Genomic DNA, 219,718 nt, shown 5'->3' on the forward strand with positions numbered 1-219,718 from the left:
CAATCCCCTTTGATGCTGTCCATCTGCTAGATGGTTGAGGCTCCCTGTCAGTTGCTCAGATTCCATGGGAATTCTCTCTCCCCCCCATCAGGAAAAGCAGACCAGTGTGCCTCAACAGCCCTGACTCCCTCACTTCTTTTTCAGGCCAGCCTGCCCCAAAGGATAACCTTACTTGCTGTGCTTGTTTGAAAAGATGTATGTACCCTAGAAAAGCCATGTTTTAATCGTAATCCCCTTTTGTAAAGGTAGCCATTTCTTCTAATCCCTATTCAGTACTGTATGTTTGAAACTGTAATTAGATCATCTCCCTAGAGATATGACTCAATCAGGAGTGGATTACGTGGAAACGTGTCTCCACCCATTTGGGGGGTCTTGATTAGTTTATGGGAATCTTATAAAAAAGGAAACATTTTGGAGAAAGCTGGAGATTCGGAGAGAGCAGAGAATTCTGCAGCACCACGAAGCAGAGAGTCCACCAGCCAGTGCTTTGGAGATGAAGAAGAAAAACGCCTCCCGGGGAGCTTTATGAAATAGGAAGCCAGGAGAGGAGCTAGCAGATGACACCATGCTCACCTTGTGCCCTCCCAGCCAAAAAACCGTGACTGTGTTCACCATGTGCCTTCTCACTTGAGAAAGAAACCCTGAACTTCATTGGCCTTCTTGAACCAAGGTATCTTTCCCTGGATGCCTTTGATTGGACATTTCTATAGACTTGTTTTAATTGGAACAGTTTCTTGGCCTTAGAACTGTAAACTAGCAACTTATTAAATTCCACTAAGCCATTCTGTTTCTGGTACATTGCATTCCAGCAGCTAGCAAACTAGAACAGCATTCACCACCACAATTAATATGAGAACATTCTCATTTATTAAAAAAAAAAAATCCCATATCGCTTAAGCCCTCCCATTATTGATGCTTAGCTTTGGTATTAGTGTCTTTGTTACCAATTAATGAAAGAAGATTACCATATTACTATCAACTATAGTCCATAGATCATATTAATTGTAATTTTTACCATATGCCACCCTGTTATTAACACCTTGTAATACTAACGTTTGTTATAGTTCATGTAAAAACATTCTTATATTTGTACCGTTAACCACAGTCATTGTCTATTACAGGTTTCACTTTATTATGTAGTCCCATGCTTTATCCTCTAGCTTTCCTTCTAGTGACATGTATGACCCTGGCCTTCCCCTTTTAACTATCCTCACACTCAGCATTGTTACACTTTCAGTATTGTGCTGCCATCACATAGTATTGTGCTATCCATTTCTGAACATTTACAATCAACCTAACTAAACATTCTGAACACGTTAAGCATCATCTGCCCATTCTCTACCCTCCTTTATCTCCTGTTAACCTATACTCTTGAACTTAACTCCTAGAGTTTGCTCATTATGATTATTCATATTAGCGAGACCATACGTTATTTGTCCTTTTGTTCCTAGCTTATTTTGTTCAACATAATGTCCTCAAGGTTCATCCACATTACTGTATGCATCAGGACTTCATTTCTTCCGACAGCTGCATAATATTCCACTCTATGTAAATACCACAGTTATCCACTCATCAGCTGATGGATACTTGAGTTGTTTCCATCTACTGGCAATCATGAATAATGCTGCTATAAACATCGATATGCTGCAAGTGTCTGTTCATATCCCTTCGCTCAGTTTTTCCAAGTATATACTTAGTAATGGGATTGCCAGATCATATGGCAATTCTATATTTAGCTTCCTGTGGCACCACCAAACTGACTTCCAGAGCAGCTGTACCATTCTACATTTCCACCAACAGTAAATAAGTGTTCCTATTTCTCCACATTCTCTCCGCACTTGTAGTTTTGTTTTTTTTTTTGATAATGGCCATTCTGGTAGGTGTAAAATGGTATCTTATTGTGGTTTTTAATTCGCATTTCCCTAACAGCTAGGGATGTTGAGCATCTTTTCATGTGCTTTTAGGCATTTGTATTTCCTCTTTGGAAAAGTGTCTATCAAGACACTTTTGACTATTAAGGTCTTTTGCCCATTTTGTTTTTAATTTTTTTTAACATAACAACATACAAACATGAATATTCTTATCATATGATCATTCCATTCTTGGTATATAATCAGTAACTCACAATATGATCACATAGTTGTATATTCATCACCATGATAACTTCTTAGAACAGTTGCATCAGTCCAGAAAAAGAAATAAAAAGAATAAAGAAAAAAAACTCATACATACCATACCCCTTATTCCTCCCTCTAATTGATTGCTAGTATTTCCATCTACTCAATAAATTTTAGCCTTTGTTCCCCTATTTTTTTTTCTATACCCCATATCACTCCCTTTCATTGGTCACTAGCATTTCAACCTACTAAATTTATTTTAACATTTGTTCCCCCTATTATTTATTTTTATTCCATATATTCTACTCATCTGTTGACAGGGTAGATAAAAGGAACATCAGACACAAGGTTTTTACAATCACACAGTCACATCGTGGAAGCTATATCATTATATAATCATCATCAAGAAACATGGCTACTGGAACACACTCTACATTTTCAGGCAGTTTCCTCCAGCCTCTCCATTACATCTTGAATAACAAAATGATATCTACTTGATGCATAAGAATAACCTCCAGGATAACCTCTCGACTTAGTTTGGAATCTCTCAGCCATTGATACTTTGTCTCATTTCCCTCTTCCCCCTTTTGGTTGAGAAAATTTTCTCAATCCCTTGATGCTAAGCCTCAGCTCATTCTAGGGTTTTTCTCAATCCCTTTATGCTGAGACTCCACTCATTCCAAGATCTCTGTCCCACGTTGCCAGGAAGGTCCACACCCCTGGGAGTCATGTCCCACGTAGAGAGGGGTAGGGTGGTGAGACTGCTCATTCTGTTGGCTGGAGAGAGTGGCCACATCTGAGCAACAAAAGAGGCTCTCTTGGGGGTGACTCTTAGGCCTAAATTGCAAGTAGACTTGACCTATCCTTTGCAGGGTTAAGTTTCATATGAACAAACCCCAAGACTGGGAGCTCTGCCTATAGCTTTGGTTGTCCACACTATTTGTGAGAATATTAAGAATTCAACTTGGGGAAGTTGAATTTCTCCCCGTTTTCACCACTCCCCGAAGGGGGCTTTGCAGATACTTTTCCACTCACTGATTGAATCACTCTGGGATTCATCGGGGCATCACTCTGGACAAACCAACAAAATCTCATGTCCTACCTGAGATTCCAAGTACTTATGGCGTTCAATCAAACTACCTACATAAGTTATATTAGGAAATGCACTAGTCAAAATATTAATTTTGTAACAAACATTTTTTGCTTTAGTCTCACACAGAAGGTGACTTTTTTTTTCAGAAGGTGACATTTTAAAATATTAATTACCATCTATTTTCAGTACCCTGCAATAATGACATTCCTTTGTTCTTCCTCATACAAAAACATTTTAAAATTTGTACCTTGTACATTTCACTATTATTATACACTCTAGGCATTCCTAGATTATACCATCTCAATCTTTAACATCTATCTTTCTGATTTCAATATGTCCCCAGCCCTCCTCCTTCTATCATTCTCACATGCAGCTTCATTCAGTGTTTTAACATAATCATATTACAGTTAGGTAGTATTATGCTGTCCATTTCTGAATTTTTGTATCCAGTCCTGTTGCACAGTCTGTATCCCTTCAGCTCCAATTACCCCACTATCTTACCCTATTTCTATCTCCTGATGGTCTCTGTTACGAACAAAATATTCCAAGTTTATTCACTAATGTCAGTTCACATCAGTGAGACCATACAGTATTTGTCCTTTAGTTTTTGGCTAGTCTCACTCAGCATAATGTTCTCAAGGTCCATCCATGTTGTTACATACTTCATAAGTTTATTCTGTCTTAAAGCTGCATAATATTCCATCGTATGTATATACCACAGTTTGTTTAGCCACTTGTCTGTTGATGGACATTTTGGCTGTTTCCATCTCCTTGCAATTGTAAATAATGCTGCTATAAACATTGGTGTGCAAATGTCCGTTTGTGTTTTGCCCTTATATCCTCAGAGTAGATACCTAGCAATGGTATTGCTGGGTCATATGGCAATTCTATATTCAGCTTTTTGAAGAACTGCCAAACTGCCTTCCACAGTAGTTGCACCATTTGACATTCCCACCAAAAGTGAATAAGTGTGCCTTTTTCTCCACATCCTCTCCAGCACTTGTCATTTTCTGTTTTGTTGATAATGGCCATTCTGGTGGGTGTGAGATGATATCTCATTGTGGTTTTGATTTGCATTTCTCTAATGGCCAGGGACGTTGAGCATCTCTTCATGTGCCTTTTGGCCATTTGCATTTCCTCTTCTGAGAAGTGTCTGTTCAAGTCTTTTTCCCATTTTGTAATTGGATTGGCTGTCTTTTTTGTTGTTGAGTTGAACAATCTCTTTATAAATTCTGGATACTAGACCTTTATCTGATATATCGTTTCCAAATATTGTCTCCCATTGTGTAGGCTGTCTTTTTACTTTCTTGATGAAGTTCTTTGATGCACAAAAGTGTTTAATTTTGAGGAGTTCCCATTTATTTATTTATTTCTTCAGTGCTTTTGCTTTAGGTGTAAGGTCTATAAAACTGCCTCCAATTATAAGATTTATAAGATATTTCCCTACATTAACCTCTAACTGTTTTATGGTCTTAGACCTGATGTTTAGATCTTTGATCCATTTTGAGTTAACTTTTGTATAGGGTGTGAGATACGGGTCCTCATTCATTCTTTTGCAAATGGATATCCAGTTCTCTAGGCACCATTTATTGAAGAGATTTTCTGTCCCAGGTGAGTTGGCTTGACTGCCTTATCAAAGATCAAATGTCCATAGATGAGAGGGTCTATATTCGATTCCATTGGTCAATATATCTATCTTTATGCCAGTACCATGCTGTTTTAACCACTGTGGCTTCATAATATGCCTTAAAGTCAGGCAGCGTGAGATCTCCAGCTTTGTTTTTTTTCCTCAAGATACTTTTAGCAATTTGGGGCACCCTGTCCTTCCAGATAAATTTGCTTATTGGGGAGAGAGACAGAGCGCTACTGCAACCAACCCAGGAGAGAAGAACCAGTGGACATTGCCATGTGCTTTCCCATGTGACAGAGGAACCCTGGATACCAGCAGCCTTTCCTCCAAGAAGGCACTGGAAAATGAACCCACGTCTCCAGCATGGCAAGCGAGAACTCTGCCACTGAGCCACTGTTGCCTAGAACCAAAAGGCATGAGTGAAGAGAATTTTTCAGAACCATATGATGCTGCATCATTTCAAGAGTATCTATGAAAAGTTACAGTAGGAAAATATGTTCAACTGTGAGCCACGTAAGGCCTCTTGTCTTAGCCACTCACAACAGCATGAAGCCAGGGGCACTGACAATGGGATCCTGCCACAATATGAGAAGCTTCTAGGAAGTGCTTCTAGGAAGCTTTCCTGGAAGTGCTGTCCTTTCCTGCTGCACCTGATACTCATCTCCCACACCCTCATCAAGGGCCATCTGTTGGCCAGAGGCTACAGGCAATGGGATGCCATGATGAACAGTGCTCAGCTTGGAAAGCCTATTGGTTCCTGTAGATGTGTGTTCCCCGTTTCCACTCAGGCAGCTGACGGCATCAGGGATTGGCCTGGGTGACATTTTTTGTCCCCACAAGCTAGAAACTCCCTTCCTCCACCTAGAAGCATCAGGTAGCCCACCTGGGGAAAGTCTTTATGCCCTTAAGGCAGCACTAGCAGGGACCAGTAGGCACCCCAGAAGAATGAAATAAACCAACCAGACTGAAATAATAGCACAGAGGCTTTGAAATTACATTGGCAAAGGAAACATAGTCAGCCAAGTTAGGCTGGGACCTGTGTGTTAAACTTGAAACAGGGTGACTACCTGCTAAAATGAAAAATGTAAATAGGACTCAGAGTCTCCTAACATAATATCCAAAATATACAGGAAAAAATAAAAATTTACCCATCCTACCACAATTTAAATGTGGAAATATAGTCAGGTAACATTAATACTGACATGTTGAAATTATCAGAAAAAGATTTCTAAAGTAACTACTGCAAAAATAACCCAATGACAAGTTACAAATTCTCCTGAAACAATTAAAAAAGCAGAAAATCTCTGCGAAGAAACTGAAATTCTAATAAAGAACCAAATAGAAATTATAGAGCTGAAATTTATAAGAGAAATTAAAATAAATTTGCTGGATGGATTCAATAGTGAGTGACAGAGGAGAATCAGTGAACTTGAGGACAGAGCAAATGAATTTACCCAATTTGAACAACAATCAAAAAAGAGATCCTTGTGGATGTGTTGGACAATAAAATTTTGTTTCTGTCTATATATTACATTATATGCCTTAGCAATGAAATTTAGTATTTAAAATAACACATATGTCATTTTCTGCATTGGTCAGTTATCTGCTTTTTTATTTTTAATAAAAAAATTACTGTCCCAAGGTATTTTAAAAATCCAAAAATGTTTCCCACTAGACGAGTTTCTATCTGACCTCTATTTTTGCGCTTGAAACAAGATTTATGACCTGTAATAACATGACTTTGGGGCTGCATTACGCTACAAAAGTGTCTCTTTGTTTACTCTGTTGTCTGTGATCCATTATTTAGGCTTAGAGACAGAAGCCACAGCGAATTTCTCCTTCTTGTCCTTATTAATAAATAATTAATAAAATAAAATAAATATTAATAAATAAAAAATTTGCTTATTGGTTTTTCTATTTCTGAAAAGTAAGTTGTTGGGATGTCGATTGGTATTGCGTTGAATCTGTAAATGAATTTAGGTAGAATTGACATCTTAACTATATTTAGTCTTCCAATCCATGAACACGGTATGCCCTTCCATCTATTTAGGTTTTCTATGATTTCTTTTAACAGTTTCTTGTAGTTTTCTTTGTATAGGTCTTTTGTCTCTTTCGTTAAATTCATTCCTAAGTATTTTATTCTTTTAGTTGCAATTGTAAATGGAATTTGTTTCTTGATTTCCCCCTCAGATTGTTCATTACTAGTGTATAGAAACACTACAGATTTTTAAATGTTGATCTTGTACCCTGCCACTTTGCTGTACTCGTTTATTAGCTCTAGTAGTTTTGCTGTGGATTTTTCAGGGTTTTCGACATATAGTATCATATCATCTGCAAACAGTGATAGTTTTACTTCTTCCTTTCCAATTTTGATGCCTTGTATTTCTATTTCTTGTCTAATTGCTCTGACTAGAACTTCCAACACAATGTTGAATAACAGTGGTGGTAGAGGACATCCTTGTCTTGTTCCTGATCTTAGGGGGAAAGTTTTCTGTTTTTCCCCATTGAGGACGATATTAGCTGTGGGTTTTTCATATATTCCCTTTATCATTTTAAGGAAGTTCCCTTGTATTCCTATCCTTTGAAGTATTTTCAACAGGAAAGGATGTTGAATCTTTTCAAATGCCTTCTCTGCATCAATTGAGATGATCATGTGATTTCTGCTTTGATTTGTTGATATGGTGTATTACATTAATTGATTTTCTTATGTTGAACCATCCTTGCATACCTGGGATGAATCCTACTTGGTCATGTTGTATAATTCTTTTAATGTGTTGCTGGATTCTATTTGCTAGAATTTTGTTGAAGATTTTTGCATCTATATTCATTAGAGAGATTGGTCTGTAGTTTTCTTTTTTTGTAATATCTTTGCCTGGTTTTGGTATGAGGGTGATGTTGGCTTCATAAAATGAATTAGGTAGCTTTTACTCCACTTGAATTTTTTTTGAAGAGTTTGAGCAGGACTGGTACTAATTCTTTCTGGAATGTTTGGTAGAATTCACATGTGAAGCCGTGTGGTCCTGGACTTTTCTTTTTGGGAAGCTTTTTAATGACTGATTCGATTTCTTTACTTGTGATTGGTTTGTTGAGGTCATCTATTTCTTCTCGAGTCAAAGTTGGTTGTTCATGCCTTTCTAGGAAGTTGTCCATTTCATCTACATTGTTGTATTTATTTGCATAAAGTTGTTCATAGTATCTTGTTATTACCTCTTTTATTTCTGTGGGGTCAGTGGTTATGTCTCCTCTTCCATTTCTGATCTTATTTATTTGCATCCTTTCTCCTTCTTTTTGTCAATCTTGCTAAGGGCCCATCAATCTTATTGATTTTCTCATAGAACCAACTTCTGGTTTTATTGATTTTCTCAATTGCTTTCATGTTCTCAATTTCATTTATTTCTGCTCTAATCTTTGTTATTTCTTTCCTTTTGCTTGCTTTGGGGTTAGTTTGCTGTTCTTTCTCCAGTTCTTCCAAGTGGACAGTTAATTCCTGTATTTTTGCCTTTCTTCTTTTTTGCTATAGGCATTTAGGGCAATAAATTTCCCTCTTAGCACTACCTTTGCTGCACCCCATAAATTTTGATATGTTGTGTTTTCATTTTCATTTGCCTCGAGATATTTACTGATTTCTCTTGTAATTTCTTCCTTGACCCACTGGTTGTTTAAGAGTGTGTTGTTGAGCCTCCACATATTTGTGAATTTTCTGGCGCTTTGCCTATTATTGATTTCCAACTTCATTCCCTTATGATCTGAGAAAGTGTTTTGTATGATTTCAATCTTTTTAAATTTGTTGAGACTTGCTTTGTGACCCAGCATATGGTCTACCTTTGAGAATGATCCATGGGCACTTGAGAAAAAGGTGTATCCTGCAGTTGTTGGGTGTAATGTCCTATAAATATCTGTTAAGTCTAGCTCATTTATTGTAATATTCAAATTTTCTGTTTCTTTATTGATCCTCTGTCTAGATGTTCTGTCCATTGATGAGAGTGGGGAATTGAAGTCTCCAACTATTATGATAGATGTGTCTATTTCCCTTTTCAGTGTTTGCAGTGTTTGCCTCATATATTTTGGGGCATTCTGGTTCAGTGCATAAATATTTATGATTGTTAGGTCTTCATGTTGAATTGTTCCTTTTATTAGTGCATAGTATCCTTCTTTGTCTCTTTTAACTGTTTTACATTTGAATTATAATTTGTTGGATATTAGTATAGCTACTCCTGTTCTTTTCTGGTTGTTATTTGCATGAAATATCTTTTCCCAACCTTTCACTTTCAACCTATGTTTATCTTTGGGTCTAAGATGTGTTTCCTGTAGGCAGCATATAGAAGGATACTGTTTTTTAATCCATTCTGCCAGTCTATGTCTTTTGATTGGGGAGTTCAATCCACTAACATTTAGTGTTATTACTGTTTGGGTAGTACTTTCCTCTACCATTTTGCCTTTTGTATTTATTTTTATTTTTATTTTTTTATTAATTAACGGAAAAAAAGAAATTAACCCAACATTTAGAAATCATACCATTCTACATATGCAATCAGTAATTCTTTAACATCATCACATAGATGCATGATCATCGTTTCTTAGTACATTTGCATCGGTTTAGAAGAACTAGCAACACAACAGAAAAAGAAATAGAATGTTAATATAGAGAAAAAAATAAAAGTAATAATAATAGTAAAAAAAAAAAAACCTATATCTCAGATGCAGCTTCATTCAGTGTTTTAACATGATTACTTTACAATTAGGTATTATTGTGCTGTCCATTTTTGAGTTTTTGTATCTAGTCCTGTTGCACAGTCTGTATCCCTTCAGCTCCAATTACCCATTATCTTACCCTGTTTCTAACTCCTGCTGGACTCTGTTACCAATGACATATTCCAAGTTTATTCTCGAATGTCAGTTCACATCAGTGGGACCATACAGTATTTGTCTTTTAGTTTTTGGCTAGACTCACTCAGCATAATGTTCTCTAGGTCCATCCATGTTATTACATGCTTCATAAGTTTATCCTGTCTTAAAGCTGCATAATATTCCATCGTATGTATATACCACAGTTTGTTTAGCCACTCTTCTGTTGATGGACATTTTGGCTGTTTCCATCTCTTTGCAATTGTAAATAACGCTGCTATAAACATTGGTGTGCAAATGTCCGTTTGTGTCTTTGTCCTTAAGTCCTTTGAGTAGATTCCCAGCAATGGTATTGCTCGATCATATGGCAATTCTATATTCAGCTTTTTGAGGAACCGCCAAACTGCCTTCCACAGTGGTTGCACCCTTTGACATTCCCACCAACAGTGGATAAGTGTGCCTCTTTCTCTGCATCCTCTCCAGCACTTGTCATTTTCTGTTTTGTTGATAATGGCCATTCTGGTGGGTGTGAGATGATATCTCATTGTGGTTTTGATTTGCATTTCTCTAATGGCCAGGGACGTTGAACATCTCTTCATGTGCCTTTTGGCCATTTGTATTTCCTCTTCTGATAGGTGTCTGTTCAAGTCTTTTTCCCATTTTGTAATTGGGTTGGCTGTCTTTTTGTTGTTGAGTTGAACAATCTCTTTATAGATTCTGGATACTAGACCTTTATCTGATATGTCATTTCCAAATATTGTCTCCCATTGTGTAGGCTGTCTTTCTACTTTCTTGATGAAGTTCTTTGATGCACAAAAGAACTTTAATTTTGTTTAATTTTGTTTAATTTTGAGGAGCTCTCATTTATTTATTTCCTTCTTCAGTGCTCTTGCTTTAGGTTTAAGGTCCATAAAACCACCTCCAATTGTAAGTTTCATAAGATATCTCCCTACATTTTCCTCTAACTGTTTTATGGTCTTAGACCTAATGTTTAGATCTTTGATCCATTTTGAGTTAACTTTTGTATAGGGTGTGAGATATGGGTCTTCTTTCATTCTTTTGCATATGGATATCCAGTTCTCTAGGCACCATTTATTGAAGAGACTGTTCTGTCCCAGGTGAGTTGGCTTGACTGCCTTATCAAAGATCAAATGTCCATAGATGAGAGGGTCTATATCTGAGCACTCTATTCGATTCCATTGGTCGATATATCTATCTTTATGCCAAGACCATGCTGTTTTGACCACTGTGGCTTCAAAATATGCCTTAAAGTCAGGCAGAGTGAGACCTCCAGCTTCGTTTTTTTTCCTCAAGATGTTTTTAGCAATTCGGGGCACCCTGCCCTTCCAGATAAATTTGCTTATTGGTTTTTCTATATCTGAAAAATAAGTTGTTGGGATTTTGATTGGTATTGCATTGAATCTGTAAATCAATTTAGGTAGGATTGACATGTTAACTATATTTAGTCTTCCAACCCATGAACACGGTATCCCCTTCCATCTATTTAGGTCTTCTGTGAATTCTTTTAACAGTTTTTTGTAGTTTTCTTTATATAGGTTTTTTGTCTCTTTAGTTAAATTTATTCCTAGGTATTTCACTCTTTTAGTTGCAATTGTAAATGGGATTCATTTCTTGATTTCCCCCTCAGCTTGTTCATTACTAGTATATAGAAATGCTACAGATTTTTGAATGTTGATCTTGTAACCTGCTACTTTGCTGTACTCATTTATTAGCTCTAGTAGTTTTGTTGTGGATTTTTCCAGGTTTTTGACGTATAGTATCATACCGTCTGCAAACAGTGATAGTTTTACTTCTTCCTTTCCAATTTTGATGCCTTGTATTTCTTTTTCTTGTCTAATTGCTCTGGCTAGAACCTCCAACACAATGTTGAATAATAGTGGTGATAGTGGACATCCTTGTGTTGTTCCTGATGTTAGGGGGAACGTTTTCAATTTTTCCCCATTGAGGATGATATTAGCTGTGGGTTTTTCATATATTCCCTCTATCATTTTAAGGAAGTTCCCTTTAATTCCTATCTTTTGAAGTGTTTTCAACAGGAAAGGATGTTGAATCTTGTCAAATGCCTTCTCTGCATCAATTGAAATGATCATGTGATTTTTCTGCTTTGATTTGTTGATATGGTGTATTACATTAATTGATTTTCTTATGTTGAACCATCCTTGCATACCTGGGATGAATCCTACTTGGTCATGATGTATAATTCTTTTAATGTGTTATTGGATACGATTTGCTAGAATTTTATTGAGGATTTTTGCATCTATATTCATTAGAGAGATTGGTCTTTAGTTTTCTTTTTTTGTAATATCTTTGCCTGGTTTTGGTATGAGGGTGATGTTGACTTCATAGAATGAATTAGGTAGTTTTCCCTCCACTTCGATTTTTTTGAAGAGTTTGAGGAGAGTTCGTACTAATTCTTTCTGGAATGTTTGATAGAATTCACATGTGAAGCCGTCTGGACCTGGACTTTTCTTTTTAGGAAGCTTTTGAATGACTGATTCAATTTCTTTACTTGTGATTGGTTTATTGAGGGCATCTATTTCTTCTTGAGTCAAAGTTGGTTGTTCATGTCCTTCCAGGAACCCGTCCATTTCATCTAAATTGTTGTATTTATTAGTATAAAGTTGTTCATAGTATCCTGTTATTACCTCCTTTATTTCTGTGAGGTCAGTAGTTATGTCTCCTCTTCCATTTCTGATATTATTTATTTGCATCCTCTCTGTTCTTCTTTTTGTCAATCTTGCTAAGGGCCCATCAATCTTATTGATTTTCTCATAGAACCAACTTCTGGTCTTATTGATTTTCTCAATTGTTTTCATGTTTTCAATTTCATTTATTTATGCTCTAATCTTTGCTATTTCTTTCCTTTTGCTTGCTTTGTGATTAGTTTGCTGTTCTTTATCCAGTTCTTCCAAGTGGACAGTTAATTCCTGCATTTTTGCCTTTTCTTCTTTTCTGATATAGGCATTTAGGGCAATAAATTTCCCTCTTAGCACTGCCTTTGCTGCGTCCCATAAATTTTGATATGTTGTGTTTTCATTTTCAATCACCTCGAGGTATTTACTAATTTCTCTTGCAATTTCTTCTTTGACCCACTCATTGTTTAAGAGTGTGTTGTTGAGCCTCCACATATTTGTGAATTTTCTGGCACTCGGCCTATTATTGATTTCCAACTTCATTCCTTTATGATCCGAGAAAGTGTTGTGTATGATTTCAATCTTTTTAAATTTGTTAAGACTTGCTTTGTGACCCAGCATATGGTCTATCTTTGAGAATGATCCATGAGCACTTGAGAAAATGGTGTATCCTGCTGTTGTGGGATGTAATGTCCTATAAATGTCTGTTAAGTCTAGCTCATTTATAGTAATATTCAGTCTATTTCTTTATTGATTCTCTGTCTAGATGTTCTGTCCATTGATGAGAGTGGTGAATTGAAGTCTCCAACTATTATGGTATATGAGTCTATTTCCCTTTTCAGTGTTTGCAGTGTATTCCTCACGTATTTTGGGGCATTCTGGTTCGGTGCATAAATATTTATTATTGTTATGTCTTCTTGTTTAATTGTTCCTTTTATTAGTATATAGTGTCCTTCTTTGTCTCTGTTAAGTGTTTTACATTTGAAGTCTAATTTGTTGGATATTAGTATAGCCACTCCTGCTCTTTTCTGGTTGTTATTTGCATGAAATATCTTTTCCCAACCTTTCACTTTCAACCTATGTTTATCTTTGGGTCTAAGATGTGTTTCCTGTAGACAGCATATAGAAGGATCCTGTTTTTTAATCCATTCTGCCAGTCTATGTCTTTTGATTGGGGAATTCAGTCCATTAACATTTAGTGTTATTACTGTTTGGATAATATTTTCCTCTACCATTTTGCCTATTGTATTATATATATCATATCTGACTTCCCTTATTTCTACACTCTTCTCCATACCTCTCTCTTCTGTCTTTTCGTATCTGACTCTAGTGCTCCCTTTAGTATTTCTTGCAGAGCTGGTCTCTTGGTCACAAATTCTTTCCGTGACTTTTTGTCTGAGAATGTTTTAATTTCTTCCTCATTTTTGAAGGACAATTTTGCTGGATATAGGAGTCTTGGTTGGCAGTTTTTCTCTTTTAGTAATTTAAATTAATTGTCTTCTAGCTTCCAAGGTTTCTGCTGAGAAATCTATACATAGTCTTATTGGGTTTCCCTTGTATGTGATGGATTGTTTTTCTCTTGCTGCTTTCAAGATCCTCTCTTTCTCTTTGACCTCTGACATTCTAACTAGTAAGTGTCTTGGAGAACGCCTATTTGGGTCTATTCTCTTTGGGGTGCGCTGCACTTCTTGGATCTGTAATTTTAGGTCTTTCATAAGAGTTGGGGAATTTTCAGTGATAATTTCTTCCATTAGTTTTTCTCCTCCTTTTCCCTTCTCTTCTCCTTCTGGGACACCCATAACACGTACATTTGTGCGGTTCATATTGTCCTTGAGTTCCCTGATACCCTGTTCAAATTTTTCCATTCTTTTCCCGATAGTTTCTGTTTCTTTTTGGAATTCAGATGTTCCATCCTCCAAATCACTAATTTTATCTTCTCTCTCTTTAAATCTATCATTGTAGGTATCCATTGTTTTTTCCATCTTTTCTACTTCCATAAGTTCTGTGATTTGTTTTTTCAGTTTTTCTATTTCTTCTTTTTGTTCAGCCCATGTCTTCTTCATGTCCTCCCTCAATTTATCGATTTCTTTTTTGAAGAGGTTTTCCATTTCTGTTCGTATATTCAGCATTAGTTGTCTCAGCTCCTGTATCTCATTTGAACTATTGGTTTGGTCCTTTGACTGGGTCATATTTTCAATCTTCTCAGCATGATCCGTTATCTTCTGCTGGCGTCTGGGCATTTAGTCAGATTTCCCTGGGTGTTGGACCCAACAGGTTGGAAGATTTTTCTGTGAAATCTCTGGGTTCTGTGTTTCTTATCCTGCCCAGTAGGTGGCGCTCGTGGCACACGTTTGTCTGTGGGTCCCACCAGTAATAGGTACTGTGGGTCCTTTAAGTTTGGAAAACTCTCGCTGTGTGGGAGGTTCGCCAGCCGAAGTGGCTTGGAAGTGTGCCTGCCGGCCTGGGGGTCCGAAAGCGGGGAGGGTCGCCGGCCGCTGCAGCCTGGGAGAGCGCCCGTCCGAATTTCCTAGTCGGCCCGGGGCGCCAAGCGTGGCGGGAGGGCGCCAGCCGCCGAGGTCCAGGAGAGTGTACCATTCCCAGCAGGGATCCCCCCGGTCACTGCTCTCCGCGGCCTGGGGATTTCCGATCCAATTCTCTCAGTTGGTCCGGGGAGCCGCGCGTGGTGGGAGCGCCAGCTGCCGCGGCTTGAGGGGACCCTGTGGCTCCTTTATTAATGCCACTATTGGTGTTTGGTTGGACCCAGTCCCTGCCACTGTCGGAAATTCCCTCCTCTCCCTGGAGGGGTCCCGGTCGCCCACCGCCGCAGCCCGGGGAACTCGCCACCGGACCAGGAAGCTGCCCGCGGGGGGTGGGGCGCCGGTTGCCGGCCACCGCGGCTTGGGTAGCCCTCTGATCCGAGACTTGTAGCCTGTCCAGGAAGCCGCCCGCAAAAGAGGGGCGCCAGCCGCCACGGCTTGGGAAACTTACCTCTCCGAGACTCTCAGCCGGCCCGGGAAGGAGGGAGGGAGGACCTCCGGCCGCCAGCTGCCGCGGTTCGGGGAATCGCACACCGCTCAGGGATCTCACCGCAGCAGAGTCTCGCAGTCAGTCTAGCCAGTCCAGACTGGGGTACGCTGTGTGTCCATTCCCTGCCGTGGCCCCAGGAGCTGTTCTGCACTGTTTCTGTTCACCTAGTATTTGCTCTGGAGGAGGAACTAAGACGCGCGTACCTTACTAAGCCACCATCTTGGCCCCCTCTCCTCTGTATTTTTTTTTTATTAATTAGAAAAAATTAACAAATAAAACATTTAGAAATCATTCCATTCTACATATATAATCAGTAATTCTTAATATCATCACATAGTTGCATAGTCATCATTTCTTAGTACATTTGTATCAATTTAGAAAAAGAAATAAAAAGATAACAGAAAAAGAAATAAAATGATAATAGAGAAAAAAAAACTGTACGTTCCATACCCTTACCCCTCGCTTTCATTTACCACTATTTCAAACTGAATTTATTTTAACATTTGTTCCCCCTATTATTTATTTTTATTCCATATGTTCTACTCTTCTGTTGATATAGTAGCTAAAAGGAGCATCAGACATAAGGTTTTCACATTCACAGAGTCTCATTGTGAAAGCTATATCATTGTTCAATCATCATCAAAAAACATGGCTACTGGAACACAGCACTACATTTTCGGGCAATTCCCTCCAGCTGCCTTTTATATTTTGTATGTCATATCTAATTTTCCTTCTTTCTACACTCTTCTCCACACCTCTCTCTTCTGTATTTTCGTATCTGTCTCTAGTGCTCCCTTTAGTATTTCTTGCAGAGCTGGTCTCTCGGTCACAAATTCTCTCAGTGATTTTTTGTCTGAAAATGTTTTAATTTCTCCTTCATTTTTGAAGGACAATTTTGCTGGGTATAAAATTTGTGGTTGGCAATTTTTCTCTTTTAGTAATTTAAATATATCATCCCACTGTCTTCTCGCCTCCATGGTTTCTGCTGAGAAATCTACACATACTCTTATTGGGTTTCCCTTGTATGTGATGGATTGCTTTTCTCTTGCTGTGCTTTCAAGATCCTCTCTTTCTCTTTGACCTCTGACATTCTGACTAGTAAGTGTCTTGGAGAACATCTATTTGGATCTATTCTCTTTGGGGTGTGCTGCACTTCTTGGATCTGTAATTTTAGGTCTTTCATAAGAGTTGGGAAATTTTCAGTGATAATTTCTTCCATTAGTTTTTCTCCTCCTTTTCCCTTCTCTTCTCCTTCTGGGAGAACACGTATATTTGTGTCCTTCATATTATCATTCAGTTCCCTGAGTCCCTGCTCATATTTTTCCATTCTTTTCCCTATAGTTTCTGTTTTTTGTCAGATTTCAGATGTTCCATCCTCCAGTTCACTAATCCTAACCTCTGTCTCTTGAAGTCTACCATTGTAGGTTTCCATTGTTTTTTTTCATCTCTTCTACTGGATCTTACATCCCCATAAGTTCCGTGATTTGTTTTTTCAGACTTTCCATTTCTGCTTTTTGTTCATTCCTTGCCTTCTTCATATCCTCCCTCAATTCACTGATTTGGTTTTTGATGAGGTTTTCCATGTCTGTTCGTATATTCTGAATTAGTTTTTTCAGCTCTTCTATCTCATTTGATCTATTGGTTTGTTCCTTTGACTAGGCCATATCTTTCATTTTCCTGGTGTGATTTGTTATTTTTTGCTGGCATCTAGACATTTCATTACCTTAATTAGTTTATTCTGGTGATTGCTTTCACTTCTCTTACCTAGGGTTTTCTTGCTAGATGAATTTGTTGTCTATCTGTTCTTTGACCTTCAGTTCAGCTTTTTCTGGACCTCTAGCTTAGGTTTTAACAGAGGATAATTTTTCAGTTCTTGTTTTCTTGTTTCTTGCCCTTTTGTATGGTGCCTTTTCCCTACCCACCCGTAGGAGGGTCTACATAGGTATTATAGACTCGAGCCGGGTTTTCCTGGACTAAACTGGCCTCCTATCAGGGGCAAGGAGTCACCTGTGTCAATTTTCCCTGAGGGTTAGACCCAGCAGGTTAAAAGACTTTCCTGTGAAGTCTCTGGGCTGTTTTTCTTATCCTGCCCAGTATGTGGCACATCTGCCTGCGGGTCGCACCAGCAAAAGATGTTGCGGCACTTTTAACTTTGGAAGACTCTCCCTGCTGGGGGCGTGGTGGAGATGGAGGAGAGGTTGTAGGCTGGTTTTAATGGCTTCAAATTGCCAAGCCCTGAGGTCTGAATTCCTTGAGGGAGGGATTCCACCTGAGTTGGGCTTCACCCCTCTCCTTGGGAAGGCACAGGTGGGAGACAGCCCTGAAAGCAGCCCATTTCTGCCTATGCCTGGGGCAGTTGCAGCCCGAGAAGTCCTTCCGCTGAATCCAGAGGCTGCCAAGTCTCCGTAGAGACACAGCCACTAAAGCCTCCGTTTCCTCCCCTTTCCTCTTTTTCCGTGAGCCCAGTGAGCGACCTCTGCCTTGACCAGGTTTAGAGTCTCTTTCCTTTCCCTCTGGGAAGCCACTTGTGGGGGAGGGGCACCGGGCACCGGCCACCGCGGCTTGGGGAACTCACGGTTTGGGGGAGGCTTGCAGCCGTTCCAGCTGGTCCCGACTGGGGTACACTGTGTGTCCGGTCACTGACGTGGCTCCGGGAGCTGTTTGGTAATGTTTCTGGTTATTTAGTAATTGTTCTGGAGGATGAACTAAAACGCGCACATTGCTAAGCCACCATCTTGGCCTTCATTCAAAATGGGAAATCTGATCCTATTTTTTTTTAATCATATGTTTTACGTATCTGTCCATACTGTACATAAAAGGAGCATCAGACACAAGGTTTTCACATTCACACAGTCACACTGTGAAAGCTGTATCATTATACAGTCATCTTCAAGAAACATGGCTACTGGAACACAGCTCTCCATTTTCAGTCAGTTCTCTCCAGTCTCTCTGCTATGCCTTAACTAAAAAAGTGATAGCTATTTAATGCATAAGAATAACCTCCAGGATACCCTCTTGACTCTGTTTGGAATGTCTCAACCATTGACACTTTATTTGGTCTCATTACTCTTTTCCCCCTTTTGGTCAAGAAGGTTTTTCTCAATGCCTTGGTGCTGAGTCCCAGCTCATTCTTGGTTTTCTGTCCCATGTTGCTAGGAAGGTCCACACTCCTGGAAGTCATGTCCCACGTAGAGGTGGGGAGGGTAGTGAGTTTGCTTCTCATGTTGGCTGAGAGAGAGAGGCCACATCTGAGCAACAAAAGAGGTGCTCTTGGGGGTGACTCTTTGGCCTAATTTTAAGTAGGCGTAGCCTATCCTTTACAGGGATAAATTTCATATGAACAACCCCCAAGATTGAGGGCTAATCCTATTGCTTTGGTTGTCCCCACTGCTTGTGAGAATATCAGGAATTCTCCCCATGGGGAAGTTGAATTTTCGTCCTTTCTCGCCATTTCCCCAAGGGGACTTTGCAAATACTTTTTTATTCACTGTACAAATCATTCTGGGATTTATTGGGGTATCACTCTGAACAAACCTACAAACTCTCATGCCCTACTCAAGATTCCATGTATTTATGGTGTTCAATTAAACTGTCCACATAAGTTATATTAGGAAATGCAAAAAAAAAAATTTGTGCATTTATAAAATTTATAAAAAGTCAAATTATAAATTTTATAAATCAACATTTTTTGCTTTAGTCCTACACATGTTAAAGTTTTAAAATATGAATTACCATAAAAAAGAATTACCGTCTATTTTCAACACCCTGCCATATTGGCATTCCTTTGTTCTTCATGCAAAAACATTTTTAAATTTGCACATTTAGTCACTATCATTGTGCAATCTAGGCACTCCTAGATTATACCATCTCAGTCTTTATCGTCTATCTTTCCTTCTGATTTCATTTGTGCCTCAGCTCTCCTCCCTCTATCATTCTCACATTCATCTTCATTCAGTACTAACATTATGGTATTAGTTAGGTAGTAGTGTGCAGGACTGAATTTTTACAATCAGTCCTGTCACACAACGTGTATCCCTTCAGCTCCAATTACAAAATATCTACCCTATTTCTATCTCTTGATGGTCTCTCTTCTTAGCTGAAATTCTCCAAATTCATTTACTTATGTTAGTTCATATCAGTGAGACCATACGGTATTTGTCCTCTTTTTTTCCAGTTAATCTCACTCAGCATAATGTCCTCAAGGTCCATCCATGTTGTTACATATTTCATAACTTTATTCTTACAGCTGCATAATATTCCATCATATGTATAAACCACAGCTTGTTTAGCCACTCATCTGTTGATGGACATTTGGGCTGTTTCCATCTCTTGGCAATTGTTAATAATGCTGCTATATATATTGGTGTACAAAGTCTATTTTTGTCCTTGCCCTCATGTCCTCTGAGTAGGTACCTAGTAATTGTATTGCTGGATCATATGGCAATTCTATACTTATTTTGCCCATTTTTTAATTGGGTCGTTTGTTGTTTTATTGTTGAGTTGTAGGATTTCTTTATATATTCTGGATATTAAACCCTTATTGGATATGTGGTTTCCAAATATTTTCTCCCATTGAGTAGGCTGCCTTTTTACTTTCTCGACAAAGTCCTTTGAAGCACAAAGTATTCAGTTTTGAGGAGATCCTTTGATCTATTTCTTCATTACTTGTGCTTTGGGTTTAAAGTCTAAGAAACCATCTCCTACCAGAAGATCCTTAAGATGTTTCATCATATTTTTTGCTAGGTGTTTTATGGTTCTAATTCTAATGGTTTGGTCTTTGATCCATTTTCAGTTAATTTTTATATAAGGTGTGAGATATTGCTGCTCTTTCATTCCTTTGGATAGGGATATCCAGTTCTCCCAGAACCATTTGTTGAAGAGTCAGTTTCTTCTCAAGGTGATGAAAATGCTCTAAAATTCACTGTGGTGAAGGTTGTGCATATGTATGAATATACTAGAAAGCTATTGACTTGTATGCATTAAATGGTAAACTGTTTGGTATGTTATTTAAATTTCAATAAAGCTGTGAAAACCTTGTGTCTGACAAGGTTTTATCTATGGTATGGGCAGATGAGTAAAAAATATGGTTTAAAAATAAATAAATAATAAGGGGAACACATGTTAAAACAAATTGAGTAGATTGAAATACTAGTGATCAATGAAAGGGAGTGGTAAGGGGTATAGAAAAAAATAGGGGGAACAAAAGTTAAAATATACTGGGTAGATGGAAATACTATGGTCAATGAGAGGGAGGGGTAAGGGGCATGGTATGTATGAATTTTTTCTTTTTATTTCTTTTTCTGGAGTAATGTAAATGTTCTAAAAAATGATCATGGTGATGAATATACCAGTATGTGATGATATTGTGAGCCACTGATTGTACACCATGTATAGAATGTTTGATGAGAATGTTCGTGTTTGTATGTTGTTTTGGTTTGTCAATTAAAAAATAAAAATAAAAATAAAGAAAAAAGTGTTTAAAATAAAGATGTTGCTTATAAAAAATTTTTCAGTAAAGCTTAAAAAGACAAAAGTAGAGGTACAGATGAAACAAATTTGGCAATATATTGATAATTGTTAAAGTGGATGATAAAGGGAATGCAAATCAAAACCACGAGACACCTTTTCACACACTAGAATAATAGCAAGTATTGTTATGAAAAATAACAGAAACATGGATGAAAATCAAAGACATCATGTTGAGTGAAATAAGCCTGACACAAAAGGATAAATACTGTATGATCTCGTCGATATGAAATAATCACAATACGCAAATTAATAGAGCCAAAATCTAGAATATAGGTTACCAGGGGCTGGGTTGGAAGTAGGGAATGGGGAGTTAATGATTAACTGGTACAGAATTTCTGTTTGGAATGACAGAAAAGTTTCCATAATGATGATGGTGATGGTAGGATAACATGTAATTAACACCACTGAATTATATATCTGAATGTGGTTAAAAGGGAAATTTTAGGTTGCATACATGTTACTAAAATTTAAAAATATATACTATTTACAAATACGATTTAAAAACAAAACAAGGGTGGGACACAGTGGCTCAGCAGGCAGACTCCTCACCTGCCACGCCAGAGACCCGGGTTTGATTCCCAGTGCCTGCCCATGCAAACGAAACAAAACAAAACAAATGGCTTCCTAGAACACTAGAATAAAATCATCCCATTGGCCTACCAGGCAGGGCCAGATTTCTTCCCACCTCATTTTCTGACTCTCTTGCCCTCGCTGTCATCACTCAAGTCAGTGACCTCTCCCACCTCAGGGCCTATGCCCTTGCTGTTCCTTCTGCCTAACATGCTCACTGGGATCCTCACCTGGCAGATTCGTTCCCATCCCTGAGTTGTAAGCTCAATGTCACTTTCCCTTACGAGGCCTTCCCTTACCACCCTGGCTAAAGGAGCCACCCTCCAAACATTTATCTAGCATGTTGTTTTATTCTCTTCATTGCACTTGGCCTTATTTGGAAATCTTAATTTATGTTCCCCTTCCCAAAAGTGTAAAGCTCAATGGGGGCAGGGATTTTTGTCTGCTTTGTTCCTTTATATTGTGCCTGACACATAAAAGGTGCTGTTGCATCAGCGAATGAATCTCTAGCACCTAACATAGTGCTTGGCAAAGAATGGAGTTTAATAAATATGGTTTGATTAACCCTCATTCTCACAACGAAATTATTACCTCTTTGAGCTCCCCAGATCTGGGTTGGTTATGACAAACTCCCCAAGCCCTGATCCCTTGCTTCCAGATCTGCAGGGTCAGAGGCAAGCTAAAACACAGAAAGAAAATAGCAAATGGAGAACAACCAGGGGTATTGAGATTTGGAGCACAAAGAAAGCCTATGGGAGGATTGTTTCTGTTATCTTCTGCTGCATAAAAAAAGTACGCCAAAACAATTTAAAGCAATCACAATAATTTATTTAGTTCACAAATCTCTAGTTTGGGAAAGGCTCAGTCCTGCTCCAGGGAACATCTCCTAGGATGGCTCAACTGGGGGCACGAGGATCCAGTTTAAAGAAGAATCAACCACGCAGCTGGCAAATTGAGGCTGGCTATTATCTGGAACTCCAACTGTGGTTGTGGCTTGAACATTCAACATATGGTCGCTTCTTCTGGTCTGGGATTCTTTACAAGGTGGCTGGGTTCTAAAAGCAGTTATCCCTGGAGTACCAGGTGGAAATTGTATCCCCATTTATGACTCAGCCTGGAAGTCACATTGTATCCCTTCATCCTGGTAGTCCCAGTCTCTCTGTTTCAAGGAGAGGAACTTCCACCTAAGGAGGGTGGATAACTTACTGTATGATGAGCATGGGGTAGGGAAGATTTTGGAAAACACCACGTGCCAATAGAATGGTCTTGCCAGCCTAGGATACTAAAGAGGGGCTCTTGTGATGATGTCTGTCCCCTGTGTCCCAAAGATGGAAAGTACAAATAGATGTGAGAACCCAGTTATCGTATATTAAGCTAGAAATAAAACAGATTGCTAAACAATTTAAAACAATGCTATTTTCACTACCTACGTTTTGGTTTGGGAAAACATTGTTATTTTTCAGAGATGAACAGGGTATTTTATGTAAGTATGTAATGGGTTTATAATGATCACTTTTTTTCATCACATGGTTGTGTATTTATCACCATGACCATTTTTTTTGAACATGTGCATCACTCCAGCAAAAGAAACAAAAAAGAAAAAACTCATATATACCATACCTCTTATACTTTATTTCTACCTACTCCATTTATTTTAACCTTTGTTGCCCCTATTACTTATCCATATTTTTTACTCAACTGGATTTTTTACCCTGGATAAAAGGAGTATCAGACGCGGGGTTTCACAACCACACAGTCACATTGTAAAAGTTATCTTTATACAATCATCTTCAAGAATCAAGGCTATTGGAACAAAGCTCAACGGTTTCCGGTACTTTCCTCCAGCCGCTCCAATACACCATAAACTAAAAAGGGATATCTATACAATGTATAAGACTAACCTCCAGGGTAACCTCTTGACTCTATTTAAAAACTCTCAGCCACTGAAACTTTATTTTGTCTCATTTTTCTCTTTCCCCTTTTGGTTGAGGTTTTCTCAATCCCTTGATGCCAGGTCCTGGCTCATCCCTGGATTTCTGTCCCACGTTGCCAGGGAGATTTACATTCGTGTGAGTTGTGTGAGTTATGTCCCACGTAAGGCGGAGGGCAGTGAGTTCAACTGCTGAGTTGGCTTAGAGAGAGAGAGAGAGGGAGAGAGGGAGAGAGAGAGAGAGAGAGAGGGAGGGAGAGAGAGAGGGAGAGGGAGAGGGAGAGGGAGAGGGAGAGAGAGAGAGAGAGAGAGAGAGAGAGAGAGAGAGAGAGAGAGAGAGAGGCCACATCTGAGCAACAAAAGAAGTTCTCTGGGGGTGGCTCTTAGGCCTGATTTTAAGTAGGCTTAGCCTATCCTTTGCAGGGATAAGTTTCATAAGGGCAAACCCCAAGATATAATGATCATTTCTTAATGAATTCTTACATTTTTTTTAATTAAAAAAATTTAGTTTTAATTCTTAATACATTAAATATAGTATGGCTTAGAAGAATGGGCACAATATATTGAAGAGGCTGAGGCCAGTGCGGTCTGCATGTCTCTAGTGAAAGGAGGGAAGGTAGGGGATGAATTGTCCCTACTTCTTTCTGGTCAGGTATGATTGGAGGGCTTGGTTGTCCAACGAGGTGGAGATGCTTTGTGGTGAGTAAAGGGGTGAGAGGGCAACGAGGTCCTCCTTTGGTAACCTGCAGTACCGAAGGAAATTTTGTGTCTCAGTAAAAAAACTATAGCACACTGTTATGGTTTATCTGATTCTGTTATTGTTTATTGTCTTTGAACTATGTTGCACCCACTTTGTAAACTGCAGGTAACAGCATGATTTTGAAACTACCTGGAAACTGAACTGGATCCTGCAATCTTGCACACTGTAAACAATTACGATATTTTCAATTGTCAGTTTCCTCTAATATCCAAACTAACGTTTCCAATTTCCCCTCCTACCCTCCTGACTTGGTGTTACTAAAAACTAAAACCTGAAGGCGCAGACTCTAGGTTACCTTATAGCTGACCTTTCCCCTGGGCTCTAAAAGGGCACTGCAAGTTAAAACTGCATGTTAAAACTCTCCGGACAGGAGAGCATGCTTACTTCGGCTACATTTCTCCCTGGACATACTACTGTCCGGCCACTAAAAGGTGTGATAAAATACTCGGATCACATATGCCCTGATTTGAAAAAACAACCATGACGATGGCCATCCCCACCTAAAACATCGTGGTCCTAGCTTCAAAAAACCTCAACAGACACTGCTAGCTAATAGGAAATTTTTTATCCACCGACTTCTTAGAATGATAATAGTCTTTAGATTAACATTTTCCTTTCAGATCACTCTCTTTTAAGATGCCTGACCACTGACCTTTTCGTTATCTCTCAACTCATGGTTCAACTTGTCCTCCACCAGCAAAAACCAGAGCCAGCCAAATTGTCCAATGAAAACCAATTCTTTTTTTCGCGACCAAGCTGCTGGCCTTGCCTTCTTCGCCCTTACCAAGTGATCAAATTGCAACTCAGTCACTCACTCCGGGCTCCCAGTAATCAACCCCTCACCACCCTCCGGTGCTTTGCCCTTAAGCCGGCTGCCCTTTGTCTGGAGGCACCGAGCACTCCTCCCTCGCTCTGTCTCTCTCCCACGACGGGAACTATGAATAAAACTAAGGGTAAAGTCATCCTTGCCCGACTGCACACCGGCCGGGGCAGTTTTTTCTTTGACACGTCAGAGGAGAGGCAGGAACCCTTGACTCCCCGCTCGGAGCCCCTTCCTCTGGCTGTCCAGGCACTCGCAAGGATTTCTTCAGAAGGAGCCGCCCCGCTCTCCGGTCCTGGGATATTTTAGGGCTCGGACGCCACCCTCCCCCCTTCCTCCATCAGCACCTGCCCGGAGGCTCCACACACGGGGAAAGCCACTCCGCCCTCTTCACTGGAAGTCGGGCTGGAGTCCAGGCTGAGGGCAGCACGACGGCATCGCTGCGGCGGCGACCTCTCGGAGCTCGGGGCGCGGAGCCCTCAGGTAGGGGGGAGCGCCGCGGCGGGCGCTCTCGAGACTTCTGAGGGAGGGAGAGACCCTCAAGAGACAAGAGGCGCTTCAGAGAGGTTACCGCAGAGCTGGGACTACCGCCGGGCCTCCCGGGTCCCGGGTTCGTTGGTCCGTCTCCTTTTTCCGGTCACCCCCGTTGCGCCGGCGACGTGGCGTGCGCTCCCGCACCAACCCCCGCGCCACGGCGGACCTCGTTACCGACCCCGGGGCGCCGGGTCCCGCCCGCCCGCGGGCTCAGGTAGGTGGCAGCTCAGCCAATCCCGTGGGCTCTGAAAGAAAGGGGGCGGGACGAAAAGGAAAAGTTTAGGACAGGAGCGCCAACCAATCCGGCGCTTATGTCCCTGAGCGACGGCCGCGAGCGCCCACTCGGAGACGCCCGCCAGAGCGGGTGGACGGTCAGTGAACGATGAACCAATCTGTGACAGAGGAAGGCGAGTTCGAGCCAATTAGAACTGAGGAGACGAGAAAGGGCGGAGTTCTCTCGGTGGCTGCTCGGTGATGGGTGAGGGCTCAGCTTTCTCTGCTAGTTTCCGCCCTAGGACTCCTTAGCCCCTGGAATGCGAGAAGGAGAGGCTCAGGGAGTTCCCGGGGTGGGGGTAGAAACATCGCTCTGAAGGCCTGGGGCGAAAGACTCCTACTTGGAGGAGCCGCTGGAAGCTACCGGGTGGACGTCGAGGAAGCCGAGGCTGGTTAAGGGGCGGGACTTCCGGGGCGGGGCTTTTGGAGGGGCGGGGCGTGTTGCTAAGGTTAGGGCGAGGAGGCGGAGCTAATAGGAGATAATTGGGTGTGACCTAAGAGAAGGAAGGGTAGTAACTTCAGCGTGCGTCTTGGGGCCGGGAGCGTGTTGCCAGAGGCTTTGGGGGTGGCAGGTGATAGTTCAGGACTGAGGTTAAGATTGCTGGGAAGGTTACCTGCCCTAACCTACTGTCCTCTCTTCCCAGGGAGCCACTGGTGGGGACCTTTCTAGGGCCCCCCTCCCTTCGCGGGGTGCTATGGAGTTCCCAGAGCACAGCCAGCAGCTGCTGCAGAGTCTCCGAGAGCAGCGGTCCCAGGGTTTCCTTTGTGACTGCGCTGTGATGGTGGGTAGCACCCAGTTCTTGGCCCATCGGGCTGTGTTGGCCTCCTGTAGCCCCTTCTTCCAGCTTTTCTACAAGGAGCGGGAACTGGACAAGAGGGATTTGGTGTGTATTCATAATGAGATCGTTACAGCCCCAGCCTTTGGACTCCTTCTGGATTTTATGTATGCTGGCCAGCTGGCCCTGAGGGGAGATACCCCTGTGGAAGATGTGCTGGCAGCAGCCAGTTACTTGCATATGAATGACATCGTTAAGGTGTGTAAGCAGCGATTGCAGGCTCGAGCCCTGGCAGAGGCGGACAGTACCAAGAAGGAGGAAGAAACCAACTCACAGCCCCCTAATTTGGAGTTTTTGCCCAGCACATCCCGTGGTCCCCAGCCTTCACTGACATCTGCTGAGACGTCAGGCCATTGGGGCAAAGGGGAGTGGAAAGGCCCTGCTGCCCCCTCACTTACTGTCCATCCTCCAGATGAGCTACCAATGCTCGGTGGGGCTGACACTACACAGCCTGGCATGGAAGTTGATTCCCCACGTCTGCGGCCACCTCCCGCACCAGTGGCTGATGCCTCTCTTGCCAGCCCCAGTAGCTCCACAGAGACCATTCCTACAAGCTACTTCCCTTCTGTCCTCTCAACAGTTTCAGCGGAGCCCCTGGCTCCTCTTGATGTTGCTCCTGAGAACCTGAGAGTGGTAGAACCAAGGGTTTCCGGAGGACCATTGCAAGGCTACTATCCCCCGGCTCCAGCCCCAGCCCCAGTTCCATCCCAGGTTCAAGCCCCAGCAGAAGCTGAGCTTGTCCAGGTGAAAGTAGAAGCCATTGTGATCTCCGATGAGGAGGCAGAGGTGTCAGATGAACAGCCTCCGGGGTCTGAGGGACTGTTCCCACCTGGAGGACCAGTCTATGGGGGGCAGCCCCACCAGCCTGAGACCTTTGAGGAGCCAGGGGCAACAGGACTAGAAGAGGTGGGACCAAGTGACCACTTCCTACCTTCAGAGCCTCACCTACCCTACCATCTGCTGCCAGGTCCAGGGCAGTATCATCGAGGACTGGTGACCTCGCCTCTACCTGCTCCACCCGCCCTGCATGAACCACTTTACCTGCCTTCTGAGTATGAAGCAACACCAGGAAACTTTGGAGTCTTCACTGAGGATGTTCCCACCTGTAAGACATGTGGGAAGACCTTCTCGTGCTCTTACACGCTGCGGCGACATGCCACAGTGCACACGCGTGAGCGGCCCTACGAGTGCCGCTACTGCCTGCGCAGCTACACACAATCAGGGGACCTCTATCGCCACATTCGCAAGGCCCACAATGAGGACCTGGCCAAGCGCAGCAAACCAGATCCAGAGGCTGGCCCCGTCCTGGGCGTGCAGCCCCTCCCCAGCTCCCCTACAGCACACAGACAGAGCAGCGGTGGCAGTGGGCCACCCAAAGATTTTGCACTTGGTCCCAAAAACTAACATATAGGGGAATGTGCGCTGATGGCCTGCTCTTGCCAGTGTTAGGGGGCAGCACAGAAGGTTGGAGGCGTCTCTTCTTGACCCCTAGCTGGAGTGATAGGATGAAGATTCCTGCTCTTTCTCCCTCTTGCTCTAGCCAGACAGCAGGACTTTATGGGCCAGTCAACTCCTCTCCAAGGGTATTGGGAATTATCGAGGTGTAACCACTTTTCACTCTACATTCTGGACCATAAACCTAACACCGAAATTGTCTGTCTGAACTGGTGTTAGCTGGTTTCTTCCACAAACCTGCATGCCTTCTGATTCATTCATACTTCTCTAGATCTTTTAGGAATCTGACCTCGGTACTTGGGGTGGTGCTCATGAGCTGTAACTTAGTTTTCAGAGGAACATCCTTTCCTCCCCAGCATTAGAAATATATTTTTAGTTTAGGATTTTGTTTTCTTTTCTTAAATTTGTAAGTGTATGTCTTCATCTGGTATCTAATGCCCCATCAATCACCAGACATTTGACCAAGTAGAGCTTTCAGAATTAGATTTTGGATTGAATTGGATAAATAGCCCTTCACATTGGGTTTTTATTTCAACTTTCTCCAAAGCCAGTGTTTCCAAAGATGGTTTAATTAGACATATACTAACAGCACTATTTATTGTAAAATATATTTGTTTCTTTTTAATCTGGCAAGTGATATTAAGTGCTCTAAAGACCCCCCTCCCCATTCATCAATAAGCAGTTTCAATATGCAACTCTAGAAGGATTCATTAAAAAGAGACCAAATACCATTATCACATTCCAATTGACAGTATTTCTTGGTCAAATCTCCCTAATTCTCATGAACTTTGTTTTTTTAAATGGAATCCAAACTAGTCATATATTTATTTTATGTCTTAAGTCTTTTAACTGATAGGTTTCTCCTCTTTTATTCCTCGCAATTTATTGATTGGGGAAACTGGGTTATTTGTCTTAATGATTTCCCAGGCTGGATTTTGCTGATTGCATCCCCATGGTATCATTTAACATGTTCTTCTGTCCAAAGATTCCTTCAAAAATGTTTAAATAAAATATTGACTAAATAGCAATACGGTACTATGTGTTTGTGGTACAATGCTGAAAGTGGTGGGTATGAGTTTGGAAAATACTGTTCTAAACTGTCTCTTATGTGCCAATGTATGATCCTTCACAGGCACTATAAATCCTTTGTCTTCAGTTAAAAACCTTCAAATCCAGTGTGAAAAACATAAGGACAAGCAAGGTGAGCAGATTTGCCTTCCACAAGCTTCCATGTACAGAAATTTAGGTATCTGCTAGCTGATTCTTTTATCTTGTGGGCTTGCCACACCTCAAACTCCCATCAGACTGCTTACCTTTCTCCATTTTCCTGTTAATTAGCATCTGTATTAGGAGCTGGGCATAGAAATAAAAAAAAAAGTTAAGCCTGATCACTCAATCTCCTAGCAGCACTAGTAAAAATATTATTGCAATAAATTCCTAAAATTAGCTTTTAAAGTATCATTTTAGTTTTTCCTCATTGATGCAGAAGATCACTGAACATCAAATCTATTTAAAAAAAAATCTGAAAGGAAAACTAGGTCAAAGCAAACAAAATATGCAGTCATGAAAAATTTTGTCTGCCAACCTAGGCTTAAACTTAAGAAGCTTTAAAGAAGAATACAATACTTTTGTTAGTTCTGTCCTTGGATTTCTTCAGATTATTTGGTAGAAAGCAAATCTATTTGGTTATGTTTTAAGGATATAGGGAGGTACAAAGAGGAGTCTAGTTAATTTGGAACAAAGATGTTTAGCTTATTATGTAGCTTACTGAGAGGAGAATTTGTGAATACTTGTTAAGTTAGTTCCCCCACCCCTGAAACGTTTGTTCTGTGTGTTGATGATGCTAATTAATACATGCTAACTACATCCACTCATAAAGGTGATCAGTGCTGTCTCATCTGTTCTGTAGTGTATTATCCACACGGAATACACGGAATGACAAGGAGCGCTTGGCTGATGGGGCCTCCTCCTGAGCCATGACTGTACCAGATCTGCAACTTGCAACCTCACCCAACACAGCTTTCAGACATTTCCATCAGGTGCTTAAAGGAGGGTACTAGGGCTCTCTGTAGACAGAAATGCTATTGTGGAAACAATAAAAAGGCTTGATGGAGGACTCTTTGTTGAAAAAAAAAAAAGCCACTAGGAAGGAGACCCCCTTCTTCAGCGTGTCCCTCTTCTGTAAGGGTCTGAGCTGCTACAAAATACAGGGTGACAGGTAAAAGTACAGATTTATTTTTATCCTGCCCTATTACCTTCTTGTTTCTAGAAGATGTGGTGATCTGACTTTCCTATGTTTTTTAGAGAAACAAGCATATTATGGCTATGTACCTGTTAAAAATTAAAATGTTGTGTTGGATACTGTGGTAGTTAGATTCAGTTGTCAACTTGGCCAGGTGAAGGCACCTAGTTCTGTTGCTGTGGACATGAGCCAATGGTATGTGAACCTCATCTGTTGCTGATTACATCTGCAGTCGACTAGGAGGCGTGCCTGCTGCAATGAATGATGTTTGACTTAATTGGCTGGTGGTTAAATGAGAGAGCTTAATGTACCACAGCCCAAGCAGCTCCGCATACATCATCTCAGCACTCGCAGCTCAGCCCAGGCCTTTGGAGATACAGAAAGGAATCACCCTGGGGAAAGTTGTTGGAACCCAGAGGCCTGGAGAGAAGGCGAGCAGAGACCATCCTGTGCCTTCCCACGTAAGAAAGAACCTCAGAGGAAAGTTAGCTGCCTTTCCTCTGAAGAACTAACAAAATAAATCCCTTTATTAAAAGCCAATCCATCTCCGGTGTGTTGCATTCCAGCAGCTAGCAAACTAGAACAGATACTGTTTTGGCACGAGGACTAAAGGATTATTAAATACTGAAGAGCTTGACTCCATAGGCTTTAAGACAGAATAGTACAAAATATATGTGTACTTTATAAATGATCTGAGAATAAGCAATTGCAAGGACTAGAAATCACAGAGAGAGAACAGGAACCAGATACTTCTATAAGGGGAAAAGGAATCTTTATGTGTGAAGAGTATTATGGAGAGTAAGGACTTAACCAAAGGCAGTTACATTATACTGACTGATTTCAAAACTTTCATTTGAATACATCTGGGCTCAATTTATAATTTTGTTTCACAAAAAAAAATTATTTCCCAGTCTATAGACAGTATAACTGAGGAAACAAAGCTAGAAACTCCTTTCAATGTATCCTTACATCTCCTTCATCCTCTGCTATCTTCGTCTCTGAATGTGAATACGTCTAACAACATCTATCAGTAAAATCTATGCCACAGATAAAATTAATTCCATCCACAGCAGATCAGTGTTTTCTGGTTGTATTTCCCACAGTAGAAAATCACCCAGGCGAACATGTATTGAAAGCTATACAAATAAAAAGATGGATGGACAAATAAAGACACAGCCTGTGTAAGTAGTGAAACGTTTGTGCAGGGACAGAAACAAAACAAAAATCCATGTGGGTCAGATGTCCGGGGTTAATTTCTCTTGCTGAGTCTCTGGTTTCCCTTTGATGGGTCTCTATCGATCCATCTAAGTTCCAGTGGAGGCACATCTTTGTTAACCAAACATGCCCAGGTAGAGCTGTTTCTCTTTCCGATGGTAGCTGCTGAGTTCCGACTGTGTCAGCTGGAGATACCGACGGACACTGGTGTCTTGAAGAAGATGGAGAAGGCAATTAGTGACAGACCACAATCCCACCTTGAGAAATGAGTGGAATGTTATCCCATACCCATGTTTTTCCACCTCACTAAAGATCCGAACATATCCCAACTATTCTGTGCAATATTAAATCTTGCTCATTTTGATTTTTTTTTTAATTCCTACAAAGGCTGTACCAGTTGCTAATTTAATAATGAAAGGGAGTTTGAAGAACAAGTTATTATATTTTTATAGCAGAGCCTCTAAAGAATCTACACATATCAGTGGCAGTTAATCTATGTAGTTGAAGGTCATAAACATGAACAAATGGTTCACAGTTATATTTTTATATTCATAATGGCCTTCCCCATTCATTTAAATTAGTGAGATTTTACTGAATTGCTGTATGCTTGAGGCTACTCTGCTTCAAGCATCTAGTAGCTATCTAAGCTAGAATGCAAAAAGGTAGATAATTTTCAGTGTTGAGCCAACCAACACAGAAAACTGTCCACCACCCGCTTTACAATATCCTTTTGCCTTGGAAACAAATACAAGTCTCAAATTCTCAGTAAGCCTGACCATTTTCTAGGTCATACCTGGAGTTAGTTGAAGTAAAGGAGAAAATGATAGCTACAGCAAAGCCCAGATCCCAGCTGGAGAACCGACAGAATAAGGACTGTCAAGTTTCTCAATGGGATCTATATTCTATTCCAGTTACGCTCTTATTTTTTCTTTAAATATTTTCATTGCAAAATCTTCACACATACATTCCATACATGGTATACAATCAATGGCTCACAATCTCATCACACAGTTGTGTATTCATCACCTATCATCACTTTTTAGAACATTTGCATCATTCCAGAAAAATAAATAAAAAGAAAAAACTCATATACCATACACTTACCACTCCCTCTCACTGACCACTAATATTTCCAACTATTCAATTTATTTTACCATTTGCCCCCCTTATTATTTGTTTTTTATCCATATTTTACTCATCTGTCCATACTCTGGATAAAAGGAGCATCAGACAAGGTTTTCACAATCACACAATCACAATGTAAACATTTTATCTTTATACAATTATGTTCAAGAATCAAGGCTACTGGAACACAGCTCAAGGGTCTCAGGCACTTCCCTCCAGCCACTTCAATACATAAACTATAAAGGGATATCTATATAATGCATACGAATAACTTCCAGGATAACCTCTCAATTCTGTTTGAAATCTCTTAGCCATTGAAACTTTATTTTGTCTCATTTCTTTCTTCCCTCTTTTGGTCAAGAAGGCTTTCTCAATCCCTTGATGCTGGGCCCCATCTTATCCCAGGAGTTGTATACCACATTGCCAGGGAGATTTCAGGGAGATTTACACCCCTGGGAGTCATGTCCCATGTGGGCGGGAGGGGGGGTGGGGCAGTGAGTTCACCTGCCCAGTTGTCTTAGAGAGAGAGGCCACATCTGAGCAACAAAAGACATTCTCGGGGAGGGGGGGGGCAGGTGACTCTTAAGCCTAATTTTAAGTATGCTTAGCCTATCCTTTACAGGAATAAGTTGCATAGGGGCAAACCCCATGATCAAGGGCCCAGCCTTTTGATTTGGTTTTCAGTTATGCTCTTAAAGGCTAGGAACTAAACCATGAAAAACCCTTTAAAATCCCTTTCACTAGGAGAGCATATTATACACATGTGCACACATACATATGCCTGTTTAAGCACAAACATTTCTGGAAGATATACACAAAACTAATATTGCTTTTCTGTGGCAACAAGAAAAAGGTGTTCATTGCACACCTTTAATAGTGTTGGCATTTGGGAATCAAGTAAATGTATCACCCATCAAAAATCAAAAAAATTGAAAAATAAAAGGAAATAAAATAAACCCCATTTTCACAAATACTCCCTCAGGAGGAAAACTTTATTTGTCCTTCATGCTTGGTAAGTACTGTTCAACGCTATGAAATATGTGTTTCCATCTCCACTTAAAGGATAAAAACCCAAGGCTCGGAGAGTTAAAGAAACTTGTCCAAGATCCCACAGCTTCTAGGTCGAATCTGAAATTTGAACCAAGGACAATTTTATATTGTCCTTTCTACGTCGGGCCCCTTCTCTCTTACCTTTTGGCTGTCTGTTGCTGGCAGCTGTGAGGTAGTGCCGCGCCTGGTCATAGTCCTGCAGGTGGTAAAAAGCCACTCCAGCCCGGTACAAGGCCTTGGCATTATCAGGCCGTCGTTCCAGGACTTTCTGACTGTATTCTTTCACTCGTTCATAGTTCACTGGCTCCATTTGAAGGAGGCAGGCTAATGGAGCCAAATGAAAAATGAGAGAAGAGGAAGGAAGGCCTCATTATACTAAATTCCACCAAACAGCTCAAGGCCATACCCAACATAGGATGATACCAACAGCATTCACTCATGCAACAAACACTGGAGTGTGTCTATCATGTGCCAGCATACTTCTAGGCACTGGGAACGCAGCAGCGAATAGAAGCTTTCCATTCCTTACGTCTGCTTCAATATTTACCGGATGCATACTACATACCTAGCGTTATGTTAGGCGCAGCTATAAAACAGGCCAGAATGCTCTTTAAAATGTATTTAAAACGCTCATTGTGTCTATTGTTCCCAAGCCTCTTTGGCCTGAATCCCCCATTTCGCCACAGTTCTTGTACTGCAGCTCTGCTAGCAACAGGCGCCATTAACTGTGTGAGAAAATAAGCAAGCACTGTGCTTTGTGCTTGGCAAGTACTACCTTATTCACTGCTCAACCCTATAAAATATGTGTTTCCATGTAGAAGCCAAGGGTTTAAAACAAGACCTGCAGAATTTGTTGGAAGCAGCTGGCTTCAGGATGGCGGCAGTAAACTGTGGAGACTGTTATGTAGAGCAGTCTGGGAGGAAGAGAATGTTTACCCCAAATGGTTATGTTAAGTATGAAGAACACTGAAAGATAAGAACTTTGCTCCCTCAGGAAATGCATGCATGCCTATTGACATCCTATGGTATATAACCAGGATCTGGTTAAGAATAAAACTGTCTGAAGTCTGTCTGAAGTAAACTCAAGCTTCAGACCCCCTGAGCCCATTTGTGTCTTTCTCTTTCTTCCTTTCTTTTTTTTCTCATCATTCCTTAATATCCTTCGAGCTCCGTTGCAATAGGAAGCAACATTTCCATCTCCACTTAAAGGATAAAAATCTGAGGCTCGGAGAGTTAAAGAAACTTGTTCAAGCTCCCACAGCTTCTAGGTAGAGTCTGAAATTTGAACCAAGGACTCTCTAACTTCAAGATCACCATCATTCTCAATGTTGATATATTGCTTCGCTCTCCCCTCGGATGATTTAATGGGACCTCGAAATACAAAACTGCTTAGGTGGCAATGTTCAAGACAATGTTCTTCCCTTGTATTAAGAAGGGAAATGTATTTTCTATTTGAAATTACAGTATTACTTAATCATGGGGCTGAGAAGATTGAGAAGCAGGGCTGATAAGAACAATCAAGGGCCTGGACTTATATTTGTATCCCTACCACAACATCCCCACCAAGTGGTCACATGGTTTGTACTTAGCTATTTCCCTAGTGGTCAACTAATCCATCACCCTCGCTTTATTCATTTCACAGCTAATTATGATCATTGACCATGCCCAGGCACACAGCCAGGAATGGGGAATAAGAGGAACCAGAGACAACCTGCTGATTAAATAGAACCTGCATCCTAGTCCCTAAGTGGGAGGAATATATAACAGGCACATTTTTAAAAATGCTTTGCAAGTCTGGCCTCTCTCCTGTAAATATTATACTTTACCATCCACCTACAGGGGACATGACTCCCAGGGATAAGCCTCCCTGGTGCTAAGGGATTATTACCAAGTGTTAATCAGCAATGCTTTTGGAGAAGGACCTGGATCAAAAGGCGGAAATTTAAATAAAATAGAACTGTATGGCTAAGAGACTTCAAACACAGTACAGAGGTCATTCTGGAGGTTACTCTTAGGCAGGTCTCAGCCACATTTCACAAATTGTCTCAGTATTGCAAAGCCTCAAACAAAAGTGCCCCCAAGGGTCCTTAAGACATTACAGGCAAGCCAACACCTATCTGGGAATCTGTGAAAAGCTATTTCTCTAATATAACAGTTTTACTGATTTAAAAGAGATAGAAGTTTCAATGGTAGAATGCTCGCCTTCATGCGAGAGACCCAGGTTCGATTCCTGGACCATGCACCCCAAAAGAAAAAAAGAGAGATAGAAGTTACCAGTAATTCAAGTTACCATCTAGCTGATTTATGGGAAGGAGGAAAACGAAAAAAAGTTACCGAAAACAGATGGCTTACACCACCAACTGAAGTGGCTTCTTTCCCAAATATCAAATTTTCCTTAGAGAAACAAAGCCCTAGCATAAATTTGGTATTTTCTCCAGAGCACTCAAAATTCTCTAAAGCTTAGTTACTGTAGGGTCGAAGGCCCACCAGCATCATCTGGAAGCTTTTTAGAAACAAATTCACAAGACCAGCCTCACACCCACTAAATGGGAATCTCTGCCCTTATGTTTTAATCAACTCTCTAGATGAAGTTTGAGAAGCCCTGCTCTAAAGAAACTAATCAGAGCCCTAACGGATCGGAAATAAGTTTCAAACTCACGCCAGAATCATTGGGTGACAGTGCAAAAAAAAGCATGTCACTGTTGTTCCCGACGTTAACAGAGTTTCACGTGCCTGACAGTGTGCGGATACTCTGCAACCATTCTCCAGCCCTCTTCTTACCAGCTAGATTGTTGTAGCAGTCTGTTTGGGTGCTCTGCAGGATGCTTTCTTGTTCAGGTGTGAGGGTCGGGCCCTGAGGTCCCAGATCAGGTATCGGGGAGGGCAGACTCGGATCCAGACCCCGCAACTGAAGCAGGGCTCGATGGTACCTACTCACGGCATCTCGGTACTTTCCTTCCCGGTAGCGCTGGTTTCCCTCCTCCTTGTACAGCTGAGCCTCCTGCAGCCGCTTCTCCATAATTCCTCGTCGCCCTGGACTCCTGGGGAATTGGAAAGCGAAAGAGCAACTGAAGGCTCTGGGGATGGGAGGAAAGTAACTGATTTTAGCTCCCGATTTAAGAAGCCAGGAAATTACCCTTATTCAGGCAGCCCCCTCACCCCGCCCACCAGGCCCCGGGAGGGGACCTTTGCCTAGTTTCTACTGCAGCCCTTTCCTCTCCTCTCTGCAGATTTTCTCAAGCCCCACAAATGCGGGAAACTATTTAGGGAGAGGATGTGGGAGTAAGAAAGCCAAAGATGAAGTGATTCCCTAAACAGGGTGATCTGCAATCGAGGAGATTTCCCCCTCAAAAGCACAGGCCCTAAGGAGTGTGAAAACCAATTGAATTTGCGTCCTCCTTTGTTTTGGACACACCTCCCTGACCTGGAAGTGGAAGGGAGTAGGCGGAGACAACTGCTAAAAATAAAAAAGCAGAGGGGATTTTCCTCCCTCCCAGTCCTTTATCTGCCAGTACAGTCATCTGTTGGTGCCTGGGCTCTGAGCTGAGCAAGCGACGGTGAATGAGGCCGGTGCCAACCGACACCCGGCCCAAGGCTAGGCCGGCCGCAGTGCACCTCAGTCGCCAGCCCAGCACGCTTCGCGGCCAGCGCCTCGTCCTCTGCTAAGACCCAAGCCCGAAAGTCTGCTCTTGGACTTCAGTTGACTGGCCGGGAGCACGGCGAGGAACGAGTTAGTCCCCGGACAGTTTCCTGTCGCAAGAGTCGCGCGCATTGCGCCTCGGCGCCCAATCAGAAGCGGCCCCGGAAAAGTAATCCGCCGAGACGACCCCGCCTCTCAAGCCTCCCCCTACGGACCAACCCGAAAAAGTCCCCCGGCAGCTCCACCAATTGGGAAAACCCAGGCCCACGGCTGACCAATCAGAACTAAAGATGACGATTCAAGCAGGCCAATAGGAGAGAAGAAAGGCGGGGCCAGGGTGTTTGCTGCTAGGCAGAAGTCGAGGCCTTGAAAGAAGAGGAGGCTCAGGGGTTTCTGTACTGCTTGGTTCTGTAGCGCCCTTTTAGTTTAATAATTAGAAAAACAAACTTCCCTTATAGCTTTTTCTTTAGCAAGTGGAGAACGATACTTTGTTCCACTCTTAAGAAGCTGCTGCATGCATAAACACTGGGGAAGAACCAGACACACGAGCAAGCTCTAAAACGACAGTGCAGGGCTGCAAATGGAAGTCAGACGGGAGTAAGGGCAGTGAGAGGGAGGGAGGGGCGTATGACCAGGGACTCCGGGAGGCTGCGCAGAGCCCTCGGCTGGAAGTACGGAGAGACGGGCGCGCAAGCGCTTCCGTGCTACGAAGCACTTGAGCCGCAGTCAACCCTTCCAGTCTCAGGCTCCGGCGCGGCTGCGCAGTAAAACCACGGGCAGCGAGGTGAAGGGAGCGGGAGGAGGAGGGAGGGGCGTGGCCGCGGTAGGGGACAGCGAGGGGCGGGAAGAAGGGAAGGAGCTCCCCATCGCGTTGTTTGGAGCTCGGTGGGGCGAGGGGGGGAGGGGGAGGGAAGGCGAGGCCAACACGACGTAGCGGAGGTTGCGCGCGGCCTGCGCTGCGTGCGTGCGCTCGCTCGCTCGCGCGGGCTCAGTGCTGGCGCGTGAGGCGGAGGCGGGCGGCGGCAGCGCCTGCGCGGTCGGGTTCGGTCGACGGTTCGCAGGGGAGGAGGCGGCGGGAGGCGGAGGAGGCGGCGGCGGCGATGGAGGTGAAGCGGCTGAAAGTGACCGAGCTGCGGTCGGAGCTGCAGCGGCGGGGCCTGGACTCGCGCGGCCTCAAGGTGGATCTGGCGCAGCGGCTGCAGGAGGCGCTGGACGCCGAGATGCTCGAGGACGAGACTGGCGGTGGCGGGGCCGGGCCCGGTGGGGCCTGCAAGGCGGAGCCTCGGCCTGTGGCCGCGTCGGGCGGCGGCCCGGGTGGAGACGAGGAGGAGGACGAAGAGGAGGAGGAGGACGAGGAGGAGGACGAGGAGGACGAGGAGGCGCTGCTTGAGGACGAGGACGAAGAACCACCCCCTGCCAAGGCCTCGGGTCAGGCCGCGCAGCCGCCGCCGGAGCCCCCGGAGGAGGCAGCCATGGAGGCCGCAGCCATGGAGGCCGCGGCCGAGCCCGAAGCTTCCGAGAAGCCGGCGGAGGCCACGGCAGGGTCAGGTGGGGTAAATGGTGGCGAAGAGCAGGGCACCAGCAAAGGGGAGGAAGACGAACCCGAGGAGCGGAGCGGGGACGAGACGCCGGGATCCGAGGCGCCGGGTGACAAGGCCGCGGAGGAACAGGGTGAGGAGCTGGCAGCGGAGCCCGGCTCCGAGCTGCCCCGTGCGCCCGTGAACCCGCACCGCGCCCTGCGTGGCGGGATCCGATCTCTTGTTCTTACTTGCCTGAAAGTACAAGATTCCAGTCGCCTTTTGCTGGGACTTCCCAGGGGAGGTGACTTTCATCCTCTACCCGCCGTTCTGAGAGATTTTGGCTGCCTCTGGTGGCCCTGCTCTCAACAGGAGGGAGATTCCTACCTAACTTGTTTCTTTGACGGTGGTGGATGGCAGAGAGTGATTTTTGCATGCGAACTGCTTGTGAGCTACCTGTGGAGCGGTCTCCCGCGGTTCTGGTTATGTTTTCCAAAGCCTTGAGCGATGAGAAATTGGTGACACGGACAGCCAGACCGACAGTTGGAGGCTTAGGTCTTTGGGCTATCTGGCTATTTAGGTTTGGGGGCTTCCTTTTCCCCGTAAAAATATCAAGCAATACACTAAATCAGTCAAAGCCCTGTCCACCAAAAGCCCGTTACTAGAGGTTGAGCCACCCAGAGAATCGGGGAAATCCAATCTTGCTCCTGCTTGAGCAGCAGAGAGAGCTTCTAGTCTGAAAGTGTTTGGGTTTAATAGTTAACTACTGAAGAGAAAGTATTAACTTGGTACATTGAGAATATGTTAGTTCACTTTGCTTGGCTAAGGTATTTTCCTTGCTTGCATTGTTATTTTTTCAATGTTCATCTTCCCACTGATTCACTGGATGGGCATATTTGTAGATCTGCTGTACACTTGCCCGAGCTCTTAAATTTCAGGCCCCTGACTTCCGGAATTGAAATGATTGAGGTGCTGGTGGGTCCCTTGAGTAACCCTGTAGAAGAGAATTCGGTAGTGGAGTCACCCCAGGGCGTTTGTGACCTTTCTCCCTAGTTTTGAAGTGATTTCATGATTAGGGCTGATCCATCCATATCAGTTTCTGTCAGAGTAAGGAAGGAAAACTAGAGTCTTAAAATTAAGTGGGTTGCCTTAGTTCTTCTTACAATACATTTTTAGGGGGTTACTCCTGAGTATTGTATAATTGGAATCCACTCTACAACAATCACTTGCAACTTGCAGGTTGTTTGTCGTATGTCCTGGAACGAAAACCCCATTACATAACCTCTGACTTATGTGTATCCCAGATAGCAGATAAAAAATGTTGAGGACTAAAGCAGTGCTTTTAATCAATTATTAAAAACTTTTTTAGTGTCGTAAAATACAAAAACCTAAGGGAAAATTCCAGGTGTTTTCTTCTTATAAAGAATGTTGCTAAATATACAACACCTTTCTGCCCCAAATTTTGTGCAGTAGGAAAAATTCCAGGTGTTTTCTTCTTATAAAGAATGTTGCTAAATATACAACACCTTTCTGCCCCAAATTTTGTGCAGAGGGATGCAGTATTATTTATGGGTCTCTTGTGACTTAATGGTTTCCTTTTGCAACTTTCAGTAAAGATCCACGATAAAAAATGCTGCTTTGTACCATGCACTTGAGTCCATTTGCTGCATAACCATGGCTATGCATTTTAAAAATTGAAAGGCAAACTTTTAAAGCATTAGGTGTTTCTATTTTCATGGAGCTGTGGGGAAGTATTGAAAAATATATATTAAATGCCTAGTTTAAATTTGACAGTCAGTCAAAATTAAATTAACCTGTAACTTTTTTAAAAAAAGACTTTTATGTCATGTTGATGGGAAAATCTGCACGTTTGACCTGATTTAAGCAGTTAAATTTAGAATGCAAAAATTGTCCAGTTTTTATCTACGCTTGCTGTAATTAGCGCATAATGTCCAATGTGTTCTATTTTATATTTTAAATAAAATCCCAGCCAATGACAGGAAGATGATCTTTGGAAATAAAATGTTCTGTATGTGCAGTGGGAATAACCTGGCTATTCTGATTAGACACATAATCAGATCCCCCTTCTAGTTTTTGTGGGTTTTTTTTTTCCAACTTTTTATTTTGAAATATTCAAACCCCCTCCTTTAGTTTTTATTGGTTCTGAGCTTATTCTACTCTCCAGTTTGAAAGCTGCTGATTTTCTTTCCCTCCTTTTTGTAGGAGATGACCAAGATAGTGAAAAGTCAAAACCAGCAGGCTCAGATGGTGAGCGGCGGGGGGTAAAGAGACAGCGGGATGAGAAGGATGAACATGGCCGAGCTTACTATGAATTCCGAGAGGAGGCTTACCACAGCCGGTGAGGGAAACAGTCCCTTTCATTGAAGGGAGTGTCTGCTCTGATATCGCTATACCTGATGTTGATTAGAGAGTCTGGAAGGAGGGGTGGATTAAAAATGGAATAGGTTTTTATAGGCATAAATTTTAGATTGATTTTACGAAATTGAAGCTCCTGTTGCCTTCTCTCATTGTTGAAAAAAAGCTGTCTGCTGGGATTTTATAATTATTGATAGTTCAAAATGAACATGATGTCATGCAGACACCCCTCAAAGAAGAGGGCTTTGGTTACATTGTATTTGCTTTTCTCTCATATGTATAGCTCAAAGTCTCCACCACCAGCCGAAGAAGAGGCAAAAGATGAAGAAGAAGATCAAACTCTTGTGAACCTGGACACGTGTATGTACAAGGCAGACAGATTGGAGGGTTTTAACTAATCTCCTAAGAATGATTTCAGAGATTAAAACTTTATGGCCTGCAACTTCTGAAATTTAGTACATGGGAAACTTTGTATCTATTCTCCGCAACTGAGTATATTTGGGCTTGGTTGGCGACTTTTAAGCGTTGGATATTGAAGTAAACTGATTGCTTTTTTTTTTATCAGATACCTCGGATCTCCATTTTCAAGTGAGCAAGGACCGCTATGGAGGGCAGCCACTTTTCTCAGAGAAGTTCCCTACTCTTTGGTCTGGGGCAAGAAGCACTTATGGTGTGGCAAAGGGGAAAGTCTGCTTTGAGGCCAAGGTAGCATGTACAGCCTGTTAAGACTATTGATTTATAATGCATTAAGCTAATGTGCCCTGGACCCTTATCCATCAGTATTTTATTAGTACAGAAGATGGTACCATGCTTTAACAATAACCTTAGCTTCAGCAATAAAGAGATAGACCCCCACAACTTTGGTTTTAGTTCAGTGATATTATTCTGATATTGAGTTGGGATATTTGTTGATATTACTCTATTTACTATAAATATCTTGCCTTTTTAACTTGGTTTGCTCCTGAGTTGGTTAGATTATGTAAGAGTACCTTTTCTGACTTGACAGGTGACCCAGAATCTCCCAATGAAAGAAGGTTGCACAGAGGTTTCTCTCCTTCGAGTTGGGTGGTCTGTTGATTTTTCCCATCCACAGCTTGGTAAAGTTATTTTTAACTTCCTCATTAGTGCTTGCTACCATATTGCTTACTCTGTGGAAAGTTTGGGTGTAGGTAACTAATTTTTCAACTATTCTAGGTGAGGATGAATTTTCTTATGGTTTTGATGGACGAGGACTTAAGGCAGAAAATGGACAGTTTGAGGAATTTGGCCAGACTTTTGGGGAGAATGATGTCATTGGCTGCTTTGCTGTAAGTTCTTGGGAAAGTTGTGGATCAGTAGCAAGGAGTAGATTAAGGGCACTGGGAATTCACTTGTGTGCTTCCCATCAGCTGCTGACATTTGTGCATTTCATGCATTACTTATTTAATTGCATTGTGTAACAGCCTGAGTAGGAAAGGTTGCATTGTAAGATTTAACTAACCTTAAACCCTATAAGCTCCATGAGTGCATGTGTCCTTTGTCATTGTAGAATTTTGAGACTGAAGAAGTAGAACTCTCCTTCTCCAAGAATGGAGAAGACCTGGGCGTGGCATTCCGGATCAACAAGGAATCCCTGGCAGACCGGGCCCTCCTACCCCATGTCCTCTGCAAAAATTGTGTTGTAGAACTAAATTTTGGTCAGAAGGAGGAGCCCTTTTTCCCACCACCTGAAGAATTTGTGTTCATCCATGTTGTGCCTGTCGAGGAGCGTGTGCGCACTGCAGTTCCCCCCAAGACCATAGAGGACTGTGAGGTATGTCAGTCAAGATGCAAAAATCTCATGCTCATGATTTGAAATGGTGGGTTAGTATGCCTCCCCAGGGCTTTTTTTCTCAAAACTTTACTGGGTCAAGCTTGATGAGATCAAGGGAAAATGTTCTTAAATCGGGCTTAATAAACAGGACGTTCACTTACTTTTCACTGCGTTTCTGGTTCTGTTTACATGCAGGTGATTCTGATGGTGGGACTGCCTGGATCCGGAAAGACCCAGTGGGCACTGAAATATGCAAAAGAAAACCCTGAGAAAAGATACAATGTTCTGGGAGCTGAGACTGTGCTCAGTCAAATGAGGGTGAGTTGCTGGGGAAGATTAGTCAGCTGTAGTATTTGTGCTGGAGGTACCAGTAAATTCCTGTAACCTTTCACTAGTGGAATTAGTTCTTCCAATGTCTGAGAACAAGCCCCCCCCCCCCAGTAGAGAGAAAAGAGTTTTCGTCAGTATGTGTTTAAGGTGGGTGTTTTTTTTTCTCTGTGATGTCAAATGTCATATTTCTGAAAGCAGATGAAAATCTGGAATTGGGATTGATGATGACTCTTGCAGGAAATAGACAATATCCATAGCCGTGAGGAACAGGAATGAATTGGTGTGATAGTTCTGGTGTTTAGAGAGGTGACATTTACCAGTTATTCTTGGACTTTAACTAGTTGTATAACTTTTTATGTTTCTGTTCACTTTCTCATGAACTCATCAGATGAAGGGTCCCGAAGAGCCGGAGATGGACCCCAAAAGTCGAGACCTTTTAGTTCAGCAAGCCTCCCAGTGCCTTAGTAAGCTGGTCCAGATAGCTTCCCGGACAAAGAGGAATTTCATTCTCGATCAGGTATGGTTCAGACATTTAAAAGAAACCTGATATTTTAGGAGATTGAAAGGTGAAAATTTTGGCATCCATTTAATCTGATGAAATTGCTTAGCCTCAAAGTCGACTATATATGTAGAGAGAGACAGAATTAAGGAAGAGAATCAAGTCACCTAATCATGACCAACTGTTGCAGTTATAATGTTTTTTGAATTAAAAGATAACTCCTTGTTAGTGTTTTTGCCATAAAGCATAGGGATCCAGACTATAATATAGATAAAAGAGGCAATGGAAGAGCATTGGAGCATACTTGGATTCTTGTCTCCACCATTTACTGTGTTTGTGACCTTGGGCAAGTCCCTTAGCCTCTCAGCCTCAGTTTTCCCTCATGTGCAAAACAGGGTAATACCTATCATGTAGAGAGTTTGAAGAATTACAGGAAATTGCGTATATAGTGCTCTAATCTGATGCCTCGTTTTAAAAGATGCTCAGTGTTTTGGTTGAATTTGAGTGATAAGTTTTATTACCAAAACATCTCTTATTTCCTCCTATGCTTAGTGTAACGTGTACAACTCTGGCCAGCGGCGGAAACTATTGCTGTTCAAGACCTTCTCTCGGAAAGTGGTGGTGGTTGTCCCTAATGAGGAAGACTGGAAGAAGAGGCTGGAGTTGAGGAAGGAAGTGGAGGGAGATGATGTGCCTGAGTCCATAATGTTGGAAATGAAAGGTGGGCTAAAATTATACAAGTTAGGGATCCTATCCCTGGTCAGCGTGCACCTGACTGGAGACTCTTTAACACCTCATGATTCTCCAGCTTAAGTTTAAATCAAATCTGAAGAACAACTTAATGGGTGTGAGCACTTGCAATAAACAAATGGGGAAGCAGTAGCCCCTTGGCTCATTCTGGATAAGCTACAAAAAGGGAAGTTGTGATAGACCGCAAGATAATTAAAACACAAAGGGGGGAAAAAAAGAAAATAAATAAATAGAAAGAAGAAAAACAAAGGAGAGGCTTCATTGAGCCAGTTATTCATTCAGTAAATATTCATGGAGTGTCTACTATTTGTCCAGCACTGTCCTGGACTTTTAGCTGAAACAAAGCTCTGCCTTTATGGAAGTTAAATAGTGTAATTCCCCCTACTGCCCTATCATCTGCCAGCTCTTCAAATTCTGATAGTCTCCAGACTTGGAAGCTGATTTACACATCGATGAGCTAGATTCTCCAAGTTCACTCTGAACAAATGATACCAGTCCTTAAATGATATTGAGACCCTCTTAGAATTTAGTTCAAATTTATAAAACCAAGGGCTGACTGGATTTGTCTGTGAATCACAAGAGCCCCATAGAACTGAATTACACTGGGACTCTGCCTCTGAACATGATGTCTAGAAATTGGCAAATAAATCAACCCATCAAGTACAAGTGGTAAATGAGACCCCTTTGTACTCTTGTTTTCTGTTCTTGTACAGATAAGTAGGTGCTTTCAGGCTTGGGTAAATTTCTCACTAAGTCTCTTTTAAAAATGTATTTCATAGCATCTTATCTAACCAAGACCAAAACTTTCTCAGTTACTTTTAGCTGCTGGCTACCAGCTACTATCCTGATAAAAAACCCTAACCACCCTCACTCCTAATTTATTATGGATTACTTGAGAACTTGTAAATCTACAGTTTGTAGATAGCCCTTTATCTGGGGCTGTTACAATACAGTTCAGGGAAAACTTAAGGTAGAGAAAGTTAGCTTGATTATTTATTTAAATGTGAGATGCTGTAAATATAGTACATTTGTGCATCAGTAGATAGGTTAGAAAATTTTATTCTTCCTGTAATAGAGTTTTCATAATGAGATCTTACCCATCTATGCACTTTTCAGGCCCACAAGCTTCTCTCTTACTCTTATAGCCAACTTTTCTCTGCCTGAAAAATGCGACTATATAGATGAGGTAACATATGGGGAGCTGGAGAAGGAAGAAGCTCAGCCCATTGTCACTAAGTACAAGGAAGAGGCAAGGAAGCTACTGCCCCCCTCTGAGAAGCGAACAAACCGCCGGAACAATCGAAACAAGCGCAACCGGCAGAACCGAAGCCGAGGCCAAGGCTATGGTAAGTCCTGGGGACCTGCCAGCCCCAAGCCTCAGTCTGCTCTTTGTGCTGATTACAGGCAGGACCTACGGGGAAAGCCAAGGAAACCAAGTCAAGTTACTACCAATAAGGAAGCGCCTTCATAATAGAGCTTTTTTCTTCCTGGGTCTCCCCCACCACCACCCCCCAATTCTCATGTTTTCCCTATAATTCTTCAATGAAAGTTAGTTACTTTTATAATTTATTTCCTTGAAGAGTGATGCTTGAGCCTTCTGGTCTGTCTCGTTTTCATCTTCAAATATGGGTTTCTCATTTTGCTGTTCCAGTATAGCTGAGGATTTGGACAGTGAAATTAGATTCTCATCTAAAGTTTTCTTGCTGCTTTGACTGGTAGATCTACCCAACTATGTAGCCCAGATAATGAATGCATTATTCAGTTATCATTCTATTTTCTAAAAAATTGAACGGCTTTTTAGGTTATAAAGCCAAATTAGTGGAAATAGGTTTCCCCTTGAATGTCTAGCTAGTTAAATCTGCAGTGTATGTTCACTGCCTTTTAAAAATATGTGTGTATGTATATATGCATGTATACATATAAGTCCATAAAATTTTGAGTGCCTGTTGTGTGCTAGGCACGGGTTATACAAATAATTCCTTACCTCAATTAGCTTATTATCTAGTTTTTTTCATTTGCATATAATGATAAGTGTGGGTTGCATGATTTCTCAGATCACTTCCAGGACTGAAAGTCTGTGATTCTGTTAATGGCAGTTTTTAAACTCACGTTTCCAACTTTGCCATGTATCCTTTTGCCATCTTAAACGTTTTGCAAGAGTTAGGGAGCCTCAAAAGCAAGGTGGCTTGGTTTTCTTGTGTCTCCATTCCTCTGCCCTTCTCCCTGAGACTTTACAAAATCCTGGCTGGTGCTTTAATAAACACTGTATAAGCCTGACAGAAGCGCAGGCCTCCTATTCCCCTAGAATTGCCTTTGGCTCCAACTTTTTGATTTCCACTCAGACATGGAGCCAGGACCCGCCCGCTGCTATCTGAGCGCGCTCTCCCTTTCTTTTCCAGTGGGCGGGCAGCGCCGAGGCTACGACAACCGGGCCTACGGGCAGCCGTACTGGGGGCAGTCTGGAAACAGAGGGGTGAGTGCAGCTCTCCTTCTGCTCCTCCCTCTGGGCTGTGATTGCCATTCTTATTGGCTTGGGGGAACAGAGTGGTTTGTACTGTTTTCTCAGTGCCTTAGGGTTTTGCCCATTTAATGTGTTCCTCTGGAAGGATTTATTCTGGGAACATTAAACTTGTTTATAATGTCAAGCTAATATATATCATTTCACAAGGGGTGGGAGAGGGACCTAATGCTAAAGACCTATGTCTGTGCCTTCTCTCTCCTTTCTCAGGGTTACCGTAATTTCTACGATCGATACAGGGGGGACTATGATCGATTCTACGGGCGAGATTATGAGTACAACAGATACAGAGACTATTACAGACAGTACAATCGGGATGTAAGTATCTCCTTGGGATAGGTAGAGAGGGAAAGAGGGCAGAACTAGAGGGAGATATGTCATGCGCCTCTCCATCCTCAGTCTGCTTTGGCTCCAAGTGATGGGGTTTCCCCTCTCTTCTAGTGGCAGAATTACTACTACCACCACCCCCAGGACAGAGACCGATACTACAGGAACTACTACGGTTACCAAGGGTATCGGTGAAGCCCCTGCCATTGTCGCCTATCAGCCATGAAGCTGAATCTCTGGGGGTGCCAGGCACCCCCCAAAACACAACCAAGGAAAACAGGGGCTGTCGGGGTGGGGCTGAGCTGCCGGGGAGGGAAAGTGGGGGTGGGGGGGTGGTGCGCAAGCAGGGGTTGGGGAGGGGGGAGGTGAAAACAAACAACAAAACTGTAAATTTTTTTTAAAGTTTGTTGAAAAGAATATTGTCTTATTCTATAAAAACATTTCAAACCTAGTTAGATATTTGTAATCAAAAAACATTTGCGCAGAAAGCAGCACTTAGGGCTGCCTGTCTCATACTCTGCAGTTGAACAGGAAAATAACTGAAAATGTCACCCTTCTGACCTTCTAAGGCAGCTGAACTGGCAGCCAAGTAAGGGAGAGTGATGAGGTGATATACGGAGGGTGGGGAAGCAGTGGTGGGGGCAGGGGGACTCTCCATAGCAGGTAGGAGCAAGCAGGAGTGGGGGCACAGGGAGAGTTTGTGACTGGGGCAGTGAAAATAAACGATTGGCTCTTATCAATCACTTGCACCAACTACCCGTTTGTATTTTCTTTACCAACCTTTCCCTCTTGGGATATCTGGTCTAGAGGGCTGGGAGGCCAACATGTTCCTGCCTCCACTTTTCTTTGCCTTTATGCTATTTGAGTGAGGCATGGAGTCTGCCAGTTTGGTGGTTCTATTATATAGGATTCCCAGGCCAAGGAGGCAGGGGGACTGTTCTTGATTGTGGAACAGAATAGCTTATTCTTCCATAGAACCCTTTAATGAATATCCTTGAAATCTTGGGGAAGAATGGGATTGCAGGATTCAGCCTGAAGATTGGGATTTGCCATTCTGTAGTCCCTGTCTTCCAAGGTTGAGCCAAGCGGGAGGTCCTGAAATCATCTCTTTTAGAGTATCTGTCCTCTTACAGTACAAGAGAAGGATCGTTTCTCAGGGTTTCAGCTCACACAGAAACGCAGCAGGATTCTTTTCACTGCAGCAGGATATGTATATAGGGGAATCCTGTGGTGTGGGCTACCAGGCCCAGGTGCTGAGAATAGCAACTATTTTATACAGTATGGAGGGCATGAGCCCTGCTGGGTTTTTTTGATACACAGGTAGAGAGTGAATAGAAAAGGGGAGGGCGGGAGTGGGTGGGCGGCAGCTCAGAGGGGCTGCTGAAATTTGGGAAGAGTGAGTGTGAGCGTGTGTAAATGTGTGCATGAAAGGGAGCGCCCCTTTTGACTCCTTGAGACAGGAGGATTCCTTTGGGGGTGCTTTCCCTGTGTGTCCCCCTGAGAGCCCAGTTAAGCCAAGTTGCTATGAGACTTCAGTTGGGACAGTTGGGTTTGTAACTTTACCAACATCCTCCCAACTTCGGTTGCTGGGTTCAAGAATATGGGTAGGCTATGGGAATGCTATTTCAATATTTAGCTTCACTTTTAATTCATCTATGTGCTCAGCATTGTGTCAGCCAAGAGCTTACTTGGCAAATATCACATATTGCCGCACTTCCTAATGAGATTAAACTTTGGGTTGTGCTCTTAGAAAATGCTTCACTTCCATTTCCTCACCTGGGCAGTTCTCTGTTTGAAATTTTGTGCTGAGATTTTATCTTTCTGCCTCCCACTGTTCCTGCCATGAGGTCCTCTCTAGGTGCGCAGATCTTCACTCTGGCCCTGTATTCTCATTTGCTGACACACCCTTCTCCACAAGTCCCTCTGACCTCTAGGCTGGAACAGGGGGCTGGTAGGAGATAAATTTGCTTGTTCATCATGATATCCTTGCTCTTGGCGCCTGCTTCGTGGAGGTGCTGTCAAATGGATTTGTGTGTGGCAGTGGGTGAAGTGATTGCATGAACTTTACTGTAACCCACTAACTTTTTAATTATTTTTATTAAGAGGGTTTGAGAAAGCTTTGCTCAGTGTCAGAGCAAGGAAGTAAAAACTAGAGCCCAAAGAAATTCCTTTAGGACAAATTATGTAATAGAAAATCGAATTTCCTGAGGCAGAGGTTGCTACCCCTTTTCAAATGTTGATCCTCCAGTGAAGAGCATCTTTTTATAGGCTCTGAAATGGATTGGGGGTGCTAGGGCTCTTGGGCAGAAGGCTAGAGCTTAAACTGCTTTGAAGCTTTGGATTTTCAGGGGATTAAGGGATGATACTTGCTGTTAATTTTTGACACCAGAAAGTCCTTTTTTTTAAAAAAAAAAAAAAAGCTGTTTCTCTAGGTAGGTAGAGAGTGAAACTGCCACATCTTTGTTGGTTCAGTCCAAGAGATCACTTGCAACAACAGTAGATGTCTGGGTTTTGTTTCTGTCTGTCTTTTTATTATGAAAAACAATGTTATGGGGGAAATGTGTTTTATGGTAACAGGAGGGATCCCTAGCCTTGTTTTCCTTAGAAGACTTGTTTAGTGTTTTATCAGACGTCTGTTGTAGCTGTTGTAGATGGAAATGCTTGCGAGAAAAACAAACACCACATGAAGCCTGTAAATGTTTTTACAAAACCTGTAAAGCATTCTTGGAAGTGGCCAGTAAAAAAGGGTTTTACCATTTAAAAAAAAAATGTAACTTGTGTCATTGTTTACATCTGTAACTTTTATCCCCTGTCTCATTGCAACATTCTGGCAAAAATGTAGGCACAGTAGCTTCCAGTTTTAGAATAAATAACCATTTGGATTGAATTCACCCTATCTGCTGTGGCTGCACTGACTGGGGCGGAGTGTGTCATTGGGTTGATTTTTTTGCTATTTAATGCTGCTTTCCCACATTGCACTGGGTCCATCCAAGGATGGCTTTCCTCCTGCATGGCTGCTGTCCCTTCGTACTCGTCTCAGTCTTCAGTTGGGAGCCAGCCGTGCCGTCACTTGGGAGGGCAAACGGGGCATTGTTGGTCTGCTTAGTGGTTGCTTATTTTAAGAGTTTGAGCCATTGCAGTAAAAGGAAATAAATTAGAAGTCCTGGCCTCTCCTAAAACCAGTTGGATGCTTGAAGTTAATTTGGCTCTGTTTAATGGAGACAAATAAGTTTATTCAGGGTAATTACCATGTATGTGAAAAAGCCCACTCATTCAACAAAAGATGTTTGATTGAGGTTTATTTTCTAATGAATTTGGAGACCAAGAAAGTGACTTTAACAACAGCACTATTTTCCTTGCATTGTACTGATCCTAATTGCAATTTCTAATAAATAGTTAGGAACTTATTAAGGCTAGGATAGTATAGGCTCATGGCAAACTCAGATCCCAGGAGCTTGCAGCTTTTGTACCTTAAAGGCTATCGTTGATTTCTGTCTGCTCATTCTCCAAAACATTTAAAGTCACTCACTGTTAGAGCTAATTAATCATTTTTATCTTCATGTATAGCTCCTGCCTTGTGTCTACTGATCTCTAAACTGCTCCCACCAATTAGGTCTGCAGCCATTCACCCCTAGCCTGATGAGTATGAAACTTTTTTTTTAGCAGAGTTCTTTTTGTTTTGTTTTAATCTAATAATAGTGTCTAATCTAAACTAATATCAGAAGTGCTGATGTGGAAATTGTCACTTGCTCTTCTGGATGTTGCCAACCACTGATGCAAGAGGAAAAAGGAAAGGTTCCTCCTATGCCCCCATGCTTGCCACTTAAGCATATACAGTACGATCCATTGAGGTTTTTAATGCCTGCTATGTCCTAGATACTGTCAGGGTACAGGGATTAAAACAGACCCGATCCTGGGGTTTTCGTGAGGGCCAAGAAGGAAACAGACTTCTGAAGAGAATGGGGCTAGACACCTACTCCAGGAAAGCAGCCAAGTTTACTTTCTCTGTTTCTTCATTTTTAGGATGAGGTAATTTATTAAATGATCTCAGTGACCTATCAGAGCACTGAAATACGAGCAACAGCTGAAAAGCTCCTGTTCCTCAAGGTGGCCTACATTAATTGGGTACCTCTGGAGCTCGTGGGGCCATTCACAGGAGGCTGAAATAATTCTGTTAGAACTTGCCTTATTATTCCTTTGGTCGCTGACCTCTGTATTTCTCTCCTCGTGCTGTCTTCCTGCTTGAAGGGGTGGAGAAGCTGGGGATGATGGGCTACCACAATGCAAGGTCACCCTTCTACTAGAGGACAGCCTTCCCCAAAGGTACCTAGGTACAAAACATGAACCTAGGTTTCACACTGGAAGTGCATCACCCTGAATTCAGAGGATTCTGGTGATCTAGCAGAAGCAGGCAGCCTGGGATTACCATCTTCAGTGCCGTGACCCTGGCCCCACCTGTCTTTGTTCACCCTGGAAGGAAGAAGCTTCTAGTGCTGGACTCCCTGCAAGGGGTGGTGGGCACTCTAGAGGCGGGAGCAGTTCTTGTGGCTCATGGGGCAGGGCCCTCCTGTGAGGAAAATGGAAGCACAGCACGGCCGTCTTAGCAGGAAGCCCAAACTGAACAATTTTGAACTTCTCCAGCTCTTGGGGAAACCGGAATTCAGAGGCGACCAAGGGACGACCTCTCGAGGCAAATGGGGCGAGGAAGGGACATCCAGGCGACGAGGGTGACCCCATACTTCTGTGGCCATTTGGCAAGCTGTTGAAACTCAGATTACTTCTCAAGTTCTAGCGCCAGGCTGTGCTTCCGCGAGGTTTCTTGTTTTCTAGTCATTATAGCCGCCCTCCTGCCTTCACCTTAATCGGGGAGATTTTTGACTTCCAGACTCCTGGGTGGGCTGAGAGCGGGTATCGACTTCGCGAGGGCAGGGGCAGCCATTTTGAGACCAGGCAAGGGCACGCAAGTTACCATATTGGACATTCTGGATACCTGGGGGGCGCCATTTTAAGAATGGGGCCGGCGGAGAAACCCTGTACGGTGAAACGCGGTTATGAGGGGGCCGCCATATTAGCACTGGGTCCTGCGGTGGCGGCCATCTTGGAAAATGAGCTACTGTGGGCGCGGCCATCTTAGAAGCAAAGTGCTCCTTTCACAGTAACTAGAGCCAAGCTCCTCCCCATCCATTACTATGGCTGAGCGTTCCCTGTGTCTGCGCCCGCCCTCCCGAAAGCCTTCCTAAACCCCCTCGTTCGGCTTTTCTTTTTTACATGCTTTTGTTGCCTCCTTGTGCCTGTGTGTCTGCTCTTCGTAGCCCCTGAGTGTCTATTGTAGCTTAATTCTTCTACTTGAGACGCTCTCACGCCCGTGGTCCCAACCCCGCCGCGGTTGACAGTTTCTAACCCGCCTTGACTGGCCCTGATCCCCGGGTGTGGCACGCCTTTCACCTGCCGCGCCCACCCCCAAATCTCCTGGCTGATGAACCTCTCCCCAAGAACGCTAACACAGGAGCTGCCCTCTGAGACTCTGGATGACTTTATTCTTCAAATGGCTTTACGCTTCCAATAGCTCCAGGTGAGAGAGAGCAGGCACCCGGCCCATCCCTCTTTCCATCCTCTGAACGGGGCTCAGAGGGAAGCGGGCAGGACGCTGGCAGAGTCTGACGGGCCCTGTCTGTGACTGACGCAAAAGGTGCCCCGAGTCACGGGACGCTTAGGGTTGGCTTCGGTGGGCGAGGAAATGGGGTGGACAGAGAGGTGAGGGAGGGCCTTGTGCTTCATATAACCTCACAGGGGTCGGGCAGGGGTTAGGGATGGTGTGCAAGGAGCCTCCTTACCGACCTAGGGGAGAGCCCAGGAGAGGGAGAGATGAGGTGGGGCAGGGCAGCTCAGAGGAGGGCGCAGAAGAACTTCTTCTCCCGGAAGGGGTTCTCCGAAGTGGGCACAGGGGTGATGAGGGGGTCCTCACAGGCGTGGGCGTCACAGTAAGTCATCAGGTCTGCTGCTGCCTTGGACACCTGGGGCCAGGTGGGGGGTTGTTAGCAGAACACTCAAAGGGACTAAAGTCTCCCTTCCCAAATGGGTTACCTTTGACCATCTCTAAGACTCCTTAAGACAGGCACTCAGGAAATCAAGGAATGAAAGCATCTCTCATCTCAAGGATGGGGAGCCTACTGCATGGCCTGGCCATGGCGGTCCCACCCACCTTTATCCGACACAAGCTGGCTTCAATCTTAAGTTGTTCCACCATCTTGCGAGCTTGCCCAATGCTCATATTGCTGTTGACAGGGGTCTCCCCTTTCATCCTGAAGAGAAGAGAAAGACAGCTCCCGATAGGAGAGCCTGCAGTTTCAGCTGAAGCACAACCCCCCCCCATGCTCACTCCGCACAAACCTTTACAGAATGGGATCATGTACCCCAATATTTTGTTCCCCTTTTATCCCCAACCTCCTCCAGTGGCCTTTCACATCCTTGCCCTCCTCTGCACACGAAGTGGAGAGGGTGGAATGAGATGTTTCCCAAACTGCCACATGGCCCGGGTATACAGAGCATTAAACATACATACAAATGATTTAAGGCTTTCCAGCCTTTCAAACCATGTGTAGTCCTAGTTCTGAAATCCTCAACCAGAAAGAGCCCCACCCTGATGAAGAAGGGCACATAGCCCTCATCTGCCCCCTTGAGCCCCAACGGGAGAAAAGCAGGTTTTTCTGCTTACTGACCTGAGACGACAGGAGGCGGCAGCCCTGGGGTGTGGAGTCCGTGGGGTGCACCTAAAACCTTCTGCCTTAGATGGGTGTTCCACCCTGCGGGGTGTTGCTGCTGAAAGTATCTGACGCAGCAGCACAAAAAGCGGCTAATACAGAGAAAGCCACCGGGGAAGATCAGGTCAGAAGTCCTTCGAAGGCTGGTCCCAGCTTCTGCAGCTCAAGCACTGCCCAGATGGCTGGTACCTGAAGGATGAAGGATGCTAGAAGGAGCTGCTCAGATCCTGGAGCATACCAACTGCCTGGCCAGTGGGGGAGGCTGGCCACCACCCGCAGCCCCTGGCTCACCCCCACTGTTACTGTCTCACGACCTGCCCCTCCCCCATTGCAGGCATCCTGTGTCTGGGCTAGAAGCACTTCCCCAAAGGAGATGGGAGGAGCCAAGGCCAAGACAGACTCCCCCCCTCAAATTGGGTGGTCTGGGCCTGTGACAGCCCCTGCATGGAGTCTGTACCAGCTGCGGGGGACCCTGCTCATTTGAAAATCTGACATCAGCTGACCAGTCGCCCCCGTCTTTCCCTCCTCCCTCTAGCCTGACACAGCATTTCGCACCTGAATCTTCTTTTCCCTCCCAGGGACCCTCCATTTCCCCGTACCCAGGAAAATGTGATGAGCTACAGGTACAGCTTCTAGATCACCACTTCACGTTCTAGCCACAAGTGACTCGGGTGGAAGGGCCAGGGGCAGCGGAGGTACACGAGGAAGACATCTGAAGGCATGGCAGACCGAAAAGAAGAGGAGGAAGCCGGGGAAGAAAAGGTGTGCAGAGACCCGATCAAAGGATCGGACAAAGAGGAGGTAGGGGGTCATTGGGGGGTAGGGGCGCCAGTGGGGGCAGGGAGGGCGTCAGTGGGTGTGTGTGGAAATAGATGGGCTTCTTGGGATTGGTTTGAGGAATTTGGGACATTTTGAACAGATTACCTCCCAGGCCTGCAGCTTCGTGCTTGGTGCAGTGGGGAATGTAGAGATGGCGTAAAACACCGACCTCACCTCGGGTGATGAGACATATGCAAATAAAAAATGAAGCCTGCCAAGACCTAGGCCAGATAATGCGCAGCGGGGTCTACGAGGGAGGGAGAGTGTGTCTGCGGAGGGTTTGAGGACCTAGATCACCCATCGTAAAAGCTGGAGACAGCACCCGGGGCTGCTATGCCACCACTTTTGGGAATAGGGACAGCTGGATCGCCGGCGCAACGCGCCAGATGCGCGGGTCCGGCAGCTGCAACATTCTGTGGGCGAATGCTCTCTGCCCTGGACCCCGACAGGTCTTAGGAGCTATCAGTGGGCGACACACGTCAGTGCCAGCCGGGACCTGCCTCGCTCCTCCTAGAGGGGTTAAGTGGCCTAGGGGATTAAGCCTAGGTGATTGGTGTAGGTGTGAGCAGAGGGCGGTGATGGAGACCTCGGGGTGGAGGGAGAGCTGTTGAGTCATAGCAGGCCTTGGCGCATACCTTAGGGCCTGGAGGAACACGAGTTTCCCCTCTGGTCAGTGTAGCCCGGGAGTAACGGGCCAACGGAGGGACATTGGGGTGGGGGGAGAGAAGGAAAGAAGCCCACCACCGCGGCTGGCCTGGGCCCGGGCGCCAGGCCCCGCCCTCCGAGCGCCAGGCCCCGCCCTCCGAGCGCCAGGCCCCGCCCTCCGAGCGCCAGGCCCCGCCCCCGCGCCTCGAGGACGGTGGACGGGAGTGGGCGGGACTTCCCGGGAGGCGGAAGCCGCTTCTCGCCGTTGCCCCAGCAGCGCGGTAGGCTGGTGAGTCCGCGGAGCTGCGGCGCTGGCGGGCGGGTTTCCATGGTGGCGCGGTCGGGAGGGGACCCCGTGCATCGCGCCCTAGGGGCCTAGGCGGCGGGGAGCAGCCGTTGGCTGCAGGGCGCGGCGCCGTCGGGGAGCGAGCGCTGCTCGGCGAGGCGAGAAGCCCCCGCGGCGGAGAGGAACTCGGTTGGAAATTGTGAAGGCGCTTGGGCTGCTGGCTTTGAGTCCAGCTGTGCGACGATAGGCGAGTTGCGCATCCTCTCGGTGCCCCACCGCACCGTGTCCTGAAGACTCAGTGTCCTCGCGTGTGTAAAAGCGCTTTGGGAGAATTTAAGGTGTTCGTTCCTCGTGTGCTACGTATTGCTTTGCTATGAATGAGTATCAAGGTGGCTTGCCTCAGAATCAGGCGGCTGCTGGAGGATTTCAGCCGACGAGCTCTGTCTGGCACTTGGTGAGGAAGCACAGTGGAGAAAAGGGAAAGGGTAATTGGCTCAGAAACGCAGTCATTTGGGGCAAGGCCATATGCAATAGTGATTTTGCTTTGTCTTGCTTTCTTTAGTTCCTCAACGCCAGCTCAGCAAGCTTGTCCTTTTTGACCCCACCTGCCCAGGGGAAAGGAGCCATTCTTTTTCCTCTCTGTCTTTTTCCAGGAACGACCAACTGCCTCATCCCATGGCCAGGGGCGGCGTCCAGGTGGCAGAGCAGCTAAGAAGTCAAGGCCTGAACCTGGCGCCAGACCCCCTGCTCTGCCGGCCATGGTCAATGATCCCCCAGTACCTGCCCTAGTGTGGGCCCAGGAAGTGGGCCACGTCTTGGCAGGCCGTGCCCGCAAGCTGCTGCTGCAATTTGGGGTGCTCTTCTGCACCGTTCTCCTCCTGCTCTGGGTGTCTATCTTTCTCTATGGCTCCTTCTACTATTCCTACATGCCGACAGTCAGCCACCTCAGCCCTGTGCATTTCTACTACAGGTGAGAGGGGTCTTCTACCAAAATAGAGGAATCTGAGAGAGAGGAGTGATTGCTGCAAGGTCCCTTGGGGCTCATTCAGTCCCACCCCTCATTTACAGAGGAGAAAACTTGAGCTGGGTGTCCTTACCCTTAACCTTTCACAGCCCAAGGTTGGGGCAGGTCTGGGCTAGTTGGGCTCTTGAGTCCTAGTTACTACACTGTTCAAAACAAAACATCTTGACTGTCATTATGAGGGTCAGTTCTAATTAAGTTGGATCAGACCTCTCAGAGCTGCTACAGACTTTTGAGCCAAACCAATCCCTTTGAGTCATTTTAGAACTAACCTGGTCTTCAGCAGAAGCATGAGGAAAGCAGCAGTTTATCTCTTGTATTACTACCTCCCCACACCCAACAGTCTGCACAATAGAGATTACAAAACACAAGGTGACACAAGGGGGCATCAGTTTGCCTCCTAGAACCCTGCTTTTTGCCTGGGTTCTCAATTTCTTCCCTTTTTACAGATCCTGCCAAATTTTCTTCCCTTTTTTACCTTAACAGTGGCTAAAGGACCAATTAACAGATGCCCATAAGGACATTATAATTAGTGGTCCAGAGTCATTTATTTCTCACTGTCCTCAGAGTCCTGAGGTCATAAGCTATAGAGTCTAAGGAAGAGCTGTTTAATCTTTTAGGGGGCATGAATCTTACGAGAGCTACGGTCCTTTCTGCCATAAAAATGTATCTACATGCCCTTGTGCAATTGTGCCTACAATTTGAAGGGTACTTGAGCTTCTTAAGGACTGTCCGTGGATCCCCTTGGAAGAATTTTCTTGAACTAGGCCCCAAAACAAACCTACTTAATCAATATCTCAGGGGCTCTACATCTTTACTCAGCTTCCCAAGCGATTCTTTAGAAACACTAAAGCCTGCAGCAACTGTTCAACTAAGTGTCCACCTAAGACATCTAAGAATTCCTGCCTTAATAAAAAGGAAAAAAAAATGCTGAAGTGGCAGGAAGAGAATGAAAAATCATTCTGGTGTCTTGCCTCCTGACCACATTTGTTCTTCATCTCTCTGCGTAGCAGAAAGTGCTCATTCTGAGAGAAGGGATAGGGGACAGGGTGAATGAAGTTGTGTGGATGGCTAAGGCCACTTCCATTCTCATTTAGGACTGACTGTGACTCCTCATCCTCCTCACTCTGCTCCTTCCCTGTGGCCAATGTCTCGCTGGCTAAGGGTGGACGTGATCGGGTGAGTATGGGAGCTGGAGAGAGGCTTCATTCCACAGAGCTTGGATGACTTGAGATAGGAGGGCTTGAGCGGGACAAGAGAGGGAGGTTGAAGGAGAAATTAAAGTCTAAATGAATCGTGTGTCTTGGTCTTTCCTGGGGAAGATGTTAGGAAGGTCCTCATTCTCATCTCGTTTCAGGCAGTTCATAGCTAACTAGCGAGGTCATAGCTAACACTGTGTTTTGAATCTAACAAACAAGTCAGCTATTTTCCCAGCAATAGGATGGCTTCCACCCAGGAATTTTCAAAGCTTGTGTGTAAAATTATGAAACTGTTAACAAATATGTGTGACTGGTTATCACAAAGGGTACTGTGCCAGAGAACTGGCCAGATGCCAGCGTGACCTCAATAAAAAGTTTCCCTCGGGAGCCTTGGGAAATGCAGAGTGGGCATGCATCCTTCTATACTAGCTGACAAGGCCCCTGTAAAGGGAAGGATACCTGAACACATAGAAAGACCTTGCAAAGTAAATCTCATTTCTGATTCTTGAAGGTTTTTCGAGTGGTCAGCAATGTAATTAGAAGTAAATCAGTGGTAAAGTTTCCTCAGAATTTAAAAATCATTTGAAAGTGATTTTTCAAAACTGGATACTCAGGAGGAAGCTGACTTAAAGATGGAAAATGCAGTATGGAAATTATGGCCACTCCTCTGAAGGGAAGAGTGTAAACTGTCAGACTTTGTGTGGTCCCCTGGAACTGATGTTCAGACTGGCCTTACAGGATCACACACATCATCTGGGAGAAGATGTATCCTTTGTCAGCTTCCGGTTTACCGCCATGTAGTCATATACTATCAAGAAAAGGCTTACCATGTTGGATGAATGGGCTGCAAAAGGCAGATTTCAGGGTAGTGAGATGGTATGGTGCACATTCCAAGAGAAAGAATTCTTCATTGTAGTCCTGCTACTCAGGAAAGGAACTTGGAGGTTATTATAGAATGTTCCCTGCAGACATTGATCCATTGTGCTTATAATAATAATAAATGGAATATCTTGAGAAGCGCTTGGAAACACAGCCACAGTATCTCTGCACCTGGGCTGCTGCATACAGTTGTGTTGCTGCACATTTTAGAAATCAGAGCAGAGGTGCAGAGAGCCAAGGAAGAGATTCTAAAGCCTGTCTGAGGTCCAAGGCTGTTAGATGAGCACAGAAGGAAAAGATGAAGGCTGAATAGAGATCCATCCCAAGTCCCTAAAAAGTCAGGGACAGTGAAACGATGAACATGTTTGAGCTAATGAATAAATGAAGTAATGCCTGCATGTAACATCTTGCTAGAAGCAGAGGATGTGGTCTGTCCTTTGAAGGAGCTCACAGGATTGACAGAAAACTCTACAGTGCGTTATGTAGAAAAATGTAGGATGCAGATTCTGCATTCCAGAAGAACTTGTAGAGGATTCAAGAAACCAGTGTTCTCTGGGATAATCTGAGACTGCAGAGATGGTGAGATTCAAAGTGGACCTCTGGAAGGGTGAAAATTGTGTGGGAAGGGGGAGAACCTGCTTGTCAGGCAGACAGACAAACAAAGTCATGGACTTGTTTGCAGGATTCTAATATTAGAGTCTGTGGATCCTCTTGGAGGAGATGATGTTTATTTAGGTAGAACTACTTAAAAAAAAAAATATATATATATATGTAACTGCTTTACTGAGATATACTTCATGTACCATACCATGCACCCATTTTAAATATATAATTCAGTGGTTTTAGTATATTCATAGAGTTGTGCAATCATCCACACCATCAGTTTTTGAATATTTTTTTCTTTTGCATGGGGATGCACCAGGAATCAAACCAGGGTCTCTGGCATGGCAGGCAAAAACTCTGCCTGCTGAGCCATCGTGGCCTGCCCCTTTATTCTTAAAAATTTTTTAAAGGAGAGAGAAATTCCACAGGACGGTACAACACAAACACTGACTCCTAAGGTGAACCAGGGACTATAGTAATAACACATATAAAACTGCTTTTCCATCAGTTGTGGTAAATGTGCCACACTAATGCCAGATATTAATAATAGGATGGTATATGGGAACCAAAATATATGCATGTATTTTGTGCATGTTTTTTTCTGCAAACCTCCAACTTCTCTAATAAGAAAGAAATCCCATTAGCAGTCACTCCCCATTTCTCCAGCATCCGGGCCAGGTACTATCTTATTAGTGTTTCCAAGAATTCGGAGAAACAACTGGCATAGAATCAGCTGGCCTCCACAGAGGGTAGGAATCTCATGGAATCTATTTTTTCAAAGAGGTAGTTGAGACTGAAAATCAGAATCGACGTAAAGAACGGCCTCAATCCGTAGTGGTCAGCCTTTTCTCTCGTGATAAATGCTCAAAGCACTCCCCAAGTCCATATCCAGAGTTTGGAGGTGGCCTTATGATCTTTAGAAAACCACCCGCAGGCCATCACGCTGCTGGGATTAGAGGAAAACAGCGGAGGAAAGGGAGTAGGAGGTGTTTAGCGGCAAATCTTTTAACCTTTTCGAGGGAGGTTCGCCCCAGGGAAGACGCCTTAGGGCTCCCCGGTCAGATAAGGGATCCTGAGTGACAGGAAGATGACCGGGGCATTAGAATGAGGAAGGACTGCAGGAGAACTGGTTAGGGAGAGTGTGACTACTGCTGCTGCTTGGTTAATTAATAATATCAGCGAGGGCAGCCTAGGCCCCAGGGACGGCCTTCCGGCACACAGGCCTGAGTCCCAGATGGCCCAGTTTGACGGTTCGTTTTTTTGGAAAGGGGAAATATGACTCAGCCTTTCTCCCAGCAGAGCAGCGGGAGTCTGTTTCAGGAGCAGCAGCGGGTTGAAGACCTTGGCAGAGGAAAGGCGGGATCCAGCCGCCAGAAGGGGGCAGCACCCTCTTGGGCTGAGAGGAATTGCCGGGCCGGTTAGGTCAACGGAGGGGTGGCAGCGCAGCACTTGAGAGGGTGGGGGAGGTGGCGATGGGCACTGCTGGGACAGGGGGCAGTACAATTAAAAAAAAAAAAAGAATGTTTATTGAAAAGAGACGGGGCCTACCTTGGGCAGGTGCTGATGTACGGCCAGCCGTACCGTGTAACCTTAGAGCTCGAGCTGCCAGAATCCCCTGTGAATCAGGATTTGGGCATGTTCATGGTTACTATTTCATGCTACACCAGAGGCGGCCGCATCATCTCCACGTCTTCGCGCTCGGTAAGTGTGCAGGACCTGTCGGGGAGGGCGTGGAGGGTGACGGCAGAGGTTAGAACACCTGGGGTAGGGATCCAGGAGAAAAACCCATTGGTTCTAAGACTATAGCCACATCAGAAAAAAGGGAAGAGGAGTCCATTCACCAAAACACTTGCCAAACAGCCCCCAGATATCTGAGAGCACGTCCACCTTTGGGGTAAAGTCTGAAGACTGAAGCTGCTCTCGAAAAACCTGCACTCAAGTCCTAACTCAGAAACATACTGGCCGAGGGACAAATTATTTAACCTCTTGGTTATAAGGTATTAGAAACCAGATATAATCGTCACTACCCCATAGCAACACTCATTTCGATTCAGTGAGGAAATGTAAAGTGCTTGTGCATACGGGGTGTTCAGTGAATGTTGGGCTCCATTCTTACATGAATCATCAACAGAAACAGGTCCGAAAGCAATTTCCCTAGTATCTACATGATGAAAAAAAAAAAAAAAACCTGGATAGTGCCCTGAGACTTAGACCTTATACTGGACTGCAGAAACATCAGGGGGGAAAGGTCGCTCAGAGACAGCGTTGGGCCTGCCCTAGGAAGGTTTTTGGGAACTAGGGGCCATTGTTGGACTGGAACAGAGGGAATGAATATGAGGGAGCAGGAGACCTGAGGAAGCAGCAGCCTTCTTCGGTTACTTGGGAATGGCTGAGGGGTGGGTAGGGCGGTGGGAATCTGAGGACACCAGTCCCCACTCTCTCCTTCCCTGGCCCTGGCAGGTGATGCTGCATTACCGCTCTGACCTGCTCCAGACGCTTGACACCCTCGTCTTCTCTAGCCTCCTGCTGTTCGGCTTGGCAGAGCAGAAGCAGCTCCTGGAGGTAGAGCTGTACTCGGACTACAGAGAGAACTCGGTAAGAGGGATGGAGGATGAGTAGGTGACGGCCCTCCTCATTAGGTGGGAATTTTACTGGGGGAGCCTTCTGGGTTCCGTGGGGGAGGGACCATAACAGAGAGGCTGGAACCGGGCCTCCGGTGGGGCTGCAAAGTGACAGCAGCAGGATCCCGGCCTGACACTTCCCTTCTCTTGCAGTATGTGCCGACAACCGGGGTAATCATTGAGATCCACAGCAAGCGTATCCAGATGTATGGCGCGTACCTCCGCATCCATGCCCACTTCACTGGGCTCAGGTGAGGCAACGCTCGAGCAGACCTCGGCAGCTCTCAAGGTGCTGCCCTTATGCAAAGAGGATCCCTAAGGAGAGGCAATAGGTTTTACAGAGCAGCGTCAAATCTGCTGCCAGCCAGAGGCTCTTAATCCCGGCTGCACATCTGCATTCCTTGGGGGAGCTTTTACAAAACATTCACACCTGGGCTCTCCCCCAGATAAGCTGAACCATAATCTCTTGGGTCCACATCTGGGCCAGAAAATGCCTGTGTGCAGCCAGTGTCTTGAACATTTGGCTCACCAAGAGTTGGGGTGACTCTTGAGGGACGGCCACAATTTGAGGCTGCTGCCTGTGGCCCTGTGAGACTGCCCTTAGGTCCGTGGCTTAATTAGAACCTCATGCAGCCTAGCAGCTCCACATCTGGACTGTGGTAACTGCGTGGGAGGAGGCGGGGCGGGGTGGGCTGGGGGCCAGCTCTGGCCAGGCTCATGTGAGCGGCCCCAGAAACTGTTTCTGGCAAGTGAGAAACCTTATGTTCTCCAGTAACTGCCACTCCCTTCCTGTCCCAACTTCCTGCCTCAGGTACCTGCTGTACAACTTCCCGATGACCTGCGCCTTCATAGGCGTCGCCAGCAACTTCACCTTCCTTGTCGTCATCGTGCTCTTCAGCTACATGCAGTGGGTGTGGGGGGCCGTCTGGCCCCGACACCGCTTCTCTTTGCAGGTCGAAAGGGGCAGGGGACCCCCCCATTCCCTCTCTCCCCACCCCCACCCCCCCAAACCTTGTGATCTTTCTTGGACTGTGAAGGGGGATGAGGCCATTGGTCCCCGAGGAGAGGGAAAGTCAGTCGTCCCTGCTCAGTAGTGTCTCCTCCACAGGTTAATATCCGGAAACGAGAGAGTTCCCCAAAGGAAGGCCCACGGAGGCTCCCCACCCACCAGCCAGGTAAAGGTGATGGTAGGAGGTGGGCTGGCCCAGGGAGCATGTTCACGGGGCTTTGAAGGCACTCGCCTACTGAGCTGAGAATCAGAGGAGAGGCTGAAGGAGGCTAAGTTGTCGTCCAGGCACAGCCATCTGAGCCCTGCCCGGTCCTCTGCCTGCTTTGGAGGTACAGGGTCCCAAGGCCAGGAGGAGCTAACGCAGCAGTCAGGTGTTACAGAGGATGGGGACAATCATGAAGACCCCTCAGGGACAGGTATGGTTCTAGGGCAGCAGGAGCCTCCCTTCTAGCCTGCCTCCTCCTTAGCTCTCCCCTTCGACCTCTTCTGATCTGACCTCTGCATCCCTCTTTGACTTTAGAGGGTCAGCTGTCCGAGGAGGAGAAGCAGCAGCGGCCCCTGGGCGGTGAGGAAGAACAGGAGCCAGAGGCCAGTGATGGTGAGGGGCACCCAGCCCAGGACCTGGGGGTGGGGGGGTGGGGGCTGAACCCTAGAAGAAGCAACACGGATGCTTCTAGATGCTTAACTGGATGTGGGCCGGGCCCCCTGGTTGTCTGATTTCCCATTCGGGATTTTGTGGTTCCCGCCCCTCTCCAAGGCTCAGGCTCCTGGGAAGATGCAGCCCTGCTGACAGAGGCCAACCTGCCTGGCCCCGCCCTTGCCCCCGAGACCCTGGGCAGCTCTGAGCCCTCTGCGGGCGGTCTCCGGCAGCGCCTCACCTGCTCTAGTTCCTGAAGAGAAGATTCTGGGCAGGTTCCGTACACTCCAGCACTTTTCCCACCTCCCCCCTGTCTCCCGTTCCCCCTCACCCCCCAATAAAGTATTTTCATGCCAGCTGCCTTCCCCTGACTCTGAAAATGAATCCAGAGCCGTTACTTAAAAAGCACATGTTTCCTGATGGAAAGAGTTTGTCTTGCCAGGGGCTCCCAACGGGGCAGAACTCAGGACCCTGGGGTCTGCGGGGCACAGCTGTTTCCATTATAGGCCTGGGTAGTCCAGGGAAAGAGAACCTATCCTGACCCCTAGCAGGCGGCCCTCCTCATCCACGTGACTCTCTCACCCCCACTCTGGGGAGAGGGATAGTGGAGGGTGGGTCTGAAGAACCAGGATACGCCATTCTGGTGTCTGCATCCCTCCCTCTCTCTGTCCATTGGGAGGAAGAAGACAGGAAATGACTGTCATGGATGTGGCATCATTTATACAGAAACAGCCCTCTGTAGCCCAGACCCCCCGCTGCCCCACAGCTGTTTTCTCTCAGCAGCCAGGTGGGGCCCTCTCCCTGCTGCTCCCCTCGCTCTCTCACATAGCTTCAGCCTCTGGTTCAGCTCCTCGCCTCTCTCCACACCCAGGCATCCTGGCTTCCAGCTTAAACCGCCCGCATGTGGCTCCCCCCAGCCCCAGCCCCATGACTCAGGCCCTCTGAGGGGAGCAGCCCTCCTCTTGGCACTCGCCACCAGGGAGGGGCCGCAGGGGGAGGGGGCTACGTGGTGACATCACAGCTGAGGTATAAAAGCTTCTAGCCAAAAGAGAATTGAAATTGAAGACCGGTGCAGCCTACCCGAGAGTCGGCAGACCCCAAGGCCTGCTACCCAAAGACGCCCCGGTGCAGATTCCTACTGCGCCAAAGCCTTACCCACCGGTGAGGGGCTGCCGTGGGCCTGGGAGGAGTGGGGAGAGGTGAGAGATGGGCAGGGGCCCGGGTACCCTGGACGGGATGGGGTCCAAAGCAGGTGGGGAGCGAGGATCCCAGGGCCCTTACTTCCCTCCCCTTTCCATCTTTTCCTCACTTCTCACTCTGCCTCCTCTCTGGGTTACACATAGGTTATTGGCTGATATTTGTTTGCCTAAGCTCTTTTTTCTGGAAATTATTCTCTTCACTGGGCTGAGTCCATCAGTGCCACCTTTCCCCCAGCACCTTGCTTGTTCATTAACTGTTTCACCCACTCCGTGCATCGCTGGTCTCACGTCTTCTCTGATCCTCTCGTGTAGCAGACCATATTTTATTCTTTCCCATCCCAAACCAAGGCACACTGTCTGGATTCAGAGGTCGGGGGACAAAGAAATGTGTCTGTCTCATTCCCACCTCTCTGTTATTCCCATCTCGGCCCCTACTTGCGCTTCCCCATCTGCAGAGGTTCGGTTGGCCCAGAGGCCCTGGAAAGCATGGGGGTGAACCCTTCCCCACTCACCTCCTTCCTTTCCAGACCCCATGTCGGGCTCTCCCCATCATCTGTATCTGTGGCTCCTGGCTGTGACTCTCTCCTTGGTTCCTGGAGCCCAGCCCTTGGCTCCTCGAGATTTCCAGGAAGAGGAGGAAAATGAGACCCTGTGGTCACCTTTGCCACCTGTCCCCTGCGACTATGACCGCTGCCGCCACCTGCAGGTGCCCTGCCACGAGCTGCAGCAGGCTGGACCCACCGCTTGCCTGTGCCCAGGGCTCTCCAGCCCTGCCCAGCCGCCTGACCCGCCACGCCTGGGGGAAGTACAAACAGTGGCCGAGGAGGGCCGCGCCGTCATCCGGTGGTGTGCCCCCTTCTCCCCGGTCCACCAATACTGGCTGCTGCTTTCGGAAGGCAGCAGGGCTCCCCAGCAGGGCGCGCCCCTGAATTCGACCGTCCGAAAAGCAGAACTGAACGGACTGAACCCCGGGGGTGCTTATGTCGTTTGCGTGGTGGCTTCCAACGACGCCGGAGAAAGCACAGTGCCCAAGGCAGGAAGGGAGGGCCTTGAGGTGGCAGGAGACCCTGCCTTCGGGCCTTGCGGCCGGTTCACCATGCCCCCCAGACCCCTCACCCTGATCCATGCGGCCGTGGGGGTGGGCACAGCCCTGGCCCTGCTCAGCTGCTCAGCCCTGGTCTGGCACTTCTACCTGCGCCAGCACTGCGGCTGCCCCCGGCGAGGGGCCATACAAGCCCAGCAGAGGCTCTGAAAGGGACCTGGGGAGCATATCCTGCAAAGCCAAGCTTCTACCTGGAGAGCTTGGCCCCAGATCCAGGGCAGGAGCTGGTGAGGGCCCGGCTGCTGCCCTGCTCAGGCTGGACGGCGGGGCAGAAAGCCACCCACTGAGCTGGGAGCCCTAGAGCGGACTCTCAGATCTCTACTCTGAAAGCTTGCTTAGATTCCAGACTTCGCTTGAATTCTGATTCAAGTTTAGGAGGGACCATAGAGGGTCAGTGCTTTTCTCATAAAGGGCCAGATAATAACTAATTCCGGCTTTGCGGTGGTCCAGGAGGACAAAAATCCCAGATATTATGCTCATACTCGTATAAGCATGTAACATGTAGCCATTGAAAATGTCAAAAGAAAAAAAACATTCTTAGCGGGTGGGCCTTACAAATCAGACCTGGGATCCGGCTGTAGTTAGTCCACCCCCATCATAGGCCTTCAGATGGGGTCTGGGGTCTGCCACTTTACGTGGCGTCCATGGCATATTGAGAATAAGCTTCAGGAGGTTGGGAGTTTGGGGCCACCCTCTTCTCCTTCGGCCTTTTGTTTAATTATTGAGGATGAACATACCTGTATCAGAGTCCACCCGTGTCTGCTGATGGTGGAAATAAATGACTGACATGGAGTGGAGAATAAAGGATGGCCCAGCTGCTATTTGTGACCAGCCTGCATCTCAACTGGTAAAATCCCCACACTACTGTACACCCACTGTATGCCCCTTATAACAACATTAAAGGAAACTAGAAGACATTTTCATTTTTTGGATGATCTTTTCAATTCCCTATTCATATAACTGTTTCTTTTCAGAGTAAGTAGACATACTTTTGATTTTATTTTTAAATTAATTGGATGTAGAAAAATCTGTTTTATGCTGCTACGTGGTATAAGCCTCACTTTTACTCATTGCGTGTATACATATGTGTATGCATATTTAATTATAAGTGATACTTATAGAAATTTCAAGTAAAATCAAAGAGTATAAAGTGAAAGTTCTCAGAGTAGACTTTTCTCTCTTCAATGAGAGTATTACCTTTTATTGGTAATATTAAATATTAAATATTACCAATTGGAAATATTAAATTATGTTGTCCATTCCATCTTGGTAAATCAGAGCTTCCCTAGTTATGTCAAAAGCTGCCCAGCTTTCCATAAGAGAATGCTCCCTAAGTGACTTTAGGCATCGCTCTTTATTAAAACATTTGACGCCTCCAGTGTTTGTCATGGACATGCTTGTCTCTGTACCCTTGCATGTTTGTGTGAGTATTTCTGTATAGACTTGCCTGGAAGTAGGTCAAAGAAGCAGGACGATAAAATTTAACTTATTATTGGACCTTTAGAATAAATTTAGAATACATTTCTTATCTAGAATACACTCATCACACTGCAGTGAATACTTTGTGCCTTTAAATAAAATTCCTGTATTTCCTCAGCACTGATTGATGAATCACTAGAGGGTCTGCTATCTCATTATTATGCAAGACATACTTTACGAGCATTCTCATTTAATTTTCACCATAATCATCCCAGGAAATGGTCTCACCTTTTCACAGATGAGAAACCCGGGGTTTCTAAATGGTTTGAAGTCACAACTAAGGAGGTCAGCTAGAATTCCGGTCCATACTTTCAAAGCTGATGCTTATCACTCCACCATACAGTGGTGGCCTAGTGAAGGCAGGCTGCTTGGGCTTGAGTCCTAGTTCTGCTACTTATTTGCTTTGAGAACTTAGGCAAATTATCTTATTGTTCTTTGTCTCAGTTTCCAGTGACTAATACTAGTACCTACATCATAGTGAGTTTATGATGATTCTATTCAGTCCCTAGGTCATAATATATTATCAATATCGGTAACTGTTATTGCTGTGCCTCCTGACAAACATTTAAAGTCTGCTTCCTTTGTAGCAGGTGTTGTGTGCAATAAAGGCAGCTCCACCTTCAAGGATCCAACAGGTTAAGTAATGGTGGAGGGCTAATTAATCAACAATGACTAGTAACAAGAGGATAAAAGTTTAATGAGGTGTAAAGAGTGGAGCTGGGACGCCTGGGAAGCTGTTTCAAACCAGCCTTCCCTTAGAAAGCAAACCTTGAGTTAAGTCAGGACAAACGAGGACAGGGAATTAACCTAGTCTAGAGAAGAGGTAAGGCATCCCAGATGAAGAGGCTAGAGTGTGTAAAGGTCAGGAGGAAGAGATTCTGTTTTGCAATATGAACGTTACCCTCAAGTGGTGGGAGATGAAACTGTGTAATAATTTACACCAACATTTACACTGTACTCTCTTGATGGCACCTATTGTTAACCCCACTTTACAGATGGGACCCTAAAAAAAAAGGGGGGCATGGTGACGGAGGCACACCTTCGTGAAGGTAATTGACACCCCTGAATTATATATTTGAAAATGGGATAAAAACGGGAAATTTTAGGTTGCATATAACACACACACATACACCCATAGAAGTGTGCAACACAAGAGTAAATCATAACATAAACAGTGGGCTAAAGTTAATAGCATAACTATATTGTTTCATCAATTGTAAAAGAAGTGCCACATTAATACAAAATGTCAATAGAGAAAACTGTGTGTGAGAAGGGGGGTTCTGTAGAAACTCTACTTTCTGCATGACTTTTCTGTAAACCTGTAACTGCTCCAATCAAAAAAAAAAAAAAGTGGGGCAGGAGAAAGCAAGAGCACAAGCATTTGTTTTGTCCTAGGTATGTGGGGTGTCACGGGGAAGTTATAAGCAGGGAGGTGATGACAGGATCAGATATTGTGTTTTGCAAAAATCCCTCTGGCAGCTGGGCGGAGAAGAGCTCAACTCCCAGGAGAGGATCAGTGGGTCAAAGTGTGTGCACATTTCTATGGCTAACCCTGCCAAGTAATACACCAATTGATTGCGCTCAGGGGCCATATGCTTTCTAATTTCTAAAAAGGAGGGTAAGGGAGCGTTACGCCGCGGGATCGCACGTCCTAACGTCCGAGCGTTTCAAAACCGCAGCGCCCCCACCACCGCCTCCCGCTAGCAACTCCCACGCGCTGCGGGTCTGGTGGGCCAGACACGTGTTTTCTGCCTCTTCTCGGCACCCGTCCACGCCCGCCCTCCACGTGACCCAAACAGATCCGGGCACTTCCGTTTCCCCTCGGCTTTCTTCTCGTCGGTATCCGCGGTGGGTCCAGAGCCGGGTAAGTAAGGGAGATTCTTGGTCGGGGACAAGGGGAACGGAATTGGGCGCGGGCCGGGGGTGTCCCGTGCAGATCCCACCTACCCCTGCGCTACTCGTTCCCTTAGGTCCCCGCGGAGGCGGCGGCGGCGGCGGCGCCATGGCGGAGTTGACGGCTCTGGAGAGTCTCATCGAGATGGGCTTCCCCAGGGGACGCGCGTAAGGGAGTCCCCCTAACCCCAGGCTGCGGGGAACGTGGACGTGTCCCGGTCTTTACCCCCGTCCGGTCTCAGGCCTGCGCCCCTGCCTGCCCGTCACCATGGCTCATGGGCGCTATTCCCGGTGTTTCTGCCCTCAGGGAGAAGGCTCTAGCCCTCACAGGGAACCAGGGCATCGAGGCTGCAATGGACTGGTGAGTACCCAGACCGGGTGGCAGGGAGTTAGGGGGAAGGGGCGAAGGGGGGAAGGGGCGGCCGCCTCACCGTTAACCTCCCTCCCGACTCTTCCTGTTAGGCTGATGGAACACGAAGATGACCCCGATGTGGACGAGCCTCTAGAGACCCCCCTTGGACATATTCTGGGCCGGGAAGCCACCTCCTCGGAGGAAGGTGGCCCTGAAGGTCCTGACTGGGGGTATAGTGTGGTTATTCAGGAGGGTCTGGGGACGATCTGAAGTGGTAATAATACTGCTTGCTTGTTTGTAGTGCCTGGGTCTGCTGCAGGAGAAGGCAAACCTGCTTTGAGTGAAGAAGAAAGACAGGAACAGACTAAAAGGTACAGTAAGGGACAGCTTCCCATTTTTAAGGGTTGTCTTCAACCTCTCCCCAATACACAGTCTGGTCATAGAACCTTGGACTTTCCCTTCACATTCCTTCTGTCCTTTCTTGGCATTTTCCTTTGGTTTCTTTCATCTATCCTGGGACACATGTTCCCTGATTTTGTTTTCCTTGTCATAAACTCACCTTCCCACACTACTATCCATTTCTCTTGAGCACTTAACTTTCTGCCCCAGGATGTTGGAGCTGGTGGCCCAGAAGCAGCGGGAACGTGAAGAGAGAGAGGAGCGGGAGGCATTGGAACGGGAACGGCAGCGCAGGAGACAAGGGCAGGAGTTGTCAGCTGCCCGACAGCGGCTACAGGAAGATGAGATGCGCCGTGCTGCTGAGGAAAGGAGGAGGGAAAAGGCTGAAGAGTTAGCAGCCAGGTCTGCGTGATGGGGATGTTGGATAAGAGATGAGAAGGGAATCAGGATTTGCTTTATCCCTGTCTGACCTACTTTTTTCTTTTCTATATTCCAGACAAAGAGTTCGAGAAAAGATTGAAAGGGACAAAGCAGAGAGAGCCAAGAAGGTGGGTGTTTAGAAAGACACAGGGGTGGGGTGGGGGATGGTATTGGAGTAGGTGGGCTAGGAAATCCCCTTTCGAGCTTCAGAGGAAAAAGGTGGACTTGTATGATGTTTCTCCTTAGGGTGGATGAGTGTCTAATGGAATATTTTACTTTATCCTTTAGTATGGTAGCATGGGTACTCGGCCATCCCCACCAGCAGCAGAGCCAGGTCCTGTTCCCTCCTCTCCCAGCCAGGAGCCTCCCACCAAGCGGGAGTATGACCAGTGTCGTATACAGGTACTGATTCTGATTCTTGTCTTACTCTTGGGACCCTTTCCTTGATCTGTAAGGTGCCCAGTTCAGAGCTTTTTTCAGTTATGTTCCCTTTGCCAAACCTTTCCCTTCTTTGTAAATGACTTTGAAATCCAATCTCCTCCACTCTTAGGAAGGAGATCAAATTTCACTTGTCCTGATGTTATTTAAATGCATACTTCCCTCTTGCTCAGCAATTACCGGTTAACTTGTTTACATTTCCGTTTGGCTTATTACACAGCTTATGTGAGTAATGTGGTGATTTACCTACATATTTTTGTATAATCATGTGTGGTAGGTGGGAGTGTCTTTATTTTCATTGCTTGGTAAAGCACAGTGTAAGTGGTTGTTCATTAGGTGCTTTAAATAGTAATTTTGCTGGTTCAGTTGCTCTAGGATGCAAGAGCCAGCTTTAGTTGTTCTGTTCTTTTCCTTGGGCACCTCACTTAGTTTTGACCCTGATACCATACGTCTCCCTTACCTTCTAGGTCAGGCTGCCAGATGGTACTTCACTGACCCAGACATTCCGGGCCCGGGAACAGCTGGCAGCCGTGAGGCTGTATGTGGAGCTTCACCGTGGAGAGGAACCTGGAGGGGGCCAGGACCCTGTGCAGTTGCTCAGTGGCTTCCCTCGGCGAGCCTTCTCAGAGGCTGACATGGAACGGCCTCTGCAGGAGCTGGGTATGGAACATGGGACCAGAAACTAGGGCTTGAAGGATGGGGCGTATGACTGAGAAAGTTAAGAGATGTAGTGAGAAGGGATTTTGGAGATGGTACAAGGCCAGGAAATTTTAGCACAAAGAGAAGATATCTTTGTGGCTCAAACTTGTTTTCTTCCATCTTCAGGACTTGTGCCTTCTGCTGTCCTCATCGTGGCCAAAAAATGTCCCAGCTGAGGGGCCTTTATTCCACCATCCCTCTCTGACCTCTTCATCTTTGATAAAGCACTGACATCCCCTTCCTAATAAATAGACCCTCTGAATTCTATATGTGCCCGACTCCTTCCTGAATGGATGAGGGGACAAAACTGAGGCAGAGGTAGAAGTTAAAATGAAGGCATTTGGAGTAGATCCTCTTCCTCTTTAGTCTCTAACAAAAGACACTTGTTTCTAACCTCTGGGTCTGATTAGCTGCTGGGGAGACTGAGAAGGAGAGGTGCTGGAGGGTGGGAAGTAGACTGGATAGTGCTTTTTGCTCCTGTGGGTAAGAGGCAGTGCATAAGCTTGAAATATTGATTCTGCCACTAGCTATGTGCTTTGATTTTTTTAAGCATCGGTTTTTCTTTACTAAGATATTTAAAAAGTACCTGATTCTTAGGGTTGTTTTGAGGGATACGTAATGCTGGTATAAGGTACTTTTTGTACAGCATCTGCACCAAATAAGTCCTCAATTAGTATAATTTCTAACAGAGAAATTTAAGTATGGACATACTCAAGAACGTTGAGAGAGAGAAACATAAGGGTGACCTTTGCAGCTGCATCTTTTCTGCTGTAAGAGTACATCGCAACCAAGCCAGGTGCTTTTCCTAATAACACTTAAAAGTGTTGATTACTTAATATGTACCACATACAGTTTTAAGTGCTTTGTGTGTATTAACAGGGATAGGAAAGCACTGTTATCTAGGTAAAGGTACAATATTCTAGAGCTTAGGACAGCAAAGCATATAATTTGCCCAAACTGACAGAGCTAGCAAGTAGAACCTGGACACACACCTAGGGAGCCCCTGACCCCAGGGCTTAGGCTTTGAACTGCCAGGTACTCCCATGGTGACCCTTCTCAGTGCTGCTCATAATGCACCGTAGTGTTCCCACAAACACCTGCTGATCCTCTAATTCCTGGGCAGGGGCAGGCAGTTATACTGTAAAGATTGCACATAAAAGTATGTTTGGCTTAAAACTCAACCATCAAGCAGCTGAATACATCAGTGGTCACAGATGGGTTATACCTCACCATGCTTTATTTGGGAAAAGCAGACTTTTTAATGAAAATCTTGTTTAGAACTACAGTAGATAAAATGGACAAAAGGAGGAGAGACTTGACTTGGTATAGGGCCAGAGATTATCTCACATCCTCAGTGGCATCCAACAGATCCTATGGCTGGATTCACAGACTGGAAACTACTGTGGTGAAAATGTTTGAAGGAAAAAAAACAACACAAAACCAACCATTACCTTCACTGACAGCTCACTCTGTGCCAGTCGCTGCACTTCACGTTTCTAAATTCTTTTAACAACAAAACTTAATCTAGAGTTACCATGGTTCATCCAGCAGGATTGAGGTGCAGAGGTTTTGTGATATGCTGGAGTTGAACAAAGATCTGACCTAAGAGCAAAGCATGTTTCTTTCACTCCTAGCAAGTCAGCCTCTCTAAAGAGTGCCTTATTAGCCAGAGGTGAAATGGGGCATGTAACGGCCACAGAGGGCATCATGACATTCAAGTTCTAGATGCCCTCCAGCCCTATCTGGCTCATAGGACAGGAGCCCAGCCTGTCCTCTACATGGAGTCCACCGGACAGGATGTTCCAGGATAGTTCTGATCTCAAAGCGCTGCTTGGTTACTCCGGGAAGTACACTTAAGTTTGTGCCATACGACTTGACAGTGTTTTGAAAACGTGGTCGCTACTCCCATTGGACTTCAGCCTCACACATGCGGGGCGGGGCTGGTGGGATCCGCAGTCACCGGCGTCGGACCAACGAACCCACAGCTCAAGGAATCTAGACGTCATCCGCATACCGCAAGGCTCACTCTCTGGATGGGGGAAAGTGATTTATTGGTGCTCTCAGTTCTCCACACCCGATTCCTGGCTCTGCGGTCCCAGCGAGGCGGGAGGTGGGTGTGGGAGGGGTAATGTGCTCACCCTGTCGGTGGCTGCTCCCGGGGCACCAAACACAGAGTTGCGACGCCCCGCCGGTCCGCGGAGCAGAAAGGCCGCTTCAGCCTCCTGAGCCCACCCGGGCAGGTCCTGGCTCATGCCGACCTCCCACTGCCGCCGCCCTCCATCCAGTTCTTCCTCCAGGCCACGTTCTCCTGCGTGGCGGCTGCCTCCTGCAGCGTGGACAGCAGCAGCTCCTGGGTCCTGGCCGCCTCGTCCCGGCGCTGCGGATACTTCTCCGGTATCTCCTGCGGGCAAGGAGCAAGGTTCGCAGAGCCCGGCGCTCTCCGCCCGCCCATCCCACTAAGGGACCCCAGTTAATCCCACCTTCAGCATCGTCTGCTTCCGCTGCTCCCCCGGGGTCACGAGGACAAAGAGCGCAGAGCCCACGCCGGCTCCCACGCCCAGCAACGCGCCAACGACCAGAGCCTTCTGCAGGACCCCCATGGCCGACCGCGCAACCAGAGAGGCGTCTTGGGAAGCCTCCCGCAGCCTAGAGAGTAGCCGCCGACCGTCATTCCTTGCGCGGGCTAGAGCGCCCTATGTCGGAAACCATAGAGAAGGGGCCAGGCTAGAGAGGACTTGGGTGTCCAGAAGCTTGGGGTCTAGAGGGCTTGTGTCTTAAAAATAGGAGGGTTCTTAGGACAGATAAATCCTGGAACTCAGAGGACCAGCCTCTCCAAGATGATCAATTAATAATCTTTTTTTATTAATTAAAAAAATTAACACAACATTTAGAAATCTTTCCATTCTACGTATACAATCAGTAATTCTTAATATCACATATCTTGTGATATTAAGTAATTCTTAATATCACAAGAAATAGAAAGACAACAGAAAAGAAATAAAACGATAAGAGAAAAAAATTATTTAAAAAATTAAAAAATAATAATAAAAAACTATACGTCAGATGCAGCTTCATTCAGTGTTTTAACATAATTACATTACAATTAGGTAGTATTGTGCTGTCCATTTCTGAGTTTTTGTATCCAATCTTGTTGCACAGTCTGTATCCCTTCAGCTCCAATTACCCATTATCTTACCCTATTTCTGCCTCCTGATGGTCTCTGTTACCAATGACATATTCCAAGTTTATTCTCTAATGTCGGTTCACATCAGTGGGACCATACAGTTTTTGTCCTTTAGGTTTTGGCTAATCTCACTCAGCATAATGTTCTCTAGGTCCGTCCATGTTATTACATGCTTCATAAGTTTATTCTGTCTTAAAGCTGCATAATATTCCATCGTATGTATATACCACAGTTTGTTTAGCCACTCGTCTGTTGATGGACATTTTGGCTGTTTCCATCTCTTTGCAATTGTAAATAATGCTGCTATAAACCTTGGTGTGCAAATGTCCGTTTGTGTCTTTGCCCTTAAGTCCTCTGAGTAGATTGCCTAGCAATGGTATTGCTGGGTCGTATGGCAATTCTATATTCAGCTTTTTGAGGATCAATTAATAATATTGATAATGAACATGAAAATGTCAGAACAGGTATTGCCCAAAGTTCCCTATAGATTGGGAGAAGGATTAAAAGAGGAGGAGATATAATAGAGAAAATGGAATTAAATATGAGTATGGCTGCTGAATCACTATATTAATAATCCTCTAACCTCCAGTGTTTTGGAGCAGCTCGAAGGAAAGGGCTAATAGAATTGTAGCCCATGAAAAACTCTGGGATCTGTTGCATAACTACTTGTTGAGGTGTGTTTTGAAAATTGCTGCTTCTTTCTTTCTTTGCTTTGAATATATGTGTATATATATATTGTATTTTACAATGAAAAACTTCTTTTTTTTTTTTTTAGAATAGATCTAACTGAGGAGTTAAAGCATATGAAAAAAGTGTCTTGGCATCCAGATCTGGGCTTGGGACCCATTGTTATCAAATTCAGAGTGAGAGTGGGAGAGTGTTTCTCCAACGTGGTAGCTGTAGGTTTTGCTATTGTCCGGTATTCAGACCTCCAAAATTTTCCAATCAATAGAGGACTGGGCTGTTTTCTGCAACAACGTGTGTGATTTTAACTCTGCAGAAAGTGGTCCCCCAGGTACTTAACACACATCAATCCACTGATGTCCCCCACCTCAGCAGAATTACTTTTGGTCAGAGCACACCTTTGGCATGGGTTTGTTTCTTTCTTTTGAAACCGTGAAAACTCTGGATTTTGGGTAACATGCTTAACTTAGGTTTGAAGCAGAAAACATCTCTTAGTTATATGAGATGTGCTAGTCACTTAACTTCTCTGTACTTGGTTTCTGCATCTGAAATGGGCTATTAAAATGGCACCTATCTCATAGTTTCAGGATAATTAAAGTTTATCTGTAAAACAGTTCCTGGCAAGGAGTTAACACCGTATAAACCTTAAATGCAAATATACCAGTTTGGGAGACCCAGTGGGTTGAGGAGTTAGGAAATTCCACGTTCATTATCAAATGTCTTCACCCGGGGGCTTTAATCCAGGTGCCCCTCTGGATTACCACCCCTCCTGCCATCTCCAGTGTCCCCAGGGAATGAGTACAAATAAAGCTCCTATCCCACCTGTTAGTCAATTCCCCCTCGTCTACAAGGCCCATAATCTTCTACTATGTCATTCTCCTCTCCTCAGAAGTGATTAAGGGGCCAGGCTCCAAAGAAGATTAAAGCTGTTTGTAGGATGCATTGGGCAAGGGTACTCTACTCTGAGTTGACCCATCCTGCACTTCAAGAATCACCATCATGGCCCTTGTGCCACGGACGAGTGAGGAAGATGAACCTTGGCCTGGAGATAGCTCAGACTCCTCCCAGGACCCAGAAAATCCCAAGCTGACCAACCCCATCTGGAAGGACAGAGGGGAGACTGCCAGGGTTGAAGGTGACCGGGATGTCCAGGTTAGTATCTCCCTACTCTCTGCCCTGCTGCTGTCTCATTCTTCGACTTGGCCCCAGCCCCCTGCTGCCCATACAGGTTGTCTCTCAAAAGTCCTGCCTGCCCTCCATCGTGGTGGAAGCCTCTGAAATGAGTGAAGAGACTGAGGTGCTCCAGTGGCCGCAGAAGAAGCTGCTGCTACTCATGGATGGTGACGAAGAGGAGGCCAAGGCCTTGTTCCAGGACCAAAGTGAAGAACCAGGTAAGGAAGGTGGCTGGTTCAGTGAGGCCACTGTGACCCCAACAGCCCCTGCATTCAGCATAAGGACAGCTCTAGAGGTGGGAGATTGAAAAGGCAGTTGGCAAAGTTGAATGTTAGACCGTTGTTTGGACGTCAGCATGGGTGACACCTTTAATAAGTATTTTGAAATATTTCATTTTTGTTGTGGTTAATAAAAAAAAGGATAAAGTTACTCCAAATCCCACTAGTTTATTCAATGTTCTGGATGTCTTCTCTTCCAGACTTTTTCCGTGTTTGTGGGAAGCTGAATTTCCCCTTATGAGTTAACTGAGCCTGTGAAGTTAGGCTGTTGAATCATGTCATAGCTGCTGTATTGTTTTTATAAACAGAAAAGGACAAATTAGTCCTACCATCTTTGAAGAAACTCAGTAATACATTGTTTTGTTAATTGGCTCCCCTTTTGTTAATTGACCCCAGGCTGGGCTTGGAGCCCGCTGGACCCCAGATCTCCTCTAAGAACCTTTAACCCAGGACTCAGCTGGGGACAGGACCAAGAACTAGATGCCTCCTGGATTCCTGAGGACAAGGAGCATCTTGAAGTTCCCAATTCCTGTCTTCTCAGGGACCAGGCAGCAGGCTCCGGGGTCTGCAGCATCATGGAATATCCCCAACTCCTACCTTTGAGTGGCTTGGAGGGTAAGCATTGTTCTCAACTTCAGACACTTCAGGGGGGCCTGTTTCTGAAGCCCTTCCATCCATTCTTTCCCTTTTCAGGCGAAAAAAACACGGCTTAGAGGGTAGGCTACTGGGTCACACAAGTGCTGGGATTTGGATTAAGAATTCCCATCTGCTGCTTTTTGAAGACCTGGTTAGTTGGGGGCAAGGGATGATCCATTTGAATTACAGCACTCAATCTTGTCCTGGGAACTGCTAAGTGTTTACATGTCTGTAACCCGTGACTCCAGATATTCTCACTTTGCAGATCAATTTAACTGAGATGTAGAAACATTCAGCAGTGTACATACTCAGCTAGTCAGTATGGAAGGCAGGCAATCAAACCCTCATTTCCCAGCCATCTATCTTGCAAAGACAAAGTTCTCAACCCTCTCCTGGCCCAACAGAGAAATACAGTCAGGACTAAGAGGGCTTTAATGAGAGCCTCCAACCAAGTAAGCAAAGTAGGTGAGGCCCCTAAAAGGGCCTAACTCCTGCACAGTCACAGGCAGGCCTTGGGACCCCTGCTCCAGACAGGGCAGCCGCACATCAGGGTCCTCGTCTGAGAACTGAATTAGGGTCCCCCGGGGGCTCAGGACCCTTAGGCATTCAGACAGCAGCTGGTAAGCCCCGGGAAGACCACCCTTGACCACAGCATCCCAAGTCCCCTTATCCAGCACTAGGTGGAAAGAGCCTGGGGAAGCCACTGGCCCTAGGTTCCGGGCATCAGCCTGCAGGAACTTGAGGTTGGAGGCAGGGTGTGCAGCTAGCAGGGGTATTTGGCCTGGAGCACCCTCCAGGAGGCTGTTCATGTGTGCCACAGCCACCGGAGAGAAGTCCACCCCCAGCACGTCCACGGGGTGTGGGCATTTGGTGTAGAGCTCTGCACACAGGCTGGAGATCCCACAACCCACGTCCAGCACCCGGGGCGGGCCGGCAGCCCATGCCTCCTGCAGCAGCGGCAGTAAGAGACCTTTGGCTTCTTCGTATCCAAAAAACCAGTCGAAAGTGGGGACGTTCCCCAGACGGGGCTGGGCGTGGAGCCGGTCCCACAGGCAGCGGTCGGCCAGGCAGCTTTCGGCCAGCGAGCCTGTGGACACGGATGGAGGTCATCTGTCACCCAGTGCCCGAGTTCCGATCTCACCTGTGCTATAAAGGACGGTCAAGGTTTTCAAAAGCGCAATTTCTGGGAAGAGACGTCCGGGTCTCTAGGAACCCACCTTGCCTCCCACCGTTCTATTTGCCCTTCCTACCGGCCAGGGCGCGGCGCATGCCCGCCGCCAAGGCGGCCACGCGGAGGGGTTGGCGCAGTGCGGCCATCGGAGGTCTGGGCAAGGTCGGCGCAGATGCCCTCTGCGAGCCGCCGCGCGTGAGCCACAAGGAGGGGCCTGAAGTCCAAGGGAAGATCCGCAAATTCCGAGACGCAGAAGAACGCGTAAAGTCTCCCCGAATTCTGCAACGTCGTAAAAAAAGAACGTGGACACAGAATCACACGCAAACACCCTTTATTAATTGCAACGGGAAATGCAAGACAGGAGGGTCCGTGACAAGTTCCGAGACCTGAAATCAAAGGAGAAGCCGTAAGCACCCCGGGGAGGTGTGCCCGCTGGAGCCTCGCGTCCGCCCTGCTCTTTGGAGCAGTGTCCCGGCGATTGAGGATAGAACCGGCGGACGGGAAACCGCCGGCACCGAAGACATGACGCCAAGGGGGCCGGAGCCCTCTCCTTCTGCCTCCGTACATAACGGGGAACGGGACCGCACGCCCGATCCCCGCCAAGAAAAGGAGGGTCCCCGAGATTCAGCCCAGCGCCCGCCGTAGCGGAAACCCACACGTACCGGCTCACTAGCAGGGGAAAGGGCTGGTAGGGAGCGCGGAGCTCCTTTATATAGTCTCTGTGGACACGCCCCCAGAGCTGCGATTGGTCCACGGCGGGCCGGGGCGAGGCCGCGAGGAGCCTGGAGGCGAACGGAAACGTGGACCTGGCGTGGGGGTCACGACTCAACAATGGGGGCTCCTGGCGGGAAGGTCAACCGGCCTCGCACGGTGACTGCGTGGGGGGGAGCCCCCCGACTCTTGTTTCCCCCAAAACGTCCCCGGCCTTGACTGCTTCCCCTCCTGCAAGCCGCCGGGCTGCTTGCGGTGCTGGGCCCGGGGCCCTCTTCCCTCGTGCCGAATGGGAGGGCCGGGGTTTCGGGGTCGCCGGCGGCGGCCTCCGTCTGACCCGCCGCTTCCTTCCCTGCAGGAGCTGAAGAAGAAGCTGTTCAAGCGACGGCGGGTTTTGAACCGGGAGCGCCGACAGAGGCGTCGGGTGGTCGGAGCTGTGATAGACCAAGGGCTGATCACGCGGCACCACCTCAAGAAGCGGGCGTGAGTGCCAGGCCCTCTGCCCCGGGTCCTTCCCTCCGAGCCTCCTTCCCTCCACGCCCTGCTCTGCAGCAGCCAGGTTGCTTATGCGGGGAACCTTGTGTCGGTTGAGTTAGTGCCTGGATACTGGGAGCTCACAGTCTCTGTGTGGGTCCTCCACCCCCCTGAGAATCTAAGGAAAACTGTCCGCTCTCCCCGCCCTCCAATATCATCCTGCATTCGCGTAGTTTCATAAATAGACATTTACTAATTAAAAAAAAATTTTTTAAACGTAACGACATACAAATACGAACATTCTTACCATATGATCGTTCCATTCTTGGAATATAATTGATAACTTGTGTTACATAAGTATATATTCATCACCATGATCATTTCTTAAAACATTTGCCTCATTTCAGGAAAAGAAATAAAAAGAAAAAAGAAAAAAAATACATACCATACCCCTTACTTACCTCTCCCTCTCATTGACTGCTAGTATTTCCATCTACCCAATATAATAAATAGACGTATTAATTTAGGTTTTTAAAAAGTAGACTGATTTATACCTCCGAACAGTGCACACATACACGTGTGTACAGCTCAATGAATTTTCACAGATACACGTTGGAATTTCGGAGGCTTGAGAAAGAGTTCCCCCTTCCCATTAATTAATTTTTACATCCTTTCATGGGCTTCTTCATTATAAAAGTTACCGAATTTCTACTACATACTAAACTTTAGAACACTCTTTTCACGCCTTCTCTTAATCCTGAGGTAGCACGTTGAGAGTTTAAATCTCAGTGTAAAAAAGGCTTATTAACTCATGATCTTAGAGCCCAGATTACCAAAGTTCTGTGGAGTGAAATCCAAAGACCTTTCCAATCGCCAGAACCGCTTGGATGGCCTAGGTCGGTTCAGGTTAACTCATATGCTTTTGCTCCTCCCTCCCCTTCAGGTCCAGTGCTCGAGCCAACATTACTCTGTCGGGAAAGAAGCGCAGAAAACTCCTCCAGCAGATCCGGCTTGCCCAGAAGGAGAAGGCAGCCATGGACGGTGAGAGGCTTGGGCAGGGAGTCGGGATGAGGGAAGGTGCCTGCATTCATTTGGGTTCTTTAATGCTTCCTCTTTCCCTTTGCTCAGTGGAGGCTCCCCCAAAGCCATCCAGGACTAGTGAACCACAGCCCAAACGCCAAAAGAAGACGAAAGCCCCCCAGGATGTGGAAATGGAAGAACTTGAAGATGAGAGCTAAACCTCTCACCCCTTCCACCAAAAGAATCTCGTTTGGAGCCAGGAGGCCCTGTCCCTGGAGCTCAGGTTTCTGCAGACTTTGGAGAAAGCATTGCCCCTTTCCAGAGCAATTCTCCCCAGATTCCTCTTCCATAATGGTCTGGTGACCTCCTTTGGAGGGACTTGTTGGGAAGGAAGAGGGGAGAGAAGAAAGATTCTGGGAGGGGTTGGTGGGTTCCTAGCAGTGCGCTCCATTTGAAATAAAGGCCTAGAGTTTTGACTTAGATGCGTGTGATTAAATGTAGGGATGGAGATTATGAAAAGGGGCTTGTGGGTGAGAAACAGAGTTTGCTGGAACAAAAGCAACAAGATGTCAGCCTCGGTGATCATCCTGGCACCCTCCTGGGCAATGCTCCAATTTTCCAGCTCTGACAAACATAGGGAGATTATTGTAGGGATGAGAGACAGGCAGTGTGAGTCCTGATACCAGTTCAGCCACTGTCCCTGTGACCAGGGTGGACAAGACACTTTGCTTCACTTTGTCTGTGCTTCCTTTACTGGAATATGTCTTTGATAAAACAAAGACCATGATTCCCTGTTGACATTTGTTGGTAGCTAAGGCCAAGGCGTTTAACGTGAAACGCTGCTATGTGGAAGTGTATTCAAACTGGGAAGGGCATATTCTTTTCTTGCTCTGTTTAATCAATCAGTGCAGGCTCTCTAGGAGAGGGAGGGTTTGGGCCAAGTTTTCCCCCAGTTCTGTATTTTGAACAAAAATTCAAATTCATCTTGAAGAGGCTACTCACTGACCAAATTTGGCATACTTTGAGAATAAAAAGTGATGGTAGGGTGGGCCACAGTGCCTCAGCAGACAGAGTGTTCGCCTGCCATGCCGGAGACCTGGGTTTGATTCCTGGTGCCTGCCCATGCAAAAAAAAAAAGAGTGATGGTAATGAGTTAAAAGCACGTTGAAAAACCATCTGTAAGCCCATAGAAATACCAAAAAGGGGAAGTGGGGAGGTCTTTACAGAAAATGTCATATGGATGATATGAATAAATGAATAATAGAACTAGAAAATAGCTTTGCAACATAGTAATAACTGATTCAGGTAAAGTTCATTATGGATTATGAATGGCTAAAACCATTGGGTGAAAGGTCACTGGGGGGGCTAGGGTGTTCATATAGGTCTCCAAGTATCACCCCATAGTGATACATAGCTTACCAGTTACAAAGGGAAAAGGTAACTTTGTGGCAAAATCTGGCAGATAACCCCTTAATCAAGTTTCCACACTTAGAATCACCCATAATGAGGCAAACTGACAACATATACTTCCTGGACTAAATCAATGGGAAATACGTGCTATCTATGTAGATTTTTCCAAAAAAAAACACAACTTAATCTAAACCTGATTGTGTGACTCCTAAGGAAACATTCAGACAAACCCAGATTGTAGAATATTCTTAAATGAGGAAAGAAATAAAGTTAAGCTGGACTCTCTGAAGTTTTTATATGACCTAAAACAAGGTAAGAGTAGTGTCCCAGATTAAAAGAGACCAAAGAGACATGACAATTAAATGTATTATGGGGTGGTGCAACGGTGGCTTAGAGGTAGAACGCTTGCCTGCCATGCTGAAGACCCGGGTTCAATTCCAAGTGCCCGCCCATGCCAAATAAATAAATAAATAAAATAAATGCATTATGTGATCCTTGATTGGCCCCTACATTGGGGTGGGGGAGAGAAACAGTTGGAAAGAATATTATTGGAACAGCTGAGGAAATTTGAATATGGACAATAGAATATTAGCTATTATGTTGTCAATGTAGTATTTTGGCTATAGAAAAGGATGTCGTTCTTAGGGTTAAAGTCTTACATTATCTACAACTGACTTTTCAGTGATTAAAGAACAGAAATACACATATGTGCCTATGCAAGTGTGTAGAAAGAAATAATACAATATGTTAGCAAGTGGTGAACCTAGATAGAAGGGTACGAGGTTTCATTGTACTACCTTAACTTTACTGAAGGTTTGAATTTGCTCAAACTATAAAGTTGGGGTGGGGGTGGGGGACTCAGTCCAAACCCTCCCTCTACGAGGGAGCCTGCACTGATTAAACAGGGCAAGAAAAGAATATGCTTTTCCTCTTTTGAATACATCTCCACGCAGTAGCTTTAAAATTTTAAAAATACATGTTTTTATTGAGAAATCTTCACACACATACAGTCCAACCATATTATACAATCAGTGTCTCACAATATCATCAATAGTTGTGTATTCATTACTGTGATCATTTTTAGAACATTTGCATCTCCCCAGAAAAAGAAAAAGAATTCATACATTCCCATACTCCTGACCCCTCCCTCTCATTGACCCACAGTATTTCAATATACCCAATTTTTACCCTTTATCTCCCCCATTATTTGTTTGTTTTTATCCCCGCCCCCCCTTTTTTTACTCATCTGTCCATATCTGGGTAAAAGGAGCATCAGACATGAGGTTTTCACAATCACACAGTCACATTGTGAAAGCTATATGGTTATACAGTGTTCTCAAGAATCAGGGTTACTGGAAAACAGTTCAACAGTTTCAGATGCTTTCCTCTAGATACTCCAATATACCACAAAATAAAATGGGATATTTATATAATGCGTAAGAATACCCTCCAGGATAACCTCCTGACTCTGAAATCTCTCAGTCACTGAAACTTTATTTTGCCTCATTTTTCTCTTCCCTCTTTTGGTCAAGAAGGCTTTCTCATTCTCAAGACACTGGGCCCCAGGCTCATCCCCACGAGTCAGGTCCCATGTTACCAGGTGTTCTAGTTTGCTAGCTGCCAGAATGCAACACACCAGAGACGGATTGGCTTTTAATAAAAGGGGATTTATTTTGTTGGTTCTTCAGAGGAAAGGCAGCTAACTTTCCACTGAGGTTCTTTCTTACGTGGAAGGCACAGGATGGTCTCTGCTGGTCTTCTTTCCAGGCCCCTGGGTTCCAACAACTTTCCCCGGGGTGACTTCGTTCTGCATCTCCAAAGGCCTGGGCTGAGCTGCAAGTGCTGAGATGAGGAATGCTGAGCTGCTTGGTTGTGCTACATTGCTTTCTCTCATTTAAGCACCAGCCAGTTAAGTAAAAACGTCACTCATTGCAGCAGACACGCGTCCTAACCGACTGCAGATATAATTAGCAACAGATGAGGTTCACGTACCATTGGCTTGTGTCCGCAGCAACAGAACTAGGTATGCTCACCTGGCCAAGTTGACAACTGAATCTAATTAACACACCAGGTTACATCAGGAATTCCCCAGATGAGGAAGTTGAATATTTCCTCCTTTATCCCCAGTCCCCCAAGGGGACTCTACAAATACTTTTTAATTCTCTGCACAAAATACTCTGGGATATATTGGAGCATCACACTCACCTGTACAAACTGACAAGGTCTCACTCCTTATTCAAGATTCTGTGTAAACATGGTGTTCAAGTAATACTAATTAAATAATGCGCTACCCTAAATATAATTTTTGCACCAAATAAACATATCTCCTTTTTTGGTCTTGCACAGAGGTATTGTTTTTGTGTCCATTCTGTAATTTTAAATTATTTCAAAATACATTTTTTGGGGGGGATACACTCAGTTCTTGTCCTAAAAAACAAAAACAAAAATGATATTCCTTAGAATCACTGGAAAGCTAGTTAAACATATGAGTGGTCCCTCATATGAGTGGTCCCTACCCAGATATACCGAATCGGAATATCTGGGGGTAGAGCTAGGGAGTCCTTTTGTAGGTGTTGCTTTCATTTTCTTTTTACTTAAAAAGAAATGTTTTTTTTTCTTTTTTTTAGCATTCAAACTAAATTTATTTTAGCATTTGTTCCCCCTATTATTTATTTTTATTCCATGTGTTCTACACCTTTGTTAACAAGGTAGATAAAAGGAGCATCAGACACAAGGTTTTCACAATCACACAGTAACATTGTGACAGCTATATCATTATTCAATCATCCTCAAGAAACATGGCTACTGGAACACAGCTCTACATTTTCAGGCAGTTCCCTCCAGCCTCTCTATTACATCTTGAATAACAAGATGATATCTACTTGATGCATAAAAATAACCTCCAGGATAACCTCTTGACTCTGTTTGAAATCTCTCAGCCATTGACACTTTGTCTCATTTTCCTCTTCCCCCTTTTGGTCAAGAAGGTTCTCTCAATCCCTTGATGCTAAGTCTCAGCTCATTCTAGGGTTTTTCTCAATCCCTTGATGCTGAGTCTCAGCTCATTCCAGGATCTCTGTCCCACGTTGCCAGGAAGATCCACACCCCTGGGAGTCATGTCCCACGCAGAGAGGGGGAGGGTGGTGAGACTGCTCGTCGTGTTGGCTGGAGAGAGGGGCCACATCTGAGCAACAAAAGAGGCTCTCTTGGGGGTGACTCTTAGGCCTAAATTTTACGTAGACTTGACCTATTCTTTGTGGGGTTAAGTTTCATATGAACAAACCCCAAGAAAAAGAAATGTTTTTAAGTAAAATGTTTTAAAGCAAAAAGTTCTTCTTGAAATGTAACTGTTTTCATTTCATTGACTGCTAAGCAAAGATCATGCAATGGGGTCGCTTAAACAATGGGAATTTATTTGGTCACGGTTTTGCGGCTAGTAGAGGTTCTAAGTCAAGGCATCACAAGGCAATGCTTTCTCCCAGAAGACTTTGGCATTCTAGGGTTAGCTGCTGGTGATTCCTGGCCCTAGGCTCTCCTGTCAGTTGATAATACAACATGTGGGTCTCTCTTTGCCTCTCCTTTCTCTTTGGGTTCCATTGATGTTCAGCTTTTGGCTGCTCCTTCTATGGGTTTCTGTTTGAATTTCTTTCCCCTTATTAAGGGCTCCAGTTAACAGAATTAAAACCCATCCTGGTTGAGCTGGGCCACACCTTACCTGAAGCAACCTTATCAAAAGGTCCTACTTACAATGGGTTCACAGTCACAGGAATGGATTAAGTTTAAGAACATATTTTTCAGGGGGTACATACAGCTCCATGCCACCATAGTAACATACATAGAGAAAAGCACCCAGATCATAAATGTGCAACTCAGGGCTTTTCACAAAATGAGCACATCCATATGACTGGCATTCAGATGAAGAAACACTTTGAAGGCATCTCAGCTCCCTTCTGCTTCCTTATAGTCACAGTCACCCCCTCCTCCTCCAACCAAGGATAACCACAGATTTATTTGGTCTGCCTTTGAAATTTATGTACATGGAATCATGAACACTTTTTTTTTTTTGAGTCTGGTTTCTTCTGCTCAATTTTATGTTAACTACACCCATGTTGTTGTGTGTTTCAATAGTTTGTTCATTCTCGTTGCTGTACAGAATTCCACTCAATGAAGTTATTTATCCATCTAATTGTTGACACAGTTTGGGTTGTTTCCAGTTTGGGGCAATTGCAAGTAGTGCTAGGAACTTTGTCATACATATCTCTTTCCTTGTGCATGTGTACTAATTTATCTTGGGTACACACCTAAGAGTGGAATTGCTGAGCCTCAGGATACACTGTGTCCAGCTTTGATAGATCCTGCCAGTTATTCAAAGTGCTTTTATCATTTGCACTTCCACTAGCACTATAGAGGATTTTGTGGTTCTGTGTCCTCATACACTGTAGAGTCGACTTTTAAAACAAGCTCCCCAGGTATTCTTGATGCTGGTGATGTATATTATATAATAGAGATTTTTTTTTTCTTTCCTAAATCCCTCTTGAAATCCGGTACTAAGTGTGGCTCCAAAAAAGTCCTTCCCTGGGTGGGAGGAATGGCAAAAATGTGCAGTGCTGATGGTGTTCCCTGGCTGGCATGTGGGTTCCCTGGCTGGCATTTCCCTTTCCCAAATCCTGCTCATCTTTTATGTTTACTTTATTATTTTTTTTATTGTGAAAAATAACATATATACAAAAAAGTCTATAAATTTCAAAGCACCATGCAACATTTAGTTGTAGAACAGATTTTAGAGTTTCGAATGGGTTACAATTCCACCATTTTAAGTATTTACTTCTAACTGCTCCAAGACACAGGATACTAAAATAAGTATCAATATAATGATTCAGCAATCTTATTTATTAAACCCTATCTTCTCTGTATAACTCCACTTTCTCCTTTGATCTTTCTCCCGCTCTTTAGGGGTATTTGGGCTATGCCCATTCTAACTTTTTCATGTTGGAAGGGGCTGTTGATAATACAGAATGGGGGGAATGGAACAAATTGATGTTCTGGAGAGACTGGCCCTAAATCTTGCCCATCTTTTAATGTCCGATTCAAGGGTTAGCTTTTCCACACAGTGTTCTCTGACTACCCCAACCCTCATTTATCTCTTTTCTCCAAACTTACAATTTCTACTACAGCAGATGTCTAAATAGACATTGTCTTTCAGTGCTCCCCTCATATTCCATCCCACCTCCCCACTTAAACCTGTAATAGATAACTTTTATGTAAGAACTTTATTATGCCCCAGATACTGTCCTAAGATCTTTACGTATCAGTCTCCCAACCATAATCTCAGACAGAACCTACTATTATCCCCATTTTACAGGTGAGGAAACCAAGGTACAGAAAAACTCTTGCCCAAAGTCACTAGCTAGTAAAGGATAAAAGCATTTGGATTCAAGCAGCCTGATTCCAGAGGCTACAAATTGCCTCTTGTAACCATTGTTTCTGTATCTGGCATTATTTACTTTGCATAAATTAGCTCAAGTGATTTGCATAAACAAACCTGTGAGACATGAGGCATGGTGCCCATTTTACAGATGAGGAAAAAAATCTCTGAACAGTTGGGTGATTTGCTCAGGGTTACATTGCTAATAAATGGCTAACATGAACCCGCATCTGTCCAATGAGCACTCTTCAACTGTGAAATCCTTAAGGACCCCCATATTGGATTCACAGCTGGAAAAACGCCTTTTACAAGTCAAAAGCTGAGGCCCAGATAAAGGAAGTATCAGGTCCAGGTTTGAGGCAGAGCTAGAAGTTGTCACCTATATATATTTACTGGCCTAGAACAGCGCTTGCTAGCAGGTAATACATATCTGTTGTAAATGATTGAATATCTAACATTTAAGAACAAATAAAGAACCACAATTAGTATCTAGCTTTTAATGTCCTAATATTTTAAAAGGGATTTTAGCCCTGTCTACGTGGGACATGACTCCCAGGGGTGAAGACCTTCTTGGCAATGTGGGACAGAAATCCTAGAACGAGCTGAGACTTCTCGACCAAAAGGGGGAAGAGTGAAATGAGACAAAGTGTCAATGACTGAGAGACTCCAGAGTTGAGAGGTTATCCTAGAGGTTATTCTTACGCATTAAGTAGATATCACCTTGTTAGTCAAGATATAATGGAGAGGCTGGAGGGAACTGCCTGAAAATGCAGAGCTGTGTTCCAGTAGCCATGTTTCTTGAAGATGATTGTATAATGATATAGCTTTCACAGTGTGACTGTGTGATTGTGAAAAATTGTGTCTGATGCTCCTTTTATCTACCTTGTCAACAGACGAGTAAAACATATGGAATAAAAATAAATAATGGGGGGACAAATGTTAAAATAGATTTAGTTTGAAATACTAGTGATTGATGAAAGGGAGGGGTAAGGGGTATGGTATGCATAAATTTTTTTTTCTGTTTTCGTTTTATTTCTTTTTCTGAATAGATACAAATGTTCCAAGAAATGATTATGATGATGAATATGCAACTATGTGATGATATTGTGAATTACTGATTATATACGTGGATTGGAATGATCAAAATAGGAATGTTAACATTTTCTTTGTGTTTTTTGGTATTTAAAAAAATAAAATAAAAAGATTAATAAATAAATAAATAAAAGGGATTTTAGTACCTACCCTCTGGTGTTATTCTAACCAACACTCCAATGGAGAACAGTAAGCCCGCAGAACCTAAGGCCTCTGATTTTTTTCTTTTCCTTTTCATTCATTCAACAACTATTTAATGAACACCCATCACCTGCCAGGTAGATACTGTTGTAGGTGATGAAGATAGAGGTTTTAACAAAGTAGACAAATTCTTGCTGTCAGGAGCTTATTTTCTGGTATTCCTTCAACAAATATGAAAAAAATAGATAATGCTTATACGGCGCTTATCACAGCCGGCATGCTTTAAGCGCTATACAGTTTTCAGCAAACCCTTTGAAGTAGCGGAAATGAGGTTACCATCCCTACTTTCCTGATAAGGAAACAACACAGAGAAGTTTAAGTAAAGAATACAGCTATAAACGGAACGAATGGCTGAAACTTGACGTAGGTAGTATAGTGTGGCCCAACTGGGAGCTCTGGATGAAGTGTTCTAGCTCCGCGTGTAGTTATCCAATTCCCTCTTTGCCAGGTTTGGGGATGTGAGTTGGGTGACGGTCCCTGAGCTGAGAGGTTGGTGAGAGAGCCAAGCCCAAACCGTGGAGATGAGTAGAAGGATGCACTTACCCCAGGGGTTCGGGAGGATACCTTCAGCCTAGCTATCTCCATTTATTTCGGGCTCCCCCCCCCCCTTTTCCTTTTCTTCTCTTCATCGTCTCGGTGAATGTTCTCTCTTTCTTTCCATCTCCTTTCCCCTTTCCCACTTCCCTTCTCTCTCATTTTTAAAAATGCATTTTTTATTAATTAAAACATTTTTTAAACATAACAAACATTCTTACACTATGATCATTCCATTCTATATATACAATCAGTAATTCACAAAATCATCACATAGTTGTATATTCATCATCATGATAATTTCTTAGAACATTTGCATTAATTCAGAAAAAGAAATAAAAAGAAAACAGAAATAAATTTAGACTGAAATGTTAGTGGTCAATGAAAAGGAGGGGTGAGGCATACGGCATGTATGAACTTTTTTCTGTTTTCTTTTTATTTCTTTTTCTGAATTGATGCAAATGTTCCAAGAAATGTTCATGATGATGAATATGCAACTATGTGATGATATTGTGAATTACTGATTATATATGTAGAACGGAATGACCAAAAGTTAAGAACGTTTGCGTTTGTTTGGTATTAAAAAAAATTAAAAATTAAAAAATTAAAAAAAAAATCATAAGATACCACTTCAAAAAAAAAAGAAAAAGAAAAAAAATTCATACATCCCATACCCCTTACCCCTCCCTTTCATCGATCACTAGCATTCCAATCTACTAAATTTATTTTAACATTTATTCCCCTTATTATTCATTTTTAATCCTAAACTGGGTCCTACAATGCCACCGTTTATAGATTCAACGGTTTCCTAGTGCTTCATTTTTTAAAAGCGCGTATGTTGAACATTTTCTACTTTTTTGTCTTAGAAAAAATAAGGAAACACAACTGCGAACGGACGCAGCGACTTGTCTGTGCGCCAAGCGCCTTTTGCCAAAAAAAAAAGGGATTGCGTGGTTGGCAGGTCCGCTCCCAGCTGTCAACGCTGCAGCCCGGGCCCCGGGACCCGGACGCAGGGCGGAACCAATGTCTCAGGGTCGCGGGTATCGCCGGATTAGTATTCTCGAGAAGCCGCGCCGCTGGTTCCTCTTGGGTTTTCAGTCAGTGCGCCTGCGCCGCCTGCGCTCCGCCGCTCCCGCCTCGGGCTCGGGCTCGGGCTCCGGGATGTCCGCGTTGTGCGACCCTCCCGGGGCCCCAGGGCCTCCCGGGCCCACCCCGGCCACCCACGGTCCCGCGCCGCTCAGGTAGTCAGAGCCCCTGGCATCTTCCCCTCCCCGCGCCGCGCGGCCCCGCGCCAATCCCTCGCTTGCTCGGCAGAGAACCGGATCCTACTTCGAGAACTCGCGTCAGGGTTCCTTATAGATTCCTGGTGGGGTCTTCCCAGAGCTTAGGGTTGCCTCGCAAGACTCCTGGCTCCGGGACCGGCCCAACTAGGACCTCGGCCCTGCTTCGTCCTCCAGCCCAATGTCCAGCTCCCCAGGCTCCGGCAGGAGTCGAGCATAGCAGAACTCTCGGAAACTCAGCTGCCTTGCCCCAATTAGACCCGAGGGAACCTGGGCCCCAGATTTCATGGAGTCTTCCTGAGAACCCAGACCCAGAAACCCGCCCAATGCTTCCTTCGAGACTTTTCCTGGCATTTGAATGGGATCCCCCCCCCCCCACCTTAAACGGTGTTTCTTTGGAGAAACCAGAGAAGAGCGACACTGTCAGAGTCCGATCAACAGAGTCCCTTAAAACCTTCTTGCTGTTTTCTTTGTCAGAAAAGAAAGTAAGAGGAAGGAGACTTTGCCTCCTCCTATACATTGGCATCTGGACCTCTAAGACTCCATATGTTTGGGGAGGGGGAAGGTCAAGGCATAACCCTGTCTGTGCTATGGGACACCCTGATTCCCAGGCACACAGAGGATACTGGGAAGCTTGTTGATGTGGTGGAGTCTAAGCGAAGGATGCTTAGGATGCCTGCAGAATGATGGGGAGGATCAAGTGTTGGGAGCGAGAGCCCTGAAAAGGGGGGGCAAGTTAAAGGTTGCTATTTTCTTTCTGTTAAGAGCAGAATCCAAGGGTATTTGTATTATGGGTGGGAGTGAGGTAAAGTTGCAAAGGTGTTTTTAAAGCAGATGTTAGTTATAAGAATACAAAATATATTTCAGTTCAACATATTTATTGAATTCCTCTATGCCAGGCACCTCAGTGGAAGGGGATTCAGTGTTGAAGAGCACAAAAGTTACTCCTTATTGGAGCTTATAGTCTGATTATATAACTTCAGTTTCCTTACCTGTAAAACGGGATCATAACAGTACCTACCTCATTGGACTATTAGGATTGAGATACATGTAAAATACTTCAAAGAGTAGCTGACATATTTTGAGTTATCTAATATTGGGATTCTTATTTAAAGAAAGATAGCTAATATTTATTGAATAAATAGTGGTGCTTAAGTGTTTCACAAACATCTTCCTATGAGGAATTATCCGTGTTTTACAAAGAAAGAAACCAAGGTTCAGAGAATGTAATTTGCCCAAGATCTCACAATACTCTAAGTCCTCTCTTTTGCTTCCTTATAGTGCTCAGGAGCTGTCCCAGGAAATCAAGGCTTTTCTTACTGGTGTAGACCCTGTTCTGGGCCACCAGCTTTCGGCCCGGGAACATGCTCGCTGTGGTCTTCTCCTGCTCCGCTCTTTGCCACCTGCTCGGGCTGCCGTGCTGGATCACTTGCGAAGTGTCTTTGATGAAAGTGTCCGGGCCCACCTGGCTGCCCTGGATGAAAGCCCTGTGGCTTGCCCACCTCACCTTCGCCCACTCCCATCCTCCCATGTCCCTGCAGGGGGTCCAGGCCTAGAGGATGTAGTACAGGAAGTACAGCAGGTACTGTCTGAGTTTATCCGGGCCAACCCAAAGGCCTGGGCGCCTGTGATTAGTGCATGGTCCATTGACCTCATGGGGCAACTGAGCAGCACATATTCTGGCCAGCATCAGCGTGTGCCCCATGCCACTGGCTCTCTCAATGAACTGCTGCAGCTGTGGATGGGCTGCCGGGCCACGCGCACACTCATGGATATCTATGTGCAGTGCCTCTCTGCTCTCATTGGCAGCTGCCCAGATGCCTGTGTGGATGCCTTGCTGGATACCTCTGTCCAGCATTCTCCACACTTTGACTGGGTTGTGGCTCATATAGGATCCTCTTTTCCTGGAACCATCATCTCCCGAGTCCTCTCCTGTGGTCTCAAGGACTTCTGTGTCCATGGTGGGGCTGGAGGTGGAGCTGGTGGCAGTGGTGGAAGCTCTTCTCAGAACCCCTCTACAGACCCCTTCCCTGGATCTCCTGTCATCCCTGGGGAGAAACGGGTACCCAAAATTGCCTCAGTTGTAGGCATCCTAGGGCATCTGGCTTCCCGCCATGGAGATAGTATCCGACGGGAGCTCCTGAGAATGTTTCATGATAGCCTGGCAGGGGGCTCTGGGGGCCGGAGTGGGGATCCCTCCCTTCAGGCCACAGTTCCCTTCCTCCTGCAGCTGGCGGTCATGTCACCAGTTTTGCTGGGCACAGTTTCTGGAGAACTGGTGGAATGCCTGAAGCCCCCAGCTGTTCTGAGTCAGCTGCAGCAACACCTGCAGGGGTTCCCCCGAGAGGAGCTGGACAATATGCTGAACCTGGCTGTGCACCTGGTGAGCCAGGCCTCTGGGGCAGGTGCCTACCGCCTGCTGCAGTTCTTGGTGGACACAGCTATGCCTGCCTCAGTCATCACCACCCAGGGCCTGGCTGTGCCCGACACCGTACGCGAGGCCTGTGACCGGCTGATCCAGCTGTTGCTGCTACACCTGCAAAAACTAGTGCATCATCGAGGAGGGTCCCCTGGGGAAGGAGTGCTGGGCCCACCCCCACCCCCCCGCCTAGTGCCCTTTCTCGATGCACTAAAAAACCATGTTGGAGAGCTGTGTGGAGAGACCTTACGACTGGAGCGGAAACGATTCCTCTGGCAGCACCAGCTCCTGGGCCTGCTTTCTGTGTACACCCGACCTAGTTGTGGACCTGAGGCCTTGGGCCATCTACTGAGCCGTGCCCGAAGCCCTGAAGAGTTGAGTTTGGCCACCCAGTTATATGCAGGGCTGGTGGTCAGTCTCTCTGGCCTCCTGCCCCTGGCTTTCCAAAGCTGCCTGGCTCGGATACATGCAGGGACTTTGCAGCCTCCCTTCACGGCCCGGTTCCTGCGCAACTTGGCGCTGCTAGTTGGGTGGGAACAGCAGGGTGGTGAGGGGCCAGCAGCCCTAGGGGCCCGGATTGGGGAGTCTGCCTCAGCCCATCTCTCTGACCTGGCTCCTCTTCTGCTCCATCCTGAGGAAGAAGTAGCTGAAGCTGCTGCTTCCCTATTGGCCATTTGTCCCTTCCCTCTGGAAGCCTTGTCCCCCTCCCAACTCCTGGGTCTGGTGAGGGCTGGGGTGCATCGTTTCTTTGCCTCTCTGCGGCTGCATGGCCCACCAGGTGTGGCCTCGGCCTCCCAGCTTCTCACCCGCCTCTCTCAAACCTCCCCAGCTGGACTCAAGGCTGTTCTGCAGCTACTAGTTGAGGGAGCCTTACATCAGGGCAACACAGAGTTGTTTGGAGGGAAAGTGGATGAGAACAATGAGACTCTCTCAGTTACCTCAGCTCCTTTGGTCTCTGCCTCTCTGTTGGACACTAATCGGCGGCACACTGCAGCTGTGCCAGGTCCTGGAGGAATTTGGTCAGTTTTCCATGCTGGAGTCATCGGCCGTGGCCTAAAACCACCCAAGTTTGTCCAATCACGCAATCAGCAGGAGATGATCTACAACACCCAGAGCCTCCTTAGCCTTCTTGTTCACTGCTGCAGTACCCCTGCAGGCACTGAATGTGGGGGGTGCTGGGGGGCTCCCACCCTGAGCCCAGAAGCAGCCAAAGCAGTGGCAGTGACCCTGGTGGAGAGTGTGTGTCCTGATGCAGCTGGTGCTGAGCTGGCATGGCCCCCTGAGGAGCATGCCCGGGCCACCGTGGAGCGGGATCTCCGCATTGGCCGGCGCTTCCGGGAACAGCCCCTGCTCTTTGAGCTGTTAAAGCTGGTGGCAGCTGCTCCCCCAGCCCTGTGCTACTGCTCTGTGCTTCTGCGGGGGCTGCTGGCTGCCCTCTTGGGTCATTGGGAAGCTTCTCGCCACCCTGATACAGCCCACTCCCCTTGGCAGCTGGAGGCATCCTGCACCCTGGTGGCTGTCATGGCTGAGGGGAGCCTCCTGCCACCAGCCCTAGGCAACATGCACGAGGTATTTAGCCAACTGGCACCATTTGAAGTGCGCCTGCTGCTGCTCAGCGTGTGGGGCTTCCTCCGGGAACATGGGCCCTTGCCCCAGAAGTTCATCTTCCAGTCAGAGCGTGGCCGCTTCATCCGGGACTTCTCCAGGGAGGGTGGGGGTGAGGGGGGACCCCATCTGGCTGTGCTACACAGTGTCCTCCACCGCAACATCGACCGCCTGGGCCTTTTCTCTGGTCGTTTCCAGGCGCCTTCACCGTCCACTCCTCTTCGGCAGAGTACATAGCCTTTTCCGTGCTCCGAAGGTCAAGGGAGGTTGAGCAGTGAGAGAAGGGGCTGGAGTGCTGCACAAGGGTGTAGGTTTCTCTTCTAAGTCCCTGGCTTAAGGAGCGCTGTCACTTTCTTCTCCCCCGCCTATTTTTCTAAATAAAATTTGCCAAGTTGAGACACAGAGTCCAGCGCCTCTGTCTGATGCTTAGAGCCGGCAAAATCGGACAGCGCCTGGCTCTGGGCGACCACGCCCCGGCCTCAAGGCCCGCCCCTGGCCCCTGGCCCCGCTCCCCGGGAGCGAGCATTTTGAGCGCTCACCCCCACCATTGATCGCCGCCGGGCCGCCTTGTAGCCGAGCCAATCAGAAGGCCGGAAGGGGCGGGCGCTAGAATACGTGGCTCCACGCGCGCGGAGGGAGGGGAGGGTCGGGGTCAAGGAGCAAACCCGGTACAAGATGGCGGCGGTAGCGGCAGTGGCGGCGCGTAGGAGGCGGTGAGGAGCCCAGAACCCTGGGGCGCGCCCGGGACGCCCCTATGTCCCCCGAAGCCCATATCATTCCTTCTCATTTGTTCTTCTGAGATTCGGCCATCTACCCCCAGCTCGCGAGGACCCTTTGTTCTTTTGGAGGCAGCCTCGGGCGCCCCTAGCCCCCCCGCGGCAGCACAGCGCGGCGTCGGGATCCTTTGGCTCTGGGGCTTTCTGCTCCGGCCCGGAGGCTCAAGAAGGCCGCAGCTGTGTCCCCTTTCTGGCCTTGGCCGGTCTCAGCCGCCGCCTTGTCCTGGCGGGTCGCGGCGGCCAACGCTGCCGCCTCCCGCTTGCAGTGCGCGAGGCCCCCGGCGTGGGGAACCGGACGCAGCCCGGCTTCCAGGCACACAGCCTGCCGCCCATGGGCCTCTGCAGCCCAAGCTGGAAGTCCCACGGCCGGTAGTTCTGTCCGCACTCCCCTTCCTGCCCACCCCTCCTCCAGCCTCGGACCCTGCCCTGGTCTTGTCTTTTTCACGTGGACAGCAGCCCTGGCTTATTCGATGTCTGTGATTGCTGGGCAGGGCTGGGGCAGGATCCGGTAAGTTCACACTCTGGTTGATGTTGCTGAAACACAACATGTAATGATTTGGTCTGCGCTTTCGAGTTTATGTTACCAAAGAAAAGATTTGAAACACTTCACCATCACCCACAAAGCGTTTACCATGACCTAACGGATATACCCGGGTGGTAGAGGCGTGTTCTGTCGGCTACTGTGAAAAAAGCGTGGATCGTAAAAGTCAGCTCTCTGGGAGCCTGTGATCTGAAACAATAAACGGGTGCGACTTGCTCCGAGCTCATTCCTGACTTTGGCTTGTGTTCAGGGCATCCGTGAGTTCCTAGGACCTCCATCGGGTCATAGTTGAATGATCTTTTAGAAATCCCGCCCCCATTAGCAGCTCTGTAAACCTATTTTATAGACTGCCCAAATAGGACTGGAGAGTGTATTTAACTCATCGTACCTTTGATTTCTGCTACTTCTGGAAGGGACGTGGGGTCAGGGGTCCAGAGTGCCTGCTTCATTCACTCCTCAGGACCTGTGATTGGACACATGGCTTGCTGTTGAGCTTTATGATAGCATTGCTTCTACATGGTTGGCTAGTACTTATTCCTGCTTGGCCTGTTACACCACAGGGCTTCTGTTTTCCTCACCTGTCTGTCTGGCCTGTTGGAAGGCTTGCTTTGTACATTCACAGGAACTGGAGGTCTTACTGTGTTCTGTGATCGCTTTCTGGTGATTTTTTTTGTTAAGCACATGATTGAGGCTCATGCTGTCTACAGTGCATTTAGTGGATGTGGCTCTCAGTTATCTTGATGGCAGTTTGCAAAGTTGCATTGCTTAGAAAAGTCCCCACACCACCCCCACTTGAAACACTTTCGCAGAGTGTGCACCTGGTCCACGTGCATTATTCACTAGGAGCGCATGGGGGTTTGGAACTCTTCATTTAATAAACACTGCAGATGATTCTTAACAAACACAGACACTGAAAACCTCTGTCTAGGGTTTACACAGAATGGATGAATAGATCCTTCAAACTGACTTGTTAAAATAGGCCTATTAGTCCCTTGTCTGTCATTTGATAGCATGTTGGGGAAATGACAGTTGGTGATAACCTTCTTGGCATGATGGTCCTTTGTGAGGTAGGCACAGTATATCCTGTTACTGATTAGTGTGCTGTGTGGTGCATCATGGGCCAGTACATGGCCCCAGGGAGTAGGGCAGAGCTGGGTTCAATCCCCATTTCCCCCATTACTTGCTGTTCAATCTTGGATGAGTTACTTAACTTTTTATACCTCATTAAAGAAAAAAAGATAGCTTTGAGGATTCAGTGATGTAGTGAATGTAAAGAAGTAGCTCGGACCCTGGCTGCTGATTAGAATTGTTTAGCATGCTTTTAAAAAACACTGATCCTAGGTACTACTTCAGGCCAATTAAATTAGAATCTCTGGGTGCGGGGCACAGGCATTGATACTTTAACAAACCAGGACTTGGGCCCTTGGGGGTATATTAGAGCTCAATACAAGTTAACTATTGTTACTTTTCTCAGGCTTAGGTACTCAGTGTGGTGGCAAGGTTTGAAGATAGAGATCCGAGGAGCAAGATGCCTAGGTAGCAAGAAAAGTTAAGGCCCTAGCAACTGTGACCTGCAGATTAATTGAGGGATTATCTTTAACTTTTTAGTTCTCTATGTCTCCACTAGATACCTTGCCCACTGAAAGGCATGCTTGTTTTGTTTCTCTTTCCCACTAACATGGCACCACTGCTCCCTCTGGGACTGACTGTTACTGCTCCTTTGAGAGGCTGATGTAACCAGAGTCAATACCAAGGCCTCTGAAGGCCAGAGATCCTTTGTCCACTTCCTCTGCCTTTTGAAGGGAAGGTGTGAGGGGTCCTGCTCCTCAGGATTGATGTTTAACCCCATTTCCACTCTGCCTTTCTCTCTTCTTTCCTGAGCTGTCTTCTTGGGCCACGGCAGAAGAGACCTTTCCCTCTGAAAGTGTGTCCCTTCCTGATCCCCGTAATTGTACCCTCTTTACCCTTTTTTCTCCTTAGGTCTTGGGCAGGTTTGATACTGGCTGGTTTAGGGGTTTGCCTGGGAGTTACCCTTGCTGTGGATAGAAGCAACTTTAAGACCTGTGAAGAGAGCTCCTTCTGCAAGTATGTTGTTTTTGGGAGAGTGGGATGGAAAGTAGGGTAACATGGAAGGTGTCTGTGGCAGATGGGGTGACCCAGGGACACTGCAGGTGGTAAGAGGGACCCAGGAACATTGGATGTGCCCTCTCACCTTATTGTCTAACCGTTCTACTTTACAGGCGGCAGCGAAGCATACGGCCAGGTCTCTCTCCATACCGAGCCTTGCTGGACTCTCTGCAGCTTGGTCCTGATGCCTTCACAGTCCATTTGATCAACGAGGTCACCAAGGTCAGGGGAAATGGGGTAGTGTTTAATAGGGGTAAGGAGATGGCTGAGGGGTAATTTGGGAAGGGGAAATTATAGCCAACATCCTGCCCAAGCCTACTCTTGGAACTTTTACCTTGTAAGGAACTCAATTCTTGGATCCTTTAGAGAGAGGGCTTTAAGAAAGAGACCCCTCAGGAGGCATGGGGTTCATGGTGCAGCCTCTTCCTGCAGAATTCAACCTCAGGCCCCCTCCCCAGGTGTTGCTGGTGCTGGAGCTCCAGGGGCTTCAAAAGAACATGACTCGGATCAGGATTGACGAGCTGGAGCCCCGGCGGCCCCGATACCGTGTGCCGGACGTGTTGGTGGCTGACCCTCCCACAGCTCGGTAAATATTTTTCCGTAGAAACATATCCATCTCCATGGCCCTTTTCTCACTGGTTGACTTTCTTTTCCTCGTTGGGGTAATAGCTGACCAGTGCCTTTCTACTCTCCTCAGTCTTTCCTCATCTCTTCCTCTGTTCACTTATTTTCTCTCTCTTTGTTTATTCATTCAGCATTCTGCATTCTTTGCTGTGCTAGGCCTGGGCTGGCAGTATAAGAGGAAGTGAGGCATAGCTCTTACCCTCAGGAGGACATCAGCGTCTCCTTCCTTCCCTCCCTCCCTCTCTCCTAGCCTTCCTCCCTTCCCCACTCCTCCCCTCCCAAATATTCCTCTCTATCCAGTACCCCTGATACTGCCAGGGTGATCGCTAGTCTGAAGTTTGTCATATCCTCACTTTTATGTTCTTTCAGTTTTATCATTTTATGTGTGTGTGTGTGTATATATAACACACATAGATATTGGATGTGTATATATGCTTAGCAGTAAATTATGTGGTTTTACTTGGTTTTTGAACTTTATAGGGTGAATATCTTAGAAAATGTGGTCTTCTGGAATTACCTTTTTTCACATAACTAATTCTGGTGCATATAGTTCAGGTTCACTCATTTTTACTGCTGTATAATATTGTGGTGTATGGATGTACCCCAACTTATTTATCCATTTATTTTTTTGGTAGGCATTTGGTTTGTTTCCAGTATTTTGCTATCTGAAGTGTTGCTGTGTCTGTACATGTCTCCTGTTGTGCCAGTGCAGGAGTTTTTTTTGGCATATGGCTAGGAGAGAACTGCAGAACTGTCGAATGTGGGAATGATCAACTTTCTGAGATGATGCCAAAGTGGTTACACCAATTTGCACTCCCACAACTGATATAGAAGAGATACATTGACCCACATCCTCTCCAACACGTGGTACTGTTGGACTTAATTTTTGTCCATAGAATAGGTATAAAATGGAATCTCATGGTGGTCTTGGCTTGTTTGTTTTCCCCAGTTTATTTATGAGATAGAACATCTCTTCATTCGTTTATCTGTTATTCTGGTTCACTAATATGTGGAATGGCAGTTCACAACTTATACCCATTTTTCTTTTCTGTTGTTTGTCCTTTACTTATTGATTTATAGAAACTAAAATGCTCTGGATACTGATTCTTCATCACTTACACATGGGAGATATCTTTTCCCAAGTTGTCCCCATCTTTTTATTTTCCTGTAGGTGTCTTTAAAAAAGAAAACCTTTTTATGTGAGAGTTCCCACATGCCCTGCATCCAGTTTCCCTTGTTGCTGCCATTACTAAGGTGTGTTAGTCACATATACTGCATTGATACTGTTAATGTTATTATGAACTGAAGTCCTTATTTTATTTAGATTTTCTTAATTTTTACCTAATATCCTTTCACTGTTCCAGGATTCCATCCCATGACATTTAATTGTCTTATCTCTTCTAGATTGTGACAGTTTCTCAGATTTTCCTTGTTTTTGATTCCCATAAAGGTGTATTTTTTTTGTTTTTTTTTTGCATGGTCAGGCACTGGGAATCAAACCTGTGTCTCTGGCATGGCAGGCAAGAATTCTGCCTGCTGAGATACTGTGGCCCGCCCATAAAGGTTTTTTTTCTCCCCCTTTATTAGGGAAGTTGTGGGTTTACAGAATAATCATGCATAAAATATAGGATTCCCATGTACTACACTACCACCAATACCTTACACTGGTGTGGAATATTTGTTACAATTGATGATAGCACATTTTTTTAATTGCTGTTCAATTAATAGCACACTATTAATTGAAGTGTATGGTTTATCTTTGGGTTCACTGGGTAGTGTGGTTCCATAGAGTAAGAAAAATTGTTTTATTTTGTTACCATATATACAATCTTACATTTCACCTTTTAATCATATTCAAATATATATCTCAGTGCTGTAATTGCATTCACAATATTGTGATGTCATCACCACCACCCATTACCAAAACATTTCCATCATTCTCAACAGTAACCTTGTGCTTTTTTTTTTTTCTCGATGCATGGTCTGGGAATCGTACCAAATCTCCCGCATGGAAGGCAGGCATTCTAACCACTCAACTACCCATGAGCCCTGCAACCCTGTGCATTTTAAGCCTTAACAGCCCCATTTCCTATCTCTACCCCATCACCTGGTAACTTGTATTCTAGATTCTATCCCTGTGAGTTTGCTTATTCTAATTGTTTCAGTTTCAATTCAGTCAGATCATATATAATATTTCTATGTTTGGCTTATTTCACTCAACTTGATCCTTCAAGGTTCACCCATATTGTCACAGATAATAAAACTTCATTCCTTTCTAAAGCCGAAAATATTCTATTGTATGTATATGCTGTATTTTATGTATCCATTCATCAGTTGATGGACACTTGGGTTGCTTCGATCTTTCAGCAATAGGAATAATGCTGTTGTGAACATTGGGATGAAAATACCCTGTTTGAGCCTCTGCTTTTAATTCTTTTGGGTATAAATTAGTAGTGGGATTGCTGGGTCATGTGCTAGTTCTGTCTTCTAGTAGTTTTCTGAGGAACTACCAGTCTGTCTTCCACAGCGGCTGCTCCATTTTACATTCCCACCATCAATGAATGAGTGTTCCTATTTCTCCATATCCTTTCCAACACTCGTTTTACATTTTTTAAAAAATAGCAGCCATTTTAGTGGGTATGAAATGATATCTTATTGTGTTTGACTTGCATTTCCCTGATGACTAATGATGAGCATCTTTTCATGTGCTTTCTGGCTGTTCTAGTTTGCTAGCTGCCGGAATGCAATATACCAGAAACGGAATGACTTTTAAAAGGGAGAATTTAATGAGTTGCAAGTTTACAGTTCTAAGGCCAAGAAAATGTCCCAATTAAAACAAGTCTAAAGAAATGTCCAATCAAAGGCATCTAGGGAAAGATACCTTGGTTCAAGAAGGCCGGTGAAGTTCAGGGTTTCTCTTTCATGTGAGAAGGCACATGGCGAACACAGTCAGGGCTTCTCTCTCAGCTGGAAGGGCACATGGCAAACACGGCGTCATCTGCTAGCTTTCTCTCCTGGCTTCCTATTTCATGAAGCTCCCCGGGAGGCATCTTTCTTCTTCATCTCCAAAGGTCGCTGGCTGGTGGACTCTCTGCTTTGTAGTGTTGCAGCATTCTCTGCTCTCTCTGAATCTCTCATTCTCCAAAATGTTTCCTCTTTTATAGGACTTCAGAAACTAATCAAGACCCACTCAAATGGGTGGAGACATGTCGTCACCTAATCCAGTTTAACAACCATTCTTAACTAAATCACATCAACCAGGGAGATGATCTCATTACAGTTTCAAACATACAGTATTGAATAGAGATTATTCTACCTTTAAGAAATGGGATTTATATTAAAACATGGCTTTTCTTAGGGGGCATATACCCTTTCAAACCAGCACACTGGCCAATCTCTCCAATCTTATTTGGAGAAATGTCTGTTCAACTCTCTTAATTTTTTTAAGACTGTAGAGGTGTCTTTTGAGGAATAGCCATTCTTCTTTCAATGTAATTAAATGTATCAATCTTTTCCTTCTTCCTCTGTTGTATTGAAATAACCTCCTACCTCAAGGTCTGAAAAATATGTGCTTATATATTTTTCTGAAGCTTTGCCTTTTAAATTTTAACTCATAGATTGTTGAGCTGATATTTGTATATGGTATGAGGTAAAGATATGCATGAAAATCTCTTTTTTCCTACTCCATTACTGAATTGTCCTTGTTTTAGTTTGCCAGGCTGCTATGACAGATACCATACAGTGGGTTGGCTTAAACAACAGGAATTTATTGGCTCATGGTTTTGAGGCTAGAAGAGGTCCAAAATCAAGATATTGCCAAGGGTATGCATTTTCCCCTAAGATTGTAGTGTTCTAGTCCTAGCTTCTGTCAAACCTTGGGGTTCTTTGGCTTTGCTGTCACATGGCAGTATCCTCTCCTTTCTCCTTTTATGACTTACAGGTCCTCTCTCTAAGGCCTGCAGTAATCCAGATTAAGACCCACCTCACCCACATCTAACTAAAAAATAACGTCTTCAAGAGATTCTATTTACAATGGGTTCACACCCACAGGAATGTGGATTAAGATTAAGAACATGTGTCTGTTGAGGTACATAATGCAAACTTCTACAGTCCTCCTTTCTTTTCCCACTGATCTGCTATGCCATCTCTGTTACATTTCACAGCTCTAATTATGCTTAAGTGGGCTTCCAGGATCTTTATTTGACTTCTTTGATCAGTTTGTCTGTCCCTGTACTATTACCACACTGCCTCTCGCTCCGTGGCAGGTCCTTCCTCTTTCTTTCAGAAGTGTTTTTAACTACTTTTGGCCCTTTGTACTGCCCTATATCCCTTTCGATCTCTTCCCCAGGCTCTCTGTCTCTGGCCGTGACGACAACAGTGTGGAGCTAACAGTAGCTGAAGGACCCTATAAAATCATCTTGACGGCACAACCATTTCGCCTTGACCTACTGGAGGACCGCAGCCTTCTGCTCAGTGTCAATGCCCGAGGACTCTTGGCCTTTGAACACCAGAGAGCCCCCAGGGTCTCGTGAGTACAGGGGTTGCGACTGCAGGGAACTTAATTTGAAAGAGCGTTAGAGATGTTGTGGAGTCTGACACTGGTTCCTGGGAGGAGGCAGGGTGGCCGGACAGCCAGCTGGAGGCTGGGGCCTGGGAGAAGCTAGCTGTCAGGGAGGAAAGAACCAGGCTGGGTCACAGTTTTCTCTATTTCCTGTACAAATCAAGAGGCAGGCACTTTGGTCCCTGTGCTGTACCCTGGGCACCACTTCTGAGATGCCTGCCTGGGTCTGCCTCTCCCTCTTCCCCTTCTTAAACCATCACATCTCCCAGATTTATTTTCTTCTTTTTTTTTTTTTGTTTTTTTTGTTTTTTTGGTTGTTGTTCCTTTTCCCCCTCCCCCCATCTCTGGAAGTTTGTCAACTGAAACTCACTTTTATGTTTCTGTTTTTGTGTTGGTTTTGTGCCTCTTTTTCTCTTCCCTACCCATCTCCTCTTGTCCCAGTTTCTCGGATAAAGTTAGTGTCACGCTCGGTAGCATATGGGATAAGATCAAGAACCTTTTCTCTAGGTAAATCCATGGCCACTGGTACTGTATGTGTTCCTTTGCCCTATCCCACCCTTCACACTCACCCTCAGGGGAAGTTGTCCTGGACCCCGCCCCCATCCCTAAGCCCTTACCCTTCGCTCACTAACCCTTTCCTCAACTGTGTGGCATCTGGTCCCTGGTCCACTGTTTCTCTGGTTGGGAGCTTCCTGGGAGAGGAAAGATGAAATGTTGGAAGTCCTCAAGGAATGTAGGGAGCTTATTGCTTTTCCAAGTACTGGGGGGAAATGATGCCTGTGGCTGAGATTCCTGAGACCCTGGGCAGAGCTGCTTGCCAGCTTCCCTTGTGAGTATTCTTTGGCAGAACCTCTTGTTTGAGTCCCTGTGTGTATCTGTAGAGGCTTGACTATGGTATGACCCACTTGCCTTTGCAAAACCCTTGTGTTAGGCCAGGAAGCTGAGGCCCAGGGAGGGCAGCTGGGGTCATCATCTCTCAGTGGAGGCAGCAGAACCAGGACTGGCATTCAGAACCCAGGCTCCTGAACTGGCCTGCCTATCTCTTCTGGGATGCTAGCGGAAGCTGGTAGATTCAGGCCTTTGGAGGAAGGCACCTCCTAGGGTATCATTTCCCTTTCTCATTTCTCCCCTCACCCTTTGCACACTTAACTGCTCACTGGGGGTCCCTCTCCAAGCTTTAATATTCAGTCCCTTCCTCCAATGCCTTCGTTCCTTTGGACCCTTGGCTCTCTATTCCCCCACCCCTCCTTCCACTAGCCCCTCGTCCCTGCCCCCTCTGGATTGGAGCAGACAGCTCTCCTACCTTCCAGGCAAGGATCAAAAGACCCAGCTGAGGGCGATGGGGCCCAGCCCGAGGAAACACCTGGGGATGATGACAAGGCAAGTCAGAGGGAGTAGGTGGTTGGACGGTAGGGCTGGCTCCGGGGCTGGAGGGGAAAGCCCTTGCCATCAGGGATGGGATTTAGAAAACTGGAGGGGAAGGAGAGATTACTAGTGTATGATTGGTTAGTAGTCCTTTTTCTTCTTGACAGCCGGAGGAAACCCAGGGGAAGGCAGAGAAAGATGAGCCAGGAGCCTGGGAAGAGACATTCAAAACTCACTCTGACAGCAAGCCGTATGGTGAGGGGCTGGGAGAGCCTGGGGCAGGGTGCAGGGACTCTTTACCAAGCAGATCTCTAGAGCTCATCTTCTGCTTTACTTCCAGGCCCCACATCTGTAGGTTTGGATTTCTCTCTGCCAGGGATGGAGCATGTGTATGGGATCCCCGAACATGCAGACAGCCTGAGGCTGAAGGTCACTGAGTGAGTCCCATGTGACATCAGGATATGCAGGGAGGAAGGGGAAGGGAGAAGTCAGGGCTCTGGGGAAATACACATGCAGATTAGATGTTCCAGGTGAGCATGGGGCATTTCTTGTGCCAAGTTCACCTGGGATGATCAGAAAATTCTTCTTTGAGAAAGGGTATGGGGCCAGTTCTTATTCCTCACCTTATAGGCTGGGGACTGTGTCTTTTGTAGCCTGGGACCATTCATTAGCCCAAGTCTGTCTCTCTGTCTGCAGAGGTGGGGAGCCGTATCGCCTCTACAATTTGGATGTGTTTCAGTACGAGCTAAACAATCCCATGGCCCTTTATGGGTCTGTGCCTGTGCTCCTGGCACACAACACTCAACGGGACTTGGGCATCTTCTGGCTCAATGCCGCAGAGACCTGGGTTGACATCTCCTCTAACACTGCGGGGAAGGTGAGAACACAAGGCACAGGGAAAAATGAGGGAGTGACTCTTCCAGGTCTTGAGATAGATGAGTATGCAAGAGGCATTAGCAAGGGACATTTATGTTGGTGGCATTAGGCTGGTATAGGCATTAGGCTGGTAGGGTAGTCTGTTTGGGGTTGGGTGAAGGAAGAGGGCCTGGGTCTTGTGAGCAGCATTTGAATTCCCCAGTCACTCCCGGAATACACACACTCATGGAGAAATCTGTCCTTTCTAGACTGAGAGGAATGAGGGGATGCATTTATGACTGAATACCTTTTCCATTGACTGTACTGGGATATAGTACAAACTCAAGTAGGAAAGGTCATCAGGCTATGGGAGCAGGGAGACAGACAGTCAACAAACAGATAATAAAGAAGGTAAGATGATTTCAGGGGTGGGAAGTGCTCTGGAAATAAGTAAAAGGAGTCATGTGATGGGGGTTAGGGCAGAGGTGCTTTAGATAGTGTGGTATCCAGGAAAGCCTCACTGAGTAGGTGACGTGATTTCAGACCAAAATGACTTAATAGGAGACAGCTGTGTGAGCACTCTGAGGAGAAAACTGCTGTTTTGTCTTTGGGTTGGAAATGAGAGGGCAGGTGTCTGACCTTTCCCTGGTCCTCCTATACAGACCCTTTTTGGGAAGATGCTGGACTACCTGCAGGGCTCTGGGGAGACCCCACAGACAGATGTTCGCTGGATGTCAGAGAGTGGCATCATTGATGTCTTCCTGCTGCTTGGGCCCTCTGTCTTTGATGTCTTCCGGCAGTACGCTAGTCTGACAGGTACATGGTATTCCCACTCTGTGTCATCCAGCGACCTCATTTTTCTGCATTTTCAGAAGGCCTGTGCTTCAGCCCGTTTTCTAGGTCTGGAACCTTAGCATCCCTCTAGTTTTCCAGCCTCCTTCAGTGTCTGGGTATCCCCAGAGGCCCCAGATTGGGCCCAATCCCCATTGTGATCCCCGTCCCTCGCATAACCCACAGGGACCCAGGCATTGCCCCCGCTCTTCTCCCTCGGCTACCACCAGAGCCGCTGGAACTACCGGGACGAGGCCGATGTCTTGGAAGTGAATCAGGGTTTTGATGATCACAACCTACCCTGTGATGTCATCTGGCTGGACATTGAGCATGCCGATGGCAAGCGGTACTTCACCTGGGACCCCAGCCGCTTTCCCCAGCCCCTCACGATGCTTCAACACTTGGCTGCTAAGAGACGGAAGGTAAGAGGGCTGCAGTCATAGTCAGTCTCAGTGTAAGGCTGCAGCAGGAGAGCTCTGGAGAGCTCTGACCATCCGCATTCCTGGCCCACAGCTGGTGACCATCGTGGACCCCCACATCAAAGTGGACTCTGGCTACCGTGTACATGAAGAACTGCGAAACCAGGGCTTGTACATTAAAACCCGGGATGGCTTGGATTACGAGGGCTGGTGCTGGCCAGGTAGGCAGACCCAGAATTGAGGGAGAGGATTATGGGGGAGCAGGGAAGTAGGATGATTTTGCCTCTTACAAGGTTGACAGCCACGTTTTAATTTTTTCCAGGTTCAGCTGGTTACCCTGACTTCACTAATCCCACAGTGAGGGCCTGGTGGGCTAACATGTTCAGCTTTGAAAATTATGAGGTAGGGATGGACTAGTACTTACCCTCTACCAGTATCTGTCTTTCCCATCTTGCCTCCTTGAATCAGCTGTTCTCTGCATGCCAACCTTTGGTTAGTTGCTTGTAATGTATAGAGGGCCTTGATCCTGGGAGGGCACTGAGAAATCTTTCTAGATTCTTTTTGCTCTTTGCTCTTACACACTTCATCTTCCTCCCCTCAATCCTCCTGTCCCCATTTTCTGCCTTGTATTCCCAGGGCTCGGCTCCCAACCTCTATGTCTGGAATGACATGAATGAACCGTCTGTGTTCAATGGCCCTGAGGTCACCATGCACAAGGATGCCCAGCATTATGGGGGCTGGGAGCACCGGGACGTGCATAACATCTATGGCTTCTATGTGGTAAGGGTCTAGAAAGGGGAGACTGGAGGAAGGAAGGAGACCTGGGCCCAGAGACAGAGGGCCAGGGAACTTGCCATAGATGGCAGCTGGCTTTTGTTTCTCACTGCTTCTTCTCTTCCCTCTCCCCACCCAGCATATGGCAACTGCTGATGGGCTGGTGCTGCGCTCTGGGGGCATAGAACGTCCCTTTGTCCTGAGCAGGGCTTTCTTTGCTGGCTCCCAGCGCTTTGGTAAGATTTGGAAAATAGAGCTGGGGCAGAAGGCTGTGGAAGCCAGACTGGAATTGCCGTGGGCCTGGGCCTAGCTCTCAGAGAAAGCTCTCCACGCAGCAGTCCCCTGAGAGCTGAGTGCTGCATCCTTCCAGCTGTGCACTTGAATAGGAGCCAGGGAGTGGGAGGCTTTTGTGAATTCTGTCATATTCAGCAGGATCCTGGGGTCCCCAGATCAGATGTGGCAGGCCAGAAAGGTCAGCTGTTTAAATGGCCGAGCCCCTTCACTATTTGCAAATTTCCTCCCTCTTGTCTTCCTCAGGAGCTGTGTGGACAGGGGATAACTCTGCCGAATGGGACCATTTGAAGATCTCTATCCCTATGTGTCTGAGCTTGGGGCTGGTGGGAATTTCCTTCTGTGGGGGTGAGAGAGGGTGTGATTTGGGGGATTGGTTTGGTGGGAGGTGGGCAAGGTGAAAGGCATTGGGCCTAAGTATGGTAGAGCCAAGAGTTCAGTTGGATGGTGGGACCTTGGGAAGTTCATCAGACACCCTCTTTTACAACCTGCCTTTTCCCTCCCCTTTCCCAGCGGATGTGGGTGGCTTCTTCAAAAACCCGGAGCCAGAGCTGCTTGTGCGCTGGTACCAGATGGGGGCCTACCAGCCGTTCTTCCGAGCACATGCCCACTTGGACACGGGCCGGCGAGAGCCGTGGCTCTTACCGTCTCAGTACCATGATGTCATCCGAGATGCCTTGGGGCAGCGATATTCCTTGTTACCCTTCTGGTATACCCTCTTCTATCAGGCCCATCGTGAAGGGATTCCTGTTATGAGGTGAGGCATTCAGTTGGGTCTATGTAGAGAGTTGAGGTGGCTGGGGGACTCTTTCTTCACTTACCAGGGCCCTGTAAAGGAGGAAAAGCTGATATCAAGGTCAAGAGTTCAGGGAAGGACAGGGATGAGTAATGGCAGAGATGATTTATTGAGTGCTTACCCTGTGCAGGCATCCTTCAACACTGCATATTCAGATCCTAAAACTAGTCATCTACCCTTGTGGAGCTTATATTCTAGCAAGGAAGGTAGAAAAACATGCAAACAAATATATAAATAAGAAAACTCGAAATAGTAACAAGCTCTTTGAAGAAAATTAAACAGGGTAATAAGATTAGGTGGTCACAAAAGCCTCTCCAAGAAGCTCATGTGAGCTGGGACCTAAGTGATGACAAAGAGACGCTTTTGTGATCCTGAGAAAGAATGTTCCAAGCAGAGGGGACCGCGAGTGCAAAAGTCCAAAAGTTGAGTTTGTTGTGATCCAGTAATAGAAAAAAGCAGTGTGTCTTGGGGGTGGGGGGGGGCAGGAAACAGAGGGAAAGGTGGGCCCTAAGGTTGGAGAGAAAAATACAGACCTGGTCCCTCAGGGCCCTGCTGGCCAGGAGTGTGAAGCATGGGAAGAGGCTGCAGGAAGGCTGTTGTGCATAATAGTTTGAAGAGTGGACAGAGGAGGAGGCAGGGAGGTGAGTTAGGAAGTTAAAGGAGTACAGCAAGGTTATTTTATAGAGCTGAGGTCTGAAACCCCAGCTGGGCTGTCAAACTGCTCTGGGTCTCAGTCCTGTGGTGGTATTCTTGCAAATTCTTGGGGGAAGTGTCCTTGGCTTCTGCCCAAACAACAGTTCTCTTTTTCTCTTGTCTTCCTTCCTAGGCCTCTGTGGGTCCAGTATCCCCAGGATGTGACCACCTTCAGCATAGATGATCAGTTCTTGCTTGGTGAGAACAGAGGGTACTCAGCTGGGTTGGAATGGGGCTGAGAAGAAGTAAGCATTTGCAGGAGTGTGTCTCTGGATGCTGCGGATGCAAGGGACAGGCACCTTGGTGTTTGCTGGTGTGGGAACTGTTCCCCTCAGTTCAGAGTTGATCCTGTTCTCGTGTTTTAGGGGATGCATTGCTGGTTCACCCTGTTTCAGACTCCGGGGCCCATGGTGTGCAGGTCTATCTGCCTGGCCAAGGGGAGGTGAGTTAAGAAGGAACTAAATGGGGAAAGATGGTAGAAGTTAAAGGGGGCAAACAGGCTGGTGACCAGTTTCATTTATCTCCTGCTGTCCACAGGTATGGTACGACACTCAGAGTTATCAGAAGTATCATGGTCCCCAAACCCTGTACCTGCCTGTAACTATAAGCAGTGTGAGTATACCGGCCCAGCTACCAACAAGTTTCCAGAAGGGGAGAGTGTGTGCTTTGGGATTCAGTACTGACGAGGGCACTGATGGCTGATAGCAAAAGACTTTGAGGGGTTCAGGGTTGGACAAGGGGGTCACCTCACGCAGGCACAACTCCTGTATTAGATCCCTGTGTTCCAACGTGGAGGGACAATTGTGCCTCGATGGATGCGAGTGCGGCGTTCTGCGGATTGTATGACGAACGACCCGATCACACTCTTCGTTGCACTCAGTCTCCAGGTGAGTGCACAGGCAAGGAGCCTCCTGCACCACATGCCTAACTTCCTAGGACTCGGTCCCCTGAGGATGTATCCTTGGCTTCCTTTTGCGCTTGGGCCCTCTCTCCTACTTCTTTTTTTTAAATGTTTTTTTTTAAGTTGTAAAATATATATACAAAGCAAAGAACGAAAAAGTCTGTTTTCAAATTGCACTTCAACAAATAGTTGCACACCAGATCCTGGAGTTAATATAGCGATTATTATTATTATATTAATATAGTAATTCAGCAGTCATACTCATTTGCCAAAACCTATTCTCTCTGTTATACCTTCTCTTCCTCCTTTGATCCTTCTGCAAATCTGGAGGGCTCTTTGGGTAATGTCCATTCTAACTTTTTCATGTTGAGAAGAGGGGTCAACACTAAAGGCTGGGGGATGTAATAAATTGATAACCTTGGAGAGGTTGGTCTCTCTGAGTTTCAGGATTTATCTGACCTAGGAACCCTCTGGGAATTATAGGTTCCAGGAACTCAAACTTAGTGTGTGAAACCTTAATAGAGTCTCAGTTCGAGCCCTAGGTGTTCTCAAGAGTCAACAGGAGTGATGCTGGTTGGTGTTGAGCAAACCATGGCAGTCAGCACTAATTGAAGCTTGCATAAGAGAAGCCTTCAGAATAGCCTTTCGTTTCCACTTGGTCTCTCTTGGCCACTGATGCCTTTTTTATTACACCTCTTTTCCTCCCCTTGGTCCGGAAGACATTGTCAATCCCATGGTGACAGGACCATACTCATCCCTGGGAGCCATGCCCCACTCTGCCAGGGAGACCTTCACCTCTTGTTTGGTTTGTAAAAGCTGCTGGAATACAATATATACCAGAAGTGGAATGGCTTTTTAAAAAGGGGGTTTATTAAGTTGCAAGTTTACAGTTCTAATGCCGTGAAAATGTCCAAATTAGGCAAGGCTATAAAAATGCCCAAACTAAGGCATTCAGGGAAAGATACCTTGGTTCAGGAAGGTCAGTGATGTTCAGAATTTCTCTCTCAGCTGGAAAGACACATGGCAACCTCTGCTAGCTTTCTGTCCAGCCTTCTTCAGTGATTTCCCTGGGGGTGTTTTCTTTATGCATCTCCAAAGGTCTCTGGCTGTGTGGGCTCTTGGGTTCTATTGGCTCCAAAGCTTTTCTCAAAATGGTTCCCTCTTAAAGGGCTCCAGTAAGCAACCCCACCTTGAGTGGGTGGAGACTCATCTCCATGGGAACCATCTAATCAAAAATTACTGACTACAATTGGGTGGGTCACATCTCCATGGATAATTAAAAGACTCCCACCCAGCAATATTGAATGAGGATTAAAGCACATGGCTTTTCTGGGGTACATAATAGCTTCAAACTGGCACCCCTGAATGTCATGTTCCATGTGGGGCAAAGCAGGTAGAGGTGTGTGGAGAGTGCAGCAGTGACTTCCCTTGCAAAATTGGGCCTAGAGAGAGGCTACTTCTGGGCAACTAAGAGCCTTCCTGGAAGCAACTCCCAGGCCTCACCGTGGGCAGTCTTAGCTTCTTCCCCGAAGAAACAAGTTTCATAAGGGCAACCCTCAACATTAAGGGCCTGGCCCATTTTCCTGGGAGCCCCCAGTGGTTGAGAGGGTACTCGGGGCTTCCCAGATGGGAAAGTTCAATAGTTCCATATATATATATTTCTACCCACCCCCCACCCACCCCCGGACTCTCAAGGGACTTTACCAACACCTCCCACCTGTCAGCCCTGTCTGGTCGAGATGTGTCTCTGCATTATATCATATATCAAGCAAAACTACAAGGCCTCGTTCCCAGTCTGGACCCCAGAGTTCAATATCCAGACAAGTTGATTTAGTTTATGTGTTACAGAAAATCTACGTTCTAGACATACTAAACCTTTCTGCCTTTGGTCCCATCCAGTAGGTGAAAGTCTAGCCGAGATACAGTGTCATCTTTCACCGTATTTTCTGATTTACCTTAGGCCCAGCCATATTGGCTTCGTTTTTAACTCTGAGGCCTGCTCTCCCCTTTAGTCACTTTAACTGTTGTAGATGTGCTACCCTTAGGGCTGAAGCACTCCATCTCTGGGTCCCAGGTGTCACAGAGTTCTCAGGGTCATGAAGAGGCAATGCTAGCTGATACGCCTATAGCTCAGCATCTCCGTATCCAGAAATATATTTACAACTTCACACCAGGTATCGCTGTTATAAGGGCTTCCCATTTAGGCTCCAGTTTTCTTATAAGTATTTTCTGAAAGAGACCTTAGCATATTTGTTCTTTTGTTTCTGGCTTATTTTGCACAGCACATTACTCCGAGGTTTATTCAGTTTGTTGCATGCCTCTTGACATCCTTTTTGTAGCCACATCGTATTCCATTATATACATGTATCACAGTTCGCCATTCTGCTTCACAGTCATTGTACCCTTCGGCTCATTCCATCTATTGGGCATCATGGATAATGTCCCGAATAAGCAGACCATGTCTTATAGTATCCTCATTTGGTTGTACTCTCTCTCCCATTTCCTTAGGGTACAGCCCAAGGAGAGCTCTATCTGGATGATGGACACACATTCACCTATCAGACTCACCATAAGTTCCTGCTGCGTCAGTTCTCATTCTCTGGCAATACCCTTGTCTCCAGGTAACGGGAAACCCCTTCTTCCTTGGTAGCCACTGGAGAGGCTGGGTCTTGGGAATGTTCACAGTTCGCTGTGCTCTTCCCTTGCATCTTGTCCTTTCCTTGGGTCTTGTCCTTCATTGTGCTTTGACTTCTTTCTCACTGATGGCACCCACTTTTGCCCCTACCAGCTCAGCAGACCTTAAAGGCCACTTTGAGACACCAATCTGGATTGAGCGAGTGGTGATAATAGGGGCTGGAAAGCCAGCAGCCGTGGTCCTCCAGACAAAAGGTGAGTGAGTGAGTGAGTGAGTGAATGAGTGCTGATCTGGCCCTAGGGGGTGGGGAAAGCAGGGAAGCAGAGCCGGGGTTGGGGGTGGCCTTGCCTCTGTTGCTATAACCATGGCCCTCTTCATCTCCCCCCAGGATTTCCTGAAAGCCGCCTGTCCTTCCAGCATGACCCCGAGACCTCTGTGCTGATCCTGCGTAAGCCTGGTGTCAATGTGGCAACTGACTGGAGCATTCACCTGCGATAACCCAAGGGATGTTCTGGGGGTGGGGGTGGGAGGGGGTGGTGAAAGTTACTCTTCCTTCTGCCTTGGAGTTTGACCTTCCCTAGACATCACCTTTCTTATCCCAAGACCCAGATTCTGCCAGCAGGATGAGAGGGCTAACCCTGGACAGGATAAAAGGGCTGTCCCTGGGCCTTGAATTCCTCCTGTGATCTCCTGACCTCTCCCACTCTCTTGACACCAGTCCTTTTCCTTCATCCCCCAACATCCTGTTGCTCTAACTGGAGTACATTCACCTGTGAAGACCTAGCGACCACAGGGCTCTTGCTTTCCCTCCTTTTTTCCCTTTTATTGGAGGGGCCCTGAATCTCCTTCCCTAGACCCTGTCCACTCATCCTCTTTTGTGTTGATGCCACTTCTTGGAAGATGGAGGGCAGTGAGCTTAAGGCTTTTTTTTCTCCTTCCCCTTTCCTCTCCACTGATCTGCTCTCCCTCCTTTTGTTTCTTCCTCCTGTCTCCTCCCTGTCAGCCCTCCCCTTTTTATGCCCCGCTGATATTCTGGGACCACCCTTACCTGGTAAGGGATGCATGGATTAAAAGGAGTGAGGTTGCTGGAAAAATCCTCTTCCCTCTTGTCCCAACCTTTTCCTCTTTTTGGTTCCTTCTAGAGCTGCTGCAGTTCTGAAAGGCAGCGGCAGTTTTACATCCCCTGTCCCTTGGGGGAAAGAAATTCCCTCTCCTCTGTAAAGAGGGGATGGGCATTAAGCTTCTTTTGCCCCTTTCTTGTCCCCTTGGGGGGCATTCAAGATGGAGAAATCAGTTGTGGTTTCATTGAATCACGGTCACCTGTATTTATTGCTGGGAGAAGGCTCAAGGTGGGTGGGTGGGAGATGATCATGTGTGCCCAGGGTTGGCCTGAAGTCCTGGGTGGGCGTGGGGACTAAAGGGGAACAAGGGGGACTATTTGTGGGAATTTTTTTTTTACTTCCTCTTGGTCCCCACCTGTGACAGGTTTTGATAAAAGAAGAAACAATAAAGAGAAAATCTTAAATAACTGTCCAGGTGTTCTGGATTCTAATTCTGGCCTGAGGCACAGATCCTAGAAGCCTGAGGGTCTCCTATTATTTTAGTGACAAGAAATAGTTACCTTGATTTTATAGACATTACCAGTTTTAGAGATTATTTTGCGGGAAACTTTTTTTTTTTTGAAAAATAGCTCAGGATGGCTTGTGCCTATGAACAAGTGGGAGATTATCAGGGGAATTCCTTAGCTGTGGAATTATTTATCCCCCTGAGAGGAAGCCCCACTGGCTTGGTTCCCTCCTCCTCTCACGGTGGTCTGGTCTGTCTGGTCTCCAGGAATAGCAAGGATCCCAAGCACAGGAGAAAACTGCCCAAAGGCAAGTCATAATTTTTCTCAGCCATAGCTTATCTATAAAATGGGCAGCAGCATGTATCTGGAAGGATTATAGTGAGATTGGATGAGACACCTAGAGTACAGGCCTAGAGTATAGGCTCCAGATTTCACTCATTCGTGTCGCTTTATTGAGCAGCTGTTAATGGGTGCATGTAATGAATGACTCGGTATAAAGAGAAAAGGTATAAAGGGTCTGGATTTCCCAAGCAATTCTGTGCACCCGGAGCCCAGAAGACGGTCCTACGAGCACCCACCCAGGCGCCAGACTGCAAGCCACGCGTACTTAACGCGCCGGCGATGACGTCGCCCGGTCCCCGCGATTCCCGGAACCAGGCGGCGGGACCGGAAGCTAGCTCTGGTTGTGGGCAGGCTGACCGGAAGTGGGCCCCGCTGGGCGCCGCCAGCCCCAGCTCCGGGGAACCAGCCGAGGACAGCGCCAGGAAGGCGGGGCGCGGGGTGGGGCCGCTGCACGGGCGGGGCCTACGGGCGGGGGGCGGGAACCTCGCGCCCCCGCCGGACCCTGCCTGCTCCGGCGCCGCGGGCGGCCCGGCCATGAAGCTGAAGCTGAAGCTGAAGAACGTGTTTCTCGCCTACTTCCTGGTTTCGATCGCCGGCCTCCTTTACGCGCTGGTGCAGCTCGGTGAGCGGGGCGGGGCGGCGGGGCCGGGCCGGCCCGAGGGTACCCGCGGCCCTGCATTCCTCCCTGGGGACGAGCCCCCCGCGCGGGCGCCATTCAGCTCGCGGGGCGCTGCAGCAGCCTTCTGCAGCAGCAGGGCGATCTCCCCCCTCTAGGACGCACCTCGGCTTTCCGCCTGGTCTCGGGTGAGAGGCAAGCTCCTTCCCAGAGCCTGCAAGGCCCGCATGCCCCCGCCGCCCTCCGCCTCTCCAGCCCCCTTTCCTAATCCTTTCTCTCTTACGGCTCGCGCCAGACTGACCTCCTGACAGCTTCTGGAAGACCCTACGCTCTTTGCGCTCTCAGGCCTTTACCCTGTTTCCTCAGCTTTTAGGCCTTTCTCCCAGCTGGTCCTGGCTGCTGCTTTCTCAATCTTCAGATTCTAGCCTAAATGTCACCTTCTTCCCTGACCACTAAAGCCAGAGTAACCGTTCCTATTCACGATTCCTTTTTGTTCTCTATCCTATTTGTTTCCTTCGTGGCCGTTACACAGTTTGTAGTGAATTTATTAATTTATTTCTTGCTTACTGTCTGCCTCCAACCGCTAAACCGAGAGCTCCATGAGGGCAGGGGCCGTGTGTCCCTTTTGTTCCCCGCCTTTTCCCCAGCACTTAAGGCAGTGCCTTACTGTGGGAGCATTCAATAAATATTTATCCAGTGATGGAATGAATGAATTAAATGACGAGTCTCTGGTCGTAAAGCCAAGGGGACAGATTGAACCTGCCCTGCCTCTTATGTAGAGATTTAGGGACAGCCACTGTGTGATCCTCGGGTATTTGAAAGACTGCCCTGTTTATGGAGATTGACTTGTTCTTTATGACTCCAGAAGGCAAAATGAGAACCAGCAGGGAAAGGATGGCGGCAGATAATCAACTCAAGGCCCCAACGGAAATTGTAACAGCTGGAGTTCATTAACGATGGAGAGGGGCTGCTAATTGAAGCAGTGAGTGCCCCACCACCAGAGTTATAGAAGAGGCTCTTAGAGAAGTTGTCAGGGGATTCCTGCACTGGCTAGAAGTTGAACGAGAAGGTCATGGCCCTTTAGGCCCCTGAACATCCTGTGGTTCTCTGTCCTATTTCCTTCTCCCCATCGCTGCTCCCTGGGACCAGGCCAGCCGTGTGACTGCCTCCCTCCCCTGCGGGCAGCGGCAGAGCAGCTTCGGCAGAAGGATCTGCGGATTTCCCAGCTGCAAGCCGATCTCCGACGCCCGCCCCCTGCCCCTGCCCAGCCCCCCGAACCTGAGGCCCTGCCTACTATATATGTTGTCACCCCCACCTATGCCAGGTATGAGCTCTGGTGTACCCAAGAGGTTCGGTTGATGAAGACTTTGGGGAGGTGCTGGACCAGGGGATAATCCTCAAACTAGGGCATGCCAAATGACATAAATGAGGTACCTCTTTATTTGAGGATTTGTGGGGAAATGGTTGTTTTCTATTCAAATAGACACGGGAGTACTATGAAGTAGAACGCAAAATCCCTGCAAAATTTTAAGATAAGACCAGTAAAATTTCAAAGAAATTTTGAGCTTGCATGAATTCACCTTCTCCTTTGGGATCCTTGGCAAGGAAATTTGAGAATCCCTGACTAAACTGAAGTGGAAAGAAGCTGGCCCCACGTTCGTACCAACGTCTGGGAATATTAACCCTAGTTATTGTTCTCTAGTTATTATACTTATAGCGTCTTTATTGTCTACCAGACACAATGCTAAGTGTGTTACCTTTTTTAATGAAAAAAAAAAAAACCCAAAAACTAAAATTGTAGCTTTATTGTTGATGAACCCAACAATAAATGGGGTTTTGAATTTGTAAACCAAAAGGGCCTGCTCACACACCTACCTGGACCCAGATGCGTGGTCCAGACCACCATATTCGCCATTCCCACTAGCTCCAGGTATGACAGGCAGGCAGAGCTGATCACCCAGAAGAGGCTGAGGCGACAGTCCAGGTTCCCTCCCTAGGGGTGGAATGAGCCAGGGGACCCCTTTAATAAAAATTCCTCTACCTGGAAACCCAAGCATAGGGGGAAAAGAATCTGGTCCTATTGATGCCATTATCTTATTTAATAAGATAATAAGATAATTTAATAAGATAATTAAGATAATTTAATAAGTCATCTTATTAAATCTTTAAAAACAACATTGTTATAATGTACTGTTATTCCCATTTTATAGTTTAGCAGACTGAGGCTCAGGGAGATTTGAGCCATTCTCCCACCTAATCAATTACGAAGCTGGGGTTCAAACACTGATCTGACTCGAGAGCCTCAATTTTTAGTCTCCCACAGCCAGAGCCCTGGGGTTAAGGTGGGTGATGGACATGGACTGGAAGGACAGGGCAGGTGAGTGTCAGCATGAAGCTGACCAACAAGGGGGAAATCTGGGAACTGGTTGGGGACAGGCCACGGAGGATGCCAGAGTGCCCCAGGAGAAGCCATATGTCCCAGCTGGAGCGGGCAGATGGGGCCTACCTGTTTCTCTTCCGCTGCATTCCCCCGCTCCCTGCAGGCTGGTGCAGAAGGCAGAGCTGGTGCGGCTGTCCCAGACACTGAGCCTGGTGCCCCGGCTGCATTGGCTGCTGGTGGAGGACGCTGAGGGCCCCACCCCGCTGGTCTCGGGGCTGCTGGCTGCCTCCGGCCTCCTCTTCACACACCTGGCTGTCCTTACCCCCAAGGCCCAGCGGCTTCGGGAGGGGGAGCCAGGCTGGGTTCGGCCCCGTGGTGTAGAGCAGAGAAACAGGGCCCTGGACTGGCTCCGGGGTGGAGGGGGTGCTGTTGGCGGGGAGAAGGACCCACCCTCACCAGGGACCCAGGGAGTCGTGTACTTTGCTGATGATGACAACACCTACAGCCGGGAGCTCTTTGAGGAGGTGAGCACTGGGATGGGGATGGGGGAAAAAGGCCAAGTGGGGAGTAGCTTCATTTGTTGCCTTGGATACCAATTTTGCCATAGGCTGTTGGGGGTGGGGGAGGGGAGGGGAGCAGTGGGCCAGAGTGACCCAGGTGGTCCGTCCTGCTGCTTCTTTTCCCCTGGGCCACCCCCCTCTCTGTCTCTTTTTTCCCTGACCTCTGTTAGATGCGCTGGACCCGTGGTGTCTCAGTGTGGCCCGTGGGCCTGGTGGGCGGCCTGCGATTCGAGGGCCCCCGGGTAGAGGATGGCCGGGTTGTGGGCTTCCACACGGCATGGGAGCCCAACAGGCCCTTCCCCGTGGATATGGCAGGGTTCGCTGTGGCCCTGCCCTTGCTGCTGGCTAAGTCCAATGCCCAGTTTGATGCGACAGCTCCCCGGGGCCACCTGGAGAGCAGTCTCCTGAGCCACCTCGTGGATGCCAAGGACCTGGAGCCCCGGGCTGCCAACTGTACTCGGGTAAGGGGATGGAGGCGGGTATGGATGTGGGCTCTGGGTGGATGGATGACAGGAGAAGTGGAGTGAGGCCCTGGGGAGGGGGTTCAGGGGTGAGTGTTTGAACCAGGAGGGACCCTCCAGATCCCTGATTCAATCTTGTTGACTTCACTGAAGGGGAAGTGGAGAGCCAGGATGGGAAGGTGATCTGCCACCTTGTCTCGTAGTCTCCGAACCCGTGTGGCACAGAGAGGGTAAAGGGTCACGGTCCTATTTTAGAGGCACTGAAGCCTTCCCCTCTTGCCCTTCAAACTCTGCACCAATACCATGTGTGTAGAGGGGGATGGAAAAGCCATTCTACATCGAGGGCCCCACAGGCCTGGCTACAGCTGGCCTGGCTCTAACTGAAGCCCTCCCGGTACAGGTACTGGTGTGGCATACACGGACAGAGAAGCCCAAGATGAAGCAGGAAGAGCAGTTGCAGCGGCAGGGCCGGGGCTCCGACCCTGCCATTGAGGTGTGATGGCAGCCCTGCTCTGACTACCACTTCATTTCGGGCACAGACCTTGTGGGTCTGGGCCCCTGGCCTGCCCAGGATGTGGTTTTCCAAGTCCTGACCCCACCAAGCCAGGGGCAGCCCTCTGCCCCTCCAGCCCCAGGGCGTGGCCCAGCTGCCTCTGCCCTGTCCCGGCCTGCCATGTGGCACTGCCCACAGGCTGGGGGACAAACAGCCCTTGTACTGAGCCAGGTCAGCCCGGCCTGGGACAGAGCAGGACAGATGGGCTTAGAAGGGAGGGTGGCTGAGTAACTGGGTAACTTATTGGGGCTGGGCATGCACTGGGGGGGCTGGAGGAGCTGGGCTGGACCCTCCCCACCTAAGCATGCTGAGCATCCCCTCCCTTGTCCCCAGAATAAAGACTCCCTATCTGGAGAGCCGTCTGTTTTCCTTCACTTGGCATGTCTGATTCTTGCAATCTTACACTACTCACATGTGTTGTTGTACAGGCCCAGCCAGGATCAAAACCTTGGCGTCCTGGCTTCTCCATCAGAGGGAAATCAGGTCTCCCAGGGCCCCCCATCCCTTTGAAGAGAAGAAGCAGTGACTTTAGTTCAAAAGCTTTATTGAGTCTGTACAGAAGCAGTGTCCCGTCCTTCCTGTGTCACTTTCCCCATCACCCTGTTTTTTTCCCATTCCCTGCCTATTCTGGCTTCAGGAGCTAGACCCTAGGACACCTGGTTTTCTCCCTCTCCCCAATCCAGCTTGCTGACTACCCTCTCCCTCCTCTAATACCAGGGACTCTCATCAGGAGCCTAGGTTTGGGTTTGTGAGGTTTCCAGTCTTGTATGCTACCGGCGCCCCAAACTCCAGGCCATTAGGCCTCAGGCAGAGCCTCCTTAGGAGGTGCCTCTTCTCCAGGGGCCTCCACGGGGGCTGGCCTCTGGGAAGCCCCTCCCTGTAACCAGGCTGTTCTCAGCATGTCTTTGAGCCCACTAGGGAAAAGGTAGCCCTGGGTCTCTCCCTCCCCATCGATGACCCCTCCGAGCCCTTCCAGTGCTGTCTGCAGGTACCGCAGGCCCAGGAGCACGAGAGCCTGTGGAGAGAGCAAGGGAGCAGAGGTCACAGAGGGCCAGCTAGCAGTTTCAGGGCTCCCAGAGAGAGGGAAGCCACAGATGCTTTGCTGTCTCACCTGCAGTGAGAAGGTGCCAGCCAACATGCTGCTCAGCGTGCTCGCCAGGCCCTGCAGGTGCCCCAGCAGCACCCCATGGCACCCTTGGGCCCAGAGGTTTAGGTTGGGCTGTCGAGGATCAAAGAGGGGGTGGGCGTCTGGGTCTGAGAGCTGGCTTTGCAGGCAAGGTCGGGGGGAATGGGGGTTGCAGCAGGAGAAGGGGACCCCATCAATCAGGTAGAGGCCTTCCACATTGCTCTGGATCCGGCTGCGAAGGGAGAGAGGCAGGGTGTCAAGAAGGCTGGGGGAGAAACTGAGGGACACCAGAGTGAAGAAGGGGAAAATGATAGCAAAGCAGGCACCGATACTATGCGTCAGGCATGCACAATTCATACCACCACCACCTATTTTACAGATGGGGAAATGGGCCCCGAGAGGTCTGGTAACATGCCCTGGGTCACACAACTAATAAATGACATAGCTGTAATCCCCTCTCTCAACCACTATTCTCTAAGTATTGCGGGCTGAGGTTTCAGGGCAGTGGGAGGGAGCCCAGCTAAGGAGGAGGGGGAGAGGGAGAAGCAAATCACTCACTCAATCACGTCCTGGTCATTTGGGTCCAAGTAGCGGCTGCTGACCCATTGGACCCCAAACCAATCCTTGTAGCTATGGCGCCCACAGCAGTGGTGCCTCAGCTGCAGCTCGTCCATCAGCCGCTTGTCATGACAGTGCCCAGGCACTTCTGTGTCCTTGTAGTGAGTCAGGGCAGCTCCCAGGCCCTCCTCCAGCCCTGTGGCCAGACTCCAAGGCAAACCCAGGGCTAGCCCCAGGGCGAGCACAAGGAGGCCCCCACCCCCTGCAGTGCCAGCCACAAGCAGTGGGCCCAGGACCCCTCGCCAGGGAGGGTATCGAGCTGCATCCAGGCTTGCTCGGCTGGCTCCTGCACTCACTAGTCCTGTGCCCAGAGCCACTGTCCCCGCTGCCAGGGCAACCTTGGGCACAGCAGGGAAGGGGCAGGAGGGAGCCAGGAAGGTGCCAAGGTGCCACAGCTGGATGAGGAGGTGCCAGCTACAAAAGAGGGTGAGGCCGCTGGCCAGCGCCAGCAACCAGGAGAGAAGCCAGAGCCCCTGTGCCAGACGGATTCGGAGCTGCAGAGGCAGCACCAGGGGCAAAACCGGCGCCATCTCCCATCTCTGCCCAAGGCAGTGCAAAGCTGGTAGGGGACAGCGGTGGCCGCTCAGCCAGGCAGGACGCTGAGTCAGCCCTGCTCGGCTTGAGCTGGGCTAATGCCACCCTGACCCCAATACCCCGGGCGTCCTCCCATCCCCAGCTTTAATAAATATCCCACCGCCCTGTCCCCCGCCAGCCTCAATCCGGGGTGCCTTGGCCTTGCCCCTTCGGCAAAGGCCCCGCCTCCGGGCCGAGGACCCATTTCGTGACCCCGCCCCCGCCCTCGCGGAAGTAGGGGGCTGCTCGCCTGAGCCCCGAGGTGGGGCTAGGGGCCTGGGTGGGGGAGGGGCTCAGCCCTCCGGGCCCACGCTCCTTCCGGGGTCCCCTGGGAGTCCGAGGCCTGGGATCCCGGAAGGGCCTGGAGGGCGGAGGCCGGGCGGGGGTAAGGAGGTCAGCGGGTTGGCCCCGCCCCCGTGCCGAGCCTCGGGGCCCGGACAGGGAGGGGTTACCAGGCGGCCCGGCCTCCCCCCCCCCCGGGGCCCGCCCCCCCTCCCGCGCTTCCTGGCGGCTGTGCGTCCGGCGCCTGTTTGTGCCGCGGCTCTGGGGCCCCGGACGGCCCCGTCACCCCACCCCCGAGAGCCGAAAGCGGCCCCGGGAGAGCCCGAGGCCTCCCGCGGGCCCTGGGAGACTGCGGCCCCCGCCCCACAGCGCCCCCTCCAGGCCCCGGGCTTCCCCGCGCCCGACAGCGCCCCCCGGGGGTGGGGGTGGGTGGGTGGCACGGCACCCCTTCGCGCGCGCCCCGGGGTGCTGCCCGCTCCCCTCTCCCCGGCCCCCGCGGCTCAGACGCCTCCTCCTCCGCCGCCGCCGCTCGGAGCGACCCGGGGGTGCCGGATGGACGGGGCCGCGGGGCCCGGTGAGTACGGGGCGGGGCGGGCGGCGTGCCCCTTCCCGGAGCGCCCCGCGCGCCCGGCCGGGCGGACGCTGCCCCGGTTCGACGGCCGTGCGGGGGCGGCCCCGCGTGCTCCCCCGGCCCCGGGGGCTCTGAGCATCCGCCAGCGCCCCCCACCCCCCGCCCCTCTCCCTAGCGACTTGGGTCCTCCTGTCATTTCGGACTTGCCCAACGTCACTCGACCCGCCCCGCTCCTCTGAGCCCCTCGGCGTTTCTCTGCCTCCCCACGTACTCTGGGCCTCTCCCGGGATTTCAGGGTTTTTTGAACTTCTCTTGAGTCCTGCTGCATTCCGGGACCTCCCTTGCCTCTGCTGACCTCCACTTTCTCCTGTCACTCGGGATCTCTTCTGGTACTCTCCATCCCTCTTCTGGCCCGATGTCTCTTCTCTGTTACTCTGTCTTGCACTGCCTGGGCCGTGACCTCCCTCACGAATACTGTCCCTGTGGCTCCCGCGTACCTCGGCGGTACTCCGTATTTCCCCCCTGGTACCCCGTGATACTCCCCACCTTAGGGAAGGGCCGAGATGGCAGGAGGTTCCTGGCCTGCCCTGCCAGAAGGAGGCCCTTGTCCTAGGGTCAGTCCTAGGACACACATCTACCTGTGGGGGGCCAGAAGCCCCTCCGCCTTCTCTCCAGGTGGTGGGCACATTCTGAGTGCCTCTTGTATCTTTTTCAGGTGAGGACCCTACTCAGGAGGCCCTGCAGGCCTTGAGCCGGCGCCTTCGGGTACAGGAGGAAGAGATGGAGCTGGTGAAGGCGGCTCTGGCAGAAGCCCTTCGCCTGCTGCGGCTCCAGGTGCCCGCTGCCCCCCTGCTGGGCTCTAGCACACCAGCTCCCCAAAGAGACAGGTATGTATACCATGACGGCCCCTTCCTCCTCCTACCTGGGGCCTTTGGGGGCTTCAGGTGGATTCTTTGTCTCCCTGGCAGCTCTGCAGCGCCCCCGGGACTGCCACCCACCTACAGTCCCTCCTTGGTAAGCCGAGGCACCCAGACGGAGACAGAAGTGGAGATGGAACCATCCCCCCGACTCCCTGGCCTGAGCAATGGGCCCTCGGCCCCTCAGGGTGGCAGCGAAGAGCCTGGGGGGCCCCAGTCTGAAGGAGGAGGCAGCAGTGGCACCAGCTCCCCTGGCACCCCGGGGATCCTCAGGCCCGTGCAGATCCCACAGTGTGCTGACACGTAGGTGTCCCATGGAAAGGCTGGGAGGGGTGAGAGGCTTGGGGAGCAGCCTTGGAGGGCATGACCCTCCCCTCCTCTCTGTGCCCCTCTAGGCCCCGGAGAAATTCTTCCTCCTCCTCTAACCCCTCTGAACGACCCCGGCAGAAACTCTCCAGGAAGGCAGCTTCCTCAGCCAACCTGTTACTGCGGTCAGGAAGCACAGAGAGGTGGGCGAGGCTCCCCTCCACCTGCCCTGCCCCTTGCTCAGGTTCTTGACTTTCCACATCCCTCACCTCACTTCCCTGGGCGGGGTGGGGGGGGGCTCATTGCCCAACAGGAAGAAAGGAGCAAGCACTCACGGGGCGCCTGCTGTGTACCTGGCACTGTGCTAAACACTCGACTTCCTCCATCTTATTCAGTCCCCACGACATCCTTGGGGGGTAGGTGGTCTCATGCTGTCCATTGTCCAGGTGAGAAAACAGGCTCAGAGAGGGTAAGTCATTTGCCTGGGGTCTCACAGCTAGAGCCAGGATTCAAACCCAAACTCTTCCTGACTCCAGTTCCCTTGCCCTTTGCATCATATCACAACACACCTTCCAAGATTCCAAGAAGTGTTTCCCAAAGCTTCCATGATTTTTTGCGGATGGCTGTCTTCAGAACTTCAGTTCCTCCGGTCTACTCAGTTTTATTTCTAGAGGGCTGAACGTGGTTGTATCAGAGGTCCCAGGACACCTGAGTTTTTATTCTAGCTCTCTCTTTGGCCTCCCCATTATTCTCTGAAAAGAAATTCCCACCTTATTATCCTCCAGTGATAGTGATTTCTGGAATCTGTCTGTCACTTTCCTCTGGAGAGCTAAGGACTTCTGGCTTACCTCCCAGATCCCTGAAAGACAGGGCTGGTTTACATTCTGGATTCACCTTGGTTCCATTTTACAGATGGGGAAAGGAGAGGGAGGTGCTCGATAAACCAGAGGCCTCTGGAGAAAAGGGCTCCGAGCTGAGAGTCAGAAGGGCTCCCTGGCATCTTGCACTGCTTCTTGAAGCTCTGTGGCCTTGTGCTGAGCACTCAGCTCCTTCTGCCTCAGTCATCTCATCTCTTAAATAGAGTTCAAAGTCCCCACCTCCCTCCAGGACACTGAACGCCCATGTTGTAAAAGCCTATAGAGGTGGCAGTAGTCTCTGGACTCTTCTTCTGTCATGGGTCTTGTCCCTTCCGCCTCAGCTCCTAGAAACTGACTCCCATCCCTCTGCTGTTCCCTCTTCCCAACAGCCGTGGAGGGAAAGACCCCCTCTCCAGCCCTGGGGGCCCTGGATCTCGGAGGAGCAATTACAATTTGGGTATGTACAGAGGAACTGGAGTGATGGAGCTAGAGTTTGGGCTGCAGCCCCAGGAGCTGTTTTGGGGGGACCTGTGATGTATGGTGGGTGTCATTCTGCTGTGGGTTTCCTGGAAGGGAGGCTGCAGAGTGATGGTTGACCGCCGCCCCTCCTTTTCTCTGTAGAAGGCATCTCAGTGAAGATGTTTCTTCGCGGCCGCCCCATTACCATGTACTTCCCATCTGGCATTCGCAGCCTTGAGGAGCTCCCCAGCGGTCCACCCCCGGAGACCCTCAACCTCGACTGGGTGTATCCTGCCCCCTCTAGTCCCCCAGGAACCGCCTTTTCCCACTTTTGGGGATCCTCCCTTCCCCCCACCCCAACTTTACTTTATTGGGTCTATGAGGACAGGGAGCCAGCCTGCCAAGGGTGCTGTCAGCCAGAAGCCCTGGTCTTCTCTTCCTGCCCTGGATCTGACCTTTTCCTTGACTGTGACCGCCGACCCCAGTTATGGGTACAGGGGTCGTGATTCCCGCTCCAATCTGTTTGTGCTGCGCTCGGGGGAGGTGGTGTATTTTATCGCCTGTGTGGTGGTGCTGTACTGGCCTGGGGGAGGCCCAGGGGGCCCTGGAGGTGGCAGCCAGAGACACTACCGGGGCCACACGGACTGCGTTCGATGGTGAGAGTCCTGGGGCCCGGGAATGGGCAGGTGCAGGTCTGCGGGTGGTGGACTTGGCAGGAAGAGGGTCTTGGGGTGGGGCCCGGAGGGGCAGGAGAGAAGAGTTGCCAGACCTGGGTGGCCTGCAGAGACCCCCTTCCCTAGTATGTCTCCTCCCCCACTTAGCCTTGCCGTTCACCCTGATGGCGTTCGTGTCGCCTCCGGACAGACTGCGGGAGTGGATAAGGATGGAAAGGTAAGGCCAGAGTCAGACATCAGGTGGAAGGGCAAAAGGTCCTCCCAGCTGCTGCCTTCCCAGGGCCTTCCCTTCTCATCCCTGACCGCTTTCTCCTCCACCAGCCCCTGCAACCTGTCGTCCATGTCTGGGACTCAGAGACACTGCTGAAGCTGCAGGAGATTGGATTGGGGGCCTTCGAGCGGGGCGTAGGAGCTCTGGCCTTTTCATTTGCGGTGAGCTGGCCCCAAAGACCAGAGACCCCCATCTTCCTTGTCATGGAATCCCAAACTCACACGCTACCAGGAAGCCTGGAAAGTTCTGGCCAGCTGGTTTTCCTAAGAAAGGATGTGTGTCAGCTTCTCCTGCCTTCTCAACTTGTCTTGGCGCCCCCTGCCTAATGACCATGAAGCCCCCAGACCTCATCCCAGCCCCTCCACTGTGTCCCCCCATTCTCAGGATCAGGGTGCTTTTCTTTGCGTGGTGGATGATTCCAATGAGCACATGCTGTCAGTGTGGGACTGCAGCCGTGGTACGAAGCTGGCCGAGATCAAGGTGAGGAATCCAGGTGGCCAGGACAGGGTTGGGGAGGGGGCAGAGGTGTTGTGCAGAGAATTCCGGACTTACTGTTGGATGACACCTCTACTTCCTTTCTGCCTGGGTCACCTGGGGCAAGCCGCCCTAAGCTCTCTGAGCCTTGGTTTCTTTACCTGTGAGGTGGAGACCATACTGGTGTCAGGAGGGATGATGCATTTGGCATTAGGGTAGCTGGGAATAGTGTTCTTAGGGGACCAGGCCCTTGAAGGAAGGGCTGTCTTAGGATCTCAGGACTCCTGCAGGCTAGCTGTCAGCACGCACATTGGAAGGACCCAGGTGGGATAAGCTCAGGGCTCAGGGTGGCTCAATCGAGTGTCTTCCCTTTCAGAGCACAAATGACTCAGTCCTGGCTGTTGGCTTCAGCCCTCGTGACAGCAGCTGCATTGTCACCAGCGGGAAATCTCACGTCCACTTCTGGAACTGGAGTGGTGGAACAGGGGTTTCTGGAAACGGGACCCTCACCCGGAAACAGGGTGTCTTTGGGGTGAGGTGTGGGTGGTGAAAGGTGGAGGGGGAGGACAGAGTGGAGATGGGCATGTCGGTCTGCGTCCTCTAATCCCCACCTGTCCCGTGACTTTTAGCTTTTGCCCTTCCCTTTGACCTCTGCTCTCTGCTCCCCCTCCCCCTCAGAAATACAAGAAACCCAAGTTTATCCCTTGCTTTGTGTTCCTTCCTGATGGTGACATTCTCACTGGGGACTCAGAGGGCAACATTCTCACATGGGGGCGGAGCCTCTCAGATTCCAAGCCCCCGGGCAGGGGCGGGGCCAAAGGTATGTGGTTGGGAGAGCAGCTGGGAAGGCCAGTAGCCCAGGGGGTCAGTGGGAACAGAGAAGAGAAGATTTCCCATCCTTTTCCCTTGAGAGTTGATAGTTGTGCATGGGATCTGGTGGGGGGCTCTCTGGAGGGACTGGTCTAGAAGGGTGGTGGGGAGAAGCATTGAGGCTTCAGCATCTGCCAGCTCTTGGGTTCAAATCCCAGTTGAGCCTTGGCCTTTAGGAAGTTCCCTCACTTGTCAGAGCCTCGGTTGCCCTGTCTGTAAAATGGGGAGAGTAATAGCCACGTTGGCTGTTCAGAGAATCAGAGGCGTTATTTAGTTGGCACAGGATAGCGGGGAGTTATTACCTTCTGTTGTGATGGCCTAGCGCCCCCCTCCCGCTCCCCATTTCCCTGCACCCCAAGAGCATGACCCATCCTGGGCTTTGCCAACAGAGACCTACGGGATTGTGGCCCAGGCCCATGCGCACGAGGGCTCCATCTTCGCTCTGTGTCTCCTGCGAGACGGGACGGTGCTGAGTGGTGGCGGGCGGGACCGCCGGCTGGTGCAGTGGGGGCCGGGGTTGGTGGCTCTCCAGGAGGCCGAGGTGAGGGCTGGCCCGGGGTCGAGCCAGGGAGCGGGGAGAGGGGTGGCCAGCCCAGGCGCCTGACTTTCTGCTGCCACCTCTGCAGATTCCTGAAGATTTTGGGGCCGTGCGGGCCATTGCTGAGGGGCCTGGCTCGGAGCTGCTGGTGGGAACAACGAAGAATGCATTGCTGAGGGGTGATCTGGCCCAGGGCTTCTCTCCTGTCATTCAGGTTGGGGGGTGGGGAGGGGAGGGCCCAGAGGAGGGAGGAGGGAAGACCTGTTGGAGCGGGGCAGAGGAGACAGTCCATGCCGCCCTGCAGGGCCACACCGATGAGCTCTGGGGGCTCTGCACGCATCCTTCCCAGAACCGCTTCCTCACCTGCGGCCATGACCGGCAGCTCTGCCTGTGGGATGGGGAGGCCCATGCACTGGCCTGGAGCATCGATCTCAAGGTAGAGCACCGGTCCCCTGGGTCCCGTGTCACACACCGCAGCTCTTGCGTCCAGCGTGGCTTCCCCCACGACCCCCTTTCCTTCTGCTCCTTGGAGGTGGCCAGTTGGTACTGGTATGGTTGGGATGCCTGTTCAAATATGAATTCCTCTGTATTGGTTGATAAAAGCCTTTGCCTCCAGTGCCCTCTAGGCATTGCCCTTTCTGATTGTGCTTCCCTTTGTCCGGCAACTAAAGGGTTAATCTCTGGCCCAGTTGGAAACCTAAGTTCTGATCATTAAATATTTTGAATATCAGCCCTGCCTCCACCCCAGGCTACCATCTCCTCCCCTGTCTTCTTGGGAGAAGGAGGAGGTTATCAAAAAGATAACCTGCCTAGAAGGGCAGCTTCTTGAATGAATTTTCCTTCTCCCCTCTCCCAGGAGACTGGTCTCTGTGCTGACTTCCACCCCAGTGGGGCAGTCGTGGCCGTAGGACTGAACACGGGGAGGTGAGAGGGAGCCAGGATTCCCGGGAGGGGAGAGAAGGGATGTATGGTAAGGGTTTCGGGTGGTGGGGGTAGTGGAGAGTGGCCTGGCAACTTCGCCCTTCCATGCTGCAGTCCTTCCCGCAGCCTGTGCTTCCCTGGCTCTCCTGTGCTAACTGCCCTCACCCCCTCTCCTCCAAACCTGGGACTGGAGGAGGTTGCAGCTCAGAAGAGCGAAACAGCGGGAATGGAAAGGGGAAGTGATCAGTTCCAGACCCACAAAGCCCTGTAGTCAGGTTCCTGGTGTGTAGTTCCTGACTTCTTTCTGAGACAGTATTATTGGAAGCCTCTCAGATTTTATCTGCCCTTAGCCCCTTCTCACCTCCCAGCCTAAGAATGCAGAGGCGACCTTTGTGCCTACAGAATGGGCTTTGAGGGGGCTTCTCAGAGGATCTCCAAATGGCCAATCCCTGCCGTACCCAGGGCAGCCTTCCTGGGGGTCTCCTGACCATCCCCTTCCCTCCCCCTGCCTTTTCCTCCCTTCCAGGTGGCTGGTTTTGGACACGGAGACCAGAGAGATTGTGTCTGACATCACTGATGGCAATGAGCAGCTCTCAGTGGTTCGGTACAGCCCAGGTGAGAGCCGCACCCCCCCCCCCCCCCCCCCCCCCCCCCCCCCCCCCCGCCCCAGACCCATACCGATATCTGGCCCCTTCCTCGCTGAACGACTGTCTTTGCAGACGGGATGTACTTGGCCATCGGTTCCCATGACAACATGATCTACATCTACAGCGTTTCCAGTGATGGTGCCAAGTCCAGCCGCTTTGGCCGTTGTGTGGTGAGGAAGCTGGGTTGGAGGTGGGGCACCACCACAGCAGGTGAACTCGCGAGCGTCTAATGCTTAAAGGGGTTCTGGGGATGGGGACGTGGTGGCTACATTTTTAACTTCTTGCCTTTTACTCCCAGGGCCACTCGAGCTTCATCACTCACCTTGACTGGTCCAAGGATGGGAACTTCATCATGTCTAATTCTGGAGACTATGAGATTCTTTACTGTGAGTAGCAGCAGGGGAGGATATGGGGAGAGGGTAATTGGGGTGGGTGTTATTTGTGGGGGACCCTTTCTGGCTAGGGAGGACGAAAGAGAATATGTGGGGAGTTGCAGATGAGTTTGTTAAAAAGGGAGGTGGAGATAGATGTTAGTTATACAAACAGGAGAAATTCATGTGATTTGGGACATCCCCCCTCCCCCTTATCTCCCTCCGCCCCTCCACCTCCCAGTTTAATACCAGGTCTTCCTTCACAAGGACTTGAAGGAAAATGCACACAGAAAAGATTCTTTTGGAAAGATTTATTAGGGCAGGTGTGGAGGGACTGAAGCTGTTAGAACTTCAGCAGAAACTCAGGAAGCACGCAGAGGCGGGTTTGTCTTTCCAACCTGCCCTTCCCCGGGCATCTTCCTGACTTGGCTTCTGCGCTGAGAGCAGGGAGAGAGCTGGGATGGTGGGTTCCCTCTCTCCAGGGGACGTGGCTGGAGGCTGCAAGCTGCTGCGGAACCGCTATGAGAGCCGAGATCGCGAGTGGGCCACCTACACCTGCGTGCTTGGCTTCCACGTTTACGGTGAGCAGGCGCGCGGGTTAGGGGTGGAACGGGAACAAGGGTGGGGGGACCAAGCCTAGCCCGCCTTGAGCTTGGAATGTTGTGTCCCGGGTGGGTGGATTTCAAGACACCGGCAGAGCCGACCCAGGAGGCCTCTCTGGCCCTGGAGACCCGGCAGGATCGCCTGGAACGCGGTCGGTGGGTGGCCACGGCGGCCGGAAACGGTAGAGCTCGGCGCTCTGCGCCTGGCGTGGGCGGCGGAGGGGAGGGGGCCGGGCTGAGGCCGGACGCTGTGCTAGGCGTGTGGCCCGACGGCTCGGACGGGACCGACATCAACTCCCTGTGCCGCTCCCACAACGAGCGCGTGGTGGCCGTGGCCGACGACTTCTGCAAAGTGCACCTCTTCCAGTACCCCTGCGCGCGCGCCAAGGTGAGGCCGCCAGGGGCCGCGGAGGCCGGGGGTGGGGGGGAGGCGGCGGGACCCGGGGGGGCGTCGCCGCCGCCGCAACTCCGCCCCCCTCCCGCGCAGTCGCCGAGTCGCGTGTACGGGGGCCACGGCAGCCACGTGACCAGCGTCCGGTTCACGCACGACGACTCGCACCTCGTCTCGCTGGGCGGCAAGGACGCCAGCATCTTCCAGTGGCGCGTGCAGGGCGCGGGGGGCGCGGGGCCGGCGCCTGCCACGCCCTCCCGAACCCCTTCCCTGTCCCCGGCCTCCTCCCTCGACGTCTGATAGCCGCCGGACTGGACCGACCGGCCCTTCGGTCTACCCGCCTCACCCGAAACCCCCAGGACCGGGGGCCGACCCTTCCCTTGACTTCGAGACATTCCCGATCGCGCATTTCCCTGGAGGGGGCGAACGACCCCTCCCGCACACACTGTAGAGACCCGCCGGCTGAGCCAGGCTGCCCCAGCCTGCTACTGTCTGCTGAGGGGCAATAAACCAAAAGCAAAGTCGCCTCCCGGTCCTTTTGTGGGGCGCGACTTGGGCGCCTCCGGGGCCCTGTGAAGGCGGGGATGGAGGCGAAGAAGAGAGCGGAAAGGGTAAGGGAGCGTAGACCATTTATGCAAATAAGAGGCAAAGCCTTTGGCAAATAACCCCAGGGAGCGCGGAGCTGAGCGAGGCTGTCGGGGCCGGAGGGGGCGCTGCCGGGCCCGGCGCGGAGAGAGTTAAAAGCCCAACTCCTCAAGGAGGGGCCGAGTTACAACGGAAATAACCGAGCGCCGGACCGCGATTGGCCGAAAGGAGCCGAACCTTTTCCGGAAGTAGCCGATCTGTGGGGTCTCACTCTCCGACCTGAGCCGAGCGCTGGGCCTTGTTCTCCGGCTCGGCCGAAGGTGTTCCGGAAGGAGGCGAATCACGAAGCGGGCAGGGCTAGCCTTCCCCACGGCCGGCAGAGCCTAACGTCTAGTGGGGGTCAGCGAGGGCGGGGGGGGGCGGGGGGTGAGCGCGACCCAGGCTCCGGTACGGCAAGAGCCGAACCCGTTCCGGAAGAAGCCGAGCGGAGTGGTCCGGCGCCGGCCTCGGCGTCCCGGGCGTGAGGCGGTAGCGGCGGCGACGGCGACATCGCCAGCGCGGGCCGGGATGAACCGCGACGGCTGAGGCGGCGGAGGCGCCGGCTGCGCGAACCCGACCGAGACTCCAGCGAAGCGCCAGACCCGCGCTCGGGGCTTTGCCTCGAGCCGAGCCCTGTCCCCGCGAGCCTCCCGGACCCCTTTGTGCGGCCGGAGGCGGCGGCGGGAACGGCCATGGCGGCCAACATGTACCGGGTGGGGGGTGAGTACCCGGCGCGGAGGGTGCGGGGCTCGGGATCCAAGGGGCTCGGCACCTGGCGGCGCGGGGAGCCGCGTCTGGGGCAGCATGGACCGGAGCGCGGACCGGAACCGGAACCGGGAGCATCTGGGGCGAGGGTGCGGGACGGCGGCGCGGGCAGGCGCGGAGACTCGCGGAGAGGCTGCGGGCAGCCCCGACGGCGCCTCGGGGCGGGGGCGAGGGGCAGGGCGGAAATCTCACCCAGCCCGGGGACTCGGGCTTGGGAAATTGGCTCCCAAGGAGCTGACAGGGCGGTCAGGAGGCGCGAAAGGCCTGGCTGACGGCTTTCCCTTCCACGGGGGAAACCCAGGAAAGGAGGGAGGTCTCCCCCCCACCCTCGGCGTTATTGTGCGCTTCGGTTCGGAGGCTGCGCTAGAGTGAACAATTGTTCACTTCCCCTAGACTGGTGTGCAACTTCGTCGCTGAGTGGTGGGGACTGTTGGGGAAGGTGGGGACTGTTGGGGAACCCTTGCTTGTCTTTCCCCTAAGGCTTACTTTTGAGCGAAAGATCTGACTTTGAACTAGGTGCAACGGAGGTGGGGGGTGGGGGTGGGTGGCTGTCCCTAGTTCCTCTTAGACTCTCCACTTCCACCTCTGAGTTCTCAACACCTGAACCCCCTGTCTCCTTTTGGTCCGCTCAGGCCGACTTTTTCTTTCTCCCATCCTGCCGCTTGGCTCTCTGATCTCCTCTGATCTTCCCTACTCTACCCGTCTACCTCTACAGATTACGTCTATTTTGAGAACTCCTCCAGCAATCCTTACCTTGTTAGACGGATTGAGGAGCTCAACAAGGTGAGTGGAGCAGAGTCATCCCCCTTTCCTTCGTACAGGTAATAGTCTCTTACTTCGGAGGTCTCTAACTTCAGGTGGATAGAGAGGTCTCTATCCTAAGTACTCATTCACATTCATCCATCCATTCATTCATTTAGTGCGCAAGACTTCTACAGTGCCTAGTGGAAACTTTACTGTTCTATCTTTTGAAGGCTAAGGAAAGGGATTTGGAAGTCTGTCCTTGAATGAAAGTGTCTTTATTCGTAATCTCTTGGGCCTTTCTCCTTAAGATCACTTAGAAACGTGATCACTTAGAAACGTAGTAACTGTTGTTAGTCTCATCTTTGTGCGTTTCCACTTTCCAATGAACAGTCTTCATTGCCGTTTTTCCCCCCTTTAGACTGCAAATGGAAATGTGGAGGCAAAGGTTGTCTGTCTTTTCCGGCGAAGGGACATTTCTAGTAGCCTCAACAGCCTGGCTGATAGTAATGCCAGTAAGTGTCTTTGCCCTCACCTCCCACCTGTCTCCCTCTCCCCACGCGCTGAGGCCTGGGCATGTCCCTGCTGGTGTTTCCCCTGGTATCATGCCCAAGGCAGGATTGTGAGTTTGGGGGTGGCAAAAGCCTGCTCTGTGGACGGAGGCCTGTTTTTACACGTTGGGAGGAAGCAGGGTGAAGAGCCCATGATAAGAGAAGTCAGAATATGGTGCACATGTGTGCGCGTGCCTCTGTGAGAAAGAGAGGCCATAGTATTTAAATAATAGGGGATGAGGAAGAGCTTTGGAGAACCAGGACTCTTGGCAGGGACAGTTTTGGGTACTTGGGACAATGGCTGTGACTGAAGAGGAAGAGATTTTATTTACAAGCCTGCAGAACAGAAAAGTGGGCTTATTTGTTGAGAATACATTGGAGGGAGAGAATAGGAAGCTAGGAGGAAGGAAGATAACAGGGAAAGGTTTTTTGCACTTTTCTTCTTTCTCTCTCCTTCCTTTCCTCCCCTCCCCCATTTTATACTTTCCCTTTTTCCCATTTCCCTTACCTTCCTTCTCTAAACTTTCATCCTTTAAAAAAATAGACCTTCAGTTTTCCTTAGCTTCTTTTTTCCCCTCTCCTTGTTTTTTTTGCCCTTTCCTCCTTCCTTCCTCCTAAATTAATTTTTTTTTTTTTTAGGCTGCTTTGGGCATAAAGGGGTTAAGGAGGAGCTGGGCTCACCAAGTTCCCTGGTCCCTTTGGGGTTTCCAGCCCCATCTGGCAAGGGCTGACCTTGGCCTTGTCCAATCAGAAGGGGCGTGGGGGGTGTGGTTCCCCTTGCCTGAGCGCTGGGTTTCCGGAGCACACAGGCGCTGGGCGGAGCCTGCTGCACTCCCCCTTCTCCTTGAGGTTGGGAACAATGCACCAATGAGCCGGGGCCTGAGGATCTCCTGCCCCTCCCCTTTTGGTTGGCACTCAGTCAGGTTAACCCTTCCACTAAGGTTTCAGGGGAAACTGCAGCTCCGTGGAGAGGAGGCTGTTTGCACTGGTTTAAAAGGTGCTATCCTTGAAAGCACCACAAACTATTATTAGCCAAGTAGAAAGTGAGGGATAGTTGTGGTTCCTTGTGATGATTTGGAGCAGAGTCCTGAAATCTGTAAAGAGGAAGTGATAAGCACAACCTTGTGTGGTATGTTTTTTATCCTATTGGGTTCCTGGACCTCAGGCTGGTTTAGCAAGAAACAGACAAGTGTGATGTTCTTGCTGGGCCTGGTGTGGGCAGAATTTGTGCTTTATAAGCAGTATGTAAGCATTGGCAGTAGGGTATGGGGTAAATTTCTGTGCCTTTCTTTGTATTCCCAGCAGCTTTTCTTTAAGAGCATTAGTGATGAAGGGTTTTAAGCATCTGCAATCAGGATAGGGCTAAGAGGGAGAGCTGGTGGGGTGGGGGAATGGAAGGCAGATGCCTGGGGGATATGAGGACAACAGAGCCGAGATAGGAAACATCTTCCCAGGTTTGGACTTTCCAAGGTGGCTTCTTTCTGGATTGGTTTCTGACTTCGTTTCTTCCTCCTTAATCTCCCAGGGGAGTTTGAGGAGGAATCAAAGCAGCCAGGGGTATCAGAGCAGCAGCGACATCAACTGAAACACCGGGAGCTTTTCCTTTCTCGGCAGTTTGAATCGTTACCAGCCACCCACATACGGTATGGGACAATTAAGGCCAGTGTGGTCTGCGTGCACTTTATAGAAGATGGAGATGCTGTGGAGAGGGAGTGAAGGGCTCACCTGGGGTTTTCTGATCTCTCTCCTGCAGAGGGAAATGCAGTGTGACCCTCTTGAATGAGACAGATATCTTGAGCCAGTACCTGGAAAAGGAGGTGAGGGAGAGGCTTGTGTTGGGAGAAGAGGGAAGGAATGGGTATTGCCCCCAAAATGCAAGCTGGTAGTAGGACTGTGATAAGATACAGGGCTGACAGACTCTATCTTAGGAATTCTGGACACTCCCAACTGTCCTCTGCCACCCTGTGATTGCCACCCTGTTTACCTTCTCTTTCCCCATTTCCAGGACTGCTTTTTTTATTCACTGGTGTTTGATCCCGTGCAGAAGACACTTTTAGCTGATCAGGGGGAGATCAGAGTTGGTTGCAAATACCAAGCTGAGATCCCAGATCGCCTGGCAGAGGGTAAGCAGCAGGACAGAATGCATGTTTACTGAGTTATGTAATATCTGAGGTGCACTTTACCATCATAGTCTGTGGATGATTTCCCTTGTGTATTCTGCATGACTCTGTGCTATGACCCTGATAGAATGGGGCCTTGGGAACTTGAAAGGGGAAAAGGGGCACAGTTGAGAAGAGCAGTCTCTGAGAGTTGAGGTGGGTAGTGGGATCCAAACAGGGGAAGAAGAGGTAGGAGGTGCTATTGTGAGTGATAAAACACCAATTATGCTCCCCTTCCCTCTCCCCAATGATGCCCTTGGCTCATTTTCTAGGAGAATCAGATAATCGGAACCAACAGAAGATGGAGATGAAGGTCTGGGACCCAGACAACCCTCTCACAGACCGGCAGATTGATCAGTTTCTCGTGGTGGCCCGGTGAGGGGTGGGTGGATGGGGCTGATGGGCTGGGGGAGGTGTGGGCATAGCCCTAAGTCTCACTCTTGGAGATGGGATATTGTTATTTTTGCTTTGGCATAGGTTTTTCCCTTCTTTCTCATTTGGCATAGTGCCTAAGTCTACTCAAATTTTCTTCTTCCTTCCCTTCTGACTTCTAAATCTCTTCCTCAGAGCTGTCGGGACCTTTGCAAGAGCCCTAGATTGCAGCAGTTCTATTCGGCAGCCAAGCCTGCACATGAGTGCAGCTGCTGCCTCCCGAGACATCACCCTGGTGAGCAGAAATATGGCGGGTAATTGGGGAGGCTGGGCTCTGTGGGTACTTGCAGCGCCTAGGGACAGGAACACAGGGTGTCTCCAAGGGAGTGGGAGAGTTTAAGTAGCTGCGGGGGAATAGTGCCAGGGGTCATCAGCATTGTTCCCCACTGTCCCTTCAGTTTCATGCAATGGATACACTGCAGAGGAATGGCTATGACCTGGCTAAAGCCATGTCGACCCTGGTGCCTCAGGGGGGCCCAGTGCTGTGCCGGGATGAGATGGAGGAATGGTCTGCCTCAGAGGCCATGCTATTTGAGGAGGCCCTGGAGAAGTATGGGAAGGATTTCAACGATATTCGCCAGGACTTTGTAAGTGGATGTGTCTAGGAGGAGAGGTGACAGGTGAGGGAACCAGGATCTAGGGGCCAGATCTTCTTTCATCCTTCTGTCCTTAGCTACCCTGGAAGTCACTCGCCAGCATAGTCCAGTTTTACTACATGTGGAAAACCACAGACCGCTATATTCAGCAGGTAAGAACTAGGGTGGGGAGGTTGGACTAGTGGCCTCTCACTCAACTCTGCCTTTCAAGTTGGTGACTTCTTCCCTGCCAAGGCTGATCCTTTTCTTTCTTTTTACCTCTTGTAGAAAAGATTGAAAGCTGCTGAAGCAGACAGTAAATTGAAACAGGTCTACATCCCTACCTAGTAAGTGTGGTGGGTAGGGGAGACTGGATATATTTTCCTTCTTTTTGCCCAAACTGTGATTTCCTCGGTGATAGGGGCAGGCAGAAGGCAGGGTTCGATTATGTTAATGTTAGAGACAGGGCAGAAATAAATTCTTTTCCTTGATCAGTTTCTTGGTTTCTTCCCCCTGTCACTCCTATTAGCACTAAGCCAAACCCTAACCAGATCATCTCTGTGGGCTCAAAACCTGGCATGAATGGGGCCGGATTCCAGAAGGGCTTGACCTGCGAGAGCTGTCACAGTGAGTTCAAGGGAAGGACTCGGATGCCAGGGGTGGGTGGGAGGCCTGCTTTGGCTTGAGAACTCTTTCCTCCTTGACCTCCCACTCATCTCTATGTTTCTGCAGCCACACAGTCTGCTCAGTGGTATGCCTGGGGCCCACCCAACATGCAGTGCCGCCTCTGTGCTTCCTGTTGGATCTACTGGAAGAAGTATGGGGGACTGAAGACCCCAACCCAGCTTGAGGGGGCTGCTCGGGGCACCACAGTAAGAATTGATGGCAGACAGGCAGGGGAGAGGAGTAAGCATGATGATATGAGACTTAGAAGGTCAGAATACCCATTTCTTTATCCAGTGATGGCTTGCCAGGGAAAAGGGGGCAGAGCTGATAGTGGTCAGGGAGCCAGTAGTTCGGGATGGCAGTAAAAAGGTGAGGCAAGAATAAATTCACCCTCTGCAGAGAATGGAAGAAAGAAGGGAGTCTCGGTGCTGATTTTCATTCTCCCCTTTTCCTATGCCCTTCCCCCAGGAGCCACACTCGAGGGGTCATTTGTCCAGACCTGAAGCTCAAAGTCTCTCCCCCTATACGACCAGCGCTAATCGGGCCAAGCTGCTGGCCAAGAACAGGCAGACATTCCTGCTCCAAACCACAAAGCTGACCCGTCTTGCCAGGCGCATGTGCAGGGACCTGTTACAGCCAAGGAGGGCAGCCCGGAGACCCTATGCCCCTATCAATGCCAATGCCATCAAGGCAGAGTGTAAGCGCAGGATGATGGGGCTAGTGACGGGGTCGGGGTTTTTCTGGCTCGAGACCAGTGTTTCTCTGCATGTTTAACGACTGTAGTCTTAGAGGTTTATTAAGAGATTGGACATGGCTCCTGGTCTCAGAAGTAGCTGAATAGTGAAGCCTCAATCTTTGTGTTCTAGGTTCCATTCGACTTCCTAAGGCTGCCAAGACTCCATTGAAAATTCATCCTCTGGTTCGGCTGCCCCTGGCAACTATCGTCAAAGATCTGGGTATAGGATGGGCTGCCAGTTAGGGTGGGCTCAAGCTCTGGCTCCTTTTACTATAAGAGTAAAGTAGTACTCCTCTGCTTTTTTCCCCCATTGAATCCTAAAAGATTTAGTTTAACAAACTGTACTTTTATAGCTTAATAATGGTTTCCCGTAAGCTATACAGTGTTACCACACTGACTTGATAAGGTTGCAGTCCTGATCTCTGAAGTACTGGTAATACCTCTCCAGACCCTCCCTATCACTCCTTTTGGCAATGCCTGGGAAAATTGCTGCCACAGGGAAAGAGGTGGAGGTGAGAAAAGGAAACTGCATAGGGGAAAGAAGGTGGCAAAAGTTTTCTAAGTTTTCCTTTATTTTTTCCTGGCAGTGGCCCAGGCTCCTTTGAAACCCAAAACCCCTCGAGGCACCAAGACACCAATCAACAGGAACCAGCTGACCCAGAACCGGGGCCTGGCAGGCATTATGGTGAAACGAGCCTATGAGACCGTGAGTTGGCAGACTGGGGCTGGCCAAGACTAACGTGGGTGGGTTTTTATTTCTGGTAGGAGCCTCAGAGGGCCCCCACCCTCATTGTGCTGCCACACCCCTTTCCAGATGGCAGGGGTCCCCTTCTCTGCCAATGGAAGGCCTCTGGCCTCAGGGATTCGCTCAAGCTCACAGCCAGTAGCCAAGCGCCAGAAACTTAACCCAGCTGATGCCCCCAATCCTGTGGTGTTTGTGGCCACAAAAGATACCAGGTAGGGAACCCACCATGAGAGGGGCTTAGAGGTTGATGAGCCAAGTGGGTGGGTATGGGAAATAAGAACCCAGCAAGACCAGCGTCAGAAAGACTGTGGGTGTGGGGTGGGGAGTGTGTATGTGTGTGTGTTAGAAAAGAATGAACAGGAAGGCAGAACTGGAGGGTGGGGTTTCTTCTTGGGGAGTCTTAGCCTTTCTAAGCTCTCTGTATTCCTGTCTTCATCTTTCTGGCCAGGGCTCTGCGGAAGGCCCTGACCCACTTGGAAATGCGGAGAGCTGCCCGCCGACCCAATTTGCCCCTGAAGGTGAAGCCTCCGCTGATTGCAGTGCGGCCCCAAGTGCCTCTACCTGCACCTGCACATCCTGCCAGCACCAATGAGCCCATTGTTCTGGAGGATTGAGCATCTGTGGGGAAGGGAAGTGGGCTGAAAGGTAGAGGGTGGGTCCTCAGGGCACTCAAACCTCCCTTCTCTCTGGTATCTAAGAGAGTGTGGAGGGAAGGAAGAAGGGAGGAAGCAAGTGTGGGCGTGTCCCTGGAAGAGAAAGACGCCCTCTGGTGTCACCACCACTAAGCTTGTCTCCTTCCCATGCTTCTCCAAGCCTGGTGATGGAGGGCAGTCTGCAGGAAACTGGCCCTTGTGGGGAACCTGGCCTCTTTTGGGGGGATAGGACCCACAGTTTGTCTTGGACAGTTTTGGGGGGAGGGTTTTTTAATTTTTTAAAAATTTTGCCTCCCTTTGTGAAAGGGGATGGAGGGGAGGGGAAGAGTAAACAGGTATCAGGTGGCAGTACCTGGTTGGGGGAGGGGGGCATGCGCTGCCATGTCTATCTTATTTTTATTTTTTTTCTAATTGGGGGTTTCTCTTCGTGTCCGGTGTCCGGACTTTCCTAATTGGAGTTTGAGGCCCCTAAACTGGCATCAACCCCAGCCCATGCTCACTCTTTCCTTTCCTCTTCTCCCCTCCCCCCTTCTGCCTTTTGTACACCAACTCAGAAATAAAGATCTTTTGTCTGTTTTTTTTAATCTTGGAATTCTGTAATTGGTTCTTATAGTAACAAATAAAAAGCTGTTTTCTTCAGTCCCTCCAGGCTCAGCTCTTCTCTGCCATAGATGTAGGGAGGGAGGTCCAGGAGGGGGGGTGTGGGAAAATAAAGGACAAAGAACAATAAAGGAGATACAGATTGGGCTTGCCCTGGGAACCACTTCTTTATGAGATTATGCACACTGGACTCAGGCTGTCTACTCCAGCCAGCCTTCTTGTAGGACACAAACTGCTCCCCTGTTCCCAGTGGTGCTGGAACTAATGGACCATCTTGGCCCAGGTTCAAAGCAGTTGGGATGAACTGGCTCTCTGGGCGGCTGGTGGCTTCCACAGGAGGGGGTTGTGAGCGTGGTCTTTTCTCTGTTTTCCCAATTCTTACTCTTCTCTCTGCTCAGGGAATTCTGGGAGTTGCTAGAGGCCAGGGGATGTAGTCCACTCTGGAGTGTACCGCAGGATCCTACTACCCAGTAACGGCTGTTCTCACACACTGCTGCTTCAAGATCTTGAGGGCTGGTCTCAGCAACTGCCTAGCTATGAGGGCCCACTGTCCTCTGCGGTTTTAGGTTTGGGTGAAGCCCAATAGGAAGAATACTTTAGGAGAGAGGACAAGGTCAGTCTGTGTGTGCTTTGGGCACTCCTTTAGAGATGGGGAGTGGCAGTTGTGACTTGGTCAAAGTTACAGACCGCAGTATGCCTGCCTCAGGTCCGCTGCTCTTTCCACCATCCAAAGGTGGGGGCTGGTAACCACAGCACAAGCTGTTTATCCCATCGAATGGTCCCCTTCATCCACTACACGAGGAGTTGGCTCACACCTCCGAGGTGTTAGGGGAGGAAGTGAACACTATGCCAGTCTGGGGGTCAGCAGCACATCCCCCCTCTACTGTCCTCGTTCGGCTGCTACCACAGCTGGTTCCTGCGCACTGCCCTGTTGTGGGCCGGAGGTTCTGCAGCCTCCTGAATATACACTGCGGAGGTCACTGCTACGGAAGGCAAGTCGGTGCAGGGACGAGCCTGGCCCACCCGGGCCGCAGCGAGTGATCGCCGGAGTCCGGAAGGAAAGCGCACAGAGCTCCCACCCGAGACTAGGAGGCGGCTGCCGCACACCCATTTTCGGGGGGAGGTCCGTGGACGGAGGGAGAGGGTAAACGCCCCGAGATTGGGAGTCCAGGGAGAGCCGTAGGCTTCGTGGGCCCAAAGCGTGGAGGCTGCCCATCCTCCGCCTTTATTCGCGGGGTGGATGTGGGGCTGGATGTGGGCACCCGCGCGAGGGTCGCGACTGCCCCTTGAAGTAGCGGCTCACGACCGGCGGCTCACGACCGCAGCCCCGCCATCCGGCAGCAGCAGAGCCGGCAGCCGCAGGGGACCCAGTCCCCACTCCCGCCCGCGCCTGCCTTGGCAGCTGAGTTAACAATAGCCACGATCCTCCGGACCAATCAGCGCCTGATCATGCAGAACACACCAATCGGCTTACCGAAAGCAAGATAAGCATCGCAGAAGGGAGGCTTTTCCTAAAGCCGGTGGCGACTTCGTACAATCAAGAAACGGAACCTTGACCTCGGTTTCCGGGGGGAACGTGCCCGAGCGAGTGCCGATTACGTCACTTCCTATCAGACCGGCGGAAGTTGTTTTCCAGCGCGTTGTGATTTGGAGGAGTGAGTTCCGGTGGAGGCAGGAGCGGTAGATTTTTGTCGGTACGTGAGAGGCGCAATGGCGGCGGTCGGTTCGGACGTCCAGTCGCTGCCGCGTGGGGCTTTCCGCTGCTGCCTCTGCCAAGTTACCACAGCTAACCGTAAGGGGTGGATAGTGAGGGGGAGGGGATGTGGCTGGGGTCTTTAGTCTTTTGGCCCCAGCGAAAGTTAGGGTTAAAGGTCATTGTCCCTGTCAGGTCGGTTGTTGGAGTCACTCACCTCCGTTGTCAAAAGCCACCTCCCGACCGAAATCCCCACGAGGAAAGTTCCATTGTTTTCTCTCTTTCTCTCTCTCTTTTTTTTTTCGCATGGGCAGGCACCGGGAATCGAACCGGGTCTCCGGTATGGCAGGCGAGATTTCTGCCACTGAGCCACCGTCGCACCACCCTGTTTTCTATTTAATAGTGATTTATTTAATAGTCATCTGTGCCTGGTACTTTGTTGGGTTCTGGGGTGAAGGAGGGGATTTAGAGATGAAGGAATTGAGCATCCAGAGAAGGAAACCGTTTCAATACTCTGTAGATAATGTCTGGAAAGCTGTGGATAACAGAGACAGCAGCAATTGGGAGTCAGGGAACCCTTCTAGAGGAGCTGCCGAAAGCAGGGATGTGTGAAATAGCATGGTTATGTTTGTGAGATTCTGCATGACTGGAGCGTAGAGCACCAGCAAGCAAGAAGATGAGTTTGGAAATCTAGACAGGGTTCTTGCATGACTTTCAAAGGGGTTGAGTGAAACCTCAGATTCTATTGATGAAGTCTAGAATCATAATCTTGCCTGTAGAGAATCTTCTTCCATTCTTCCCTCTCTGTGTGGATGACACTATTACTATTTGTCCAGTAGGGCAAGCCAGAAACCCAGAAGTCATTAAATCTTCCCTGGCTCCATACCTACCTTGGTGGCACTAAGGAGCAGACTTAGATATAATAAAAATAATAATAGAAGCTATCTTTTTCTACATTTACTGTGTACTTGACTCTGCCAGTTGTATATATGAATAGTACCAATGTGGGTAGGTATATTATTATCCCCATTTTATATCTGGGAAAACTGAGGCACAAGAGGCTCAGTAACTTGCCTGAAGTCTCTATGGCTTTATAGAGCTGGGATTTGAACTTGGGCAGTTTGGTTCCAGATCTTGCCCTTAAAAGCAGTACATGCTAAGTACCCAGAAATGATTCATGGGGAATAGTCCATAGTGCAGATTAATTTAATTCTTTATATGACCTGGATAAATTGCCTGTTAATTGCTATACATTTTTTTAGGTGCCACTGTACCTAGCACTTATGGATGTTTTAAGAAATATTTATAGTGTAGCCACTTCCCCAAAGAACCACTTAGAGAGTGCAGCATATAGAAAAATGAACAAGAGAGGAAGATGAAAGAAGAAGGGGACCAGGACTTTTTTTATTCAGAAGTTACACTTTCTGTGGCTTTGAAGGGTCAGTAAAGGTTTAGGTGTGCAGAGAACAAAAGCAGAAACAGGTACACTGAAGAGTGATTTGATGTTTTGTCTCATACTTGCCTTTGCAGGGCCCAGCCTAGATGCTCACTTGGGAGGCCGGAAGCACCGGCACTTGGTAGAACTACGAGCTGCCCGAAAAGCCCAGGGACTTCGGAGTGTGTTTGTCAGTGGCTTTTCGCGGGATGTGGATTCTACTCAGCTTTCTGAATACTTCCAGGCATTTGGACCTGTGGCCAGTGTCGTCATGGACAAAGACAAGGTAGAATGCATGACTCTGGGAATGAAGAATGAGTCTGATGTGCTACTTCCCAAAAGAAACCCGAGAGAGCAGTTGCTTCAGCTGGTTTCTCATATGGCTTGTCCTTGATGGGATACCACAGTATTTGCCCTAGTCCAGCTTTGCAAACTCCTCCCCTGCTTGGAGTTTTATCAGTTCAGAATTAGTCATTAGGAGACTTGTCATTATTTATTCAATCAACTTTTATTCACCAAATATTTATTTGTGTCAACTTTGTATTAGGCACTGTGCATAGACTTGCATTCTGGGTAGTGAGCTGGGATAGGCATGGTTTCTGCTTGCCCAGAGCTTACAGTCTAGAGGAGAAAGGAGACAATTAAAACAGGTGCTTTAAGACTATACCATCTGGGGACCTATCCTAACCCCACAAGAGACTGGTTGGTAAATCAGTTGTCAGTTTATTACTTTACACTGAGAGGTACTGAGGTTATCTGGTCCGAACATCCTGCTCTGGTCAGTGCTAAGCAAACAAACTTGTTCTTTGTGGTCTTGCATTCATGCAGACCTTTTGTCATTGTCCCTTTCATCCCTTGAAAAAGATTTACTGTTGGAATGTTGCTCTCTTTGATCAAATTGTAGTTCTGAGTCTGCATTTTGGTTAAGTAGATGTGGCTTAGGTGAGACCCAGGTCTCCTTTGCAGCCCAGGTCTTGTCTTAGGATGGGATCTGCTTTTGTTAGAGATTGCATTCAGCAACCTAACTTCAGTGGCTTAAACAAGTGAATTTAATTTTTTTCATACAACAAGAAGTCAGGCCTGGGTAGTCCTGGGTTTTAATGCCTGCCTTTTCATATGCCTTCTAGCCATTTGTATTTCTTCTTCTGATAACTGTCTATTTTTGCCTCTTGCTCGTTTTTAAATTAGATTGTTTGTTTTTTTGTTGTTGAGTTGTAGAATCTCTTTATATATTACGGATATTAAACCCTTATCTGATATTTGATTTCCAAATATTGTTTTCCATTGCTTAGGCTGCCTTTTCACTTTCTTGACAAAGTTCTTTGATGCACAAAAGTTTAATTTTGGGGTTCGTTTCCAGGTGCCTGACCATGCAAAAAAAAAAAAAGTGTTTAATTTTGAGGAGATCCCATTATCTGTTTCTGTTTTCATTGCTCATGCTTCTAAAAGTTTTGTGGTCTTAGTTCTAATATTTAGATCTTTGATCCATTTTTGAGTTAATTTTTATTTAGGGTGTGAGATATAGATCCTCTTTCCTTCTTTTGCATATGGATACCCAGTTCTCCAGACACCAATTATTGAAGAGACTGCTCTGTACAATTTGGGTTGGCTTGACTGTCTTATGAAAGATCAGTTGTCCATAGATGAGAGGATCTATTTCTGAGCACTCAATTAGATTCTGTTGGTCATTATATCTTATCTTTATCTTTATGCCAGTACCATGCTGGTTTTTTTTTTTTTTACATTTTTAAATTTTATGAGTTAAAAAAATTACAAGAAACAAACATTCCCAACACATACACTCAGCAATTCACAATATCATCACATAGATGCATATTCATCATCATCATCATTTCCCAGAACATTAGCATCAATTCAGAAAAAGAAATAAAAAGACAACAGAAAAATATAACAAACAGAAAAAAAAAATTTTACAGGCCATACCCCTTACTGATCCCTTTCATTGATCACTAGCATTTCAAACTAAATCTGTTTTAACATTTGTTCACCCTATTATTTATTTTTGTTCCATATGTTCTACTTGTTTCCTGACAAGGTACATAAAAGGAGCATCAGATATAAGGTTTTCACAATCACACAGTCACATTGGGAAAGCTATATCATTATACAATCATCATCAAGAAACATGGCTACTGGAACACAGCTCTCCATTTTCAGGCAGTTCCCTCCAGCCTCTCTGTTACATCTTGGATAACAAGGTGATATCTACTTAATGCATAAGAATAACCTCCAGGATAACCTCTCGACTCTGTTTGGAATCTCTCAGCCATTGACACTTTGTCTCATTTCACTGTTCCCCCTTTTGGTCAAGAAGGTTTTCTCAATCCCTTGATGCTGGGTCTCAGCTCATTCTAGAGTTTTTCTCAATCCCTTGATGCTGAATCTCAGCTCATTCTGGGATTTCTGTCCCACACTGCCAGGAAGATCCATAACCCTGGTAGTCATGTCCCACGTAGACAGGGGGAGGGTGGTGAGTCTGCTTGCTGTGTTGGCTGCAGAGAGAGGCCACATCTGAGCAACAAAAGAGGTTCTGTTGGGGGTGACTCTTAGGCTTAATTTTAAGTAGGCTTGACCTATCCCCTGTGAGGTTAAGTTTCATATGAACAAACCCCAAGACTGGGGGCTCAGCCTATAGCTTTGGTTGTCCACACTGCTTGTGAGAATATCAAGAATTCAACTTGGGGAAGTTGAGTTTTCCCCCATTCTCACCCTTCCCGGAAGGGGACTTTGCAAATACTTTTCCACTCACTGATCAGATCACTCTGGGATTCATCAGGGCATCACCTGGACAAACCAACAAAATCTCATGTCCTATACAAAGTTCCATGTACTTAAGGTGTTCAATCAACTATTTACATAAGTTATATTAGGAGATGCACTAGTCAAAGTATAGATTTGTACCAAATAAACATTTTTTGCTTTAGTCTCACACATCAGTTGAAATTTTAAAATATTAAGTACCATCTATTTTCAGCACACAGCAGTAATGACATTCTTTTGTTCTTCCTCATGCAAAAACATATTTTAAATTTGTACATTTAGTCACTATCATTATACACTCTAGGCATTCCTAGATTACACCATCTCAATCTTTATCGTCTTTCTTTCTTTGTGATTTCATTTATGCCCCAGCCCTCCTCCCTCTATCATTCTCATATGCAGCTTCATTCAGTGTTTTAACATAATTGTATTACAGTTAGGTAATATTGAGCTGTCCATTTCTGAGTTTTTATATTCAGTCCTGTTGCACAATCTGTATCCCTTCAGCTCCAATTACCCAATATCTTACCCTATTTCTATCTCCTGATGGTCTCTGTTACCAAGGAAATATTCCAAGTTTATTCACTAATGTCAGCTCATATCAGTGAGACCATACAGTGAGTATTTTTTTTCCTTTGTTTCTGGCTAATCACCCTCAGCATAATGTCCTTAAGGTCCATTCATGTTGTTACATACTTCATAACTTTATTCTGTCTTACAGCTGCATAATATTCCATCTTATGTAGATGTCCCAGTTTGTTTAGCCAACTGTCTATTGATGGACATTTTGGCTGTTTCCATCTCTTGGTAATTGTTAATAATGCTGCTATAAACATTGGTGTGTAAATGTGTGTAAATGTCCATTTGTGTCCTTGGCCTTGTGTCCTTTGAGTAGAGACAGCATATAGATGGGTCCTGTTTTTTTTTTTTTTTTTAATTTATTAATTAAAAAAAATTAACGCAACATTTAGAAATCATTCCATTCTACATATGCAATCAGTAATTCTTAATATCATCACATAGATGTATGATCATCATTTCTTAGTACATTTGCATCGATTTAGAAAAAGAAATAGCAAGACAACAGAAAAAGAAATAAAATGATAATATAGAGAAAATAATACAAAAAAAATATAAAAAAAAACTATAGCTCAGATGCAGCTTCATTCAGTGTTTTAACATAATTACATTACAATTAGGTATTATTGTGCTGTCCATTTTTGAGTTTTTGTATCCAGTCCTGTTGCACAGTCTGTATCCCTTCAGCTCCAATTACCCATTATCGTACCCTATTTCTAACTCCTGATGGTTTCTGTTACCAATGACATATTCCAAGTTTATTCTCGAATGTTGGTTCACATCAGTGGGACCATACAGTATTTGTCCTTTAGTTTTTGGCTAGTCTCACTCAGCATAATGTTCTCTAGGTCCATCCATGTTATTACATGCTTCATAAGTTTATTCTGTCTTAAAGCTGTATAATATTCCATCGTATATATATACCACAGTTTGTTTAGCCACTCGTCTGTTGATGGACATTTTGGCTGTTTCCATCTCTTTGCAATTGTAAATAACGCTGCTATAAACATTGGTGTGCAAATGTCCGTTTGTGTCTTTGCCCTTAAGTCCTTTGAGTAGATACCTAGCAATGGTATTGCTGGGTCGTATGGGAATTCTATATTCAGCTTTTTGAGGAACCGCCAAACTGCCTTCCACAGTGGTTGCACCATTTGACATTCCCACCAACAGTGGATAAGTATGCCTCTTTCTCCACATCCTATCCAGCACTTGTCATTTTTTGTTTTGTTGATAATGGCCATTCTGGTGGGTGTGAGATGATGTCTCATTGTGGTTTTGATTTGCATTTCTCTAATGGCCAGGAACATTGAGCATCTCTTCATGTGCCTTTTGGCCATTTGTATTTCCTCTTCTGAGAGGTGTGTGTTCAAGTCTTTTTCCCATTTTGTAATTGGGTTGGCTGTCTTTTTGTTGTTGAGTTGAACAATCTCTTTATAAATTCTGGATACTAGACCTTTATCTGATATGTTGTTTCCAAATATTGTCTCCCATTGTGTAGGCTGTCTTTCTACTTTCTTGACGAAGTTCTTTGATGCACAAAAGTGTTTAATTTTGAGGAGCTCCCATTTCTTTCTTTCTTCAGTGCTCTTGCTTTAGGTTTAAGGTCCATAAAACCGCCTCCAATTGTAAGATTCATAAGATATCTCCCTACATTTTCCTCTAACTGTTTTATGGTCTTAGACCTAATGTTTAGATCTTTGATCCATTTTGAGTTAACTTTTGTATAGGGTGTGAGATACGGGTCCTCTTTCATTCTTTTGCATATGGATATCCAGTTCTCTAGGCACCATTTATTGAAGAGACTGTTTTGTCCCAGGTGAGTTGGCTTGACTGCCTTATCAAAGATCAAATGTCCATAGATGAGAGGGTCTATATCTGAGCACTCTGTTCTATTCCATTGGTCGATATATCTATCTTTATGCCAGTACCATGCTGTTTTGACCACTGTGGCTTCATAATATGCCTTAAAGTCCGGCGGTGTGAGACCTCCAGCTTCATTTTTTTTCCTCAAGATACTTTTAGCAATTCGGGGCACCCTGCCCTTCCAGATAAATTTGCTTATTGGTTTTTCTATTTCTGAAAAATAAGTTGTTGGGATTTTTTTTTATTTTTTTTTAATTTTTCATTAATTAAAAAAAGAATTAACAAAACAATTAGAAATCATTCCATTCTACATGTACAATCAGTAATTCTTAATAACATCACATAGTTGCATATTCATCATTTCTTAGTACATTTGCATCGATTTAGAAAAAGAAATAAAAAGGCAACAGAATAAGAATTAAAACAATAATAGAAAGAAAAAAAAAAAAACCTATACCTCACATGCAGCTTCATTCAGTGTTTTAACATAATTGCATTACAATTGGGTAGTATTGTGCTGTCCATTTCTGAGTTTTTATATCCAGTCCCGTTGTACAGTCTGTATCCCTTCAGGTCCAATTACCCCTTCTCTTTTTTTTTTTTTTTTAATTAACGGAAAAAAAGAAATTAACCCAATATTTAGAAATCATACCATTCTACATATGCAATCAGTAATTCTTAACATCCTCACATAGATGCATGATCATCATTTCTTAGTACATTTGCATCGGTTTAGAAGAACTAGCAACATAACCGAAAAAGATATAGAATGTTAATATAGAGAAAAAAATAAAAGTAATAATAGTAAAATCAAAACAAAACAAAACAAAACAAAACAAAAACCTATAGCTCAGATGCAGCTTCATTCAGTGTTTTAACATGATTACTTTACAATTAGGTATTATTGTGCTGTCCATTTTTGAGTTTTTGTATATAGTCCTGTTACACCATCTGTATCCCTTCAACTCCAATTGGCCATTATCTTACCCTGTTTCTACCTCCTGCTGGACTCTGTTACCAAGGACATATTCCAAATTTATTCTCGAATGTCGGTTCACATCAGTGGGACCATACAGTATTTGTCCTTTAGTTTTTGGCTAGACTCACTCAGCATAATGTTCTCTAGGTCCATCCATGTTATTACATGCTTCATAAGTTTATCCTGTCTTAAAGCTGCATAGTATTCCATCGTATGTATATACCACAGTTTGTTTAGCCACTCTTCTGTTGATGGAGATTTCGGCTGTTTCCATCTCTTTGCAATTGTAAATAACGCTGCTATAAACATTGGTGTGCAAATGTCCGTTTGTGTCTTTCCCTTTAAGTCCTTTGAGTAGATACCCAGCAATGGTATTGCTGGGTCGTATGGCAATTCTGTATTCAGCTTTTTGAGGAACCGCCAAACTGCCTTCCACAGTGGTTACACCATTTGACATTCCCACCAACAGTGGATAAGTGTGCCTCTTTCTCGGCATCCTCTCCAGCACTTGTCATTTTCTGTTTTGTTGATAATGGCCATTCTGGTAGGTGTGAGATGATATCTCATTGTGGTTTTGATTTGCGTTTCTCTAATGGCCAGGAACATTGAGCATCTCTTCATGTGCCTTTTGGCCATTTGTATTTCCTCTTCTGATAGGTGTCTGTTCAAGTCTTTTTCCCATTTTGTAATTGGGTTGGCTGTCTTTTTGTTGTTGAGATGAACAATCTCTTTATAAATTCTGGATACTAGACCTTTATCTGATATATCATTTCCAAATATTGTCTCCCATTGTGTAGGCTGTCTTTCTACTTTCTTGATGAAGTTCTTTGATGCACAAAAGTGTTTAATTTTGAGGAGCTCCCATTTATTTATTTCCTTCTTCAGTGTTCTTGCTTTAGGTTTAAGGTCCATAAAACCGCCTCCAGTTGTAAGATCCATAAGATATCTCCCAACATTTTCCTCTAACTGTTTTATGGTCTTAGACCTAATGTTTAGATCTTTGATCCATTTTGAGTTAACTTTTGTATAGGGTGTGAGAGATGGGTCTTCTTTCATTCTTTTACATATGGATATCCAGTTCTCTAGGCACCATTTATTGAAGAGACTGTTCTGTCCCAGGTGAGTTGGCTTGACTGCCTTATCAAAGATCAAATGTCCATAGATGAGAGGGTCTATATCTGAGCACTCTATTCGATTCCATTGGTCGATATATCTATCTTTATGCCAATACCATGCTGTTTGTTTTGACCACTGTGGCTTCATAATATGCCTTAAAGTCCGGCAGCGCGAGACCTCCAGCTTCGTTTTTTTTCCTCAAGATACTTTTAGCAATTCGGGGCACCCTGCCCTTCCAGATAAATTTGCTTATTGGTTTTTCTATTTCTGAAAAATAAGTTGTTGGGATTTTGATTGGTATTGCATTGAATCTGTAAATCAATTTAGGTAGGATTGACATCTTAACTATATTTAGTCTTCCAATCCATGAACACGGTATGCCCTTCCATCTATTTAGGTCTTCTGTGATTTCTTTTAACAGTTTTTTGTAGTTTTCTTTATATAGGTTTTTTTGTCTCTTTAGTTAAGTTTATTCCTAGGTATTTTATTCTTTTAGTTGCAGTTGTAAATGGGATTCGTTTCTTGATTTCCCCCTCAGCTTGTTCATTACTAGTGTATAGAAATGCTACAGATTTTTGAATGTTGATCTTGTAACCTGCTACTTTGCTGTACTCATTTATTAGCTCTAGTAGTTTTCTTGTGGATTTTTCCGGGTTTTCAACGTATAGTATCATATCGTCTGCAAACAGTGATAGTTTTACTTCTTCCTTTCCAATTTTGATGCCTTGTATTTCTTTTACTTGTCTAATTGCTCTGGCTAGAACCTCCAACACGATGTTGAATAATAGCCGTGATAGTGGACATCCTTGTCTTGTTCCTGATCTTAGGGGGAAAGTTTTCAATTTTTCCCCATTGAGGATGATATTAGCTGTGGGTTTTTCATATATTCCCTCTATCATTTTAAGGAAGTTCCCTTGTATTCCTATCTTTTGAAGTGTTTTCAACAGGAAAGGATGTTGAATCTTGTCGAATGCCTTCTCTGCATCAATTGAGATGATCATGTGATTTTTCTGCTTTGATTTGTTGATATGGTGTATTACATTAATTGATTTTCTTATGTTGAACCATCCTTGCATACCTGGGATGAATCCTAGTTGGTCATGATGTATAATTCTTTTAATGTGTTGTTGGATACGATTTGCTAGAATTTTATTGAGGATTTTTGCATCTGTATTCATTAGAGAGATTGGTCTGTAGTTTTCTTTTTTTGTAATATCTTTGCCTGGTTTTGGTATGAGGGTGATGTTGGCTTCATAGAATGAATTAGGCAGTTTTCCCTCCACTTCGATTTTTTTGAAGAGTTTGAGGAGAATTGGTATTAATTCTTTCTGGAACGTTTGGTAGAATTCACATGTGAAGCCATCTGGTCCTGGACTTTTCTTTTTAGGAAGCTTTTGAATGACTAATTCAATTTCTTTACTTGTGATTGGTTTGTTGAGGTCATCTATGTCTTCTTGAGTCAAAGTTGGTTGTTCATGTCTTTCCAGGAACCCGTCCATTTCATCTAAATTGTTGTATTTATTAGCGTAAAGTTGTTCATAGTATACTGTTATTACCTCCTTTATTTCTGTGAGGTCAGTAGTTATGTCTCCTCTTCCATTTCTGATCTTATTTATTTGCATCCTCTCTCTTCTTCTTTTTGTCAGTCTTGATAGGGGCCCATCAATCTTATTGATTTTCTCATAGAACCAACTTCTGGTCTTATTGATTTTCTCTACTGTTTTCATATTTTCAATTTCATTTATTTCTGCTCTGATCTTTGTTATTTCTTTCCTTTTGCTTGCTTTGGGATTAGTTTGCTGTTCTTTCTCCAGTTCTTCCAATTGAACAGTTAATTCCTGCATTTTTGCCTTTTCTTCTTTTCTGATATAGGCATTTAGGGCAATAAATTTCCCTCTTAGCACTGCCTTTGCTGCATCCCATAAGTTTTGATATGTTGTGTTTTCATTTTCATTTGCCTCGAGGTATTTACTAATTTCTCTTGCAATTTCTTCTTTGACCCACTCGTTGTTTAAGAGTGTGTTGTTGAGCCTCCAGGTATTTGTGAATTTTCTGGCATTCCGCCTATTATTGATTTCCAACTTCATTCCTTTATGATCCGAGAAAGTGTTGTGTATGATTTCAATCTTTTTAAATTTGTTAAGACTTGCTTTGTGACCCAGCATATGGTCTATCTTTGAGAATGATCCATGAGCACTTGAGAAAAAGGTGTATCCTGCTGTTGTGGGATGTAATGTCCTATAAATGTCTGTTAAGTCTAGCTCCTTTATAGTAATATTCAGATTCTCTATTTCTTTATTGATCCTCTGTCTAGATGTTCTGTCCAATGATGAGAGTGGGGAATTGAAGTCTCCAACTATTATGGTATTTGTGTCTATTTCCCTTTTCAGTGTTTGCAGTGTATTCCTCACGTATTTTGGGGCATTCTGGTTCGGTGCATAAATATTTATGATTGTTATGTCTTCTTGTTTAATTGTTCCTTTTATTAGTATATAATGTCCTTCTTTGTCTCTTTTAACTGTTTTACATTTGAAGTCTAACTTGTTGGATATTAGTATAGCCACTCCTGCTATTTTCTGGTTGTTATTTGCATGAAATATCTTTTCCCAACCTTTCACTTTCAACCTATGTTTATCTTTGGGTCTAAGATGTGTTTCCTGTAGACAGCATATAGAAGGATCCTGTTTTTTAATCCATTCTGCCAATCTATGTCTTTTGATTGGGAAATTCAGTCCATTAACATTTAGAGTTATTACTGTTGGGATAATATTTTCCTCTGCCATTTTGCCTTTTGTATTAGATATATCATATCTGACTTTCCTTCTTTCTACACTCTTCTCCATACCTCTCTCTTCTGTCTTTTTGGTTCTGACTCTAGTGCTCCCTTTAGTATTTCTTGCAGAGCTGGTCTCTTGGTCAGAAATTCTCTCAGTGACTTTTTGTCTGAGAATGTTTTAATTTCTCCCTCATGTTTGAAGGACAATTTTGCTGGATATAGGAGTCTTGGTTGGCAGTTTTTATCTTTTAGTAATTTAAATATATCATCCCACTGTCTTCTAGCCTCCATGGTTTCTGCTGAGAAATCTACACACAGTCTTATTGGGTTTCCCTTGTATGTGATGGATTGTTTTTCTCTTGCTGCTTTCAAGATCCTCTCTTTCTCTTTGACCTCTGACATTCTAACTAGTAAGTGTCTTGGAGAATGCCTATTTGTGTCTAATCTCTTTGGGGTGTGCTGCACTTCTTGGATCTGTAATTTTAGGTCTTTCATAAGAGTTGGGAATTTTCAGTGAAAATTTCTTCCATTAGTTTTTCTCCTCCTTTTCCCTTCTCTTCTCCTTCTGGGACACCCACAGCACGTATATTTGTGCGGTTCATATTGTCCTTGAGTTCCCTGATACCCTGTTCAAATTTTTCCATTCTTTTCCCGATAGTTTCTGTTTCTTTTTGGAATTCAGATGTTCCATCCTCCAAATCACTAATTCTATCTTCTGTCTCTTTGAATCTATCATTGTAGGTATCCATTGTTTTTTCTATCTTTTCTACTTTGTCCTTCACTTCCATAAGTTCTGTGATTTGTTTTTTCAGTTTTTCTATTTCTTCTTTATGTTCAGCCCATGTCTTCTTCATGTCCTCCCTCAATTTATCGATTTCGTTTTTGAAGAGGTTTTCCATTTCTGTTCGTATATTTAGCATTAGTTGTCTCAGCTCCTGTATCTCATTTGAACTATTGGTTTGTTCCTTTGACTGGGCCATATTTTCAATTATTTGAGCGTGATCCGTTATCTTCTGTTGGCGTCTGCGCATTTAGACAGATTTCCCTGGGTATTGGATCCAAAAGTTTGGAAGATTTTTCTGTGAAATCTCTGGGTTCTGTTTTTCTTATCCTGCCCAGTAGGTGGCGCTCGTGGCACACGTTTGTCAGCGGGTCCCACCAGTAAAAGGTGCTGTGGGACCTTAAACTTTGGAAAACTCTTGCCGTCCAGGGGGGTTCGCTAGCCGAAGCGGCTTGAGCCAGCCCGGGGTCCGAATGCAGGGAGGGTTGCTGGTTTCCGCAGCCCGGGAAAGAGCCCGTCCGAATTTCCTAGTCGGCCCTGGGCGACAAGCGTGGCGGGAGGGCGCCAGCGGCAGCGGCCCGCCCGAGAGAGTGCACGTTCCCCGGGAGTCACGGGTTTGGAAGGGGCCTCCCCCACCCGTCACCGTTCTCCGCGGCCTGGGGATTTCCGATCCAATTCTCTCAGTTGGTCCGGGGGGCCGTGCGTGGTGTGGGCACCAGCCGCCACGGTTTCAGGGGACCGCCTCTCCAATTCTCCCAGCCGGCCCGGGAAGGGGGAAGGGAGTAACTCCGGACGCTTGCCGCCCCGCCTGGTGAGGCCCGCGCGCCTCGGCGATCTCACCCGAGCTGCTTCTCTCAGCCAGCCAGCCGTTCCAGGATGGGGTACGCTGTCTTTTTTATCTCTGTTGTGGCTTTGGGCGCTTTCTGTATCGTTTCTACTCCCCTAGTAGCTGTCCTGGAGAAGAAACTAAGATCCGCGCGTCTTACTAAGCCGCCATCTTCCAGGAAGTCCCACATTCTGATTATTAAATGTCTTGGAGTATGTCTATTTGGATCTGTTCTCTTTGGGGCATGCTGCACTTCTTGGATCTGTAATTTTAAGTCTTTTGTAAGAGTTGGGAAATTTTCAGTGATAATTTCCTCCATTACTTTTTCTCCTCCTTTTCCCTTCTCTTCTCCTTCTGGGACACCCACAACACGTATATTCATGCGCTTCATATTGTCTTTCAATTCCCCGAGTCCCTGCTTATATTTTTCCATTTTTTTTCCCTATAGTTTCTGTTTCTTGTCGGATTTCAGATGTTCCATCCTCCAGTTCAGAAATCCTATGTTCTGTCCCTTGAAATCTACCATTGTAGGGTTCCATTGTTTTTTTCATCTCTTCTATTGTGTCTTTCATTCCCATAAGTTCTGTGATTTGTTTTTTCAGACTTTCAGTTTCTTCTTTTTGTTCTTTCCTTGCCTTCTTTATATCCTCCCTCAATTCATTGATTTGGTTTTTGATGAGGTTTTCCATGTCTGTTCGTACGTTCTGAATTAATTGTTTCAGCTCCTTTATGTCATTTGAATTATTGGTTTGTTCCTTTGACTGGGCCATATCTTCAATTTTCCTAGTGTGATTTGTTATTTTTTGCTGGCATCTAGGCATTTAGTTACCTTAATTAGTTTATTCTGGAGATTGCTTTCACTTTTATGTAGGGTTTTCTTGCTGGATGAATTTGTTGTCTATCTGTTCTTTGACATTCTGTTCAGCTTTATCTGGACCTTTAGCTTAAGTTTTGTTTGACAGAGGAGAATTTTTCAGTTCTTGTTTTCTTGTTTCTTGCCCTGCTTGTGTGGTGCCTTTCCCACACACATACTTAGGTGGGTCTAATTAGATATTATAGACCCCAGCCAGATTTTCCCAGCCCAAATTGACCTCTTATGAGGAGGAATGAGTCACCTGCTTCGGTTTTCCCTGAGGGTGAGACCCAGCAGGTTGAAAGACTTTCCTGTGAAGTCTCTGGACTCTGTTTTTCTTATCCTGCCCAGTATGTGGTGCTTGTCTGACTGCAGGTCCCACCAGCATAAGATGATGTAGTACCTTTAACTTTGGCAGTCTCTCCCTGCTGGGGGCGTGGTGGAGACGGAGGAGAGGTTGTAGGCTGGTTTTATTTTTTTTTCTTCTTCCTTTTCTTTTATTTATTAAAAAGAAAAAAAAAGAAATTAACACAACATTTAGAAATCATTCCATTCTACATATGCAATCAGTAATTCTTAATATCATCACATAGATGTATGATCATCATTTCTTAGTACATTTGCATCGGTTTAGGAAAAGAACTAGCAAAACAACAGAAAAAGATATAGAATGTTAATATAGAGAAAAAAATAAAAATAAAATAATAATTAAAAAAAAGAAAAGGAAAAAGAAAGAGAAAAAAACAAAAGACACAAACAAACAAACAAAAAAAACTATAGCTCAGATGCAGCTTCATTCAGTGTTTTAACATAATTACATTACAATTAGGTATTATTGTGCTGTCCATTTTTGAGTTTTTGTATCTAGTCCTGTTGCACAGTCTGTATCCCTTCAGCTCCAATTACCCATTATCTTACCCTGTTTCTAACTCCTGATGGTCTCTGTTACCAATGACATATTCCAAGTTTATTCTCGAATGTCGGTTCACATCAGTGGAACCATACTGTATTTGTCCTTTAGTTTTTGGCTAGACTCACTCAGCATAATGTTCTCTAGGTCCATCCATGTTATTACATGCTTCATAAGTTTATTCTGTCTTAAAGCTGCATAATATTCCATCGTATGTATATACCACAGTTTGTTTAGCCACTCCTCTGTTGATGGACATTTTGGCTGTTTCCATCTCTTTGCAATTTTAAATAACGCTGGTATAAACATTGGTGTGCAAATGTCCGTTTGTGTCTTTTTTTTTTTAATTAATTAAAGAAAATAAAAGAAATTAACCCAACATTTAGAAATCATTCCATTCTACATATACAATCAGTAATTCTTAACGTCATCACATAGATGCATGATCATCATTTCTTAGTACATTTGCATCCATTTAGGAAAAGAACTAGCAAAACAACAGAAAAAGATATAGAATGTTAATATAGAGAAAAAAATAAAAATGATAATAATAGTAAAAAAAAAAAAGGAAAAAAAAAAAGACAAACAGACAGACAAAAAAAAGAAACCTATAGCTCAGATGCAGCTTCATTCAGTGTTTTAATGTGATTAGTTTACAATTAGGTATCATTGTGCTGTCCATTTTTGAGTTTTTGTATCTAGTCTTGTTGCACAGTCTGTATCCCTTCAGCTCCAATTACCCATTATCTTACCCTGTTTCTATCTCCTGCTGGACTCTGTTACCAATGACATATTCCAAGTTTATTCTCGAATGTCGGTTCACATCAGTGGGACTATACAGTATTTGCCCTTTAGTTTTTGGCTAGACCCACTCAGCATAATGTTCTCTAGGTCCATCCATGTTATTACATGCTTCATAAGTTTATTCTCTCTTAAAGCTGCATAATATTCCATCGTATGTATATACCACAGCTTGTTTAGCCACTCGTCTGTTGATGGACATTTTGGCTGTTTCCATCTCTTTGCAATTGTAAATAACGCTGCTATAAACATTGGTGTGCATATGTCCGTTTGTGTCTTTCCCCTTAAGTCCTTTGAGTAGATACCTAGCAATGGTATTGCTGGGTCGTATGGGAATTCTATATTCAGCTTTTTGAGGAACCGCCAAACTGCCTTCCACAGTGGTTGCACCATTTGACATTCCCACCAACAGTGGATAAGTGTGCCTCTTTCTCTGCATCCTCTCCAGCACTTGTCATTTTCTGTTTTGTTGATATTGGCCATTCTGGTGGGTGTGAGATGATATCTCATTGTGGTTTTGATTTGCATTTCTCTAATTGCCAGGGACATTGAGCATCTCTTCATGTGCCTTTTGGGCATTTGTATTTCCTCTTCTGAGAGGTGTGTGTTCAAGTCTTTTTCCCATTTTGTAATTGGGTTGGCTGTCTTTTTGTTGTTGAGTTGGACAATCTCTTTATAAATTCTGGATACTAGACCTTTATCTGATATGTCATTTCCAAATATTGTCTCCCATTGTGTAGGCTGTCTTTCTACTTTCTTGATGAAGTTCTTTGATGCACAAAAGTGTTTAATTTTGAGGAGCTCCCATTTATTTATTTCCTTCTTCAGTGCTCTTGCTTTAGGTTTAAGGTCCATAAAACCGCCTCCGATTGTAAGTTTCATAAGATATCTCCCTACGTTTTCCTCTAACTGTTTTATGTTCTTAGACCTAATTAATGTTTAGATCTTTGATCCATTTTGAGTTAACTTTTGTATAGGGTGTTAGATACGGGTCTTCTTTCATTCTTTTGCATATGGATGTCCAGTTCTCTAGAGTAGGCTGGTTTTAATGGCTTCAAATTACCAAGCCCTGGTGTCTGAATTCCTTGATGGAGGGATTCCACCTGGGTCGGGCTTCACCCCTCCCCTGGGGAAGGCACAAGCTCCAGATAAGCCCCCAAAAGAGCTCACTTCTGTCTATGCCTGGGGCAGTTGCAGCCTGAAAAGTCCTGCCGCTGTATCCAGAGGCAGTCAAGCCTTTGTAGATACAGAGCCACAAAAAGCTCTGTTTCCTTCTTTTTTCCCCCCCCTTTTTCTGTCAGTCCTGCCCCCTTGGTGCTGGGGCAAAAATGAGCAACCTCTGCTTTGATCAGGTTCACCTAAGCTGGGGGCCTATTTTTAGTAGTCAGAATTTGTTAATTAGTTTCATAATTGGCATTTCATTGTGCCCAGTCCCTGCTGCTGGTAAAGTCCTTTCCTTTCCCCTCTGGGAAGCAGCATGTGGGGGAGGGGCGCTGGCCACCGCAGCTTTGGAAACTCATGGTTCTGAGGGGTGCTCGCAGGCGATCCAGCTGGTCCAGACTGTGGTACACTGTGTGTCCAGTCAGTATCATGGCTCTGGGAGATGTTCTCTGCTGTTTCTGGTTATTTAGTCGTTGTTCTGGAGGATGAACTAAAATGTGCACGTTGTTAAGCCGCCATCTTACCCAGAAGTCCTGTTTTTTTTAACACAATTTTATTAAGATATATTCACATAACATATAATCCTCTAAAGAATACAATCATTAGTTCACAGTGTCATCATATAGTTGTGCATTCATCATCACGATTGATTTTTGAACATTTTCATTACTCCAAAAACAATAAAAATAGAATGAAAATAAAAATATAAATAAAAAAAAAACACGAAACATCCAACATCCCCTAATATTTATCCATATACTGGATCAAGGGAGTGTCAGTAACAAATTTTCACAATCATATGGTCACTCTGTAAAAGCTATATAGTTACACAATTATCTTCAAGAATCATGGCTACATGCAGTTCAATAGTTTTATGCATTTCTCTGCAGCTACTCCAATACACCAAAACCTGAAAGGGGATATCTATATATGCATAAAAATAACATCTAGAATGACATCTTGACTCTGTTTGAAATCTCTTGATTGCTGAAACTTTATTTTGTTTCATTTATTTTACTCCTTTTAGTCAAGAAGTCTTTCTCAGTTCTATAGCACTAGGGTGAGGCTCAGCTCTGGGAGTCAGGTCCTACGTTGCCAGGGAGATTTATACCCCTGGGTGTCATTTCCCACATAGCAGGAAAGGTAGTAAGTGTACTTGCAGAGTTGGCTTAGAGAAGCTCAACTCTGGGAGTCAGGTCCCACATTGCCAGGGAGATTTATACCCCTGGATGTCATTTTCCACAAAGCAGGGAAGGCAGTAAGTTTACTTGCAGAGTTGGCTTAGAGAAGAGGCCACATCTGAGCAACCAAAGAGGTTCTCTGGGTGTGATTCTTAGGTATAATTATAAGCAGTCTAAGCTTCTTCTTTGCAAGAATAAGTTTGTAAGGGCGAGTCCTAAGATTGAGGGCTCTGCCTATTAAATTGGTAGTCTCCAGTGATTGTGAGAATATCAGGTCTTCCCCAAGTTGGGAAGTTTAATGTTTCCACAGTTTTCCCCACTCCCTCAAGGAGATTTTGTGAATACTGTTTTTGTCTTCTGCCCAGATTAATCTGGGATGTATTGGGGCGTCACACTGACTTGTACAAACTAAGACGATCTCACTCCCTATTCAAGGTTCCATGTAATTATAGTTTTTAAATAAAGTGATGATACAAGTTAAATTAGATAGTGTGCTACAGAAAATATAATTTTGCACCAAATAAATATCTCTTCCTTTGGTCTCACACAGAGGTTAAAGTTTAAAACAGTCAAAATAATTCTTTTGTTTGTGTGTGTGTGTGTGTGTGTGTGTGTTTTCCTTATTATTATTCAACGTAACCACATAGAAGCACAAACATTCTTCCCATATGATCATTCCATTCTTGATATATAATCAGTAACTCACAGTATCATCACAGAGTTGTATATTCATCATCACGATGATTTCTTAGAACATTTGCATCAATTCAGAAAACAAGAAAAAAAAATCATACATACCATACCCCTTACCCCTCCCTTTCATTGATCACTGGCATTTCAATCTACTAAATGTATTTTAACATTTGTTCCCCCTATTATTTATTTATTTTTAATCCATATGTTTTACTCGTCTGTCTGTACCATAGATAAAAGGAGCATCAGACACAAGGTTTTCACAATCACACATTCACACTGCGAAAGCTTTATCATTATACAATTATCTACAAGCAACAAGGCTACTGGAACACAGCTCTACATTTTCAGGCAGTTCCCTCCAGCCTCTCTGTTACACCTCAACTAAAAAGGTGATGTCTATATAACGTGTAAGAATTACCTCCAGGATAACCTCTTGAGTGTTGGGAATCTCTCAGCCACTGACACTTGATTTTGTCCCATTTCTCTCTTCCCCGTTTTGGTCAAGAAGGTTTTCTCAGTCCCTTGATGCTGAGTCCCAGCTCATTCTAGGATTTCTGTCCCACGTGGCCACGAAGTTCCACACCCCTGGGAGTCACGTCCCAGGTAGACAGAGGGAGGGCAGTGAATTTGCTTGCCGTGTTGGCTGAGAGAAAGAGAGGCCACATCTGAGCAACAAAAGAGGTTCTCTGGGGGTGACTCTTAGGCCTAATTTTTTTTTTAATTAATTAAAGAAAAAAAAGAAATTAACAACATTTAGAAATCATTCCATTCTACATATGCAATCAGTAATTCTTAACATCATCACATAGATGCATGATCATCATTTCTTAGTACATTTGCATCGATTTAGGAAAAGAACTAGCAAAACAACAGAAAAAGATATAGAATGTTAATATAGAGAAAAAAAATTAAAATACTAATAATAGTAAAAAAAAAGGAAGAAGAAAAAAAAAGACAGACAGACAAAAAAAAAACCTATAGCTCAGATGCAGCTTCATTCAGTGTTTTAACGTGGTTACTTTACAATTAGGTATTATTGTGCTGTCCATTTTTGAGTTTTTGTATCTTTACATAAGGTGTCAATGGCTGAGAGATTCCAAACAGTGTCCAGAAGTTATCCTGGAGGTTATTCTTATGCATTAAATAGATATCACCTGTTAGTCAAGATGTAGTGAAGAGGCTAGAGGAAACTGCCTGAAAATGTGGAGCTGTGTTCCAATAGCCATGTTTCTTGATGATGATTGTATAATGATATAGCTTTCACAATGTGACTGTGTGATTGTGAAAACCTTATGTCTGATGCTCCTTTTATCTGCCTTATCAACAGACGAATAAAACATATGGAATAAAAATAAATAATGGGAGAACAAATGTTAAAATTAATTTAGATTGAAATACTGGTGATTGGGGAGGGGAGGGGTGGGGGGTATGGTATGTATGAATTTTTTCTGTCTTCTTTTTCTATCTTTTTTTGAATAGATACAAATGTTCGAAGAAATGATCATGATGATGAAAAAAAATCCTTTATTCTGTATTTTAATTTACTGTAGTCCTAACTGGATGAGCTTCATTTGTATGTCTAATTGAAGTCTCATCTCTTTTTCAGCTTTTTAAACAGTTGTTGTATAGGGTAATGCTGGCCTTCATAGCAGTAAAACTCTAGGTCTGAGTCTCAGGTGTCATACAGATAACCACTGTTGCAGAGAACAACCAGGTTATGCACAAAAAGCTCAGCATCTCAGAATTTAGAAATAAGTTACAACTCAGCAATAGATATGACTGCTGTAAGAGCTTACGATCTAGGAACCTTTACAGTAAGCCTTCCCCCGATAATCTGTGCTCTCAGATTCAATTCTCAGAGTTTTCACATTGTAGTTAGTCCGTATTAGTGAGGCATTATCATAGCTTTCTTTTCATTTCTGGCTTATTTCACTCAGCATACTGTCCTCAAGATTCATTCATCTAATTGCATGCCTTGTAACTTTATTCCTTCTTGCAGCTGCTCAGTGTATGTATATAGATCACAGTTCACCCTTTTGTTGATCAATCGATGCCACCTCCATCCATTATAAATTGAGAATGCTGCCACGATAAACACCAGTGTGAAAATGTTCACTTATGTCCTTGCTTTCAGGTCTTCCAAGTATATATCTAATAATGAGGTTGCAGATTCATATAGCAAACCTATACTTAGCCTCCTATGGAACCACCACACTGCCTTTCAGAGGGTCTGCATCATTCTACTTCCCTACCAACAGTGAATAAGTACATCTCTCTCTCTCTCCATGTTTTCTTCGACACTTTTATCTTTCTGTTTATTTTAAACAGTTTAATTCACCCACTGTACGTTACATTCTAAGTAAATAATCAGTGGTTTCTGGTATAATAAAATAGTTAGGCATTCATCACCACAATCTATATGAGGACATTTCCATTTCTAATGGAGTAGCAAAAATAGGAAAGCGATTTAGATTTAGGTCTAGTTGCTTGGCTTAGGGTGAAACTTCCCATTTTGGCTCAGTTTTTTGACATGGACACTGAAATAGATGGAGATATTGCACAATGCATAATCAGAGTCAAATGCAGCCAAGCCATGGAAACCATTTTCTCTCTAGATACCAGAGCTCCTGCTCGATTATTCCGTGGGAAGCTTCAAAGCTTAGATGTAAGGACATCAGGCCGGGTTAGTGCAGGTTTAGGAAGCAGTTTCTAACCCAGTCTTGGTAGTTTCCTGTGAAAGATTTCCTATGGATCATTTCCAGCCTGGTTCACCACTTGAGATGCACTATCTTTATCTTGCCTTTGTTCCCTAAACAAGTGATGCTGATTTTAATCACTTCGTTTCAGTGCAAACATCTGTACCATGCTGTTTTGGCCACTGTAGCTTTGTAATATGCTTTATTTTTTTTTAGAACCACCAAAAATGGACATCTTAGTTTGCTTAACCATAGGCATATTTAAATAAGGTATCCATATAATCATTATAAAGCTTATGTTTGCGCAGTAGGTTTCATAAACCAATTTAAAATTAAGGCAACAAAGAAAAAAATCTAGAAACTCAGATAGCAAAGTTCTTAAATTCTAAATATTAAACACTAACTTTGATACCATTTGATCAGCTGTCAAAACTGAATGTTCTCAACTTGCCTGCTGTGCTGGAGACCCGGGTTCAATTCCCAGAGCCTACCCATGCAGAAAACAAAAACAAACAAGACAAACCCCGAATGTTCTCAAAATATCAATTAGAACGTTCTTATGAATACCTGTATTGCTGTAGTAATGACTCATGTTACTAAATATTTTCCTAATTTCAGGAAAATATGAAGATACAAATATTTTCACAATTTACATATGAAAATCTTTTTTTTGCATGGGCAGGCACCAGGAATCGAACCCGGGTCTCCAGCATGGCAGGCGAGAACTCTGCCTGCTTAGCCTCTGTGGGCCGCCCAGGATATGAAAATCTTAACCACCTAGAATGGGTATCTTTGTTAACTTATCCATAGGTCTAATATGCTTTAGAGTCAGGCAGTGTAAGACCTCCCATTTCGTTTTTCTTTCTCAAGACATTTTTAGCTATTTGGGGACACCCTGCCCTTCAAAATAAATTTGGTTATTGTTTTTTTTCTATTTCTGCAAAGTCAGTTGGGGTTTTAATTGATATTACATCGAATCTATAAAGCAATTTGAGTAGAACTGACATCTTAACTAGTTTATTTAGTCCTCCAGTCTATGAACATGGTATAAATTCCAATTATTTAGGTCTTCCATCATTTCTTTTGGCAATATCTTATAGTTTTCTGTGTATTAGTCTTTTGTGTCCTTATTTAAATTTATTCTTAAATCTTTTATTCTTCAGATTGCTATTGTAAATGGAATTTTTTTCTTGATTTCCTTCTCAGATTGCTCATTACTAGTGCATAGAAACACTACTTATTTTTGGGTGTTAATCTTGTACCCTGCCACTTTTATATTTATTTATTAGCTCTGGTAGCTTTGCTGCAGATTTTTTTGTATTTTCAATCTATAGTATCATGTCATTTGCAAACAGTGAGAGTTTTACTTCTTCCTTTCCAATTTGGATGAGTTTTATTTCTTTTTCTTGTCAAATTGCTCTGGCTAGAACTTCCAGCACAATATTAAATAACAGTGATGACAGTGGGCATCCTTGCTTTGCTCCTGATCTTCAAGGGAAAATTTTCTGTCTTTCCCCAAAGAGGATGATGTTAGCTGTGGGATTTTTGTATATTCCTGTTATCATGTTGAGGAAGTACCCTTCTTTTCCTGTCCTTTGAAGTGTTTTCATCAAGAAAAGATGTTGAATTTTGTCATATGCCTTTTCTGCATCAGTCAAGATGATCATGTGGTTTTCTGTTTTGATTTATTGATATGGTGTATTCATTATGTGATTTTCTTGTGTTGAACCAACCTCACATACCTAGAACAAATCCCACTTGATCATGGTGTATAATTCTTTTAACGTGCTACTGGATTCAGTTTGCAAGTTTTTTTTTTTTTTTGCATGGGCAGGCACTGGGGATTGAACTGGGTCTCTGGCATGGCGGGTGAGAACTTTGCCTGCTGAGCCACCATGGCCCGCCTGGTTTGCAAGTATTTTGTTGAGGATTTTTGCATCTATAATCATTGAAGAAATTAGTCTGTAATTTTCTTTTCTTATGGTATCTTTGTCTGGCTTTGGTATTAGTGTGATGTTGGCTTCATAGAATGGGTTAGGTAGCTTTCCCTCCTCTTCAGGTTTTTTTAAGCGTTTGAGCAGGATTGGTACTAATTCTTTTGGAATGCTTTGTAGAATTCATACATGAAGCCATCTGGTCCTGGACTTTTCTTTTTTGGAAGCTTCTTTTTTTAAATTTTATTGATGTATATTATGTATTCATATACCATGTAATCATCCAAAGTGTGCAGTCAGTGGTTCACAGTATCCTATACTGTGCATTTATCATCACAGTTGACTTTTTTTTTCCTTTTTGTGAAAAATCATATATATATAAGAAAGCAGTGCATTTCAAAGTACATCGCAACAATTAGTTGTAGGACAAATTTCAGAATTTGTATGGGTTACGCTTCCACAATTTCAGGTTTTTACTTCTAGCTGCTCTAAGATACTGAAAACTAAAAGAAATATCAATTTAATGATTCAGCATTCATACACATTTGTTAAACTCTATCTTCTCTGTATAATTCCACCATCACCTTTGATCTTTCTCACACTCTTTAGGTGTATTTAGACTATGTCCATTTAAACTTTTTAAGGGGCTATTGATAATATGGGATAGGGGGATGAAACTAGTTGATATTCTGGAGAGGCTGGCCCCTCTAGGTTTCAGGACTTATTTGGTCCAGGGACCCATCTGGAGGATATAGGTTTCTGGAAAGTTACCCTAGCACATGGAACCACTGTAGAATCTTATTTAACACCCTTGGTGTTCTTTAGGATCAGCAGGAAGGTTATGATAGGTTGCCATGTCTAACTGAAGCTAGCATAAGCGTGACCTCTACAGTTGCCTCTCAACTCTATTTGAATTCTTTCAGCTATTGATACCTTATTTGTTGCACTTATTTTCCCCCTTTTGATTAGGATGGCATTATTGATCCCACAGTGCTAGGGTCAGGCTCATCCCTGGGAGTCATCTCCCATGCTGCCAGGGAGACTTTCACCCCTGAATGTCATGTCCCACATAGTGGGGAGGGCAATGGTTTCACTTGAAGAGTTGGGCCTAGAGAGAATGAGGCTACATCTGAGCAATAAAAGAAGTTCTCTGGAAGTAACTTTTTTTTTTTAATTTTTTTTTATTAATTAAAGAGAAAAAAGAAATTAACACAACATTTAGAAATCATTCCATTCTACATATGCAATCAGTAATTCTTAACATCATCACATAGATGCATGATCATCATTTCTTAGTACATTTGCATCGATTTAGGAAAAGAAGTAGCAAAACAACAGAAAAAGATATAGAATGTTAATATAGAGAAAAAAAAATAAAAATAATAATAATAAAAAAAGAAAAGGAAAAAGAAAGAAAAAAACACAAAAGACACAAACGAACAAACAGACAAAAAAAACTATAGCTCAGATGCAGCTTCATTCAGTGTTTTAACATAATTACATTACAATTAGGTAGTATTGTGCTGTCCATTTCTGAGTTTTTGTATCTAGTCCTGTTGCGCAGTCTGTATCCCTTCAGCTCCAATTACCCATTATCTTACCCTGTTTCTAACTCCTGCTGGTCTCTGTTACCAATGACATATTCCAAGTTTATTCTCGAATGTCGGTTCACATCAGTGGGACCATACAGTATTTGACCTTTAGTTTTTGGCTAGACTCACTCAGCATAATGGTCTCTAGGTCCATCCATGTTATTACATGCTTCATAAGTTTATTCTGTCTTAAAGCTGCATAATATTCCATCGTATGTATATACCACAGTTTGTTTAGCCACTCGTCTGTTGATGTGGAAGTAACTCTTAGGCACCCCTATAGGTACACTAAAGTTCTCCACTACAGATATAAGCTTTACAAGAGCAAGCCTCAATCAAGCTCATTAGCTTGGCCTTTTGATTTGGGTGTCCCTAATGTTTGACACAGTATCCAGGGTTTCCCTGGTGGTAAAGTTTAATAGTTCCATAATTTTTCTCCTATCCCTCGAGACTTTGCCAATACTTTTTGATTATTTGCTTAATATACTCTGGGATTTATCCAGGCACTACATTAAGCTATACCGGATTTAAAGACCCTCATTCTTTTTTTTTTTTTTTTTTAACTTTTTAAAAAATATAATGTAACATATATACAAAGTAAAGGGGGAAAAAAAAAGCAATAGTTTTCAAAGCGTTCATGAACAAGTAGTTCCAGGACAGATCCCAGACCTTGTCATGGGCTATCATACCATCCTCTCAGATTTTTCCTTATAGCTGTCCAGAATATAGGAGGCTAGAAGGCATAAATATTTTTTATCATCACAGTCGACTTTTTTTTTCTTTTTCTGTGAAAAATAACATATATACAAAACAATAAATTTCAAAGTGCAGCACCTCAATTAGTTGTAGAACATATTTCAGAGTTTGGCATGGGTTACAATTCTACAATTTTAGGTTGTTACTTCTAGCTGCTCTGAGATACTGGAGACTAAAAGAGTTTTCAGTTTAATGATTCAGCATTCATTTGTCAGATCCTATCTTCTCTGTATAACTCCACCATCACCTGATCTTTCTATCCCTCTCTTAAAGGATATTTGGGCTATAGCCGTTCAAACTTTTTCATGTTGGAAGGGTCTGTCACTAATATGGGGTAGGGAGACGGAGCTATCTGATGTTCTGAAGACGCTGGGCTAGGTTTCAGAACTTATCTGCACCAGGGACCCATCTGGAGGTTGTATGTTTCTGGAAAGTTACTCTAATGCCTGGAACTCTTGTGGAATCTTGTATATTGCCCTAGGATTGGCTGGAATGGTCCTGTTTGGGGTTTGGCAGGTTATGATAGGTAGCAGTGTCTAACTGAAGCTTGTGTAAAAGGAACCTCCAGAGTAGCCTCTAGACTCTATTTGAACTCTCTCTGCCACTGATACTTTATTAGTTACACTTCTTTTCCTCCATTTAGTGAGGATGGAATTGTTGATTCCATGGTGCCAGGTCTGAATTCATCCCTGGGAGTCATCTCCCATGTCGTCAGGGAGACTTTCACTCCTGGATGTCATGTAGCACATAGAGAGGAGGGCAGTGGTTTCACTTGCAGAGTTGGGCTTAGAGAGAGTGAGGCCATATCTGAGCAACAATAGAGGTCCTCCAGAAAGAACTCTTAGGCATGCCTATAGGTACTCTAAGCTTCTCTACCACCTACATAAGCTTCACAAGAGTAAGCCTCATGATCGAGGGCATGGCCTGTTGATTTAGATGTCCCTAAAGTTTGACATAGTATCAAGAGATTCCCTGATGGTAAAGTTGAATAGTTCCCTATTTTATTCTCCCATCCCTTAAGGGACTTTGAAAGACCCTTAATCTTATTCTAGGTTTCCTGTGTTTGGATTGCTTAAATGATCTATCCAAACAGGTTGAGTTGATTATGTACCACAGAATATTTAGGTCCTGGACAAAGTAAACCTTTTTCCTTTGGTCTCAAAGAGTAGAAAAGGTTCTAAAATATAGACAATGTCTTCCTTCCCCCTGTATTCCTAGTTGCCTTAATTCCGACCTGACTGACTTCATTTTTATTTCTACCTGTCAGATTATACATGCATGAAACAGCCTCTTAAAATCTAGAAATAACAATTACCACTCCAGACTAAATGTAACTGCTATAAGAGCTTACAACCTAGGTTCCTGTTTTCTTGTAAGTATTTTCTAAATGAGACCATACGATATTTGCTCTTTTGTTTCTAACTTATTTTGCTTCACCAAATATCCCACAGGTTCATTCAAAATGTTACTGATTTGAACTTGTGGACCCCAGGAAAGCCATGTCCTTTAATCCTCCTTCAGTATTGCTGGGTGGGAGTTTTTTTAGTTATCCATGGAGAGGTGACCCATCCAATTGTGGGTGGTATCTTTTTATAAGATGATTTCCATGGAGATGTGTCTCTACCCTTTCAAGGTGAGGTTGCTTACTGGAACCCTTTAAGAGGAAACATTTTTGGAAAGAGCTACAGGACCCACGCAGCCAAACCTTTGAAGATGAAGAAGGAAAATGCCTCTGGGGGAGCATCATGAAACAAGAAGTTGAGAGAGAAAGCTAGTAGACACTACCATATTTGCCACATGCTGTTGCAGTTGAGAGAGAAATCCTGAACATCATTGGCCTTCTTGAACCAAGGTATCTTTCCTTGGATGCCTTAGATTGGACATTTCTATAGACTTTAATTTGGACATTTTCACGGCCTTAGGACATATAAACTTGCAGCTTAATAAATCCCCCCTTTTAAAAGCTGTTCTGTTTCTGGTATATCGCATTCTGGCAGTTAGCAAATTAGAACACCTTGCAACTTCGTTCCTTCTTGTAGCAGCACCTATTCAATCATGTATATACCATTTTCCACCAATTTTGGGAATTTCTTGATGGCTGATTCAATCTCTTTACTTGTGATTGGTTTGTTGAGGCCATCTGTTTCTTCTTGAGTCAGTGTTGTTCATGCTTTTCTAGGAGGTTGTCCATTTCATGTGTGTTGTCTAGTTTATTAGCATATGGTTGCTTACAGTATCCTCTTATTATCTCCTTTATTTCTGTGGGGACAGTAGTTATGTCCCCTCTCCCATTTCTGATTTTGTTTATTTGCAGCTTCTTTTTTTTTTTTTCTATTTTGCAGCCTAGCTAAGGGTCCATCAATTTTATTGATTTTCTCAAAGAACTAACTTCTGGTTTTATTGATTTTCTCTATTGTTTTCATATTCTCAATTTCATTTATTTATGTTCTAGTTTTTTGTTATTTCTTTCCTTGTGTTTGCTCTGGGGTTAGTTTTCTGTTTTTTTTCTGTAGTTCTTCCAAGGTGAATAGTTAATTCCTTGATGTTTTCTCTTTCTTCTTTTTTTTAATACAGGCATTTGGGGCAGTAAATTTCCATCTCAGATCAGTAAATTTCCCTGTCAGCACTGTCTTTGCTGCACCCCATCACATCAGTATTGATATATTAGGTTTTCATTTTCATTTGCCTTGAGATATTTACTGATTTCTCTTGTAATTTCTTCCTTGACCCACTGGTTGTTTAAGAGTGTGTTGTTTAGCCTCCATATATTTGTGAATTTTCTGGTCCTCTGACTGTTATTGATTTCCAACTTCGTTCCATTATGATCCGAGAAAGTTTTTTCTATAATTTTAGTCTTTTAAAATTTATTGAAACTTGCTGTGTGACCTAGCATATGGTCTATCCTTGAGAATGATCCATGAACAATTGAGAAAAATATGTATCTTGAGTTGTGGGGTATATTGTTGTTTAAATGTCTGTTAAATCTAGTTCATTTATCGTATTATTCAAAATCTTTGTTTCCTTATTGATCCTCTTTATCGATGCTCTGTCCATTGATGAGAATGGTGTATGAAGTCTCCAACATTTTTTTAAATATATTTTTATTTAAGAAAACAATACACTTAGAATCACCAAAAATGGATTTCTTAGTTAGCTTATCCATTCGCATATTTAAATAAAGTATGCAAATAATCGTAATCATTGTTAAGCTTGTGTTTGCATGGTAAATTTCATAAACCAATTTAAAATTAAGGCAACAATTGATGCTAATGTTCTGGGAAATGATCATGATGATGAATATGCAACTATGTGATGATATTGTGAACTGCTGAGTGTATGTGTTGGAATGTTTCTTGTAATTTTTTTTAATTAATAAAAATTTAAAAAAAATTAAGGCAACAAGGAAAAAAATCTACAAATTCAGATAGCAGAGTTTCTTAAATTCTAAATATTTAACTGTGACTTAAGTACCATTTGATCAGCTATCAAAACTGTGAATAGTCTCAAAATATCAAGTAGAAAATTATTATAGATACCATTGTTGCTACAGTAATGACCTATATTATTAAACGTCCTGACTTCAGGAAAATATAAAGATACAAATATTTTTACAATTAGCATATGAAAACTTAACCACCTAATGTGGATATCTTAGCTTATCCCAAGGTGTATTTAAATGAAATATCTAAATAATCGTTGTAAAGCCTGTTTGTACAATATGTTTCATAAACCAATTTAAAATTGAATAGTCTCCAGCTATTATTGTAGACGTGTGTACTTCTCCGTTCAGCATTGTCAGTGTTTGCCTCATATATTTTGGGGCACTCTGGCTTGGTGCATAATATTTATGATTGTTATGTCTTTTTTTGTATGTTTATTTTAAAAATTTTTATTGTTAAAACAACTTATCAGCACATACATTCTTTTTTTAAAAGTTTTTTAAATTAAAGTAGCACATACATTCTTAACATACAAACATTCCAACATGGTGTACAATCAGTGGCTCACAATATCATCACATAGTTGTATATTCATTACCATGATAATTTTTTAGAACATTTGCATCACTCCAGAAAAAGAAATAAAAAGAGAAAAGAAAAAAAAACTCATAATTACCATACCCCTTACCCCTCCCTCTCATTGACCTCTAGTATTTCTATCTACCCAATATATTTTTTCAATTTTAACATTTGTACCCCCTATTATTTATTTATTTTTAATCCATATGTTTTTCTTATCTGTCCATACCATAGATCAGGACAGCTTTGCTGGGTATGGAATTCTTGGTTCACAGTTTTTCTCTTTCACAATCTTAAATATATCATACCACTGCCTTCTCGCCTCCATGGTTTCTGCTGATAAGTTTGTATGTAGCCTTATCAAGCTGCCTTTGTATGACATGGATTGCTTTTCTCTTACTGCCTTCAGTATTCTCTCTTTGTCTTTGACATTGGACAATCTGATTAATAAGTGTCTTGGGTTAAGTCTGTTTGGATCAGTTCTGTTTGGGGTACTCTGTACTTTTGGATCTGTAATTTTATGTCTTTCATAAGAGATGTTAAATTTTCAGTGATCATTTCCTCCGTTAGTCTTTTTGCCCCTTTCTCTTCTCTTCTTCCTTCTGGGACACTCATAATATGTATATTTGTGTGCTTCATGTTGTCATTCAGTTCCCTGAGACCCTGCTCCTATTTTTCCATTCTTTTCCCTATGTGTTCTTTTGTGTGTAGGATTTTAGATGTTCTGTCCCCAGGTCACTAATCCTTTCTTCTTCCTCTTCAAATCTGCTATTGTAAGTCTCCATTGTATTTTTCATCTCTTCTGTTGTGCCTTTCATTCCCATTAATTTTGCCATTTGTTTTTTCAAACTTTCGAATTCTTCTTTATGTTTGCCCAGTGTCTTCTTTATGTTCTTCATCTCTTTTGCCATATCTTCCCTCAACTCATTGATTTGATCTTTGATTTGATTTTGCATGTCTGTTCGTACATCCTTAATTAGTTGTTTCAACTCCTGTATCTTATTTGAAATGTTGGATTTTTTTCTTTGACTGGGCCTTATCTTTAATTTTCCTAGTATCAATTGTTATTTTTGCTGGTGTCTTGACTTTTTATTTTCTTAATTAGTTTATTCTGGAGGTTGTTTTTCACTCTTTTACCTAGGGTTTTCTTGTTGGTTGGTTCTCTATCTGTTCTTGGCATTCAGTTCAACTTATTTTAGACCTCTAGCATTGCTTATCTTTAACTGATCAGAATTTTTCAGCTCTTGTTTTTCTGGTTCTTGCCCTTCTTATATTGAACCTTTTTTTAAGAAGGGTCTTCTCAGATATGATCAACCCTAGTTGATAGACAGGCCCACGTCTCAGGAGGAGAGTGTAATCAGTGTCAAGTTTCACTGAGGATGAGACCCAGCAGGTTGTCAAACTTTCCTATGATGCCTCTAGATTCTTTGCTTTTCCTGTCTTGCTTAGAAGGTGATGCTTGTCAGCCCGCAGCTTCCCACCAGCGTAAGTGATGCAGTCTCATTAATTCTCAGCATCCTCTCCAGTTCTCTCTGGGATGTCAGCCATTCCACCCATTCCAGATGCTGTATGATGTGTGTCTGGTTATTAAAGTTCCCCCAACAGTTGTTAAATACAGTTTCTGGCTATTTACCAGCTGCTCTGGAGTACAAACTAAATTCCACACCTTACTAAGCCGTCAGCTTCTTCTACAGTTTTTATTTATCCCCAGATGTATATATTCTCTTTTCTCTCTTACTTTTATCCTATAAGTTACCCTTGCTGACACTTGTGAATTCTCTGCCCTCCTCTAGACCTCCTTCTCTAGTCTTTTGTCAGTCGACAGAGCTCCCTTTAATATTTCTTGTAGGATAGGTCTCTTCTTGGGAAATTCTTGCAGCCATTGTTTATCTTTGAATATTTTAATTTCTCTTTCAGTTTTGCAGAACAACTTAGCAGGATAAATAATTCTTGGCTGGAAGTCTTTCTTGTTCAGAATCTTAAGTATACCATATCATTGCCTTCTCACCTCCTTGGTGCCTGTTGAATAGTCTGAGTTCAGTCTTAATATAGTTTGTCCCTTGTATGTAATAAATCTCTTTCCTCTCGCTGCTTTCATTACTTTTTGCTTCTATTCAAGATTTGACGTTCTTATGGTATATGTTTTGGAGCAAGCCTATTTGGAGTTATTCTGTTTGGGATTCATTGGGCTTGTTTGGTTTGGATATTTATGTCATTTATAACAATTGGGAAGTTTTTGCCTATTGTATCTTCAATTAGCCTTCCTATCCTTTTACTTTTCTCTTCTCTCTCTGGGACATCAGTAATTCTTATTTTTGTCCACTTCATGTTATCCGTCATTTCCCTGAAATCAAGTTGCATCTTTTCTGTCTTTCTTGCCATTCTTTTTTTTCTTTTTTTTTTTGCGTGGGCAGGCACCAGGAATTGAACCCTGGTATCCGGCATTGCAGACGAGAACTCTGCCTGCTAAGCCATCATGCCTGCCTCCCATTTGTTCTTATGAACATTCAAATTCATTTGTCCTGTCTTCTAATTTGCTTTTTATTTCTTCTGTTTCTTGAAATTTGCTGTTGTCGCTAGTATGTTTTAAATTTGGTCTGCAGAATCTTTCATCTCTGTGGGGTCTGATATTTTTCTATTTATTCTTTCAAATTCTTTATGCTCCTCTTGTGACTTCTCAGTATCCTTTACATCATTATGATATAGTTGTTCTAAATTCTGAGTCCCCTCAGATGATTTAATTTAGTCCTTTGGCTGAGCCATGTCTGTCTGAAAGAATTCTTTATCTTCCCTCAGTATCTTCTTTTTTCTTTTAGCATATTTTTATTAATTAAAAAAATTAACAAACAAAACATTAAGATATCATTCCATTCTACATATACAATCAGCAGTTCTTAATATCATCACATAGTTGCACATTCATCATTTCTTAGAACATTTGCATCGATTTAGAAAAAGAAGTAAAAAGACAACAGAAAAAGAAATAAAATGATAACAGAGAAAAAAAAGATTATACATACCATACCCCTTACCCCTCGCTTTCATTTACCACTAGCATTTCAAACTAAATTTATTTTAACATTTGTTCCCCCATTATTTATTTTTATTCCATATGTTCTACTCTTCTGTTGATATAGTAGATAAAAGGAGCATCAGACACAAGGTTTTCACATTCACAGAGTCTCAATGTGAAAGCTATATCATTGTTCAATCATCATCAAGAAACATGGCTATAAATCAAGAAACGAATCCCATTTACAATCGCAACTAAAAGAATAAAATACCTAGGAATAAATTTAACCAAAGAGACAAAAAACCTATATAAAGAAAACTACAAAAAACTGCTAAAAGAAATCACAGAAGACCTAAATAGATGGAAGGGCATACCATGTTCATGGATTGGAAGACTAAATATAATTAAGATGTCAATCCTACCTAAACTGATCTACAGATTCAATGCAATACCAATCAAAATCCCAACAACTTATTTTTCAGAATTAGAAAAACCAATAAGCAAATTTATCTGGAAGGGCAGGTTGCCCCGAATTGCTAAAAACATCTTGAGGAATAAAAACGAAGCTGGAGGTCTCGCGATGCCGGACTTTAAGGCATATTATGAAGCCACAGTGGTCAAAACACCATGGTATTGGCATAAAGATAGATATATCGACCAATGGAATCGAATAGAGTGTTCAGATATAGACCCTCTCATCTATGGACATTTGATCTTTGATAAGGCAGTCAAGCCAATTCACCTGGGACAGAACAGTCTCTTCAATAAATGGTGCCTAGAGAACTGGATATCCATATGTAAAAGAATGAAAGAAGACCCGCATCTCACACCTTATACAAAAGTTAACTCAAAATGGATCAAAGATCTAAACATTAGGTCTAAGACCATAAAACAGTTAGAGGAAAATGTAGGGAGATATCTTATGAATCTTACAACTGGAGGTGGTTTTATGGACCTTAAACCTAAAGCAAGAGCACTGAAGAAGGAAATAAATAAATGGGAACTCCTCAAAATTAAACACTTTTGTGCATCAAAGAACTTCATCAAGAAAGTAGAAAGACAGCCTACACAATGGGAGATAATATTTGGAAATGACATATCAGATAAAGGTCTAGTATCCAGAATATATAAAGAGATTGTTCAATTCAACAACAAAAAGACAGCCAACCCAATTACAAAATGGGAAAAAGACTTGAACAGACACCTACCAGAAGAAGAAATACGGATGGCCAAGAGGCACATGAAGAGATGCTCAATGTCCCTGGCCGTTAGAGAAATGCAAATCAAAACCACAATGAGATATCATCTCACACCCACCAGAATGGCCATTATCAACAAAACAGAAAATGACAAGTGCTGGAGAGAATGCGGAGAAAGAGGCACACTTATCCACTGTTGGTGGGAATGTCAAAGGGTGCAACCACTGTGGAAGGCAGTTTGGCGGTTCCTCAAAAAGCTGAATATAGAATTGCCATACGACCCAGCAATACCATTGCTAGGTATCTACTCAAAGGACTTAAGGGCAAAGACACAAACGGACATTTGCACACCAATGTTTATAGCAGCGTTATTTACAATTGCAAAGAGATGGAGACAGCCAAAATGTCCATCAACGGAAGAATGGCTAAACAAGCTGTGGTATATACATACGATGGAATATTATGCAGCTTTAAGACAAGATAAACTTATGAAGCATGTAATAACATGGATGGACCTAGAGAATATTCTGCTGAGTGAGTCCAGCCAAAAACTAAAGGACAAATACTGTATGGTCCCACTGATGTGAACGGACATTAGAGAATAAACTTGAAATATGTCATTGGTAACAGAGTCCAGCAGGAGTTAGAAACAGGGTAAGATAATGGATAATTGGAGCTGAAGGGATACAGACTGTGCAACAGGACTAGATACAAAAACTCAAAAATGGACAGCACAATAATACCTAATTGTAAAGTAATGATGTTAAAACACTGAATGAAGCTGCATCTGAGCTATAGGGTTTTTTTTTTTACTATTATTACTACTTTTATTTCTTTTCTCTATATTAACATTTTATATCTTTTTCTGTTGTGTTGCTAGTTCCTCTAAACCGATGCAAATGTACTAAGAAATGATGATCATGCATCTATGTGATGATGTTAAGAATTACTGAGTGCATATGTAGAACGGTATGATTTCTAAATGTTGTGTTAATTTCTTTCTTTCTTTTTTTTTTTCTTTCTTTCTGTTAATAAAAAAAAAAAAAAGAAACATGGCTACTGGAACACAGTTCTGCATTTTCAGGCAGTTCCCTCCAGCCTCTCCACTACATCTTGATATCTACTTAATGCATAAGAATAACCTCCAGGATAACCTCTCGACTCTGTTTGGAATCTCTCAGCCATTGACACTTAGTCTCATTTCACTCTTCCCCTTTGGTCGAGAAGGTTCTCTCAATCCGTTGATGTTAATTCTCAGCTCATTCTAGGGTTTTTCTCAGTCCCTTGATGCTGAGTCTCAGCTCATTCCAGGATCTCTGTCCCACGTTGCCAGGAAGGTCCATACCCCTGGGAGTCATGTCCCACGCAGAGAGCGGGAAGGTGGTGAGACTGCTCGTCGTGTTGGCTGGAGAGAGAGGCCACATCTGAGCAACAAAAGAGGCTCTCTTGGGGGTGACTCTTAGGCCTAGATTTTAAGTAGACTTGACCTATCCTTTGTGGAGTTAAGTTTCATATGAACAAACCCCAAGACTGGGGGCTTAGCCTATAGCTTTGGTTGTCTACACTGCTTGTGAGAATATCAAGAATTCAACTTGGGGAAGTTGAATTCTCCCTGCTCTCACCATTCCCCGAAGGGGGCTTGCAAATACTTTTCCGCTCACTGATCAAATCACTCTGGGATTCATCGGGGCATCACTCTGGACAAACCAACAAAATCTCATGTCCTACCCAAGGTTCCATGTGCTTATGTCGTTCAACCAAGCTATCTACATAAGTTATATTAGTTAAACATAACAACATACAAACACAAACATTCTTACCATATGATCATTCCATTCTTGGTATATAATCAATAACTCACAATATCATCACATAGTTGTATATCCATCATCATCATAATTTCTTAGAACATTTCCATCAGTTCAGACAAAGAAATAAAAAGAAAACAGAAAAAAATTCATACATACCATAACCCTTACCCCTCCCTTTCATTGATCACTAGCATTTCAATCTACTAAATTTATTTTAACAGTTGTTCCCCCTCTTATTTATTAATTTTTAATCCATACCTTTTACTCATCTGTCGATGAGGTAGGGAAAAGGAGCATCAGACACAAGGTTTTCACAATCACACAGTTACATTGCAAAAGCTGTATCATCTTCAAGAAACCTGGCTACTGGAACACAGCTCTACATTTTCAGGCAGTTCCCTCCAGACTCTCCATTATAGCTTAATGAAAAAGGTGATATGTATATAATGCTTGAGAATAACCTCCAGGATAACCTCTCTACTCTGTTTGGAATCTCTCAGCCATTGACACTTAATTTTGTCTCATTTCTCTCTTCCCCCTTTTGGTTGAGAAGGTTTTCTCAGTCCCTTGATGCTGAGTCTCAGCTCATTCTAGGATTTCTGTCGCATGTTGCCAGGAAGGTCCACACCCCTGGGATTCATGTCCCATGTAGACAGGGGGATGGCAGTGATTTGCTTGTTGTGTTGGCTGGAGAGAGAGACCACATCTGAGCAACAAAAGAGGTTCTCTGGGGGGTCACTCTTAGGCCTAATTTTAAGTAGGCTTAGCCTATCCTTTGTGGGATTAAGTTATAAATTCTGAGTCCCCTCATCTGATTAATTTGCTGAGCCATATCTGTCTCTTCTTTATGCTCTCTCAGTATCTTCTTGATGTGTTTTACTTCATTCTGAACAAGCTTAAGTAGTTGTTCCAAATTTTGTGTCCCCTGAGGTGATTTAATTTGGTTATTTGGCTGAGCCATATCTGTGTGGTCCTTCACATGCTTTAATACTTCCGTTGTGAATGGGGCATTTTAATGTCTTAATAAGGTTATTTTGTAGATTTATTTCGTTTCCACATCTACGATTTGGAATCAAGACTCCAGTCAGGGCCACTGACACCAGCATGTGCTGAAGTCCACCAACTATGAGACTGGGGGATGAGTGGCATGCACCCTAGCAGAGCCTTACCCTGTGTGGCTGATGGGTCTAGTGACCCCCAGAATGCCCCCCAGGATGATGCCAGGCTGCAATACTGGGTATTTCAGCTTCACCCACCCACAGTCAGGCTGGAAATGTCTGGAGGCCTGTCCTGGTGCTCAGCTTGACTGGCTTCCTTGGCCTCACTTCTCTCTCTGCACATATCTTTGGTCTTCAGGCCTCTGTTGGGGGAGGGGACCGGCACTGGAACCCCAACAGGCCTCTCTCGCCAGTTGGCTGTCATCGGACTGGCACACCCCATGTCTTCCCCTCCCCCTCAGGGAAGGGCCCTGAGTCCTTGTAAAAAATAATAATAATAATAACCAGGCACCCAGAGTAGCATACCACAAGGGCAGGATGCAGGTACCTTGACTAAATGGAGTCTGTGCATAGGAAAAGCATGTCTGTTATCTGCCAGGTTTTCCATGGGCATTCTCAGCTATGAAGCCAAAGGGAAAATCATTGTAAGCCAGCCATAGGGGTAGGTGGAGTCGTGACTGAGCACAATTCTTCCTGTTTTCTCCATCCCAGTTTCTTGTTTTTTTGCCCAGGGCCTCCCTATGTAGGGTAGGACCCTCCATGATCACTTGTGTCCAAGAACTGCTGTTCTGGTCGTTTTTCTATTGTGTTTCCTGTTGTTACATGGAGACAGAGTGACCTCAGCCTCTCTTACTCTGCCATCTCACCGGAAATCAAGCTTTTGCTTTAAACCAAAGAGGGAATGGGTTTTAAAAAAAGTTGAAACATACTGTCTGTTTTAGATTGTAAAAGCTGCCAGAATGCAATGTACCAGAAATTGGTATTGCTTTTAAAAAGAGGAATTTATTATATTGCAAGGTTACAGTTCGAAGGCCATGAAAATGTCCAAACTAAGGCAACCAGGGAAAGATACCTTGACTCAAGAAAGGCAGATGGGTCCAGAACACCTTTGTCAGCTGGAAAGCTGCATGGCAATGTCTGCTAGCTTTCTCTTCTCATTTCATAAAGCTTCCCCAAGGTGTTTTCCTCTTATGTCTCTGAAGGTCTCTGGCTGTGAGGGCACTATTGGTTCTGTAGCTTTTTCCAAAATGGTTCTTAAAGGGCTCTAGTAAGTAACCCCACCTTGAATGGGTAGAGACACATCTCCGTGGAAACCATCTAATCCAAAGTTACCACCCACAATTGGATGTGTCACATCTCCATGGAAAAAATCGAAGTGATCCCACCCAGCAGTATGGAATGAGGATTCAAGGACTTGGGATACACGACAGATTCAAATCGGCACACTGCCCTAGCCCGTAGAGTGCCTCCCAAACTCTGGATGGCTGTGGGGCTGTGCTTTGAGTGCTTATCAAAAGCTGAAAACAACTGATTAAGTCATTTTAAAATATAGATTCTTAGTTTCAGTCTGAACTAGCTCTTGAAGAAAAGAGGATTCCACGAGATTCCTACCTCCTATTGAGGCCACAGTGACTTCACTGAATTCTTATAGACACTGTAATTTGCAAATTTTGCTTCCGTTCTTTATCTTTTTACTTTCTTGATAGTGTCCTTTGAAACACAGAAGTTTAAAGATTTTTTTTTTATTGAGGTAAAATTTATATAACATAAATTCACCATTTTGAAGCTAACAGTTCAGTAACATTTAGTACATTCACAATGTCACTCAACCCCCACTTCTGTCTAGTTCTAGAACACTGTCATTACCCCAGAATGAAAGCTCAGGCACATGAAGCGATGACTTCACATTTCCCCCTCCCCCCGGTCCCTGGTAACCATCAGTCTGTATGCTGTCTCTATGGTTTTACCTACTCTGGAGCGTTCATATAAATGGAATCAGTCATACAGTATGCAGCCTGCTTTCACTTAGCATGATATTTTTGAGCTTCATCCATGATGTAGCATTTATCAGTACTTCAGTTCCTTTTTATGAAAAGTTTTAAGTTTTACTAAATTCCAATTTCTCTTTTTTCTTTGGGTGCTTGTACTTTAGGTGTCATATCTTAGAAACCACTGCCGTGAATGTTTACACCCATGTTTTACAAATTTTATAGTTTTAGTTCTTACATAGGTCTTTGGTCTATTTTGAATTGATTTTTGTCTGTGGTATGCACAAGGGTCCAACTTCATTCTTTTGCATGTGGCTATACAGCTTTCCAGTACCATTTGTTTAAAGTACTATTCTTTCCTCATAGATTTTCTTGGCACCCTTGTCAGAAATCAATTGACTATATAGCTTATATCTATTGAAAATGTATTCTCCCATTTTTGGGATTGAATTTTCACTCTCTGAAAGATATTTGATTTCTTTAAGAAGGCCTTAATTTTAATGTAGTCCATCTGCTCAATCTTTTCCTTTTGGAATAGTGCCTTTTATGTCCTGTTTTAAAAAAAATCATTTATGAGAATAATTAATGAAGATAATTCTTTTTTTATTTTCATAAGTTTTATTTAGACCTATGATCCTACTAGGCTTTATTTAGATCTGTAGTCCATCTGAAATTTACATTTTTGATCTCATGAAAATTATTTTTGTGTTTGTTGTCTGGAGGTCAAGATTTTTTTCCATATGGATACTCAGAACTTTTTTTTTTTGCAGTATGAATGTTCTTTTTTTTCATCACATAGTTACACATTCATCATCATGATCATTTCTTAAAAGATTTGCATCAATTCAGACAAAGAAATAAAAACAGAAAAATTCATATATGCCATACCCCTTATCCCTCCCTTTAATTGATCAGTAGCATTTCAATCTACTAAATTTATTTTAACATTTGTTCCCTCTATTTTTTATTTATTTTTAATCCATATGTTTTACTCATCTGTCCATAAGATAGATAAAAGAAGCATTAGACACAAGGTTTTCACAATCACACAGTAACATTGTAAAAGCTATATCATTATACAATCATCTTCAAGAAACATGGCTACTGGAACACAGCTCTACATTTTCAGGCAATTCCCTCCAGCCTCTCCACTACATCTTGACTAACAAGGTGATATCTATATAATGCATAAGAATAACCTCCAGGATAACCTCTCGACTCTGTTTGGAATCTCTCAGCCATTGACACTTTATTTTGTCTCATTTCTGTTTTCCTCCTTTTGGTCAAGAAGGTTTTCTCAATCCCTTGATGCTGAGTCCCAGTTCATTCTAGGATTTCTAACCCATGTTGCCAGGAAGGTCCACACCCCCGGGAGTCATGTCCCATGCAGAGAGTGGAAGGGCAGTGAGTTTGCTTGTCATGTTGGCTGAGAGAGAGAGAACACATCTGAGCAACAAAAGAGGTTCTCTTGGGGGTGACTCTTAGGTCTAATTTTTTTTTTTTAGCATTTTAAAAATAATAAATTTCATTATTTTTAGAACCATTTTAGGTTAACAGAAAAATTGCAAAGAAAGTACAGAGGCTCCCATATATACTTCCCACATACGGTTTCCTCTGCTAACATCTTCCCTTAGTGTGGGGCAGTTGTTGCAGTTGGTGAACCAATATTGATATTTTAGTAACTAAAGTCTATAGTTTACATTAGCGTTCACTCTGTTACACAGTTTTTTGGGTTTTGACAAATGCTCACAAGAGTTATGTATAAATACACAGAATAGCTTCACTCCCCTCAAAGTGTCCAGTATTCCACCTATTAATCCTTAAACCTAATTTTAAGTAGGCTTAGCCTATCCATTGCGGGGTTAAATTTCATATGAACAAACCCCAAGATTGGGGGCTCAATCTATCGCTTTGGTTGTCCCCACTGCTTGTGAGAATATTAAGAATTCTCCACTTGGGGAAGTTGAATTTTCTCCCTTTCTCATGTAGGGCATGAGATTTTGTAGGTTTGTCCAGAGTGATGCCTCGATAAATCCCAGCAGGATTTGAACAGTGAATAAAAAAGTATTTGTAGGCGGCGGCTGGGAGCTACGGAGTCGGAGGCAGGCGCTGGAGCTGAGCCGAGCGGAGCCGGAGCGGGCAGCACAGGCCGGCAAGGCGAGCAGCAACCATGTTCGGGAAGCTGTTCGGGGCTGGAGGGGGTACGGCCGGCAAGGGGACTTTACAAATACTTTTTTTTTTAATGAAAATTAATTGAGATATTTAATAGACAGTGCAAACCATAATTTCATCTGAATATAAATGTATGCATGTTTCCAATGAGTTATCTGTCAGTTATCACAAACAGCAACAAGGACCTTAGAGCTATGTTAGAAAAATGTATAGCTGGAATTTAATTCTCACAATTCCAGTTGCTCTCAAGAGAATACCATCCATTTCAAATCAGTGTCACAAGTTCCAAAAGAACAGGGGAGTGCGCCAGAGTGGAAAACACAGGGGCCAGTACACAGGTGATGGACAAAAATACAGCTCTTGAGGAAATCAAAATCAGATGCATTATTACAGCTCAGGATAAGGAAAAGCCTATGGCTTTTTAAAAACGATTTTTCTGCCAGTACCATACAAGTCTTACAGAGATGTGTGACAAGTCAACTGACTTAAAAGGACAGAGGCTACATTTTCAGATCATTTCAACTGCAAATGGTCAACCCTTTGCATTGAGGATTCAGCAGTGGAGTTGGCGTAGTCCAGAAGCTCAATGTTGGATTTGGAAATACAGTTTATTTTACAAAAATTCAACATTATAAACAACGGGCACCTCCCCCCCAACCGCCCACCTCCCCATCCGCCCACCCCCCATCCATCCCGCTGGGTGCAGACCATGCTGTGCAGAGTGAGGGGTGATGCGGCCCTACTGCTTTGGAGTGAGAAAGAGAGCGATTGGCAACCTGCCTGCACTACATCCTGCCTGCCCCATATGCCCACACGCCTGCTCGCTGCTGCAGGCCTCCAGCGTCTGTCTGGGCCCAGCGTGAGGCCAAACCAGTTACATGGATCCAGCCCAGTTCTCCAATTCCTTCATGTTGTCATCTTCCTCTTCCTTCTTCTTGGTTGGTTTTGATGGTAGGGCTATAGAGGGACCATTTGGTAGAGGAATTGTTTCGTGTCCACTGATTTCCAGCAAATTCTTGTCTAGTTCTTCTTGTTCTAATTCCTCTCGTTCTGCCATGAGCTCATCCTCATCAAATTCTTCTCCAAACCCTACAGGTTTGGAAATAGCTGTGGAAATCTCCTCTGCAAGTTCTCACTGGTCAGCAATGTCCTGCATTAACTCATCAACTTTATCGATGTCCATGTTGTCGTGGGCAGCCGTCATGGCCTTGGCAGCATAGCCCATGTTCTTGAGCACCTCAATGTTGCTGGTGGTGGCGTTTTCCAGGGCCTCCCTCTGAAACTCGATGGTGGACAGTGTACCGTCGATCTGTGCCAGCTGCTTCTGGTACCTCTTCTTGCGCTTTAGTGCCTGGAGGGCCGTGCGCTTGTTTTTGGTGCCGTGCTTCTTGGCAGCCGTCAGTTCCTGCTTGATCTTCTTCTCCAGGAACTCCTGCTTCTTGCTTAGCATTTCTTCCGTGTCCCGCAGCCACTGGATGGCCTCCTGGGGGATCGGGCCGCCCTTGCCGGCCGTACCCCCTCCAGCCCCGAACAGCTTCCCAAACATGGTTGCTGCTCGCCTTGCCGGCCTGTGCTGCCCGCTCCGGCTCCGCTCGGCTCAGCTCCAGCGCCTGCCTCCGACTCCGTAGCTCCCAGCCGCCGCCTACAAATACTTTTTTATTCACTGTTCAAATCCTGCTGGGATTTATCGAGGCATCACTCTGGACAAACCTACAAAATCTCATGCCCTACTCAAGGTTCCATGTACTTAAGGATGTTCAATTAAGCTGTCCACAGAAGTTATATTAGGAAATGCACTAGTCAAAATATGAATTTTGTGCTCAGTACCATTTATTGAAAAGTCCATCCTTTTCTCTCTGCACTACGGTGTCACCTATAAATAAAGAGTCCATATACCTGTGTGTCTTTTTCTGGACTCTCTGTTCTGTCCCATTGGTATTGTCTATTTGTGAGTGTTACCACACTGTTTTCATCACGTCTCTGCTTTTATCTTGATGTCTAGTAGTGTTATCCAACAGTTTTTGCCTTATTTTTCTGTTTGTTTTATCTTTTCTTTTATATTGTTTTGGCTTTTCTGGGCCTTTTACATTTCCGTACCAATTTTAGAATCAGCTTGTCATTATCCAAAAAAACACAATTACTTGGAATTTTGATTTTGGTTGCATTAAATCTATGATTCAACTTGAAAAGAATTGCCATCTTTGTAATATTTAATCTTCTAGTCTATGAATATGGTATTTCAGTCAATTTATGTAGACCTTTAGTTTCTCTCAATAATATTTTGGAGTGTTCTTTATAGAGTTCTTGTAAATCTGCTTATTACTAGGCTTTTAAATTTTTTTTGTCCCTTTTGAATATGTAAGTTATAACATTTCCACAGAGATAAAATAGATCTTAATATACTTTTAAAAATCAATTGTCTATAGATATATGGGCTTGTTTTATCTAAAATGTCTGTCCTTATAGCACATTGTATTTTTAAAAAAATATTTTTATTGAGAAATCTTCACACAGTCCATCCAAAGTATATAATCAGTGGCTCACAGTATCTCACATAGTTGTGTATTTGTCACCATGATCATTTTTAGAACATCTGCATCACTCCAGAAAAGGCAATAAAAAAAAGAAGAAACTCATATATCCCATACCCCGTACCCCTCCCTTTCATTGGCCATGAGTATTTTTTTTTTAATTTTTTATTAATTAAAAAAAATTACAAGAAACAAACATTCCCAACACATACACTCAGCAATTCACAATATCATCACATAGTTGCATATTCATCATCATGATCATTTCCCAGAACATTAGCATCAATTCAGAAAAAGTAATAAAAAAACAACAGAAAAAAAAATTTTACAGGCCATACCCCTTACTGATCCTTTTCATTGATCACTAGCATTTCAAACTAAATCTATTTTAACATTTGTTCCCCCTATTATTTATTTTTATTCCATATGTTCCTCTCATCTGTTGACAAGGTAGATAAAAGGAGCCTCAGACACAAAGTTTTCACAATCACACAGTCACATTGTGAAAGCTATATCATTATACAATCATCATCAAGAAACATGGCTACTGGAACACAGCTCTACATTTTCAGGTAGTTCCCTCCAGCCTCTCTGTTACATCTTGGATAACAAGGTGATATCTACTTTATGCATAAGAATAACTTCCAGGATAACCTCTCGACTCTGTTTGGAATCTCTCAGCCATTGACACTTTGTCTCATTTCATTCTTCCCCCTTTTGGTCGAGAAGGTTTTCTCAAGCCCTTGATGCTGGGTCTCAGCTCATTCTAGAGTTTTTCTCAATCCCTTGATGCTGAATCTCAGCTCATTCTGGGATTTCTGTCCCATGTTGCCAGGAAGATCCACACCCCTGGTAGTCATGTCCCACGTAGACAGGAGGAGGGTGGTGAGTCTGCTTGCTGTGTTGGCTGCAGAGAGAGGCCACATCTGAGCAACAAAAGAGGTTCTGTTGGGGGTAACTCTTAGGCTTAATTTTAAGTAGGCTTGACCTATATCCCCTGTGGGGTTAAGTTTCATATGAACAAACTCCAAGACTGGGGACTCAGCCTGTAGCTTTGGTTGTCCACACTGCTTGTGAGAATATCAAGAATTGAACTTGAGGAAGTTGAATTTTTCCCCATTCTCACCCTTCCCCGAAGGGGACTTTGCAAATACTTTTCCACTCACTGATCAAATCACTCTGGGATTCATTGGGGCATCACTCTGGACAAACCAACAAAATCTCATGTCTTACCCAAGGTTCCATGTAATTATGTTGTTCAACCAAGCTATCTACATAAGTTATATTAGGAAATGCACTAGTCAAAATACAGATTTGTACCAAATAAACATTTTTTGCTTTAGTCTCACACATTGGTTGAAATTTTAAAATATTAAGTACCATCTGTTTTCAGCATACTGCAGTAATGACATTCTTTTGTTCTTCCTCATGCAAAAACATTTTTAAAATTTGTACATTTAGTCACTATCATTATACACTCCAGGCATTCCTAGATTACACCATCTCAATCTTTATCGTCTATCTTTCTTTGTGATTTCATTTATGCTCCAGCCCTTCTCCTCTATCATTCTCATATGCAGCTTCATTCAGTGTTTTAACATAATTGTATTACAGTTAGGTAATATTGTGCTGTCCATTTCTGAGCTTTTATCTTCAGTCCTGTTGCACAATCTGTATCCCTTAGCTCCAATTACCCAATATCTTACCCTATTTCTATCTCCTGATGGTCTCTGTTACCAAGGAAATAGTCCAAGTTTATTCACTAATGTCAATTCATATCAGTGAGACCATACAGTATTTGTCCTTTTGTTTCTGGCTAATCATACTCAGGATAATGCCCTTAAGGTCCATCCATGTTGTTACATACTTCATAACTTTATTCTGTCTTACAGCTGCATAATATTCCATCTTATGTAAATGTCACAGTTTGTTTAGCCAACTCTCTGTTGGTGGACATTTTGGCTGTTTCCATCTCTTGGTAATTGTTAATAATGCTGCTGTAAACATTGGTGTGTTAAGTGTCCATGTGTGTCCTTGGCTTCGTGTCCATATAGATGGGTCCTGTTTTTTAATCCATTCTGCCAGACTATGTCTTTTGATTGGAGAGTTTAATCCATTAGCATTCAGTGTTATTACTGCATGGGTAGTACTTTCTTCTACTATTTTGCCTTCTGGATTTTATATGTCATATCTAATTTTCCTTCTTTTTACCTTTACTCATAGTCTTCCTTTCTACACTCTTCTCCACACCTCTCTCTTCTGTCTTCGTATCTGTCTCTAGTGTTCCCTTTAGTATTTCTTGCAGAGCTTGTTTCTTGGTCACAAATTCTCTCAGTGATTTTTTGACTGAAAATGTTTTAGTTTCTTCCTCATTTTTGAAGGACAGTTTTGCTGAATATAGAATTCTTGGTTGGCAGTTTTTCTCTTTTAATAATTTAAATATATTATCCCACTGTCTTCTCACCTCCATGGTTTCTGCTGAGAGATCTGCACATAGTCTTATTGGGCTTCCCTTGTATGTGATGGATTGCTTTTCTCTTGCTGCTTTTAAGATTCTCTCTTTCTCTTTGACCTCTGACATTCTGATTATTAAATGTCTTGGAGTACATCTATTTGGATCTAATCTCTTTGGGGTACGCTGCACTTCTTGCATCTGTAATTTTAAGTCTTTCATAAGAGTTGGGAAATTTTCAGTGATAATTTCCTCCATTAGTTTTTCTCCTCCTTTTCCCTTCTCTTCTCCTTCTGGGATACCCACAACATGTATATTCGTGCACTTCATATTGTCTTTCAATTCCCTGAGTCCCTGCTCATATTTTTCCATTTTTTTTTCCTATAGTTTCCGTCTCTTGTCGGATATCAGATGTTCCATCCTTCAGTTCAGAAATCCTATGTTCTGTCTCTCGAAATCTACCATTGTAGGTTTCCATTGTTTTTTTTTTTCATCTCTTTTACTGTGTCTTTCATTCCCATAAGTTCTTTGATTTGTTTTTTCAGACTTTCAGTTTCTTCTTTTTGTTCTTTCCTTGCCTTCTTTATATCCTCCCTCAATTGATTGATTTGGTTTTTGATGAGGTTTTCCATGTCTGTTCATACATTCTGAATTAATTGTTTCAGCTGCTGTATGTCATTTGAATTGTTGGTTTGTTCCTTTGACTGGGCCATATCTTCAATTTTCCTAGTGTGATTTGTTATTTTTTGCTGGCATCTAGGCATTTAATTACCTTAATTAGTTTATTCTGGAGATTGCTTTCACTTCTTTTATTTAGGGTTTTCTTGCTGTTTGAATTTGTTGTCTATCTGTTCTTTGACATTCCGTTCAGCTTTATCTGGACCTCTAGCTTAAGTTTTGTTTAACAGAGGAGAATTTTTCAGTTCTTGTTTTCTTGTTTCTTGCCCTGCTTATGTGGTGCCTTTCCCCCCACACACACTTAGGAGGGTCTACTTAGATATTATATACCCCAGCCAGATTTTCCCAGACCAAACTGGCCTCCTATCAGGAGAAAAGAGTCACCTGTGTCGGTTTTCCCTGAGGGTGAGACCCAGCAGGTTGAAAGACTTTCCTGTGAAGTCTCTGGACTCTGTTTTTCTTATCCTGCCCAGTATGTGGCGCTTGTCTGACTGCAGGTCCCACCAGCATAAGATGATGCGGTACCTTTAACTTTGGCAGACTCTCCCTGCTGGGGGCATGGTGGAGACAGAGGAGAGGTTGTAGGCTGGTTTTAATGGCTTCAAATTACCAAGCCCTGGTGTCTAAATTCCTTGATGGAGGGATTCCACCTGGGTGGGGCTTCACCCCTCCCCTGGGGAAGGCACAAGCTCCAGATAAGCCCCCAAAAGAGCTTGCTCCTGCCTATGCCTAGGGCAGTTGCAGCCTGAAAAGTCCTGCCGCTCTATCCAGAGGCAGTCAAGCCTTTGTAGATACACAGCCACAAAAACCTCTGTTTCCTTCTTTTTTTCCCCCCGTTTTTCTGTCAGTCCTGCCCCCTTGGCGCCAGGGCAAAATGAGCAACCTCTGCTTTGATCAGGTTCACCTAAGCTGGGGGCCTATTTTTAGTAGTCAGAATATGTTAATTAGTTCCACAGTTGGCGTTTGATTGTGCCCAGTCCCTGCTGCTGGTAAAGTCCTTTCCTTTCCCCTCTGGGAAGCGGCCTGTGGGGGAGGGGCGCTGGCCACCACAGCTTTGGGAACTCATGGTTCTGGGGGGTGTGCGCATGCGGTCCAGCTGGTCCAGACTGGGGTACGCTGTGTGTCTGGTCACTATCGTGGCTCCGGGAGCTGTTCTGTACTGTTTCTGGTTATTTAGTAGTTGTTCTGGAGGACGAACTAAAATGCGCAGGTTGTTAAGCCGCCATCTTGACCCAGAAGTCCCATGAGTATTTCAGTCTACCCAATTTTTTATCCCATATCCCCCATTATTTATCTTTCCTTATTTTATTTTCTCATCATCATACTGTCTTGATTATTGTAGGGAGGTCTTTTTTATAAGCAGGATGAGGCTCCAGCTTTACCACTGGAGAAGATCCAAAAGAATGTGGACATTGGGCGGGCCACGGTGGCTCAGCAGGCAGGAGTGCTTGCCTGCCATGCCAGAGGACCCGGGTTCGATTCCTGGTGCCTACCCATGTTAAAAAAAACAAAAAAACAAAACATAAAAAGAATGTGGACATTTGCCCTAGATAGTTGTATTTTTCCTGCTTCTGCTAGCATTCTACCTTTGGGGGAAAAAAACAAAAAAACATGGCCCAATGAATATCATTACTTCAACCAAACTATAGTAGAAAGGCTGTCACATTACTGTTATTCCTAGATGGTAAGTTCTTTAAAGAGAGGGATTAAGTGTTTATATACATTCCTAGTACAATGTTTATTACATGGCTTCTCAATTAATGTTAGTAGAGTTTAATTGAGCCAGAAAAAATGAGGGAAAGATCCTAGTATTACCAGTGAAATAATATCATTAGGAAGAGTAAGGGACAATAAAATAGGTAAAATGAGATTATCAGAGGCGATGGGAATAAGAACAAAATTTGCAAAAATGGAATGAGGGAGGGAGTTGCTTTTCTAAATATGTGTTTGTTGTGATGGAAACAGTGTTCACAATTTATGGGAGTCCCCATTTCAGAGATTCTAACCCACTGCCCTACCATATGTGTTTGGATTCTTGGTTTTAAAACTATTTTTCCTTTGTGGTCCACCAGGGAGTGTTTGCCATCGTGGAGATGGGGGACGTGGGTGCTCAGGAGGCTGTCTTGTCACAGCCTCAGCACAGCCTGGGTGGACATCGCCTGCGGGTCCGGCCACGGGAGCAGAAGGAGTTCCAGAGCCCAGCTTCCAGATCCCCCAGAGGAGCAGCCCCTGACGGTCACCATCTGGCCAAAACACTAGCCGAGGCTCCAGACGTGGCGGCACAGATGGTAAAGCTTGTGGGGCTGAGGGAGTTGTCTGAGGCTGAGCGGCAGCTTCGGAGCCTCGTGGTGGCCCTCATGCAGGAGGTCTTCACAGAGTTCTTCCCTGGTAGGTCACTCCCACCCGCCTTCTCTCTGCACCTTCCCTGTCCTGCACCCCACCCATCCCCGCTTCCCCTTCCCCACGTCTGCATCCCCAGTCCTCCCTCAATTAGAGGGGTTTGTTTTGCTGCTCTTCCATTTTTGTACCTTGTTATGTTCTTCCACCTCCCGCATCCCCTGATATCTCTTGACCTTTATTCTTTGCTTGGCACCCAGGCTGTGTGGTCCATCCTTTTGGCTCTTCTATAAATAGCTTTGATGTCCACGGCTGTGATCTTGACCTCTTCCTGGATTTGGGTGACCTGGAAGAACCCCAGGTGGGTGGCCAGGGAGACAGCTGGGAAGAGTTGGTGAGAAAAGTCAGTCAGGAAAATCTGCCTCCTTCTAGCCATGTGACTGTGGGCAAGTACTTGACCTCTCCCTGCCTTGGTTCCTCATGAGTAAATTGGGATAACAGGACCTGTGTGAAAGCGTTACTGTAATTGGACAGATGTGAATATGAATGGGAATGAGGTAGGATGAAAATGGATTAACTTGGGATAGATGGCAATTGTAATAGGAAAAAAATGAGATTTCAAAATGGATGTATAATGTAATTTTATTGTTGTCTAAATTACATATATATATATAAGAATATGCAATAAGGTCATTTTGGGGTTGTGTTTTTGCTTGTCTGTATTACCTAATTTTCTACATAGATTTTGTTTTTAGATTAGGAAAGACTTTTTTTAAAGCTTTTGTTTTATTATTCCTTTTCTCTATACACATTCAAACACACAGATACAGAACACATTATATATATTTCATAAAAAACATATTTGGGGGTGCACAGGTGGTTCAGTGGTTGACTGTTTGCCTTCCATGCAGGAGACCCGGGTTCGATTCCTGAACCATGCACTCAAAAAATATATATATATATATGTTTGGGAGTTGGTTGCATACATCATGCTCCTTTACCCCTTAGTATTCTAGTGTGTTTAAGCTAAGAACAAAGGTATACTAGTATATAACGGTAGTACAGTACTAAGTGGAATACATTTCACACTGGTACAAGACTTTACACTCCCTGCTCCAATTTTTTCAGGTGTTCCAACAATGGACTATTATGTTACCAATTTAGTCTTTAATCTGGAACAGTTTCTCGCCTTACTTTCTCTTTCATAACAATGATATTTTTGAAGAATGCAGGCTGTTTATTTTATAGAATTAAAAAGTTATTTTTAATTTTTAAAAAAGTTGTGTGAAGATAAATGAAATTACTATATATAAAGCCCTTAGAATAGGGCCTGGCACATAACAGGCAGTAAATATTAGGTATTATTATTATTATGGGAACAGGGAAGTTCCTTTGTTAGGGGATGACAGGAAAAGCATTCACTCATCTCACTTCTGCCCACAGTCAGGCCCAAAGGCTCCAGAGTCTCCCTCCTTGGATTCGGCCCTCGCTTCCCCACTGGATTCTCAAGCCCTGGCGTGCATCCCAGCCACCCCTCCAGACTCCCAGCCTCCAGCTTCTCCCCAAAACTCTGAAGCTCTGGACTTTGAAACCCCTTCCTCCTCTGTGGCGCCCCAGACTCCGGACTCAGCTTTGGCCTCTGAGACCCTGGCTTCTCCCCAGTCCCTGCCTCCAGCCTCTCCACTGCAGGAGGATAGGGGAGAAGAGGACTTGGGGAAGGCCCTGGAATTAGAAGGGACCTTGAAGGGGGAGAAAACAGAAGGAGCAGCCATGCTGGAACTAGTGGGGTCCATTCTTCGGGGTTGTGTCCCTGGGGTGTACCGAGTCCAAACTGTGCCCTCTGCTCGACGCCCTGTGGTCAAGTTCTGCCATCGACCTTCAGGGCTCCATGGTGACGTCTCCCTCAGTAACCGGTACCTTAGTTGGGGGTGGTGTGGGGGTGAGGATTCTGGGGTGGATGAGGAAGAAGTCTCGGTTTGGGAAGCTCCTGTACCTGCTGAGCCCCAGGATTATTGTTGTTTGGTCCCATCCCCTTTCTGCCACTCATCACTACTGTCTGGCTTCCATTTCATTGTTCTTGAAGTGTGTTTTTTGGCATACTTGTTTTAAGGGATGTGGAAAATGGTTTCAGGGTTGGATAAGTTTGGGAAATGCTAAGTTAAATGCAAATGGGTTTTTATTTTCTGTCTTCTCTCTTTCTCCTCCCCCTTTCCTTCCCATATTTCCTCCCTCCTTTTCTCTCCCCTTTCCTGTTTTTGTTTCTTTGCGTCCTAATGACTGAACAGTCTTACAACATGTTCTGTGAAATCCAGGATGAACCTATAGGATGCAGTATTTCTCAGTCCTGACCCCCTTTTATATACCTTTTTAGCAAGACCGGTATTTCAGCAAACACTTTGGAAAACCCCCTTCTGGCCTTCTTGTTTCCATTTGGTCCCAGTTATGGAAGTCTGGAACGAGAACTGGGGGTGATAAAGTGTATTCTTGATCCCTAACACTGTTGTTTCCCCTTTGTCCCAGATTGGCCCTTCACAACTCCCGCTTTCTGAGTCTCTGCTCTGAGCTGGATGGACGAGTACGGCCTCTCGTGTACACTCTCCGCTGCTGGGCTCAGGGTCGAGGGCTGTCAGGTGAGAATGAATCAGGGTGAGCTTAGGGCTGAGTTGGTATTGGGACAAACAAAGACAGGGATTCAGGGAGAGAAGGGAGGCAGGTTTAAGAATTGGTGTTGAGAAAACTGCCAAGGAAGGGGTCAGAAGCACCTTGAATCTAACTGGAATGACTGATTGTTTACCCAGGGAGTGGCCCCCTTCTCAATAACTACGCCTTGACCTTGCTCGTGATCTATTTCCTTCAGACCAGAGACCCTCCTGTATTGCCCACTGTGTCGCAGCTCACCCAGAAAGCAGGTACAGCAGCCGTCCTCTGCCCTCTCTATCTCAGCAGCTTCATCTGTCCTCTTCTTCATTACACTTAAACACACTGAGCAATTCTGGGAATGAGCTTGCCACTTATCACCCCCATTTCTACTCCTCACTCCCCCACCCCCTTGACAGTCTTTTGTTTCCAGGCTGAATTTCACTTTTCTTATTTTTATAGGTGAGGGGGAACAGGTGGAGGTCGATGGCTGGGACTGTAGTTTCCCCAGGGATGCCTCGAGACTGGAGCCCAGCACCAATGTGGAGCCTCTCAGTGAGTTCCGGGAGTTCAGGAGAGAACTAGTAATGACATCAGTCACAGCTGTAGGTCACATGTCACACACTGTGGGCCAGGTGTGATTCTCACAGCTACCACGTGGGATAGTTAAGACTATGATTGCCATTTAACAGGTGAATCAGCCAAGCCTTAGAGCAATGTGAGTCCTAGAGTTCACTTAAGTGAACAAGGGTACACTGCTAGAAAGGAGAGGGGGCAGTATCTTGGCAAGGGTGTTGCTGGGGGCATGGGGGAAGAGGCTGAGTGCTTGTTTACAAGGGGCAAAGAAACTGGGCTCCTTGGCAGTCTCCTAAACTATTTGGAAAAGAGAAAGTTCTGCTAGGGAAATGGCTCTGGTGTAAGATCTGTCTCCATTAGCTCTTTCTTATTAATGATTCTTTTCCCTGATTTTCCTCTTCCAGGTTCTCTGCTAGCCCAGTTCTTCTCGTGTGTCTCTTGCTGGGATCTTCGTGGCTCGCTGCTGTCCCTGCGAGAGGGCCAGGCTCTGCCTGTGGCAGGGGGACTGCCCTCAAATCTTTGGGGAGGCCTTCGCCTAGGTCCTATGAATCTCCAGGACCCCTTTGACCTGAGTCACAATGTGGCAGCCAATGTGACTAATCGGGTGGCTGGAAGGCTGCAGAACTGCTGCCGGGCAGCAGCCAGTTACTGCCGAAGCCTCCAGTACCAGCACCGTTCCTCACGGGGTCGGGACTGGGGACTGCTCCCTCTTCTGCAGCCCAGCTCCCCTAGTGCCCTCCTGTCTGCTACACCCATCCCCTTACCCCCTGCTCCCTTCCCCCAGCTCACGGCTACCCTGGTCCAGGTGTTAAGGGAAGCACTGGGATGCCAAATAGAGCAGGGAGCCAAGAGACCACGATCAGAGGGAGGTGGAACTGGAGAGTCTCTCCAGGGAGGGGCAAGCAAAAGATTGAAACTTGATGGACAGAAACAGAACTGTGAGGAGGGGAAGGAGGAGGAACAGCAGGGATGTTCAGGGGGCTTTGGTGAAGATGGGGTAGAAGAAATGGTTGTAGAGGTTGGAGAGACGGTGCTGGACTGGGCTATGCGGAGCCCTGAGCAGCCAGGGGAACTGCCCTTAACAACTGGAGAACACCTAGCCACGGGAGAAGGGGAGCAGCCAGGCCATGCAGCACGGGCAGAGCAGGGGCCCAAGGGACCTGAGGTAGCCCAGCAAGGGTCCCAGGGTGAGACAGGGAAGAAGGCATCCCTCTCCTCAGCGAGTTGGCGCTGTGCCTTGTGGCACCGTGTGTGGCAGGGGCGGCGGCGTGCCCGGAGACGCATGCAGCAGCAGCAAACCAAGGAAGGAGGAGGACATGGTGCTGGCACTGGAACAGAATGGCTGGTGACTGAGGCTCGGGTTACTCAGGAACTGAGCGGTGGTGAACGGAGGCCAGAGGCGGAGCCTCTTCTGACCTTTGTAGCCTCTGTCTCCCAAGCTGACCAGGCACTCACTGTGACCGCACTCCAAGATTCCCAAGGCCTGTTCCCCGATCTTTATCATTTCTTACAGCTTTTCCTCCCTCAGGCACTTAAAAATCTTCTCAAGTGAAGACAGAGACCCTATAGGACAATAAAATAAAGCTGCTAGTTTGATACAAATGCTTTCTAGTTTTCTCTAATTTCCACCTGACACTAGCTCTCCTCCCACCCAGTACTTGCCCTTTTCTCTTTCTCCTCCAAGCCTTAAATGCAGCCTTCCCAGGGGGGCCTTCTGTGGCCACCGTGCTCTGTTTTCTTCACATTATGACAAGTTGCAGGCAGTGCCCAGGATAGTGTGGTATCAGGCCCCTAGAGGGCATGCAGGCAGAGTTTTTGAATGATGGGCCGTGGATCGGTTGAGCAGGACTTGTGAGAAAAACCAAGTGTGCCTCAACATTTACAATGCTACCCCAAAGATGTATGGTGACGGGGCCGAACTTTTGGGTTCCTCCTTTCCATAGAGTTCATTCTGCTCTTAAGTTGGGTAGAAGATTTTCGGACCTGAGCGTGGGTAAAGGACAGCCCATGGGTATTTAGGGATACTGAATTGTCAACCCTTCCAGGGTCAGCTCTGACCGGGGATGGGGGCATTATTGCTGCGTTCTCCCTTACTCCTCTTTCCTTTGCCGGTCCGGGGACTAGCGCCCTTTTTCTTTTCGCAGTAGCGGCATCCGGGATGCTGCCAGGTGGTTTGAGGTGAGAAAAGCTCACTTTCACAAGTGGTTTCAGACTTGGGCCCCAATGAGCTACAGATCCTTTTTTAGAAAAAAAAACAGGCTACTAAAGGAATTTGAGGAACTGCCACCTCCGCGCTGGAGGGCTGTCTCGCACCCGTGATTTCCAAACAATCATGATGTTAGGAGCTTGGCCCCCAAGTTACCTCCGGACCTCACAGGTCCGGCGCGCCGGGGCTCGGTCGTGCCAGGCTGACTGCAGGGCCACGTAGCCGCGAAGGGGCGGCTTTTCCAGCGGGTTCTCACAGTTTTCCCTCCCTCCGCGCCTTCAACTCCACATCGAGTCTTCAACTGGCCACTCCTGAGAGGCGGGGAGGGTCAAGGAAGCGCCACTGCGCACCACGAGCTTGTTCCGCGCGGCCAGCAGGCCCCACCCCCTTCTTTTTTCCTGTGCAACGGCAGGGAGTATCGAACTGTCGTGCGTATGCCTTCTGTGCCGTCCTCGCTTTCCGGCTGCTGTTACTCCATGGCTCTCCCCTTCCCCCCTCCCTTCTGCCCCTGACGGCTCACTTTGCGGCAGCGCCGAGGGCCCCACCCCCTTTCTCTGCGGAATCACCATGGCGGCTGGGGTAAGTTTGCCGGCTCTGGCGATCCAGGTCACCCTATCCGCCGCCATCCTCTTCCCGAGTCGGGGCAGCCGGCGCCGGAGAAGTTCTGGAGCCACGTGGAGGGGCCGTTGTGGGGTCTAGAGATCGTACTGTTGAGAGGGGGCCTCCCACGGCCCAGAGGGGAACTGAGGCTGGGGCTCTCGGAAGCCAGCGGTGTAGGGTCGGGAGTGGAAGAGAAAAGAGACGCTGGGTCCGGGTCGTCTGGGGCCTGAAAAAGGCTTAGGGCTTATTGCCACCTCCAGGCACGGGACCCAGGCAGACTGATGGAACTTCTGCGACCGTTTTGTGGGGCAACAGCGGTGACAGGGTTATTAAGGAGAGGGTCTTTGTGGGCGGGTGCGTCTGGCCAGTTAAGGGTCACCTCTCACGGAGTTTTGGGAACCCGAGGGATCTCCGGACCCCGCAGGCCCGGTTAATAGGAGGGAAGGCAACACCGGGGAGCTCCCTGCGGGGCAGGACCGGAGCGGTCCTATCCGTGAGGAAAGAAGGAAGGCCCTTTAGGAAGAGGGCTTGATTTGGGAAGAGGGGGTGCAATTCGGCTTCTCCGTGGCTAGTCTGAGGGAAACGTGGACATTTCTTGTTTTGCGTGTGTACCTTAGAGACAAAGGTGGCACAGCAGTAGGAGTAGTTAGTTAGGTTATCAGTAACCATCAATGAATGAAACAAGGGCCCGGAGGAAGGAAGGAGTACTATGTTTATCAGCAGATGGAGTCTCAGGGAGCTGGAAGGTCTGGATTTCGTGGACATATAGTTGAGGGAAGAGAATGCTTTTAGAGGTGTCCTTAGGAAAGGTCACATCTGTCAGCAAGCTTTATTTAGCACTTGGTGTGTAGTTTTGCCTCGGTATTTGAAGGACTCTGATTACATCTGAGAGATAATAAAGAACTTTGGTTCTTCCGAGAGAGTAAGAGTGAGTTGAACAGGTTGGCATTACTCAGGGAAGTAATCTTCAGATGGCATCCGGGCCCCTCTCATTCATCTGTTCCCACTTCTCCTGCACAGACCCTGTACACATATCCGGAAAACTGGAGGGCCTTCAAGGCCCTCATTGCTGCTCAGTACAGCGGGGCTCAGGTCCGCGTGCTCTCCGCACCACCCCACTTCCACTTTGGCCAAACCAACCGCACTCCTGAATTTCTTCGCAAATTTCCTGCCGGCAAGGTGAGTGAGAAAGTGATCCTGACAACCAAGGACAGCCCTCTGATCGATTCTGTAGCTCTGGAGAAGGCTTCCATCCTCAAAAGGATTTCCTTCCAGTGATTTTTGTTTGCTTTAATTTTTATTTTATTTTGAGATAATTGTAGATTCACGTGCAGCTGTGAGGCATAATGCATTAACTTTTTCCAGAACTTTTTATAAAGTTCATATCTGTGGGAAAGAGAATGAGTTAACCAAGTGTTTTCGGTGTAAAAATATCAAGTATCTACTGTGAGCAGGGTTTTAGTGATATGTGCATAACCATGCTAATGGTAGAGGAGGTCCAGTGCTCTGTGGGTAAAACCCTAAAACCGTAATGAGTGAAGACGACTTGGTTCCTAAGTCTTGTGCTTATAATCTGATTGAGGGATTTTATACAAATACCTGATCATATCTAAATTCTTTGGGTTTATTTGTTCTGATATTGAGAGCTCTTATAGCAAGGGATGCCTTGTTCAACAGTGTTTTCGTCTCCTGAGTTTGGATAGCAAGGGTTATCAGCCTTTGTAAAAAATTTTATCAAACGCAGTTCTTGGGACTGGCTAGTGAGAGCTCTCTGAGTATTTTGCATTATCTTATGGATGCTTTGTCCCCAGGTTCCAGCATTTGAGGGTGACGATGGATTCTGTGTGTTTGAGAGCAATGCCATCGCCTACTATGGTAATTTGCGGGAGTGGAAGGGTCTGGAGGGGAGGGATGGAGTCGCTAAGTCAGGGTGTGCTGGAGTGGAAGAGGAAAGGAATCCTCAGGGATCTGGTTTAGTGTTGGCTTGTTTCCAGAGTTCCTGACTCTTTGTGTTCTGCCTCTGCAGTGAGCAATGAGGAGCTGCGGGGAAGAACTCCAGAGGCAGCAGCCCAGGTGGTGCAGTGGGTGAGCTTTGCTGACAGCGACATAGTCCCCCCAGCCAGTACTTGGGTGTTCCCCACCTTGGGCATCATGCATCACAACAAACAGGTGAGCTTCGGGACTTAGAAGTCAGGGGCAGGGATGGCATCATCTCCTGAGTATTGAGGGGTACTCCCTAATCTCAGGGATGTAAGTTTGGAGCAGTGGGCCGTGGGAGAAGTCTAGGTTCTTTGTCAGACATACCCAATGTCATGAGTGGTCAGAGGAGAGATTTGGGCTCTAGGAATGTCATGCTAAATGGTGGGGTGGGGGGGCTGGTTAGACCAGGTGACCTTTGGGGTTCCTGTGTGACTATAGTCAATACAGGCCTCTGTATTGACTATAATACAGAGGCCTGGCTGTATTATGAAGAAATTTAGCACAATTAAAAAAATTATATTAAAGAGGGTTTCTTTTGTGATTCATTTGGAATGATCCTAGTATCTGACTCCTGACTGAAAGAGGGTGGGGGTGAGCTAGGATTCAGGAAGTGAAATAGCTACCTTAGTTCCAACAGTGTGGGAGGAAAGGGAGTGGTACCCACTTACCCATTGGGTCATTTTAATTCAACAGGCCACAGAGAACGCAAAGGAGGAGGTGAGGCGAATTCTGGGGCTGCTGGATGCTCACTTGAAGACAAGGACTTTTCTGGTGGGTGAACGTGTGACCCTGGCTGACATCACAGTTGTCTGCACCCTGTTGTGGCTCTACAAACAGGTGAGGTTCATAAAGAATCAGGTCGGCCTAGGGGATCAGAAATAAAGTGACAACCTGTGACCCGCTGAGCACTTCATTGTAGGAGGGAGTATGAGGTAAAGCTTAGTCAGTAGGACAGTTGGAATCTCAGTATTCAGTATTAGGGCTCTGCTTTCCCTCTCTCTGAGAAGTTTGGTAATGTTCTATTGCCAATAGTTTCTGTGCGGCAGCCAAGATGTCTTATTTTTCCCATATTTCTTAGAAAACCTGTGGTGGTAGCTTCAGCAACAGAATCTTTGAGAGACGGATATAGTTTCAAGTCTCGGCTTCATTACTTACTAGTTAAGGGTTATAAGTGTAGAGATGGTTGAGTGTTTTAATTTGTCTGGTCTCGTTTTTCCTCTGTGATCTATAAAATTAGGGTAGTCGTAATCCCCGTGGAGGTTATTGGGTCAAAGGAGATGCATCTCACTACTTCCCAAACAGCTCTTAGACTGATGCTGGTCCAGGATGGTAAAATGATAAAAGAAAGAAAGGTGCCCATGCGTACCGGACCAGGGCCAGGGGCCTTACAAAGCTCATCTGGGTGAGTCGCCACTGGTTGTATGGGTGAAGAGAAATGTACTTGCCTTAGGGCATGCAGCTAGTAAGTGCCTATGGTTGAACTTGAACCCAGGCACTCCAGAACCAGCCTGGGGAGTTCATCATGGAGACTATCCATCCTTCTGGAACATTTATACATTTTTTGCCTTCAATATTCTTGTTGAAATTTCATGATAGTATATGCATATATCATTTAAGATAGACAGTAGGTTTCTATAATTTTTTTAGCATTTTATTTGGCAAAGTAAGTAGTTGATAGTCCTCTATTGGTTCCTACCTTTTTTCTTTCTTTTTAAAAATATTTTATTGAGAAATCTTCACACATACATTCCATACATACGTGGTGTACAATCAGTGGCTCACAGTATCATAACATAGATGTGTATACATTACCATGACCATTTTTTCGAACTTTGCATCACTTCAGAAAAAGAAACAAAAAGAAAAAACTCATATTTCCATGCCCCATGCCCCTCCCTCTCAATGACCACTAGTATTTCCATCTACCCAATTTATTTTACCCTTTGTCCCCCTATTATTTATTTAGTTCCCACCTTTTTTGTTTTGTCTTGGTTTTAAAATTTTGTTGATGTATGACATAATGATAAATGATAATGATATACCTGAAATGGTCTTACAAAAGAGCAAGGCACAATATGAATATTACTCCTACCAAGTGATACCAGTTCATAGTAAGTGTGGGATAGCCTGAGTCATCCTATTAAATTGGACCTGGACTGCAAAAAGAGATTAGAAAAATAAATGAGAAGTAACCCTTCAGTGTAAGATGGTGTTCTAGAGAGCTGCTGTCTATGGAGGTTGTAGAGGAAAGTGGTAAGTGGATCTCTGGTAGAGAAAGAGCTGAGGATCTCTTGGCTCTGGCTTGAAACTCTTCAGGGCCCTTCCTCCTACTGAGTTTTTTCCACTCTTATGTCTTGGGCAGGTCCTTGAGCCTTCTTTTCGCCAGGCCTTCCCCAATACCAATCGCTGGTTCCTCACCTGCATTAACCAGCCCCAGTTCCGGGCTGTGTTGGGGGAGGTGAAACTCTGTGAGAAGATGGCCCAATTTGATGGTAAGTCTGAAGGAGGTGGAGAAGCACGTGTGACATCAACCTGCTGGTGGCCAGGGGCAGGATCTGGTCTGCTCATTGATTTCCTTTCTAGCTCTTAGATTGTGTGGGCTCACAGAATGTAGAGTGTAACATGGAGTACTGATAATTATTTTATGAAACTTGTTTTATACACATACAGAGATGTATATACTCTTGTTGTGTAAATATATAGGGTTGTGATGTAAATTGTATTTGTTGGTGGAGATTATTTCCCTGCTCATTTGGTGGTGGGGCCATCTAAAACCTGGGCCCGTTAACTTTCCCAGCCACCATATCCCTCTGCTTGTTGCCTGGTCTTGGAGGGATCTGGATATTGGTCTTGGAGGGATATCCACTCTCCTGCCTCTCTCTCTGCCCCAGCTAAGAAGTTTGCAGAGAGCCAGCCTAAAAAGGACACCCCACGGAAAGAGAAAGCCCCACGGGAGGAGAAGCAGAAGCCCCAGGCTGAGCGGAAAGAGGAGAAAAAGGCAGCTACTCCTGCTCCTGAGGAGGAGATGGATGAGTGTGAGCAGGCGCTGGCTGCTGAGCCAAAGGCCAAAGATCCCTTTGCTCACTTGCCCAAGAGGTAAGGATATTTGAGGGTGTGGATGTGGGACGTGAGAAGACCTCTTCCCTTCCACAAGTCCTGACACACACACACACACACATACATTATAGTTACAGTCCAGAATTTTGGGTTTATCATACTCAAAAGATTTATGTTAGTTGCAGATAAAGCAACTTTCTGAATTTATCATCAAGAATTGAATGAATTTATAAAGTAGAAAGCAAGTTCCAAGTACTTGGATTAGGGAATATTGTAATTCCCTTTCTAGCAAAGAAAATAGGAAGGCAAGGAATTTGATGATGAGGTAAACTGGTCTCGAGCATGCTCATTAGGAATATTTGGGATCCTTCCTTGAGGAGGCCAAGGAAGAAGGTTCAGAGAGCCTATACCTGCTCTCCTTTGTGGGTCTGGCTTTCCTGAGGCAGCATATGCCAGAGCAATGTCATGTGAGTGGGTTGTATTTTTGCTGTTTAGATGAATTAGATTGAATGGAAATTGTTCTCTAAGAGAAAGGATGACCTTGGCTACATAGTATCTGTCCAGTTGCTTCCAAAATTAGGGAACCCCTAAAGGAGAAGGCAGTGAATGGGGTGGTTGTCAGTATCATCTTTCAGTAAATGCAGATAGATGTTCTTGGAAGAAAGAAATGTTTGGTGTGGAAAAAAGTGGGACACACCCAGTGCTTGCCCAGATCTCCACTGTCAAGTTTTTCTTCATTCACTGCCCCAGGTCATTTTTTTTTTTTTATTTTTTTTTATTTAAAAAAATTTTTTTAAATACCAAAAAACACCAAACAAACGCAAACATTAGTAACTTTTTATCCGTTCTACATGTATAAATCAGTAATACACAATATCATCACATAGTTGCATATTCATCATCATGATCATTTCTTGGAACATTTGCTTCAATTCAGAAAAAGAAATAAAAAGACAACAGAAAAAAATTCATGCATACCATACCCCCTACCCTTCCTTTCTTTAATCACTAGCATTTCAGTCTACTAAATTTATTTTAACATTTGTTCCCAGTATTATTTATTTTTATTCCATATGTTTTACTCATCTGTTGATAAGGTAGATAAAAGGAGCATCAGACACGAGGTTTTCACAATCACACAGTCACATTGTGAAAGCTGTATCATTATACAATCATCTTCAAGAAACATGGCTGCTGTAACACAGCTCTACATTTTCGGGCAGTTCCCTCCAGACTCTCCATTACATCTTGACTAACAAGATGATATCTGTTTAATGCGTAAGAATAACCTCCAGGATAACCTCTTGACTCTGTTTGGAATCTCTCAGCCATGGACACTTTATTTTGTCTCATTTCATTTTTCCCCCTTTTTTGGTCGAGAAGGTTTTCTCAATCCTCTGATGCTGAGTCTCAGCTCATTCTAGAGGTTTTCTCAATCCCTTGATGCTCATTCCAGCATTTCTGTCCCATGTTGCCAGGAAGGTCCACACCCCTGGGAGTCATGTCCAACGTAGATGGGGGAGGGTAGTGAGTTTGCTTGTTGTGTTGGCTGGAGAGAGAGGCCACATCCGAGCAACAAAAGAGGTTCTCTTGGGGGTGACTCTTAGGCCTAGTTTTAAGTATGCCCCAAGTCATTTTATCAAGCAGTATGAGAAATGTATTTTTCGTGGTCACTTTGCTTTGTAGTCCTTTTCTCTCCACTTTTCTTGCTCACTTTTTTTTGCCATTCCCAGAGTTTTTTCCCCCCCATAGTTTCATTACTTGGTCTGTTGGGATTCACATTTAACCTCCCCAGTTTGTAATGGTTTTGAAATAAGCTGGTATGAAAGAGCACCCCTGGTAAGGTCATAATAATGTGCTTAAAGTTGTAAATTACAAACCACTATAATGTGTGGTTAGTAAACACTGCTTCTTCCCCATTTGAGGAGCACTTGTAGTTCAGAGCTCTTACTCTTCGGTACTTATTGCAACTCCTTATTACATGCCTTTTAAGATGTATTTCCTATTTAAATTAATGTGTTTCCTATTAAAATTTATTTTTAGAGTCCAGCATCAAGAGTGAGCAGGATTTTTGGTGTGTGTAAATAATCTGTGATTGAACTGACACAAATTATAGTGTGTTATTGTAATACAGGCGCTGTTAATTGTTAGCTAGAGATTTTCACATATATTAGGTCTGTACTCTGGGCAGAAAATAAACCAGGCAGTAAACTTAAAATCTTTAATAAACTTTGCATTTTCCCATGTCCTCCTTGGAATGTGCAGTATTGTCTGTCTGAAATATTACCATGATGTCCTACTGGGTCACCAAAAATATTTTTCCCCAGGATTTTTTTTTTTTTAAACAAGAATTTATTATCTTACAGTTCTAGAAATAGATGTCCAAAGTCAAGGTGTCAGCAGGGCTGAGCTGCCTCTTAAGGCTTCTAGTGAAGAATACTCCCTTACCGGGCACTGACTGGTCTCTGGTGTGGTACGTCACAGCAGTCTCTGTCTCCATCTTCACATGGCCTTCTCTATGTGTCTACCTTCGTCTTTTCTGTCTCTTATAAGGACACCGGTCACTGAATTCGGGCCCAGCTCTAATCCAGGTTGATCTCATCTTGAGATTTTTACCTTAATTACATCTGTAAATGCCTTTATGTCAAATAAAGGCATGCTCTGTCTGCAGGGATTTTTTTTTTTTTTTTGATATTTTTTAATGTATAGTATAACGTACAAAGCAAAGAAAAAAAAGCCATAGTTTTCAAAGCACTCTTCAACAAGTAGTTACAGGACAGATCCCAGTGTTTGTCATGGACTACCATATGATCTCAGAATTTTCCTTCTAGCTGCTCCATCCAGAATGTAGGAGGCTAAGAGAGCTTAAATATTTTTCTATCATCACAGTCGGCTTTTTTTCCTTATTTTTTGGTGAAAAATAACATATATACAAAAAAGCTATAAATTCCAAAGCACTGCACCACAATTAGTTGTAGAACGTATTTCAGAGTTTGACATGGGTTACAATTCATAATTTTAGGTTTTTACTTCTAGCTGCTCTAAAATACTGGAGATTAAAGGAGATATCAGTTTAATGATTCAGCATTCATATTCATTTGTTAAATCCTGTCTTCTCTGTATAACTCCACCATCACCTTTGATCTTTCCATCCCTCTCTTTAGGGGTGTTTTGGGCTATGGCCATTCTAAGTTTTTGATATTGGAAAGGTCTGTCACTAATATGGGGTAGGGAGAAGAAACTATCTGATGTTCTGGAGAGGCTGGGCTAGGTTTCAGGACTTATCTGGACGAGGGGCCCATCTGAAGGTTGTAGGTTTCTGGGAGGTTACTCTAGTGCATGGAACCCTTGTGGAATCTTATTATATTGCCCTAGGTGTTCTGTCCACAGGATTTTTGACATCACAGAGATGATGCCTTCAAACCAAGACTATCATTTGTCCAAGATTTAGTTGTAGTTTTTTTAAGGCCTTCCAGCTAAACTGTTTCAGAAGCAGCTCAGTAGCCATAAATAGTAAAGTTCAAACCCTTCCACAGCAGGTGGAGAAAAATACCCAAACCCATTTTTTTGGTTGGTTGAGGTCTTAAAAGTTCATCAGAACCCTCTCATCTATGGACATTTGATCTTTGATAAGGCAGTCAAGCCAACTCACCTGGGACAGAACAGTCTCTTCAATAAATGGTGCCTAGAGAACTGGATATCCATATGCAAAAGAATGAAAGAGGACCCGTATCTCACACCCTATACAAAAGTTAACTCAAAATGGATCAAAGATCTAAACAATAGGTCTAAGACCATAAAACAGTTAGAGGGAAATGTAGGGAGATATCTTATGAATCTTACAATTGGAGGCGGTTTTATGGACCTTAAACCTAAAGCAAGAGCACTGAAGAAAGAAAGAAAGAAATGGGAGCTCCTCAAAATTAAACACTGTTGTGCATCAAAGAACTTCATCAAGAAAGTAGAAAGACAGCCTACACAATGGGAGACAATATTTGGAAACGACATATCAGATAAAGGTCTAGTATCCAGAATTTATAAAGAGATTGTTCAACTCAACAACAAAAAGACAGCCAATCCAATTACAAAGTGGGAAAAAGACTTGAACAGACACTTCTCAGAAGAGGAAATACAAATGGCCAAAAGGTACATGAAGAGATGCTCAATGTCCCTGGCCATTAGAGAAATGCAAATCAAAACCACAATGAGATATCATCTCACATTCACCAGAATGGCCATTATCAACAAAACAGAAAACGACAAGTGCTGGAGAGGATGTGGAGAAAGAGGCACACTTATCCACTGTTGGTGGGAATGTCAAATGGTGCAACCACTGTGGAAGGCAGTTTGGCGGTTCCTCAAAAAGCTGAATATAGAATTGCCATATGACCCAGCAATACCATTGCTAGGTATCTACTCAGAGGACTTAAGGGCAAAGACACAAACGGACATTTGCACACCAATGTTTATAGCAGCATTATTTACAATTGCAAGGAGATGGAAACAGGCAAAATGTCCATCAACAGACGAGTGGCTAAACAAACTGTGGTATATACATACGATGGAATATTATGCAGCTCTAAGACAGAATAAACTTATGAAGTATGTAACAACATGGATGGACCTAGAGAACATTATGCTGAGTGAGACTAGCCAAAAACTAAAGGACAAATACTGTATGGTCTCACTGATATGAATCGACATTAGTGAGTAAACTTGGAATATGTCATTGGTAACAGAGACCATCAGGAGATAGAAATAGGGTAAGATAGTGGGTAATTGGAGCTGAAGGGATACGGACTGTGCAACAGGACTGGATACAAAAACTCAGAAATGGACAGCACAATACTACCTTACTGTAAGGTAATTATGTTAAAACACTGAAGCTACATGTGAGAATGATAGAGGGAGGATGGCTGGGGACATAAATGAAATCAGAAAGAAAGATGGTAAAGATTGAGATGATATAATCTAGGAATGCCTAGAGTGTATAATAATAATGAAATGTACAATGTACAAATTTTAAAAATGTTTTTGCATGAGGAAGAACAAAGGATTGTCATTATTGCAGGGTGCTGAAAAATAGAGGATAACTAATACTTTAAAATGTCACATTATGTGTGAGACTAAAGCAAAAAATGTTTATTTGTTACAAAATTTAGATTTTGACTAGAGCATTTCCTAATATAACTCATGTAGATAGTTTGATTGAATGTCATAAGTACTTGGAATCTCAGGTAGCACATGAGATTTTACTCTTTTTTTCTTTTTTACATGGGCAGACACCAGGAATTGAACCCTGGTCCTCGGGAATGGCAGGCAAGCTCTCTTACCTGCTGAGCCACTGTGGCCCTCACATGAGATTTTGTTGGTTTGTCCAGAGTGATCCCCTGATGAATCCCAGAATGATTTGATCAGTGACTGGAAAAGTATTTGCAAGCCCCCTTCAGGGAATGGTGAGAGTGGGGAGAAATTCAACTTCCCCAAGTTGAATTCTTGATATTCTCACAAGCAGTGTGGACAGCCAAAGCTATAGGCTGAGCCCCCAGTCTTGGGGTTTGTTCACATGAAACTTAACCCCACAAAGGATAGGTCAAGTCTACTTAAAATTTAGGCCTAAGAGTCACCCCCAAGAGAGCCTCTTCTGTTGCTCAGATGTGGCCTCTCTCTCCAGCCAATATGGTGAGCAGTCTCACCACCCTCCCCCTGTCTACGTGGGACATCACTCCCAGGGGTGTGGACCTTCCTGGCAACCTGGGACAAAGATCCTGGAATGAGCTGAGACTCAGCATCAAAGGACTGAGAAAAACCCTAGAATGAGCTGAGAGTTAACATCAAGAGACTGAGAGAACCTTCTCGACCAAAAGGGGGAAGAGTAAAATGAGACAAAGTGTCAATGGCTGAGAGATTCCAAACAATCGAGAGGTTATCCTGGAGGTTATTCTTACGCATTAAGTAGGTATCACTTTGTTAAAGATGTAGTGGAGAGGCTGGAGGGAATTGCATGAAAATGTAGTGCTGTGTTCCAGTAGCCTTGTTTCTTGATGATGATTGAACAATGATATAGCTTTCACAATGAGACTCTGTGAATGTGAAAACCTTGTGTCTGATGCTTCTTTTAGCTACTATATCAACAGAAGAGTAGAACATATGGAATAAAAATAAATAATAGGGGGAACAAATGTTAAAATTCAGTTTGAAATAATGGTAAATGAAAGCTAGGGGTAAGGGGTATGGTACGTATAGTTTTTTTCTCATCGTTTTATTTCTTTTTCTGTTGTCTTTTTGGTTCTTTTTCTGAATCGATGCAAATGTACTAAGAAATGATGAATATGCAACTATGTGATGATATTAAGAATTGCTGATTATATATGTAGAATGGAATGATTTCTAAATGTTAATTTTTTTAATTAATAAAGTTAAAAAAATTCATCAGATGAGATCTGTAGTATGCATTTGGAAAAGAACCTAGAATCTTTGGTTAAAGGATAGATTATCTGCTTTGCTACAGTGTAACCTTGGGCAAATCACTTACCCTTATCTACTAAGGGAGGGTAACAGTCTAACCAGTTTGATGTGAGGATTAAGTGAAATAATAGGAATTCTCATTGTGGTGTTATTTATCCTAGTGAACAACTGAAGCAAGTAAACCAGTAAAGGTGTTGAAATAGATAAAAGGCACAAAAATAAATACTACAAAAGCATCTATATGGCTTCAGCTTTGAAGATCAAAGAAAGGCCAGAGGGAAATACATTAGAATATTAGCTATCCTTGTTTACTGGCATTACTAGTGATTTTCTTCAGTGAGCATGTATTTTTATAATTGAAAGGAAACAAAGCAAAACCAGAACCTTTGTCATGTGGGAAATGAGCTCCCCTATGTCAGTGCTGGCATTCTTGGTTTAATGGGCCAGATGGCTTCAAAGACAGCATCTGAACTTGTGTCTGGGCAGAGAGAGGGACTGTAAGGTTTGAGGTGGAGGCCCTTTGAAAGTGTTTGCTGCTTGCAGTGTTAGAGGCCCGTGTGGTAGGAGAAAGAGGGTTGGGTGAATTGGAAACTGTGACTCATTGAAAACAGCCGCAGGAGGGGCAGGAGAAGTGAAAAGGAGTTCCTTCACTTCTCTTCTCTGTATCGTCCTTTGCTGTCTCAGTAGGAACTTCTCATTGACCTTGGTTTTTTTTTCCCTCCAATCAGTACCTTTGTGTTGGATGAATTTAAGCGCAAGTATTCCAATGAGGACACACTTACAGTGGCGCTGCCGCATTTCTGGGAGCACTTTGATAAGGATGGCTGGTCCCTGTGGTATTCTGAGTACCGCTTCCCTGAAGAGCTCACCCAGACCTTCATGAGCTGCAACCTCATCAGTGGTGAGAAGAGGGTGGATCTGAGAAGAGGAATGGGGTGGGGGCACAAGATTGTGTTTGATGTGGTTCCAGAAGCTGAATGTTCTCCCTCACTCCCTTAGGAATGTTCCAGCGATTGGACAAGCTGAGGAAGAATTCCTTTGCCAGTGTCATCCTCTTTGGAACCAACAACAGCAGTTCCATTTCTGGAGTGTGGGTCTTCCGAGGCCAGGAGCTTGCCTTTCCGGTGAGGGTGTAGAGGAGGAGAATCTCTCTCTTTAGAATGGGGCAAGGATACTGCAAGTACAGCGTTTTCTTCTCTGGCTGGTAGACATGTAGGAGAGATCAAGAAATGTGTAGGCAGGAGCTGTTCGCATTCACAGGAGTCCTGGGATCTCATGACATGTCTCTGACCCAGAAATAACACGGTGTGGGACAGTGTTCGAATACTGACCACTTATTTTCTTTCCTGGCCTTTTATCCCCAGCTGAGTCCAGATTGGCAGGTGGACTATGAGTCATACACATGGAGGAAGCTGGATCCTGGCAGCGAGGAGACCCAGACGCTGGTCCGAGAGTATTTTTCCTGGCAGGGGGCCTTCCAGCATGTGGGCAAAGCCTTCAATCAGGGCAAGATCTTCAAGTGAACATCTCTTGCCATCACCCAGTTGCCTGCACCTGCCCTTCAGGGAGATGGGGGTCATTAAAGGAAACTGAACATTGAATCTTTTCATGTCCTGCCTCCTTTATAAGTGATGGCTCCCTCTAAGGGGAGTAGATATTTTGAAGCAGAGTATTGTAAATATCGGCGGTACCTGTGACATCTCATATTGCAGGGAAGAAGTCTTCAAGAGAGCAGAAATAGAGGCCCCTCCTCGGTTTTGATTTATTGCCCTGCCTCTTCTACTGTGATGACTCTTCTAGCTTGAAAAGGTTGGGAGCAGTTAGGGTGGCTGGTGGTGTGGCGCTTTGCACCAGCCTAATTCTTGGGACTTAGATTCCAGATCTTCCCCAGTAAAGGGAGAGAATACTGATAACGGTAAGAACTAACCGTTAGTGATAGCACCCAGTGAGCCGGGAACTTTTACCTTATTCCCCACAACTGTCCTTGGAGGTAGATGAGTGGTGGCATCCAAGACTTATAGTTTAACTTGCAGGAAGGCCAGGCTCTGTCCTTGTGGCTGCTCCTTATCGGCTGTGGTGGTATCCTGTTTTACAACGAAGTAGAGGTTCAAAAATCTAACTTCTCTGTGATCACATCCTAAGTGGTGCAGGCAGGGTTTTTAACTTAGCGGATTCATAATCACTTAGCTGCCTTCCAGACTGTAGAACCGTCATCCACCCTGCTCACACCAGTGGTTAACCATTTTTCTCCCATGAGCTTAATTTTTATTATCCTGTTTTCAGTGATGGTTTGTCCTCTGAGTTTTCTGAACCCTGAAGATCTTCCTGTAAAGTTAGTGGCTCTGTTGAAACTGGAAAACTCCACTTTGATTCAGGTTTTAAGGCTAATGCAGACAGTCATGACTGCCTTTTGGCTTTTGGGTTATGGTCCTTTGTTTGGATTCTTAGGGCAGAGAAAGGGACCTCTTGGCTTGGGAGGGCAAGAAAGTGACCAGGTACAGACAAGGGGCTGGCAGCCTGGGAAGGAACTGCGTTGTAATCTGTAGCAGGGGACATTTTATTGGCATTTGGCTTTCAGTGGAGTAACAGACAGAGGAGATTTATAGGTTGGCATTCGGGTTAATGAGTATGGGTTCTTGCTCATTCCTTACTCCCTGGCTGAGGTGGAACTGAACTTAACACCTGAATTGCTTCTGAACATTCTGAGTTCCCCTTAGATAGGGTCCAGAAGTGCTGGTTGCTGGCTTGGGGTGTGTCCTGAGCTTGGTGGGGCCTCACCAAACCTGTCAGACCCCCCTTCCAAATTCAGTTTCTCACCACACCCCTTTGTGCAATCTTGATTCACTACGTCCGTGGTATTCTCTTAATACCAATAGCCCAAGATTTATGCAGGAGAGGCCAAGTTGTGCCAGTAGGTTAGGTTTGAGAGGCCCAGGAGTGGGGCCCGAATGTGAAAAGTTCCTGAGGGGAGGGGGCGGGGCTGCTGGGTTAGAGCCCACGTGGACTGGGAGGGGACCTCCATCTCTAGCTGTCCTCCGAGACTGCAGGAAGGATGACTCATCCTCCTGGCCTGCCTCCTGAGCCTCTGGCCCTGGCGGTTTGGTTCTGAGCGAGCCGGGCCAGGGTTGGTGGCACAGGCTTGTCGGATGAAGCTAGGCCTGCGCTTTTGGGGTGGGAAGTACCCACAAATGGAAGGAGATCGGAGGGAGGAGGGGGCTGCGGCCCCCGGAAGGCTGCGCTGTTGGCCTCTAGGGGGTGTTGTGGGATGGAATTGCCTCTTCCTCGCTCTCGTGGGCCGGGAAGGGGTTAACAGTGGACATTCCTAGCGGTAGAAGTCGGGCGAGAAAGAGGGGAAGCGCAGCTGGAGTTCGTTCGGTCCCCGCCTTGCCCCGGGGACGCCTGAGTCACCGCACAGCCCCCGGCTCGGGACTCGCGCCCTCTCCACCCCCGCGTGGGCCCCGCGCGGCTTGCTGGAGCCTGGCCTTCCCCGGCTTCTTCCCTTGCTGGGCGGGACGGTCCCGCCCACCTCGCTCCTGGCAGCCAGTTAGAGCCCGCGCTCGGTGACGTGCCCGGTTGCTGGGTAGTTTTCCCAGCTTGCCCGGGAGCCTCGGGCCGCCAGCGCGCCACCTAGGGCTCGTGTCCCCGCGCGTAAGATCCCGCGCGCGCCAGCAGGGGGCCTGGGGCCTGCGCGGCGGGAAGGGACGGGGTGGGGGGGTACTGCGAATAGATCTGGGGCTGAGGACTGTGGGCGTGATATTGAGGAACTTGGAGTAGAATGAGGAAAGGAGTTGGCTGATCTATCCTCTTACTGGACAAAATCTCTGCCTCCAGAATGGGAGGTTGAAATAAAAAATGGGGAGGGGGTCAGGCTCAGTTGCATCTGGCTGTGGATAAATTATTTACAGAGTCTGTGGCGTGTGAATGAGAACGTCTGAGTGGAGTCTTGGTTTACCTTGTAGATAAACCAGTCGCTACTGGTTATAAGCAGTTATTTATTTTAGCTTTGCTGGTGCTTCTGCTTAAGTCACTTATAAAGGTAAGAGCATTTAAAGTTCTTGCAAGAAAGACCTAGATCGTCTTCTTTTCACGTCCTGTTTTGAGCCTGGAGTTGGACAGCTGCTGCTCTCACTGGGTCAGCCCCATCTCACCAGCTGCCCACATGCCCCAAATGTGCCATTTCCCCTTTTAAAAGGTGGGGGAAGGGTGGAGAATGTTGAAGGGTGAGGAATGAAGAGCTTTGGAGGCTCCACCCAGTCATTTCTGAAGTTAATGCTGTGGTTTTCATGGCAACCAGCACTCTTTGTCCTCACAACCCAGAATTTTCTCTGCTCACATATCAAATCGGTTTCCTGGGTGGCTGTGGCTTCACTGTCACCCCAGTAGCGGTACCTACAGGGCACTGTCACTTCCCCAACTTGCTCTGATTGTTCGAATGTACTTGTGGGGTACCCAGCTTGAGTCTTCCCCTAATGCTGTGAAGCGAGAATATTGGCTCCCCTGAAAACCTAGAGAAACGATGTCACCTGCTGTTGTCTGTTTGCCTCCTCAGGCTGGCACAGCTCTGGGCTAGGCTGCTGCTTTACTCCAGTGGAATTACTGGGGTGTCCCAGTGCTTCAGCACCCAAGGGATGGGACGTGGGAGTTGCAAGAGAGAAGCTCTTTGTCCACTTGAATCTTCGTGTGGGAAGGAGGATACCTTGAACAGGTGGCCCTGGTCCAGTGGTGTCGATGGCATTCCTGACCCCCGGCTCTCCTGACGTTCCTGGAGTCCATCTTCCTCCCCTCTCCCATCTCTCCTTTTTGCTTTCCTGATTTCCTCAGGATCCAGAGGGGAGCCTGTTGAGCCTGCCTTGTTTACACAATGGACATGTGCAGATCTGGGGCTGGCTGGGAAGGCAGGGATGGGGGCTATTTCTGACCAGCTCTCCCCTGGAATGTGCCTCCCCGACTTCCAGGGCCCCCTCCCCTCTGTGGCTGGAGCAGCTGTCATGTGAGGGCCTCTCTGCTGGCTCAGCCCTTTTGCAGTCGTCTGGCTGGCTCTGCCACGATGGGAGTAGAGAGTGAGGCCGGGCAGAGCCAAGGGCTAAACCCGGGGAACATGGCAGGGCAGGGGGAGCCCTTGAAGGAAAGGGAGGCCTGTAGAGTTGAGGGCTGAAAGGAGAAGGATTGCGGAGGTCGGATGGGAGGCGGTTGAGCAGGCTGAGGAGGCAGTGTGATGAGGTTAGAGACCCATCGAAGGAAGCAGGGGTTGCACTGGGGCTGGCAGCTGGTAAGGGAGAGTTGGTGCTAGCGGGGCCTGGCAGGCCACGCTTCAGGGAGATCCGCCTTGCTCCTGAGTCACAGGGAAGCCGCGGGCACTTTCCTGCCAGTCCTCCTCCGTGTCGGCCCTGACTCACCAAGGCGCCTGGGGCGGTGGCTGCCCGCTGGTGGCAGTGCCTCTGCCCGGCCCTGCCCGGCCCCACCCACTTCTCCTGCTGGGGCAGGGTTTAGTAAACACACCCCTTCTACCCCCACTCTCTTCGGTAGTAACCGACCCATCTCTTTGACTCAGATGCCTCAGAATGTACCTTATTTAGCAACCACGGGAGAGGCCATCTCAAATATTCCCTTTATTTTAACCCACGAGGAAGCCAGAGCCCGGAGAGGGGAAGTGACTGATCCAGGCCGCGTGGTTTTTGCAGCTATTCACTGAGTCATTTAGAAGCACAGCAGGAGGTGCGCCCCTCCCAAACTGGGGGATAAATATCTGGCAGTCCTCTAGGCTTGGGGGAGGTGGCCCGAGCCTCAGGGGCAGGGTCAGCTGGAGCAATCCAGGCCTGGGGACAGGCAGAGGGTGCTGGGCGTAGCAGAGGCCGGACTTCGGGTGACAGGAACCTCAACTATGCGATGACTCAGACTCTGGGCAGCCTCGACCCCTCCTCCCTAGTTCTGCCTGCTCCCTTCAAACAGAACTTGGGAACGTGTTAAGCAGAGGAGGGAAGGAAACCCAAACTGATCTTCCTTTTCCCAGGAAACTGGGGGAAAGGCAGAGGAGGCTGGAAAGGAAGCTGGAAAGGCGGGTGGGCAGCCAGGCAGATTCCAAGAAAGGGGAGAGGAGTCGGGCTCCCCACTTTCTCGGCTCTTCCCTTTCTGCTCCCTGCTGGGGGTGGTGGCGGCTCTCTCCCTCGGTGATTCCTGTTTACAACCCTGCATGCCCAGCCCCCAGCTCCGCTCTGAGCTCTTCTCTTTTCACTCTCTCCCTCTCTCCTCCCTTCCGAGCCTCATTCAGTCTTGTTTTGCCATTTTTCTTAATCTCAGGTCCATGTCCCCTTTTGGTTTATTGCTCCCACAGCATCCCCCATCCCATAACTCCCCGGCCTCTGGGCCATCTCTCACTGCCCCTTGAAGGCCCACCTGTGTGCCCACCTCTATTCCCTCTTGCCTGGCCAGTCCTTTTTCTTTTTGGTCTTTCTTTCCTCCTGGAGTCTGTACTCAGAATCACATGTCTCTTGTTATCTAGCCAGCTTTTACTGGGGTTCTGCATGGGGCTTATGGTGTCATTAGGGACACAGTGACGGGAGGGTTTCTCAATATTACAGCCGTCTCCTTCTTTATTTGGAGCTTGAGGTTTAAAGATAGGCTGGCATTTGAATTGATCTGGGGAAGGATGCTTTTATTTGGCTTCATATTTGGAGTTGGAGCTGGGAGTTTGGGGTTCGGGAACTGCTTAGAAAGTAATATTTATGATCCCAGAATCCCCAATAGGTTTGGTGTGCTGTTCAATTGGGAAAGATAGAATAGTTGATATCGACATATTCGGAAGCACTGAAAGTGACTGGAGAAATAAATAATGGGGGAGGGGGGACAAAGGGTAAAAAATTGGGGAGATTGAAATACTAGTGGTTAATGAGAGGGAGGGATAAGGGATATGGGATGTATGAGTTTTTTTCTTTTTATTTCTTTTTCTGGAATGATGCAAATGCTCTAATAATGATCATGGTGATGAATACACAACTATGTGATAATATTGTGAGCCAGTGACTGTATACCATGTATTATACTGAATATTGTGCAAAGATTTCTCAAAAATGTTTTTTAAAAAGGGGGGGGTATAAGTTAAAAAAAGAAAGTGAATGGAGAGGGGCCTGAGGTTGGGCAGGTACGCTGACCCCTGGGCTGGTGGTGTGTGTATGGGGCGGAGGCGGAGTCTGGGAAATTTCAGGTCGCTCGAGGAATGGTTAACACAACCGTTTCTCTGCTTCTAAGGATGTCCTGCAAAAGGGCCCTCATGCTTCCAAAGAGACTTCAAACTTCACTTCCTTTCTGGATCGGAGTTTAAAAGCTACGGTTTCCTGTTGGGTCGTCGACCTCCTTTCTCCCTATAACGCACTCTTCGGAAATGAAGGGGAATCCCCCAGCCAGGGGCCTGCCCGCCGAGCTCCCCTCTGCGGTTGCCATGGAAACATACATACTAGGAACCAAACAGACGCCCCGTTGCCTGGCAACGGAGAAGCCCGAGGTTCATCACCTACACGCTTCACCCGACACGTACACGTCAGGGAAGCCCCGGAGAGGGAGCGTCGGTTCTGGGGAAGCTGGGGCATCCCGGCGATGATGCGCCCCAGGGCTCGGCTGAGCCGGGGCCCCCCTGCGACGGGGGCCGCCTCGGCAGGCGGGGTGGCCGGCCAGTGGGAGGGCCCCGAAGTCCCGCCGGATCCCTCCGTAGAGGAGGGCAGCCTTCCTTTCTGCAGAGGACTCTGAAACCTTGTGAAAAGACAGGTTCCTTTCGCTACATCGGGATCTTGGTGTGTGTGTGGAGGAGGGACGCAACTAAAAACCAGTGTGGTTGTTTCGGGGGAGAGGTGCAGAAGACCTGGGAGAAAAGAGAACTGCCAATTTGAGCAAAGCTTAGGACCTGCAAGCAACTCAGGGTACAAGAGGAGGGGGCATCAGAGACTTTTTTTTTTTTCTGGATCGAGCACCTCGAGGGCAGGGGATTGCTCCAACTCATCAGGTTTTCTTTCTTTCTTTCTTTTTTTCCCATTAAGTTTTTTACGAGCTACACCAACACCGCCCCTGCCTGGCCTGATGTTGGGCACACAATACATGTTTGTGCAACTGCACGAAAGAGACTGCCAAGTTGGGGAACTGCTTCCGGGGGCTGAGAACTAGGAGACTCTCTTACCGTGGGGGGATTGGGGGTGCAGGATGCAGGAACCAAGGCTTTATGTTACAATGTGGGTGAGCCTTGAAGACATCATGAGTGAAATAAGCCAGACACAGAAGGACAGGTATTGTAGGATTTCTTTTCTATGAAATAACGGCAACCTTTTCACACCACATATTTCTATACAGTGGAGTTTTGGGGGTGGGGGTGGAAAACTGGAGTTTATGCAGTTTAAAAAGTTAGGCTGAGATTTCTAATTGTTTTGTTAATTCTTTTTTTAATTAATAAAAAAAAAAACACACACACACAAAAAAAATTAAAGGATAGGCGGTAAAAAAAAAAAAAAAAAAAAAAAAAAAAAAAGTTAGGCTGACGAGTCCAGTATCTTTTACTTCTGCCCAGTTGAAAACCACCATTTAAAACTTTGGCCCACTCCAGAAGTACCCGCAGATAAGCAAATTCATAGAGACAGAAAGCAGATTACAGGTTAGTAGGGGTTGGGAGAATGGGGAGTTATTATTCACTGGGTACAGAGTTTCTGTTTGGGGTGATGAAAAAGTTTCCATAACAGATGGTGGTGAAGGTAGCACAATATCATGAGTGTAATTAATGTCACTGAATTATACTCATGAAAGTGATTAAAAGGGGAAATTTTGTGTGGTACATATGCTGCCACAATAAAAAATTAAAAAAAAAAAAAAAAAAGAGCAAGATCTTTGGAGCCAGTTAGACCAGCAGGAGTTCATTCATTTAACAAACTGCCCTGGAGCAATTGCTATAATCCAGCTACTGCTCTAGGCATGGGGACAGACACACAGCAAAGAGTCCCAGCCCTCCTGGAGCGGGTGGGGGGGGTTGGGAGGGGTGGGGGGGTGGGGAAGGTGGGGACGCTTTAACGCCTGCTTCGGCAGGTTGTGTGACTTTAGATAAATCGTTAACCATCTCTGAGACCATTTCTTCATATGAGTGTGTGAAGAGTAAATGAGCTAACATGCAAAATTGCCTGCTATAACATGAGGCACACACAATCACCATTTAGCAGACACTAAGTTCACTTTGTGGGGTGAGGGGTCAGGGAACACAGCTGTGGACAGAGGGGGAAGGTCTGGCAGAAATTTCCAAAAGTGTCATGTCATCAGTTACACACGAGAAAGGTTTGGAAAACATCCCCCTTCCCCTGGCCCCAGGAGGCCGACCCAGGAAACCTCAGCTCCGATTCCAGCAGGCCTCTCCAGGCTCTGATCAGGGTTTTGCAGGGGGCAGAATTTGCAGGTGACCTGTTCTGTACCTTCCCCGCCCCCACCCCACCCCAGCCTGGAATGGGGCAGGAATCAGTCCCCAGGACCACCCACCTCCCACCTGGTATTTTGACACACTGATCCCTGAATGAAGCTACCTGGACAGTGAGCTAGCTCTGCTACTGGGGCAGCTCCAAAACCCAGCCACTCCCACCTTCTTCCCTGTTGACTAAGAGGGTGGCCAGGATAAACAATGGGGGCAGATAAGATGGCTCTGAGCCCAGGGACACTTGCCTCTGCTCTTTCATGCCTGGGAAAGGGGGCTGGGTAGTGGTGGCGGTGCTTCGATCTGAGCCCAAGCTGAGGTGAGGGCACAATCACCTTCCCCCACCCTTCTTTTCCTGCTCCAGCCCCCTCCCTCCAAACCCCAGCACCCTTTCTGCAATGCTACCCTATGTTTTAGGGCCAGAGGTCGTTACATCATCACTATCTCTCTGAACACCTCTGAACACGTCTCCCTTTTTTGTTTCTTTGTTTGTTTTTTACTTTATTATTCTGTTTTTTTTTTTTATTTTTTCAACTTCCATTTTAATGTGCACAGGGAAACCGTGCTCTTTCAAGGAACCAGACGATTCATTTCAACATCTGGTAAACTGTTAACAGAAGTTACCTTTGGAGAGAGGAACTGGGTAAGGGAGGGAGGAGGGAGACGTTTACTTTGTCTTCTACCTTTGTGTATTTAAATTCTCACTGTATGTAAGTGCTGATTTTATTTAAAAAAAAAGACAACAGAGATTACCTGGCTAGAACGACTACAGTTCACTTCATTTTATCTTTTTTTTCCCCTTGATCTCTAAAATGCTGAATAAGTGTTATTAAAAATAAAAATTAAAAAGCCATGGATAAAGGGAATGATTAGCTCTTGTTTTTTATCAAAACAAAACAAAAAGCCTTGAAGTTAAAAAGGTTCAATTTTGTTTTTAAGTAAGTTAGATGCTGGGAAAGGGGTGTAAAAGAAAATGGGGGTGGGGGTGGTAGTGAAACTGATTGCTTGGAGAGTCTGGGGCTATGACGGCTTGTGAGCTGTGCTGTTGGGCGATCCCTGTTCTCTGCCCTGGGTCTGTGTCGCTCTCTGGGTACCTGTGTGTGTATATGTGTGTGTGTGCAGGCGTGCGCACCCTCTGTGAGAGTGTGAATGCCCAGCTCTTGGCTTTCATCTGTGTGTCCTTGCATGCTGATGCCTGTCTGGCTGTCTCCACGTGACTCCTCTTTTCTGTGCTCATTATATGAATGTCTGTGTGTCTGTGGCTTCTTGAGCCCTCTCTGCCCTCCCCCACGGACTGTACCCTGTGTCAGTAACTGGACCTGGGTCACAGCCCCGGGGGCTGGCAGTGGAGTTGGCTGCTGGGTATTTTTAGCCCGTAAACATGTTTGCCATTTCAGAGGACAGGGCCGAGCTGCTCTCAGCCCCAGCCCACTCAAGATCTTGCAGCAAGAAGGGCGTGCCTGCCCCCAGCCAAGTCTTTCTTAGTTCCCCAGCACTTGGAAAAGCATGGAGACTGGCTCTGTGTGGGCAGTCGGTGGCCATTTAGGAAGGAGGAGAAGCGA

General features: G+C 45.7%; 18 protein-coding genes, 3 long non-coding RNA genes, 1 other non-coding gene and 1 pseudogene across 50 annotated transcripts; 13 read left to right on the top strand and 10 right to left on the bottom strand.

The window, feature by feature from the left end:
- Positions 1–22,661: 22,661 nt before the first annotated feature.
- On the bottom strand, positions 22,662–26,489 carry LOC143646703 (uncharacterized). Its single transcript, XR_013157590.1, has 3 exons — positions 26,407–26,489; positions 25,323–25,754; positions 22,662–24,934 (listed from the first exon to the last, which is right to left on the bottom strand). It is a non-coding gene; the product is annotated as an uncharacterized LOC143646703 (long non-coding RNA).
- On the top strand, positions 25,696–29,405 carry ZBTB3 (zinc finger and BTB domain containing 3). Of its 2 annotated transcripts, none has more exons than XM_077115949.1 (2): positions 25,696–25,987; positions 26,427–29,404. In XM_077115949.1, exon 2 carries the CDS (start codon positions 26,478–26,480, stop codon positions 28,020–28,022), a length of 1,545 nt encoding a protein of 514 aa, XP_076972064.1. In that variant the 5' UTR covers positions 25,696–25,987; positions 26,427–26,477; the 3' UTR covers positions 28,023–29,404. The 2 variants fall into 2 exon arrangements, with proteins under 2 accessions (XP_076972064.1, XP_076972065.1); XM_077115950.1 differs by lacking the exon at positions 25,696–25,987 and adding an exon at positions 26,267–26,305 and having other exon boundaries at positions 26,427–29,405.
- A 1,984-nt stretch (positions 29,406–31,389) lies between these two features.
- TTC9C (tetratricopeptide repeat domain 9C) lies at positions 31,390–38,995 on the bottom strand. 8 transcript variants are annotated; one of them, XM_077115964.1, is made up of 4 exons: positions 38,948–38,995; positions 36,487–36,746; positions 33,847–34,029; positions 31,390–31,741 (listed from the first exon to the last, which is right to left on the bottom strand). In XM_077115964.1, the coding sequence occupies exons 2-4, from the start codon at positions 36,722–36,724 to the stop codon at positions 31,647–31,649; spliced, it is 516 nt and encodes a 171-aa protein (XP_076972079.1). In that variant the 5' UTR covers positions 36,725–36,746; positions 38,948–38,995; the 3' UTR covers positions 31,390–31,646. The 8 variants fall into 8 exon arrangements, with proteins under 8 accessions (XP_076972079.1, XP_076972080.1, XP_076972076.1 ...); XM_077115965.1 differs by lacking the exon at positions 38,948–38,995 and adding an exon at positions 37,978–38,002; XM_077115961.1 differs by lacking the exon at positions 38,948–38,995 and adding an exon at positions 37,321–37,492.
- Positions 38,389–50,341, top strand: HNRNPUL2 (heterogeneous nuclear ribonucleoprotein U like 2). Its single transcript, XM_077115951.1, has 14 exons — positions 38,389–39,016; positions 41,086–41,221; positions 41,522–41,598; positions 41,804–41,943; positions 42,245–42,335; positions 42,433–42,545; positions 42,767–43,030; positions 43,226–43,348; positions 43,749–43,877; positions 44,412–44,580; positions 45,755–45,955; positions 47,009–47,082; positions 47,338–47,445; positions 47,569–50,341. Exons 1-14 carry the CDS (start codon positions 38,446–38,448, stop codon positions 47,647–47,649), a joined length of 2,277 nt encoding a protein of 758 aa, XP_076972066.1. The 5' UTR covers positions 38,389–38,445; the 3' UTR covers positions 47,650–50,341.
- A 2,260-nt stretch (positions 50,342–52,601) lies between these two features.
- Positions 52,602–64,317, top strand: BSCL2 (BSCL2 lipid droplet biogenesis associated, seipin). 5 transcript variants are annotated; one of them, XM_077115952.1, is made up of 12 exons: positions 52,602–53,026; positions 54,794–55,016; positions 56,619–56,935; positions 58,084–58,165; positions 61,225–61,368; positions 62,128–62,262; positions 62,442–62,539; positions 63,100–63,241; positions 63,397–63,463; positions 63,627–63,713; positions 63,818–63,895; positions 64,055–64,317. In XM_077115952.1, exons 2-12 carry the CDS (start codon positions 54,936–54,938, stop codon positions 64,189–64,191), a joined length of 1,368 nt encoding a protein of 455 aa, XP_076972067.1. In that variant the 5' UTR covers positions 52,602–53,026; positions 54,794–54,935; the 3' UTR covers positions 64,192–64,317. The 5 variants fall into 5 exon arrangements, with proteins under 5 accessions (XP_076972067.1, XP_076972070.1, XP_076972069.1 ...); XM_077115955.1 differs by having other exon boundaries at positions 52,603–53,026; positions 54,794–54,977; XM_077115954.1 differs by having other exon boundaries at positions 52,606–53,026; positions 63,633–63,713.
- On the bottom strand, positions 52,972–59,112 carry GNG3 (G protein subunit gamma 3). Of its 6 annotated transcripts, XM_077115968.1 has the most exons (7): positions 55,670–55,818; positions 55,140–55,208; positions 54,815–54,927; positions 54,174–54,404; positions 53,657–53,756; positions 53,293–53,468; positions 52,972–53,131 (listed from the first exon to the last, which is right to left on the bottom strand). In XM_077115968.1, exons 5-6 carry the CDS (start codon positions 53,753–53,755, stop codon positions 53,340–53,342), a joined length of 228 nt encoding a protein of 75 aa, XP_076972083.1. In that variant the 5' UTR covers position 53,756; positions 54,174–54,404; positions 54,815–54,927; positions 55,140–55,208; positions 55,670–55,818; the 3' UTR covers positions 52,972–53,131; positions 53,293–53,339. The 6 variants fall into 6 exon arrangements, with proteins under 6 accessions (XP_076972083.1, XP_076972081.1, XP_076972082.1 ...); XM_077115966.1 differs by having other exon boundaries at positions 52,972–53,468; XM_077115967.1 differs by lacking the exon at positions 55,140–55,208 and having other exon boundaries at positions 52,972–53,468.
- Positions 64,318–64,987: 670 nt separating the features above from the next.
- LRRN4CL (LRRN4 C-terminal like) lies at positions 64,988–67,888 on the top strand. 2 transcript variants are annotated; one of them, XM_077114981.1, is made up of 2 exons: positions 64,988–65,133; positions 65,661–67,888. In XM_077114981.1, the coding sequence occupies exon 2, from the start codon at positions 65,666–65,668 to the stop codon at positions 66,383–66,385; it is 720 nt and encodes a 239-aa protein (XP_076971096.1). In that variant the 5' UTR covers positions 64,988–65,133; positions 65,661–65,665; the 3' UTR covers positions 66,386–67,888. The 2 variants fall into 2 exon arrangements, with proteins under 2 accessions (XP_076971096.1, XP_076971095.1); XM_077114980.1 differs by having other exon boundaries at positions 64,988–65,095; positions 65,661–67,884.
- A 1,562-nt stretch (positions 67,889–69,450) lies between these two features.
- Positions 69,451–72,182, top strand: UBXN1 (UBX domain protein 1). 2 transcript variants are annotated; one of them, XM_077115973.1, is made up of 10 exons: positions 69,451–69,578; positions 69,685–69,775; positions 69,915–69,968; positions 70,070–70,176; positions 70,261–70,330; positions 70,569–70,760; positions 70,855–70,906; positions 71,067–71,180; positions 71,684–71,876; positions 72,042–72,182. In XM_077115973.1, exons 2-10 carry the CDS (start codon positions 69,717–69,719, stop codon positions 72,089–72,091), a joined length of 891 nt encoding a protein of 296 aa, XP_076972088.1. In that variant the 5' UTR covers positions 69,451–69,578; positions 69,685–69,716; the 3' UTR covers positions 72,092–72,182. The 2 variants fall into 2 exon arrangements, with proteins under 2 accessions (XP_076972088.1, XP_076972089.1); XM_077115974.1 differs by having other exon boundaries at positions 70,070–70,164.
- Positions 72,183–73,093: 911 nt separating this feature from the next.
- Positions 73,094–74,585, bottom strand: UQCC3 (ubiquinol-cytochrome c reductase complex assembly factor 3). 2 transcript variants are annotated; one of them, XR_013157593.1, is made up of 3 exons: positions 74,396–74,585; positions 74,054–74,316; positions 73,094–73,944 (listed from the first exon to the last, which is right to left on the bottom strand). XR_013157593.1 is itself a non-coding variant. In XM_077115977.1 (2 exons), the coding sequence occupies exons 1-2, from the start codon at positions 74,513–74,515 to the stop codon at positions 74,164–74,166; spliced, it is 273 nt and encodes a 90-aa protein (XP_076972092.1). In that variant the 5' UTR covers positions 74,516–74,585; the 3' UTR covers positions 73,944–74,163. The 2 variants fall into 2 exon arrangements, 1 of the variants encoding a protein (XP_076972092.1); XM_077115977.1 differs by having other exon boundaries at positions 73,944–74,316.
- Positions 74,586–74,973: 388 nt separating this feature from the next.
- CSKMT (citrate synthase lysine methyltransferase) lies at positions 74,974–80,213 on the bottom strand. Of its 4 annotated transcripts, XM_077115976.1 has the most exons (3): positions 79,704–80,213; positions 79,121–79,427; positions 74,974–78,957 (listed from the first exon to the last, which is right to left on the bottom strand). In XM_077115976.1, the coding sequence occupies exons 2-3, from the start codon at positions 79,185–79,187 to the stop codon at positions 78,302–78,304; spliced, it is 723 nt and encodes a 240-aa protein (XP_076972091.1). In that variant the 5' UTR covers positions 79,188–79,427; positions 79,704–80,213; the 3' UTR covers positions 74,974–78,301. The 4 variants fall into 4 exon arrangements, 2 of the variants coding, with proteins under 2 accessions (XP_076972091.1, XP_076972090.1); XM_077115975.1 differs by having other exon boundaries at positions 79,121–79,712; XR_013157591.1 differs by having other exon boundaries at positions 78,844–79,016; positions 79,121–79,712.
- LBHD1 (LBH domain containing 1) lies at positions 76,762–81,726 on the top strand. The gene is given in 6 exon segments (XM_077115979.1): positions 76,762–77,000; positions 77,002–77,174; positions 77,631–77,849; positions 80,111–80,235; positions 81,170–81,267; positions 81,355–81,726. Coding segments are annotated over 6 exon segments (864 nt in total). The 5' UTR covers positions 76,762–76,782; the 3' UTR covers positions 81,386–81,726.
- On the bottom strand, positions 79,506–79,654 carry LOC143647507 (small nucleolar RNA SNORA57). The gene has a single exon (XR_013158127.1). It is a non-coding gene; the product is annotated as a small nucleolar RNA SNORA57 (small nucleolar RNA).
- A 9,299-nt stretch (positions 81,727–91,025) lies between the features above and the next one.
- Positions 91,026–95,634, top strand: INTS5 (integrator complex subunit 5). The gene is made up of 2 exons (XM_077115980.1): positions 91,026–91,149; positions 92,470–95,634. Exons 1-2 carry the CDS (start codon positions 91,070–91,072, stop codon positions 95,447–95,449), a joined length of 3,060 nt encoding a protein of 1,019 aa, XP_076972095.1. The 5' UTR covers positions 91,026–91,069; the 3' UTR covers positions 95,450–95,634.
- Positions 95,635–95,858: 224 nt separating this feature from the next.
- Positions 95,859–114,929, top strand: GANAB (glucosidase II alpha subunit). Of its 3 annotated transcripts, XM_077115981.1 has the most exons (25): positions 95,859–95,925; positions 98,510–98,614; positions 98,770–98,878; positions 99,115–99,242; positions 103,629–103,808; positions 104,283–104,348; positions 105,152–105,221; positions 105,374–105,461; positions 105,547–105,643; positions 105,903–106,083; positions 106,724–106,877; positions 107,079–107,314; positions 107,406–107,532; positions 107,634–107,713; positions 107,948–108,091; positions 108,225–108,321; positions 108,623–108,724; positions 108,890–109,133; positions 109,999–110,063; positions 110,231–110,307; positions 110,403–110,477; positions 110,639–110,752; positions 113,275–113,387; positions 113,555–113,655; positions 113,790–114,929. In XM_077115981.1, the coding sequence occupies exons 1-25, from the start codon at positions 95,888–95,890 to the stop codon at positions 113,897–113,899; spliced, it is 2,901 nt and encodes a 966-aa protein (XP_076972096.1). In that variant the 5' UTR covers positions 95,859–95,887; the 3' UTR covers positions 113,900–114,929. The 3 variants fall into 3 exon arrangements, with proteins under 3 accessions (XP_076972096.1, XP_076972097.1, XP_076972098.1); XM_077115982.1 differs by lacking the exon at positions 104,283–104,348; XM_077115983.1 differs by lacking the exons at positions 113,275–113,387; positions 113,555–113,655; positions 113,790–114,929 and adding an exon at positions 111,297–112,307 and having other exon boundaries at positions 110,639–110,820.
- An 847-nt stretch (positions 114,930–115,776) lies between these two features.
- On the top strand, positions 115,777–120,234 carry B3GAT3 (beta-1,3-glucuronyltransferase 3). The gene is made up of 5 exons (XM_077115985.1): positions 115,777–115,932; positions 117,076–117,250; positions 118,470–118,830; positions 119,037–119,327; positions 119,728–120,234. Exons 1-5 carry the CDS (start codon positions 115,845–115,847, stop codon positions 119,824–119,826), a joined length of 1,014 nt encoding a protein of 337 aa, XP_076972100.1. The 5' UTR covers positions 115,777–115,844; the 3' UTR covers positions 119,827–120,234.
- Positions 120,235–120,407: 173 nt separating this feature from the next.
- On the bottom strand, positions 120,408–122,579 carry ROM1 (retinal outer segment membrane protein 1). Its single transcript, XM_077115984.1, has 3 exons — positions 121,565–122,579; positions 120,992–121,238; positions 120,408–120,895 (listed from the first exon to the last, which is right to left on the bottom strand). The coding sequence occupies exons 1-3, from the start codon at positions 122,152–122,154 to the stop codon at positions 120,677–120,679; spliced, it is 1,056 nt and encodes a 351-aa protein (XP_076972099.1). The 5' UTR covers positions 122,155–122,579; the 3' UTR covers positions 120,408–120,676.
- Positions 122,580–122,979: 400 nt separating this feature from the next.
- EML3 (EMAP like 3) lies at positions 122,980–131,872 on the top strand. Of its 2 annotated transcripts, none has more exons than XM_077115987.1 (22): positions 122,980–123,053; positions 123,766–123,937; positions 124,019–124,270; positions 124,363–124,476; positions 125,520–125,587; positions 125,752–125,875; positions 126,075–126,245; positions 126,411–126,480; positions 126,585–126,695; positions 126,919–127,014; positions 127,385–127,540; positions 127,687–127,828; positions 128,268–128,419; positions 128,505–128,630; positions 128,721–128,852; positions 129,273–129,340; positions 129,864–129,952; positions 130,057–130,154; positions 130,283–130,370; positions 130,838–130,936; positions 131,215–131,345; positions 131,445–131,872. In XM_077115987.1, exons 1-22 carry the CDS (start codon positions 123,032–123,034, stop codon positions 131,646–131,648), a joined length of 2,685 nt encoding a protein of 894 aa, XP_076972102.1. In that variant the 5' UTR covers positions 122,980–123,031; the 3' UTR covers positions 131,649–131,872. The 2 variants fall into 2 exon arrangements, with proteins under 2 accessions (XP_076972102.1, XP_076972103.1); XM_077115988.1 differs by having other exon boundaries at positions 131,325–131,345.
- A 499-nt stretch (positions 131,873–132,371) lies between these two features.
- On the top strand, positions 132,372–140,643 carry MTA2 (metastasis associated 1 family member 2). The gene is made up of 18 exons (XM_077115991.1): positions 132,372–132,692; positions 133,453–133,520; positions 133,900–133,993; positions 135,555–135,672; positions 135,783–135,846; positions 136,035–136,152; positions 136,461–136,563; positions 136,756–136,855; positions 137,019–137,207; positions 137,294–137,368; positions 137,484–137,542; positions 137,725–137,822; positions 137,928–138,067; positions 138,330–138,558; positions 138,728–138,817; positions 139,185–139,303; positions 139,412–139,554; positions 139,791–140,643. The coding sequence occupies exons 1-18, from the start codon at positions 132,665–132,667 to the stop codon at positions 139,954–139,956; spliced, it is 2,001 nt and encodes a 666-aa protein (XP_076972106.1). The 5' UTR covers positions 132,372–132,664; the 3' UTR covers positions 139,957–140,643.
- LOC143646722 (uncharacterized) lies at positions 133,455–142,401 on the bottom strand. The gene is made up of 3 exons (XR_013157596.1): positions 142,070–142,401; positions 135,755–135,834; positions 133,455–133,900 (listed from the first exon to the last, which is right to left on the bottom strand). It is a non-coding gene; the product is annotated as an uncharacterized LOC143646722 (long non-coding RNA).
- TUT1 (terminal uridylyl transferase 1, U6 snRNA-specific) lies at positions 141,947–196,017 on the top strand. 2 transcript variants are annotated; one of them, XM_077115990.1, is made up of 9 exons: positions 141,947–142,289; positions 143,819–144,009; positions 190,938–191,253; positions 191,463–191,563; positions 192,646–193,115; positions 193,723–193,832; positions 194,001–194,111; positions 194,302–194,394; positions 194,820–196,017. In XM_077115990.1, exons 2-9 carry the CDS (start codon positions 143,995–143,997, stop codon positions 195,965–195,967), a joined length of 2,364 nt encoding a protein of 787 aa, XP_076972105.1. In that variant the 5' UTR covers positions 141,947–142,289; positions 143,819–143,994; the 3' UTR covers positions 195,968–196,017. The 2 variants fall into 2 exon arrangements, with proteins under 2 accessions (XP_076972105.1, XP_076972104.1); XM_077115989.1 differs by having other exon boundaries at positions 141,949–142,387.
- LOC143645869 (charged multivesicular body protein 4b pseudogene) lies at positions 183,909–184,750 on the bottom strand (annotated as a pseudogene).
- Positions 191,811–197,102, bottom strand: LOC143646721 (uncharacterized). 2 transcript variants are annotated; one of them, XR_013157595.1, is made up of 3 exons: positions 196,778–197,048; positions 195,871–195,978; positions 191,811–193,825 (listed from the first exon to the last, which is right to left on the bottom strand). It is a non-coding gene; the product is annotated as an uncharacterized LOC143646721 (long non-coding RNA). The 2 variants fall into 2 exon arrangements; XR_013157594.1 differs by lacking the exon at positions 191,811–193,825 and having other exon boundaries at positions 195,897–195,978; positions 196,778–197,102.
- EEF1G (eukaryotic translation elongation factor 1 gamma) lies at positions 197,067–210,327 on the top strand. Its single transcript, XM_077115992.1, has 10 exons — positions 197,067–197,200; positions 198,242–198,400; positions 199,033–199,096; positions 199,248–199,390; positions 199,895–200,038; positions 201,564–201,693; positions 202,093–202,297; positions 209,455–209,627; positions 209,726–209,850; positions 210,091–210,327. Exons 1-10 carry the CDS (start codon positions 197,189–197,191, stop codon positions 210,247–210,249), a joined length of 1,314 nt encoding a protein of 437 aa, XP_076972107.1. The 5' UTR covers positions 197,067–197,188; the 3' UTR covers positions 210,250–210,327.
- The last annotated feature ends 9,391 nt before the right edge of the window (positions 210,328–219,718 follow it).

Source organism: Tamandua tetradactyla, chromosome 9 (assembly GCF_023851605.1).
Source record: "Tamandua tetradactyla isolate mTamTet1 chromosome 9, mTamTet1.pri, whole genome shotgun sequence".
In the NCBI taxonomy this organism is placed as follows: domain Eukaryota; kingdom Metazoa; phylum Chordata; class Mammalia; order Pilosa; family Myrmecophagidae; genus Tamandua; species Tamandua tetradactyla.

What these genes read in the sequence shown, in the direction of transcription:
- TUT1 (XM_077115989.1), top strand. Translation starts at nt 142,306, where the DNA reads ATGGCGGCGGTCGGTTCGGACGTCCAGTCGCTGCCGCGTGGGGCTTTC. An exon ending in TCGTCATGGACAAAGACAAG is followed by an intron (nt 144,010 to 190,937) that starts GTAGAATGCATG and finishes GTGGTCCACCAG; the next exon opens with GGAGTGTTTGCCATCGTGGA. An exon ending in CTTCACAGAGTTCTTCCCTG is followed by an intron (nt 191,254 to 191,462) that starts GTAGGTCACTCC and finishes CTTGGCACCCAG; the next exon opens with GCTGTGTGGTCCATCCTTTT.
- EEF1G (XM_077115992.1), top strand. An exon ending in GCAAATTTCCTGCCGGCAAG is followed by an intron (nt 198,401 to 199,032) that starts GTGAGTGAGAAA and finishes CTTTGTCCCCAG; the next exon opens with GTTCCAGCATTTGAGGGTGA. An exon ending in TGTTGTGGCTCTACAAACAG is followed by an intron (nt 200,039 to 201,563) that starts GTGAGGTTCATA and finishes TGTCTTGGGCAG; the next exon opens with GTCCTTGAGCCTTCTTTTCG.
- ROM1 (XM_077115984.1), bottom strand. Translation starts at nt 122,154, where the DNA reads ATGGCGCCGGTTTTGCCCCTGGTGCTGCCTCTGCAGCTCCGAATCCGT. An exon ending in AATGACCAGGACGTGATTGA is followed by an intron (nt 121,239 to 121,564) that starts GTGAGTGATTTG and finishes CTCCCTTCGCAG; the next exon opens with CCGGATCCAGAGCAATGTGG. An exon ending in CTGGCACCTTCTCACTGCAG is followed by an intron (nt 120,896 to 120,991) that starts GTGAGACAGCAA and finishes CTCTCTCCACAG; the next exon opens with GCTCTCGTGCTCCTGGGCCT.
- MTA2 (XM_077115991.1), top strand. Translation starts at nt 132,665, where the DNA reads ATGGCGGCCAACATGTACCGGGTGGGGG. An exon ending in CAGACCGCTATATTCAGCAG is followed by an intron (nt 137,369 to 137,483) that starts GTAAGAACTAGG and finishes TACCTCTTGTAG; the next exon opens with AAAAGATTGAAAGCTGCTGA. An exon ending in TGAAACGAGCCTATGAGACC is followed by an intron (nt 139,304 to 139,411) that starts GTGAGTTGGCAG and finishes ACCCCTTTCCAG; the next exon opens with ATGGCAGGGGTCCCCTTCTC.
- UQCC3 (XM_077115977.1), bottom strand. Translation starts at nt 74,515, where the DNA reads ATGGGGGTCCTGCAGAAGGCTCTGGTCGTTGGCGCGTTGCTGGGCGTG. An exon ending in GGAAGCAGACGATGCTGAAG is followed by an intron (nt 74,317 to 74,395) that starts GTGGGATTAACT and finishes CCTTGCCCGCAG; the next exon opens with GAGATACCGGAGAAGTATCC.
- HNRNPUL2 (XM_077115951.1), top strand. Translation starts at nt 38,446, where the DNA reads ATGGAGGTGAAGCGGCTGAAAGTGACCGAGCTGCGGTCGGAGCTGCAG. An exon ending in AAGTCTGCTTTGAGGCCAAG is followed by an intron (nt 41,944 to 42,244) that starts GTAGCATGTACA and finishes CTGACTTGACAG; the next exon opens with GTGACCCAGAATCTCCCAAT. An exon ending in TTTTTCCCATCCACAGCTTG is followed by an intron (nt 42,336 to 42,432) that starts GTAAAGTTATTT and finishes CAACTATTCTAG; the next exon opens with GTGAGGATGAATTTTCTTAT.
- GANAB (XM_077115981.1), top strand. Translation starts at nt 95,888, where the DNA reads ATGGCGGCGGTAGCGGCAGTGGCGGCGCGTAGGAGGCG. An exon ending in CGAGGGCTGGTGCTGGCCAG is followed by an intron (nt 107,533 to 107,633) that starts GTAGGCAGACCC and finishes AATTTTTTCCAG; the next exon opens with GTTCAGCTGGTTACCCTGAC. An exon ending in TCGTTGCACTCAGTCTCCAG is followed by an intron (nt 110,753 to 113,274) that starts GTGAGTGCACAG and finishes CCATTTCCTTAG; the next exon opens with GGTACAGCCCAAGGAGAGCT.
- GNG3 (XM_077115971.1), bottom strand. Translation starts at nt 53,755, where the DNA reads ATGAAAGGGGAGACCCCTGTCAACAGCAATATGAGCATTGGGCAAGCT. An exon ending in CCAGCTTGTGTCGGATAAAG is followed by an intron (nt 53,469 to 53,656) that starts GTGGGTGGGACC and finishes ACCTGGCCCCAG; the next exon opens with GTGTCCAAGGCAGCAGCAGA.
- EML3 (XM_077115988.1), top strand. Translation starts at nt 123,032, where the DNA reads ATGGACGGGGCCGCGGGGCCCG. An exon ending in TGGCTCTCCAGGAGGCCGAG is followed by an intron (nt 128,420 to 128,504) that starts GTGAGGGCTGGC and finishes CCACCTCTGCAG; the next exon opens with ATTCCTGAAGATTTTGGGGC. An exon ending in GCTTGGCTTCCACGTTTACG is followed by an intron (nt 130,937 to 131,324) that starts GTGAGCAGGCGC and finishes CACCTCTTCCAG; the next exon opens with TACCCCTGCGCGCGCGCCAA.
- LRRN4CL (XM_077114981.1), top strand. Translation starts at nt 65,666, where the DNA reads ATGTCGGGCTCTCCCCATCATCTGTATCTGTGGCTCCTGGCTGTGACT.
- ZBTB3 (XM_077115949.1), top strand. Translation starts at nt 26,478, where the DNA reads ATGGAGTTCCCAGAGCACAGCCAGCAGCTGCTGCAGAGTCTCCGAGAG.
- TTC9C (XM_077115964.1), bottom strand. Translation starts at nt 36,724, where the DNA reads ATGGAGAAGCGGCTGCAGGAGGCTCAGCTGTACAAGGAGGAGGGAAAC. An exon ending in CTGCTACAACAATCTAGCTG is followed by an intron (nt 34,030 to 36,486) that starts GTAAGAAGAGGG and finishes TGGCTCCATTAG; the next exon opens with CCTGCCTCCTTCAAATGGAG. An exon ending in CAGCAACAGACAGCCAAAAG is followed by an intron (nt 31,742 to 33,846) that starts GTAAGAGAGAAG and finishes ATCTTCTTCAAG; the next exon opens with ACACCAGTGTCCGTCGGTAT.
- INTS5 (XM_077115980.1), top strand. Translation starts at nt 91,070, where the DNA reads ATGTCCGCGTTGTGCGACCCTCCCGGGGCCCCAGGGCCTCCCGGGCCC. An exon ending in CACGGTCCCGCGCCGCTCAG is followed by an intron (nt 91,150 to 92,469) that starts GTAGTCAGAGCC and finishes GCTTCCTTATAG; the next exon opens with TGCTCAGGAGCTGTCCCAGG.
- BSCL2 (XM_077115952.1), top strand. Translation starts at nt 54,936, where the DNA reads ATGGCAGACCGAAAAGAAGAGGAGGAAGCCGGGGAAGAAAAGGTGTGC. An exon ending in CCTGTGCATTTCTACTACAG is followed by an intron (nt 56,936 to 58,083) that starts GTGAGAGGGGTC and finishes ATTCTCATTTAG; the next exon opens with GACTGACTGTGACTCCTCAT. An exon ending in GGAGCCAGAGGCCAGTGATG is followed by an intron (nt 63,896 to 64,054) that starts GTGAGGGGCACC and finishes CCCCTCTCCAAG; the next exon opens with GCTCAGGCTCCTGGGAAGAT.
- CSKMT (XM_077115976.1), bottom strand. Translation starts at nt 79,187, where the DNA reads ATGGCCGCACTGCGCCAACCCCTCCGCGTGGCCGCCTTGGCGGCGGGC. An exon ending in CATGCGCCGCGCCCTGGCCG is followed by an intron (nt 78,958 to 79,120) that starts GTAGGAAGGGCA and finishes CCGTGTCCACAG; the next exon opens with GCTCGCTGGCCGAAAGCTGC.
- UBXN1 (XM_077115973.1), top strand. Translation starts at nt 69,717, where the DNA reads ATGGCGGAGTTGACGGCTCTGGAGAGTCTCATCGAGATGGGCTTCCCC. An exon ending in ATCGAGGCTGCAATGGACTG is followed by an intron (nt 69,969 to 70,069) that starts GTGAGTACCCAG and finishes TCTTCCTGTTAG; the next exon opens with GCTGATGGAACACGAAGATG. An exon ending in AAGCAGAGAGAGCCAAGAAG is followed by an intron (nt 70,907 to 71,066) that starts GTGGGTGTTTAG and finishes TTTATCCTTTAG; the next exon opens with TATGGTAGCATGGGTACTCG.
- B3GAT3 (XM_077115985.1), top strand. Translation starts at nt 115,845, where the DNA reads ATGAAGCTGAAGCTGAAGCTGAAGAACGTGTTTCTCGCCTACTTCCTG. An exon ending in TTACGCGCTGGTGCAGCTCG is followed by an intron (nt 115,933 to 117,075) that starts GTGAGCGGGGCG and finishes CCCTGGGACCAG; the next exon opens with GCCAGCCGTGTGACTGCCTC. An exon ending in GCCGGGAGCTCTTTGAGGAG is followed by an intron (nt 118,831 to 119,036) that starts GTGAGCACTGGG and finishes GACCTCTGTTAG; the next exon opens with ATGCGCTGGACCCGTGGTGT.